Here is a 251,458-nt window from a genome sequence, read left to right on the forward strand (position 1 = left end):
TAGTGCCGCTTCCCCGGCGTTGCAGCGACTGGGCTGGGAGTGGGCGAGGCGAAGCCGGGGCGGCGGGACCGCGGGGGGCTGTAGGCGCCCGCTTGGGGCGCAGCGCCGCGTCTGGGTCCTGCCCCGACCGGAGCAGGAGCCTGGGGCCGCCTGCGCTCCGGCTCCGCCACCGCGCCCAGGAGGCGGCACGTGGTCGCCCGCCTTTGTTGGGAGCGCGGACCTAGGCACGCAAGGGACCCCCAGCTAGGGGGCTTGGGGACCCCCCACCCTCTCCGCATCCCACGGCTAAGGAGTGTGGGTGCGAAATAAGCGCTCTGAACGCAACAGGACCCCGCGCCGCAGTCCTCCCCTCCGCCAGGCTTCCCGAGCGGCCGCCGCGCCCGCAGACTCGGCGCGTGGGGACCTGGTGAAAGGCAGGGGCGGGAACGGAGCGCGCGGGGAGCACCCAGAAGGGAGGTGCGCTCCCAAACCCCGGTCTTTTCAGGGTCCAGGCACCTCGGGCAGCCTCTGAAAGGGTTAATGCCCGGAGCGCAATCCGCAGCGACCCAAAACGCAACCCACCGCCCACCCGCATCCCACACTAGGGCACTCCACGCGCAACAGTGGCACCAGGACCCCGGGCGCTGCGCCCCACGCGGGGGCCACGCGGGCGAAACGCACTGTCCCCGACGCAGACCGAGGCTCGCAGCAGCAGCATTCCGCTCAGCCCCCCAGTCCTGGCACCGCGTGCAGCAAGGCGCCCGGGGCACCCAGAGACACGTGCCCCCGGGCATAGCCGCTGAAAGACTGGGGGGGGGCGCGTGCCCGCCCATGAAGGTCTTCCAGAGGGGGAGGGGCAGGAGTCCACAGACCCAGTTCCACAGACAAGCCCCGCTCCAATAAAAAGACCAAGCCAGACCCCACAATAAAAAGACCAAACCAGACCCCCCAAAAGCCCGCAGACAAGACTTGGGGGTGCTGCTTGGGGAGGCAGGGAGATTGGAAGAGACTGGAGGGCCCAGGGCTGATGGGGCGAGGAGCTTCAGGGAAACAGCAGCTCTGGTAGCCAGAGCTCCAGCAAGCCCCTGGTGCCCCCCCCAGTTAACCAGCACCCCAACACCCCCCCTGTGCACTAACACTCGTCCCAGCTCCTAGAGCCCCGCGGGCCCTGCTGCCCTTCATACTTGGTGTAGGGCGGAGCCAGGCTCCAAGCTGTGCTCCCAGCCACGTGGAGCTGCTGGGATGACAGCCCAGAGGCTGGAAGAGCTGCAGGCGCCTTCCAAAGAAGCCAGGGACCGGGAATGCCCTGGGCTCCCAGGGGGCCCCTGTGCAGGGTGCGGAGATCCCAGTGCCCCTGTGGCGCGTGTCGTGGGTGTCCCTCATGCACACCAGGAGCCCTGCACCCCCATTCACTGAGCAGCGTTTACAGGGCACCCATTGGTGCCTGGCCTGTGCGGAGCACCCAGCCAACCACCTCGAAAAAGAACAGCAAATAGGACAGCAGAGCCCTTTGCATGGACTGACTCACTCAGTTTTCCCGGCTGCTCTGAAAGAGACACTATTAGCACCCTTGTTTTAGAAATGAGAAAACTTGCTCAAAGTCGCACAACTAAGGAGGGGCCAGTCTTGCTGTTGGGGTTCACAGTCTGGTCGGGGAGAATTTAAAACATAAATAACAAGTGAGCTGGCAAATGCCCCTGATGTTGTCAAAGTAACATTGACAAGTTCCAGCTGAACCTGAAGTAGCAGGTTGGGAGCACCCCCCCCCACCCCACCCCAGGGCCTAATGCTCTGGGTCCGAGGATCCAGAGGTAAAGAGATAAACGGGGCAGTGGTATCTGTGTCCAGCCCCACTGGGGCATGGACTGACCTTTGCCTGGTATTTGTCAAGACTCTCATGCTAAGGGACAGCAGCAGGCTGGAATCGGCTTGGGCAAAAGGTGAGGTTTCTTGATTCCTGGCTCTAAACTGTGCAGCGGGCAGGCATGCCACTGGCTTCAGGTACAGCTGGATCCAGCACAAATCATCTCTCTCTCTCTCTTCCTCTCCCCCCCTCCCCCGTGGCTTCCTCTGCACTTGAGCGGGAGTCCCGCCCTCCTCTTGCAGACCCACTGCTCCCTACGGATGCAGGAGGCAGCTCCTGGTCTCCCATCTCAGAGCTTTGCCACCCAAGAGAGACTGTCATCTTCTCTTATTTTCAACTCAGAAAATCTCAGGGAAAGACTGCCCTGTCCCAAACCTGTGGCCAGGGTTGGCGGGTGGCTGGTAGCCCCCACTGGAAGCTCATGGGCAAAGGAGGAATGTTCTTCTCAGAAAAATGTGGCTGTGGGACAGGCCGAAGATGTCCTCCAGAGAGAGAGGCTGTGAAAGGAGGCACTCTCACGTGGGACTCGGGACACAGCGCAGGCATGGCTGCTTCGGGGCCTGGGGGATTAAGCGCAGCCGGCACAGCTCTGGGGAAGGAATGTCCTCCTTGCTCCTTGCCAGGATTGCGAGGCTTCAGGACCATCTGGTGCCTCCCAGGTTTGCCCCTCGGGAATCTCCAGCGGAGGGGAGGCAGCAGCTCCCGGGCAGGGGGCAGGCTGTCCCAGCAGGCTCCATGGCAGGGACAGTGACAGGGACCACCCTCAGGGGACATCGGCATGGAGGCCAAAGTGGAGGAACTTGGCTGGAGCACATTCGTGGCTCCTCCAGGCCCCCCAGATAGAGGGAAAGACTCTGAGTGGAGGTGAAGTGCTGGCCTGCAGCATGGAGGGGGAGAGGCCGCGCCGAGGTTACCGTGACCACCTTTATACCCCCAGCTGCTGGGGTCTGGGGACATCCAGGGAACGGGGGACACTGCCTATTCACATGTGCAGGCGCAGGAGGCTGAATAGAAGTTTGAAAATGCTGAGGCGGCTGGGGGCTCACCGATGACCTTTGTTTATGATTTATGCATTTCTCTGTTTTCCAAATTTTCTACAATGAGCACGTATCGCTTTTATCTTTAGAAGAAAAATTAATGCATGTATTTTTCAAAGAAAAATTGTGACGTGGCAGGTGCTGTAACGGATGTTCGGCGTGCTCCAGAGTGGCGGGGGGCAGCTATAGTCAACCTGTCTGGGGCGGGCGCAACCCCTGAGAGACAGAAGGCGCAACCAAAAGCCTAGATTCACCAGGAGTCACCCTCCTGCACTGTCTGTGTCAAAAGACGTGTAAGACAAATGACAAACTCATCTCGGGAACGTTGTGGAATAGATACTCTGGAAGGACCCCCATCCCAGCTCCGTCCAGTCCCGCCCATCAGTCACCGCAGAACGATTTGCTCGGAGCTTCTCAATCCCCCGGCCAGGTGGGTAGCAAGAGGCAAATGTGCTCGGGAAACGTTTTCGGCAACGTCGGCCGAAACTGATGAGGAAGTGGCCAAGCTCGGCAGGAAGAGCACTGGATCGGGAGTCTGGAGACCCAGGGGCGGGTCCTGGCTCAGCCACAGGCTCGCCTTGGGACCTGAGTTCAGTCGTTTTCCTGGCAGGCCCCCATTCCCTCCTCTGAAGAGACAGAGAGAGAGCAAGGAGAGAAGGGAGGTCCTAGACCAGTGTTTTCTCCAAAAGTCAAAGAGCGATCATTGCTTCCAGCCTTCCGATGAGCGGAGCCTTGTGTCCCATCACAGTAAGAAAAATGCAGGTGGCAATATCACACTCCACACTGCCTGTGAGCCCGGTCAGCTGCCTATTTCACTTACTTATCCAATAAATGTATGCATTCACTCGTTCATTCAAATATACACTGAGCACCGACATGGGCCAGGCACTATACTAGGCATCAGGGGTGCAGCCGTGAACAAGACAGACAAGGGCCCTGCCCTCTTGGGGCAGACATTCTGTGGGGGAGGCGGTAAGCAAATGAACTAATAAATAATTAGATAAATCTTATGGGAAAATTAAAACAGGACTAGAGAGAAGGTGACAGTTGAGCTGAGACCTGAATGGGTCAGCTCTGTTAGTCAGTATAGTCTAGGCTATGCTGCAGTAACAAATGAACCCCAAATCTCAGAAATCAACACAACAAGGACTGATTGATTGATTGATTTTTGACCATGCAGAGTCTGATTAAATAGACAACTCTCCTAGGCTGCTGTCTCCCACGTGGTGACTCAGCAATTCCGGAGCTAGCGCGTCCTGCAAAGCAGGTGGCTCTCCTCACACCCACAGCCCTTCGGCCAAAAGTAGCCCTGTGACCCACCTCACTGCAAGGGGCCTGGGACGGAGAGGGGAAGCACAGATGGGTGAGCCCTAGAAATCTCTGCCACGCCAGCTGGACAGAGTGTTCCCGGCAGAAGGAACAGCAGATGCAAAGACTAACACAGAAACTAACTGGGTGTCTTCAAGAAACTGGAAGACGGGTGACCCGGCTGAGGGGGCGGGAGACAGAGCCAGAAAGGAAGGCGGGCATAAGAGGATTGGGTTCCAAGTCCCATGAAGGGACCTCATGCAGTGCCTGTTCAGTGGGGGAGGGTGCCTGGGGGGCAGAGGGAGGGGACAAACCAGTATAACCACAGTCTGGGACAGCTGCCCCAACCAGTTTCCCTGGTCGTGCTGGGCATGCTGTCTGCAGGCCAATCCATGGTCTGTCTCTATTCCCGGGGGACTGATCCCCATGGACACACCCTCGAAGGGACCCTCAGCAAAGAGGGGGGTAGGAGGCCTGTTCTGGGGCTGCCTGCGGGTTCCCTGTGTGACATCCCTCCCTGGAAGTCATCAATATCAGATGAGTGAGTGTGGACCGACAGGCACAAGGCCAGCACCAGGGGGCTTCCCGGGGTCACCCCCACCCGGGGCACCCATCCAAAGCCTAGGCTCCTGCTTCCAAGCTTGGCCTCCAGAGCCACACAGACCTGAGCACAAACTGGTTCTGTGGCTTTCCAGGTGCCGATGGGCTTGTCACTTCCCATCTTGGGGTCTTCGGGCCCCTGTCTGTGAAATGAAGACGCACGTGAGTGCCCACCTGGCTTACAGGTGGTGCCCAATAAACGAGAGCGGTGACATCGTCACCAGTCAGCCCTGCCAGGGAATTCCTTGTCACTGCACAATGCAGCACAGTTTTCCTTCTGCTGCTGAGCAAAATTGGTGACCTAAGAAGCAAGAAGATAGAAGAGTCACCTTTTCCCAGAGAGACCCAATCAAGACCTTTCACTCGAGTTGGGGGCGCTGGGGGCAGGGTGGAGAGAGAGTAGGACGTGCCCATAGACTTTGTCATTCATAATTTGGCACTTGTGTTTTCTAAGGGTTAATCTTCCGGAAGGTGTCTGGGTACCTTCAGGGCCCGGCTGTGCCTGACGGTCAGCATTGATCAGCACCCGTTTCACGATCGTATTTGGCACATATGCCAGGGGACCCAGTGAGTGAGTGAGTGAGTGAGTGGACAGACGGGGGAATGCACAGACTATGTGTCCACTCCAGGGATTGTTTTTATGGTGTGATTTTTTTTAATCCCCACCAGAGGATATTTTTTTCCATTTCTTTTCAGAGAGTGGAAGGGGGAGAGAGAGAGAGAGAGAGAAACATCGTTGTGAGAGAGACATCGATTGGTTGCCTCCTGAACGCGCCCCGACCAGGGCCAGGGATCGAGCCTGCAACCGAGGCACGTGCCCTTGGCTGGAATCGAACCTGGGACCCTTCAGTCCGTGGGCCGACGCTCTACCCACTGAGCCACACTGGCCAGGGCTCCAGGGATCGTTTTAAAGGAGTTGGCCGGATAGTTCAGTTGGTTAGTGTTGTGCTGATGCGCCAAGGTTGTGGGTTTGATCCCCAGTTGGGGCACATACAACAATCAACCAATGCTGCATAAATCAGGGGAGCAACAAATTGATGCTGTGTGTGTCCCCCCCCCATTCCTCTGTCTCTTTAAAATAAAAATAAAAAAGCCTAATCGGCCCATGGACTGAAGGGTCCCGGGTTTTTTGGTTTTTTGTTTTTTTTTTTTTAAAAATATGTCTTTATTGATTTCAGAGAGGGGAAGGGAGAGGGAGGGAGAGAGAGAAACATCCATGATGAGAGAGTCATTGACCGGCTGCCTCCCACACGCCCCCATCTGGGGATCGAGCCCGCAACCCGGGCATGTGCCCCGACCAGGAATCCAACCCCGATCGCCTGGATCCTAGGTCGACGCTCAACAGCTGAGCCACGCCCGGCCGGGCAGGGTCCCGGGTTTGACCCCAGCCAAGGGCACATACCTTGGTTGCAGGCTTGATCCCCGGCCCTGGGAGGCAGCCAGTCGATGTGTCTCTCACATCAATGTTTCTCTCTCTCTCTCCCCCTTCCACTCTCTCTCTGAAAAGCAATAGAAAAAATATACTCACGTGAGGATTAAAAAACACACCAAAAACCCCTGGTACTGCATAATATAAAAATAAATGGTAAAATTTGTGCTCATCGTGTAAAGTTTTAATTTTTTACTTAAAATGATATAAAGTAGCAAATGAAAAACACCGTAACAGGTGGAGAGAGAGCCTGTGGAAAGAAGGAAGCGCGTTCTCTGTACCTTGAAGGCACTTTTCCTGCCTTCTGAGTAAGGGACCCTGCATTTCCTTCCTGCACTAGGCCCCCCAGTGACTGCACAGGCCCTGCCACTAGCATCCCGGGGTGACACCTCTCAGCTTAGCAGCCCTGGGAGGAGGGGCATCGTCGCAACAGCTCCAGCAGTAAGTACCAGGGTGACACTGGCACAGCCTAGGTCACCCGCTTATCCCTGAACCAATCGCAGCCGATGAGGAGGCAGGAGCCCCCTGATTGGCCAGGTTTGGGCACGTGCCCACCCCTAAAACTAGGAGCCCACCTCAGCCCCTTCTGATGGGTCCTCCCTAGGGAAGAGAAATGGGGGCTGCACAGCCCCCGCGCCCCCCCCCCCCCGTCCTTCCTCTGCACACCCCTCATGCTTAGTTTAAAAAATAAAAGACAAAAATACCCTCTGGGTAGAGAGTAACTTAGCTCCACTCTTGTGGCTCCTGCCCCCCAGTGTCCCTTGCTGGGCAGGGTCCGGGCTGGAGCCTCGGTCCCCCTCTCCCTTCCTGCCACCGTCCTCTGCAGGAGCTCGTGCCGTCTCCCGCTGGGGTTTCTGTGCGGAATGCAGCTCAGGGGTCCGCGCCCTGCTTGGCCTCTCCTCACGGGGTACCAGGCATCCCAGAGCTCACCTGCCTGACCCCTGAGAGCCACCCCAGCCCCTGCTTCTGCCCCAGTCTTTCCCATCCAGTCAACGGCATCACCGTCCAGCAAGCTGCTCAGGCCAAAATTCTTCAGAACCCCCTCTTCACCCCCTCTTCTCATTAACCCAAATCCAGCCCATCAGCCAATCCTGGCAGCGCCTGCAGAAAAGTCACGCCGGCCCGGCCCTCTCACCGTCAGTGCTTTTGGTCTCCGGGCCCAGCCACGCCACCACCTCTCCCTGGCTGACTGCACTGGTCTTCCTGCTGGGGTTCTTGCCCTCCTGCTATCCACTCTCCTTCCTCTCCACTCTGACGTTTGGAAATGCTGAAATCAGATCATGGCGCTCCCCAAATCGGGGGGTGGGGGTGGGTAATGTCTTCCCAGCTTAGCAACCAGACTCACTTCCCGGCAGTGGCAGTGTAGATGTTTCAAAGGGTTGGAGGCAGAGTTTATTGGTAGCATCTGCCAATCCCTCTGGTGTAAATACTCCCACCTGGGCCACTTTCAAGCTACCAATGTGACATCACCGAGCGTGGAGTGGGAAAGAGACGTGCACAAACCACTACCCAAAAGCCAGCTCGAAGGACTCCAGCGCAGCCCTGCTCCCGACCCCCCCCCCCAACAGAGTGAGTAGCAAGTTCTCACGGGGCTCTCCACGGCTCCGCGCGCGACCCAGCCTGTCCGCCTGGCCGTGCGTTCCCCACTCCTGCCTACGCCCAGTGGCTTCCAGTCCTATTCCTCCTGTCGAGGCCCTTCCCGCCTCGGGGGCTCAGCACCCGCTCTTCTCTCTGCAACAGCGTCCTCTCGGCTCTTTCACGGCTCACTCGCTCGCTCGGGTCTCTGCTCAGATGCCGCCCTGACTTCCCCTCTAAACTGATGCCCCTCACTCACGCTCTTGCCCTCATTTCTTTTTTAATCCCTACCCCAGGAGTGAGGATATTTTTTCTATTGATTTTCAGAAAGAGTAGGAGGGAGCGGGGAGAGAGAGAAACATCAACGTGAGAGAGACACATCGATGGGTTGCCTCCCACACGTGCTCCACCTGGGGCCTGGGATGGAGCCTGCAGCCCAGGTTCCCGCCCCTGATTGGGAATCGAACCCGTGAGCCTCCTCCTCACTACAATGGAAGCTCCCCGAGGGCTCCCGTCCGCCCCAGCGCCTGGTGAGGACGTGGCTCCCCCCGCCGTCGGCGCGGTTAACTTGCTGGGTGAAGGAACCCACGTGCTGTGGCCAGGCCGGGGCTGGGAAGACCACGGTCACGGGGCCCCGGTTCCCATAAGAGACACAGGAGGCCCCGGGGGGAGGCCTGGAGAGGTGGAGAGGGTCCAGCTGTCCCCAGGACGCCTTGAGTGCCAGGTGACTGCGTGGACCTTGGGGTCAGGTGGCATCTCTGACGGAAGCAGTTTCTCATCCCTACAGTGGGAAAGCGACACCGCTTCCTGAGCTCGCTGTGGGGGCTCCCCGAGGGCATGCGGAAGGCACGTCCTGCAGGCTGGCACATGGCTGTCAGCCAAAACTGTCACCACTGTCCCTGCTGTCCTGCCCCTCGTCTCTGGGGGGACGGGACCGGCCTCCTGGAAGGAAACCAGGCTCCGGGAGGAGGTGCCTCTGAGACGGGTCAGGGTCTGGGCCAGTGCTGGAGAGGTGGACTCCGTGGCAGGAGGGAGCCTCCCAGGCCACCTGAGGGGACAGCACGTGCCGCTGAAGCCACCCTGAGGCTCTAGGTCGGGCCCCGGGGAGCGGCTGCGGGAGCGTGAGCTTCAGCGGGAAACGGACTCGGCACCTCCTCCGTCCGAGGAAGAGCAAGTGGGTTCATTTCGCCAACAAGTTTACTTGCTGGCAGTGACTCGGCCCACCTGTGCCTCAGTTTACTCCTCTGTGAAACGGGGACATAGCCCATGGTGAGGATGAGGTGAGACCTGCTTTTAGTACTTTACTCAGGGCCAGAGGCATAGGCTGGGCTCAGGGTCCACCAGCTCCAAGGCCTCTGGGGAAGTCCCAGGGGTCAGGCTGCAGGCGGCTTTGGGGGGCTGGAGCATTGGTGACAAATGAGAACACGGGGCCAGAATTGGCAAGGCCTGGGCAAGAGCAGCTCCTGAAGGCGCTCATTCAGTGCCACGGTCTGGACTGCCATCCGCACGTGCAGGTAAGAGATCGGAGGCTCAGAGGGGTGAGGACCCTTGTCCCAGGCCACACAGGCCTGACTGACTCCTGGGTCCTTTCTGCCATCGTGCTCCCTAGGGACCTCCTGCTGTCCCAGGCGTCCCTGGTGCTGGGCAGAGTGCCCTCAACACCCCCTGCCCAGAGGAGGGCGGTGGATGAAGCAGGACCTGCCCTGGGCTCTGCGCTTTGCTGGGACCTGCAGTGTTGGGAGCATTGGGGACGATGGAGCCATTTGTCCCTTGGTTTGTAACCACCTCCAGGCCGCCTCCGACCCAGGCCAGAGGCAGGAGGAAACGCACCTCAACTCTGGGATTTCATGCTGGACCCAGTCTGTGTCTGCTGGGGTCCAGGGAGCAAGGGCTGGGTCCCAGAGGTCGCTGCCAGGCCAGGCGGCTGCCCGTGGCCACTAGGGGACGGCCATCTCCCCTCGTCACTGGGCCCCCAGTAGCTCTTCCTCCTGAGCCGCCCGCCCGCCTCCCTCCCAGGGAGGCCCCGAGCCAAACCCCCGGCGAGAGCTCACCTCCCTGTCCCTGACCTGATGGACCTGAGCAAGTCTCCCCATCCCTCCTCTCCCTCCTGTCTCCCAGACTCCACAGGGGAATTTTAAAAATCAGTTTCTTTGTCTTATTACAAAATACGGACATAGAAAGATTTAAAAATCAAATACGAAAGACAGGCAGCAAAGCTACACCTGCCCACAGTCCCTCTCTCCCTTGGGTGGTCCAGTCGTGATGAACACGTTCACAGCCCTCTCTGGGAGCAAGGGAAGGCCGTTAGGACTCCCCCCAAAACCTTCACACCCCACCATCGCAAGACAGGCACGTCACCACCTGGCAGCACAGCCTCTGGTCTTCGTAGACGGACAAAGGGAGAGACAGATGGAATGAAAATGTAGTTTTGCTGTTTCACAACACCCTGTGCCATCCTCTCCACTTAGCAGCAGGTCACAAGCACCTTCGCAGAAGGACAGACAGGCAGGTGTGTCACCTGATGACCCATCTGGCCCCTAACCATCCCCAGCTGCTGGGCATGTAGGGTATTCCCAGTGTTTCGTCAGGACAAGCCCCGCTTGCACCCGGGGAGGGAGGGCCCGTCTTCTGCTCCCAGCAGCACCCAGCGCCTGTCACAGGGCTCGAGCAGAGGGGGCTCCGGCAGGTCTGCTGGAGGAGTGATCCAGGGCGCCGGCCTCCCAGCTCTGCCTCTCCAGCCCTCGCTGTCCCCACGGAGTCCTGGTCCTCTGCCTGCCACCACACTCAGGTTCCCCAGGGCCGTGCCAATAGCCCGCCCTGGGCTCTCCCCAGCTGGCCGCCCGGCAGTGGTGACAGGGAGCACCCTTCCGCCACGCAGCAGCGTCTGCCTCCGGGCCGGTGCCACCTGCCTGCTGTCCTGCAGGATTCGCAGGAGCAGGTGACCTGGCCCACGTCTGTGCCTCCATCATCCCTCCACAGGGAGGCCCTCACCCTCACAGCCACTCAGTCCGCCCTGCGCTCCTGCGTGTGGCACCCTCCTGGGACAGACCCGCAGGGAGTGGCGATGGTCGGTGCTGGCCATAGGGGGCAGGCCTCAGCGCCCCCACCAAGAAGCCCCAAGGAGGGAGAAGCTGTGTCTGTGAAGCAAACAGCCCCCACCACCCCCGTCTTCCCTCTAGGTGGCTGCCCCTCCGGCATCGCCCCAAAGCTCCTGGAGCTGCGATGTCACAGACACACAGCCCCACAGCCAGGGTGTGCTGAGCGCTGGGTAAGGACGGGGCAGCGAGCGAGCACACCCAGGACCCCCACCCGACCTCGGGAGCCAGATGAGGGCTCTCAGAGGAAGTGAAGCCCCAGCTGAGCCCTGAAGAATGACCGGGGCTTCCCAGGGGGAAAAGGATTCTGGGAAGAGGGCCAGGCCCTACCTGTTTGTTGGCCCAGGGAGTCTGAGGAACAGAGGGATCAGAGACCTAGGGGGAGGGAAGGGAGCCTGGAACTGGAGCGCTGGCAGGGCCCAGGGGGTCCTGGGAGTCCCTGCAGCACAGGCCCCCCACCCCCAGGGTTTGGGTCGTAGTAGCCCCGCAGGCCCCGCCATCAGCCAGGTCTGAATATCCACCCAGCAGAGCTCCGCTAAGGGCACCAGCTGAGCGCAGCATCTTCCCGAGGCCTGCTCCTTCCCCTGGGGTCCTCCCAGGCACAGAGGGGGGTCCCCAGGGCCACTGAGAACTCCTCCTCAGCACCAAATCCTACCTGGACCCCCCCTTCCCAGCCTAGGGGCCTCCTCTGCCCTGCCTAGGGCCCTCACCCTGTTACCTGGGCCAACACTCCAGCCCCATCACCTGCACCTAGGTTCTGATGCAGCACCCAAACAGCTGCCCTGAGTTTCCTAAATCCCAAGCCAGGTGCACCCCCCCACACACACACACTCACACTCACACCCAGAGGCTCCGGTTAAACACCTTCCCTGGTCCCGATCCGACATTTCGGCGCCTGCTGCGTGCATCTCTGCTGCCCCAGGGACCCGGCAGCAAGTGGTCCCCGCCCTCCTGTGGCTTCCAGCGAAGGCTGACGTTAACCGCTCACACCCTGCAGGTAGTGAGAGGCAGTTGTGTTGCGTTGCGTGTCCAGGGCCTGCACGGTGCTGGGACGCTTCCGCAGGCCAGCCCCCACCCCCCTTCCTCCCACCTCTGCTCACAGCAGAACACCCTTCCCCAGTGCCCACCATTCGAGGCCCTGCTCCAATGCCGCCGCCTCCACGGTGCCCTCCCAGCTCCCGAGTCCCCCTCCCCCCACAGCTGGCCCACACAGGCGGGGAGGCTTGCAGGCAGGATTCCCACCTTTCAGCCGTGCCCCCCAGATGCCTGTGTGCACCATGCGCTGTGTCTGTTGGATTCCCCGACTTGGGTGAAAGTGTTGGGCACACCAAGCCCTCACCTTTGCCATCTGCCAACCCCAACTCCTTCCTGCAGGGTTTTTCCTCTGGGAAGAGGCCTCTGCACTCACCTCCTATGAGCACGGTGACCTGGGCCCGAGAGCCAGGAAGGAACACAGCTGGGGTTCACCCTGTTCCCCAGGGGTGACCACAGCAGCACAGCCACCCCTGGCCAAGCAGAGCGTGGGCAGGAGGTGCAACCCCCCCGTGTCCCACTGCCCAGCTCCTCGGGAGTCTTCCCACCCTGAAGCCCTTGCCTACATCCCGAGAGTCCACTGCCCCTCAGACTACTCCACACCCCTCTCCGCCCCCTGCCTCCCGCCCCCGCCCCTGCCCCAGGGCCTGGGCACAGGCTTCTCTGAAGTAACCCCAGCACAGTGAGCCAGGGAGGCGCTGCGGGGCGGCCTTCCGTCCGTGCACTGCGCAGGCAGCCTGGCACCGTTTCAAGGCCTCGCTCCCACCAGCTCCCCTCCCTTGCCTGCAGCACAGCCCTCCCAGCTCCTGGATCACCCCCAGCATCCAGAACGCGGCCTGCAAACGCGCCTGAACATCACCCCCTTCAGAAGCCTTCCCCTCCTGAGCCCCCCTCCACTCCCCCGGCCTGGTCTCTGCTCCCTTTACAACGAAACTCCTCAATGGGACGTGAGGTGTTGGGAGAGCTGAGCTCGGCCACATGCCAGCCTCTGGACTAGGACTGACGGGGACCTGTGCTTCCTGAGCCACCTCCGGGTCTCATTCCCATCGACCCTCACCCCACCCCCAGGTCCCGCCCTGCAGCTCTCCCCAGGGCTCCTCCTCAGGTCTCAGCTCTTCAGTCCTCCCCCTAAGGTCTTTCCCGACCTTGGTAGCTCAGGTAACCCCCTCCCATCCTCTCTAACTAATGCTATTTCCTTCACAACACACCTCTACCTGCCACTGGTACCTGGGATTTGCCACCCTCACGTCACCCACTGGAACGGGGACTATAGTGGCTACTTGTGAAATGAATGAATCTCACTTCTGTGATCTAAGTGTCAGGTGGCCCATTTCTCGAGTCAGGGTCTCCTAGCTACTAAGCGGCGGGCCTGCGGTTGACCTCAGGTGGGCCAGACTCCGGAGGCAGGGTCCTCAGACAGCGGCCCTCCCGTGCCCTGTGTGACCTCCAAGGCCAGGACAAGACTGAGGGCTTTTTCCGAGAACACTCATCTGAAGGCAGCCCTGGAACAGGAGTGTCTTAGGGAATGTCCAAGAAGTGCCAGGCACGGCAGCCCCAGACTCCCAACTCCACAGCGACAGACACACGGTAGAGGAGGAAGGAGGGTGCCCTTAAAAACTGCCAGGGCATGTTTCACAGCCAAGTCCAGCCCAAGGCCCCCCAGCAGACCAGAGGGGTTGCTCCACCAAGAGCAGCCAGCGAGCACCAGGCACCTGTGACGCACCAGTCTCCCTCCTGCTGGGCCATCGCCCTGTGACTGCCCCATTTTATAGATGAGGAAGCTGAGACTCAAGAGATTCAGTAATTTACCTAAGACCTTACAACTGGGGGTGCAGACAACCAGGATTTGATCCAGGTCTCTGCCCCGTGCCTGCTGGGCAACCATTACATGTCCCCGGGGAACCTTCCCACTGCCCAGGAAAGGCTCAGTTGCTTGAGTGTCATCCTGTGCACCAAAAGGTCACTGGATCAACTGCCGGTCAGGGCACGTGCCCAGGTTGCGGGCTGGATCCCCGGTTGGGGGAGACAGCTGATCAATGTTTCTCTTCACATCAATGTTTTTCTCTCTCCCCCTCTCAAATCAATAAAAACATATTTAAAAAAAATAAGACACAAGTGACAGGTGCAAAACAGAGGCTTTAATCTGAACAGCAGTGAAGGCGCAAAGGGGCTGGGAGGGCCCTGGGGGCCCTGGGAGGAGAAGCCAGAAAGGTGGTGGTCTGGACCCTGGGAGGGAGGCAGGTGCTGACGGAGCCTCTCCTCGGAAAATTATTTCTGTGACTCTAGTGTCTCCTATCCCAGCCTCTGCCCTGGCCATCGGCCTAGATCCAAGGGTCAAACCCCTGAATTGTGCTTCTCATGTGCTCCCCTTTCCCAAAGGGCATGTGGACCCAGATACAAGGAGGGCATGCCTGGGCTTGGGCAGGAAGAGTATTCGAGTCAGGCCCAGGAGCAACCTTAGAAGAAAACTCTGGAGCTGACATGCTGCTACCAGTGGCCCTCCCCGCTGGGGGGGCCCGCCCATCCTCAGAGCCAAGGCCTGGGCTTGGGGGCCACCACCTCATCCTGGACGCCAACCGGGGAGTTCAGGCAGGTGAGAGGACAAAGGCGTGGGCTTTCTGAGCCCTCCTGCAGCCCATTCACCCACCTTCCACAGGGGCGGGAAGCAGGGCCACGGGACTCGGAAAAACAAGCGGCCATGAGGAGGAAACAAGTGGCCGTGAGAATGCACGGAGAGGAATCCACGCTCTTCCCAGCCACAACCGGCCCAAGGCCCCACCCCAGTCTCTGCCAACCCCTCCGGGCCCAAGGAAGCTTTGGAAAGGCAGGCCTTACCCAATGAGCCCTGAGCAGGCCCTGTGGGGCCCCTCCCAGGAGCCCAGCACCTACCCAAAGGGCAACTTTCAGAGGCTACTCTTGGGGGAGGACAGGTGTGGCTATAGCAGAAGACCCAGCAAAGCCAAGGGCCAGAGAACAGAAAAGCCAGGATGAGGCACTGAACACAGGTACTCGAAGGCCCAGGGGCAGCCGTGAGGGGAGCTGGGAGGGTCACAGGCCAGAACAGCCGATTCTCCCTGCCCCACACCACCCAAAGCTGGCCGCCAGCCTCCGCCTCCAGCCCTCAGAACATCCGGACACCCACCCAAACACGGCTTGGGAAACTGAAATTGACCCACCTGTGGGGAGCAACTGCTCCAACCCCGAGAAAGCAACAAAATCAGCAAAATACCTCCCCTCCCCAGTGGCACAGAACAGCCTGGGTCTCAAAACAGGCCTAGACGGAGGGAGGAGAGGAAGGTCAGGGGGCGGGGCCCAGGACCCTGTCTCACCCCTCACTGACGTACACCCGGTGGAAGTCAGGAAACTGGCCACACTCTGGTCACTTCTCCCAACTTGGGTCCTTAAGCCTTAGGCCCTGAGCCTTCCTAGACCCCTCGCTCACCACCCACCCCAGTCAACAGCCTCTCGTCAAACAGAAAGAACAGAGGAAGGGGGCGGGAGGGGGCCATAGCTAGGGTCAGGGAGGGCAGACACACGAACTTCGGCCTGGGCGGCTCTGGCTGCTCAGCCCCTCCTAGCACAATGAGACAGGATGGATGGGCAGCAGGCTCCCGAACTTGAAGTGCTGGATCACGGGGAACTTCTCCAGGCACTGTGAGGAAGGAGGGGAAGAGCAGAAAGGTGAGGGCGGCACGGCGCCCCTGCCAAGGCCTGCTCAGGCCTCCGAGGGACCCCTCGGACCAGCTCAGTTCAAAAGATGTTCATCCAAGGCTCAGGACGTGGTCCAGTCTCAGAGCAGCCCCCCCCTCCCCGCCTTTGAGGAAGGGCAAGGCTTCCTGCCATTTCCTGACCACCCCCTCCCACCCAAAGACCCCCTACTCCAAGACTATCAGACCCACCAAATAGTGGGGGGGGGGGGGGAGGCAGCTCAACTCTGCAAACCAGAAGCCAAGAAGAGAGGCAGCTGAGGGACTTCACTTGGCCCAGAGGGGAACCAGAGGCAAAAAGAACTCTCCAGATCTTTGAGGGACCCCTAGCCCAGGTCCCATCCTGGGACAAGAGGTGTGGGGACACTGGAACCCAAGCCTAAGAAGGGTCCAAGACCCACTTTCTCCACTTTTCAGTTCCTTGAACTGAAAAAGGCATCTTGACACTTCAAAGAAAGACAATAAGAACCAGCTGACAGTCCCTCACCCCCAGGGCAATTCCCAGCAGCTCCGTGTGGGGCAGGGAGCAAGAGCACTGGGCAAGGGGATGGCCCTACTCCCCAAACCCAGCCCAGGGGGCCTCAGCCCCAGAGCTCTGGCAAAAGAGAGGAGATGGAGAGACAGAGATAGAACAACCTATCGCTGAAGCTGGCCTGGTCCACAGGCAGCCAGACCCAGGCCTGCACGCCTCTGCCCTCTGGCTGGGGTAGGGCACTGCTTCAGAACCACAGGGCCAGGGAGCCGAGGGGCCCAGCTCCAGCCTCCCTGCACACAGGCCCTGGTCCTGAGCTAACTCTCACAGGCATCTGAGGATCTGCCTCCTCTCACAGAAACCACCAGAAGGTGTTGGGCACCTTTTGGCTGGAGTGGAACAAAACATATGGCCTCAGAGGGAGTGTGAGCCCCATTCTGTGACTGTGGTCTCAACATCCTAACTTGGAGGGAAAAAGGCAGGCCAGGACTGGCCCAGGTTCCCCCACCCAACAACCAGCTGCAGAAACACGGAGGTCTCAGCCAGCCTGCGAGTCAGGGTGGGGTGGTCCACAAGGACTGAGGGGAGGCCGGGAGGTGAGCAGGAAAAAGGACAGGTTTTTGTGCAGTGGAAGGAGGACCGGGAACCAAGCTCAGTGGGGGAGCAGAACTCCAGGCCACATCCAGGCTCCAAGGCCTGGGGCAGAGAAAGTGGGGAGCAGCTGGGGGTGGTCCCTGGGGGCGGAGCAGCAGATCTAGGCCAGAGGCAAAGGCAGCTGCCATTGGGCTTAAGTCGTGGAGGAAGTGGTGGGAGTTTGTAAAGGGGGGGGCAGGGCCCTGGAATTCCAGAAAGGGTCAAAAGTCAACCGGCTTCTAGCTGCAAAGGCCCGAGGCTTGGGGAGGGGGCGGGGCAGAGTTCTCTCCATTCTGCCCTCAGGGACCCTGAACAAGCTGCCCCAGGCCTCAGGAAAGGCGAGGGGCTGGGCTAAGGCAAGAGGCTGCTTGAAGCAAAGAAAGCTCCAGGGTGACAGAGAAAGGGAACCTCTGGTCCTTTTGGTCGGGCCTTTCTATCAGCTAACTGGCCCCGGGCCCCACCCATGTACCAGGCAAAGCAACACTTCAGGCTGTCCCTGGACAGATCTTCTGGCTGGAGGCTCAGGCCTGGGGGGCCTGCTGGGCCTGGTACCTCAAGAGGGCGCAGAGGCTCTGTGTGGAAGGGAGACGCACACAGGAGACAGGCCCCATCACCCACGGGGCCATGAGAGCACTGGGTTCTTCAGTTCAGAAAGGTGGGGAGACAGGCAGTGTAGAGATGGGGTAGCTGGTTCCAAATCGTGAAGCCACCTATGCGGGGCCTCTGAGACAGCTCACAGGCAAAACCTTCTTCAGTAGCCAACTCTGGCTGGCAGCACTGGCCCTGCCAACCCTTCCAGGCGTCAAGGCCGGTGGGCTTCCCCGCACAGAGAAATGGTCTGGAAAAGCAAGTCCTTGCCTTGGACCTCTGGGCAGGGGGCATGGGATCCCACAGACTCAGGGACCAGAGACTGAGGGCCACCTGCTGCAGTGCCGACCACTACAGAGACCTGGTGTTCCTAAGGTTGCCGAGTTCCCACAAAGCCTGGCCACCACCCGGCCTGGCAAAGCTGCAGCTCACACTGCGCCTGCGCATGCCCAGAGCTGGAATTTCCCGTTTCCAGGCGGGAGCTTTGTTTCTGCTCGCGCTCCCTCTATCTGGTCCTGAGCTGCAGGTAGTGTTAGTCCCGGTCCGGCTTCAACATCCACAGAAACACTGACAACTGTCACACGTGACTGTCCTCACTACACTATCACCACCTGAGTCTTAATTTGCTCCTTCCTCACCCTCTGTCAACAGAGGCCATTTGCCTCCGGAAGGAGCAGGTGCAGAGGGGGCAGGGTCTCCTGTTCTGCCCTTAAGGGCCCAGGGCAAGGTAAGTTTAGTCACTCAAGTAAGTGCCTGCAGGAAGGGCAGCAGTCAAGACCTCAAAAAGGAAAGACACTGGAGTCCTGCCAGTGATGGGGGGGGGGGGGGGGACACTTAGCTCCTCCCACAATGCACACAGCCCCCAGCAGCGGGGAGGGCTCAGCAGGGTGACAGAGTTCCCCATCAGCACCCACAGTGAGACTGGTGGGGGCGGGGGAAGGGTGTCAGGAACAACAGGACACCCAGAGGGCAGTGACCCGGGTGCTCTCCAGGCAGGAGAGCCAGAGTGGAGGGCTGGTGGCTGCCAGAAGGAGCCTATGCAGTCCCAGCAAACGCTCCTCTCAGATTAGAGAGGTATGTGGGTTGGAACCTAAACACAGGATGTGAAGTCCAGAGGAAAAGGACTGGAGGGGGAGGGGCGGAAGGGAAAGAGAGGGCCAGGCCCGGTCAGTTCTAGCACCATTAACCCCTTCAGGGCCATGCAGAGGGAGCCAGGCCAACTGGAAACATTTGTACTAGGAAACTACACCACCCGCTAAGCCCCTTCCTCCCTGCTGGCTCGTTGGTGGGATCTGAGTAAGCCATGGGTGTATACAGCAGACTCGGGGAACCTCCCTCCCGCCCCAGCAGACCATGGCCAAGGGTGAATATCTGAGACCCCAGTCTGAGGGGAAAGGAGGGGACTTTGGGGAACCACTGCTCCAAGGGAGGGATTTCACATCCAGGCCCTTCCCTGGCCAAGGTAAAGCAGTTCCAGACTGGTCTGCTAGAGATGTGAAGGAGCTGGTGGAAAGGACAGGATGCAAAGAAAATATCTCCTCCCTACTCGCAAGAGAAAACGCCACCTCCCTGGCTGGGAAAAGGAGGACAAGGAGAGAGGGCAGGGGATACCCTCAGGAGCCCAGCACCCGCCCGCCCCAGCACAGGAAGCTCCAGAAACTGACTGGGTTGGGGGGTGGGGGGCACCTGAAATGTCATTAAAAATGCCAACTTGAACCTTTCCAGTGACCGAACACCAAAGTTTGATAAGTACCACTTTGGAAGATGCCTCCAAAGGATAAAACCCCTTCCCAAGCATGTCTTCATTTTCAGGTCCCCACGGACAACAGCTATCAGGGGCCTCTGGCCATGACTGAGTGGGAATGGAGATTTCCCCTCCCCCACGCTCAGCAGCAGGGCCTCGCTTCGTTCCCAATAGGCAGCTGGGGCCTCAGCCCAGGGCTTTTTTGACAGCCCATCCCACAGATGGAGATTCTGAGGCCTCAAGTGTCAGAAGGGCTGGGCCAAGATTCAGAGCAAAACTGTGGAGTGGGGGTGGGGAACAGCAGCCCCAGGACCAAGGGCACCGGCTAGCCCCCACTCACCTCGGCCTTATACATGCGGATGAGACCCTGGTTCACTTTGGACCAGGTAGGGACAGCACTGATGTTCCACAGCTGGTTGGAGTGCTCTGCAAAGGGGCCTGTCTTCATCTGGAAAATAGAGTCCAAAGCAGGAAAGGTGGGCACCTGGGAGCCCATGCCCTGCTCCCCTGTGGCAAGGTGAAGCCTGCATACATATATACATGCACATGCACCCACAGACGCATGCACACACACATGCACGCATATACACACACACGCACAGATGCATGCACACATACACAGACATATACATGCACACAGATAGGGACAGACCACATCATCTGCCTATCTGTGCACACATACATACAGGCACATTTGAGTGCCAGAGACAGGGTCCCTCTTGGCCTGCAAGAGGAAAACCCATTGGGAAAACATAACCCCCAGTCAACCTCTTCCTTCCACAGCCAAAAAAAAGGGGGAAAGTCGGATTCCCACCACCCACCAAATCTAACAGCCTCAGAAAAATAAAATCTCCACCCAAGCTCCCAGTGAAGCTTCCACCAACTCCCAAGCCACAGGGTGCTGACAGCATGGGGACCCACTCAGATAAACAGCAGCAGCCTGCACCCCGGCTCTCCCCAGCCCAGTCCCACACACAGGGTGGGCTCTGTTACGGTGCACTTGGTCTGCGCCTGCCACTGGCAGAGCTGGGAGAGCGAGGGAGGGGTCAGTTTGGAGGATGGTCAAGCTGGATAAGACCAGACCCAGGCATCGACTGCAGCAGATTCGGGAGGAAGGTCTGCGTAGAAAGGCAGTACAACCTGGGCAGGAAGTGGGGAAGGGATGGCAGCCACACCAGCAAGGGACAGGCAGGAGCAGGGGCAGCTCCATTCCTGGTCCCTCCTCAGGCCAAAAGTGGCCTCAGGGAAGGAAGGAATCCTGCAGCAAGCCCAGTTGTGTTCTCATGACATCAGGAGCCACAGCACTGAGGCAGGGAGTTTGTATGCATGAGTGGGCCCCTCAAAGCACATAGGGCCGGGGCCAGGGCTAGCATGTTCCTTTGTGGTTATTAAGCAGGCAAGTTTGGTCCCCTCAGCACTACCCCCTCCCTGGCTGATAGGTGGCACTGATGCTGGCGGAACAGAGTTCAGCACCCTGAGCCCCAGGCTTCAGAAGAAAGTTTTAAAAGCAAAGAGGTTAAGCTGGCAAGGACGTGTAGACTTGGACCCTGAGAGTGTGGAAGGTTCCAGAAGAGGCTGTGCTCGAAAGCAGGGCTGAGGGAGCTATTCTGGGGAGAAAGGAGGGGTCCAAAGCTCTCTGCATCCTGGGCATCACAAGAATAAAGGTCCAGGAGCACATCACCACCCCACCGCCACCCCACCCTGCTCTTTGGCTGTGCTCTCTGCCAGGGACCCCTTCCCTTAGCCTTCCCCCTTCTCCAGTAAGGGAAACTCACAAAACTGCCATTCTGCCCCAAGTCCCCCAGAGCCTGTCTCAACCCCCATTCAGTACAATAGGCTTCTTACTCCAGGAGTGAGGCCACAGCCCAAGGCACTAGACAGACACAAAACCCACCCGGGAGCCCACAGTCCGTTCACCCAGAATCATTCCCCTCCTCTACCTAGGCTCTCCCCACCAGGAGGGCCACTGGGCACCCCAGCCTGCAGGACCTGGCCTTCATGGAGCTTTGTTCCGACAGTCCCACTAGAGCAGGCTCCACCCTCCCCCTCTCCCCACCACCTCCCAGGCTCTCTGCCCTGGGGACTAGAGCCAGGCTCCAGCCCTCTCTGGCACACTCCAGACCCTGAGCTCAGGGAACACGGGAGCAGTGGGACCAGTTTCATTCTTTTCAGGGTGCCCTGAGCACACCACTCAGGAGGACCCTGCTGGCTTCGTCCCGCAGCAGCAGCTCCAGGGCCCTGCTCAGTAGAGCAGCTCAGGCCAAGGCCAGCAGATGGACGCTGGGAAACCAGAGGCTCTGCCTCACCCACAAGGGGCATGGGAGGGGGCCCCACAAGGTCTCTCTGCTCTGTGGGCAGAGCCAGGGGGAGGCGCGAGCTCCTGAGCCCCAGTGGCCCTGCCCCACCCACGGAGAAACCAGAGGCGCTGTTTCTCTAGAGGAGCTGCCCCAGCCCCGGGCCTGCAGTGTCCCAGGGTCTCCCTAAGTCCTTCAGCAGGAGACTCTGCAACTCTGGGACAGGAAAACAGGAATGGGGGCGAGAAGACAAAAAAAATTAGCTCATTGTAGCCACAGAGGGAGGCGAGCGAGAGCGAGCAGCAGGAGCCGCCGGCCCGCGGCGACCCAGGGGAACGGTGAGTCAGAGCAGCCATGTTGGGCAGGAAATTACTCACAGGCGCGTTCCTGCCTCTGCGCTCCCGGGAGAATCGGCCTTTTGTAAATGGTTCCTCTGTCGGCGGGCGGGGGCGGGGAGCGCTGCGCCTTCCTGTCAGCGCCTTCCTCCCGCCGACACCCGATCCCTCCCTTCCCAAAACTCCAAATTTAGAAGCCAGATTGAAACTGGAATTCTTTTCCTGCCGCCGGCTCTTAAAGGCGCCAGGGCTGCATTTCCTGCAGCAGCAGCTGCGCGAGGTGGGTGCCTCTCCCGGGGGCCCGGGCTCCAGGCAGGTCCCGGGCTCTTCCCGGCTCCATCCCCGGCAGCTGCGCCAGCCCTCGCGGCCCAGGCCCCCAGGGGACCGCCGCCCCTGCCAGGCCAGAGCGCGAAGAAGTGCTCGTGGTCCCTCGTCCGCCTCTAGGGGCCGCAGGGTGCTGGTGCGGGTGGGTGGGGGGTGGGGGCCGGGGCTGGGGCAGCCCCCATGCTGCAGTCAGCAGCCAGCCCAGGGGGGCGAAGGCGGCCCTCGCTAGTCGCCTCGGCTCTGGGCACACCCCTGCTGGCACCCAACGCTTACCACACACCCGAGCCCTAGACCCGAGGTGGGAACCAGGCCTCGCGCACCGAGGGGGGGCAGCCAGCGAGAAGCCGGGCCTCCGCTCGGCTCAGGCCGCCTCCCCCAGCTGGACCTTTCAAAACCTCCTCCCAGTTCAACGTGCCTTTGGCGCCACCTAGTGGTCACTGTGGGTTTTCCTCCAGCAGAGGAACTGGGTCCCGAACTTCGGGAAAGCTTTTGGGTTTTATACCAGCAAAACCAACCAACCAACCAAAAATACAGTTTAACCTGGAATCTGCTCCCATATTCCCCAGGCCCCGCCCCACCTTCCTGTTAGTTACTGACAGGGACTCAGGGGATTGGCCCACCACCAGGGGGAGCCAAACAGGTTAGCCTTTTACCCCCAAATGAGCCAAGCCACAGCATAGAATGTGCACCCCTTTTCCCTCCCTGCTCCTCCAGCTCCCCCTGGGTCCCCCATGGCTCTGCAGACCCTTGCACTCCACTCTGCAGGGAGCAGCACATGACTGGCTCTCACAGCAGTGAGCCAGGCTGTCCTAGAGTCCTTCCGACCTTGAGCCAGCTACACTGCTGAAGGCAGCAGATCTCTGAGAGAAAAGTGGTGGCTGCCCAGCCGTCAGTCCCCGGGCCATTTGCTGACTTGGAAAAATGTGTCATTCCCCTCTGGCCTCTGGAGTTTGGCAGAAGCCTGAGTGGAATGCTGACCAGGAGGAGCCTGGAGCTCCGGCTGCTTAATCAGGCTTCTCCCCCTCTTCAGGGGGCTCAGAATGGGCAGCTAAGTCAGCAGCCCCCATAGGTAGGGGCCCACAGGTGTGCCAGGGACAACACTGGGGCCAGTAGACATGCATGCAGACATCAGGAGAGAATGGAGGCCAGACCTTCTCTAGACAGCAGAGCTAGGGCAGCCTTTGGTAGTTGGGGGGGGGGGGGGGGGGCGGTGCTAGGCAGGAAGAAGGAAAGGCCACCTTCTGGAAGAGGCCCTGAGAGCAGTGGGTTCCTGACTTTCAGGTGCAGTCACCTGAGAAGTTGAGGTGGGGCCCAGGAATGTGCATTTTAACAAGCTCCCAAGCTGATCTTGACAAAGCAGTCCAAGGCTAGACTGTGGGAGACCTATTTCAATGACCCCTGCTGGGTGGGCTGGGGTCCAGGCCTGCTCGTCACCTGTGGCACTTCACCAGCCCCATGTCCTCAGGCCCTGATAGAGATGTATCCCTTCCAGAGGAATCTGCCCTGCCATCCACTCCCCTCTCTCCAACTCCTGCAATGGCTTCATCCACACATGCACACGGAGCTCTACAGACCAATGGGCCCTGCCTGCAAGATGCTGACACCCACTCACCCTTCAGTCTTAGTCCCTCAGCTCAAGGAGAAACCAATTTAGGAGAGGAGATCCTGGACGGTCAGAAGCTGACAACCTTTCAAAGAGGCATAGTGGGGCCTCCTTTTCAATTACCAGCCTTCCGGGGCCAGCCCTGCCATCTCTGGGCAGCAGCTCTGGCTCCTCTGTCCAAAGACACCGGCCTTTCCCCTTCCCCTCACCTCAGTGATAAACAGGATGCACTCCAGGAACATGTAGTCCTTGTGGTTCTCATTTACGGCCTTCTCATCGACAAAGTGCCTGGGCTCCAGATACGGGTGATCTGGGAACGGCAAAGAGCCCTGGGGTTCAGAACCAGGCGTTCATACCACTGGGTGCCTCAGCCCATGCAATCCACCCCCCCCCCCCAGGGCCACAGTGCTGCCTGTGTGCCAAGCACTGGACCTCACAGGAGCAATAAACAGCCTGTGCCTGTGTATATCCCAGTGTAATAAGCTCCGTTCTGCTTCTCTCTAGCCATGGGCTCGGTTCCCTTGTCTGAGCAACGGGATAAACAGCACCTCCCTTGTGGGGCTGCTGAGTACTGCCTGACAGTCGTGAGCACAAGGCAGTCAGCACGGTCCCAGGCTCAGTGAGGACTCAGGGAGCTGGTCTACCTGAAGCATGTAGAGAGCATGGCAGAGTGCCTACTCAACAAGTGGTCACTTGTTATTCTGTGGGCAGTTAAACCTACGTTGAAACAGAAGTTATCACCGCACCCCCCCCAATTCTGCTTACCCATGGGGAAGAGGGGGTCCACCAGAGTGGGCCCAGAGCAAGCGGCCCCTCCCAGCACCTGGGGGCAGCTCCCCAATGGGCGCCTTGCACACAGCTCAATAATGACAATGGAAGACCTTGGTCACTGAGTCAAAGAGCCCCTGATTTTCAACATAAAGCCCGTAGCTGCTGCCAAGCGCTGGGGCACATTTCACCCCAGTCTATTATGTGCCAGGCGAGGGCCACTGCTCCAGCCCACGTCATTCTCCATTATCTGGGTGGAACCCACCTCCACCCCCCAGCCTGCCACACTGGTGTGCAGCAGAGGTCGACAGCAAGCAGTCACCATCAATAGCCGGTCTAATGCCTGCTTTACAAAATGTCACTGTCTGGACAGGAAGAGGAGGAGGAGGAGGGACGGATAGAGGAGAGCTGGGGGGGAGGGACACAGAACACACTCTGGGGAGTGGAGGTGTACATGCCCCCTTCAGTACCTATCAGCTGCGAACTGCCCCAGATGAAAGGCAGAAACTGGAAGTCATCCAGGCCCCACACTCCCTGGCTGCCTGCAGGCTCCATCCTGTATGTTTTCTGGAGTTTCCGCATCACCTCAAGGTACCTACACAGGAGGATGGGGAAAAGAGGGGACATAGCAGAAGCAAAAGGACAGTCTCCACCCTTCTGCCACTGGGAGCTCACAGAGGCCAGAAATAACCACCTGAGAGTGTAACTGGTCTCTGTTTCCGTGAAGACCTACATGCACAACTTATGATCAGCCGGTACTCTCAAAATAATGTACCTTTATTATTTTTCTCCCACACTCTGCCTCCTTTTAGCCCATGAAAGGGGCAAAACACCTCCTGGGAAAGGGAGTTAGCATCATCAACTCCTGACAATGTGAAGTTCCTGGGCAGGAGACTCAGCTCTCTAACTTCGCTTGCCAGTGTTGTCAGTGGCTGCATCCGAGTTACCCTGGCGCTTCTGCATCAGACACTGCTGAAGCAGGGCCCAGAACGGCACTGTCAGTGCTCGAGCGACTGAGACACACCTGTGCTCCTGGGCAGTGGTTTGCGTGGTGAGGGGCGCAGGTCAAAGCCTGTCTGGGTTCACCTGGCTGTGTGACCTCAGTGAACAGACCCCATTTCTCTGCCTCAGTGTCCTCATCTATAAAATGGAAATAACAGTTGCTACTCCCTAGGGTTACTGTGAGAATCAGTTATGTGCTGCTGAACGACGGATACATTCTGAGAAATGCACCATTGAGGATTTTGTAGCTGTGCAAACATCCCGGAGTACACTCAGACAAACCTACCGTGAGCTGTGTGCGCAGCGCCTGGCTGTGCCTCCACATGGTGAGCACCACGGAAGCATTGGCGATCATTATGTGACATTTTTCCCTCAGTTTTTACTTGAATCTGAACCTGCTGGAAGTAGTAGTCTTAGGCAGCCTGTCTGCATCAGAGCTCAAAGAAGACAGGACAAGAGAGCCGACAGGCACTCTGGACAGCCTGCTAGTATTGTCCTCAGTCTGACAGTGACAAGGTGAGAGACCCCCTCGCTCCATCTCCCACAGCAGTCACCCCTCCTGCCCTCTTCTCACTCACCGATTGAACACCTTAAAGACAATAGCTATCTGGTCATCCACCCGGAGCACCCCAATCTTGCAGAGGCAGCAGAGGAAAGCAGCAAAGGCTGCTTCATGTCCTGGGGGAGTAAAAACAGCCAAGGTTGACAGTCTTCCAAAAAGAGGAGTGGGGTCGTTCTTGGTCTCACTAGTGTCTAAATCACTATTGACTACCCTCCAAGGAAGGAGGTCGCATGGAGACAACAGGGTCTCTTCCCTATGCAGAAAAACCAAGGCCCTCTAAGAACCACCTGTACTGTAATTCTACTCTTAACGGGCCCAGGCTATTAACTTCTTAAACAGGCCTTTATGTTTTATCTTGTAAACTGAACTCACTAATTCCACCCGATTCACTGAGCACCTGCTATGGGGGCAGTCCCTGTCCATGTCTGACAGTTACGACAGGCATTAAATACACAACCACTTCTATGACTCTAGCTCTGAAGGGCACGGTGCAAACTGTCACAGGGAGGCCCTGACATAAGGGCTCAAGAAGGCTTCCCTAGGGAAACACTGTTTCCTCTGAAATCTGAAAGAGCAGTAAGAATTGGCAAGGCATGGGGGTGAGGAAAGCAATAGGAGCATTCTAGCCAGAAGAATAGCATGTGCAAAGGCCGTGAGGCAAGGAAAAATCTCACATGTTTGAAGAGCCCTAGGAAGGCCAGTATGGCTAAAGCAGAGAGCAAGGGAGAAAGGGTAATGTGACGAGGCTAAGATCAGAGAGGCCTTAAAAGCTGTAGTAAAAAGCTCAGATTTTACCCTCGAGTAATGGGGAGCCACTGAAGGCTTCTAAGGGTCACATTCTAAGCATGATCACATTATAGGGTCCAAAGGCACCCTTCTTCCTTTCCCAGGCATGTCAAACAGGAATGGTCAGCAGTTTAGAAAACACTGGTTGGCCTGTGGACCAATTCCACGGTTCACGGTCACAGGAAACACATCTGGAGGGAGGTGAAGGAGTATTTCTGTGACTTCCTGTCTTACTTTTGCAGCATGAAGGTCCCTCCGAGGACCTGGAGAGCTTGTGAATTGTTATGTTCACCTGCACAATTTCCAGTCATGACCAGTCAGAACCCAAGCCATCACCATTCAGGGGTAACCATCTTGCACACCTGAGAGCAACTGAGAGTGGAAGAAAAACCCACCCCCTGCTGACCTGCCACTCTCTCCTCCTGGGTCTTACCCTATTAGTCTTAGTCAAAGTATCAAAATGCTTGATAAACCTGCTCCCTAGCAACAGGGGGATCAGACACAAAGCTTTCCCAGGACCCAGGTACGAGGGGATCCTTTCATAGGCCTGCCTCTGTAGCCTGGGCTCCTCCTGAGGATCCTGAAACCCAGGCAAGGGAAAGGCCCAAGAGGACAGCAGCACTTGCATTTGCCTGCTTTGGGGTGGAAGAAAAAGGAAAGGTGGGCCTACCAAAGCAAGGACCCTCCTTAGCCACTCCTGACCTAGGGAACACTCCTGTTAAGGTGCCACATGCTCCATTTCCTTGACAGCTCAAGAACACGGAATATGTCTAAGAGCAAGGGGCATAGGGAGAGGGTGGCCACATGCTGCTAGAGGCTACTGAGCTCTTTCATTTCTCAAGGCCCTGTAAGCAACTGCCTTGAGGTATAGTAAGTGCTCAGTAAATCATTTTGGTGATGACAGTGAGCTCACAGAGAGACCGTTTTTTACAAAGAACAGGAATCAGCTCTGCTCAGATAGCAGCCGGAATATGGCACCAGCTCCCCCTGGCGGATGGAACCAGAGCGGCAGGAGCAGCACCAAGCCAGGCAGCCCTGACAGGCTGCTTGCTCAGGGGTCCCCCAGAGACAACCTGAAAGCAAAGAGGAAGCAGCCCAAGAAAAGGATGTAGAGAAGCCAAGTGCGTGCTGGGAATGGCAGGTACCTGTGCCATAGTCGATGCGCGTGGAGTTCCCCACAGACTCCTTTAGGTAAACCGCCACCTCAGGCACAGCAGCTGCCAGATGGGTGGGGACCACTGTGGCCACCAAGTTTTCTGCTTCCTGATAACACAAGAGACACAAATGGTGACAGCAGATTATGCAGCATCCTGGTAGGTAAACGCCCAGGGCAGCATCTGGCTGGGACCCAGGCTGCTATGCCAGGCGGCCTGGCTCCCTACTCTGGCCACAGAAGGAAGAGAAGGGAGGGCATTTATTCTTACACAACAGAGACTACCCTGGGGTGGCTTTTTATTTGCTGACCCTTCCTCCATGTGACAAGGTTCTGGGGGCAAGACAGAAGGGATCTGAAAAGAAGCCATTCAACTTTCCCATCTGGTAACTCATCCACATCCCCATAGATGTCATCTTTCTTCATACTCCCAGCAAGGGAGTTTGTGCCATATGTCCACCAAAAGACGTATGCAAGGACGTTAATAGCAACATTTTTACAGTAGCCAGAAAGTAGAAACAACCCACAACTGAAATGTCCATCAACAGTAGAATGGGTAAATTGTGTTAGGTTCCTACAGTGGAATACTATATGGCAATGAAAAGGCCTGCTGCTATTCACAACAAGGTGGATGAATCACATGGACATAATGTTGAGTAAAAGAAGCCATTTATATGAAGTTCAAAAAACAGTAAAATCTATCTATGGGACAGAAATCAAAAGAGTTGGGGAGATACCAACTAGGAGGGGGCACAAGGGTCCAGCTTAAGTGCTGGAATGTTCTAAAGCTTAATATGGGTGGTGGGTACAAAGGTAAAAATGCACTAAGCTGTACAGCTATAATTTGTCAGCTTTAAGTTATGACTCTATAAAACTCTTAAAAGGCAAAAAACAGCTCAAGTCCATGTGCCATCTTAGAATCCAGAGGCAGCTGGGCTACTCCTAGAGAAGTACAGCATTGTGTTCGCTTCTTGGAGCTCCCCTCGCTCCATGTAAAGAAAACACTGGACCAGAGAAATTAGAACCCAAGCTCCTTTAAGCTCAGTGTGTGGACACCTGGCATGAGAATCTCCTGGAGACCTGGTGAAAATCTGGACTCTCAGACCCCACTCTGGACCTATAGACTGCTTTTCTAAGGACGGGGTTGTGATCCTGCATTTTGTTTGTTTGCTTTGAACAGGTATTGCCTTTGTATGATTCAAAAATGAACACATTATAAAAGGGATGCATTGAGAAGTCCCACTCCACCCTTGTCCCCATCCACCCTCCTCTCCCCTGCCCCCAAAAAGAAACCACAGCTTTACTTGCCTTTTGTGTATCCTTCCAGTGATGTTTCTCTATGCAAATTGAGCAATACACACATATGCTTTTATTCCTCCCTCTTTCTAACCAAAAGGCAGCTTGCAATGTGCATCATAGGCCTGGCCGCTCTTTAACCTGCCAGTATCGCAGTCCCTTCCTGAGTTCCCTAATCGGACTCCTCATCTTTCGTACAGCAACACAGTGCTTCATCGGTGGATACACCAGTTTATTTAACGGATCCCCTGCAGATGGACACCTAGGATGTTTCAGTCAGTTGCTAATAGAAATAGTGACCTACTAAACAGCCCTATGCAGGGCACTATGCATCCGCATGTGATTCCCAGAAGGCTGAATGCATTAGTACTTTGAGTAAACGGAGCTGACATTTAACAAACTCCCGGCAATTGATATGCCTGAAAGCTCCCCTAGCCCAGCCCCCAAGCCTGTCTGTGGCAGCCTCACCTGGTCAAGTTTGGCATACCAGGTCCTGTAAGCCTTGTTCCCAAATCGAGAGGGCTGGTCCATAGGAGGAGTCTCATCAATCCACCTGTCCAGAGTGTTGAGAAGAGCAACCAGTTTCTCAATGGCCTGTGGAGGCAGAATAGAGGCAGCCAAGGCACAATGACAACCTGGAGGCACAGAGGGAAGTCTCAACTCTTGCTGAACAATTACCCCAAGGCATGGTGCTAACTGGCATCCTCCCTGTTGTCCCCCTTTCTTCCCAACCATCCTGAATATGGAAAAGAGGCCAGGCAAGCACAGTGAGCTTTACAGAATGGGGCCAGCACTGGGCTGAAAGGACAAGTGTGGCTTGGGCAGCTGGGGTCTCTAGCTAGCCTGGAGGAGCTGCTGGACAAGCAGGAACTGCAGGCCTAACCTGCCACAGTAGGAGCAGTGGGGCCTCCTATTTAGATCACAATACCTCCTCACCGTAGAAAACAGGTGTGTAAGGGGGAGAAAACAAAAATGACCAGTGGCCCTGCAGCCCAGAAATGAACATTATTGACATTTTAACATGCTCTTCAATTTCGTCTTTTTCTAGTGTTTTCTGTTGCTTATCATGGTGACAATTCTGAAGGCAGCTAAGACATCATTTAGTTGCCACAGACTTTGAGCCAGTGACTTTTAACTCTCTGTGCCTATTTCTTCATCTAAAAAATGGGCATGATGGGCCTGGCCAGCATGGCTCAGCAGTTGAGCATCGAACTAGGATCCAGGAGATCACGGTTCAATTCAGGTTGTGGGCTCGATCCCCAGTGGGAGGCGTGCAGGAGGCAGACGATCAATGACTCTCTCATCATTGATGTTTCTCTCTCTCTCTCTCTCTCCCTCTCCCTTCCTCTCTGAAATCAATAAAGTTATTTTTTTTTAAAAAAGGGCATTGCACAGCTGGGTGTGGCTCAGCGGTTGAGCATCAACCTAGGATCCAGGCGATCAGGGTTCGATTCCCAGTCAGGGCACATGCCCGGGTTGCGGGCTGCAGCCAATCAATGACTCTCTCATCAATGATGTTTCTGTCTGTCTGTCTCTCTCTCTCTCTCCCTTTCCTTTCCTCTCTCTGAAATCAATAAAGATATATTTAAAAAAATAAAATAATAAAATAAATTAAAATTTAAAAAAAAGGGCATGATGGTAAATGCTTCTCGAGGCTGTCATGAGGACTAAATAACAGCCCATGAGGGACGCCCAGTGCAGTGCCTGGCACAGGGTAATGTGTGTGGTTACACGCCAGACTCTAAACACAGATCACAGGGCGCACGCTGCTTCACAGCCTGTTATTTCCCCATGAGCCTCACTCCACATCAACACATAAACATATTTTACCATCGCCTCTAATAAGTGACTAAGACGCCCTTGTACAGTGAACTACAATTTATTTACCGAAGCCCTTCCTGTTAAGTGTTTGGGTTATTTTCAATTGTTCACGACCACAAACACCACTGTGATACACAACATGGCGACTCGTCCTGTGCAAAAATGCTTGGTCAGGGCATGAACATGGGAAATGCTTTGTGGGCTGCCGGTATTCGAGATCCCATCCCTCATCTCCACCTTTGCCACAGAAGGCGAGGTTTAAGGAGTGGAATTGGTGTCACAGGCCATGGCAACACGAGCACCAAATGTTACTCAGTGAGGAAATGAGGTGAGGCTGTCACTCCAAGACACAGGTCTGTGAGGATGGTGTGAAAGCACTCCTCCCAAGTACAGCAACAGAAATGGGCCAAATGGGAGCCAACCAAAGGCTCAGGGAGCACATGATGCAGAGGATATCTGAAGTCAGGTGGCCCTGGGAGAAAGGACCCTGCCAAGAAGCAGATCATGGCTGTTTACTGGGCACAAATGGACTAAGGAGACGCTTCCAGGGTCTCCTGGCCCTGGTAGGAACTTTTGTGGGTGGAGCCCACAAGAAAAGCTGTGACAAGGAGGGCAAGGCACGGTCGGGTATGCCATGCAGAGACACTTCCCAAGACCTGTGTAGGTACTGGGGGGACGGGCTTGAACTCAGGGTACACGTCAGCCAGTGCCCCCACTGCACAGCCCCACTAGGTCCACATAAGTAGTGCCTCCTGTCAAGTGTGCAACATGACAACGGCCCTCACCTCCCGTTCTTCGTGCTCGAGGCCTGGGAGTAGGAGAGATACCTGTAGAAGCCAGAGCTCCCTCAGTACATGGCTGAGGCAGAGGGCCAGGTGACAGAAACCTGCCTTGCTGAAATGCGGCAGAAAGTGCTGTCAGAGCCTGGCTCTGTGAAGAACCAGGTCACCAGGAGAACTGATAGCAGGGACAGAGTTCATGTAGCAACTGGGACTTAGGAGGATGGTGCAATAATCTGGCCCCAGGAAGCACCACCAAGGCCCCTCCGGGGCTGTCTGTCCTTGGTCATACGCTGAGGACGATCAAGAAGGTGCTCTGCCCGGCCGGTGTGGCTCAGAGGTTGGGCATCGACCGAGGATCCAGGAGATTGAGGTTCGATTCCGGGTCGGGGTACATGCCTGAGTTGAGGGCTTGATTCCCAGTCGGGGGCATACAGGAGGCAGCTGATCAATGGCTCTCTCATCACTGATATTTCTCTCTCTCCCTCTCCCTTCCTCTCTTTGAAATCAATAGAGATATATTTAAAAAAAAACAAAACAAAAGAAGGTGCTCCCAGCCCACAGCAGCCAGGCCCCAGCTGCTAGCTCTGCTGCACCATGAATAATTAAAAGGCTCCTCGCTCCCCTTTCTGCAGAGGATTTTTTAATTGGGGGGAGTGGGGGCTGCCTCTACTCTTTGGCTGATTGAGGTACAAGGTAAGAGGAGAGGGAGCTGTGGGCTGGAACCCGGAAACACCAATACTTTGAGCGGCACTCCTCCCTAGGCCAACGCTTCCTTTTTGGATTCCAGTTTTTAATTTTGCCCTCATTTTAAAAATCAAACAGAGCAACAACAACAAAAAATAAGCCTCCTATCTACTAACATCTTATTTGGCAAAAATCAAAAATTCTAACCCCCAAAGAGGACAGACATAATCTCAAAATGAAGGACAGCCTTCTAATGACGGGTTGAGACCCCTGCTTGTTCCTTTTGCTGTGCGCAGTCTGGCAGCAGCCCCCCAAGGCCACTGTGCCCTGTCCCCAGCTGCAGCTGCCATTCCTGAGGTAGGAGGCAGCAGTGAGAAGGATCAGGAAACCCAAGTCAAACCAAGCAGAAGACAGCTGTGTGGTATGAGAGAACAGGGGTCCCTTCCCAAGCTCCAACTCCACCCTGTCGGTATATAAAGAAGGCCATCGGTAAGTGTACTGTGGGAACTTGGAGCCTGGCCAGCTCCTCAGTCAAGGAATGGCCTAAAAGAAACTGCTCCCAGATGCGAGCCCGGACTGTAAACAGCTGGCATTCTGGTCTCACAAAGCTTGCTATCCACCCTGTCTGCTTTGTTTCCTGCACTCTATATAACCCCGTATTAACAAAGCCTGTGTTGCAGGGACTTCACTGGCAGGCCAACCCTGACGCGCATGGAAGTCCTAATAAACTCATCTTTCGCAGCCAATCCTCTGGGTTATTTCTTTGCAATCGGCAAGCAATCCGCTCAGGCCTTCTCAGACCTCGGCTCTTTGCACAATACAGCTCCCATCTGTGGGCCAAGGCCATCTGCTGTGAGCCGTGCCTCCTGCTGCCCCTGCCAGCTTTGGGCAGAATCTGGGACACCTCTGGAGACTAAACCAGTCACCTCTGTGCACTGAATGAGGAGCAGCCCACTGCCCCGGTGCTGGGATGAACCCCAAGCTCAGGAAGAGCCCCCGCTAAAGCAACAACACTACTGGAAATGAGAATTGCAAAAGAGCTGGTTAACAATAGCTAACAATGACAATGTTACGGGCCAGGCACTGTGCAAGCACCCTGCAAGTGGGAGGATCTCAGCAGATCCTCCCTAGGGGCCACAGGGGACAAGGCCATTCAGCTCAAAAGTAAGGGCTATCAAAACCCACTCAGCCTGATTCCAGGACTCAAGCACTTAACCCGCTGCTATTCTGCCAGAACAGCTCCTGCACTGAGGCAACACCTGGTTGGTGTGGACATAAAAGCCTCAGGGGCACGTAAGGGGCCCCGAGAGGAGTCTGGTAGCTCAGAATCTGCTGGGTAATTACAACATTCCCCTTTAATTAGCCTCCCCACCACATTCTCCAGCCCACTGAGCACAGCAGAGCATCTTTTCCACAGGCTCAAAGAAGAGTGAGCCCTCTCTCCCACCACCACACCAGGGGCTAAAGTCCCAGAGCGCTGGGTGGGCCTGAGAGGAACTCAGGAAGTCACTGGTGGGCCAGCTCCCAAGAGAAGACTGGCAATCCCCAGCACAGGCCTGGCTCCCACAAGTGACAGAAGAGGACCTTGGCCACCCAGCAACCAGTTAGGGTCCAGGAGTATGAGGCTAATGGGGCACTGAGAGCCTCAGGACAGGTGGAGAGGGGCCAGGGCAAGGCCAGCCTTACTCAAGAGGCCGAGGCTATGGTTAGAGGGCTGGGTGAGACAAGGTACTGAGGGAGGTTCCTCAGGCCCTGGTGTCTCAGATAAGAGGGTCAAAGTGGTTCTGGGCCAACTGGGACAGGAATCCAAGAGGCCACTGGAGGTCTGGGACCAAGCCCTGGACGATGGCATCCAGCACAGCAAACAGCTTGCAAGACCACACCTTCCCATGGGTATTAGCCTCTCCACAGCTCTCACCCTCCCTCCACAAACAAGCGTGTCTCTGAAACACAGCCAAAGAGCACCCACCTAGCAGGGTGCCCTTCAACTCAATTTCCACTCCTGGGGCTGAGTCCTTAGGAATCAGACTGCCTGTCCAGGTGCAAGGACATTCAGAGCAGCAATGTTTAGGAAAGCAACCTAAAAGTGTACAGTTAGGGGGTTGTTTAAACAAATGAGGCATGGCTCAACGAGGCAGTCATGTACATGGCAGGAGAGGAGGAGCTCACAGGGCAGGTCTGGATGGCACTCCTCAAACTGTTAGCAGTCAGGTACAAGTGGGAGAGAGCGAGAGGTCAGCTTTGTGCTAACGTTATACACTCTTCTGTCAGTCTCTCTTCAGTGAGCACATTTATTTCTTTCGCGATCTCTTTCAATTTAAAAACTTACATAAAGATGCCAGTTAGCAAACATGCAGGCTACAAAATGTTACATTTACCTTGATCCCAGTGTTCTATTCACAGATTTTTTTTAAAAAAAATTAGAAATACAGACACAAAAATGTCAACAGCACGTGTTTGGGTGATCTGACTTTCCGCACCTGCCCTACTGTGGGCAATGTGCTCACATGACTCCACGGAGCTGTTTCTGGAAGGCCCTGCACAGCAGGCTCCCTGCCCAGGCCTACCTCAGAGACTCTGTACTCGAAGGTCAGCTTCTTCCCCTTCACACCTTCGTTGAGGGTGAGGATGAATCCAATGTAGTCAGCGTACGCCTACCAAACAGAGAGGGCGGTGGGGGCAGAGAGGGCTGTCAGACCCCTACTCTCTCTATGTCCCAGCCAGCCCCAGCTCCCCCCAGGTACCAGATGCTCCAAACTGTCCCTGGCTCCCACCCCGGTAGCAGGAGCAGGAGAAAGATAATGTCAAATACCCCACCTCTACCCTCCAGCTAACACCACAGGCAAGCCAATGACACCTGGGCCTCCAGCCAGAATTGACTGTGTGCTCACTTCTGCTACCAGCAGTTTCTTCACACAGCTACCCACAAGCTAGACACTATCTATCACTGACCCCATTCTACAAATGAGGAAACCAAGGCTTCAGGAGAAGGGACTTGCCCAAAGTCGCCTAAGACCAAGATCTTATTAGATGTGGAGCAGGACCCAGCCAACCAAACTCCAAAGCAGAGTCACCGAGTATTCGACCATTGTACTGTGCCACCAGGGGTCCAAGGAAATCAACAAGGGCCCTCTCCTGCTAACCTTCCAGGTGTTTCCTCACCAGGCTGTCTGCCCGAGGTGCAGATGCCCTGCTCCCAGGAGAAGAAACTGTTGTCTGCCCATGGTCAGGTCTCCCAGCACACCCACCCCCAGCTTCCAACTGGGCAACCTCTTCCCTGCTGGGCTGCAGGTTGCACCCAGCACAGGGATACAGCAGCCCTGGGGTGCAGGCCCTGGAGAGGTAGCTCCTGGGAACAAGTGACTTCCGTTTAGGCTTGTTAATTTCTCATCCCTTTGCCCCTCACTCTCTTCCTTCCTTCTTATCCAAGCCTAAAGGATGCCAGACTTAGACGGCCCTGAGAACCAACCACTCAGTACCTAGAAGAGGTATTCCTATAGCAGATCCTCCTGCAGCCCATGGGATGGCTGCAAGTGGGAATGAGAGGTCACAGTGCAGGCCCCAGGGGTCACCTGCAGCAACTCTTCCAACCCAGGGCAAGTCTGACTATGGCCAGTGTCCACAATTACCCTGCAAAGCACACTGGGATAAAGGAGAAGAAACAGCAAAGGGCAGCGTCACCCTCCACAGTCCCTGCTCCCACATGGGTCTGGGTCTACTGGTGGCTGAAACTCAGGACATTCTTATAAACGTGACTGTGCAAAGTCTCTACCAATGCCACACCACCATCATCATCGTCATCACAGCAGTAACAATCACACCTGCTGTCAGCAAGGCTCACTGTGTGCCTAGCACAGGGCCAGGTGCTTATGGGCTTTACATCAGTTAAGACTCTAAACTGCCCCATTTCATACAGAGGAAACCAAGGCTTGACCAGGTAGACAACTTGCCTAAGTCACAAGAAGGGAAGACGGCAGCCCTGGGCTTTGAGCCCTGGCCCCTTGGCCCCCAAGCCTGTGCTCTTGGCTGCTGCACTCTGCTGCCTAGTGAAACACTGTGGGCCACAGTACAGAGCCACCCATCTGGCCACAAGAGGTCCACGCCCTTCACTGATAAGCTCTAGCAGGTATCGTTCAACATGCACATCAGGAGAAAAAGTGACTGACACTGCCCCAAAAGCGTTGGTGCCTAGAGCAGGACTGGCAAACTATCTGCAATGGGCCAGACAGTAAATAGTTTAGGCTACACGGGCCACACAGTCTGGTTCATATTCTCAACTCTGCCCTTGTAGGGTGAAAGCAGCACATACAGCAGGTAAACAAATGAGCGTGGCTGTGCGCCAATAAAACTGCATTTACAAAAACAGGTGGAGGGAGATTAGTCAAGTAGGCACTAATCTGCCGACCTGTGACCTAGACCAATGTAAGCACACAGACTCCTCATGGGAAACCTGCAAGCTTGCCAGAACTCCCGAGCCTGTCCTTCTCTACAGGTGACCAGACCAGGTGTAATGTAGGCACCTGGCTGGAGCTGGACCCAAGGCCTTCCCTGGGAATTTGAAATTGGCTTTCTTTTTCTTGGCCCATCTTTCTACAGCCTGACCATAGCCTGGGAGGCTGTGTTCTGCCCACCACGTGGCCTGAGCAGCAGAGAGCTGGTCCACACCAACAGTACTCTAGGGCCTGGTTCCAGCTATGTGTAGACTCAGCCACTTCCCTGGCGTAGGTTTTCACGCGATAACCTCCACTCCCTCTGACGCACTGACTCCTCAACTTGCTGTTACTTGTAACCAAGAATCAAAGTAACACACTCCATCATTCAGGACACTCATGCTCAGCCAATACAGCATCCAGGGGTGATGGTGCATGAGAACCAGAAGCACAACTCTGAGGGCCCAGCCCCCAGAGATCTTCCCACTGAAGCATCTCGGAAAGTTGCCCGGAAAGTTGCCCGACAGGCAGGGGCAGTCATCTCCTCTGTCACCTCCCTCCCTAGCTTCTGAAAGCTGTGGCTCCAAGGGCAAGAAGAGCCAGGAGCTCACAGCCTATCATGCCTAGAAAACCAGTGTCTTTGAAAAAGCCCAAGTTTCTTCTCCCAGCTCTTACCCTACAGTGTAGACACCACTGGTACCTGAGAACGCTTCCATTTGCCCATGTCCGGAACCGTGTGGATCTCCTTTTTTGGAATGATAAAGTTCTGAGTGGCTGGAGGGGTGTCCTCCGAAGAATCTTGACAACGAAAATGAAAAAGGAAACATAAATAGAACAGACCCCTTCCCAATACACACACACTTTTAAACCAAGACTCCAGCACCCAAGCCCTAGTGTAAAGCACATACACACTCCCAGGACAGAGTACTGGCTTGTTAAACCAAACCCACTGGCCTCTGGCGGCTCCGTTCTCTGCAAGAAAGATAAGTATCAGTTGTCGAGGAAGAAGTGCCAGGAGACCTGGAGACATAAGGAGTAGGATAGAGAATCCTAGATAACAGCAAAATAAACCTCTGCCTAATTCAGAACTCAAACCAGGGCCCAAGAAAGAGACCAGACACTCTCCTCCTCCTCCCACCTGTTCTGCAAGCCCAGTTCCCAGAACCCAAATTTGAGACCCCTACTATTAGTAAATGCTGTCTTAAGTAAGATGCTAAATAAAAAGCTCTGTAGGTCAGGCTGGTAACCCAACCACACTGTGTTTATGGGAAAATGTGTTTGTTCCACATCCCAAATAATCAAATCGCAAGTGATCCCTGGGAACAGAGCCCTTTCATACGTTGGAGAGAGCTGTTCCCTGCAAGGGGACCGCCCTCCCGATGTTATTCCACAGAGAGGAGAACCCCCAGGCAGGCCCTGCTACCCGGGGAAAGGCTGCCCTATAGGAAGCACCACAACACAGCACTGACCACCAGAACACAAAATCCCAGATCAGAAAATGAGCCTTTCAAACTCAGGACGGTGATCACTGAGTCAGACCCACAGCCTCTCCAGCCTCAAGATTCTGCCTCTGACAGAGGGACCACCCGACAGCTGGATCCCCTAAAACCTCAGTGTAAGATGGAAACGTCCAGAGTTTTAGAGGTGTTCCTAAAAGCCCCAGAGAGTATAATGTAGTGTCATCTACCATCTGGGGGACCAGCCCGCGTTTTCCTCTTGTACCACCTTTGAAAAGGGTAACAGCAGCTCACATCACTTAACTGCCACCTCCCGCACGCTGCCTGCGCCGCCTGTGGAACCCACACCACAGCTCTGTGAAGGTGGAGCAGCCCCATTTTAAGAAACAGCAGAATTAGCCGGGTGGGGAGAGGCTGGCGGGCTGAGCATTGACCATGAACCAGGTCACAGCTGGATTCCCAGTCAGGGCGCAGGCCCGGGTTGCGGGCTCCATCCCCAGTGGGGGGCGTGCAGGAGGCAGCCCATCAATAACCCTCGTCATCAATGTTTCCACCTCTCTCCCCTTCTCCCTCCCTCTCTCTGAAGTCAATAAAAACATATTTAAAAGGGAGAGAGAGAAACAGGGCAACAGGCCCACAGAGCTGACATGCTGGGCAGAGCCAGGTCTCGACTCCCAGGCCCCAGGTTCTCACCACTGCAGGCGCGGGTTTGGGTCCCTGCACTGGCCTAGTTGGAGCCTAGTTGGAGCCTAGTTGGAGCCTCCAAGGGCCGCGGGGGGCTCCTGGGCGGTCCCAGCGGGCTGACTGCGCAGGGCTGACCCCCGCCTCTGCCCCAGGCCAGGCCCCCCCCCCCCCAGGGGCGCCTTCCTGAGCTCGGTGCCTGCTGCCTCCACGTCACCACCAGGGCCTCCCCGGGAGCCCGCTCGCAAGTTTTGTGCGAAACGAAGTAACTGTCTGGTCTCCAGCGCCCCACGGGACCGCCCCAGGTCTTTGTTCACCTATATTTGGGGTCGGGGGCTCTTTTGGGGTCGGGGGGCTCTTTTGAGCTCCAAAATTTCTGACACCTTCCGGGGACCCTAAAATGTAGGGGGAGGGTAGAAGGAACATCAAATGCTTCCCAGCGCGAGCTGGGTTTGGCCAACCCCTCGGCCCACGGACGTTTCCAAGGCGGGGTGAGGCGCGGGCGCCCCCGCCCTCCGGGTGCCGGGCCTCCGGGTGCCGGGCCTCCGGGTGCCCGGTCTCCGCGAGAAGGCCCTTCGGGCACCTGCCCCGCCGGCGGCCGCCGCGCAGGAAGGCTGCGGGGGCTGAGGCCCGGGAGGCCGCCGCCTGCGAGCCCGCCTTCCTACACTAGGGGTTCGGACGGCCAAGCGCAGCGCCTCCCGACAAACTCCCAGCCCCCAAACTCCCGAGGGCGCCTCCCGGGGGGGGCGGGGGCCGGCGGGCCCAGGCCCCGGGGCGCCCCGCCCAGAGCGGGGTCTCCCAGAGGAGCAGCCCGTCCTCGGCACCTTCCCCCGACCCGGGCTGACTGCGGGGCGCGGCGGGGCGCGGAGGCCTCCCCTTCCGGCCAAGGCGCTGCCCGCCGGCCCTCGGGCGGCCCGGGCCCCCACCTCCCCGCCGCCGCCCCGGGCCGTGCCCTCCCCCAGGGCCCCTCGGCGCCAGCTCCTCCTCCGCGCCCCGCAGCTGCGGCCCCCCGAGTCCCCGCATCTCCCGACCCCCGGCCGAGCCCGCACCACACCCCCTCCCCGCCCCCACGCAGGCGCCGCCCCGCGCCCCCGCCCGGCCCGGCGCCCTACCTGCCGGCGGCTGCCGCTCGCCCTCAGCCATCTTCCCCCCGCCAGGAGCCGGCCCGACGCCTGCGGTCCCCTTACCTTCCACTCCCGCACCCACCCTTCCTTTCCCTGCGCTCAGAGCTCTCTGAGGGGAAATGAGCGCCGGCCGGCTACGACCGAAAACCGAGAATTAAAGTCACCCCAGTGTAGACAACCGCCATGTCGGTGCGGGGCGCTCGGGGAGCATGCCCAGCAACGGCCGGCTCGCGGCGCCTGCGCTCCCGGGGCGGCGGCGGCCATGATGGTGCGGGGCACCCGGAGCATGCGCAGCAACGGCCGGCGCACCACCCGACCGGAAGGCGGCCCCCGGACGCCGGGAGCGCGGCAGCCATGCTTTTGCGGGGCAGGCGAGGGACGGTGCGGCAGCCATGCCTTTGCGGGGCGGCTCCCACCTGTCATCTTTGTGCGTGGCCCTGGCCCGTCCCGAGGGCTATCAGCAGACACCCCCCTGTCACCGCGGCTGTGTGTCCCCGCCACCCTGAGAGCGCCGCTCAAGGGCGCCATCCGGACGGAGGGGAGGGCGCGCCGCTGCCCCCGAACGAGGGGGCGCCTTCGGAGGCGGGAGGGCGAGCGGGCCCCGGGCGGGCGCCTCTCCCCCTCCTCCCGGCGCGGTCGCCCCCCGCCGCCCGCCGCGCCCGCCCCGCCCGGCGCTTGGCCCCGCCCCGCGCCCGGGACTAGCCTCCGGGACTCGGCGGAGCCGGTACCCGCGCCCGGAGCCCTCCTCCCGCCTGCCCGCCGCCCGCCCGGCCGGTGGTGGGCGCGGGCCCCGTGCGGCCGGCGGCCCCCCCGCCGCGACCTCGGACACCCGCCCCCGGCGGCGGCGCGGACTTTGCCCCGCGCGGGGTGCGCAGCGGGCCGGGCGTCCGCGGGCGGCCGCGGAGATGTTGGCGCTCGCGGCCAGGACCGTGGTGAGTGCGGCCCGCGGGCCCGGGGGCCCCGGGGGGCGGGCGGCCCGCTGTCCAGCCGGCCTGCGGCTGCGGGCGGGGGCCGGGGGGCTCCCCGGGCTGGCGGAGGCGAGGCCCAGGGTCAAGGTCAAGGGCTGGGTCCACCCCGGCCTTTATCGCTACATTTCCAAGGCCCGGGAGAGGCCGCGGCGCCCCGGCTTCAGGCCGCCCCGCACCCCGAGGCGGGGCCCGGGAGCCGGGGCGCGGGGGTCCGTCGCTGTGGCCCGCGCCCCGCCGGGCAGAGCCGCGTCTCCGCCCCGTGCACCCGGCCAGCCGCCGTGCACCGATCGGATGGCCCCTGGGGAGCCGCGTCCGCAGCCAGAGCAGCTCACGTGGGGGCCTCGGGCCGGGGCCCAGAAAGCCCGGGACGGGCGGGGGGCGGGGGCAGGTGGCAGCCCAGCGCCCCTGTCCCCAGCCCCCCCAGCCCTCCCCGGAGCACCGCGGGCAGCAGGAATCCATAGCTCCCTGATCTGGGTCCCTTTACTCCCCGCCCCAAGCTTATCCCTGTTGGCATGTCCCTCTGTCTGGGCCGAGAAGAACCTTCAAACAGACACGCCAGGCCCAGGGCTCCGAGGGTACTTCTGGCCGAGACTTCCAGTGTCCTCAGGCTCCACCTTGCTCTTGCCACTGCCCCCTGAGCTGTGTCCCCATCCCACCCTCCAAGACCTCCTGGGTGACCCGATCCCTTTACTGCTGGGGAAACCGAGGCAAGGAGAGACTCAGCCAGAACCCCCTAGCTCTGGTGGCTCAAATCTAGTCCAATCCCAAACCCAGCGTCCTTTGGTTTGTTTTATTTTACTTTTTTTAAAAATATGTTTTTATTGGCTTCAGAGAGAGGAAGGGAAAGGGAGAGGGAGAGATGGAAACATCAATGATGAGAGTCATTGTTCACCTGCCTCCTGCACACCTCCACTGGGATCCAGTCCAAAACCTGGGCATGTGCCCTGACGGGGATTTGAACTGTGATCTCCTGGCTCATGGGCTGATGCTCAACTCCTGAGCCACACCGGCCGGACCTTTGGTTTATTTATTTATTTAAACATATCTTTGTTGATTTCAGAGAGAGGAAAGGAAGGGGAGAGAGAGAGAGAAACGTCAATGACGAGCGAGTCATTGATCGGCTGCCTAGCCCACAACCCGGGCCTGTGCCCTGACCGGGAATCGAACCCCAATCTCCTGGATCCTAGGTCGATGCTCAGCCCCTGAGCCACGCCCGGCCGGGCTTTGGTTTCTTTTTAATGCCTAAAATCCTTCGCTCTTGGCCCCCAACTGGATGAGTGACAACTCAGGAGAACCAAGCTTTGGTGGAAGGGCGGCCTAGAAGGGCTCCCACCAGTTCTGGAGGGAAACGGAGGCTAGGCAGGGCTCTTCGTCGCCACTGTCCACTTAGGGTCTTTCCCAGAGCCTGCTCCCTTGCACCACCCCCAATTTTCAGGACTAATTTCAGGGCTGTGCAGCACTTGGCAGCTAGTCAGTTTCTGCCCTCCGGCCAAGTTTTCCTTCATCAAACAGCTACACAGATTCTAGCAGGTGTATTTTTTTAATACACTTGGCCGGCCTCCCTGGCTCTGGGCCCGTCCAGAGAAGAAAGGAGAAAGTTTTCCAGCTTTACTTCTCCGGTGCCCACCGCCAGCCCTCCCGCCCGCTCCCCACCCCCCTTCTGGAAGCGAGGGCAGGTGGAGCCCTCCTCCTGCCACAGCCACACCCCAGATGCTGCCACGGCCACCGTGGGCCACCTCTGCCTCCCCGGCCTGAACCTTGGCTCTTGTCTTCTCTTTCCAGCCCAGGCAAGTGGCTGCCTCTTGCTAGGTTCTGCTCGCCCACTTGGTAGCACAGTTAGGCTTAGTGATCCAGCCCAAGGCAGACAGACAGGGCTCAGACCCTCAGTCCTGCCATGGAGGACGGGCAGCAGAAGGAGCAGGTACGGACCGGAGCCTCCGCCGCTTGCCCGCCTACTGCTGCCAGCGCCCTCCTCTGCCCGCCTGCGAGTCTCCCGGGCTCTCTCTGCCACCTCTCACCCTCCGCACCGGGCCACTTAGCTCTCCCGCCGCAGCGCTGCCCCGCGCCGCCTCCCTCCCCGCCCCCAGACGGGAAGCGGCCTGTGGCTTCGCCGCCTCCGGAGGCGCTGTAATCGCCTGGCTCCCTCTCGTTTTCTCTTCTTCCCGCCTGTTTCTCAACCTGCGAGGGTGGGAGAAAGGAGGTGGGTCCCCCTGGGAGGGGGCAGTCCCCTCACTGCTGACTGGCCCACAGCCCTGGGCTGAGAAAGGCGGGGCCCTGCGCATCCAGGCAGTTGAGAGGCCCCTCCCACCCCCGCCGCCCCCAACAGGTGCCATTCATCCTGACGGCTCCCCAGCCCTGCCAGGAGCAGTGGCCACACCCCACCCTCCCCCATCCCTACCTGTATCTCCAGGCCCCAGAGAGGTGGAGACACCTATAGGCCTATAGCTTGAGGGCTAGGAAGCAAGGGCTGGCACCACCCAAGAGGCCCTCTCTCACCCCAGAGATGGGCACATAAGTGCCCAGGGCTGCAGTTGGGGATCAGCAGGCCTCCCGGAGCTGGTGAGAGAATGAACAGGATGTTCTGCTGCCTGCAGGTGAGGCCCCTGGGCTTCCTCAAGCCCTCCTCCTTGACGAAGGTCGCCGGCCGCTTCAAGGCGCACCAGGACTCCCTGCCCCGGCTGCCCGTGCCCCCGCTCCAGCAGACCCTGGACCACTACCTGAAGACGCTGCAGCCCATCGTGAGCGAGGAGGAGTGGGCCCACACCAAGCAGCTGGTGGAGGAGTTCCAGGCTGCAGGGGGCGTGGGAGAGCGCCTGCAGAAGGGGCTGGAGCGCAGGGCCAAGAAGACGGAGAACTGGGTGAGCAAGGACCAAGGTGCCCCTACCCCCAGTTCCCACGGAGGGTAAGGGGAACGGGCCCACCCCAGAGGCTGCGGGCCGTCGTGAGCGCCTTACGGGGTGGTCTGTCCCTGCTGCACGCAGACTCTCCCAACACTGGCCACTCTGGTGCCTTTGTTTGCGCCACAGTCTCATGAGTACTTGATCTGTGCCTGGCACCAGGCAGAGTGCTGGGTGAGCAAGAGAGACACAGCGATGGCCTCTGGGAGCTGACACTCAAGCAGGACGGGGGGAGAATGGATTAAACAAGACACAATAAGTGGTCCAGGTCATTTCAGGTAGTGAAGTTCTATAGAAATAAGACAGGGCGCTGAGACGGGGGGAGAAAGGTCAGAGAGGCCGGGAGGAGGTGGCGTTGATCTGAGACACATGGCAATGGCCCAGGCAAAGGCAGCGACAGGTGAATTCAGGGCCAGGCAGAGGCTGGAGGGAGTACAAGGGTGGGAGGAAGGGTGCAGGTAGAAGGGGGGGGGGCTCTCGCGTGGGCGGCGGCTACAGGATGGCTTCAGTCAGGGATTAGTGTTCAGTGGGGAATCGCTGCTCCTGTTTTCTCCCAGCCTGACACGTAGATGTGCTCACCTCTTGGGAACATGTCTATGCTGGTGCTCTGTGCACTTTTCTGTACACATCTTAGACCTCGACACATAGTTTAAAGTGACTGCCCTGGCCGCTGGGAGGGGAGCAAGAGTGGGGGCCGGAGGCAGGTGGGGAGGCTGGTGCCGTCACCCCGAGGGAGATGCTGGCAGGGGGAGGGCGGAAAGTCATTCAGTCTAGAGTGTTTGGGTGCCAGTAGTACTTGCTGATGGGGGTATTGGGAGGGGGGACAGTGCTGACCTAAAGCAACTATGTGAGGGAACAGAGAGGGGGACTCATGGAGAAGGGATAACCGAGGGAGATGCAGGTTTGTAGGACAGAAGCAAAGCCAGGTCTGGCCCCACAAAGTAGGAGGTGCTTTGAGGGGGGCAGGTGGAAGGGTGAGGACTGCACCCAGGAGGCAGGAGGTGCCAACTCGTGGATGGCTGTGCTGAGCCCGGGCAGGCCAGGGCCTGGGACTCTGGAATCAGGGGCTGAGAGTCTGGGGTCCAGCATTTTTGTACCTTTCTCTAGCCTGCACCTCCTTCAAACAGGCTACAGGTGAGCAGACAGCAGGTACCCAGTGGCAGCCTAGGCACGTCACCACCCCTCACCCCTTGCCAAGGGCCCAAGGCTAATGGCCTGGCGCCACAGACCAGCAGCTTCCCGGGGGATCTGGGGTAAAGAACACATCCTGTTCCACCGCTCCTTGAGATGGGCAGAGGAAACACAGGGTGGGACCAATCTCCAGGCATTAAAGGACCTGTGGGAGAGAGCACATGGGAAGGGGTGCAGGGCAGGCAGTGTTGAGTCAGGCACATAGAGCTCAAGGGTGACAATCACCTGGGAGCTGCGCAGCTCCAAGGCCTGAGCCTTTAACAGGTGCACAGTAGGTCCCAGAAGGACCATGCTCACCCACTGGATGCAGCCCACGCCTGTCACTAGTACAGTGCTTTATCCTCAGTGGGCTTCCCCCAGACTGCCCCGACCTCGAGATCCAAGTGAGTGTCCACTCCCCAGTCTGACACCAACACCCCTGAGGTCACGGGGGACCAGGGCCTCCCATCCGACACTGAACCCTGGGTTCCTGCTTTCCTGGAAGTGCCCACGTGGGATGAGCAAACCTCATCCACTGGACTCTCCTTTTCTATATCTTCCCCTACTTTCCTATCTATCAGACATACATTTTTGTCTCTAAAAGTAGTAAAAATCATTGACCAAAATTTGTAAGCTAGAGAAACGTGGCTCAGGTCCCCGCCCGCTCTCTTCCCACCCAGGCTTCCCGCCAGGCTTCTGCCCTCACACCTTTTCCTTGGCGTGGTGGCTGATTTCTCCCACTGATTGGCTCAGGCCAAGGGGAGATGATGGGACACTGCTGGGGGGCTTGAGGGGCGGGGGTGCTGGGTCTGAGCTTCCCTTTAAGAGTCTGTGCTGCACAGAGTGGCAGAGGGGCCCTGGCCTGGGGGAAGGGTCACTAAGTCCCCCCCCGCCCCTCCTGACAGGCTCTGCTCCTTCCCCCAGCTGTCCGAGTGGTGGCTTAAGACGGCCTACCTCCAGTACCGCCAGCCCCTGGTCATCTACTCCAGCCCCGGCCTGGTGCTGCCCAGGCAGGACTTCGTGGATCTGCAGGGACAGCTCCGGTGAGTGGCTGCGGCTGGGCAGGGGCAGGAGGCGGCAGGGGCGAGGTCTGGGCATTTCCGGGACCCTGAAGCCCACTTCCTCCGAGGTTGGAGGGGCCCGGCCCTGCTTGTCACCTTCTGGCCCTTCATGTAGCCTTATGAAGGAGGGAGCATCGTTCCTGTTTCACAGATGGGGAAACTGAGGCTCGGAGCAGTGAGGGTGCCCGCCTGAGATCACCTTTCAGTGTTGGCTGAATGGGGTCAGGGATCAGGTCTTCCCGGCTCCAGAGCTTCATAGCTGTCCACCGCCACACTGGACTGGGGCCCCTCCCTCTCCCTGAACTTGAGGCTGCCCCCCAGTTCTGGCACCTCACCCTCCTGCCCTCTCCCCGCTGGCCACAGGGGTGACCTTTGTACACAGTCCCCTCTTCCCCATTCGGCCATGTCACTTGCCTTGGCCTCTGATCCAGTCCTACCAGAGATAAAAATACCAGTGACAGGATCTCCTGCCCAAGTACCAGCCACTCGCGGCCAACACCTACTGCCCTTAAAGGCACCAGGGCATCCTGGGAAGGTCTGGGGGTTCAGGCCCAGGAACTTCCGCTAGTGGTCCCCGTGACATGGTCGGTGTAGCCCAGACAGTCCAGGGAGGCAGGACAGTATGAGAGGTAGCCTGGGAGACACAGGGACCTAGGGGAGGGGACGCCTCAAGCCACTGCCCCCCAATCACGCTCCCCATCCCCTGGGGTCCCGGGTCCCTCTGTAACTGATTCCTGAGAGGGGTGTCCCAATCCAGACTCCAGACTGTGGGTCAGAGGCTGGGCCCTCTGTGGGTGGAGCCGGGTGCACTGACCCGTGATCCAGCCTCCATCGTGCTGCCCGCCGGGCCTTAGCTCCTACGTCTTGTGGGGCACCTGGCCACAGCTTCTCCCCGAGCCCCCCCATCTCCCTCAGAGGCTGCGAGAAGCGGCTCAGGAGGGCGAGCTTGAACTCCTCCCGGCTCCACAGGCAGTGCGGGGAGTGAAGCAGTTGGTCACTGCCTTCGCCCTGCAGGTGTCCCTGACCCCGGACTGCCCTCAGGGTGTCTACACAGCTTCTCATCTCTGGTTGTTCTCCCTAGGTTTGCTGCCAAATTCATCGAGGGCGTGCTGGATTTCAAGGCCATGATTGACAAGTGAGCAGCCTGCCCACCCCAGCCTGCCTGCCTGCCTAACATGCTCATTCCAGCCTGGCCCAGCCAGACCCAAGCCCTGGGTGCTGGGCAGGCCCAGAACTCGGGTGCTTTCACTTCCTGTTGGCCCAACCTCTGTTGGGGTTGGGGAGACAGAGCCCGGGGGTCAGGACGCTTAGGTCCTGTGCTTTAGCTGCTGGGATTTCCTCCTGGTGACCCTAACCCCTGGAATTGCTGTCCCAGCCAAAAGAGCCCCAGAGGTTGACTGGCTGCTTCATCTCCCCCATGGCAAATTAGAGCCCAGAGAGGGGAAGGGAGTTTCCAGGGTGACTCACAGCAGGCCGCCTGACCCCAGCCCAGCTCTCTCAGGCCCCTGCTCAGGCAAAGGGGAAGTGGGGACATGAGGGACAGACACTGCTTGTGTAAAACCTGGCTCAGCCTGGCCCAGGCCCCACGAACCCAGCAGCTCCCTCTTCCCTTCTCCCCTAACTGTCCCTCTGCCCCACAGTGAGACCCTGCCCGTGGAGTACCTGGGCGGAAAGCCGCTGTGCATGAACCAGTACTATCAGATCCTGTCCTCCTGCCGCGTGCCAGGCCCCAAGCAGGACTCGGTCATCAACTTCAGCAAGACCAAGAAGCCGCCCACTCACATCACAGTGGTGCACAACTACCAGGTGGGTGGGCCCACGGGCCTGGGCTCCCATGCTCGGCAGGGGAGGAGGGCACAGCCAGAAGGCTACTTCCCCCCACACATGCCTATGTGCCCCAGGAGCAGGCATGCCCTGGGCGTGTCTACTGGGTGCCTGGCTGGGCTCCAGCCTCAGGGACGCCAAGAGGGCCCTTCGGCCTGCGCACCCTGTGGGGAACAGTGCAGGACATCCTCCCTGTCTCTCACCCTTGGCCTCACCTTGTCCCCTCAGCTGGGCCCAGGACAGCACTCACTGCCACCTCTGGGCTGCCAGGGCCAGGAGGGGGCTGGGTGGGACATGACTGCTGCCAGTCTGAGATCCTCACCAGCCCCCTTCCTTCCACCTGCCTGCACCTGGACAGTTTTTCGAGTTGGACGTGTACCACAGCGATGGGACGCCCCTCACCGCGGACCAGCTCTTCGTGCAGCTGGAGAAGATCTGGAACTCATCGCTGCAGACCAACAAAGAGCCCGTGGGCATCCTCACCTCCAACCACCGCAACTCCTGGGCCAAGGCGTACAACACCCTCATCAAAGGTGCCCAATGGCGGCAGTGGGAGGCCGGCCCGTCCAGCTTCGGCCCACCCAGGCGCTGGGTGGCCATACTGCACCCAGCTCAGGAAGCTCAGCTGCTCTCATTTGTTTCTCTCTATTGTAGCAAGCGGGGTGCGAGTCTAAGTCCTCAGGCTGAGGAGCCCTCCTCTGCCATCACGGCCCCCAAGCCATGTTAGTCAGGGCGTTGTTCCCGAGTCAGAGCCCTGTGTGGGGTCCCTGGCTGCCACTTGGCTCTCCGGGAGACCCTGGGCGCCTGCTTCCTCGTTCCTGGAGAGGGCCTGGCAGTGGGCGCTGCCTCGGGGTGCTGTGGGGCTGCAGGGCCCTGTTGAGTGTAAGGCTCTGAAGGCCATCCCAGCACTTGGTGACATTCTGGAGGCCGCCCAAGCCTGACACCCCGTTTTGTGCCCCTCCCACCGTCCCCCCGCAGACAAGGTGAACCGGGAGTCCGTGCGCTCCATCCAGAAGAGCATCTTCACCGTGTGCCTGGACGGAGTGATTCCTCGTGTCTCGGAGGACATGTACCGCAGCCAGGTGGCCGGCCAGATGCTGCACGGGGGTGGCAGCAAGCTCAACAGCGGCAACCGCTGGTTCGACAAGACGCTGCAGGTGAGGACCCGGCAGGGCCTGGCTCCCACCCCACACACCACACTTGGTCCCCTGCAGCCTCGGGACTTCCTGCCCCTTGAGCACCTGCCTGGCGTCCTGTACAGCGGGAGGAAGCCAGCAGGCAACGCGCTGTAATCGGGAGGCAGCCAGCCTGTCATTACCAGGCCTGGCCCAGAGTCCACCGTCACCCCCGCACACCCCTGCGGCACATCAGAGGCCGGCAGAGCGGCTCAGTCTTGGTCCTGACTCCCCCCTGCACCCGTAAAACGGGCTGTGGGAGGAAGAGCTGCAGGACTCGATGAGCTACATGAGCCTGGGGTGTGCTTGGTGTGGCCTGGGACAGGTCCCAGGCCCTGCTGAGTGTTAGCTCTTGTCAACAACCGTAATGGGTCAGCAGAGCCCTGAGGTGACTTCCTCTGGGACCCGACCAAAGAGCGGCTCCAGGGACCTGGGCTAACAGGTCCCCAACCCCCTCCACAGTTCATCGTGGCGGAAGATGGCTCCTGTGGGCTCGTCTATGAGCATGCAGCAGCAGAGGGGCCCCCCATCATCTCCCTCGTGGACCACGTCATTGAGTACACGTGAGTGAGGTTCCCCCACCCACCCGTCTCCCCAGGTCCTGCCGACAGGTGACAGACTGCCCTGTGAGGAATGGCATTTTCCCCATGTCTGGGAATCTGTCTCTTCAAAGGAAGCCAGGAGAGGGTGTGGGTTTTAGAGCCAAACAAACCAGGGTCCGAATCCTGGCTCTTCCCCCTCCCAGTTGCATGACTTTGGACGATTCCCACCCCTCCCGGGCCTCCTTCATTTGGCCACTTGAAAGCTGGAGGCAACTTCAGAAGAATAAGCCCAAGGGTCTCCCTGGACAGGACCCTTCAGCTTCGGGGTCCACCCTCCCCAGCCCAGCCCCAGGGATGGACCCAGGCTCCCGGCAGCAGCACGAGCCTGAGGCCCCATGTCGTGCAGGAAGAAGGCCGAGGCTGTGCGCTCTCCAATGGTGCCCCTGCCCATGCCCAAGAAGCTGCGGTTCAACATCACCCCTGAGATCAAGAACGACATTGAGAAGGCCAAGCAGAATCTCGGCATGTGAGTGCAGGCGCTGGGGGCCCAGGAGGCTTTAGTCCCAGGTCTCTCATGTCCCCAGCTGGCTCCGAGGCCTCCCTCCCTGGGTTGGCAGGGCCGCCGGTGCCCACTCCTCACTGCCTCCCCCCCACCCAGCATGATCCAGGACCTGGACATGATCGTGACCGTGTTCCACCACTTTGGGAAGGACTTCCCCAAGTCAGAGAAGCTGAGCCCTGACGCCTTCATACAGATGGCGCTGCAGCTGGCCTACTACAGGTATGCCCGGCCCCACCCTGCCCACCCACGAGCGGGGAGGAGACCTGGGGCAGAGGAGGGGTGCTCAGCCCCGTCTCCCACCAGGATCTACGGGCAGGCATGTGCCACCTACGAGAGCGCCTCTCTGCGCATGTTCCACCTGGGCCGCACGGACACCATCCGCTCAGCCTCCATGGACTCGCTGAGCTTTGTCAAAGCCATGGACGACCCCAGTGTGATGGTGAGAGGTTTGGGGGGAGGTGGGTGAGCTGGACTAGAGCCTCCTCCCTTCCCTTTCACTCTGCCAACATGCATTGATTGAGCACCTGCGGTATCCCCGCTCTGGTGGGCACTGGGAATGTAACAGAAGGTGGAGTTGTGGATTTAGCTTTGAGCTTCCTGGCAGCCCAAGAGAAAAGGGAACCATTCATTCACTCATCAGCAGTGAGCACCTGCCCTAAAGTGATGGTAGCTCCACTTCCTCCTCAGAATGCAGTGCTGGGTGGGGAGTGGGCTGTGGAGAGGGTGGCAGGGACAGGGAAAGGATGGCGCTTCAGCTCCCTCGCACCCTCACCCCCACAGGAGCAACAGAAGGTGGAGCTGCTGCGGAAGGCTGTGCAGGCCCACCGCACCTGCACGGACCGGGTGAGGGAGCCCTTTCTGTCCCCATGTGCTTGAACATTGGCATCTCCCACCTGTCTGCATAGCTGCCTACCCTTAGCCTGAACCCCTCCCCTGAGCCTTGGGGTACCTGGAACAGGGCTGAACACCCCCATTTTAAAGTTGGAGAAACTAAGGCTGTGCCCTGTGACTGCCCTAGTTCCAGATTCCAGGTGAGCCTCTGAATCTGTGTCATGCTCTCTTAGTACCCTGGAGCCCAGGATGCTGCGGGTGTGCGCGGTGGGCAGACAGGAGGATCCCTGCCATCTGACAGCTCAGGCTACAGTTGCTAGGGGGAGGTCTGGATTCCCATCCTTGCCCTGTCTCTAGCACCTGTGTGCCAGGCTCTGCCCGTGTTACACACAGACGTCCATTTAGATCACTGCCACCCTACAAGGGGAGTTCAGTGACTGTCCCCATTTTACAGATGAAGACACTGAGCTTCCAAGATGTAAGTGACCTGCGAAGGTCCCACAGCCAGGATGGTGCTAGGCCACCCAGCTCCAGGCCTATGCTCTTAAATCGTACACTGTCCTGCCTCCCTGGGCAGTATCCCCAGCTGTGAAGTGAGGGCTCTCCTTCCTGGCTGCTCTGGTCTCATGGGTCTAAGGGACCAGTGAATGGAGGTGTTGCTGCCACAGGCTTTTGAGGGGGGCAGTGGCACCCTGTGGTCCCGCAGCCCCTGCTCCTGACAGCGCCCCTTCTGCAGGCCATCCGCGGGGAGGCCTTCGACCGGCACCTGCTGGGCCTGAAGCTGCAGGCCATCGAGGACCTGGTGAGCATGCCTGATATCTTCATGGACACCTCCTATGCCATCGCCATGCACTTCAACCTCTCCACCAGCCAGGTGAGCCCCTGCCCCAGAGCTGTCCGGGGATCCCCGCCCTCAGGGCCCCTGCCACTGCCCTAGGTGCCCTGGGGTGGGATGGAGCAGAACCCACCAGAGCTGGAGCGGAGCAAAGGCTGCACTGACTAGAGCCAAGGTCTAGAACATGGTCAGACCTTGGGGGCAGCATGGCCCACACGGGCCACACATGCCACCAAGGCTGCGGCAGTCTGAAGAGTTGGGGACCCCGAGGGGAGAAGACACGAAGGAACATCTGATCCCTGCCAGCCTGTGCTGGGCGCTGGGACACAGCAGGGACAGCACCATACTGCCCCAGCGGCTCTCAGTGCAGGCACAGTGTAGGCCGGAGCACAGGGACTGAGGTAGTGATGGCCCCCAGGATGAGCTGGGGGGTCTGGGGAGTCCCAAGGAGGGAGCACTTACAGCCCCTCAGGAATGTAAAAGAGGCTCCATGGAGGGGACACCAAAGGACGAGAGGGAGTTGCCTATGTGACAGAGAAGAGAAAGAGGTGTCTTGGGCAGAGCACACGCGGGAAAGATGTGAGAGGCAGGCTGGTGCCACTGAGGGGCTAGGAGGACAGGCGGGCAGGGCAGAGCCTTAGTCCTGTGCCACCCCCAGGTCCCCTCCAAGACAGACTGCGTCATGTTCTTTGGACCTGTGGTCCCGGACGGCTATGGCGTTTGCTATAACCCCATGGAGTCGCACATCAACTTCTCGGTGTCAGCCTACAACAGCTGTGCGGAGACCAACGCCAACCGCATGGCGCACTACCTGGAGAAGGCACTCCTGGACATGCGCGCCCTGCTGCAGAGCCACCCCCGGGCCAAGCTCTGAGCCCCATTCAGCCCGCCAGTGCCAAAGCCAAGCCACCTTCAGAGGGGCCACTTTCCAGGGCTTCCCTCTGCTCCCTCTCCCCCTGGGCCCGCAGATCCGACCGAGCCAGGGCTGGCACCCCCGTGGGGCCTGCAGGCCCAAGCCAAGTGCCTTCCCTGGGTCATCCCCAGTGTCCTGGGCTCTGGTCTGAGGCTGAGCAGCACGGAGGCCCAGGCACCGAGTGTGTCGTCCATGGAGGCCTTCCTCTGGGAAAGGAGCCAGCAGAGTCCATCCCCCGCTGGGGTGGGAGACGCAGTCCTTTCCTCGAGAACTCAGCTCTGGCCAGGCCCTGCCATCAGCACAGCTGGCCGGATCGGTACCTGGGTCCTCAAACGCCCAAGGGCCTAAAGACAGGACTTTCTGGAGGGGGGACCCCAGGCCTCCCTGAGGCTGGGTCAGGGTGTGAGGCGTCCCTGACTGCTGCGGCTCGCTCCTTCCACTCTGTGCCTCCTGAACTCCGCCCTGGCTGTGTGCTACTCCTGCGTGAGGGAATAAAGGGAAACTTGATGAAGAGGCCGTCCAGCCTCAGAGGCAGGCAGGTGGGCGAGCACCTGGCCTCCTTCCAGCCTTCCGTGGGGGGGGAGGGGGGACTGGCATCCCAACAGCCAGTGGCTCCAGGGGCTCCCAGAGAAGGTGCCCTCAGGCTTAGCCAGGGAGCCTCGTGCCAGCTTCCACCCCAGAGCTCCCGGCCGGAATGGCACGGATCCGGGGCTCCATTCTTAGACTGCTCCCACCTGCCTGTGACGGGCCTCTCCAGTACCATGCACTACAGGTGGGGACAATTCTCCCAGGGGCTGAGGGGCCCTGCAGATGCTGGCCTGGTGGGCTGTGTGTACCTGACCACCAGGGCCTAAGGCCTTACCCTGCAGCCCCCCACTGAGCCCAACAGGACCACTCAGAGGACCCAGGGCAGGGTGGAGAAGGGAGGCCGTGGGGCGAACCAACCATGGACTCAGGCCTACAAACTGTGGGGAAGGGGGCAGGGCTGCAGCCTGGAAGGCACTGGAAGGTGCCGGCTGGGCCAGGGCATTCATCAGGTGGAACCAACCTGCTGGGCCCTCCCGGACCTCTCCACAGCCACCATGGGTGGGGACTCGGCGTCCTCATGATGCAGTGGGGGTGGGGAGCGTGTGCTACTTGCCCAAAGTCCCAGGGAGCAAGAGGCAGAACCCAGACAATGGGGGGAGTGGGTGTTGCCTTGAGCCTGGCCATTTCTTGGGCCTCCAGCAAGGCCGGCAGGTGGGGTAATGCCGGGGGAAGGGGGGTCTGTGAATGCCTTTCCCTGGGCCATGAGCGGGGAGACCAGGAAAAGAACGTGATACACAACCTGGTGTCCTCGCCTGCATGATGCAGAGGAAGCTGCTCCCTCGGGGGGCTCCTGGGAGTCCCAGGAAGCGCGCCCCAGCAGACGCTGAGCGCTGTGTGAGCCAGGCCATGGACGCTGCAGGGACAGACACCGGGGACTCCCGAAACTCAAGTTCTAACCACCACACATGCCTGAATATAGGGCAGGATTTCCCCAAAAAAATTCTCCCTCAGAAATGAGGGCTCTCCCCACAGTACGCGGGGGAGGCACCTTACCCCTGGAACCACCCGTCAGTGTTGGAGGGAGCGCTTAGCGTCCCGGTGCCCTGGTGGGGAAGGAAAAGGCAAACTTAGTGACTGCTCAGGAGGGTGTGGCTGTGACCTCACATTTGAAGTGTTGGCTGTGGGACACGGTGTCCCACACAGGGCTGAGCATCGGGGAGGTGACGCACCCACAGGGTTTTTAAACCCACTGTCTCAATGCTCTGCCAGTGGGCACTTGGGGCTTCGGACAAAGCCTCCAGCGAGGGGGCTGCTGGGTCTCAAACCGCTTGGCCAGTGGGCCCCGGAGAATTGGCTCCACTAGCCCGGAGGTGGCGCCAGGGGCAACCAGACCCGGATGCCCGTGATGCAGAACTTGGCTTTTTTAAATGAGTGAAAAAGAGCTGTTCTAAACTAGTACATTCTGTGCGACACATCACCTGAAATGTGAACACGTGGAAATTAATGAAAGACTGGCTTTCATCTAGGTCCTCTCTCCAGGCTACATGAACTTTAGTTTGGCTTTTGAGAAAAGGGCAGTGGCCGGAACCAAGGGCAGGCCTGGAGCGGAGCCCGCCAAGGGGGAGCGGGCCAGGCCGAGGGCCACGCCCGGGCCAGGTCAAAGGCTAGGGGGCCTGGCGGTGGGGGCTCTGCAGCTTCCAGGCAGGGACGGGGTTGCGGGGGGTGGAGAAAAGTGGACATTTCACTCATGAGTTGGAGTGAGCAAGACTTTGCGGCCGGCAACAGGAAAAGAAATTGGGGGCGGGGGGCAGGTGTGTCAGCTGAGGTGAAGGTGGTGTTTAGCTGGGACCCAGGGAACACCCCAGGCTCACCTGGCCTTTCCCTGCACGCGGCACCCAGTTCTGCTCTTCAGCTGCCTCACCTGCTGTGAAACCTGCCTGCTGAGCTTGTTTTCCAGCTACTGAGCTTTTCCACTTTTTCACTGAAAAATCTTCCAGAGTCCACCTTACAGTTTTCCATTCCCTGCAGACATCTTCAGGTTTGTCTCTCATCCCTTTAAAACATGAAATCTGCCCGCCCAGTGTGGCTCGGCAGCTGAGCATCGACCTAGGATCCAGGAGATCGGGGTTCGATTCCCGGTTGGAGCACAGGCAGGGTTGCGGGCGCGATGGGCCTGCAGGAGGCAGCCGACCAATGACTCATCACTGATGTTTCTCAATGTCCCCCTCTCTTCCTCTCTCTGAAACCAATGAAAATATATTAAAAAAACAAAACATGACATTTAGCCTGTGCCCGATCACCCCAGCACGAGGTACTGGCAGGTTTGTTTCCCTGACCTGCTTTCTGCCGGTTGAGTCACGCATTGTTTCCCTCTGGCCATCTCTGCCCACGGTCTTTCGCTAACTCAGAAACTATTCGTTCAGATAACTGAAGTCTAGGGTGCAGGTTCCCTCCTCCAGGGACCTGTTTGCTTCTGCCTCGCATCTTGGGTAAGGCCATGGTTACTGAACGTCGAGGTTCTGTGGACCACGGGTCCCAACCCATAGCCTTGGAGCTCATGTGAGGACAGAGTCACCTGACCCCTCACCCCGGGGGCTGCGTCTCAGCTCAGTGAATCGAGGGAGAGACCCCCACCTTCGCCAGCCCCTGGGTTCGGCTTATGTTCATCTCACTCCCACAAGGCCTCCAAGCCCAGCCCCATCAGCAGTCATTTCTCCCAAAGCAAGGTCCTCCACCGAGCACACTCGAGACAGCGCAACCAAACAGGAGGGGGCGTGGGCCCCGTGGAGGCGTTGGAAGAGCGCCGCTGTCCCACCCTCCAGGGCTGCCGCACGGCACGAGGCTGAGGCCACACGGGTGGGCTGGGGCACCCCCAATTCCTCCCTGCAGCGAGGTCTCCTCAGACTCCGGCGGGGAGCGTCGCAGGGCATTGGAACTGCAGCTCTGGGGCTGGAAGGGGCCGATGCCCGAGATGCCTGTGACTTCACGGTTTTAACCGTATCCTTGCTCCTCGGGGTCATGGAATCCAGCCTCCTCTCATGAGCCCACATCAACATGTGCTCGAGCCACCAGAGTTCAAGGTTTTATTTTAAAACAATAGTAAACAATTTCATTGATTTTTTTTTAAATGAAACCACCTCACACTTGGCTTGTCTCAGGCAAAATGTAAAAAATAAGAAGGGCAGGGGTGGGGAGGGGAGGCGAACGTGGGGACTGACCAACCTTCCCCAGAACAGGCCCCTGGCCCCCGCATCTGGAACGGCTTTGGACACCATCTCTAACACGAGAAAAGAAAGCACCCAAACGTTGTGCTTCAGCAGCAGACCACGAACCTCCACAAAGAGAGGGAGGGGCGGGCTTCGAACACAGGTCCCCAGCAGCCTGGTTCAGTTCTAGAAACTTCCAGGAGTCTGGAAGCAGGTCCACTCCCCAACTCCATTCACAGACTCAGAGATCAAATCCCCTCAGAGGAGAGAGGAAGAGCCGTCCTCTGAGCCAGACAGTGGGCATCTGTGAACCACACCCCAAAACGGGCTGAAGGTGACCCCAGGCAGGTCCCAGCCTCCCAGAGGGGGTCGGGAAGGATAAGGAATGTTCAGAGCAAAGAGGGAAGGGAAGGGTGGGGATGTCAGGCTCCCAGACCCCTCCTCTTGCCCGGCTCCTGGCTCCTCTGCATTTGTTCTGTGGAGATGAAGACTGACTGCTCCCGATGGCAGGACCAAAAAGAGCTGTAAACAGCTTGGGTTTGCTCACCCACATGTGCAGGCTCTTTTGTCAGAAAGGGACCACTGTCTAGGGGACAGGGGACCAGAGAAAGCCCTTGTGGTGTAGGGTCAATACGGGGTGGGACACAATGATAGCAGCCGCCAAACGCGTGCTCTCTCCGGGCCCTGGCCCCCAGACTAGGAAACACTGAGGTTCTGGAATGGCAATGGTGGCAGGGAGGGCACAGGGCGCTCCCCTCCCCTCTCCTGGGCCCCCAGGCCACCTCTCAGGCCCAGGAAGTAGCAGTCTGCCTCCTGGGCTCGGGGCAAAGGGCCTGGGCCCCTCTGCTTGGGGCAGCCACCACACAGCAGGCTCTTCCACCCCAGCTCCAAAATCGTGTCTGCCATTAACAAAACCCAAAAATAAATAGTGTGCATTTGTCACGCCACCTGGGTCTCCTGGCCCTGCGAGCGCAGGTGCAAGTCCTCCGCCTCTACCCCACACCCCGGTACCCACACCAGGAGCACTTCCGCTCGGCCCGGAGCTGGCAGTGCACGTCTCTGGCCGTGTGGCCCCCGGCAGCAGCCCCTCCAGGGTCCTGGCTGAGGCACCACCTTGTTCATTAAAATTAAAATAAGAAAAAAAAAAGGCTCCACTCGGTGACGTGGGTCTGTAGAGGTCTCTGCTTCATCCCTCGGTCATTCTGTCCATCCTGCAAGGCATCGAGCAGGCCACACCGGGAGGCTGGGCCCAGCCACACTCACCAGTCACTGCAGCTTCGTGCCCAGCTTGCGTTGTCTGTTCCTGCAAAACGGGGTGGGAGTCTCAAGTGAGGATGCCTGGGGTCAGAGGAGAGGGCTTCTGCATTCAGTGACCCCTTCGCTGTCCCCTCCCTACCCAGAGTCCTATCAAAATGGGTGAATCCCCGGCTGGAGTGGCTCAGTGGCTGGGCATCGTCCCTGTGCACCAAGAGATCGCTGGTTCAATTCCCGATGAGGGCACATGCCCAGGTTGCGGGCTTGATCCCCAGTTGGGGGTGTGCATGAGGCAGCTGATCAATGACTCTCATCAATGTTTCTTTCTCTCTCTCCCTTCCTCTATCTCTAAAAATCAATAAAAACATTAAAAAAAAAGAATGCCCACCCCCAGCAGCCCCAGTAACTGACCAACCAAACTTCCTCCCGCCTCAAAAGCTTTGTTCGAAATAGTCCCCTTCCTGAGCACACTGTCCCGCCACACCCCGCCTCGGCAGGTCTGTCTCCCTGGGCAGCAGGCCCAACCACCCACCCCTACGTCAGGCTCCTGTCCCGAGCTCTCAAGCCCGGGGCACTCATCACACAGGTGGGCGCCTGGTTCTTGGTGTCTTCGCTGACTCTGTGGCTGTCTCACTCTCTGCCTACCCCCAACACACAGCCTGGCACAGAGCACGTGTACACAGATTTTGATCAATGATGGCAGGCGGTGGCCAGCAGGGCCAGGTGACGAGGGGGAGGGCCGGGCCGGGCGGAGCAGGGCCTCTGGGACAGGACCATTGTAGGCGCTGGGTGGCGGGTGAGGAGAGCCAGGGCCAGCTGAGGCCCCTCCTCCAATAACGGGATTCCTGCCCTAACCACCTCAAATCCCCTTTCCTCCTGGATCCAGGCCTTTACCCTTAAGCTCATTAGGATAATTTGGACCACGATGCACTAGACACATTTTTAGGCTGCTGAGATTCAATGCCCTGCCCGGCCCCATGATTCCTCTCACCAGCTCTCTGGGGAAACCTCACAGGCTTGCTCTGGAGCCTGACCTCGCCTCAGCTCCCCTCTGAGCCCCGGGGAAGAGCCAGGCCTTCTCCACCCCGTCTGGCACCCCACCCAGGATTTGGGATGAGTGCAGAGGGAGAGCTCAATCAGTTAGCTCCAAAGCCCAGATTTGCACCACCTTGCTGTGCTCCCGTTTTCCCAACCTCGGTCAGGAAAGTGTCTGGACTAACCAGACTGAAGGGTGCCCACACACACGGGCCCTGAGAATCTTGGCTGCCCAGACCTCTGGCTCTGAGCCATAGGAGTTAAAAACATGGCTCTGGGCCAGACAGCCTGGGTTCCCAGCCCAGCTCTAAGTTATTCGTCAAGTGACTCCTCCTCTCATCTCTGAGCCTCAGTTTTCTCATCTGTAAAATGGGGTTTAGGAAAGGATTCAACAAGACAGTGCAAAAAAAGTGCTTAGGCCAATACCTGGCCCCAAATGGGAGCAGTGGCTGCCCTGGGGTTGTGCCCCACTGAGCCAGGACCCAGTCACTGCTGAACCCTTAACTCACCTGGCTTCTGCCCGGGTCACTGTGTACTCAAACCAGAGTACGTTGGGAATGAGGCTTGTATCTCGAATTAGGAAGAACTCAGAGATAGGCCTGAAGAGATAGACACCCAAACCCCAGGACCACATCAGGGCATGAGCTTGTCATCAAGCCAGAGACCCCATCAGTGCCTGGGGCCAGCCATGCACCTTCCCCCACTGCTCAGTCTTTGCTTGCCCTGTGACCCCAGAGCTACTGCGAGACCCAGATGTGTCACCTGGGTGAAACTGAGGCAGGGGCACCCCCCATGGTACATAGCTCAGCAGGACTCAGGCTGCTTCCTAAATCCCTGAGAGCCTGGTCAAGGACAGAGGATGCCACATGGGCTCCTGGGCTGAGGAAACCCCTGGGAAACACAGAAACCAAGCAAGCAGGGCCTCAGCCTTATGTCTACCAGAAACCTGGACACCTGGGCCCTCCCAGGGAGATGAAGCTGGGGTAGAAACTCCTAGGTAAGGGGGCAGGGACAATGGTGCAGGGGAAGTTGGGAGGGCAGCAGCAGGGGCAGAAAGCAGTTACCAGGACGCTATCCTGGGGAACAGAGGGGTGAGGACCTCCTGGGTGAAGGCGAACCAAGCGATGGCCATAAGGCTTCCAGCGACGCCCCCATAGAGCACCTGGCTCCAGGTGTGATAGAGCAGGTAGACCCTGGATCAAGGACAAAGGGAGTCCATGAGAGCCAGCAGTAGCAGACCTCACAATCCCCATGCTCAAGCCCTGGCTCCCCAGGATCTGTGCGTGCACAGAGACAGACACAGACAGGCAGGAGCTTCTGTGAACACAGAGCTCAGAACTGCTGCCAGGAGGAGGCAGGGGGCTGGAACCCGGCAGCTGCTCTCCCAACTCAGAGTGAGGAGATGGCTCAGCCGAGACTTGTCTCCCTTCTCTCTGGCCCCTGAACTCTGAGTCTGTCTGCAAGAAGCTCCTCCAGGAGGCTGGGAACAGAACCCCGGGCTCAGCCAGCAGGAGGGAGCAAGAGGGCTGGGTGGGGCAGTGGAGCCCTGATCCTGTAAAGCAAGAGGCTGGGACCCCATGCCCTGCCCCACCGGCTCTGGGACTCAAGTCCACAGTGAGGTCCAGTGGGGACCAAGAATCCAGCAAGACCCAGTGGGCAGGCTGTGGGGTGAAGGTTCTCTCCCTCCGTACCTGCTGTAGGAGACTAGAAAGGCGGCGGTGAGGAGACCTAGGGAGAGCACGTGCCTCCACAGCAAGTCCAGGAACCTCGCATTGTTCGTCTGGTGCATTCTGGGAAGACAGGCCTGTCAGATGGCCTCAGCCCAGAGCCTGGAGCCCAGGCCTCCCAAACAGCTCCTGGCCCCATCCACAGGCTCCCAGCACCTTCTGCCTTGGCTGCAGCTCATCCCGCACGCCCAGAAGAGGCCAAGCCCCAAGTGGCATCCAAAGGACTCCCAGTGAGTCCCTGGCAGAGCCTGGCTGGGGCCAGTTCAGGGCCACTCTCACTGGGGAAAAGCTCACCTTAAATACAGGAAAAGGAAGGAATAGACGGAGAAAAACCACATAAACTGGGAGTGACTGGAGGGCATCCCGTACTTGGTGCCCACTGCCGTGTGGGGACCTGGGGGAGAGAAAACAGGGCATGATGGGGGGGTGCAGGCCTCCCAGTAATGCCCGACCTGGTGGACCCGAATCCCGCAGCCTGGGCCCTACCTCCACAGGGCCGCGGCTCCTGGATGACGTGTTTGATCAGCCAGTTGACCCCCTCGTTCACTGCCAGGCCCCCGAGGAATGAGATCTGCCGGGAAGACATATGGTCAGCTGGGCCTTGCGCCTCAGGGCCACCGCCCAGCCCCAGAGACTGTGGCCTCCGACTGGTATCTCCCAGCCCAACTGGTGAGCAACCTGGAACCAGCCTGGAGGCCCCACACACCTCAAGGAAGGTGGAGGCATCGAAGGGAAGGTGAAGCACCCGGGATGAAACAGTGCAACCCCCATCCCTGGGGGGGGGCCACCGGGGAGCAGTGGGAGGGCCAGGGGTCGGGGGACAGACTCACTCACCGTGTGCAGCTCCCGCTTGAATATGATGAGGGTCACGAAACCGACAATGACAAATATGGGGCTGAGGCTCAGGTAGGCAAGGAGGTGGCCAGAGAGATCACCTGGGTGGGGCGGGAGAAGGGGAGGACCGCATGAGCATCAGCGAGGGCCTGGCCCGGCGAGTTAGGTAGCACCCGACAGACAGGGCATCCCAGCAGGACCCGAGTGCAGGCCGGGCAGCCGTGGGCACCTCAGTCAGAATGAGGGAGATGAACAAAATCAAGCCTCTGGCCTCACCCAAGCACTGTACCCACCACCCTGCCAGTGAAGGATTTGGGCCCGGCTGGGCCTGGCCGCAGAGACCGGGCCCTGTGCCAGGGGCAGCCCAGCAGCCATCTACCTGGGTGCCTGTGGACAGTGTTGTGCTGAGGCTGCCCCAGCTGAACCCTAGACCTCCCGGGGAACCTGGTCTCCGGCCACACACAGACGTGGGTCTGTGTTGCAGACAGCCGCAGGACCAAGGCCAAGGGCAGGGAGGAGGCTGTGCTGCCCAGTATGGACACCCGCTTGGCAACAGCTTCTCACTGCCTCTCTATTGGCAGGAAGTTGGCCACCTACTCACTACCTGCTCTCCACCATCCTAACAGGCCGGGAGGGAGGCAGCGTGAGGACTGCCAGCCCCTTCTGAGAGGTGAGGACACCTAACCGAGGGATGACAGCCACCTCCCCCCTTGCTCAAGGGCAGGGCTGATGTCAAGTCCAAAGACCACCCTTGCCATTCAAGACGGGACAGCTGTGTGGCCATACTGAGGTCAGAGGGCACAGTTCAGTTTCCGTGCCAGTACTTGCTGACTGTATGACCTCAGGCAAAGACTCTGCGGCCCTCAGCCCCGTCATCTGTGAAAAGCGGGGAGAAGGCCTATGTGAAACCCAGCTCAGTCCCTGGCACCCAGGACATGTCTATGCTGGGGGCTCTGCTGACCCAGAGGCCGGGAGAACTCAGCACGGGAAATGGCCCACACCACCAGCCTGGCCTCACACACGCAGCGAGGAAGCTGCCCACACAGGGCCGAGCCCAGGTTCAGGCTGAAGAAATGGGCACACACCTGGCCTCACCCACACCTACCCAGGGTAGGGTTAGCTCAAATGCTAGTGCTGCCACAGGCCGGCTGGGTGACACTGGGTGATGCCCTCCCCTTTTCTGGGCCCCTGTCTCCTCACCCACACAGTGGCCTGGCCAATTCCAGCCCTGAGGTTCTGGGTCTCTCAGAACTCACAGCTGATGCCCAGGCACCTGGCCATGAGGACAGGGAGAAGCTGGTGCCCCCAAACCTTTGGCTATCCCCCTGGCCCACCCCACACCTGGCACTAACCTGGGGCCTTCCTGCAGATGCTCTGACTCTGGCCTTGCCACTCTGCCTCAAGTCCCTCCATGGCTCCCACTGTCCTTGGAATAAGTCCCACCTCAGCCCAGCTCGCTGGGCAGTCCTAGCCCTGCTCCCCTCCCACCCTCCGCTCCAGTTCCCAGGACCGCACTCTAGTTCCCCGAACACACCGTGCACTGTCCTATTTCTGGACCTTTGCACACACAGTTTCCCCCACCTGGGATGCTGCCTGAGTTAACTCAACATAAATCAAGTACCCACCACAGTGGCAAAACAAGATGTGTTCCTGCCACTGCAGAGCTTGCAGTCTGGTGCGGGAACGTGAATATGTAACCGGGCATCATTCATGATGTGCCTGTCAGTGTAGACACTGGTCTGTGTCTGCCTCTCCTGCTACATGTCCCGTAAGAGCAGGGACAGGGTCTCTTTACACAGCACTCAATCCCCTGAGCCCAGTACAGCGCCTGGTACTTAACTAGGCTCAAAACTAATGGTGAACGAATGGAGAATGGATAAAGGAAGCAAGGATCCGTGTGATGAGAGGTGCGAAGTTCAGGGGGCCACAGAGGAGTCAGCAGGGGGCTAGCCATTGTGGGATGCCCCCAGGCTAAGCCACGTCCCTCCCCCGGGGCACCCACAGTCCCTGCAAAGGGTCCCTCATCAGAGCCTGCATCAAGCTGCTCACAAACGGAAGGTTCCTTCTTCTCGCTTGTTAGAAGGTGAGCACTCAGAGAAGCTACTCCGAGGCCAGGGCGGAGAAAGCACGAAGGTGCTGAGGCCTTAGCCAAGTCCCCTCCTTCCCCTGTCCAGGCTTCAGTTTCCCTCCTGGAAAATGGGTTTTCCCAAGTCCAGGACTGCAGGGACCTATCAGCCTGTTCACCATTCTACACCCAGAGCCAGACCCGGACCTAGCAGGCGGGATGTGCTCAGTGGACACCGGCTGGCTGGCTGGCTGAATGGACGGATGGGCGGGGAGGCTGGTAGGGCCCAGTAACCTGGCAGGGCCGCCCCACCCCCAGCATAACCCAGAACACCCCGGGTCAAAGTTCTCTGGCAGCCAGCCCTGGGGCCCTCTGCAGGGCCAGGTTCTCACATCTCCACCCCAAAGGGCAACACTGCAGGCCCTTCCTCAGACAACCAGGGCTCAATGAGGGGCTCACCTGAGACCCAACCATCCTACCCAGGGAGGGTGGGGTGGGCTGGAGAGGGTCCTGGGAAGGTGGGAGGATATTAACTGCAGTTACTGATTGAATGCTTCCTGCGCCTGCAGGCGCTGAGCTCAGCACTTCTCAGGCCCCCCGCCATCTGATTCTCACGCCACCCCTGGAAGGGAGGCACCGCGATTAGTCCCACTTCAGAGACGTAGGAACGGGGGCTCAGGCAGGTGAAGTCACCTGCACAAGGCCGAGGCCTGAACCTGAGCCCAGGCACCTCTGACTCCCGGGCCCGAGCTCGGCGCCACTCCAGCGGGCCGCCTCCACGACGGGGACCAAAGGGCGCCCCCCGGGCTTCTAGGGGTGTGTCTGATGGGAAGCTCCCGGGTGCCGCCTGCCCGTCGCGGGTGCCCTCTGTGGCGGGGCAGCGCCCTGCTCGGGGCGTGGCGCACCCTCAGTCCTCCAACGAGGAGCAGCCGCCCGGCCGGGGCTTGCACACTTCCAGCCACGGGGAGCTCTCTCCCTCCCCCGCGCCCAGGTGCGCGCTCCGCAGGAAACGGCGCCCCCTGCGCGCCCCCTGAGGGCGTCCGGCCGCTCCGGCTCCGGGGCCGGCGGGGAGGAAGGGCCGGGCCGGGCGGGGACCCCTCCCCGGGGCAGCCCACCCGCCCCGGGCGCCCCGCCGCGCAGCCGCAGAGGGCGAGGGCCAGCCGCCCGCGTCGCCCGCTCGTCGCCGCCCCACGGCGCCTGCGCGCCGGCCGAGCCCCTCGCGGGCGCCGTCTGACAGCTCCCACCCCGCGTCCCGGCGCCGCCGCGGGCCCGCGCGAGCCGGCGCGCCCGGGGCTGCGGGCCCGGCCCCGGGGAGGCGGCCTTACAGCCGGAGCCGCCTTTTACCTGCAGGATACTCGACGTGGGTGAGGGTGACCGGCCGCCATGAAGCGGGGAGCGAGCACTGTCCGTCCGCTGCCATCTTACCCGGAGACCGGGCTTCGCCCAGCAGCCAATGGGGTGCCAGGGGGGCGGTGGCCCCGACCTATCACGCCGGGGAGGCGCCTCGCATCCAATCGGAAGCCGAGCCAGGTAGCGGCGCAGCCATTCAGCGTGCAGGCCGAAGGGCCGGCCCCAGCGGCGAATCAGAGAGCGGGGCCCTGGGAGCCTGGGGGCCGGCCGAGCCGGCGTCCAATCCGGGGCGAGCGCAGGTAGGCTTCTGGCCAATCAGGGGGGAGGAGGGCTCCGGCACGGAACGGAGAGCAGGACGGCCAATCAGAAGGCGAACCCGGCTCGCCGTGCGGGCCGGGCGGGCCAATCAGGCCTTAGCGTGGGGGGCGTGTGGAACTTTGGTGGGAGCTTCGGTTCGGCGGGGACCTGCGGCACCGGGAGCCCGCCCCGAGGCAGGGGACTTGGGCGCCGGTCAGAGCGCATGCTCCGGGCGGGGAGGCGCCCTCGTGACCCGGGGCCTGGGTCCACCCCGGGCGGTGCTGGGTGAGCTGCAGCGGGGGGCGGAGGGCACCCACCCTTTTCTCCCGCGACGCTGGGGCGGGGGCTTAATGGGAGCTGAGAAGGGCGCCTTCCTGCCTCCAGCGGCGACTCACGGGCCCTCGCGCTTCTGCTGTGTCATGAGGCATCTTGAGGGCGTTTCAGCCGGAGGCCGGTCTCCCCTCTGCACCTGTTTGCCCAAAACGCGCCCCGCGCCCCCGCGCCCGCCCCGCGCCCGCCCCGGCTGGGCTGCGGTCCAGATCAGGTGCCCGACCGCCCCCGCCTCCCGGCCTTTGCACGTGCTGTCCCGCTGCCTGGCCCGCAGCACCCCTCGCGCCCCCCCGCCTGGCCCAGGGTCGGTTCCCGCGGGGAGGTTTCCGTGGCCAGGGGAGGGGGCCTCCGCCGGGCCCCTCTCCTACCTCGGCGCCGACCACGCTGGCCTGGAATCGGCCCCTGGTCCGTCTCCCCCAGGCAGCAGTGGTTTTCTGACTTCGTGAGCGCCGAGGTCAGCGTGTAGAAAATGCAGATTCCTGCCCTGGCCGGGGTGGCTCAGTTGGTTAGAGCATCGGCCGGAGACCCCCAGGTTGCGGTTCCATCGCCAGTCGGGGCACATGCAAGAATCCGCCAATGAACGCATCAGTAAGTGGAACATCAAGTCGATGTTCCTCTCTCCCTTCCTCTCTCTCTCTAAAATCAATCAAAATTTAATTTAAAAAAAAGAAAATGAAGATTCCTGGGTCCCACTAGGGTCTGGGTTGCAGCCGTGGAGTCTGCATTCTCATGTGCTCTGGGGTTCGGATACAAGTGGTTGCAGCCAAGCCTGCAGAAGCCCAGGGCACCCTGAAGACGGCCTGTTATGTGTTTGGGCCTGGCCCAGGCCAGGCCTAGAACAGCCTGGTAAATGACATAAATGCTTGTGAGGAGAAGTGAAAATAAACCAGGGAGTCCCACTGAGCAGAATGGCTCTGCAAGACTGCAGGGCAGCTGGAGCCAGGGCGGGGGCTCAGCCGAGAGGGCTGGGGGGTGATGGTGACTCAGAGTGGGCCAGGAGGGCCCCCTGGCTCCCCTCAGCTGTGCTCAGCTCCCCACCTGGCCCAGCCTGGGCTTCTGTGGGTCAGCTGGCCCCGTTTCCCTGTTACCTACTACCCTCAGCTACCTCAGGCACTGCCGGTATTAGCTTCTGAGTAGCAGGAGGTGTGAGAAGAACGGGCTGGGGGTTTCCCAGAATACTCCCCTGGGTCAGGGCAGCCACCCCGGGTCTGGCTGCATTGCCCCTCCCTGGACCTAGAGAGGCAAAGCCCCTGAAACCCAGGCCTGTCTGATTCCAGAGCCCTCTTGCCTCGTGGGGAGCACTCCGAGGAAGTGATGAAAATGAACTATAGAGAGGGAGTTATCCAGTGTGGGATTTTCCTGCAGAGGGAACAGCATAAACAAGGGTCCTGGGGCAGGAGTGTGGCTGGATGAAATGGGCAAAAGAGATTGAGGGATGAGGTGCTGGGGGAGTGGGGAAGGAGGCAGGGGCTGGGCCCCCAAAAGTTTGAAGGCCACTGTTGAGGACAGATGGGAGCTGTGAAGGATGGGAGCGTTGTTTGGTTTGGTTGTGCTTTTTAAAAAAATTAAAATACAACATTCATACAGGCAATTCCAGAAATTGAGTATGTTGAAGTTTCGCAAACAGAACACACTTGTTTAAGCAGCCCCTAGATAAAGAACCAGGGCCCCAGGAACCCCTGGCACCCAGTCTATTCACCCCAGGGTGACTACCACCCCAACACCTGATACCATACATTAGGTTGGTCTGATTTTGTACTTTCTATAAACAGCATCCTACAGTACAGGGTGGGCAAAGGTAGGTTTACACTTATTTTCCATACGAACTGTAAACCTACTTTTGCCCCGCCCTGTCTGTACTTTCTGCCTGTGGCTTCTTTCACTAGCATTATCTGTGAGATTTACCCCGTGGCCTCTAGTTGTCACTTGTCCACTCTCATTGCCATATGGTAGATTCTACAGTGTGAACACAACAGTTTATTTTCCATTTGACTCTTACTGGGCATTTGGGGTGTCTCCAGGTCTGGGGTGTTAGAAACAGTGCTGCTAAGAACATCCTTGTGCGTGTCTTTGGTGTACTTATGGGTGCATTTCTGATGGAGATGTGCCAAGGAGCCACTGCAGGGTCCCATGAGATGGCAGAGAGGACAGGTGAGACCTGGCGTGTGGACAAGGGGCTAGGCAGTCCAGGTGTGATTGCTGCAAGGAGACCCATGGGAGGCTGCAGAAGTCACCTGCCTCCTCCCCGAGCTGAGTTAGGTTAGTGATGCTCCTGGTATTGCTGAGCATCCTGGGAGGGAAGGTGTTTAGCCTCAGGCCCTTGTGTTATCTTCCCAGCAGCCCGCAAGGCAGCTCTGAATGATCTCACTTTATCGCTGAGGACAGTAAGGCTGTGTCCCACCATTTGCCAGGTCACCTGGCTAGTACATGGCAGAGGCAGGATTTGAACTCAGGTCTGCCAGATCCCATGAGCCAAACTGCTGGCTGCCTCCTCCCACAGCCCTAGGTGTCCTTGGATAAGCCCGGACACCCAGGCTTTGCAGGAGTCCCCAGCTGTCCCAAGTATGGCTGGCCTTTCCTCTGACAGGGAGTCCAGGCAGGGCAGCCCTGAAGTAAGAGGCACAAAGTCTAACACTGGTTTATACTCAAACTCCCTGGGCCTATTTCCATGAAATGTGTCAGCTGCTGCCCTGAGGCCTATTCACTCGCTGCACGAACTTCCACATTTGAATTCTGGTCCCTCACAGAAGTGGGCCAGGGTTCCCTCGGGGCCTTCCCCACTCAGGTCTCTGGGATTCTGGCTTCTGGGGGCATCATGTGATGCTAAAGGAAGCACTTGAAGACTGATGGGGGTGGGGGTGGGGGTGTCTCAAAAGGACCCAAGAACCAGCTCAAAGGGGCTGTCACTGGCCAAATGCGAGGCCGTCTGAGCATCAGAAGAGTGCCTGTAACTGGGCATCGTGAATAAAAACCCATGAGTCCAAAAACAGGGAAACCCACCGTAGGATGCTAGTCGGCAACAGAGAAATAAATTTACTGGTACAGCCGTACAATGGACTAATCTCAGAAACACCATTAGAAGCCAAGCACAAAAGACCACGTACTTCCTATAGGGTTGCATTTACAGAAATGTCCAGAAAAGGCAAATCGGGGTGGGGGAGGAGATTGGCGGTGGCCTGGGGCTGGGGGGTTTACTGCAAATGGACACAGGGAGTCTTTTCGTGGCGATGGAAATGCTCTGAAAGTATACACTGTGGTACCAGCTGCACAGTCTGTGGAAGTGCTCTCTGTGGCACAGAAATTACACTGTAATAAAGGTAAACCTACCTGCCAGCACCGCAGATCAGCTCATGCCTCTAAAATCCGAAAGGGAGAGGCCTTTCCCCTATAGGCGGAACTACGTTCATCTCGTTGATCGGAAAAAACCCTTCCCTTTAGAATCCCAGCAGATATGAGAATCACTGACGTGGTTTAAGTGTGATAACGGTGTATTTTGGTCATGCCAGAGAACTACCTTATTTTCAGGACCTGCTGTCTGAAACGTACTCTAAAACACTCTTTTTAAAATGGGAAGATGTTAATTACTGACGAGGTGGTGGTTTTATGGGTAGTCTTTATATGGTTTTCTTTTGAGCTTCTCGGTACATCTGAACATTTTCAAAGTGGTTTTTGCTTTGTTGTGTTTTTTAAAGTACCCTTCAAATCAACCTTTCAATGTTCACTGCCAGCGAACACATCTGAAGACCTAGCAGAATCCGACCTGCCCTGCCCCCACCTGTCCCAGCTCCTCGCCATGGCTCTCACCAGCCTGGGTGTTTGGTCACTGAGCCTGAGCCTACACTCCTGGCCTCATCCAACACCTGCATTTCGCAGATGTGGACAGAGGCTCAGAGGGAAGCCACCTCACCTACATGCTGCCCAAGCTGATCCACACCCAATGCCCACCCACATCTGTGCCCTGAAGCATTTCACTGGATATTCCCCTCCCCACCAGGGCCCACGTGGCCCCAAAGGGACTCACAGCCCCGACCAGGCTACCCTTGACCCTTCCCCTCCTAAAACCTCCACCAACTGTACCCCAAAGAGCAGGTCCCCAACTCTGGCCCGGGAAGTAGCTGGCTACACATGTACCCAGTAGCACGCATCCAACAGCACGTGCACCCAGCAGTGCGGCAACTCGGAAGGAAATCCTTTACATCATTTATTTGACCCAAGTCAATGCACAGACACTCTACCTTACAAAAGTCAGAAGCTGCAACAGGTCAGGTGCCAGAGGCAGTGCATGGAAGTGTAAACACAGACAGACTGAAAATGCCACTTCTGTGCGATGTGAGAGCAAATCCGTGTGGGCAGGGCCCGGGTCCAAGGTTACATTCACAGCGCTGGGCAAGTGCAAATGAACGGAATGTTGGGAGGGAGGGGGGCCACGGTCCTTACCTCCCAGGAGGCTTGGGCACTGCACTGACCTCGGCCTGAGAGGTGGGTCTGGAGCCAGAACCTGGGTTAGTGCACAGCCCTCCTCCAGTCTGGGGAAGCATGGGAAGGGGGTTCCAGGAGGAAAGTGGGTTCACAGACCATAGGCCACGCCCAACATCTCCCTCCCAACCCCCATGGGCAAGATCACTCAACCCCTGGGACCCCTTTGCCATTCAGGGGAGAGGGACCCCGCCTGAGGAGCTAGTCCCCAAATCCAGAGGATGGAGAACCAGAAGCGGATTTCTCTTGCAGGCCTCTCAACCTGGACAGGGCACAGCCTCAAGATAAAGTGTTAAGGCAATAAATAAAACATCCCACCGAAGTGAGAACACAGAACTGAGTCTGCAGGGCTGACAGAAACCGAGATGGATGGGGGACAATGATGGGACAAGCGCTGACAGCCCCCATCTGCAGAGCAGCTGCCTGACTCTGAGCATCTGTGCGTCCAGCTGAAGGCCAATGCTGGGCAGTTTTCTGTCCCAGTGAGGCTGGGGAGCTGGTCCAGCTGTGCACCTTCCTCCCTTCCCCGACATGGTCCCTGGGCCCCTCACTCCTGGGGCCACTGCCAGTGGCAGCACAAGTGATGGGCCTGAGATGACTCCCGGTCAGAGCCTCCGGCTCGGCACCTGGCACCACCCAGGGCGTTCCAGGCTCAGAAGGGAGGTGGGTGGGGCTGGAGGACAGCCCCACCTCCTGTCTTTGGTGGTGGCAGAAGTGGGAGGAGAAATGACAGGCTCTGGAGGGACAAGGAATGTCAGAGGACAATGTCCTGGTTTGGTGCGTGCGTCTGTCAAGTGCCCAGTCCCTGCCCAGATGTGAGCACAAGAAAAGGTCCCTCCTCTGTCCACCAGAGTCACAGCCCCACTCTGAGGCCCTTGCCCTCACTCTCTCGAGTTGCAAACTCTCTAGGGTGGTGGTGGAGGCATCAGGACTGGCCAGCCATGTGCCTGGATGCTGAGGCCTTTCAGCCCATGTTCTTTCTAACTCAGGACATTGGTGACCTTCACCACAGAGTCCTGACATTGCCACCTTCCACCTCTGCCCTCCTAGTCCCACTCGTCAGCAGCCAAGTCCCACACTCAGGGCACCCCAGCTCTGCCTAACCCAATTCCCTCACACCCTCCTCTCTCTCACTACTTTGTCCCACTGGCCACTGGTCCAGCCTCTGCTTCCCCAGGGACAGCCGAGGACAGTCAGGCGGACCCCTAGGGGCTCCATCCCTCTCCAAGGAAGTTTGCGCTCCAGGCCTTGGGGATTCCCAGATGATGGGGGTGGGGCAAGGTTAAGGGCAACTACCCTCAGCCACCACGGCCTGGGCTCTGCTGCTGCTGATGGCCACAGACGCCCAGGACCTTGGATGCCAACCCAGAGGAGGGAGGAGGCACCTTGTCTCTGCCGTTTCCCACGTGGATGCGGCCCCAGCAGCCACCCCTCCCCAGCCTTCGCACCCTCTACTGCAGCTCCTCTGGGGGACCATTCTCTTGGGGCAGCACACCGTTCAGGCCCACACTGCTGGCTGCCGGCGCCCCCAGGTAGCCGAGCAGGATCTCGCTGCGGCGCCGGGATAGACGCAGGATGTCCTCTGCCAGCGCCGGCACCGAGGTATAGCGCACGTTGTCCAGGTCAAACATGTCCCTCAGGTACTGCATGATCTGGTGCTGGGGCACAGGGCGGGAATGAGACCTGGGCAGAGGCCCTGCCCAGCGCTGATGGCCTCCAGACCCCCAGAGCCCTCCCCTGACCAAGTCTCTTGTCCTTGGACTCTGGCCCTCCCAGGGCTTCCTCACACCCACTGGGCTGGCTCCCAGTGGAAGGGAGCACAGCTCTCTCCAGGTACCCACTGGCCCTTTCTTGAGGAGCAGGCCGAGGCCCTCACTCCACTCTGGACCCAACCCCAGGGGCCATGACAGGCCAGGCCCAGGAAGGAGCAGTGGCCACAGCACTCCCTGCTCACCTTGAAGAAAGTGCAGACTTCAGCGAGCTGGGGCTTGGGTCCAAGGAAGCCAAAGGCCAAGACGGGGCTAACGTGCTCCGATACGGAGTAGAAATGGGAGATGAAGCCATCAGGCACCTGTTGGGGCAGCAAGGTTGAGGCTGGGACCCTGGGGCCACCGTGTGAGCTGAGCTTTAGAGGGAGGTCTGGCTCATTCACACCCTTGCTGGGTGGCCCTGGACAAGTGACAAAGGAAGGCCACGTTTCCACCTCTGCAGAACGGGGGTAACCTCGGGGCTGCTGTAAGGACCGCACAAGGAGGGCCTGGGTGGGCTGAGCACAGGAAGTGCTGAGTGTGTGGTGGCAGCAGCTGGTATCAGCTGGGCACCAGAGCCTGGCTGGCAAAGAGGAACAGTTGGTCGCAGCCCAGACAGAGCAGCCAGCGCCACCTGCCCGTGCAGATAACGGCAGCCTGACAGCGGACAGGCCACTCTGCCTGCTCCAGAGGCATCCTGCCCCCACCTAGATACCTCTACCAAGCCAGCTGCCACACCTTGCCTGTGCCCGCCCTCCAAGGATGCCCTTTCCCCTCGCTGATTCCCTCGACATTTCCCCGTGTCCTACTCTGCTGGGCCCTGCGGGTGAGATGAAGGTGTGCCTGGTCAAGGGAGAGGTACTAGCCAGATAAGTGGCCTGAAGGTGCAGCCAGGCCTGAGGGCTCAGCAAGGCATCTCTGCACCAGCCCATTCTCCTCCCACCCTGCCCTGTCCTGCCCTGACTAGGGGTCAGCACACCCCAATCGGAGGGTCAGCTGAGCTGGGTGCCACACCCAAAGCCCCCACGCAGTGCTCGCTGGGGCCGTCAGGTCACTCACCATCAGCAGCCTCCTCTTGGCTTTGAGGACCGACCAGCAAGCAGTGGCCAGGGCCTAAACCAAAGATGGGACCCAATGGGAGCCGGAATAACAGGCTGGGCGGGTGGCCCCTGCCCATCCCCCAGCCGTACCCCCAGCAGGAAGACGGGGCTGGTGCCTGAGCTCTGCTGCCCCTCCCAATTGGGAATCAGATACCTGTAAATCTGAACCTTGACTGTAACCCTTACCCCTGTGCGCCCCGGGGCTTGCCACTGACCATCTCTGCGCCCGTTTCCTGACCTACAGAATGGCCGTGAGCCAGCACCCATCTCGTTCATTGGAGTGGGATCCACAGTGACCACCTGGAAATGGCCCATAAAGACCAGCCCAGCCCTCCATCCCCTGCCATAGCCCGGCTGCCTGCAGGGGCCCTAAGCCCAGTGCTCTCCTGCTGCTCTGCCTCTTTTCCATATGAAACTTGATTTAGTAGGAAGATGCATCACCACGGAAAAGCACTTGCACCAGCACAGACTGAGCAGAGTTAAGTGACAGCCCCGTGCGGAAGGACGACACACAGGACACTGGCTTCCAGTGTTGCCGGGGACAGCTACGGGTCTCTGGGGAGCTTCTCCAGGGCGGGGGGGGGGGGGAGCCTACCCAGGGGGGTGACTGCTATTTGATGGGTGGGAAGCCCAGTCTCGGCACCCACAGCCAGGGATGAGGGAATCGGGGTCCAGACCAATGCGTAGGGTCATGGTGAGTGTGCGGGCAGCCACCCACCGTCTCCTTGAAGCTGTCTGACAGCCAGCGGTTCCTGAGCACGGCAAGCACCGAGGACGGGGGGCTCTCCAGGTCCTCGAAGGCGTCCATGAGGATAAAGTCCAGCACGATGTCATAGAAGCTCATGCACACCACCTGCGAGAGGCAGGCTGCCCTGAAGCCAGGCCCAAGCTGCAGGACCACTGTCCAAGTAGGAAGACTGAGGTCGGAGGGAGCCACATGGGTGAGCAGACACATCCCTGCTCTGCGACGGTGCAGCTGGGGCCATCCCTCTACCAGCCTGGACCTGGGCAGAAACTGGGGGCTCGCAGCAGCCCCCCCGAATCAAGGCAGAGTTGGCACAGGCACCACTCCCTGCTCAGAGTCTCAAGTGCTTAGCACAAACCAACTTACCCCTCGGCCCTCCAGCTCCAGCCGTGTGGTAGCCCAGGTCTCTGGCCTCAGAGCATAGCTCAGCATCTCCTCGTAGCTCTCCTGGAAGCCCTTGGGGCTCTGTGGAATGAAACAGTCTGTTCTGGTCATAGCAGAAACTCAAAGACCCAGCTGGACTAGACCTACAGGGACAGGCTGGCCCATAGGTGGGGACATTGCAAGGCAGGGTCAGGACTGATCCCTGAGCAGCAGCCACGGAGAAAGAGAGGCAGGAAGGGTCTCCTGCCCGCCTCAACGTGCCCCTCGATGTTTCCATGGCAGATCCGAGCAATGCCTCAGCCCAGCTCATTCCCGAGCACCCACTGCCTCCCAGGAGGTGCACACACACTGCAGTAGGAGCTCACTTTGGAAGGATGGGTGAGGGCGTGAGGTTGAATCAGGCAGCCAAAGACCCAAATCTCTATGACCTTAAGCCTCCCTGTGAAATGGAAGGAGCTATGGCCCCGCGTGCATAGGGCTTTTCTGAAGAAGTCAGGAACTCATGCACATAACACGAGCCCAGCGCCTGGACCTCAGCAATGAATAGCGTTTAAGACAAGACTGCAGCTGCTGGTGCCAAGACTCAGGACGGATTCTTCACTCCCGGGGACTCAGGTTCAGCTGGGCAGTTTGCAGGTGTGGATGTGCTTTTACAGACATGGCGAGCTAGTACGGCCAGGGACTGATCTAATACGGATCAACTCATTTAATTAGTACGGTCCTATGAGGGACATTGGTATTATGACCACTTTACAGATAAGAATACTGAGGTTTCAGGAGATCAATGATGTGCCCAAGAGCCAAGCAGGGTGGAGCTGACAAGGCAACCCACAAGCAGGATGTGGAGTGACAGGGCCATGCTGGGCAGGGTGAGCCCAAGGGCTCGCAGGTCCTATGGGATGAGTCAGGTGAAGCCAACTTAGGGAAAGGGCTGGCTGGCGAGACTTAGAAGACAACTGGCTGAGGAAGAGGGGGAGGGCAGGGAATGGGGAGCTTCCAGATACTGGTATATGTCCCACTTCCTACCTGGGTGCCAGATACACAGTGGTTCATCTTTTCATTCATTCAATCCTAGAGAAACGCCTTCACACTCCCATGTGCATCTTACACTAACATTAACAAAGACTCCCGGAGCAGTGTGTGAGGCAGGCCCAATCAGGGAGAAGGGCAGGGCAGACCAGAGGCCTGGGCAGGGCAGGGCAAAGAGCGCAATGCTGGAGGCCCCGAGTGCAGCCCGGTCTCCACACCAAGGGCAGGGGAAGCGTGGAGGGTACCAGGCAGCTGGGTGACGAGGTCAGAGGTGGTTTCGGAGCCATTACTCTGGCACGTGAGGAGAAAGGGCTGAGGGGAAAAGGGGTGCTCAGGAGCTTTCCTCAGCCCTGGCCGGGGAGCTCAGTGGGTTAGAGCATCGGCCTGATGTGCCAAGGTGGCAGGTTTGATCCCTAGTCAGGGCACATGCAGGAATCTGCCCATGATTCGTGTTTAAATGGAACAACTTGAGGTTTCCCTTTCTCCCTTCCTCTCTCTCTCTCTCTCTAAGAATCAATAGATTTTTAAAAAATTTTTCAGAAAGAGCTTTACTCAAACCCATCAAAGAGAAGAAGCACAAATGGCCAAAAGACATAGAAACTTATGCAGCCTCACTAACAATCAAAGAAACATAAAAACTGAATAGAATAAAAATTAAAGACTGCCCTGGCTGGTCCAGCTCAGTGGGCAAGCATGCTGGTTCATGGACTGAAGGGCCTGGGTTCGATTCCTGGTCAAGGGCACATTCCTTGGCTGCAGGCTCAATCCCCAGCCTGGGTCAGGAAACATGCGGGAGGCAACTAACCAATGTGTCCCTCTCACATCGATGTTTCTTCTCTTTCTCTCTTCCTCCCACTCTACCAAAAATCAATGAAAAAAATATCCTGAGGTGAGGATTTAAATAAATAAAAAAAAAGATGATGAATATCTAGTACCAGCCAGGATGTACAGAGACACTCTTGCACTGCGGGGGGCCCGAAGGTGTTCAGCATTTCTGAAGCATGCGGCCAGATCTGCCTGTTCAAGGTCTGAACCGAGGACCCGGCATTGCCACGTCCAGGGCTTTGCCCCACCAGAAAACCTCATGCACCTACAGAGATCTGTAAGAGGTTGACTGTAACAGTGGTGTCTGTGACCATGAAAACCAGGCACAAGCCAAATGCCCATCCATCAAAGAACGAGATGAGCCACGGCCAGCCAGCCACGCACCGGGATGCGGCGCAACTGGTGGGCATAACTGCAGGGGCAAGGAAACAGGAAGGAGGCTGCACAAGAGGGCGCGGGCACAGCCCGAGCCTTGGAGATTAATGCCCGGTTCAAGGGTTACAGTCTATGCAACTGGGCAGGACACACGCCAGACTGTGGGCAGGGGTTCCCTCCGGCAGGTGCGGCTCAGGGAGACCTTCTACGGTTTCCTTTCATAACTGGTGAGTTTTCTAGAGCTGTATTATATTGTAATCAGGAATAAAAAGCAATATAGGTCCACAGTTTTCAGAATTAGCACAGGAAAACCCCAAAGCCTTCCCAGCTCCCTGCAGGACAGTCAGATTCCGCAGCTTCATTTCAGGTAGGACTTTAAAAATAAAATAAACAGAGTGAGGGGGAGAAAACCTGAGAGAAGAGCCTCGCCCCAGCTACCTTCTCAGCCTTGGTCATCAGACCTGTCACCATCTGCCGGCCGACTTCCCCGAAGAAGAGCTGGTTACTCTGGTCTTCCAGGAGGCCCTGGGGGGGACAGGGAGTGAGCTGCCCAGCAGCCGTCCCCCACAGCCATGGAGGGCCAGGCATGGGAGCAGGCCCACAGGAGACCTGCTCCTGCCCCCGCCCCCCACTCCACCCTCCCAGGTGCCTGCACCACAACCCACCTCGAACGCCTGCCGCACACAATGCAGCTTGGCCAGAAAGTCATGGTCACTGTAGCAGCCCAGCAGCTCTGTCCTGAAGGGAAGCAAACGGTCATGTTACAGGGCCCATCCAGTGATGCCCCTGGGGGTTGGCTTGGCAGTGTGACCTTGGCCGGGTGTTTGCCCTCCTCTAGGTGTCAGTCTCCCCCAAACCAAAGGAAGGGGCTTACTAGATGCTCCTGGAGGACATGTGAGCCTCCATAACCCTGGGGATGCTGCCAGGTCTATCACTGGGGGTCGGGCTGACCTTGGCCTCTTTTAGGGCCCAATTAGCAAGGGACAGAAATGGGGAACTACTTCTAGGTGGCAGGATGGCAGGGCAGGGCTGCCACCCACTGGGTCTGGCTGCCCTTTAGCCCAATCATAGGGCTTTGATTACAGCTTTCAACCATCTCAGTCGGAGCTTTACACACACAACTTAAATGTGGAGTCAGGACCAAAAGCCAGGTTCTGAGTTTCATACCACACAGGAAAATTAATTCAAAATGGTAAGAGCCCAGCCAGGGTGGTTCAGTGGTTGAGTGTCACCCTATGAACCAAGAGGTCAATGGCTCGATTCCAGGTCAGGCACGTGCCTGGGCTGCAGGCTCCATCCCCAGTCGGGGGCGTGTAGGAGGCAGCCGATCGATGTTTCTCTCTTATCACTGATGTTTCTCTCTCCCTCTCCCTTCCTCTATTAAAAAAATAAATAAAAAATAAAAAATCAATAAAAGCTTACTTTTAAAAAATGTTAGATCTTTTTAAAATGAGTAAGAAACCTAAAAATACCACAAAAGGGCCTGTATTCAGACACGGGGCTGAGGTTCAAGGTCCACTGTGTTTCTGTGGCTGGACCCCTCTGAGAATTTAAAACAAGCACAAAGTATTGCTATTTTGTTAATTAACTGTATTAATTTTTCCTTGTTAATTCCAGACCTGCCTGTCTGGGTACCTGGGGCGATCCTAGGCCCTCTGAGGTGGGGCAGCAGCTGCCAGCCCATCGTGGTCCTCAGTGAGCCTGGCCCAGCTGAGTCCTCACCAAGACCGCTGGCTGCTCTGGCTCCCTCCAAGGGGGACAGGGCCTGCCCCACCTGCCCTCTGCCCACGTGCTCACCTGAGGGTCCGGCAGAGCACCTTCCCCTCCTTCACCAGCTGCAGGGCCTCCTCATAGGCGGCAGCGGGCCTGGAGAGTGGGATCGGGTAATCTCCCACCTGCAGGGACTCGAAGAGCTGGGGGGGGGGCAGAGAAAAGTTCAGACAGTCAAAGCCTGAATCAGCAGCATCCCAGGGGTGAGGGCCCCCATGCCCAGGGACACCTAGAGGCCAACCTCTCAGAGGGGATGTCAGAAGGAACACTGGCCCGAGGCAGAAGGCCTGGGTTCAAGTCCAGCTCTGGCCCTCAGTGTCCTGTCTCCAGGGGCTCTTCCTGAAGGGGCCATCTACTGGACCTGAGCCCGTGTCTCCCACCCCAGGCCAGGACAGCTGGGCCAGACATGCATGGCCATGGCAGGAGACTAATGCCAAGCAACGGGCACGCAGCACAGAGAAGGAAGGTCTGAGTGGGCTGGAGCCGGCAGAGGCGAAGAGCCCTGCCCCACCCCTAGGAGCCAGGACCCCCGGCTTCTCAGGCCTCTCCACCCACAGCACTGCATGCAGTCCCTGGGGAGCAGTACGTGCCGGCTGCCAAATTCTGCTCCAGGCGGATGGAACGGCCGCCCTTTCCCACGCCCGTGCTCACCCCAGCGCCACACAGGCCCGGCCTTAGTCCACCCCGCCCTCTGTGTCCCCACCTCCCGGTCACCTCGGTGGCAGAGAAGAAGGAGTCTTCCGAGGTGAGGCTGTCCTCGTCGTCCGCCCGCAGACGCAGCGAGCCCTCGGTCAGGGGCAGCATGAGGGTCCGCTCTGGGGAGAGAGGGGGCTGAGCGGAGGCGCACTCGGCCTGAGCACCCGAGTCGGGCGGTGGCGCTGACCAGCACGACGCCCCCATCACTGAGCACGTGCGCGTGGAGACCCTGGGCCCACCGCCTCGGATGAACGGCCTCCCTCAACCCTGAGATGTCCGAGGAGATGGGCACAGTGAGGTGTGGAAACAAGGCTGCTGGAGGGTCCTGCCCACGGCCACACAGCGGGACCTGGAGTCCTGGTGGCCCCTGGGCCCCTCAGGGGAGGTCACTTGCCCTCTCTGATAAGCCGACACTTAGCCATTGACACCAAAGGGCTTGAGGGAGTCCACGAGCCACCCACGAGATATCCCCTCCTCACCCTCAGGGCTTCAGAAGCACCTGGGAAAGGCTGTGAAACCAATGGGCGGCGTCCACGACCCTGAAAGCCCCACCAGCCTCAGCCACACCAGGAGCCGAGGAAACAGACCCTCCAACAGGCAAAGCTGCTCAGGGAGAGGTATGGAACACGTGTCCCCCTGGGCAGCCCTTGCCGGGTCTGTGTCACCACCACTGGTAGAGCCGGGGAGCTGGACACTCAGGAGCCTACCGTCCCCCGGGGGCTGACAGCACACAGGGGGAAGCCTGGGAGTCGTCAAATTCACTGCAAGGGTCTGGTGCCCAGCGGCCACTAGGACAACACTGGCTGCTGGGGGCATAACTTCATTCCCTCGGTGATGTCATGTCCCTTTACCCCGGTGGTGCAGGGTGACAGCAAGACTTGTGTTCTTGTCCCTTAGGCCTGCTCTGGGCTGATCTTGTGAGCCATCCCCTCCATCAACCCAAGGCCACAGGAAAAGACTCAAACCAAAGGCATGGAACAGGGGAGACATTGCCACAAGCCCACGGCTTGCTCCCAAGGGTACAGGGCCAGGGACTCATCCCAGCTCTGCTCCTGCCTGCCACATATCAGGGGATGCCTCTGTTCCTCCAGGGGCCTCAATTTCCCCATCTGTGCAATAGATCAGAGGGGGGCTGAGGTTCTGGTTTGCCTGACACACTGAGGAGTCACATCCGGTTCTCTCACTGCCTCCCCACCCCCACCCCACTGCAGCCTGTGTGGGGCCCAGCTCACCCAGGTCCAGCAGCAGGCTGTCGGACGGGAAGGTGGACCCGAACTCCTCCTGCAGGTGGTAAGCCCGGTGCAGCAGGGACTCCAGCTTCTCTGCAAACTCCTTTCGCTGTGACTCAGGCTGTGGTTAAAACAGCGACCATCAACCCAGGCCCCCCAAGCTTCCACGCCAACGGCCCCTTCCCTCACCAACAATGGGTTCCCAGCCCCTGGGGACAGAGGAGCAGGCTCTGGGACCCCGCAGTGAAAGCACAGATCTAGACCTGAGCTGCCAGTCCAAGAGCCAACTTGGCCAGAGAGCCCCTGAAGTATGGCCAGTCCCACCTGAGATGTGCCAAAGGTATAAACACACTGGAACACTTAGTTTCAGGTAGAGATAAACAAACAACCCCAGTGACTGTTCATGCTGATTACGTGTTGAAATGAGAAAGTTCAGGATACACCAGCTTACACAAAATAAATTATTCAAGTTAATTCACCCGTTTCCTTTTGCTTTTTAATGTGGTCTCTAGAAACTTTTAAACTTCCTACTGGCAGCACTGCTCCAGACCCAAGCTGACCCGGGCTTAGACCTGGCCCCACCAGTTCCAAACTGTGACCTGGAGCAAGAAACATGCTGAGCCTGTCCCCTCGGTGTCCCCACCTGTAAACTAAGATAGGAATGCCCACTTCCTAGGGCCCTAGGGAACCATGGAGGAGGGAAGGTGTGCGGGCCACTGGCCCACGGTGACAACCAGGACATGTTAGCTTCTGTGAACATTTAGTGTACTTTATCCTTACCGCTGTGCTAAGAGTGTCAGGAGCCCAGACAGCTGGGTGTCGGGGAAGGCACTGTACTGGACACGCAGCAGCCGGGGGCCCAGCGACCTCCTCGACACCCTCAGCCCCCAGGCCAGAGCAGGGGGAAGGAGGGGGCACTGCTCCTTTAACCCCAGGCTCTTCTGGTCCAACGGGCCAGGCACGGGCAGGCCCGACTGTTTCCACAGAGGCTGCCAGATCCTGCACTTGCACGTAACCAAACCCGGGGGAGGAGACAAGGGCGACTCAGGCCTGAGGCTGCTGGGGAGGCAGAGCCAGAGGAACTCAGAGGGGACAGTAACGATGGAGATGGCTGCCTCTCACCGAGTGCCTGCCCTGACCCGGCACCTCGCAGGTCAGCCTCCTGGTACCCCTCAAAGGCAGGGACTGTTATGACCGCATTTCACAGAGAACGCAAGGAGGTGAAGTGGACCAGCTCACCACTTAGAGCCTGGGAGCATAGGGACCTGACCCCTGTCATGGCACCCCAGGCCCACTGGACATTTTGCTCAGTTCCCCACAGGGCTGGACCCCGCTCCACGAGGCCCGCAGAGACCTGTGGCTTAGCTGCGGCCTGCCAGCCGTCTCTGTGAAGTGACCTTGGTTAGGGAATAGTTTCTTAGCTATGGCACCACATGCACCCATGACAAAAGAAAAATAGATACTGAATTTCATCAAAATTAAACTGTTGTGCCTCAAAGGACACCATCAAGAGAGTGAAAAGAGTCTGGCTGGCGTGGCTCAGTGGTTGAGTGTCAACCTATGAACCAGGTCACGGTTCGGTTTCCGGTCAGGGCGCATGCGGGCTTGCGGGCTCAATCTCCAGCAAGGGATGGTGCAGGAGGCAGCCGATCAATGAGTCTCTCTCATCATTAATGTTTCTATCTCTCTCTTCCCCTCTCCCTTCCTCTCTCTGAAATAAAAACATTTAAAAAAATTTTTTTAAATGTTTAGCATATAAAAATGTCTAGAAGGATAGTAAGTGGTTCTGTCTGGATGAAGGGTTCTGGGCATCAATAATTCTGACAACAAAGATCATTTATCGAGTACCTACTACAGGTGGATCACACGGCAGGCACCAGCATCCCACCCAGGGCACCGGCACTCTGTCCACATCACACAGATCTGAGCCTGTGCTCTTATTTCCCCACTCTCCCTGCCAACACTCCACTGACTGCTCACATGCCCAGGTGACCTGGAGCAGCTGCACCCAGGGCACTGAGGCCTGTTTGCACCTCAGGCATTTCCCAACCTTTGTGTCCCACAACCAGGTGGCCATGTCTATGTGGGAGGCTTCTGAGCTAATGCCTCCAGCTAGGGTGGAGGCCAGCTTGTTACCGGCTGTGCCAGGCATGTCCCCATCCTGGTGCTAAAAACTCTGGTTCCCAGCCTCCCAGACAACAGAGGCACAGGTGGGGGAACAAAGAGGGTGGGAGGAAGGCAAAGTAACCCTCCCTCCTCCCCCTGCCTCACACCACATCCCTGTCCCACCCTGTCCAAAGTGGGGACAACCCCTGCTGGTCAGCCCCTGCATGACTCTAGGTTCCAGCTTCCAGGAAAAGGACCTGGCACCTGAGCTCTGGGCACAGCCCCCCTATGCTGTGCACCAATCCCCTGGATTAACCGCCCTCCTTTCTCAACAACTGAGGTTGTTCCATCTCCTGGCTAACACCAACCGACTCACCAGAGATTGTCAGATAATCTCTGCTCCCCAAAGAGACGCCCCCTCCCGTGTGACCTCGCTCCAGCAGAGCACGGGAGCTCATGAGGATTTTGTTTTACTTTTAATACGGAAAAGTATGAAGAATAAAACAGCCGCCCACAACCCCACCACCCATGCACCGCCTGCCCCTAGCAAATGCTCACAATGAGAAAAGCCAAACGGTACAGGGAAGTGCAAGAAAAGCCTTGTTCTACCTTCCCCACTGCTAACAATTCCTGTGAACCTGTCGGAGGAAGGCAAATGCACGCACGCACCAGCAGTTACCAGGAGGCGCTGCAGCTCTGGGCAGAGCGTGGATGGATCTCTCTAAAACGCACACACGGGTTACACTACACACATTCTACAAGTTGTATTTTCACTTGATATATCACGAAGAGAGCAGCCTATCAACCCACATACTGTTTGTCAGCCTTTTAATGGCTGCACAGTATTCCAGACCCATGCTGATGGGCAATTACAATAATTTCTAGTTTTTCAGCTATTACAAGATAGTGCTTCAGTGGATATCTGTCCTAGGACATGTATTTAGCATGCTTTTCACAAAAATGTTCTGTTTGTTTTTTTAATATGTCTTTATTGATTTCAGAGAGAGGAAGGGAGAGAGAGCAACATCAATGATGAGTCACTGATCAGCTGCCTCCCGCACGCCCCTGACCGGGGACGGAGCCCGCAACCGGGGCCTGTGCCCTGACCGGGAATCAAACTGAGATCTCCAGGATCATAGGTTGATGCTTACCTGCTGAGTCACGCCGGCCAGGCCAAAAATGTTTTTATTTTAGCTTTCTTACTTTATTTATCTTTCCTGATATTGAAATAAAGGTTCGCTGTAGAAAACTTGGACGACACTCCCCAAAAAGTACAAAGACAAAGGTCATGTGATCCACCCAACTGCTAACAGAGGCTACAACTGCTAAGTGTCAGGCACATGCTCAGCACGTTATCAAAGTACTTTCCTTGGTTGGCCGACATCCTGGTCCAGGAGAAACTCCTGTCCAAGGAGGTAAGTGACTGCTGGCAGGGGGCAGGGCTGCCAGGCTGTCTTCCAAAGTCTGGCTGCCCACCAACCTCTCCATGGCTGGGGTGGGGACCACCTACCTCAGCAAGTGCTTCTGAAGCAATCTCAGGGTTCCTGAGGCTGTCCCCCGGCGTGGGGGTGCTGCCGCTGTCCCCCCTCTGCCCCACGCTCAGCGCCTGCTCCCACTTTTGCAGAGCCTCCTCGAACAGCTCCATGCCTGAGCGCAGCGGAGAAGGGGAGTCAGCCCCCAGTAGAGGTAGGGCGGCAGCTCAGGGGGTGCTCGGAAGGGCGGAGCAGGCGGCCTCGAGGACAAGAATGGGCTGAACTGTAAGGTGGGTCCTGGTCACCTTTCTGAGGATGGTCAGTTTACAGGCCTCGCTCAGATCAGACTTGTTCCCAGAGACTGTACCCTGCCCAGAAATGGCTGAAAACCACTGAATGAGGGTTTGAGGGTAGGGAAAGGGAGGGGCCTGCAAAGCAGCACCTGGAGAAGCATCCTGGGCCTGGCCTAGGCTCTCGGGTTCCCGCTGCCCCACCCCGGGAAAGCTGAGGCCACCTCCTGGCCTGTACCTTGCATGTAGAGGCTCTCGGCGTTGCCGTCGCTGGTGGTCATAGACTCCTCCATCTCTCTGCCATCCCATGGTCCCGCAGCCGTGGGGCTGGACAAGTTCACTGCCACCATCTGGGCGCCAAGCAGCGAAAGGACACAAGGACACAAGGACACAAGGACAAGGGTGAGGCCTTCCAAAACCCTCTGGGGGGCCTGAGGCTCCCCCACTGCCTGACCACGTGCCACACACTCTCTCCAGACACCATCCCTGCAGTCAGCCCCTGAGTTCAGAGGCCAAGCCCTCAGCACAACCTGGGCCACAAACTCCAAGCACCCGATGACACCTCACAGAAACTGTGGAGGCGGGAGGAAATACTGAGGCCCACACCCAACCCAGAACCCAGCGGCCTCCTACAAAACCCACTCTGGGCCGACTCCCTGCTCTGGGGTTCCGTTGCCAGTCAGACAAGGCAGACGAAGGGAACACCCAGCACACATGGGCCAGCCAGGGCCCACTGTCACCCATGCTTCTCTCCCAAAAGTGGCCACGTCCCGTGACAGGCTGCAGGTTCCAGGACAAGAGCCACCTCTTGCTCGCCCCTGGGCCCCTAGGGCAGGCCCAGCTCAGAACTGGGGCTCAGTCCTGACTGAATGAATTAATAACTAAATGAGTGAATGAGCCAAAATCATTCCCAAACTGAAAATAACTTCTCTTTGTCTCATTTACCGCTGTATCCTCAGCACCTAGAAGACTCCCTGGCACAAAGCAGGTGCTCACTCAGTGTCGAATGAATGAATGAACTTTTATAGATAAATATCTTCCCCAAGGGGCCAAAAGCATCTCTTCGCACCTGTCTACCCTTTTCTCACCGATGCCTGGCCCTCAGTAAGTGACCAATGACCACCTCTAACAGCCTGCACAATGGATGACCACTGAACAAATGCATGAGTGAATGAATGAAAGACTGAATGAAATCTCTACTCCTATCTATCTACCAGTCCATAAGCCCCGAGGGCAGACACTGAATCTGACTCAGTAGCCAGGACTGAGCCCCAAGGCCATGGCAGGACCCCTGGCCCCCTCCCCTCCTCCCCTGTCCTCACCGAGGCCAAGCTGTGGGAGGAGCCTGAGCGCTTGCTGGGCTCAATGGAGGAGATGCCACTCAGGGTGTCATTGCTCTTGCTACTGGGGCTCTGCACCCTCCAGCTGGAGTAGCCTGTGAGGACAGGAGAACAGGGGTCATGCAGGCTTCCCACCTGGCCTCTGCACAGGCCGTTCCCCCTCCAGACTGCCCTCCCCCCCTCATCTGCAGCCTAGCCTGACCTTCTGAGTCAAGGTTACAGAAAGCACCCCAAGCCATGCACTTGGCAGGCGAGGCTGGGCCCATGCCCCTCACGACCGCATCCCTGTCACCCGCACAGGGCCTGAGTCTGGCTACCTCCCCGCCCCTCTGACTCTGCCTGCCCTGTGCTGCCATGTGAGAGGCTGATCTGGAATTCTCCTTCCAAAAAGGACTCCAGGCAACAGCTTTTAAAGATACATCGAAGATTTCTTTTTAATCCTCCCCTGAGGACAATTTTTCCACTGACTTTTTTAGAGAGTGGTGGGGGGGTAGAGGGAGAGAGAAACATCGATTGGCTGCTTCCTGTATGCACCCCAACCAGGGCCAGGGATTGAACCTGCAGCCCAGGTATGTGCCCTCAACCGGGCATCAAACCCACCACCCTGCAGTCCACAGGCCGATGCTCTAACCACTGAGCAGAACTGGCCAGGGCCAAGGATTTTTTTTTTCAAGTGAGAAAAGCTGAGAAGGGAAAATCAGGTGAAACCTGGGTGGGGCGGGGGGTGTGTACAGGGAAGGCAATGGAGAGGTTGGTGCTGAAGTAGCTCCCAGTTTCCCAGGGGCCAACGCAAGACGGAAACCCAGTGAATCAGCATTTCTCACACCCTGCTCTAAATGAACCTAAAAGCTCCCTTTTCCCAGTGTAAAGATAAAACTTCCCTTTTGCGATAACTCACAATGAAAATTCATTTCCACACAAGGACCCGGGTGCTCCCAATGGTCCCCAGATAATGGAAACAACCGCCACCTACTGGACACGGGTCAGGCCACCAAACCCTTACAATGACTCAAGACAGCAGGTTCCACTGTCAACCCCGCTTCCCAGAAGAGAGGAACGTGTAGACAGGATGTCACTAGCCCAAGATCCCACAGTTAATAGAGGCCCAGCTGGGACCTGACTCTAGGTCAGGCCCTTCCCTCCCCACCACCTCACACCTACCTTTCTTCACCGATGGGACCTTCCTGGCCATGAGGACGGGGAGGGGCACCGTGACCAGATGCTCACCTCCCATCTCCGGGCCCACCTGCTTCTTCTTCCGCCTTCGCCTCTTCAGCTGGTGGGCGGCCAGGGCCAAGGCCACGGTCCCCAGGGCTGTGGCAAGGAGGACCTTCCGCAGGCCTGGTGTCAACCGCAGCTGTGAGAATGCAGACTGCAGGGAAAGAGGGAAACAGCCGGTTACATCTCCCCAGGAGAACTCCAGGGCAGGCAGAGCTGCCTCTGGGAGCGCAAAAGAACAGGGACCTTCTCAGGCACTTGGGGGATTATCTGTTAACCAGGAACAGTGAGGAGACAGCCACCTCAAGAGAGGGGCCTGGCCAGCCCCTCTGAAATGTGACCACAGAGATGTAAAGAGAAGGCTGGGGATGGCAAGAAGATGATGCCAACGAGGCAACACCCAGGGTCCAGCAGGCGCCCCTAACAGCATTGGTCATGACCAGCAGCTGCAGTGGTTGGGCGCCCACTACGCCAGGCACCGCACTAGGACTTTACCTGCGTTTCCTCCTCCAGGTAAGGAGTCCGAGGCTCACACAGGTTGACATGTGCTCAAGGTAAAACAGGGACAGAAACTGGACCCAGGTCTGCCAGCTCCATTTCTCCATTACTTCTTGAAGATGGTGATATTCACTCCGCCCACTGTCCCATCTGTACACGTCCCTACTCCACCCTCACTCTGCCTGCTGGGCCGGAAGCCCCTCCAGTCTGCAATGTACTTGGTAGAGCTTTAGAAAGTATCGAGAGACCTGGTCAGCACAGACATTTGAGGCTGGCAGGTAAAGACCAGGCTGGGGGACCTAGACTCCCAACCCAGTCCTGCTTCCTCTGCTCAGAGAGGAGACACGGGACGCCTGAACAGCAATAATGAGGGCCCAGCCTTCCCGATGCTCAGTGTTTCGGGGACGAGAGTGGTTAAAGGGCAGGACCACGACCCACACGATCTTTACCTGCCCAAACGTTGTGTACAGGAACACAGGGATCTCGGCTACCGTCATGGCCAGGGCCTGGATCATGGACATGCCCTCGGTCCTCCGGAACGCCATGGCAGGGCCTACACCCCAGGCAAGAGCCCTTGGGGACAAGTGTTTCCAAGGAGAATGTCTTCAACTGGTTGCTGGCTGGGTCCCAGGCACCATCCACGGTGCAGAAAGACAGGAATGTGCATACCACAGGGTCCCTCCACAGAGCTGAGAGACAGATGACCAAGTCAGACACAAAAACATGTGCACATGAGCACAGAGAAGGGCACACAAGAGTGCCCTGGGGGATGAGGCAGGAGCAAAGTGTCTATCTGGAATGCCAACTGGAACCGGGCCCCAGCGTTCTGCACCCACTAGCGGGAAAGCAGCCAAGTGCCCCACAGGCCCTCTGCGCACTGTGAGCCCTGGGAGCAGAAGGCAGTGTCTCTGGCATGTTGGCCAAAAAGCAGATCCAGAGACTGGGAGATAGACAGGTTGCTCTCAAACGTCATGGCCTCTTTTACTAAACACAAACCTCAGGCCTCTAAAGAGTCAGGACCCTGACTGAGAATCATTACAATTTTTCCACCTCCCACAAAGCTAAGAATGTTTTACCTCCTGTGGACTGTGTTATGAAAACAGCAGGGCATCTCCTCAAACAGTTATGGCCACTACACACCTGTGTACCTTTTGTGCTGAGTTCCTGACATATGTTATTTCACTGAATGATTACAACTCTGTAAACAGGGGCTCTCTACCTGTGCCCCACTCATGCCGACTTCCCACCAGGAAACTGAGGCTCTCAGGCTGTCAGGAGTCCCAAGTTACACGGTGGGTGTGAGGCAGAGTCAGAACTTGGACCAGGGTCTCTCGGACTTTAGACTCTGTGCTCAATGCAACCCTTTCGCTTTACTTTATGTGGAGCGGGAAGAGGCAAGCCCCAGAACCACAGACTACAAGGGCAACTTTCCCCTGGCGTCTTCTGAGACCCTCCCAGGGTACCCCACTGCCCACTGCAAAGCAACGAATACGTAGCTTAACCACAGATAGCCCAGTCCCCAAAATCCTGCAGGGTGCTCGTCAGCTGCCACCACCCAGGCCAAGGATGCCTTCAAAGTCTCTGGGAGCTCAAGCAGAAGGAATATACAAGCCAAGGCAGACCCTGTCCACTTGGGATGGGGGCCAAAGCCACTGGACCAGCACAAGAAACAGCTTATTCCCAGTGAGTGGGAAGGAAGGACAATGCTATCAGTTTAGCTCTAGGGCCGGGCCCTGGGAGGTGGGGAGGGACCTGGCAGGGAAACGTTCCCCAGGCCCAGGAAACTGTCATGCCAAGGGTAGGTGGCATCCGATCAGGAGGCTGCAAATCGAGCTATGTGACTGCCAGTGGTCAGGGCCAGGGTTAACATCACAGGCCACCCCTCTCACCCCCTATTTCCCAAGCACTTACTACAGGCCGGCCTGGGGACAGGCTCTGCACAGAAGACTTTGAGTCTAGTCACCCGTAGGACTCTCACAACCACTGTATATAATGAGGAAACTGAGACTCGGAGGGGTGGGTGACCTGAGCGAGGTCACTGAGGAAAGGGCCAACCTGGGATGTGACCTCAGCTCTGGGGGATCCCAAGGCTACGGGTGTTCTCCCCAGAGCTTTCTGCTACGACGAAGGCCTCTCCCTCCATGGCGCACCTGAAGGACTTCTGGGTCCCCAGATAAGAGGCTCACGGGCATAAACCAATAAAGATGAGCCTGACCCTGAACCACAGGCTCCGGGAGTGAGACAGGGCTGAGGGGCCCCGCACCTGTCCACAGGAAAGTCAAGAGCAGCCTCTGCTGCCCCAGCCGAGGGGAAGAGCGACAACTCCCACCCCGGAGCTGGCTTCGCTCCAGGGGGGCCTCCAGACCCAGCCCAACCTGCTCTCTCCCAGCCCCTGCACCGGCCAGGGAGAGGCCTCGGTGATGATACGCCCAAGGCCACGGCCCCACCCCCCAGGGACACTTCTAATGCCATCCCCACCTGGGCAGTCACCTGTCCCGTCCTATAACCTTGGGCGGCCACCTACCCGTTCCGCCCCCCGTCCGCCCCGATGCCCACACTTTCCACCGGGGCACCTCCGCCCTTGCCCCAGACGATCCCGCGAATGACTCTTGGCCTCAGCAGTCCCCAGGACGGCCTTGACCTCAGCAACGACCGTGACCCAGGCAGGCACTCCCTCGAACCGCCCTCTGCCCAAGGCTCAGTCCGTGCCACCCTGGACACCTCAGCAGCCCGCCCGGGCCGGACCGGGCCAGGCCCCGGAGCCCCCGCCCTGGACCCCGGCAATGTCCGCGTCCTCAGAACCGGCTACTTCCACGCCGGGCCCCCTAGCGCAGCCCCAGCCAGGCCCCCGCGCTGCCCCAGCCCCGGGGTTCCCTCCAGGCGCCCCTGCTCCTCGCGCCCCGGCTCCGACCCCCGCCCGGCCCAGGCCCGCGCGCCCCCGCGCCCACCGGGCACCTCGCGTTCCGCTCCTCGCGCCGCCCGCGGCCAGGCAGCGGCGCGTCCCAGCCCCGGCCCCTCTGGTCCGGCCGAGCCCGGGCGCCTGCCCCCCGCCAGCCTCGGCCCCGGGCCCCGGCGGGCTCAGCCCGGCCGCCACTCACCCGGGAGCCCATCGCGGCGGAAGGGCAGCGTCTCCTTCCCCGGCGGCCGCGCAACCAACCTCCCGGCCGCTGGGGGCGGGGCTGACGCCGGCCGACGTCGCTCTTTAGCCAATGAGCGTCTCCGAACCGCGCCGCGCCGCCCGGGCCTCCGGGGCCAAGGGGTGCGTCACGTGACCGACGGCGCCTCCACGCTCCCTCTGCCCCGCCCCCCAAGTGCGGTTGAGGCACGACAGGGGTCGTTCCTCTCCTATGATTGGCCGGAGGGATCAGATTGACACTGGAGGCTTAGCAGAGGGAGGCGGGGCAGCTCTTAAAGGGACCGAGGAAAAACTGTCAGGTTTCCAAGGCGCTCGGTGTGGGGAAGATGCGGCCACCGCGAGCCCACGTGTTTGGCTCCCCTACCCCTTTGGGTCGCCGCAGACGAGTCCTTACCGCCCTTCGAGCGCCCGTTTTCAAACGCCCCCGCCTCTGCGTTCCCCACAGTATCCTCTTAAACGCTTGCCACTTTGCACCTCCTTCGGGAGCTGTTTGCAAAAGCGCTGCGTCTCCCCCATCAGACTGTGTGTCCCCGTGAGAGCTGGAGTCAGGTGTGACCGTCCCGCTCTGCCTTGTTTTAAACGCTGGGTTTGGAGTCAGGCCGACCTGAGTTGGAATCAAGTTCCACCACGTCAAGCTGTCCCGGGTTTACTGTTTACCCCTCTGTACAAATGGGGCTGGAATCCCTGCCTTCCCAGAGTCACCGGGCTTTGGCGTGGTGGCCCTTTTATCACTGCGAAGAGCTGGGCACATCTAAGTTTTTAAAATATAATTTTCAGTAAGGTCACATTCATTCATTCATTTAACGGCTATCTCTGATTGCCAGCCCTTTGGCTGGACATGGGAGCACAGTGGAGAAGATGCGTGTGATTAAGATGCTTAGACAGAATGCTATGTGATGTTGCTCTAATGGGGTAAACTCAGGGATGTGGGGAATGCCGAGGGATACCTGGGCTCTGACGCGGAGGTGGGAGACTTCCGAAAGAAGGAGACATCCAAAGGAAGACCTGAAGACTAAACTGGACAGAGAGGAAGGGAGGGAGGAATTAGCTGGACAGAGAGGAGGGGAGGGAGCTCCAGAGATGTCACTGGCTGTGACCCAGAGGCAAGAGAGAACCTGGCATCTTTTCATTTATTTTTTAGCATGTTTTTATTGATTTCAGAGAGAGGAAGGAAGAAGAGAGAGAGGAAAAAAAAAACCAACATCGATTGGTTACCTCTTGTACACACCCTGACTGGGGGACCCACCTGCAACCTCGGCACGTGCCCTGACTGGGCTCAGGACATTTTAGCCATTGCTAGTAGAAACAGCAGTCATCAAGTGGAAAGCTAGATAAATAAGTGAAACATTTAGGTGGGGACAGCTATAAGACCAGCAATAACAGGCACCTACTGTCTCCCTCTCTCTCCCTTTACTCTACTGTGTTTTTCTTCCCAGGACTTGTTACCTGACATGTTATATAGCGGTTTGCCCAAGAGGAGAAGGGCATTGTTTTGCTCATTGCTGCATCCTGTCCCTGGTGCCTAGAACAGTGCCGGGCACGTAATAGGTGCTAACAGACTTCCTCCTGGACCAAACCTGAGTCAGCTCCTCTGAGCCCATTGCTCCACTAGGCTCGACCTTGGGATTCCATCTCCATCCTTGTTAGGGTCCAGTTTTAGCAACAATCCTGCTGAGCCGGTTCAGCAAAAAAAAAAGATCCTCCACCCTTGGTATCTGATCATCCGCTGTATTTGATCAAATTCCTCATGGCCTACCTCCGTATCTTATCAACCTGGCCTGCCTTCCACAAGAATCCTGCTCAGCTTGATGTTTTCCTTAGTCATTTTCCATCCACGGCCCCACCCTGCTTCTTGGCTATATGAATCTCCACTTGACCTTATTGTAGTTGGAGTTGAACCTGATCTGTCTCCCTTACTGCAGACCCCACTGCACTAGTCTCTTGAATAAAGTCTTTACCATCTTTGACAAATATCATGAATAACTTTTTCTTTAACAGTGCTCTGAGTTACTGAGTGGATGAACACACGTAACTATACTGATATACGTCCGCTGAAAGACGATATGGCTGGGTGCTGGCTAAATGAGTGATATGGTCAGCTTTAAATAAGTCAACGGTCCGTACAGACAGAAACGCATAGCGGACACAGGCTTACACAGAGACCTGCACAGAGATGAACTGCAAGTGTGTGAGTCACACGAAGTCGATATGGCTCCGTATTGGTTTTGAGCCTGGGGTGCACATTTAAGTCACCTGGAAGTTTTTCAAAACTCCACCTGCCTTGGGCGCCATCCACACGGAAAGACAGACTCCGGGGGCTGGGAGTGGGACCAGGGTCAGGGCTGTGAATAAGCACGTCGTAGGTAACTCAAGGCTCAGCCTGCGCAGACAGGCTGGGGTAGGTGATGGGGGCCGGGGTCGGTGTAGGAAGGTAAACAAAGCCAGGCATCCAGGGGACAGGATCAGGCAGGAGAGGTACCGCTCAGGAGCAGAGCTCCCCACTCGGCTAAAAGAGGAAGCCTAGGGGTTGCGAGCAAGGAGAGGTGGAGACAGGTAATCGGCCCCATCCCAAGCCTCCCGGGAGGCTCTCCCCTTGCCCGCCTGGGGGCGCTGCGAGGAGCTAAGTCCAAGGTCAGCGCACGTCCATTCTCCGCTGCTTCCTCCGAGACCTGGCAGAAGGGATGCTCCCCTCGAATCTTCCCTTCCTTCCTTCCTGTCACCCCTCCGCACACCCTCCCCCAACTGTGGGACCTAGAGGGCTGGGGAGGGAGGGGAGGGGCGGGACGGACAAACATCCGTTTTCCAAAGGTGGAAGGAAGAACGAGAGCCCAGCCGGCCTGTCTGTCCCCTGGCTCAACTGTCCTTAGTGTCCCCAAGATCAAGGGCAGAGAGGAAGGATGCTGGAGAGGTCTGGGTGCCCGCGGTGGCAGTGAGCGCGCAGAGACCCAGGGCAGCAGAGGCCGCGGGCAGGGAGACGGACCGAGGGCCGGGGGACGGGCGGCCGTGAGCGGACAGAGCGAGACCGAGAGACGCCCAAGGGCGAGGGGCCGAGAGACCAGCGAGCGAGACACGCCCGCCCGGCGGTCTCAGCGGGCCGCCCCCGCCCCTCCCGAGAAGCTCCGCCCCTAGCCACGCCCCGTCCGTTGGCCCCGCCCACCAGGAGGCCCCGCCCCGAGGCTCCACCCGAGCCCCCAGTCCTATTGGCCCCGCCCCTGAGGCCCCGCCCCCGGAGGCTCCACCCCGCACCCTCCCGTCCTATTGGCCCCGCCCCGGAGGCTCCACCCCTCGCCCCTGTTGGCCCCGCCCCCCGCGCCCCGCCCTGCGCGCTCGGACTGCTCGGCGGCGGTGGCTGCGCGGCTGCGGGCGGGAGGGCTCGCGGGGGGCGGGCGCACCCGCAGCAGGTGGGCGGGGTGCGGGCGGGCGGCGGCGCGCGGGGGGCGCGGGCTGCGCTGGGCCGGGCGCGGCGGGCCCGGAGGTGCGCCATGGACTTCAACATGAAGAAGCTGGCGTCGGACGCGGGCATCTTCTTCACTCGGGCGGTGCAGGTGAGGCCGTGCGCCCTGGGCCCGCGCGGCCGCTTCGCTTCCCGGGGCCCGGATGTGGGGCGGGCCGGGGCACCCCTGCAGCAGGGCCCGGGGCGCGCGGGGGGAGCCCCCGGAGGCCGCTGCCCCGTCCCCGCCGCGCAGGCACCCTGGGTCCCCACGTCCCCTGCTCCCGCGCCCCCGGGACGGCGAGGGCTCCGGGCGGCCGGCCACACTGGCCGCACCCTCGGCGTGGCCCCGAGCCGGGCCGGGGACTGAGCCGGGCCTCGGCCCTGTGGGCTGCGGGGCAGGCGCCAGTGTCCACCCTTTCGACCGGCCGGGGTACCCCGCTGCCCTGGCCCCTGCCCAGAGCCCGGTGGGGGCCCCGCTGAGGAGGGGAGAGGGCACCGAGCGGTGCCTGCCTCCCTGCCCTTGTCCGGCAGTGACTGGCTCCCGGCAGGCCTCTGGAGGCCTGAGTCCCAGGCCCAAGGACTCATGCATCCCCCGCGATCCCTGCTCTGAGCCTCAGTCTCCGCCCCTGTGCAATGGGCTAGTGGTGCTATGATTCCCACAGGTCCCTTTTGCACGGTTGGGCTGTTAGCCGGGAAGGCAGAGGGCCGGGGCAGTTTCCTTTCTGCTCCCTGGGAGGCCTGCTTCCTCTTATTTCCCGGGGCCTGGGGGATGGGGAGAGGGTCGGGGTCTGGCTGGGTACCTTAGGCGGCTGTCCAGGCTAGTAATGCTGGGATTGGAACTAGCCCTGTCCGCTGGGAGGCGGAGAGAGAAACTGAGGCGGATGATTGTGATGGTTGGAAGACCTGGAATCAGCTGTGGGCGTGGATGCTCCCTCTTGTCACCCTGGGGAAGGGGCTTCACCTCTCTGAGCGTCCATTTCTCTGTCTGAAAACCGGGATTAGCAGCCCCTCCCTCCCAGGATGGATGCTAGGGCTCCCTGGCACTTTCCACCAGGTGCTCGCCAAAGGTAAGCTCCCCATTGGTGTTACTGTGGCTGAGGTCGCGCTTGTGCAGCATGTGACCTTGGGTGATTCGCTTCTCCTAAAGCCTCCGTGTGCCCGTCTGTCCAGGTGGCCCCACTGTGCCCTCCCGACTTCCCGTCCTCCCAGGGCTTCAGCAGCAGGTTTCAAGTTTGTTGTTTGTTCTCTGGAGGACCCCAGCCCTGGTCTCTGGGAAGCCCATGTGGCCATGTTTACTAGAAAGTAGTGTCCAGTTGAGGATCTGCTGCCCTGGTGGGGATGCCAGGACCCTAGGGCCCCCCAGTCCGCCTGGAAGGTGGGGAATCCTCCCCAGCGCTGGCGATCGTGTTACCTCACATCTGGGAAGACCCTGATCTGGTGTCCCGCTTCTGTGGGGCCCCTGTACCTGACCTGGCCAGGGCCCGCCGAGTCCCGGTGTGGGGAGGCTTGGGCCTTGCTCCGCCTAGTGGGGGCAGAGTGGGAACCTGCACCCAGGCCTCAGCCTCCTGAGTGGAGGAGGGAGCTGGGAGCTTTATAAATAGAGGCTTTCTCTGGCTCTGCACGCCCACCCCCTGCTGCTGCCATCTTGCAGGGAGCAGCCTGGGACTGCAGGCATGAGCTTCTGAAGCACTGGTCCCTTGCCCGAGGCAGGGATGGGGCAGGGGGGGCAGGCCCGAGGAGGGAGGGGCCTGAACTGTGAACTGAGCAGGAGGGGGCACTCGGGACCTGCCCGAGCCCAGTCTGCCCTGGGATAGGAGTCAGCCAGGAGAGATGGGAAGGGGGTGTTTTAGTATCAGCGTACCGGCAGCCCCTCTGTGTGGGTCCTGGGACGTGCTGGGAACACGCTCAGCCGTTCCGTGTAGCAGGGACACCTTTAAGATCCGCACCCCACTCCATCTGGTAGGGAACCGGGCCTGGGCTGGGGGAAGGAATCTGGAGGGCAGGACCCCTTTGGCATGGGTGATGCTGGGGTGGCTGCCTAACCCCTGAACTGTGCCTTGAAGTCAGGAGGGGTTTGTGAAGTTGGTCCAGATGGTGGGAACGACCCAGCCAAGGGCACTGAGGAAGGAAAGCCTAAGGCATGTCAGGGTAAGCTGCCAGTGGGCGTGGGAGTGGCCTGTAGAAGTGACAGTACTAATACTACCAGTAGTAGTTAAAGTCATAGTAACGGCAGTGGAAGGAGTGATAACAGTAAAAGCCGGGGGGTGGAGACATCGTCAGCACCTGCACAGGCAGCAGGGGACGTGGGGTGGGTGCCCAAGAAGTTGGGGAAGCCGGTAGGACTTTGAACCTGGGTGGACATGGGGTGTGAGGACAGGTGGCCATGGAGCTCGGGCGGAAGGGTTGCTGTTAATCTTGGTAGGGCAGGTGCATGTCGCCTAGACCTGGGTGCGTGGCTCTTACCACTGGGATAGGGACGTCCCTAGGTAGTTCCTGAGAGCCAAGGAGGGACCCGAGGCAGGAGGCCTGTTATAAATGACGACCCCAGCTAATGCTCATGAGACCTGTGCCATGTGCCGGCCACAGAGCTGAGCACCGTCCAGATATTCTGAGATACATCCCCCTATGCCCAGGCGGGAAGCTGAGGCCCGGAGAAGCAACTGCCTCTCCGAGCCTCAGTTTCCTCATCTGGAAAATGGGACTAATGCCCCGTCCTCAAAGGGCTGGGTGAGGTAGGCCTGTTCAGGGCCTGGCTCCAGGAGGCCTTAGTTTGTCGAAGGTGAGGAGGTTGAGGAGCTGGGGGAGGTCAGGGGAGACCAGGGGCAGCGGGTCCAGGTGGGGAGCTGCAGGCTATAGCCCTGGCCTGCTCAGCCCTGCAGGGAGGAAGAAACCCAAGCCCTGTTGCATAATTGATGGCTGCCGGGCAGCCTGACTATCAGTGGCTGCCTCCCGCTCCCTGCAGCTCGAGCTGTCTTTGATCTCTGGATAATTTATTGTGCCAAATAGTCCGGGAAGGGCCTCCAGACCCCCTGCGCCATGATGGCCAGGATTCCTGCTCAGTCTGCTCTTTGCTCAGCCTCAATGGCATCATCTGTGAAATGGGAAGCCTGACCTGACTTGCCTTGAAGGGCTGTTAGAGCTGTGGGTGGGCCATCAGTATGAAGCCCTTACTGAGCCCAGGGTCTGGACCCAGAGACGGTTGACAGCACCTGTCGTCATTACCATCCATATTCCTGCAATGTTCATCCTTTTGCTGTTTGGCCGCAACCTTGAGCAGGCTCCTTCCCCTGGCTGGAGACGGCCTTCCTGTACGTTTGGAAAACAGAGACACTTGTCCTAGGGCCTTTCTAGAGCAGAGGGGCCAGGACTTGGGCTGGTTTCTGGTTGTTCCTAGGAGGCCCCCATGGCTTCTGACAGCTCTAATGGGGGAACAGTGGAACCGTCCCTGCCCTGCCCTGGTGTGGGGCTGCCCTAGGTGTGCTTAGAGTTGGCTCTGACGGGCTGGCGGTGTTCCCCATCCAACACACCGGGCGACCGGAGGCCAGCCGTGTGGTCCTCTCCCACGCAGCCCTTCCTTCCCAGCCTCTCCTCCCAGCAGCTCTTAGCAGCAGCGGCACCTTGCACTGAACACCGGCTCCCTGCCAGACTCTGGCCTGTGTCTTACCCACATCTTCCTTCTTCCATGCTCCCCACCCATGAAGGGGATGCTCTTACTTAGTATCCCCACTTGCAGCTCAGGAGACTGATGCCTAGAGAGGCAAAACCACTTGCCCAGAGTCACAGGGCTCATCAGTGGCGGAATGGAGACTTGCCTTGGGTCCCTCTGATCCTGAAACCGCTCACTCCCCTCGCATCCCTTCCCCAGGAGCTCCCAGCCCCCCGACCGAGCCTCCTGGTAACCCCAGAACTTGCTTTGTGCCCTGTTTATCCTGTGAGCGCTTCCCACCAAATTCCTTCCTATAGGTTCAGGCCCAAGGGACCCTTTGCAGTGGGTTCCCAAGGGTTTCTTTCCCCTTTGAGTTATATGCTAGATTTTGTGCCAATGTGCTTTGGGGGTGGGGAAGGGGGTCTATAGCTTTCATTGGATTTCCAAAAGAAGCCACGATCCCCAAACTCTGGTCCAACCACCTTGTTTCACAGAGGGGCAAACGGAGGCCCAGAGCAGAGTCCTGACTTGGTCAGGGTTGCAGAGCAGGTTGGGACCGAGCTAGTTTCTTGACCTTGGCGCCTGGATTCCAGCTAGTGGGGCGGGGTGGGTGTGGGGGAGTGCAGAGAGCCCTCCCTTCCTCCCTCTGAGTCCTCCCCATCCCCGGACCCTCCTCCCCTGACAGTTCACAGAGGAGAAATTCGGCCAGGCTGAGAAGACTGAGCTCGATGCCCACTTTGAGAACCTTCTGGCCCGGGCGGACAGCACCAAGAACTGGACGGAGAAGATCCTGAGGCAGACGGAGGTGCTCCTGCAGCCCAACCCCAGTGAGTTGCCTGGGGCTGGTCCTGGGGTGAGGGCAGGAAGCTGGTGGCTGAGGCTCACAGGTGGGACTGGCCGGTGGGGGTGGGTGAGATCCTGATTTAGACTTTAGGGGCTTAAGGCTGCTGTGGGGGGTCCCCAGTTAAAGAAAACAACAGGGTCGGTACTGGGCTCTAAGATGCACTCTCGGGGGCAGTGGAAATGTTAAGCTTGGCCCAGATGACTTGAAATGCCTGGAAACTGAAAAGCACTTGGGAGAAGAGGCAGGAAAAACAGCAGCCGGGTCACCTGAGAGAGCGCAGCACGGCCCAGAGGTGGCGGAGGGCCTGCCCAGTCCCACAGCAGCCTGGAGCAAGGACCAAACTGCGGGAGAGCCTGGGGAACGGGTGGGAATGCCGCCACCCCCAGCCCTGGGACCTGCAGCAGGCATCTCGCGTCTCTGAGCTGCTGCGGCTTCCTCCTCTCTAGGGGGAAGGAGTCCTCAGGGCGGCGGGTCAGTAGCACGGGTGTGCATCTGCAAGAGAATATTCTGGAAGTCACCAAGCTGCTGTGGGCAGGGCCTGCTCTGGGCCTGTTTCTGTCACCATGGCCTTCATCCTTGGATGGGACCAGAGGGCGCCGTGAGTGACTTGGCCTCTGTCTCCCCCAGGTGCCCGAGTGGAGGAGTTCCTGTACGAGAAGCTGGACAGGAAGGTGCCCTCTCGGGTCACCAATGGGGAGCTGCTGGCTCAGTACATGTCAGAGGCGGCCAATGAGCTGGGGCCCACCACTCCCTACGGTGAGTCAGGCTGGGGTGAGTCAGGCCCCCAGCCGGTGGACGAGGTGGCCTCTCCCTCTCTAAGTTTCCTCCCTCCCCCCTCAAATGCTGGAGATGAAAACAGAGTGCGAAATGAGGCCTCTCCTGGGCAGCTTGGCTCGTGTGCGGTGTGTAATGGGATCAGAGTGCAGGTCTGTTCTGCAACCTGATTTTTAAACTTGGCATTGCATCCTCGATATCTGTGGATTTTCTACGTTTCCTTCTGTTGTTGATTTCTAATCTAATTGCACTCTGGTCAGAGAATGTACTTTGTATGATTTGAATCCTGTTAAACGCATTAAGACTAGTTTATGGCCTAGAGTATGGTCTCGCCTGGAGAATGTTCCGCGTTCACTGGAGAAGATTGCATGTTACGTTGTTGCTGGGTAGAGTGGTGTAGAGATGTCAGTGAGGACAAACGGGTTGATAGTGTTGGTTAAGGCTCCTGAATCCTTGCTGATTTTGTCTTGTTGTCCGATCCATTATTGAGAGTATTGGGTCTCCGACTGTTTCTGTTCAGCTCTCTGCTTCTGTCTTAAATCTGTATATGGCCCTGGCTGGTTTGGCTCAGTAGTTAGAGCGTCAGCCCTCAGACTGAAGGGTCCCGGGGTTCGATTCCGGCCAGGGGTACTTACCTCGGTTGTAGGCTCGATCCCCGGCCCGTGTGTCTCTCTCACATCAGTGTTTCTCTCGCTGTCTCTCTTTCTCCCTTCCACTCCCTGAAAAGCAATGGAAAAAATATCCATGAGTGAGGAGCCAAAAAAAAAATCTGTAAATCTGTTGCTAAGTCTGTATGTTTGTATTGTGTATTTTCCTGATGAACTGACTCATTTTTGTAACACATTGCTCTCTGTCTCTAGTAACTTTTTTTTGGGTCTTAATTTTATAGCCACTCTTGTTCTCTTATGGTTACTATTTGCACAGTATACCGTTAGGCCATTTATTAAGTTCAAAGTGTGTCTCTTATATACAGCATATATTTAGATCTTTATTAAAAATACAGTCTAGCCCGGGCGGCATGGCTCAGCAGTTGAGCGTCAACCTAGGATCCAGGAGATCGAGGTTCGATTGCTGGTCAGGACACATGCCTGGGTTGCGGGCTTGATCCCCAGTGGGGGGCGTTGCAGGAAGCAGCTGATCTATGACTCTCATCATTGATGTTTCTCTCTCCCTCTCCCTTCCTCTTTCTGAAATCAATAAAAATATATTATTTTTTTTTAAAAATCCAGTCTAGACTTGGGGTGGTGAACACAGTACAGTGTACAGATGATATGTTATAGAATTATGCACCTGAATTGTGTAGAATTGTGAATCAGTGTCACCCCAATAAATGCAATAAAAAGGGGGGGGGGAGGGGAAAAAAATCCAGTGTGACAATTTTTGCCTTTTGACTGGAGTGTTTAATCCTTTTACATTTAATGTAATTGTTGACGTGGTTGGACTGACACATGCTGTTTTGCTATTGTTTTCTCTAAGTCTCAGATAGTTTTTATTCCTTCTTTACTACCTTCTTTTCTGTTTAGATATTTCCTAACGTAACATTTTAATTTTTGTTGCCTTTGTTTTACTTAAATTTTTTTCTTAGTGGTTCTACGTGAATTACGATATGCATTTTAACTAATCACAGTCTGCTTCAAAGCTGTACTAACTTAACTTGAGTAAAATATAGGAACTTCGCTCCAGTGTAACTCCTTCCCCTCCCTCTTCTTTTGTGCTGTTATTTTCATACATGTTACACCTTCATATCTTATAAGCCCAACAATGCAATTTTAAGATTGTTGTTTTCTGCAGTTGTCTTTTAAATCTGTTAAGAAAAGGAAAAAAACAATCATCTTTTATAGTTGCCTATATAATTACCGTTACAGGTGCTCTTTATTTCTCTGTGTGGATTCAAGTTACCATCTGATGTCACTTCCTTTGGACCTCAAGTATTTCTTCCATGGCAGGTCTGCTGGCCGTGGGTTCTTCCCTTTGTTCATTTGAGGGTGCATTTTGGGTTCACTTTTAGGATAGTTTTGCTGTACGTAGAATTCTGAGATGAGTTTTTTCGTCTTACCACTTTGAATGGATCATCCCACTGCTGCGTGGCCTCCACTGTTTCTGAGGAGAAGTCCTTTGTTAATCTTACTGTGGCTCCCTTGTATGTGATGAGTCATTTTTTTTCTCTTGCTACTTTTGAGACGCCGTGTCTTTGTCTTTCAACAGTTTGACTAAGATGTCTTAGCTGGGGATCTCTTTGTTATCCTGTTTTGGGTTTGTTGAATCTTTTTGGATAAATAGATTCGTGTTTTTCATCAAATTCAGGACATTTTGGGCTATTATTTCTTCAAATGTTTTTTTCCTACCCCCTTTGCTGCTCTTCTTCGGGGACTCCTGTTACTCACTCGGACGCTGGTTGGTCGGGTGGTGTTCTGCAGGTCTCTGAGGCTGTTATTTTCTTTCTGTTCTTCAGGTGAGATCATCTCTATTGATCTATCTTCAGAGTTGCTGATTGTTTTCCTTCTGCCGCTTAAACCTGCTGTTGAGCCCTCCCAGTGAATTTGCTGGATCAGTCATTGTACTTTTCAGTCTAGAATCATTTCTTTTTTATAATTTTACTTTATTTTTTATCTTCATCTGAGGATATTTTTTCCATTGCTTTTCAGAGAGAGTGGGAAGGGAGACAGAGAGAGACACACACATTGACGTGATGTTTACCATGAGCTCCTATTTTTACTGACAGAGCAGAGAGACATTTTGGGCCTCTAGGAGTTCATGTCAGTTTAGAAACAGTGTCCAGTATCCATGAAAAGTCTGACTATTTCCCTTTATTCAAAGTACAGTCACCCTGGTAAATGGGCTCCTGGAAGATTCCTGGCAGGTCTGTAGCTTGTTTCTACCTGCTTCCAACCTCCAGTGAGCCGTGACGGGGGCCTTTCCTCACTATTTCCCCAGAGATCACTGCTGTTGTTTGTTTGTTTTCCCTTCTTTAATGGAACCCATAGCCTTTTCGTGAAAGGGCCGAAAAGGCTGATGCCCTAACCACTGATCAACCGGGCCAGGGCAAGATCACTGTTTTTGACGGCATTCGTCAGTTTCTGGAGTCCAGACGTGGTTGTTTTTGACCACTCCTCCAGTGTTGTTGCTGCTCTTGGGGAGAGGATTTGTTGAGCTCCTTTCTCTGTCATCCCAGAAATCTGCCCCCCCCCAATCTTTTTAACGGCAGCATAATGTTCCACTTTCTGAATGTCCCACTATTTATTTGTCAGTCCTCGGTTGATGGATGTGCAGGTTGCGCCATGTTTTCCCAGGCCAGCCATTCTGCACAGAGCATCCCTGTGGTTGCCCCTTCAGCGTGTCTCTGTGCTCCCCGCTCCTTCCGAGGTCAGAGCAGCCTCCACCTGACCCTCTGTCCTCCTTACCTGTGACTGTTCTCAGGGAAGACACTGATCAAGGTGGCAGAAGCCGAAAAGCACCTGGGAGCCGCAGAGCGGGATTTCATTCACGCAGCCTCCATCAACTTCCTCACGCCCCTGCGCAACTTCCTGGAGGGGGACTGGAAGACGATCTCGGTGAGGCGCCTGCAACCACTCTGCCTCCTCCTAGCCATGGCAGCCCTTCCCCAGAGCCACTGAGCAAGGCTCTCCTCCCGCGCTGGGAACCCAGTACTCCCGGGTCTCCCCAGATGTGGCTCTTGGGGACTGAGTTACTCAGATTGGATGACCTTCCTTCTTTGGGCCTCAGTGTCCCTGTCTTGAGCAGAGAGCCCCATAGGCCAGTCCTGCCATGGCCCAGGGTGGCCCAGCGTCTCACTGTTCCCTGTTCCCCACCCCTGCAGAAGGAGCGGCGGCTCCTCCAAAACCGGCGTCTAGACCTGGATGCCTGCAAAGCACGACTGAAGAAGGCCAAGGCTGCAGAAGCCAAGGCCGCGGTAGGTGTCCCTGCCTGCCGCCCGCCCCGGCTCTGGGTGGAGCCAAGGGGGTGCTGAAGGGGCCTGGTTTCGGCAAGACCTCTCTCCCCTGTCCGTGCCTGGAGAGGCCAGGCTGGGGGTGCTGGTCTGGGCTGGCCACTTCAGGTCACACCCCTATGCCCCTGACCCCAAGGGAACCCTGAGAGCCCAGAGCTCTGGGTTCCAGGGCTGACATTTATGGGGTGGGCCGACCAGCAGTGCCCCGACCTGGGCTCAGGGCACCCTACAGTCTCCCCAGACAGACACAGTTGGAGTTTCTCGCATGCCCTCGCCCGCCCTTCCTGGATGCTCAGCTCTGTTCCCAGCTCTGCCAGGGCATGGCTCCCCCTTACTAATTCCCACACCTGCCGCTCCAGCGCTGGTCCCAAGGCACCCTTGCTCAGGTTCCCCCATGATGGTGTGGAGAGCCCCGGAGCTAAACTGCCTGCTTGCTCAGGAGCATGTCTGAGGGGCCCTTGCAGGTAGCCCAAAGCAACTGGATAGGGGCTCCCCCTTCACTCCTGCTCACTGAGGCTTGCTCAGCCTGGGTGGGCCAATGGGATGCAGCGCCGGACAGTTTGATCAGGGCCAGGCCAGGGTTCGGAGAACTGGGCTCGAGGGTGAGCACACTCCAGGAATGCCAGGCCGCTCATGGGTGGAGGGGCCTAAAGGCCACCTCACACCCTGAGGAGGGAACCCCAGGTCCAGGGCATGCCAGGCTCTTGGCTGAGAAGGCCAAGCCCAGCCCAAACACCCTGCAGCTGCCCATGAGAGTTCTCCCCCGTGCGTTCCCCTCACGGTGGCCACCTGGGGCCATGGAGCTGGGCCTGCACTGCCTCTGGGTGTGTGGGGGCCAGATGGGAGGCAGGGGCTCAGCCACTGGAGTCTTGTTTGGGTTGGATAGGATGACCTAGGGCTATTGGGATGACCTTACTAAGTCACCTGGACAGGACAGTCTCCCTGTCACTCAGGGCTGGACAACCTCTCTGGGATAACTTGGCCAAAACAAGCTCTTCCTCCATCAGCCAGGCCAGGGGAGCCCGCCCTTAGTCACTGGAGGGGCACAACCTCCTTTCCAGTTGGTTGGCCGAACACCCTCAAGCCTCGGGGATAGTCCAGGTTACCCTGTCTGGAGCTGGGACCTGGGCAGCCCAGAGGGCTCAAGCCTGCAGTTTGCTCCCCCGTCTCCACCCTTCTAGACACACACTCAGATCAGGACACCTTCCAGAGGGCAGGTGGTGCCTGCCCGCCTGCCCGCCTGCCCAGCGCCCCTCCCACTGGGGCCGGGGGCCTGCTCCTGCCTGCGCTGCGGACGCACTAACTCTTTGTTTTTGTTCCTTTCCATTCTGCTTTGGGTAACTTGGCTCAGTGTGAGGGAGAAGTGAGTATACCTGTGCCCCTTGCCGTGCTGCTTCTGGTTTGCCCACCTGGCCCGGGGCCCTCAGCGCCGTGGCTGGCCCGGGGTACATCCTCGGGGCCTTTTGCAAGCAGCTGATCTCCCCAGCAGAGCCTCTGCCATGAGTAGCCTCTGTTTTGGGGGGACACCAGGCATTGGAGCCTGTGAGTCAGCTTTTTGCAAATGTTGAAAGCCCGTCACTCTGTCCGTCCACACATCCATCCATCTGTCCACCTTGGTTGTGGGGGAGGGTCCTGGTCCTCTCTGCAGGAGCCAGAGATGTGTGCAGAGATCCCGGGATGGAGAAAGCTGTGGGGGGAGAGGCGGGGTTTGTTCAGAAGATTGGGTCTAACGGGGGCATCTCAGTGAGACTGGGGTCCGGGGAGCAGTGGGCCTGACCCTTGGGCCCAGGGTGGATCCAGTCTGTGGCTTTCCCAGAGACGAGGGCTGTGACAGCAGCCACAGGCTCTCTCTGTCGCATCTGCTTTCCTGGCCTCCCACTTGGTCTTTGTCCTGCTCTCCGGGTCTCTACGCCCGCCTGCTCTCCAGGTGCTGGGTGTGGGAAGAGGGTCCGTGTTGTATTTGTCTGTAGCCTCCTGTCCCTGGGGCCAGGGGCTCCTAGTGCTGCTCTGTGGGGAGCTCTGGGGCGGCCTCCAGGCCCCAGCCCAGTCCCGGCCCACCGTGACCCCCTTCCCCCGTGAACTCTGTTCCCACTAGACGGTGCCTGACTTTCAGGAGACTAGACCTCGTAATTATATTCTCTCAGCCAGCGCCTCTGCGGTAAGCGCCCCCACCCCACCCCACCCTGGCCTCCCCTGAGCCCTCACACCCTGGGGTCTGCCGCACACCAGATGGGAGCCAGAGGCTAAGGCAGGGGCACCTGCCCATCCCTGGTCCCTGTGCCCTGTCACCGTGTGGCTGGCCTCGCTTCTCCCTGCAAAATGCTGGAGGTGGAGACTGGACCAGCTGCACTGAACTGTGTGGTAAACTTCAGATGGCAGCTGTCCCATCTCCAGTGGACCTGAGAGTCTGCTCGCCCCCAAACGCGACTCTGTCCCTGCCCCCCACCCCCATTCACCGTCCCTGACTGTACGGCCTGCCAGGAATTCACAGACCCCTAAAGACAGGTGACAGGGACTTTTTAGCACATCTGCTGGGTGTCATGGGGGTGAGGAGGCCTTGAGAGCAGCAGGGTGAGTGGAAGGAGCAGCCTGGGTCTGGGAATGGGGTGTGTCCGAGAAGGCCTGACGCTGGGGGGGGCGGGGTCAGAAGACTGAACGTCTCTGTATCTTTTTCCTCCAGCCCTATTGAGACACTTGGCATTTACTGTTCAGTTTGGGAGACAGGCCAATCACACATTTCCCATCATGCCTGTCACCACCGCTGTGCCTTCTGCCTCCCCTCTCCTTCCGTTGCCCCGGGGGCGGCCTCCTCCCACAGACCCTCTGGCTCCTCCTCACCTGTCAGGAGCGTGCTGCCCTGGGTATTTGTGCAGTCATTCAGTGGCCGGGCCATCGTCCCTCCGGGGAGTCAACCACAGTTTAGTCCCCGGGGCCTTGCTGCTGGGCGCCCTGCGTCGGTACACGTGGAGGTGGCTTCCCGTGCTGTGGACCCCTAACCGGCCTGTGGGACATCTCTGCCCACGGGGCTGGCCTTGCCTTACTTTCCGAGTTCCAGGTCATATTGTCTCAGGGTGGCATTCCCACAGTGGGGGAGAGGACTGGGTCTCCATGCCTTGGGGGGGGTCTTCCTTCTCTAGACTCTGGATCACACTTCCTGCCCCCTTCCTGGGCCGAGTGCGAGGAGAAATGTCCTGGAGGGTGGGGGCTGCCCAGTTTTCTTCTTTGCTGTTGAGCCCGTGTAACTCGTGCCTGAGGCTGCCTTCCTCTGCTGAGGGACAGAAAGGTCCAGTGACTGACCCAGGGTCGCACAGTCCTGCCTCCCAGCCCAGCTGCCTTAGCCCATGTGGGAGGGTGGGGGGTGGGGGGTGCTCGGTCTCCCTTGAGGCCCCAGTCAGTCCCTGGGGGCTTACACGATAGGAGAAACCAAGCAGGGTTTTCCAGCTGGCTGTGCCCCCTCCCCGCATGTGGCATGTTGGACTGGGCTGTGACGGTGCCCCCCCCCCCTTCCAGGCCCCAGCCCAGCCTCAGCTCTGGGTGAGGTTGGGGGAGGGAGCTGGGGAGGGTATGGGTGGGCAGAGGTTGGGGTCTCGAGCTGGGGCAGGGCATGGGCTCTGGGGTTCAGCTGTCCTCCCCTGCCTGCCTCCCCTGCTGACCGGTGCCCCCTCCCTCCCCTGCTGACCGGCCCGTTGTGGTCTCCGCAGCTCTGGAATGATGAGGTTGACAAGGTGAGCGGGGGCTGCGGGGCTCGGGGGCGCGGCTTGAAGGGTCGGGGGTGGGATCCAGGCACATGGCTGCTGCAGGGTTCAGGCCTGTGTCTTTGCTTCTAGTTCTGGGTCTGCCCCGCCTCCCCCCTGGGGCTGCTGTGTGTGGGGGGTTGTCATTTTCCCTTTGTGGGGACACCACCTCCACAGTGGGCCCCAGAGGTGGGGTTTTCCCGATGGGTGGTGGTAGCCAGGTGGGTCTGGGCAGGGCTATACCTCCTGGGGGGAGGGGGGCAGGGGACAGGGCTCCAGGCCTGAAGCCCTGGGTGGGAAGTGTCCCCTGCCACTCAGCTGTCCGAATCCCCAGGGGGAACGGGCCTGTGCAGGGGAGTGGAGGAACAGGCCACTCCTTGGGGGCCTCTGTGCTGGAGGTGATGGAGGGAAGCTGGGGATGACTGTTCCTCTCTCAGTCTCATCCCACTCCTCCCAGTCCGAGCAGGAGCTCCGAGTGGCCCAGACCGAGTTTGACCGGCAGGCAGAGGTGACCCGTCTCCTGCTGGAGGGGATCAGCAGCACTCACGTGAGTCCTGTTCCCACTTCCTCCATTGTCCACGGTCTTCTCACATGTCCCCACTAAACAGCGAGGCGTGAATGAACCTGGGTCTCGGAGGCAGGGGGAAGCCTAGTGCTCGGGCTGGTGGTCCCGGAGAGGGGAATCAGCCTTGAGAGAGCAAGTCCCGAAGGGTGGGAACTCTCCTCGTCGAGGAGCAGGAGGTTGGGGCAGAAGCCACCAGAATGCTGGGCTGGGGTCTGGCGGGAGACGGGGTAGGAGTGGGTACTTCATCCTGAGAGGCCTCCGGTCCGTCATTACTGGGCCCCTTCCCCACAGGTGAACCACCTTCGCTGCCTGCACGAGTTTGTCGAGTCTCAGACAACCTACTATGCGCAGTGCTACCGCCACATGCTGGACTTGCAGAAGCAGCTGGGCAGGTGCCCACTGGGGTCCCTTCCGCTGTGCCCAATGAGCCCAGGAAATCTCAGGCCCACGGGGCAGGGTGGGGGCTGTCTGCTGAGGCCCTGCCTGAGCCCTCGCTGGTGACACTGAGGGCTGTGCAAGGGGGGTGGGAGGTGGCAGGGATGGGCCCCGGGGCGTCTCACTTTCTCTCGCTTCACTTTCCCTTTCATGCTGCCAGCTCCCAGGGAGCCATGTGAGTATCGGGGTCTCCTCCCCTGCGGTGGGCCCAGCTAGTGTTCTGGGGGAACGTGGGACAGGATATGGTTCCCGGCTACTGAGATGTGCCCCCTCCTCTCCTCTCCAGATTTCCAGGCACCTTCGTGGGCACCACAGAGCCCGCCTCCCCGCCCCTCAGCAGCACCTCACCCACCACCACCGCGGCCACCATGCCCGTGGAGCCCTCCGTGGCTGGCCTGGCCCCCCCAGGGGAGGCTGCGCTCTGCCTGGAGGAGGTGGCTCCACCCGCCAGCGGAACCCGCAAGGCCCGGGTTCTCTACGACTACGAGGCCGCTGACAGCAGCGAGCTGGCCCTGCTGGCTGATGAGGTGGGTCTGGGCGCCATGAGGGTGGTGGGAGAGGGCTGGCCCAGGGGCACCAGGGCTGGGACTGGGAGCACGGGGCTGCAGACCCCACCACTGTCTTCGTCTCTGAGGGCCCTGGGAGCAGAGCTAAGACCAGGGGGTTACTCCGGGCAACTCCAGCTCTGGGGAGGCTGGTGAGGAGGTGAACGCCCACCTCTGGAGGTGTAGGTGCCGGGCATCACGGGAATCACGACTCTGTCCCCATTTAGTCCTGGGCCAGTTCCGCCCTAGCCAGCCGGGTGTGACTTCCCTCTCTGCCGTCCCCTCAGCTCATCACTGTCTACAGCCTGCCTGGCATGGACCCCGACTGGCTCATTGGCGAGAGAGGCAACAAGAAGGGCAAGGTCCCGGTCACCTACCTAGAACTGCTCAGCTAAGGACCCCCAGGCCCCTGCCTGTTCCGGCCTGGGCAGGAGAGGACGGTGCAGCCCTGCCATTTGTCTTGTCTGTTGGTGACCTAGCTGCTCAGGGTGGGGAGACTAACCCCTTCCTGGCCCTGCCCCTGGTCGTCAGCTGTGAGGGGCCCCAGAGGCTGAATGTTCCCAGCCCCTCCCCCAGTCCTGCTTCTGACCTGGTTCTGGAGTCCCCATCCTGCCTGCGTCCCCTGAGCACCCCAGTCCTCCTGGCTCCTCTAAGGAGGGGGAGCTGGCTGCGGCCGCACTCAGCACCTCAGCCTGGGGGAGGTGAGGGCCTGAGAAGCCCTGGGGCTCACCCTTGGCAAAAGAACACCTGCCTTTTAGTTGCCAAAAGCAGCGAAGCGGGAAGGCAGGCCCCGGGGACTGGGCGCCGTCCCCTCTGTATGGACTGGAACAGAGGGGAGCCTGGCCGGAGGCAGGGCTGGGCCATGGAGCGGCATCTCCCCGGTGCTACCCTCCCCTCGTACCCCGGAGCTCAAGCCAAGTATGGTGGCTGCAGCCCGCACCTCTCCACACTCACTTTTTAACTGATCTTTTTACTCTGCCTGTCTGCTTTGCTCTCTAGCCATGATGAATAAACGCTCTCCGTGTGCATGTCGCCTGGGGTCCTGGACCTCGCGGGCTGGCCCTGGGATGGGAGGGAAGACTTCACAGTTGCACCATTCCTCCTCCTGGGTGGGGCGTGACGTACAGAATGCTGTTGGCGCCCCTCCCGGAAGTACCGGGGCAGAGGGAAGGGAAAGCTCTAGGGCACCGCTCCCAGCACTGCCTCCCCCAGGGCCTGCTGCTCAGATGGGAGTGAGCATAGCTCCTGTCCCCAAAGCTGCAGGTCAGACATTTTATTCCCAAGAACTTTCCTAAAGTTGGGCAGAGGGCTGTGGACTGTAAAAGCTGATGGTTTAAGCTCCAGCAATGGGTAGGTGTCAGCGCCCCCTGTGGGCCCAGCACTGAGCCGGCCGTTCCCACATGTTCTGTCCTCACAGGTGAGGGAAGGTCAGAAAGTTCCCTCCTCTAGGTTCTGTAATGGACAAGTAGCCACAAAGGGTCTCTAGCTCAGGAAAGTGATTCTAGAAATTTCAAATGGTGGGTCTGGGCTACAAGTCTGGTTTTGGATTAAGGCTCTTGGCCATGCCCACCCATGATCAGCCCCCCCAGGAGGCCCAAGGAGAGTCAGGCAGGGGCCCAACTACAAATAGAGGAGGGAGCAGAGCTTCAAGGCCACACCCAAGGACGAGCTTGCCAGCTGGTAGAAGGATGTGTGTGTGGCAGGCGTGGGGGGACAAGACCTGGGTGGGCCAAGGAAGGGAAAATCTGAGTCCACACAGCACCCCCCCACGAACATTCATGGCGGGGTGTTAGTCAACCGTCAAACTTTCCACCTTCCCCGAACCTCCACTCCTCTCCTGGGCCCCTGCCTAGGAAGACTTCTGGGCACTGAGAGCTGGCTAGCCATTCCTGGGCTTTAAAGGTGCACATCACACGGTTGTATATAAACAGTACTTTAATATTTGTATAAATAGACCACAGTATTACCAAAAAAACTGCAAGAACAGCATGGAAAACATTTAAAACCCGTGCACACAGCCCCTCCTGGCTACACGCAACACTGGCTCCCCATCTCTCCCCTGGGCCGAGGTTAAGTGCTCTGGGGAATGCTTGAAGGAAAGGATACACCTCTGGGGCTCTGGGGCACTGGGAAGGTGACGGGTGTGCACAGCAGACTTGTGGCTCCCTGCCCCTGCTGCTGACCTCTTGATCTATTACAAAATAATGCCAGTGTGCGGGTGGTTGGGGTTGTGGCTACTCAGGAGAGGGTGACAGGACCTGCTCAGGCCCCAACAGGCCCCGTCAGGCTGCTGGGCGGGCTGGTGGAGAACGGCAGGAGGGCCGCATGCCACTGCCCTATCTTTGCACGTGCTGGACGAAGGCCTGCACTAGCTGGATCAGTGGCTCCTGACTCTCAGGGCTGGCCTTGGAGAGAGAGGTGGACTTGCCCTGAGGCGAGAGGAGGATGCCAGCAGCAGGGGAGCTAGGGGCTCCCCTGCGGAAGTAGCGCGAGAGGCTGGAGAGCAGCGTGCTCTGTGAGAGAAAAAGCAGCCTGATGAGGCCCAGCACCCCCCACCCTTGGGCTGGGGCTTCCCCACCGTGCCCCCCTCCAGTCAGGACCCCCTATTCCTTCGTACCAACTCTGAGCTGAGCTCCTGTTTCATCCGCTGTTTGTCCCGGGGGTGCACAGCTGGGTCCCTAAGGTAACGCATCGCCTGGGAGATGAGCAGGTAGAAGCAGTTCTCCATGGTAAACATCAGGAGGGACCTGGGGCGGGCAGGGTTGGCACAGTTGCAGAGGGCCACGCTGGCAGGAGTCAGGTGGGCCACTGGGCTAGGAGAATAGCTAACCGATGACTGCCCAACCCCAGACCCAATTATAGGAGGGCTCTTACTTCAGTGTTCGGGTCCCTTCTGCCTGTGTGCTGAGCCCCACAGCCTGAGTGAGGGGCTCCTTTTTCTTATCCAGCTGGAGGAAAAGGAAGACAGGGTAATAAACACACGAAAAAACAAACCCAGGTAGCAGTGGCCACTCTGACTCACTGAGAGCTTCCTACTTGGCAGGTCCTGCACTAAGCAATCGTATAAGTTACTCAGTTCTCACCATAATTCTCAGCAGAGGGAGGCTCTACCACACTCCTCTTACGATAGGAATGAGCTCAGAAGGCCAGGTAAACATGCCAAGGTCACAGTCAGGAAGTGGTAAACCGGGACGAAGGTAGCACCCAACTCACCTCTCCGAGCATGTTTAGGGCCACATTCACTGTGGCCAGAAGGGTCCCGAAGGAGGGGGCCACTTCAGAGTCAAAGGTGGGAGTGGTGAAGCTCAGGGCAAACAGGAAGTTGTATTCAGCAAGGTCCAGGGACTGCAAAGCAAGACCAGAGCATTCTAGGGCCTAGCTAGGACCCCAGACAGCTCTCGAGAGAGAGAGCAGGGCACAGCCAGGCCTTCGGACCACTGTGGAGGTTGGTGGCGCAGCACAGGGGGTGCTGGTACCTGGTCCAGCAGGATCTGGCAGACGTCTGGGGTGAAGTGGCGCAGGGCTGCCAAGGTCCTGCTGAGGATCTTGAGGAGGCTGTACTGGACCACGTGTAAGGCTCGCTGCTCTGAAGCCTCAGTGTCAGCAGTGGCCTGCTTGGAGGAGGAGGAGGAGGGGGCAGCAGGGGCAGCTGTGGGTGGCCGCTGAACTCGGGGGGCAACAGCTGAGGGAACACCGTCTCCATTTTTGTTCTGGAGGAAACATAAGTGGAGATGGAGCACAGAAGCCAGGGTGAGGCGTTCCAGGCAGCCACAGGGGGGAGGGGGGAGGGGGGAGGGTACCTGCAGGTAGTGCTGCAGCATCTTCCGGCTGTGCAGGAGGGAGGTGCAGGCCTGGCACAGGTAACCCAGGTTGACCTGCAGCAAACATGGGAGGCTGAGGGGCTTCTCATGATAGCAGCCTCAGCCAACTGACTAGACCAACCACACAGGTCTCTAGGGAATACCACTGTGCTCCTGACTCACTGAGCACCTGCACACTCTGGGTCAACAGACACCTGGACGGCTTCCCAGGGACCCAACTAAAGGCCAGGCACAACATCAGTCTTCAGTCCATAAATAAGTTGGGGATCATGTCCCCATTTTACAGACGAAAAAGGCTTAGAGAGGGAAAGTGACTTGGCCAAGGTCATACACCAGCAAAGCCAGCTGCCAGCCTGACTCCAGAACCTGTGTTCCTTCCCTGCCCTGCTCTCTGCGGGGTCCCAGCTTCAGACCTCTTCCTAAAGGTGCAAACCGAGGTCTGAAGAATAAGGCCCAGGCTTTTCATCTATGAGGCTGCCCTATGCTGGGGAGGGGAACATTTAGCTCCAGAGAAAGCAACATGAAACCATGCCTTGTAAAATTCCCTAAGCAAAATTCACTGAGGTGTCCCCGAGAGTGCCCATTGCACCCCGTCCCTAAACATCTCCCCAGGCCCCTCCAGGAACCCATGTGAGCCCCACCTGGACGTCCCGCAGGAGCTGAGGTAAGTGGAAGTGCCACTCCTTCATGAAGCTGGAGAGCTGCAGAATGAAGCCCACAGTGTGGTCCGCCTCCTCCAGGCATGCCAGGCTCTGCACTGTCCTCACTGCGCTGAGGCACTGGGAGGGGAGAGGAGGGAAAGATGGGGTGATGCAGGGACCCGACACACCTGTCCCGCCCTCCTGTGGGGAGGACAGATGTGGACCCACAAACACTGAAATGGTAGCTCAGCAGGTGGTTTGGCGTTAGGTCTGAGTGAGACCGTTTGCCTCACTTGGCAGAACTGCACAGGTTCGCCTGTCAGCCAGCAGTCTGTAGAGCACAGATATGGGGGCACTGACACCCCTCAACTACCAAAGCCTCAAGACCAGAATGGGCCCACCCCTGGTATCTCCTCACCTGTAAGGTCCGCTCCTGGTGAACACCCATGAAGTCCAGGGCCTGGGTCAGGAAGTTGTAGCGCAGAGTTCTAAGGAGCCGTGCCATCAAAGACATGGACAGGCGATAGACCCCTGGCCAAGAGGGGGCATCCAGGGACTTCCTAGAGGTGCTAGGTGTCTAAGACAAAAATGGGAGACAACATCAGGACATGGTACCAAGCAACCCAGCTGACAGGCACAGCAGGGCCTCCATGAGGCACAGCAGCTAACCTCCTGGTGGGTATGGTCGCTGCCTGGAGACCAGCAGGACCAGAGAGGGTCCAAGGCCAGCAGTGACAAAGAAAGTACTAGGCAGAAATAGAAGAATCCTAAGTTTTAGACTAAGGTCTGCCACTAACTAGCTGTGAGTTTCTCCTGCTGGAGGTGGGTGGGGAAGGGAGGAGTCCAGTCATCAGTGCAGTCCATGAGCCACTAAAGAGAGCAACTTCTGGGGCAAGTGAAGGGGCTGCAGGGGCACTTCTCCGCTGGAAGTGGTCTGGCAGTCCAAGCCGCCTGGCAGGCCATGGCACTCACCTGCACTGTCCCATTGGTGCTGAGCTGGTACACACTCAGGAGGGGCAAACAAATGCTCTGGGTGATGCCGGCTCCAGCCACTGCTGTGGCTCCCTGGGAGGAAAGGACATGGAATGAGATGGGACCTGTCCTTGCAGCCGCCCGCCCAGGGCAGGGGGAGCTCTCAGGGCAGACCAGAGCTTTTGGGAGAAACACAAATAGTGCCAGAGCTTGCCCAGCACAGTTCGGGGAGGCTCCCTCCTGCCCTGGGCTTGCCGCCTACCTGCTGGGTGCGAGCCAGGGTGAGCAGCAGGTGCAACGCCGCCTCGGTGAAGTGCAGGTTCTGCTTCATGCGCAGGCTCACCTCCAGGGTGGTGAAGAGGGTTGGAAGGACGGGGAGCCTGCGGGTCACCTGCAGCCACAGGTCACCATCCTCGTCCACCTCGCACAGCTCCTTGGCCAGGTGCAGACCCAGGACACACACCTGCTGGGGCCCAGAGGTAAAGGTGGGCAGAGCAGCAGGGCAGAGGGAGAGGAGAGGCCAGCCAGCCCTGCACCCAGCTCCTGAGACATGGTCATACGCCTCCTGAGTGAGGTAGGCCGGAGCACAACTCAGATCTCCCCATCCCTGCTCTGCCCCCACACCCGCCTCTCAGGAACTGGCAGCTCCACCCACACGACAGCCACCCTAGGCTGACAGGACTGCCATGACAGGACTCCCTCCCCTACCACCCAAACTGCCATCAAGCGGTGTCCGTGCTACTCCCTGTCCCACATCTGCTCACTCCACCCAAATCTGCCACCAATGGAATCGGTGCCCCACCCCTGCACTACTGCAATCACCTCCTGAGTGGTCCTCCTCCTGCCTCTCTGGACCCTCCCTAAACAATTCTACCAGTGGCTTTTCAAACATTCCTACCCTGACCACAGCAATAAACACCTTTACACTGTGCCCTGGTATCTACATACTTACATATTTTCATTGAACAATATCTATCCATACACCCTGTAAAGCAGGCTAATATTTTATTCTATGTCATTTTTTAAAAAATGCTGGTCTTCACCAAATGAGCTCATTTCAAGGCCCAGTAAGAGGTCATGATCCACAGTTTGAAAAAGTTTGCTATGGCATCCAGGGGGATCTTTCTAGAGTACAAATCCGACCACTTCCCACCCTTACTTAAAAACCTTAAATCGTTCCTTATTTCAGTGAGGACTCAGATAAAAAAAAGCTGACAAAGCTTCCTGTCATCTAACCCCCAGCTCTCCAGGCCCCACTTCATCTGTGCTCACAACAGCCTGCGTTAGTTAGGTCACCGCTGAAGGGTGCTTCCCTGCAGAGTCTCTAGACTGGGTGAGAACCCCATGCTGTACTTTCTCCCTGCACTTATCCCCTGCAGGACTTGCCACAGTGGACTCCAACACTTCTCTGCAGTCTGAAATGGATTAGTTTTCCCCACCAGGCTGTGAGCTCTGTAAGTGCAGTGACTGTCCATCTTGTTCACTAATCAACCGTAGGGGCTGGCACAGAGCATGCAGGCCATTCATACTTGCTGGGTGCATGTGGAAAGGACAGATAGTTTCCCAGATGCGCCCTCACCCCATCACGCTGGTCCTTGTGCCGGGGCCGTGAGCAGTCATCTGTCTCCATGCTGTCCTTGTCCTCTGTGGCACTGCCTGAGACCAGACTGTGACGGGTCTGGTCAAAGAGCGCAATCACCTCCTCTTGGAGGGTTTCACAGACGTTAAGCACCAGCTGAGAGTACTGGGGGATGTCACTCACTGCAGAGCAGACAGGGAGGGAACATGGTCACACTCACCATGCCACCTCTCACTACACACCAAGGTTTCCTTCCCAGGCAGCCAGCTGGGAATATAGTATGGTGCTCAGAGGGAGAATATCTGCCCCATGAGAGGGGAAGAAAAAGAATTTTCCTAAAGACAAGAGTTCTGCCCAGCTGGCGTGGCTCAGCGGTTGAGCATCAACCTATGATACAGGAGATCTTGGTTCAATTCCGGGTCAGGGCATATGCCCCAGTTGCAGGTTCGATCCCCAGCAGGGGGCATGCAGGAGGCAGCTGATCAATGATTCTCTCTCTCATCATTGATGTTTCCATCTCTCTCTCTCTCTCCCTTCCTCTCTCTGAAATCAATAAAGACATAAAAAAATTTTTTTTTAAAAGACCAGAGTTCCAAGGCTGAAAATTTACCCCCACAGGAGGAGAGTCTGGCTCTGCACCAGAGTGGCCCTGCCAGCAGGGACGGGAGCTGCTCCTGCCACACCCCCTCTGGTTCTCACCTCTCATCTCCTTCATCTGCAGCACAGTGATGAACGCTGAGAACACCTTGGTCTTGGTCTTCTCCATGAGCTGCCGGTCTGCCTGCAGCACTCCCTCCAGGATCTCTGTCAAGGGTGCAAGAATCTCGTCCACAGGACCTAACTCTCTAGAAATAACATGGGGTTGAGAAGGAGAGGAAAACACAGCTTACAGAAAGGCCACAACGGCCTCTGATCCAACTAAGGATGCCCACCGGGCATTCGGCTCTGTCAGTCCCACTGCATGATGGAAAGCTGGCCCATTTCATGCCCATTTCACCCCCGTCAGGAAGGCAGAGGGACAGTCAAGACGGAACAGGCCCTGATGGCAGCGCCGGCCCGCAGGTCACCTCTCTGGACGGCGCTCACCTCTTCCACTGCCGCAGGAGGATGAGCAGCAGAGTGCACATCATGGAGCCGAGTCGCAGGCAGTTCACTGAGGCCGGGACCAGGAGCTGAGGTAGGACAGCAGACTGGTTAGAAGTCAGGCTTCCTGTGGGCGGGCCCAGCCAGAAGATTCCAGTTCCAACCACAAGGGACCTTTCGGCCTTTCCTAGCAGTGAGCTTAAACGGATGGGATATGAGGAGTGGCCAGGGGCTGGCCAAGCAGCAGCAGGCCTCTGCCCCTCCCCACCGAAGCCCCAGGCTGCCCAGGCCTACTAAGCCCTTTGACCTGACCACATGCACGGCTGCAGACTCATGAGCTGCTATTTGGCCTCGGAGACCTTCTCCCGGGAGGAATGTGAAATCTCCCAGACACACTTACTAACGCTCTGGTCCCATCAAGCACATCAAGAAAGAGCTGGCGACGCACTGCAGAGTCGGTCAGGTGCATTATCTCTGCCTGCAAGGGAACAGAAAAAATGTCCGTTGGGAAAATTTCCCAGATTTTAGAAGCCAAGAAATGTGGGGTCCTCTGTCAGGCAATTAGTCATTGTTAAGTCACTGTCTCCCTGATTCAAGTGGGCTTGAGGGCCCTGCTGTTTCTCAGTCTACCCTTAGATGCGGTCAGAATCAAACCCAGGTTCCCCTCCTCCTGATTAAGTCCTTTCTTTGCTCAGACCCTCTGAAGGCTGCCCCGTGCACGGGAAATACAAACACCTCCACAAGGCTTGGGAGGCCCCATGGGACCTGCACCAACTGATTTTGGTATCATACCCACTTGTGTTCCCTCTATTCCATCCCTAATGGCCTCTTGCCTCTTTCTCACTTCTGGACTCCTGCACTTGTGAGTCATCTGCCTAGACTACTCTCTTCCACAAGCTCTCCACCTGGAAGACTCCTTCCCATGTTCAGGTCTCAATCTGGACATCACCTCCTCAGAGAGGGCCTCCCTGCCCAGGCCTATCCTATTTTGGCGTTCACTGCCATAGCTTCCTGATTATTTCCTTTGTAGTGAGTTATCACACTCTGAAACTGTCTTTCCTCGTGAGTTTCTTGACAATTTGCCTCCCTCTCAGGACACTCTGCGTGAGATCAAAGACCCTGTCTGCCTTGCTCACTGCTGTAGCCTGGTGCCTGGCACATGGCAAGCACTCCATTAACATCCATTCAGTGAGTGGGTGGATGATCAATACCCTGGACTTAGCCAGACAGGCTTCCACAGAGGGGAAGATGAGGGTGGGATTTCTCAAGAACAACTGAAGTACTGCCTAGCGAGGGCCTCAAAGGCAGGCAACACACAGGTTATTCCCAGGGGGTGTGTGTGTGTGTCAATTATTCCCCAAAGACAGCTGAGCCTTCGGTGTATCTGCAGTCCCAGGCTCCACGCCCACTGTGCCACAGCAAGGCCCTATGCCATGCAGTTTGGCACCAGGGAAACAGGTCGCAGATGTAGGAGTATGCCTGAACCAAGGGGCACCGACCAAGCTGAGGCAATTAATGAAGCCGAGGAACTGCTCTGGGTTCCCCGGGAATAACAGTCAACACCACGTCCTTCCTACATAGCATGATGGCATCAAGCCACTAAAAAAATACCAAGAAACAACGTAAACTCTTCTCAAATGTTAACTCTCGCTCTAAAAACCAATTCTCAGTAGACACACAGTACAGAGACAATGGCCTCTGTTCTTTTTCTAAGACCAGGAAATGCAGTTTCTAGGACCAGTGAAAATAAACAGCTCTCCAGAGGGTGCTGCTGCAGCTGTTACAGCTACCTGACTAGTCAACAAATATTTACCCTAGTGTGCACAGGGCACACGGCACAAGACAGTAATACATGTGCATGTGAGGCAGATGAAGGGGGCCCCGAAGACCTAGCCAAGGCACTCTAGGGGCTGCAAAGGCAGCTATAGGAATCTTTTATGAATGTCTGAAGGGATTTCAAATTACTTTCCTTAAGGGTCTCTTATTGGACCCAATACCATCAAATACCCACAAGCCCTCACCTTTTGACACAGAACCTGTTACATTTAGCTCTCAGGAAAACACCCTGACTCATTCATCCCAAGGGGCTGTAACTGCTGGGCACCCCAGCTCATCACTACTAGGAAACCAAAGGGAAAACTCGCCCAGGAGGTTCTTACGTGACTGGTGGCAACGATGAGAAGCATCCTCCAGGCGGAGACCAGCATCTGATATTCTACCAAGGAGGTGCAGCTGTTGCCCTCTGTGTCGGCCATGTGAACTGCCAGGGACTTGACATACCCTGACCAGTAGGCAAAGCGTTTCTCACTGGAAAACTTCTTGAGTGTATCTTTTAGTGACTGGTCTAGTGAGCCCCTTGAGTGTCAAGAAAACACAAAACCCACCATTAGGTTCTGAAAGCAGAGGAGAATATGATGGGCACAGACCCTGTTGAGGCAGAGAAAGCAACCTCACATGGGCTAAAGGCAGGTGGCTCCAGATCCCTCCAATGTGTGGGACTCATATTCTTGCTCAACATAATGGGTTAGACTGAGGCCTTTTCCAGGATTCCTCCTCCATAAAATTCCGAGCACATGGAGTTTGCTTCACAATAACTCTGACAATCATAAACGCCATCAATGGACTGGCCAGGGACAGAGCACAGTGGCCCCCCATAAATGGTTCCAAACCAGCTCTCTCCTCTGACCCGGCTTAAACAGCCATGCACCCAGTGGTAGGCCACCATGGTCCCCTCCCAAACCTTCAATTAAACTCTCAAAAGGGGAAAGGACTCACTTAACTACATAATATATCTCCAGGCATATTATCTTCATGATTAGGGCACAGGTTTCCAGGATGCTGGGCTGTGGCAGGGAGAGCAGAGCAGACACTAATTACAAGGCGAGCCTCTTTCCCGTGTCCCCCCACAAAGGAGCGCATTCCCTGTTGAGTGTGATGAGCATCTGACTTGCAAGAGTAGAAGCATCAGGTCTACAGAGTCTCCAATTAAGTGGAGGAGACCACGGAGCCATTGACACAGAGCAGGGCATGCCACCTTCCTTCCCAAGCAAGACATCGGGACGGGAAGCCAGCCCTCCCCTGAGAAGGCATTCCTAGGAGGAAATGTCCTGGCTGTTTCCTGAGGGGAAGTGTTGTTTTCTACAGCTCAGCCCCACAGCCCGGCCTTCCTCCCAGGAGCTGTGAGCCCCTGTGCACCCTCCACCACAGCTTACCTCAGACGTTTCTGAGGGAGGAGAGAGGGTTCCAAACAGGGGACTGGTTAAGTTCTCCCAAAACTTGGGTCTAAAAAGAAAATACATGTTGTACACCACACTTGCTCTCCTTAGCCCTTTCCCTCTCCACCTCCCTCTGGTGGTTGCTTCCCATTCTCACAGTCCCAGTCCTAACTCTCAAAGGTCACTTGCTCCTACAGAAATGTAAAGGTTCCAGAGATACAGTATGATTTTACGTGGGTTTTCCTCTTACACACAATTGTATATTATAGAGTTGACCAATAAAAACTCTCAGGGTTCACTCCACTGTCCATTTCCCACAGCCCCTCAGAGAAAGTGAGGAGGGAAACCAGGACGCAGACTCCCATGTTTAGCCATTTTAAAGTTCCTCCCCTTTGTGCAAACAGGGTCCAATGAAACACAGGGTGTTCCATTCAGTTCAATGGCTCAGCAAGCCACACTCACCTGACCCTAGTTTCTCAAGAACAATGGGTATGGGTTGGTAGAAGGCAGAAACACAAAAGGCGGGAACTCTAAGGTTAACACACTTTTACCTCAGAGTGAAGATGACGCCTGCTGGTGGCAGCATTAAAAAGAGAGTAGCTAAGAGTGGCACTCCCACTCAGAGACTCAGGCACTGACGTGCTCAGTGATTCTTCACAATAAACCACCAAGACAGGAGATACTGTTACCCCACCTTACAGACAAGGACAGAGCTCTGGAGGAGTGAGACCTACTTGGTCCTGAGAACCAGCATGGCACTGTCCCGCCGGTCCTGCCACAGGGCATGCAGAAAGGCGATGGCCGCACGGTGCAGCAGGGGTGGGCACCAGTATCGATCCTGCTGTGGGGAGTCAGTCAGCTCCAGCACTGCGTGGAGACAGCTCCATACCCCGAGGCTAAATTCCTGCAAGAGGGGCAGGTGAGAGTTCAGGGCCACAGCCACTATCAGTAACTGAGCACGCAGAGCCCAGCACCCACCTCCCAGGGGCCGTCTCCCAGCTTCATCCCAGGCACAGGCTCACCTTGGAGCCGTCACCGCCATCTTTCACCTCCAGATTTAGAAACAGTTCAATGAGGCCTGGCTGAGTCTCTACTGCAACCGTGAGGAATTCCAGGATCATGACTTTGATGCGCATGTCCTCAATCTTGCTCTGCAAGCGGTTCAGGAAGGCGTCTCGAATGGCCGCCGCATCATTGCCCAAGCAGGCATACACTGACATCGGGGCCACCTGGTGGAGACCAGGACACACAGGCTCAGAGCTCTACTTCCAGAAAAACCAACAGGCCCCTACGGAAGGGTGCTGGAGAACTCTCAGAAAATGGCCAGAAAGGGAAACATCCAGATATAATATAGCTCTGGGTCAAAAGGCACATCACCCCAAACTACAGCACAAGATGCCCAACAAGTCACAGGAGAACAGTAATCAACGTAAAAAGATGCACAACCTCTCTCATGGTTAAATAAACACAAAGTAAAAAATGAGATAACGTGGATATGCCTAATAGATTAGCAAAGATTAAAAAAACTGATGAAAGCATATGGCAAAGATATAAGACTTGGTGTTAGGAGTATAAACCATAACCATCCTTTCCGGAGCACTATTTGGAAATGTCTAATAAAAATTTAAATGTTCACTGACATCTAATTTTTAGGAACAGTAAACAAAAGTTTACAGAATTCTATGGACAATAATGTTTACTGTAGCACTGTTTATAACAGTGAAAGACAGAAACTAGCCACATAAATTAGGACACACCCGCTCGACGGCACGCCAGGCAGGCATGAGGGAGAGCGAAGCAGCTCCAAGCGTGCCTCGTGGGGGATAGCAGACACGGTGTTAGGTGAGGAGAGGATCACAGAACAGCACGTGTAGTGGAACTCCACTTCTGAAAAGAGCAAACGCACCCCCACACCCTTTACTACACAAGCACAGACAGACAAACCTGGGGCAGTGCGTACCAACCTGCTCATAGGGGATCTGGAACGAGGGGTCAGAGGTACCTTAACTTTCTGTTACATTTATCTGTATCATTTAAATAAACATTTTTAAATGAGTATGTAAGACTGTTGTAATTAGAAAAAAAATATCCTCATAAAACACAACTGTGTGTGTATGGCAAGTCACTTAAAAGTCAGAAAAGTCCAAATAAGCTGCTTTTCTTGGGAGAAGGTGAGAACGGTCACAAGCACAGAGTCGGTTTTCTGGGGCTTTGGTTGGTGAGGTGGGATCCTACCGTGGCCAGACGTTTCAGCAGCTGGATGGCCAGACGTGGCAAAGCAGGGTCATGTTTGTGGTAGATGTACTTGGCAAGAACAGCAATGAGGTTGTTCCCATGGGCCCCTGAAGAAGTACAGGGAATAGTTTAGACACCAAGCCTGCCTGAGCCAAGCTCTTATGAGAGGGTGCTATTCATAAAGGTTCACATGTGGGGGAATTTACTCTCAAGTATTTGGGGGACCAGAGCGAATCCAGGTGGCCCTATCATTCTCTCTTCAGCAGCCCAGGGGACAAGCAGGGTTAGGGGAAAAACAGCTCAATGCAATTCGTTAGGAGCAGAAAGAGCCCTGGCCAGTCTGGCTCGGTGGTTAGAGCATTGGCCTGCAGACCAACGGGTAGAGGGTTCAATTCCTGGTCAAAGGCGCACACCTGGGTTGTGGGTTTGCATCCCAGCCCACCAGAGCCTGTGCAGGAGGCAACCAGTTGGTGTGTCACTCTCACGTCAAATTCTCTCTCTCTTCCCAGCCCTCCCCCTCCCTCCCTTCCACTCTACTCTCTCTGAAAAAAATCAATGGAAAAAAATATTCTTGGGTGAGGATTAAAAATAAATAAGCAGAAAGAAAGATATTTTCAAGTAAACAGAGTCTTAGAGTCTTTTATCCTATGGGCTGCACAAGGACACGGCACTGAAGTGCTGCTTGAAATGCAAAGACCTTCCTCCCACAGTGACACAGGTAGGACAGGTCAGACATCACCCAACACCTGCTTGAAAATGAGGGAACTGGGTCCCAGAGAGAATGAATGAGTAGTTTAAGGTCAGGAAGTAATAACAGTCAATACTTAAACAGAATTTCCATGTCTTACAGGTTATAATTTAACCTTCATTATAATCTTATAAAGTAGACGCTACTATTATCCATTTTATAGATAAGAAACCCGAGGCAGGGATGTTTGATAATGTGCCCAAGGTCACACAGCTGTTTGCAGCCACACTTTGACCACGCAGTCTGACTTTGAACATGCAGTCCAATCATTCTGTCATCAGTAGGAGGCAGAAAGGAAATACAATCCAGTTCTCTTGTTTCTAAGTCCAGAATGGGAGCTGGTGATCGTTCCCAAATTTCAAGGAGTTAATCAGAAAATACCGCTGCCCCTAAAAACACAGCCTAAAGTGTGTACTTAGGGGCAGAAACGTTGCTGACTGGAAGAGAACACATACATACCGTGCTGTGTGAGGGCCTGCTCCAGGGGGGACACCACATTAGAAGGAGGCTTCAGCCGAATCACATTGTTGGTGACGGAGAATGCCAGTTTCACTGTCTTGATCAGCAGCTGGCCCTGCCCCTGGCCCTCTGCCCCATCACTAGGGTGCCAAATGGAAACCAAGGTTGATTCAGACAACATGACCTCATTCACAACATATGTGCTCTCATGAATTAGATTCCAACCATGCCAACCATAATCCCAGAGTTCAATAGCTTCTGGTAGAGGCCCCAGTCCAAACTAGGAGACAGGTGGAGGGAGCCATCAGCTCCCTCTGCTGCGTGCCAGGCTACACAGCACCACTACGTAAAGCTAGGCTATGTAAAGGCTGTGTCCTAGGAAGAACAAGGTCATCTTTAAAAAACTACTGCATGCAAACTTAAACTGGAGTTCTTAGAACATGCAGGCACAATAAAAATAAAGGGGGAAGGTGGGGAGGGAGCCCTACCTGCGGGGCTGAGCAGCCATGACCATGTCGATGGTGTCCACGCCGATGCCCATGATATTGATAACGGTCTGTCCTGCTTCTGTATAGGCCAGGCTACAGATACAGAGAGACTGCAGGCTGGGGGTGTGGCTGGAAGACAGACGCATTCTGAGTTACTAGGGAGCCGCCAAGCTTATTACTGGAAAGAAAAGCAATAGTCCAAACTAAACAACTGGACACCAATGATACAGATCAGCTCTTGGCCAGACAAAGGCACTCTGATCACTTTCTCTAAAGAGACTTATCTTAAACATCACCCTAAGAGTCAATCTAAATGTCCATTAATGAATGGGTCTGTTTACTGAAAGTATAATTAATTCACACAATGGAATGCATGGAACCATTAAAACGAGATTTGTATGGAGTGGCATGGAAATAAAGTTACAGAGCAGTTAGTATAAGCAGAGGAAAAACCTAGAATACACACTAACTAGGTAATAGTCATCTCTGGAAAACAGGTTTACGAAGGGCATTTTGCACTGACTATTTTCCAATGAATATGTGTAACTTTAGGAAATATCATTAAAAGTGATGTGTGTAGATACAACAGTCCCATTAGGAACAATGTCGTTCCCATTTCATTCCACAGGGAGAAAGGGTAAACAGTCCAGTGAAAAAGAAATCAGAACCTCAGAAGGTGGCTCTGGGCTTGACCTATGGAAGGCTGACGGCTCTGCACAGCACAAGCCCATGCTTCCCTTGGTGAGTGGCCATATCCACGAGCACCGAGCTCTAGCAATCACCCCTCATACCTGCTGTGCAGGTCTGTCTCATGGCACAGGTTCAGTATTGCATGAATCAGCTCCAGGATCAGGCAACCTAGACTCCGGCAAAGACACAGGAATGATGTGGCCTTGTGTGATGATGACCCTTATCCCCCAAAAGGGAGAGTAAGATCTCCAGGGAGCCAGAAATTCTTCAGACCTCCCCTGCCCAAGCTGTCCTCACCAATCTGTTCTCTCACGCCATGGGAGTTGTAGCGCCACTTGTGGTAACTGGGAAGCATCTCCTTCAGCACAAACATGATGCAGGGCACCAGTCCTTGGCTCTGGGTACTACCAAGCTGTCCCTACAAGAAACCATAATGTGAGGGCTTATGCCATGTAAGGAAAAGTCACTTAGTTATTAGAGATTTAACATCAAAACCATAGGTCCAAAGGAAATCTGGGGAAACCTGAGTCATCGGTGGGAAAAAAAGAAACATCAGAACACTAGCGCAGTAAGTGCACGCTGTAGGATTCTCCAGAATAGAGGAGAGGGAAGGACTAAAAAGACAGTGTGACAGTCACAAAAGTCACCTGCACAAAGGAGAGTGTTGTAAAGGCTAAATCTGGTCAGAAAGGAGGTACCTTAAACATAAAGGCTCTAGGACTGCCTATGATGGAGAATGCCCTTTCAGTGTCGTCGTCACCGGCCATCCCCCTGACCTCTACCTCACCGCACCCATCCCTGAAATACCAGACAAGAGATGTGATACTCAACATTCTTTGTCCTAATATTACTTGTTAACATCAGCTTCCTTATTAAAAATGGGGATTCTTGGGATATCTGTAATACTCTCAACAAGAAAGATTAAAAAAATAAGGAATAAATTGAAATAGGGATTCTTTATTAACATATAAACGTCTGTATTTACACCCCTATCTCTATAAAGGACTGTTGCTGTCATTCATGACTGACTCCTGCAGGTAGGAAGTGTGCCAAGTGCTTTTCACATATGGCCCGCCCTCTCAACAACTCCAGGCGGAGACCACTGATCATGCCTGTTTTACAAAGGGTGAAAAATTCTATACTTGCCCAAGGTCATGCAGCCTAAAACGTAAACCTAATTTTCTGACTCCAAAATCCATGCTATACCAGTATTTTTCAAACTGAGTTGTCATCCATTAGTGCAGTGATTTCCAACCTGTTCCATCTCGTGGCACACGTAAATTACTAAAATTCTGGGGCACATCAAAAAATACATTTTTGCCAATCTGACCCAAAAAAAAGGTATAATTTTGATTGATCCACACTGGATGTCTACTGTTATGTTGGCTGTTGTCATTTACTTGACAATCTAAGGGAACAGAGGTCAGTGCCCTGCCTAAATTGTCAGATGTTGCATGTTTTAAGTTCTTGAAGCACACCAGCGTGTCGTAGCACACCAGGTGAAGATCACTGCATTAGTGGATTGTGAGGTAGCCTTCTTAGAAAATACCAAAGAGCAAGCAGTGTCATATTGTGAAACTTTGTTTTAGGAGTATATATACTCACATATATAAAATGTACGTATTATCTTGAGCTACAGTCAAAATAGCTTGACAGTCAGTGTGTCACACCAAATGGCTGAGTATTCAACAACTTAGATAAAGCACCTGCTGTAGAATCTGGCACACAGCAAATACTCAGTACACACAAACCACTATCACCATAACTTCAGGACAACTGTTCTGCCTGCAGACAGGATGACAACAGTAGCAGAGGCAGGGAAACTTTTCCAGATGATTCTATCTGACCAGATTTTACCTTGACAAGAGTGGTGATCAATCGGAGAAAGGCAATAGTGACCCCATATTCGCCCTGGGGCTGTTCACTATTCATCAAGAGGTTTCCGTACCCTCCAGCATTCATCCCCTCCGCGCTGGCGAAAGACATAGGCAGAGGGAAAAAATGATGCGGTGATTTCAAGGTTGCAAGAAACTGTAATCACAGAGCATTCTTATTATTGTGATATGGCTTGAGCATAAAATAAGCAAGCTCTGCAAAGGAATTAATCAAGTTTAGGCAATTTTATACCCAGGATAAACATTAAGAACATGTTTTATTGATACGCAACCTCAAGAAGTTTAGTGAAAAATCAAATGAACATCAGGAAGACATCGTCTCATTAGCAGAAGAGAGCAAAGAGCGAGCGCTCAGGTCGTTAGACGGATCTGCACATTAGTAACTGGTCCGCCAGGAGAGCTGGGGTAGCCACAAAACGAGGAAAAGTACGGAATGACTCTGGCTTAAGAAAGGGAAGCCAGGTCTCTGGATCCTGATATCCCTGGATTCTCTAGGCTATAAAGTTAATTCCCATGTACCTAAGGTGGTTGCTGTTGAATGAGAAATCTCTCTCTCCCCTCTCTGGCATTAGAGACTATGGAACCATCAGTGCTGGCCTCAGAGGAGAAGCCTCTGTGCCCCAAACCCCACTGTCTCTGTTGCCTTGTCCTTACTCATCCCTCCTATTTCCAGAGGGTTGAATAGCCAAGGAGCAGACAAAGTAAATGAGCAGAGAGAAGCTTCTTTAAAACTAACAAGGCCAGCCTGGACCCGCAATGTCCAGGTGCTCCCAGGGAACACACTCTGCCCACCCTAAGCCCTGACTCACCTAATCATCTGACTCATGCTGGAGACCTGGTGGGCCATGAATGGTAAAAATCCTGTGTGACGAAGATCAGTCCAGACCTGAAAAGGAAAAAAAAACAGTCTAATGTCCTTGTGTCCTAAGGTACATACCCAGTACAACATTTTGGGGCTACTCTGAAGACTTGGTGTCATACCTTTGCTGGGTTCCGGGCAGCCAGAACAGTCAAGCAATTGACACAAGAAGCAATGACATCCACAGGGGGGGAGATCACTGTTGTTAACCTGGTTGGAGCACAGTGTACTATATTCAGTAAAATGAATAACACAACCTGTTCCATCACAAATATTTTCCATTCCTCTCTTCCCAAGTCCCTCCTTTCAGCAGGGATGCTGAAACAGAACAGCCCTCAGCTGGGACAGTAATCACATCAGGGCTTCCCACAGACATGTGTGGACTTGAACCCCACGATGTGTGACCAGTCACTCACCGCTGCAGCAGCATGTAGATGCGGGAGGTGATGGGCAGGAGACAGTCTGCTATTGACAGATCTGTACTGATGACCTTATGGACCAGATCAATGATGGGTTTGACCCGCTGGCAGTGCTGAATCACATCTGAGGGGAAAGAAAGCCTGAGACCTCATGGAAAACAATTCCTTTAAGATCACTGAATAGTCTCTGAGATCCAGATAAACAAATTACATTCATCATAACCTGTATGGTTCTGAATTTTATTTTTAAATTCTGTTTACCCTCCAAATCCTCCAGGCATGTCTACTTTTCTTCCCCACAGTGATGTCTCCCAAAGCTGCCCTCACCTGCAGTGGAAACAACATGAAGCAGCATTTCAATCTCACAGGTAAAGAGGGTCCAGCTGCTATACGAGTATTCCCAGCGTACCAGGTAAGCCCTATCGTCCAGCATTACTTGGCCCACAGTGCCTTGAGGTATGCGAAGGTTGGTCTGACCCCCTAAGGAAGGAAGAGAAATTAGTCTACTATCTGAGAACACAACAGGAAGAGGTGACTCCTATACCAGACAGCAATATTTAATCATACAAAGATACACAAGCTCTCTTCCTAGTATCTAACATTGCTACAACTTTTTCCATTAAAAACAAAAACCAAAGAAAACACACCAAAAACCCCCCAAATAACCCTCTTTTCATTTGGGGAAATGAGTGTCTTTCCACCTGCCTAAAAGCAGCTGAGGGCAGTGGTATTACACTCCCATGATGACTGTGAAAAGACCACCACCTTATGGGACTGTAGGTCACTGTGTGGGTTGGTGGTGGTGCCAGGATCAGAAGAGCAAGGCTGTTCCTTTGACATTTGGCTCCTTGAGCACCTGGAGTAACATACGCTTACAAGTTTTTTTTGTTTTGTTTTGTTTTAAAAAATGTATCTTTATTGATTTCAGAGAGAGAAGGGAGAGGGAGAGAGTTGAAATCAATGATGAGAGAGTCATCATTGATCGGCTGCTTCCTACACCCCCCCAACTGGGGATAGAGTCTGCAACCGGGCATGTGCCCTGACTGGGAATTGAACCTCAATCTCCTGTCTCCTAGGCTGATGCTCAACTGCTGCGCCATGCCGGCCGGGCAAGCTTACAAATTTTAACTGGTCTCTCTTATGCACTGCCAGTAGGAAAACAAATTGCTACAACTTTCTCTACAACTTGACACTATGTATTCAAAACTTCTAAATTATTTTTTAAATTGTGGTAACATACACATAACATAACAATTACCATATTAACCATTTTAGGTCTATAGTCCAGTGGCATTAAGCACATTCACACTGTTGTGCAACCAATCGCCATCATCCATCTTCCGAACTTTTTTCAGCATGCAAAACTGAAACCGTCCCCATTAACTAATAATTCCCTATCCCCCATCCCTCAGCCCATCACCCACCATTCTACTTTCTGTCTCACGAATCTGACGTATCCCATATGAGTTGAATCATACAATATTTGTGCTTTTGTAACTGTTTCATTCACTTAGCATGTCTTCTAGGTTCCTCCAGGTTATGGCAGGTGTCAGAATTCCCTTCCTTTTTAAGGCTGAATAATATTCTACTACATATAGGGTTAGAGTTAGGGTCAGGGTCAGGGTCAGGGCTAGGGTTAGGATTAGGGGTTAGGAATATAGGAACATTCCAATATATGTGTGTGTACATATATATACACGTACACACACACATATATATAAGCACACAGATACACCTTTTGTTTATGCATTTCATATGTCAGTGGACTTAAAATTTTTATTGTGTATACTCTTTTAGCCAACAATCCCACTTTGGGGATTCTATGTACTAAAAATAAAAGCACTAGTTTATATAGGTTTATGTACCAAATGCAGCATTGTTTTTAGTGGCAAAAACCTGACACAGCCTAAATTTTCTTTAGGAGAAAGATAAAAATTATGGAACATCAAGAATAATTATGTAGTTACTAAAAAAAAAAAAAAAAAAAAAAATTGAGTCAGATCCATCTGTAGTAAGACTGGCTTGCAGAATAAATTTTTGAAAGTATACAGAAACGTGTAAAAGGACACAAAGCAGCCCAGCCGGCGTGGCTCAGCGGTTGAGTATCGATCTAGGATCCAGGAGTCGCGGTTCGATTCCCGGTCAGGCACAGGCCCGGGTTGCGGGCTCAATCCCCAGTAAGGGGCGTGCAGGAGGCAGTCGATAGATGTTTCTCTCTTATCATTGATGTTTCTAGCTCTCTCTCCCTCTTCCTTCCTCTCTCTAAAACCAATAAAAACATTAAAAAAAAAAAAAAAAAGATACACAGCAAACTCTTAACATTGATTCTTTAATGGAGGCAGTTCAGGAGAGAGAATAACTTCTTTAAATGTATCTCTGCATTGTTTCCCTTGTTACTGTGAACATGCATTACTTTTTAAATAAAGCAATCTAATGATGTAAGAGAGTGGGAAACTGACTAATAATTTATCAACAAATCAGCAAGCAGAGCAGAGACGGAACTGCTTTAAAGGCACCTTGCATGAAATAATGGAAACAGCAATGAGGTCTAAATAGAAATTGGTGTGAAAGAGGGTACTAAACCAGGGTCTCTTTATCTATCTTACCAAGCGGGTAAAGGAGTTTGGGTGTTTGCCTCCGCCAGAGAGTTCCATCTTCATGGGAGATCACATCGTGGGGCTTGTGCTTATAAAGCTCATTGTAGAAAGACATTTTGTCCAAGAAACTATATACCTGCCAACATGCAGAAAAAACCCAGCCACACATTTACCCAGGGGTCGTGTAAGGGGCTCCACATCTGCCTTTTTGCTCCTTCAGCCAGACTGGTATGTGTAGACCCTCAAACTTCTTACAAACCCACCACTATAACTCTTCTTGGAGATGCCTCTGCACTCCCTGCCAAATCTTCACCATTCTTTAAGTCAAAGAGCCCCACGCTCCAGAGAGTTGCATCTCCAGAATAGTATGGTCTTTATGACTTAAATGACATTTACTATACACCTGGTTTTATTAGCTATTAATTTCTTATCTCTATTCTCTTCCAACTGATATTAAGGAACTTATATTTTGTATTATTCCCGCAGTATCTATAGTAGGTACTTAATGAAAACATTTTTATTTAATTTTATAGAATAGAAGCACTATCTTTGGCATTTTCATTCAACTTCAGAATAATTCTTGCCATAGCAGTGGGATTTCAATGTGGAAAGTAAAATGGATTTCTAAAAACTATCTCCCACTCTCTTTAGGCATCTAACTGAAAACTTACCTTTTTGGCAGTAGACTTCCCTGATACCAGGGCTCGTAGCAATTGTAGGAGTGGGGAGAGGAGATGGGGAAACATTCCACATACACTGTCCAGAATGATTCCAAGACCAGAGGTTGGCTCCTATGGTGGAAGGGGAGAAATCAATGAACTCCACATTATCTACAAATTAACATACCTCCCTAGTAATTTAAAACTTCCATATTTCCACTGAAAAGGGCTATCAACAACAGACTTGGCTAGGACCTGAAAAGGGACTCCTACTGCCTCCAGTGGCCTCTGCCGGCCATCCTCCCCATAGGAAGACAACACTGTTCACCTCTGCATGACATGTGTCCACGGAAGTGAAAAGAACCCAACCACATGTCAGCATTTAGCCACCATACACTACTTGACAGATCCTCAATCTAAGTATTATGTCATATCAGCTTCTCCCAGAAACACTGTAAGCTGCTGTTAATGCTAAGACTAAGTACTGGTGAGAAACTGTTCTCTGCCAAATTCTTACTCTAACCAGTTAAAATATATTCTGACAACTCGTTGGGGTCACAACCTCCAATAGTACCTTCAAGAGTTACAGCAATGAGCCCTGGCCAGTGCGGCTCAGTTGGCTAGGCGTCATCCCGTGCACCAAAAGGTTGCCAGTTCAATTCCCAGTCAGGGCACATGCCTGGGTTGCAGGCTCCATTTCCAGTAGGGGCGCGGAGGCAGCCGATGGATGTTTTGCTCACATCAATGTTTCTCTCTCTCTTTCTCTCTCTAAAAATCAGTAAAATATATATTTTTAAAAAAGAGTTACAGCAATGGGAGCACTTGAGATCTTGCTCCATGGTATGTCTTCAGTTTGACTCAAATGCATAAAAATTCTCCAAAAAAAAAGTTACAGCAATACTGGTGCCTAAGACACACAGTGTGAAATACTTAGTAGGTAGGACAGATAACACGCTGGTTAATGCTGTGGACTAAGACTCAAGGCAGACAGGACTGGACCCCAATCCTGCATGTCTAACTGGGGACCCTGGACAAGTCACCTGACATCCCTGAACATCACCTTTCCTCATATGCAAAATGGTGATGATACTATCTACTTCATAGATTTGTGTAAAGATTAAATAAGAAAATGGACATAAATGCTTAGTATAAGACCTTTCACAATGCAAGTGCTTGATAAATTCTTTTGCTACAGAGAATACCACAGCATGACTCCCTCTGGCATACTTACAGTTCCCCAGAATAGTTCTGGAAGTGAAGGGTCTGCCAAGACTTCACATGCTGTGTCGATTATATCCTGTTGAGGGAGGGGAAAGACAATGGCTTATTTTCCTAGGTGAACCAGTCTATCTTTTTTTACTATAGTTTATAGAAATAAAAACATCAATAATATCTCATTTATTATGTCAGGAAGAACTCTGGGTTTAAAAAGTAAGAGTGCAGAATACCTAGAGTGTATATTTTATCTGTTTTATGAAGTTAGGCAAATTACATTCTCTAAACTTCAAGTTCTTTGTAAAACGGTGACACAATTCTTTGCTTCACAGTATTGTCACAAGAATTAAATGATAACGTACAGGGAAGTGAACTGTAAATTTTCAAACAGCAGATTCCAGATGTGGGGCAGGAATCGTATAAGATAATCCTGCAACAGTTTGTCACACCAAAAAGCAACAGAGCTATCAAAATATGTGAGGGCAGTGTTAAATGGATTCAGAAGCGAATCTAAAAAAGCTCTTACTGCCTGGCTGGATGGCTCAGAGGTTGAACATCGGCCTAGGATCCAGGAGACTACCATTGGATTCCCAGTCAGGGCACATGCCCGGCTTGCGGGCTCGATCCCCAGTAGGGGGCTTGAAAGAGGCAGCCCATCTATGATGTTTCTCTCTCATCAATGTTTCTATCTCTCTCTAGCCCTCCCCTTCCCCTCTCTAAAAACATCAATAAAAACATATTTAAAATAATAAAAATAGCCCGGCCAGGCATGGCTCAGCGGTTGAGCATCGACACAGGATCCAGGCGATCGGGGTTCGATTCCCGGTCAGGGCATGTGCCCGGGTTGTGGGCTCGATCCCCAGTTAGGGGCGTGCAGGAGACAGCTGATCAATGACTCTCTCATCATTGATGTTTCTATCTCTCTCTCTCCCTCTCCTTTCCTCTCTCTGAAATCAATAAAGATATATTTAAAATAATAATAATAATAAAAATTAAAAAATAAATAAGCTCTTACTAACCAAAAGTGGGGCAGTCTGAGCATAAGAATAATAACTGCAATGGATTAACTAAAACAAGGCAAATATGTTTAAATCATGAGTTCACACTGTTATGTAAAAACTTTAAAACCCTCACTAGCCACCTTTGGAGAATGCTAGGGAAAACAGAAATACAGGAAAAGCAGAATATCAAATAGTTAAAGAGACGAAAATTTTTTTTAAACGGAGGTATAACTGACATACATATTAGCTTCAGATGTACATAATAATTTGCTATTTGTATACATCGTGAAACAAATTTCTTTTTTATAGCAATGTTCCAACCACTAAACATAAGAGGAAAGACAGAATTAGGACAGCGCCATTTTGTAAACCCTCAGGAATTAATGAAACCAGACAATAATGTGCCTACCACAGTGGACAAAACAGTTATGGACCAAAAGACAATTGACAGGCTTATCAACCAATAATGGGGAGACCTTATTTATTTAGATCCTGCTCCAAACAAACTTATGACAAATTTATGACATTTATAAGGTAGTTAGAAATTTGAATCCTGATTTGATATATACGGATATTGTGTTTTTAGATATAATAATGACTATGAAGCTTTACTAAAATATTCATAGATGAGATGAAATGGTGCCTGGAATTTGCTTCAAAATAATCAAGGAGGGTGGGGGCGAAATGAATAAGCTCAGCTGTGAAGCTGGTGATGGATCATAAGGGCTTATTATACAATTTTGTCTACTTTGGTGTAAGTTTAAAATGTTTCATTTTTTTAAATGCTGCAGAAGAATATTTATTAGCACCCACAGATGTTTAGGACATATGCTCTAGAGAGTAAAAAAATGAGGTTACAGAATAGGCACATACATTGTGACTCCTTCTCTAGAGAAGAATTATTATGTTTTTATGTTTAGGTGCAGAAAATATCTGGAAGGAAATCCATCGGAATGTTGAGAGGTTATCCTGTGTAGTGGGATTACACTTTTTTCTATCAGCACTTTCTGACTTTTGTATCATTAATATGTGTCATTTATATAATACAATGAAAGAAAACAAACAGCAATAAACAAACTACATCTGAGGTATATGGGTGTGTGTTTATCAGCTCCAAAGTGGTATCTTGGGGATATGACTGCAAAGCTGGGCAGTGTAGATAGCCTCACAGAAGCCAGACACTAACCTGCTGATTGCCCAGTGTGTGCAGCTCCAGTGAGGTCAGAACGAAGGAAAGGAGTCCATAGACACACATGCACGCGGTGCTGGTGGTGCACTGTAATGGCAAAGGAGTCCATGAGAAACTGTGAACAACACAGCTCTCCCCAGACTCAGCATAACCCTATCACCTTAATATAGTGCTTGTGAACAAACGGGAAGGGAAACCCAGGCTCATAATTTTCCTAATTTAGTCCCAAGATAAGGAAGACAAAGGAAGAAAAAAGAAAGCAGGAACCAAAAATATTAAAAGAATAAAATCGAAAGGGAATCACTTTCAAAATGATCAAAGTTTTCATGGGGAAGAAAACCACATCCAGCCTACAGAAAGGACAGTCTCCATGGGCTGACACAAAGTGTGCAGCTGCCTGGACTGTCACTAAGATAAATCAACCAGTGCCAACAAGTGGGGCCTGTTGGCTGAGGTTGCGTTTGAGCATGTCAAAACAAGCTGACTAGGCTGTCATCCAAACTAAGCCCCAACACAAGACGCAAGGGAACTTCTAGTTCATCCTGTTACAGCTGAATGAAGAAGCTCCCCAAAAAGATTTCTCCAGTCTATATGGCCAAAGCTATCTTCTAGCAGACATACTGCACTGGCACAGAGCACTAAACTGGCAGAGAGTCAGACAGAGTGAGTTCAAGCTGTATCCACCACTAAGGGGCAATTATTGTTCCTGTGGGCAAATTTCACCTCCCTGAATCTCAGCTTCCTAAAGCAAAAACAGGGATGCTGATCCACAGTGCAAAAAGTGATACAAAGATAGAATAAGTACAGGCAGCGCTGAGCAGTGTCTGTAAAGGTCAGTTGTAACACAATCATCATTCTCCACATCGCTACCGTAACTGATTACTACTAATGAGCTTCTCCTTGCTTTTTGCCATTCTCATGCTCAAACACCAACAGCCTGAGCCTCACGTCATTTCCTCCACTGGCCAGAGAACGAAGCAGTCGGGTCAAGTACTGAAATACGTTCAGCTGGATGGCCGTGCCACCTATCTTCCGGACAACACTGCTTGTCTCTTCTGGATTCAGGGTGTGGCGAAGGAGAGCCCAGGCCAAGAGCACTGGGGCATGATGTGGAATGTCCCCAAAGGTCAACATCAAACGGTCCATATCCTAGTGAAAAAGGAAAATATATGTCAATAAAAAGAAAGGATCAGGGCCCCTCCACAGGGTCCTTCATCATGCTGAAGTTTTCCCTTCATCCACAGTGGCCCCTCTCCCTCATTGTGGTATTTTACTCGACCCAACCCCCAGCTACTTCACTAATAAACACCTCAAGTACTCTTCCCTTTACCCACACTTTTTCTTAATCTAAGATTATGAAATACACATTCAACTGGAGACTCTACAAATTTTCCCTGATCCTTCTTGAACTTTCTCTGCTTTCTCCTCATTTTCTATCTTTCTAACCATCCCATCTCAGAGTTCTTCCCCTTTCCTCTTCTTGCACAGGCTCCATAAATACAGACCACCCCAGGGTCTGTCCTTGGGACTCTTTCGTCCTTATATCCACTCTCTGACGGACTCCGCTCATTCTCAGAGATTCCACTATCACCTCTGTGCAGATAACTGACACATCTGAGATTTCTTCTGGATCCAATTAACTTCTTAACAATGCAGAACCTCAAATTCCACGAGAAAAATTTTATGTAGCAGTATAGTTGAGTGGTTAAAAACATACTACTAATTGTGAAAGGTCTGAAATAAGAAAAGTGGCTGCTCCAAGTTCACCTGACAAATAAGCCCATCCTGGGCAAACTGGTGCAGCTCCCTTCTGTCATCCAAAGCGCACTTGAGCAAGGACTCAATATCCATGCCTTCCACCAGGATAAGGGCACTGAAGTAGCTGGAAAGGAAAACGTGTCATGAATGCTGCTCTCATCCCACTGGAAAATAGGTGAAATGTTAAGACACTTCAATATCAAACAAACTATTATTGGGTTATTTTACATTCTTTCTAAGTTTTCTAAATCCGGTATGCGCTTTACACTTCCAGCACATCTCAGTCTGACCGGCCGCATTTTAAGTGTTTAGCAGTCATGCGTGGCTTGTGCCTACCAAAGCAAGATTGAGTCCCGTGGGCTTCTACAGCCTCCAGTTCATCTGACCCAATAAATTGTCTCGCTGCTTAAGTGTGTATCTTGGTCCACAGAGGGGACACGTCTCAAAATGTAAATATATCCATTGCCATAAAATTTAAAGTCCATAAACTGATCTCGAAGTGGACAGGGAACAAATCTGCCTTCGTTATCATGGTCTCAGCATTTGCAGTGCCTGGCCTGCAGCAGGTGCTCAACAAATATCTTGTTGAGTGAATGGATGAACCTCTTAGATCGAGATGGTAGTGAACCACTTGAATGCAGTATTTCCCTTGAGAGAACATGTCCTCTCAAGCCGTCTTTACTCCCATATGACCTGGACCGTGGCAGCACACCCATCTACTTCCCCACCATCAAGTGAAGAATCCTCTTCCCTCGCCCCTCGCAGGATCACTCTAGTGTCAACATAGCACAATACAAGGTTGCACAAGTTCTATTACCACAATTCACTCAGACTTACCCAATCCGATCCACAAAAGGATCCATGGTCTCATCCACCAGGTGCCTATTGGTCTGCCTACTACCAAACCCCTGCTCTTTAAACATCTTGGTTAATACCAATAGGTCATTCGGTGCCATCTCAAAGTATGCATAATAAAGGAAAATAATTTCTAGCAGCATGGACTGTTCCCGAAGGCACTGGACAAACCAGCGAGACACCTGGCGCTCAGTCTGCATAACCAATAAAAAAAAGGGAGAGAAATAAAGTCAGATTTTAAAATGTCTTTAAATTTGTAAAGTTATTTTTACTAGGTAATACACGTGTAGTAGTCCCTGTTACCTGCAGGGGGTATATTCCAAGACCCTCAGTGGATGCCTGAAACCATGGATGGCACTGAACCCTATATATACCATGTTTTTTCCTATATATACATACATACCTATGATAAAATTTATCAATTAGGCACAGAAAGACATTAACAATAACACTAAAGTAGAAGAATTATAACAATACACTACAATAAAAGTTATGTAAATGTGGTATTAAGTAAAGTAAGGGTTTCTTGAACACAAGCACTGTGACACCAAGATGACTGTCTGATAACTGAGGCTACTATGTGGGCAATGTATACAGCGTGAATGTGCTGGACAAAGAGGCGGTTCCCTCTTGGGAGGGTCAGAGTGGAACAGCTCAAGACTTCACATCACATTATTCTGAATGGTGTACAATTTAAAACGTATGAATTGTTTATTTCTGGAATTTTCCATTTAATATTTTTGAACCACAGCTGACCATGGGTAACTGAAACTGCAGAAAGCAGAACCACAGATAAGGGGAGACTACTGTATAAGAACAGGGTGGCCCGGCCGGCGTAGCTCTGTGGTTGAGCATCGACCTAGGTTCCAGGAGATTATGGCTCGATTCCAGGTCAGGGCACATGCCCAGGTTACGGGCTCAATCCCCCGTCGGGAGCATGCAGGAGGCAGCCGATCGATGACTCTCTCATTTTGGATGTTTCTCTCTCTCCCTCTCCCTTCCTCTCTCTGAAATCAATGAAAACATATTTTAAAAAAAGAGAGATAATAGGGTAAAAAAAGTCTCCCTTCCTACAGTTCCTATTGCCCATCCAAATCTCTCCCCAGAGGCCACCACAGCTAGAGGTCTGTCTCCCATTCCATGAATGCGCCATACACTTTCATTCACTCACTCCCGCCTTTCTGTCCACATACCCACCCACCATCCACCCCTAACCCAAATACCACAGCACACAAACTCCTCTGCACGTTATTCACTTAGCAACGTATCTTCAAGCTTATGTCTTCCAACAGCACAGTAACCATTTCCTTATTCTTCACCCTTCTGACACCTCGTGTAGTCTACCAACAGGCCCCTTGCTATTTTCAATGAACACTACGTATTACTCCGCTGCACCGGAATGCCATAGTTTATTTTAACCTGCCCACTTGGGTGGGCATTAAGGCTACCACCTATCTTTTGCTGCTGAAATCAATACTGTATGGTGAACAGAAAGACAACACAAAAATCAGCAGACACAGAAGATCTAAACAATCTCAACCTGCTGATATTTATAGACACCACACCCAACTACTGCCAAATGCACACTCTTTCCACGTGTTCATGGTAAATTCACCAAAACAGATCATGTGATGAATACATACCATGGGGCAGCAAATTTAAAAAACTGAAATAATACAGAATGTGTTCTTTAATCATAACAGTCAAATTAAAAATCAGTAACCATAAGATATCTAAGAAAACAGCCAATGTTTGGAAATTAAACAACATATTTCTAAATAATACAAGGGTCAAAAAAAAATCACAAGGGAAATTAGAACATATTTTGAACTGAATAATGAAAATACAATGTATCAAAACCTGTGGAATTAAGCTAAAAGCCATGCTTAAAGCAGCATTTATAGTGACTTATTAGAAAAGATCTAAAATCTCTTATCAAAGCTTCTTCCATAAAAATTTAGAAAAAGAGTAAACTAAATTCAAAGTAAAGAGCAGAAGTCAATGAAACATGAAATGGACAACCAATACAGAGAAGTGGTAACAAAAACTACCATTATCAGCCCAGCTGGGCGTGGCTCAGCGGTTGAGCATCGACCTAGGATCCAGGAGATTGTGGTTCAATTCCCAGTCAGGGCACATGCCCGGGTTGCGGGCTTGATCCTCAGTCAGGGGCCTGCAGGAGGCAGCCGATCAATGACTCTCTCATCATTGATGTTTCTCTCTCTCCCTCTCCCTTCCTCTCTCTAAAATTAATAAAGACATACTTAAAAAATAAAAGCACCCAATTCTATTTAAAAAACAACAAAACTACCATAATCAGAAATGAGTCAGGAGCCCCAGCTGGTGTGGCTCAATGGATAGAGCACTGACCCATGGACCAAAGGGTCTCGGGTTTGATTCCCTAGGCTGAAGGTTCTCCCTGCCCCGTCAGGTGAGTGCAGGAGGCAGCAAGCGCGCGTGCGTGCGCGCGTCTCTCAACCCCCCCCCCCCCCCCCCGGAAAAGCAGTGGAAAAACCTACCTTTGGGTGAGGACTGACAAACAAACAAGAACAAAAAACGAGTCAGGAGGCACAGCCACAGATCCCACAGAGAGCAAAAGAATAAGAAAGTATGATTATTCTTTACACAAGTAAATTCGACTACTTATGTGAAATGGATAGATTCCCTTAGATACACAAATTACCAAAACTGACCCAAGAAGAAACAGGAAACTAGCTCTATGTCAACTACAGAAAACAGAATTCAGAGTTTAAAACGCTCCTACAAAGAAAACCGTAGGATAAGGTGACTTTACTGGTAGATTCTATCACACACTTAAGAAAGAGATAATACCAATGCTATACAAATTCTTTCAGAAAACAGAGAAAAATAAATATTTCCCAACTTATTTTATGAGGCCATATTACTCTAATACCAAAAACAGACAAAGACATGATAAGAAAACTATAGACAAATATCCCTCGTGAATATAGGCACAAAATTCCTTTAAAAAATTGTTAAAATAAGTCAAATCCAACAATGTATAAAAAGCAAAATATATCATGACTAAGTGGAATTTATGCCAGGAATTCAAGATTGGTCTGACATCCCAAAACTCAATATAATTCACTATAATAGAGTAAAAAAGAAAAACCGTAAGATCACTTCAACAGATGCAAAAGAAAATAGACAGAATTTTAACACTCATTCCTAATAAAAACTAAAAACCCTCAGCAAACTAAGACTAGAAGGGTATTTCCTCATTTGATAAAGGGCAACTATAAAAATAACTCACAACAACATACTCAATGGTAAAAGCCTGGATGCTTTCTACCTAAGGTGAGGACCAAGGTAAGAACGTCAGCTCTCTCTCCACTTGCATTCAACACACTAAAAGAAGTCCCAATCGGATAATAAGGCAAGAAAAAAAAATAAAAGACATACAGATCTGAAAAGTCATACTGGGCTTATTCACACATATTCACATACTGGACGTGATCACGTATATGAGAAAATCCTATTAGAAAAAACCTACTAGAATAAGTGAATTCATCCAAGTCACAAGATATAAGATCAACATATGAAAATCATTTGCATTTCTAAATACTAATAATGAACTGGAAAATAAATTTTTTTTAAATTTACAAAAGCATCAAAAAAATAAAATAAATATTTAAGAATTGCCCTGGCCAGTGTGGATCAGTGGTTAAAGCTTTGGCCCACACACCAAGGGATCTTGGGTTCAAATTCCAGTCAAGGGCACGTACCTGGGTTGCACGTTCAATCCCTCACCCCGGTCAGGGCACATGTGGGAGGCAACCAATCGATGTGTCTCATTTCAGTGTTTCTCTCTCTCCCCCCACCCCCTTCCACTGGCTCTCAAAAAAAAAAGCAATGGAAAAATGTCCTCGGGTGAGGATTGACAACAACAAAAGAATAAATTTAACGAAAGACATATAATACTTGAATACTGAAAACAATAAAACCTTATTTAGGTAAATTAAAGAAAACATACATAAATGGAGGGATATACTAGAGGTTCATGGATTGGAAGACTTAATAACATTATTAAGACGGCAATTCTCTCCAAATTGATCTATAGATTCAATACAATTCTAACCAAAATTGTAGCAAGTTTTTTTTTTTTTTGAAGAGACAAGATGATTCTAAAGTTGATATGGAAAAGCAAAGGACCTAGAACAGCTGAAACATTTGAAAAAGAACAATGCTGAAAGACTTATGCTACCTGATTTCAAGACTTACTACAGAGCTATAAAAATCAAGAAAAGAATAAATAATAATAGTATTAGTAATCTAGAAACGCAGGTTGGTTTTAGATTTAGGATAAAATAACCAGACTAGCATCACACACTAAATAATGATAATAAAGAAGATGAAATCTTGAGTTCAGAGTTCCACTAAGCACTAAAGGAATATTTTAGGTAAGAAGAGAAAGTAAATTTTTGACCCATCTGACATATTTAAATTTTTCTCAAGACCAATAATCTATAAATGTTTTAAACGAATAAAGGAATAAATAATTTAACTTGGAGCTCTATGAGAAAGGGCATATATATATATATCATGCTCCTAAGGATTGTAAGAGGGCACAATAACCACATACCATGAGGTTTCCATGTGTCTCCCATGTCGGTGCTTCAGTTCTATAAAGCTCTTCAAACTGCTGTCTATATTTTGTAACGAGCTCCTTCTCTAATTTATCAACACAGTCTGCATATTCAACCTTTAAAAAAAATCCAAAACAGGGAACTTATCCCTACAGTGAAAGGCAAATATGCAAATGAATGTGAATACGAATAACATAAAGTTATTTAAAAGAGCTGAATTTTACAGGGTGAAGAGAACCAAGAGCACTGAACCGCTTACCCTATAGGGATGCCTTTCATCTTGGAAATAAGTGAGAAGGTGTAACACACAACGAAGAATACACGTTCTTTCTTCGTAGTAATAATCTGCAATCTGGGAAGAACCCAAAGATTCAAAGTCAGCTACTCACCATTGCACAGGACGGACATTCAATTGTAAATTTACTGATAAAGAGATCACTTAAAGGTGTGAATGAAAAACTTCCGTTTATAATCAATTACAGCCCTGGGTGGTGTGGCTCAGCTGGTTGAGCATCAACCCAGGCACAAAGAGGTCATGGGTTCAATTCTTAGGCAGGGCACATGCCCGAGTTTCAGGCTCCATCCCCAGTAGGGGGCGTGCAGGTGGCAGCCAATGTTCCTCTCTCATCAATGTTTCTCCCTTTCCCTTATTCTCTCTCTCTAAAATCAATAAAAATGTATTTTTAAAAAATAAAATATCATTAATCACAGAATTGGAAACATAGTGTTAGGCCAAAAAAAAGCAAAAGACCTTCATGAACTGGGATACAGGTAAAGTCATGCAAGATAAAAGCAATTATTTAATAATATACACAAGTTTTTCAAGCAGTGAGAGTATTCAAGTAACACACAATACTATAAACTGACAGCCAAATACATGAAAGCAAATATAAAAACACCACTGGTATATGTCCTAATTCCTTATAACTAATGTACTTAGCTTTCACTAAATACCAAGTAGGAAACTACTTCAGAAGTCACAGTCAAATTCCATTTTAAAATGAGATCCTAGGTGAGAAGATTGCTTTGAGAGGTGGGGGGAGATAAAGAAATACAAATTAATCCTGTTGCATTTAGATGTAGAGAAAAAATATCCATTAACCAGCTCTCACCCCCAATGACTGAAGAATCTCCTTTGGAAAAGAACTCAGCTGGTTCTGGTGGATAAACACCTCTTGTTTCACAAGTGAGTTAATAAGCATCCTCATTAAGACCTCAGTGCTTACCCAACAAGAGTCAAAAAGCCAGCAATGCTCAGGAGAACAAAGTCAAGAAACTGGTGGCACCTAATTTTACATCAAAGAATGGAAATGGTGACTACTACTGACCTTCAGGATTAAGGCCTGGCTCTGCCTCTCATCTTGCAATACCATCTGAAGGAAAAAAAGAAAAGTTAGGAAGCCATCTTATTAGCAAAACTCAATCCACAAAGGAAAAAGGTAAACATCTTCACCTCACCCTTCAAGATTGCCCCTGGATTTCTGCAAACATTTTTTACCTAAGTATATACAAGTCTGTGCTCAAATCCCTGCCCCCTCCTCTGGCCTCAATTTCCTCGTATGTAAAATGAGGAACTGGACAGGTTAAATGTTGTCCCCGATCCACTTCAGCTCTGATATCCTGAGACTCTGTGATGAGCATGTCAATCTCTGACCTCTCCCCACCTCCAAGTCTGAGGACAGACCTCAGCTTAAGCACATTTTTTTTTTTTGGCCTTCAGAAAGTATTTGCTGAAAGTGGCTTTATCTGATCACCTACCTCTGTGGAAAGGAACTGGCACCAAAACCCTAAATTATCTAAACAGGGAAATGGATAAAGGCACGAGGACGGAACTGCATAGACCCACAGACCTTCAGGGAGTCCCGAGTGCCCCTGTAATCCTCCTGAAGGTAACACTGGAGCAACTGCACGCTCTGCTCTTCATCAAGACCCTGAAATGCAGCGGTCACAAGTGAGCAACAGCCACCCCAGCTCAGGAACCACACACAGGATGCAAAGCATTCTAAAGACCTGTCCTCTGAAATGAACACAGAACTTGAACAAAAGTCCTTTTAAAGATTTCATACAATGTAACAATTTTAACCAAAACAAGAGGAAAAAGGAGAAAGTCACTGGCACGTAATCTATGTGACAAATCTGCATGCCAGAGACACCTGGGCCTATTCACCACGCACACTACTACAATAGCAGGCATGCTCTGGGTCTCCAAAATTAAAAGGATGCAACTACATACTTAGATACAGTCTAGTCAATTTAAAGAGCACCACATGGATGCTGAAGAAAACACTAGGGTACATAGTAAACGGGTCATGCAAAGTGATTCGCCAGAAGAGTTGCAATCTGGGTACTTCTGAAACACAGCATGCTCAATTTAATCTCTAAATCGGAAGTAAACTGAATTTTCACTAACAATCACTAACAATAAAACCACACACATCCACACTCCAGGTAATAAACTGAGCCAATGCTAATTTTTACTCACCAAAAACTTGCTGATTCGTAAACCCAGTTCCTTCAGTGGTGAAGCTACATCTTTATTAGCTTTCACTTTTTCAGCTGAATTTGGACTATGAAAAGAACAATGAATCATTTCCTCATTCTCAGTGACCCTTGAGGTTTAAAAAAAATACTTAGAGATATTTTTACTACAGACCTTTTTTGGCCATATAGGTGACTACAAAATACATACACAGACACACATACACATTCAAGTTCATTTCTACAGACTTTATAACACAGAACTATTTATGCCTAGGTTATAATTATAGTATAGACTGGTTATAAATGATAGTTACAACAATATTATTTGTAAATTAGAGTTACATTATTTATTTTTGACCCTTACAACTACCCTGAAAGGTAAATATTACTATCCCCATTTTACAAATGGAATTACCAATGCTTAGAAAATAACTTACCAAAAATCCCACAGCTAATAAAAAGTTGAGGTGAAATTTAAAACCAGGTCTGTTAGTATACATACATGCTATCTAGCTCTGTCCACTGAGAAAGCCTAGAAGCTATGACACCCCACCCTCATCACAGCAGTGAGCACACCCAGCATTCAGATCTTGGGTTCTAACACCATTCTCTAATAAAAGGCACCAGGAATCCTTGGAGAAATGGTTCATCTAGAGTTGGAGTGGAGAAAAAGACTAGATGAGCCTGGAGCATCTTGTAATGCCAGAAAGCAAAGGAAATACTCGGAAAACAAAAGGAGGGGACATGTCAAAAGGTCACAGAAGCCAACCTAAAAAAACTCCCAATAGTCAAAGCTGGAAAAGGTAAAAACAAGTATAAAGTAAATATACATGAGTCCCAGTGATGGAAACGAGTAAACAAAACAAACAAACAAGTGAACAGGATAGAAGGGGAAAGCTTCCTTATGGAAAAAGTCCAAATAATACACATAGGTACCACCCCCTTCAGAAGGTGACATTTAATTCCACTGTACCCCTACCTTCAGAATGGGCTGTATTTGTGACTCACTTCCAAAAAACAGGGGACAGAAAGAGAAAAAAGTGACTTTACAGAGGAGAAACTTGGCAAATGCTACCTTACCCAAGGCAGCGAGGTTAACATCACCCGTGATTTCATATGGATAACAATTTCAATGTGTATCCTCTGTTATGATGTGGTAAGAATGGTACTTTACCCTTCTGAATTCTTCTCCAAAACCCACAACCCCAATCTAAATAATAAGAAAAACATCAAACAAATCCAAATTGAGAGCATTTTATAAAATATTTGACCAGTCCTCCTCAAAACTATTCAAGGTCATGAAAATCAAGGAAAGACTGAGATACTGTCACAGCTAAGAGCTAAGGAGACATGGCAGCTAAATGAAATGTGGTAGCCTGCACTGGATCCTAGAACAGAAAGAAGACATTAAAGAAAAATGGGGGGCAGGGTTAAATTCAAATAAAGCCTGCAGTTTAAAAAAAAAAAAGTCTGCCAGACTTCAAACCCCATGCTACCACAAAGGGAACTTTTGTCTTGAAACAAACTAATGCCCTAAATGTCTAGTCTGTGAACTAAAAGCATGTTGCTGTTGCTGGATTTTTATAGACTCTCACATTTCACAGAAAATCCACAACACAAAGGCTAGGATAAGGTTAAACAGTAAGCTCTGAAAGAGGCAACACAGAATGATGGTTAAGAACACAGACACTGGAGTAAGACTGCCAGGTTTGAATCCTGGTTCTACCACTTACTAGCTGTGTGACCTTGGGCAAGTTACTTAACCTCTTTGTGCCTCAGTTTCCCCATCTGTAAAATGGAAACAATAATAAAAGTACCTAAATGTGATAATATAGTGATTACCTTTTTTTTAAGTTCATATATTTTAGATACATAGTAAAGTATTTACAGATAAAATAACTGTAATGATGTCTGCGAGTTACTTCAAAATAATTACAGAAGGGTCAATAGATGAACAGAAAAAGAAAGTTCTTCACTAACCTAAGGCAGTGAAGATGGAAGGTGAAGATGTAATAAAATCAACAGACATTCGGAAGCAGAAGGGAAATGGGGTGGCCTGGGAACTACAATGCATAACAGAGTGAGATCTAGGCTAGGAATTAAGAGAAAAAGTCGAGTCCTTCCTACAAGGTGCATTCTCTTCTTTTTTCAACTACTTTGTATTTTATTTCTCCACTGTCCAGTAAAAAAAAACCATACATTCACCCCAAAAATAAAAACTGTACACTGCTATGTCCCAGCATTTGATGCTGACGGTGCTTCACACAATTTGGACAGAAATAAATATTAAATTAACTGAATGCTTAATAAGCCCTCATCCCCAGACACTAGTGCTATAATTGGATTCAACACTGTATCTCTAGAAGGAATTCCTCTTCCTTCAAGAAGACAGGTTTCCACTGGTTTCCTTTAAAGAGAGAATTTGGTCTTACTGGTAACCAAACTGCATTCTCTCTGATCTACCTAACCTAGCAATACAGTAAAAGCAACATGAAAACGGTTTCACCTACGCCAGCTTCCTCCCGGCACTACTCTAACCAGATGCACACGAGAGCCATACCTGGGAGGTTTATAGTAAGAAAGTCCTTCCAACAGTCGCTGCCAATGTTTATTCAGTTCTGCCTCAATCTGATTCTGGAAAAGAACAAGGAATTATACAAATGCAATTTTAATCAAACTAATCAGACTTCAGGATCACAATGATGACTACATATTCCTCTGAGTCTTTTCAAATGTGTTCTTCCCCACAGTTGAAATAATTTTGAATAGAGAATTCTGTGGCCTCCTTTTCTTTGCTTAACGTTCTAACATAATGATTCAACCTCATTATGAAAATCTTGATAAATATCCTTTAGTGGTTGCATATTTTATCAAGTGGCTAGATCATAATTTATTTATCATTCTTCTAATGTTAGATACACTTAAGCTGACTAATTCCTTATTAATATAAATAACACTCTGGTTAAGAGCTCTGTGCACAAAACTTTTCCAGGATTTATTTATTTTAAAAAATACAGCCCTAGAAGTGGAATTAACATATGAAGGCATATCAAAAAATGTTAAGGCTCTAAAAAAAAGTGTAACATCCCTTATATTAATTACAATAACAATAATAGTAATAGTTGAACGTCATCTTAACACTTTACCCTCACAGGGTCAGAACACCCGAGGATCAACATGAAGAACTGTCCTGTATTGATTATACACTTGAAAATGTCCTAGAAACCACAGCCTCTGTGACCTAAGGAGCTGGCTAAATGGAAAAGGAAGAAAAAGCAGGTAAAGTATGAGACAGAGAAAAGGCTGAGAATCTTTTTAGCCTGAGGTATCAGAACAGTATTTGTACCCTGACCCTCAGTAGCCAATCAAGCAGCACTGGTATCTCTTCAGAAAAGGAATCACTAAGGAACAAAGAAAGGTGGAGATTTAGAAAATCCAGACTATAAGACACACATTTCAGCAGAGACAATAAATGCATAATGTTTACATGACATTTTAGAATAAAAAATATGTTGTAATTCCTACTTCAAAGAGAAGTCAGTTTTTAAAAATAATATAAACTACACAAAGAACCACAGAATCCACTTAAGACCACCACACTTACCAGTTCTCTCAGAGCTGACCTTCCAAGCAGAATTGTCCACAGTTCCCTACTGCTCCTGAAAAATAACGGAAAGAAGACCGGGCTAAACTATCTCACAGCTATTTTGTCTATTTTCTAAAGCAAAAGGCTCAAAAGACACAACAATTTGTTAAAATTTTGGACAGTAATCCTATTATACTCTTAGAAGTTTGATGTTCAAAATAAAAATTAAGAAACTAAAATACAGCTTTTCTGTGCCCATAGCACTCTTATAAACATGGTAAACATTCCTAAAACCCACCAGAGTTTCTGTAAGAAGTGTGGCAAACATCAAGCCCACAAAGTAACACAGTACAGGGGCAAGGATTCTCTATGCGTGCAGGGAATAGGGAGTCATTACAGGAAGCAAAGTGGCTATGGTGGACTTACTAAGCCAATTTTCCACAAAAAGGCTAAAACTACGAAGAAGACTGAGCTGAGGGTTGAATGGGTTGAGCCCAACTAGATCTCAGAAAATGCTATTTTAATATGTTTTTACTGATTTCAGAGAGAAAGGGAGAGGGAGAGAGAGATGGAAACATCAATGATGAGAGAGTCATTGATCAGCTGCCTCCTACACACCCCCTAATGGCAATTGAGCCCACAACCCGGGCATGTGCCCTGACCTGGAATCAAACCTCGATCTCCTGGATCCTAAGTTGATGCTCAATCGCTGAGCCAGGCCAGCCGGGCGAGAATGTTAGCTATTGAGACATGAGCATCCTGAACTGGGAGATAAGAAGAGAAAGGGCCAAGTGACCCAGTTCTAAGCTTCACATTTTGTTTTATTATGTGACAATAAAAACTTGAGGATATGTTTGCTTCATAAAAAGAAACTAAAATATAGGACTTCAACCTACACCAATAGGTAGTGTGTTGAAAACGGGGATGGCCACCCATATTTCAACACACCTGGATGCCATTAATTGCAAGAGGGCACATGATTATTTATGCTCTACAATTCATCAATAAAAAAACACATTCTGACTTCAGAGATATCAAAGAGTAAAAAGAAAAGGATTTTAGAATTAATGAAATATATTAATAAATTATAGTATGTCCCTTATGCTAAGATGTCTCCATTTAGTATCTCTACCCCCTATTCTCATAAAAGTGCAGTGGCTGATGAAAAAGAATCTAGAAAAGGACTATGTGCATTTCAGGATCCCCATCACCTCCAGAAAATGTTCTAAATACATAATTCACTTTCTCAATCATAAGTCATTATAAATGTACTATGTTTGCCGGGCCAGCCGTGGCTCAGCAACGTTGAGCATCAACCTAGGATCCAGATCTCAGTTCGATTCCTGGTCAGGGCACATGCCTGGGTTGCGGGCTCGATCCCCAGTCAGGGACATGCAGGGGGCAGCCGATCAATGACTCTCTCATCATTGATGTTTCTATCTTTCTCTCTCCTTCTCCCTTCCTCTCTCTGAAATCAATAAAGATTTAAAAAAAAAAAATTAAAAACAGAGGCAAGCTCACTATTCAAAGAAACTCATAGTAAATTTTGAAAGAATGTCTTTTGTAAAGAGAATAATTATCGCCTAACTTGTCTGATAAATCTGAATTAGGAAAAAGTAAAGGAAGGGCTTTATTTAAAATGGCATATACTTTTACTTTACCAAAAATAGCTTCTGGTTTATACAAAATGGGTTAGATACCTATTATATAACACATAGCTAATAATGGGGATAACAGTACATGAAAATTAATGGAAAGAAATTTATCATTAATTGAAGGCTTTAGCATGCCTGAGCTAAATCATTCTTTCTTAATCATCCATTTTCTAATTTCAAAAACCTTGGGCACTTCCCTGGCCAGTGTGGCTCAGTTGGTTAGAGCATCATCCTATGCACAGAAGGGTAGCAGGTTCTATTCCGTCAAGGCACATACCCAGTCAAGGCACATATGCAGGTTGCGAGTTCAGTCTCCGGTCAGTGCATGTACAGGAGGCAACTGATCAATGTTTCTCCCCCCTCCCCCATCTACCTTCCTCTATCTCTAGAAACAATGAAAAACATAAAAATCTTGGGAATCAAAAAGCTTTAATTTATCTACATTTGCTTTGGCCCCTAACTAGCTAGGTAGCAGTGATTCCCAGGCTGGGCATGGGAAACGTACATTTTGAAGTGAATACACGAGTGAATCCCTAAACTGCTGATGCTCTCAGAGGAGCAGGTCAAACATCTGGTCACTGTAGACCCTCTGCCTTTTGTTTGATTGATTACCTTTTTTTGGGGGGGGGGGAAGATTCTGCTACTAAACAAGATTAGTGATTACGGTCCTTGAGTAAAGCAGTAACTTTTCTACTTCTCAAAAGAAAAAAACCCTATTTCTTTAGAAATTAAAATTTTCATTGGCAAAACTATGTCATGTTACGGTCTTTTTATTATGACAAAAACAGTAATGTTTATTGAAAATAAGTCTCTGATCCTAACAACAGCCAACATTTACTGAGCAGATGTAATATGTCAGGCACTGTGCTAAGTACTTAACACCTGGTCCTAATGAACACGGACAACTCTGAGGCAGATGCTGTTATTACCCCCGTTATCTGACCTGGAAACTAAGGTTTAAGGGTGGTTAGGTAACTTGCCCAACACCGCAAAGCCAATAGGTAATGGAGCCAGAACTTGAACCCAGGTGTGCACAACTCCAGAGTTTAATCATTACACACTGCCTCAAGCTGCACCAAAGAATTCATCCTGCAAGCAAGCACAGACTGAGGTAAAGCTTTCTGTTCTAAATGGCATACCATCCTCATAATACAGTGGCTGGCACATAGGAGGGGCTCAAAAGTATATGATGATGAATGAATACCAAAGGAAGAAAGGTGCCTTTTAGACCCACAGTCTAATTGGAAAAGGAAAATTAGAAAAGAACTTGTATGCGTGTGTGCATGACCCAAGGACACAGACAATAGTGTGGTGAGGATGGGGGTATAGAAGGGGGTCAATGGGGGGAAAAGAGGACATCTGTAAGTAACAGTTGCAACAATAAAGATAAATTTTAAAAAGAAAAATTAGGAAAAACAATTATCTGCAGAAGTGCCAAGGGGAGGCAGAATAAAAGAGAAAATGGTAGTTTGACGGGAAGGGAATTCTTGTGGAAATGAGTGTCATTGGTTCCTCAGTTCCTACACATTCACTGGTCTAGGAATGGGAACAGAAATAAATCTAGAACTTCACGATGCTCATACACTTAGTACTGGGAATGGCAAAGGTGTTAGGCACACATTACACAATCAGCAAAAAGGTAGAGAGTAATAAAGAGCTTGATCCTAACAAACACTCCAAAGGAATATAATCATCTAAGACAAAAAACAGAGTCAGAGAAGAGGGATCACTGGGAGCTGATCCAAGTACTAATGAAAGACTTCACCTCAAACAGGGACCTGAAGGCTTAAGGAGGGTGATTCTCAAGGCACAAGGCATGTCTGGAGCTGTGATGGCCAAGCCAAAGCCTCAGGGAAGCATCTTCTATATATATTTTCATAGACAAAATGTGTGCTATCATCTCTCATTTATTTGCACAATAAATAAATAAATTTGAGCTAAGTATTTGGAAGAGAAACTAAAGCACAGAAATAAAATAGCTTGCCTCAACAGTAAAGTTTAAAATTTTTATTGATTTCCAGTCCAGTGTTCTAGCAGACAACATGGAACCCCATTCCTAAAAGAGCTGGAGTTCATGGGAACTGGAAATTATCCTCCTTAGAGAGATCCCTGTGGCTGGAAACCTTTGGGCGAAAGCTACCGGGAGGTTAGGAATAACGGCGTCCACAGCGAGCGCCTTGGTAGGAAGCCGAGACAGCCAGCGCACTGCCAGCAGTCCTTTGAGAAACCCGGTTACAGCGGCTGGAGAGGACAGTGCGCTGGAGAGGACAGTGCGCTGGAGAGGACAGTGGGGCTGCCCAGAGATGCGCAGACTCCCCTCTTGCATGCTTTAAGCATAGCAGCAAGCTTTTCAAGCCACATTTTTGTCTTTCGCACAGGTGAACCAGTCAGGTGTCTATAAACACGTTAACTGAAGAGAACAAGGTACGACAAAAAATGCCAATATTCAGATTCAGTGCCTGCCAAACCCCGGCTGACCTTCCCAAAACCCTGCGTGACTCATTAGCATTGCTCCGTTTTTGACGAGCGTCAGCTCCTATTAATAACATGTGCAATGAGCCACCTCGACGCTCTTCTCAAAAGGATTCACATCTGGAGAAACAGCCCGGCTGGTCCGGAGGCACCTGCCATCAGCAGGCGCCAGGAACGGAACGTGGATGTTCTCCTCGTCCCGACCTTGAGGCGCAAGGAGGCTGCCCAGCGGGGCCCCAATCGGTACCTCGAGCCTGGGACGGTTCTCCTAACGGGGCTCGGGGCGAAGCGGCGCCTGGGGACCCTCGCGGCGTTTCTCGAGCCTTCGCGTGGGAGCCGGGGACGGCCCCAGGGTGCACGAGGCACTTTTCACGCAAAACAAAGCGTCTCCTCCCCGCTCGCGTTCCCAGAGCCCCTCACCCTGCCGGGGCTGAGCCTGACCCACGCGCCGCAGGAGTCCGACCAGGGCGGCGGGCTGACCACCAGGCTGACCACGGCGCCGCTGCCGGGCCTACAGGCTCACCGGGCCGCGGGCGGGGTGGCTCAATGGTCAGAGCGTCGGCCGTGCGCCCAAGGGCCCCGGGCTCGATTCCCGGTCGAGGGCACGTCCCTGGGTGGCAGGTTCCATCCCAGGCCCAGGTCGGGGCCTGTGCGGGAGGCAACCATCGGTGTGTCTCTCTCATCGGCGTTTCTCTCCCTCTCCCCCCCCCCCGCCCTCCCTTCCACTCTCTCCAAAAATCAAGGGGAAGATATCCACAGGGGAGGATGAAGGGAAAAAGGGAAAGAAAAGACTGGCACGCGTGAAACAGCCGAGGGGAGGGCCAGCCCCGAGGGGCCCGAGGGAGGCCGCGGGGAGAAGCCCCCCGGAGCGGACGGGGGAGGACGTGGTGCTGGGGCCGCGGCACGGACGCGACGGGAGACACGGAGGGGCGGCGGGACCACGAGCACGCGGGACGGGGGACGGGGCACGGGGCGGGCGGGCAGAGCGGGGGGCACTGCAGGCTGTGGGGCGGGGGGCGCGGGTTAAAGCGTCCGAGGCCCCGCTTCTGGCCGCTCGCTGGTGCCGGGCCGGGTCTGAGTCACCCGCGAACTGGAGGAGCCCCGAGAGGGCGGAGGGTTCAGGCGTGACGCGCGCGGCGCTGCCCGGGGTCCGGCGCCGGCGAGCGCCCCGCAGGGCGACCTCTTTCCAGCCTCCCGCCCCCGCGCCCCGCAGCCCGGCAGCGCCCGGGAGCCCTCGGGGGCCCGTCGGCGGACGGGACCGGCGCCCGGGAGCAGCGGCGGAGGGATGAATGAGGCCGCGCGGAGCGCGCGCGGGCAGGGGCGCGGCACCGCCCCTAACGCCCCTAACGCGGGCACCTGGGCAGCCAGGCAGCGTCGCCCCGGCGCCCGCGTCGCGGTGGGGGCTCCCCGGGCGACAGCCAAGCGCCCCGCCGCGCCCCGAGGGAGCGTCGCGCCGGACGAGGAAGGGGTAAGGCTGTGCAGGGATGGGGGGACCGAGGGACGCGGCCGCGGGGACAGGGAGGGGAGGGAGAGAGCCCGGGGAAGAGAGGGGGGCCGGCGCCCGGCGAAGAGCCGGGGTACCGGCCCCCTTCTCAGAGAAGTCGCCTCAGAGCCCCGCGCGCGCGGCGACCGTTTGGACGGAACCGCCTCTCGTCCCGGCGCCCGTCCGCCCAGCCCGGCTTCGCCGCGCCACCGCGGCCGCCGCGTCTCGCCCCAGCTGCCGCCCGGTCTCCCCTCGGCTCCCAGCCCCCGCCTCGCAGCCACCCCGGCCGACGCGGCCCGCTCCGCACCTCACACACGGCCCGCCGGCGGCAGCCGCCATCTTCGAGCGCGCGCGCGCCCCAGCCCCGCCCCCAAGGGCCAGGCCCACGTGACGCCGCTCCTCCAACGCCGGTGTGGGGGCGGGGCTTCCCGTCACGTGGCGGCGGGGCGGGGCCAAGATGGCGGCCTCCGGGCGAGGTTAGGAGCCGGCAGCTAGGGCCACCGAGGCTGGCATGACGGCGGCGGGCTGGCAGCCTGGGCGCCTCGGGGTGGGAGGCGGTGGAAGGTGACGGGGCCCCAGGCCCCAGGCGGCAGAGAGGCCCCCACAGCGGATCGCGCTCCCTCGCAGCCGGAGAACGACGAGGGACGGTGCCGGCCGGTGAAGGTGCGGCGCTCAGCCTGGCGGAGCTAGACGGGCTCAAAGTCCAAGGCGCCCCTAGTCACCCCGGTGTGCCCGGGCGCCCAGGTGCAGAGACATGGCCCGCGAGCGCGCGCCCCGGGCGCCGGGCACCGCAGCCGCGGCGAGCGGGGCGGTGCTGGCGGAGGCGGCGGTGGTGTTCGCGGTGGTGCTGAGCATCCACGCGGCCGTGTTGGACCGGTACTCGTGGTGCGCGGTGGCCCTGGCCGTGCAGGCCTTCTACGTGCAGTACAAGTGGGACCGGCTGCTCCAGCAGGGCAGCGCCGTCTTCCAGTTCCGAACGTCGGCCAACAGCGGCCTCCTGCCCTCCTCGATGGTCATGCCGTTGCTCGGGGTGGTCATGAAGGAGCGCTGCCTGGCCGCGGGGAACCCGCACTTCGAGCGCTTTGGCATTGTGGTGGCAGCCACGGGCATGGCGGTGGCCCTCTTCTCGTCGGTGCTGGCGCTGGGCATCACGCGCCCAGTGCCCACCAACACCTGTGTCATCTCGGGCTTGGCCGGGTGTGTCATCACGTACATCATGAGGCACTCCCTGAGCGTGGGCGAGGTCATCGAGGTCCTGGAGGTCCTGCTGATCTTCGTCTACCTCAACATGATCCTGCTGTACCTGCTTCCCCGCTGCTTCACCCCCGGGGAGGCGCTGCTGGTGTTGGGGGGCATCAGCTTCGTGCTCAACCAGCTCATCAAGCGTTCGCTCACTGTGGTAGAAGGCCAGGGCGACCCGGTGGACTTCCTGCTGCTGGTGGTGGTGATCGGGATGGTACTCATGGGTGTCTTCTTCAGCACCCTCTTTGTCTTCATGGACTCAGCTACCTGGGCCTCCTCCATCTTTTTCCACCTCATGACCTGTGTGCTGGGCCTCGGGGTGGTCCTGCCCTGGCTGCACCGGCTCATCCGCAGGAACCCCCTGCTCTGGCTTCTTCAGTTCCTCTTCCAGACGGAAACCCGCATCTACCTCCTAGCCTACTGGTCTCTGCTGGCCACCTTTGCCTGCCTGGTGGTGCTGTACCAGAATGCCAAGCGGTCATCTTCTGAATCCAAGAAGCACCAGGCCCCCACCATCACCCGGAAGTATTTCCACTTCATCGTGGTAGCCACCTACGTCCCAGGTATCATCTTTGACCGACCACTGCTTTACGTGGCCGCCACTGTATGTCTTGCAGTCTTCATCTTCCTAGAGTATGTGCGCTATTTCCGCATTAAGCCCTTGGGCCACACTCTGCGGAGCCTCCTGTCCCTCTTCCTAGACGAACGAGACAGCGGACCGCTCATCCTGACGCACATCTACCTGCTTCTGGGCATGTCTCTTCCCATTTGGCTAGTCCCCAGGCCCTGCACACAGAAGGGTAGCCTGGGAGGAGCAAGGGCCCTAGTCCCCTATGCTGGCGTCCTGGCCGTGGGGGTGGGTGACACTATGGCCTCCATCTTTGGCAGCACCATGGGGGAAATCCGCTGGCCTGGAACCAAAAAGACTTTTGAGGGGACCATGACATCTATATTTGCCCAGATCATTTCTGTGGCTTTGATCTTAATCTTCGACAGTGAAGTGGACCTAAACCACAGTTATGCTTGGATTTTGGGGTCCATCAGCATAGTGTCCCTCTTAGAAGCTTACACTACACAGATAGACAATCTCCTTTTGCCTCTCTACCTCCTGATCTTGCTGATGGCCTAGCTGCTGTGCAGCAGCGATGGAGGAAACAGGGACATGGGGAAGACGAGTGACCCCCCAGCAGGCAGCCACTTGGGCACAAAGAGGCAGAGGATGGGAAGCAGGTTTGATTTTTCAGTTGAGGGCAGATTCCAAATAAAAATTAAAGCTCTCCTGGCTTTAGTTTTGTTGATGTTGAAAAGCAAAAGGCTTCAAGGATGTTGCAACAACTCAAAGGACTTGAGTGTGCTGTGGGCCCTCTCACCCTGCAGTCCTCAGTGGGCTGGAGCGGAGCTGGAGGCCGTGTTGCACAATGGTTAGCATGTCAGGTTCTGTGCACACAGAATGGGTCCGTCCTTGGCTGTACCACTTCTTAACTGCACGAGTGGCCTAACCACTCCGTGCCTTGATTCTCCTGTCCGCAAGATGGAAGAAATAAGAGCGTGCGCCTCACTGGGTGTTGTGAGGATCTGGTGGGGTGAGGTGTGTACAATATCCAGCCCAGGGCCCACACATCATGAGCAATCAGCAAGGGAAAGTGTTATTACCCAAGGCCGGGCCTCTCAGCAAGTCAGTGGTTATACTTTCGTGGGTTATACTGGGAGACCAGAGTGACCTTGGCTTTACTTGGAGAAGAACCCGAGAGAAAATAGCCAAATGCATGTGGTGTCTCCCGTCTGGGCTAGGAAGAGCAGAAGGGGAGGCATGGAGTTGACTTGTCGAATGTGAGGAAGGGCTGCGGGGGAGGGGCAGGTTTCTCCCCACTCCTCACCCACCCAGCAGGGAGGAGCCTAGCAGGAAGAGGCGAGAACTTGGGCCCACTAAGGCCAAAAGCCAGGAGTGGAGCTCTGGGAAGTTCATGGAATTACTGCCTTGTCCTTTCCCTCAGAAAAGTGTTGAGACATTCCTTTGGGGCTCATAGGAAACTTGACAAACCCTTCCCTTCTCCCTGACTCGTGGCAAATGTCAGGGAAGAGCAGCAGCTTTGCTTCAGCGCCCTGTGGCCTTGGGAAAAGGCCCTGTCCTCTGTTGTCCACACATACAGGGGGGCTGGAAATCAAAGTAACTGCCTCTGAGGCCAGGCAGGTTGTGCAGTGAAGAAAGACAAGGGAAGCGAGATGCAGAGAGCACAGGCTCCTCTAAGGAGGCAGCTCCAGCCAGTCACCAGCATGCTCAACCACAGGCCCAGCGCTTTGGCCTGTTCTTTCAAGGAAGCTCAGAAATCTTACTGTGATATGAAATTGCCCAATTTTAAAAAGTTTTTGTAAAAACATCAAGGCCCAGACAAAACACATCTGTGGTCTGGAATCAGTTAGTAGCCCCTGATGTGCAACCTCTGGGTCAGACCTCGGCTAAACAGGTTCTGGATTTGGAATTTGTTCCTGGAAAAGGCCTGGGTGCCTGCCAAGCCATCCCACGCAGGAGGGATGCACAGAGGCCTTCGTCAGGCTCAGAGAGGAAGGGCCTGGCCCAGAATCTGGAACTGCATTCTCAGCCCTGGTCGCATTTTCCCCTCCAAGAGGTTAGAAGCACAGGCTCTGGATAAGGCTGAGCTCTCCAAGCAGCTGTGTGACTTGCACAGGTCACCTAACCTGTAAACGTGGATGGATGGTAAGAGCACCTACCTCAGAGGTCCATCGGTGTAAGGACTCAGTGAGAAACAACATGTGCAGCTCTTGGCACAGTGAGTGAGTGCCCACCAGATGTGACCTGCTGCTAGGAAAGTCACAAACCTCACCAGGCAGGGCTGGGGTACCTGGGATGATTTTCAGCAGGGCCCTCATTTTGACAAGTCTGCTTGGGAAAGAAGGATTGAAAGGCTGCGTTCGGAAGTCATTTTTATTCAATATCTTGCACCGTAACAGAGTTCTCTCTGAGAGAGGAAAGTAAGAAGCTGGCCGAGAAGTGGCCAGACCCTGTTTGTAGCTGAGAGGCTGCCTCTAGGGGAAGGTTGTGTTGGGGAGTGGGGGAGGGCTCCTGCCTGGCTGCCACCTCTTGCCGGCCCTTCTGCAGGACCAAAGGGCACAGACACTGGAAGAAGGAAAGCTCAGGAGGAGAGGTGTGACTTCCCCATTGCAGGTGCTGGTGTCTGCAGCCCACAGCTTCCTGGGAGCAGACTGTGCTCAGCCCTGCAGGAGCCTCTAGGTGTACAGTGGGGGAAAGGGCAGCTCAGCTGTTGGCTGGAGCCTGCAGAGGACAGAGGAGATGACCTCGAGATGTCAGTATCACTGCTCCCCCCAGCCTCCAGGACCCCTTTAGGAGACTAGGACACACCCTCCCTGCCACCTACCAGTTCTCCGGGCTCCAGACGGTGCCAGAGGCCTCCATGAGGTGGAAAGCGTAGGCCTGGCGCGAGCGGCCGGAGAGGTTTTGCTCGCTCTTGTGCACCACCTCTCCGTGGATTAGGACAAGGCCCCCTGGCAGGGACACAGCAGGTCAGGAAGGGACCCGGGGCCCCCTAAGACCCAAGTAGTTTTGTGGCCTCTTCACCCCCCTCCCATCCCACTCTCATCCCTGAAAGCTCAGGGGCCTGCAGCCTGCCCTGGGATCTGAGGCCAGGCTGTGAGATGTGGGTTCCCCAGGATCCTATCCCTTCTGCTGGGGCACCCCCTCCTGTGGTGTGTGCAGAACCAGGGAGAAGCTGGGCTGGGCAGCTGAGGTCTTGCCAGTGAATGCTGAGCTGGCATCTGGGAGCACTTGCTGTGCCACACAGGTTCTGTGTAAACATCTTAGATACACCTCACCAACTTCCCCACTTTCCGTCTGGAGAAACTGAGAGAGAAATTCAGTCATTTGCCCAAAGAGCCCAGAAGCAGCAGAGTCTGGAGTGGAGCCTGGTCGGGAGGCCTTGCTGTTAACCCCAATGCTGCCCGGTTTCCCAGTGTCCAGTGACCTCTCGTTCTGTGACTTCACAGCGCTCAGGTGAGCTGGGTGCTCAGAGCAGCAGACACCCAGGGCATGGCCACAGGGCCCCCCGCCTGCGCTCTGCACCCCGCCTACCTTGCTGCACTGGCGTGGGCACAAAGAGGCTGTTATCCCAGGTGGGGTCTGACCCCAGAAAGCTGGTTGCAGGCACCGAGCCTGCAGGGGCCCGGACCATCCTTCTGGACACTCCCCCTGCAGACCAAGATGGGGCCTTTAGGGCTCCTTTTCGCAGGTCCCTCTCCCGTGGCAGGTGGGGGAAGGTGGGCAGGGAGACGGGTCCTCACTGGTGTGGGAGCCAGGGATGAACCAGAGGCAGCTGTTCTCCACTGTGGCATCCTCCAGCGCGATCCACACGCCCAGCACCCGGCCCAGGGGCTCCGTGTGCAGGAAGGAGGCGTCCTGGTGAGGGGAGACTGCAGCAGGCCCCTGGGCATGAGGAGCCGCTTCACCCCAGCCTTGCTTCCCACCCCCAGTCCTCCCAGAGCCCTCCAGGCCCAGCCTTCCCGTGACCAGCTAGAATTTCACTGCTTCCTGGCCTGGAGACCCGGAGCAAGAGATGTCACCTCTCGAAGCTTCAATTTCCTAAGCTGTAAAGTGGCCCCAACACTAACCTGCCTCACGGGATTGCTGGAATGTCCCATGATGTGTGAGAAGTGTCGGCGCGGGACCGACATTGCAATTGCTCACTAAAAAGTAGATGCTGATTGGAGGTGAGAGAGGGCAGAGGGGATAAATGGTGATGGAAAAAATAAAACAAAAAATAGCCGCTATTGCCCACCTGCGTGGCTCAGCAGTTGAGCATCGACCTAGGATCCAGGACATCACGGTTCGATTCCCGGTCAGGGCACAGGCCCCGGTTACGGGCTTGATCCCCAGGAGGGGGCGTGTAGGAGGCAGCGGGTCAACGACTCTCCCGTCATTGATGTTTCTCTCTCTCCCTCTCCCTTCCTCTCTCTGACATCAATAAAAACATATTAAAATAAATAATTTTTTTTAAAAAACAACATATTTTTTAAAAAATATAGGATTCCCAGGCCCTGGCAGTGCTACCGACCCATGATCTCAGGGAGGGGTCCAGGAATCTGTATTTTTAACCAGCTAGGAGCTGCATCCAGGTTCAGGAAGCACTGTGCCAAGGGCTCCAGGACGCCCTCCCAATCCACTGTTCAGGGAAGGAAGGAAGGTGCTTCTCTTCCCTGGCCTAGGACATCGTGCAAGGCAAGTGCCTTCCCTCCCTCTGAAGACCCAACCACCACCAACGTCCCAGATCTCCCACTAAGGCCTTTGCTGGGCCTACAGTCCGCTGGGCTCACCTTCGCCACCAAGGTGAGGTTGCTGCAAGAGAGGGGAAGGGCCAGGTGAGACCAGAGGAGGGCAGGAGCGGGAAGGGGCTGCTGAGTCCTGTGGGAAGCTCTTCCCTCGCCACAGGTGTTTACCTCCAAGGATTTCCCATCAGCACCCATCTGTTGAGCACCTACTATGTGCCAGGCCCAGGAGGGCTGCAAAGAGAGGAACCACCCTCTCTGACACTCCCAGTCTGACTATGCACATGCCCAACAACACACAAGGCAGAAGTGAGGGGAGCAGGAGAAGCTGAGGCCCTGGCCAGTCCCTTCCTTCCCAAGGGAGCTGGAAGGCTTCCTGGAGGAGGTGGTACTGAGGGGGGTCTTGAAAGCTAGGAGAAGAGCATTTCAATAGCCAAGCAAGGGAGGAGGTAACCCTGGGGATCCCCTTCCCTCCTACCACTACATTTTAACAGCACTTATTAAGTGCCAGGTGCCTTAGCCAGAGAAGCCTGATTTTATGTGTTCTTCCCCCAACTTAACAACTTTTGGGAAGCAGTTTTTGGCCCATGGTAAGGAGGGGCTTGGTCTGAGCACTCTGCCCATTTTATAGAGGGTAAACTGAGGCCTGGGGAGGCGAGGGAGCTCACCTTAAAGATGTACATGCTCTGCACCACCACAGGCATCTGGAGGCCCAGACTTCTGGCCAAGGCCTGGAAGGGGGCAGGGGTCACAATGACAGCCTAGCCACACTCACTTCTGGCCCAGCCACCCACCCCGCCCAACACTCCTGCTCACCTGCATCTTGGGGGAGTGTGTGACACACTTGAAGACAGGGTCATGGGCGTGCAGAGCTGCAGGACAGAGGTGGGCTGTGGGCCAGTCCCCAGCCCGCACATGTCCCTGCCACATCTAGCCCTGGGCATTGAGACTCAGGCCTCGCTCTCACTGATTCTGTGTGCCTTCTGCTTGTTTGTAACCAAGGAATGGGCCCCACCGGCAGCGTCAACCCACCCTAGGCCCCATCCCACCCACGAACTTATTCTTGACCTTCTAGCCAACTGAGAATCACTCCAGCTCTGACTCCCCGCTCCTCAGAGGACAGAGGGCTCCAAGGGCCAGCGGACAAGTGGCCCACACAAAGGGCTCCAAGAGGCCCATCACGTGGCGGTAATCTCAGCACACCACTTAACTCTGTGTGGCTCCTCTCCTGCAAGCCTCAGTGTCCCCCTCTGCACAATGGGACTAGAAGACCTGCTGGCCTCCCAGGCAGCCTGGGACTCACAGGGCTAACTCCTGCAGCCACAGCCCAGGGCCCGCACTGAATAGTGGCTCCTCTCCCTATTTGCTATGTTGTTACTACAAAAAAGGGGGGGGTTGAAATGTTATGTGTTGCCCGGCCGGGCATGGCTCAGCAGTTGAGGCATCGACCTAGGATCCAGGAGATCGGGGTTCGATTCCCGGTCAGGGCACATGCCCGGGCTGCAGGCTCAATCCCTAGTAGGGGGCGTGCAGGAGGCAGCCGATCAGTGACTCTCATCATCGATGTTTCTCTCTCTCCCTCTCCCTTCCTCTCTCTGAAATCAATAAAGACATATTTAAAAAATAATAAGAAGAAAAAGTAAGTCTACAAAATAGATTACAATGAAGCATCCTGAAAAAAGAGTTTCCCAGCTTGGTTTGGGGTCTCAGAACAGGCGCCATGTCACACATTAGGTGCTCCTTAAGGGGGTTCCAGGAAGCAGAGGGACCCAGGAGCCCCCCATGCCCAGGGCCTGGATCATCCCCAGGCCAGGGGAGCTGAGGGGTCTGTGGGGGGGGCTCTGTGGACCCCTCTTCCCAGTGTCATGTGATTAGCATCACAAGCTGCAGAGGAGCAGGGCCGGAGGGGGCACTGCTGTCAGAAATGCCATTTGCTGGGCCACTAACTCCGCGCGCTTTGGGTAATGCCCCTGAACTTTCGGGCATCAGTTTACCCAGGTCCTTTCCCAGAGGTGCCTGCTTACCGTGGCCAATTTTGTTGATGGATTTCTCTGGGGGGACCAGGAAATTTCCTGTGGCACAAGACACAAGTAAAGGCTGAAGAGCTGGAGTCCAGCCTCCCCTAGGTAGCTACCCCCCACCCCGCCCGGGAGGCAGATACCCACCCGAGTCCTGTGTGCCCCTGCCTCTAGGGCCCCAGCTCCAAACCTTTCTTGTCAAAAACACCTTTCTCAAAGAAGAACCGAATCTTGTCCCCGCTGCTCAAGAAATAGTCTGTGCTGCCCTGCGGAGGGGGGACATCAGAGGGACCGAGAGAGCATGGCAGGGTTAGAGCCAGGCCTGGGGAGGAGGGAAGGGGACTCAGATGCTTCCTGCCCCCCCCCCGCCGACATGGGGCTACAGACCCCACCAGTGCTTCTCAAACCTGCCCAGTGAGGCAGAAATGAACAGGAACCCCACGTTCCTGGAAGCACAGCCAGAAGCTACAAGCGTGGGATTTCTCGGAAGCCTCTTAAGTCACATGATAAATATAAGCTATTACTAACCTTTTTGTGTTTTCTTAATAACCTCTCCTTGTTCATTTTATTTTTATTTTTTAAAATATATCTTTATTGATTTCAGAGAGAGGAAGAGAGAGAGAGAGAGAGAGAGAAACATCAATGATGAGAGAGTCCTTGATCGGCTGCCTCCTGCACGCCCCCGACTGGGGATCGAGCCCACAACCCAGGCATGTGCCCCGACTGGGAATCGAACCTCAGTCTCCTGGATCCTAGGTGGATGCTCAACCTCTGAGCCACGCTGGCCAGGCTCATGTTTTTTTAATTTCAAAGTCGTTCCCAAGATCAGCAGTGAGTACCGCGGGTTTGCTGAGCGCCAGGCCCCGTGCTGGGCACGGCGCATTGTAAACCAGGACACACACCTGCGTCTCCCGTCGCCCCCCACCCGCTCGCTGGGCCCGGGAGCCTTCTCGGAAGGCAGCTTGGAGGGCACAGAATAGAGCCCCTCACTCCTGGGAGCCTCTGAGTGACGCTGGACACAGGACCCCGTCCCTGCTTTCCCCACCCGGAAGGCTGGAGGCTGACGAATGAGACTATTGGGAGGAAATTATCATTCTGTGCCCCTTTCCCTCCTCACGTCCCTGTCCTGCGGGTTACCCGGCTTCGGTCACTGTGATTCCCTTGATGCCCATCAGATGGCAGGAGCTCCTTGGTGTGAGTGGTGCCCGTTGCGGGCCTGGACCACGGGCAGCCTTAGCTTGGGGGCTGGGTAGAGAGGGGTGTGGGAGGATCCCCAAGCCTCAGCGTCCCCATTTCCAACTGCACTGAGTCGTGTTGGGTCACTGGAGGGGAAGGAGCAGAGGTCCTAGTCTCCCTGGGGGACAAGCCCCACACAGGTGGGTCCATCAGCACCGCTTGGCTCACCGGCCACCAGGGGGCCCTCTGTGACCTGAGACGGGAGAACTGCAGAGGAAGTGCAGCTGGGCGCGGCATCGGATGGATCTGGGTTCAAATCCTCACTCTGTCACTTACTAACCCTGTGTTTTGGGGCAAGTGAGCCGAGCTTCATTTTCCCCGCCTGAGAAACGGGGACAATGCGTCCGCATATAAGGCACTGGGCCTGGAGCCTGGCACAGGGAAGGCCGGGGCCCGGCTTGTCACCCGAATGAGCCCTGGGCCTCCAGGCTGCTGCTCTGGCCCGGGACTGAGCCCCCCTCCCCCCATCAAAGACCAGGTTGCATCCTCACCTGCCCCAGGCACCCACCTGGGCTCGCAGCTGCTCCTCTCCCTGGGTGGAAAATTCTGTGCGGCAGTGCAGAGGGACATCCATCTGGGCCACTATGTCACCAATCCTCTGCTGCATGGCCACACACTCGTCCGCAGACAGGAAGCCTTCCAGCACCAGGAACCCATCCTGCTGGAACTGCAGGCAGGAAGGACCTCAGGCTCCCCGGCCCCCCGCCCTCGGGTGTTCTTTATGACCTCCCCCCCAAACTCTGTGAAGGCAGGACCAAGCGTCTTGCTCAGTGCTCTGCCCCCACCCTGGCACCCAGTGAGGAGCAATCAGCATTGGCTGGAAGGACGGAAGGAGGAAGGGGAAGGCAAGGTGCCCCCTTCACCCCCCCTCTGTCCGGTGGGCTTGGGTCACAGGGGATACAACCTTCCTCATTCATCCAAGTGAAACTGATTGAGCAGCCCGGCCGGCGTGGCTCAGTGGGTGAGTGTCGACCTGTGAACCAGGCTGTCACCCTTCAATTTCCAGTCCGGGCAGGTCCCCGGGGTGTGGGCTGTGGGCTCGATCCCCAGTAGGGGGTGTGCAGGAGGCAGCCGATCAATGTTGATGTTTCTCTCTCGCTCTCCCTTCCTCTGTCTCTAAAATCAAGAAAAACTTTTTTTTTTTTTTTTTTAAATAAGAAGTTGGAGGGCCCTGGCCAGGGGGAATCGGTTGGAGCGTCATACACAGAAAGGTTGTGGGTTTGATTCCCAGTCAGGGCACATACCTAGGTTGTGGGTTCGATCTCCGGTTGGGGAGCTTACGGGAGGTAACCGATCAATGTTTCTCTCTCTCTCTCTCTCTCTCTCTCCCTTCCTCTCTCTAAACATACCGTCAGGTGAGAATTAAAAAAATAAAATAAAAAGAAGTTGAAGGATTAGCAATAGGAGGGGCAAAGGTGAACATATGGGGGAGCTCAATGAGGCTTGTGAATGGCAGCAGTGAGTTGGAAATAACCTGAATGCTCAGCACAAGGGGATTCGTTCCACCAAGTGGGCACGGCCTGCCTGGGACACAACACAGCTGAGAAACACCATGTGGCAGAGAAATATTTACTGACATCGGAATATGTTCCTGATGAAAAAACAAACAAAACCCAAATGCAAACGAGTGTCCAGCCGTGGCGAGGGCTCGGGCGGGCGGCGAGCGCCCCGCAGCAGAGCCGCAGCTATTACCGGGCCCGCAGGAAGATGCCTGGCTGGAGCCAGGATACCGTGCCCGCCGCAGGAGCACGGGGCGGCTTCACGTGTCCTTTATGAGCTCTTCTGTGTTTTTCTCTGTTTTTCCTTTGTCATCAGGAACCATCAACAAGGGCCATGTCACTCTAACTCCCATGAGTTAGGCTTTTGTGTTTGAAAGCACCTTGGACCCTGGCACCCGAGCTTGGCTTTGGGAGACAATTTCTCAGGGCGCCCCCCCTCACCCCCCAATCACATGCCTGCGCTGGCTGATCCCGGCGCTTTATTGTGGGTTTTGGTCACACAGGCACACATCCCCACCCCCCTGACCCCCAGTCCTGTGGTCTGGACCCCCCAGGCTGTGCGCCCAGAAGTTAGAGGTCACGGTTGGGAACCAACCACTCTGGCTTTGCTTTCCTCTATTGAAAAATGGCGGGGGGGGGGGCGTTGAGTTCTCGGGAGTGGGGAGTCCTTTCCGTCCTGTCCCGAGGGTCTCCCTATTCTTACCTGCCCGGCCCGGCCCCACCCCACAGCCCCTACCTTCTGGAGCTGCGTGGGGTTCAAGCAGGCCATGTGGAACGAGGCTGGGCGTCCGGTGGCCTCGGTGCGGGGCCCAATGCTGGAGAGGGAAGGGTCAGGAGGGCAGAGTGGACAGAGCCTGGGAGGCTCAGGGTACTTAACCATTCCCTCCCCAGAGAAAACTCAATCCTTGCCCCACCCCCAGCCCAGACCAGCCTGACCCCTTTAGGCTAAACTCCAGGCTTTTCAGGCCCCCTCTGACTTCTGCACCTGGAGGGGCCCTGGCCTCTGCCCCCGCCCCAAACCCTGGGTCCATCTTCCTCGCTAATCCAGGATTAACCCTTTCTGACCTCCTTTAAGGCTTCTTCTGCTCCCCCTTCGCCCCCAGTGGGATGGCTGCTTACTAGGTGCTTGGAAGTTGAATTCAAGGAGTGTCCAGGTAAAGAAGCTGGGCAGACAAGAGGACACCTGAGTGCCAGCCCAGGTGCCACCGCTAACTGTGAGCAAAGTCCCCAGGGCCACCAGCCTCATGTCGGTGGAGGGGAATAAATACAGGTGGAGGCCTGGGGGACGTGCACACCAGACTGACCCTGACTGGCTTTACATTCCAAAGGTCTTGGGGAATTGTCTGGGCCTCTCCCAGCTCTGAAACTCCAGGTCTTGCGAGGATTACGGAGGGAGTGTGGAGGCCAGTCTGCAGCTCACAGGAAGGTAGAAGACAAGGGGGATCTTAGGAGGAGAAAGAGGCTGGACGTGGGGCCCCGGGTGTTCAGAATGAGGGGGAGTCACAGTTCCTGTTCCCTACCTCCAGGCCCAGGGTGTTTGGTGTCTCCCGTGAGGCTGGCACGGTGTGACGCCGGGGGTGGGAACAGCACAACCAACCGCCCTTCTGGCCAGCCCTGCTCAGCCCCGCACAGGGCCATTCATTCGGCTGCTGCTTCTGAAAAACCGTCCACTGGCCTTCCCTGAAATGACGGTTTCTGGATGGCAAAGGGACAGAGTGTCCTGGGAGTGAGCACGGGGACACAGCTCAGCCCTCAAGAGCATTGGCCTGGAGTCAGATTGTGTTTTCTGGGCCATTGCACTGGGAGTAGCTGCCCGGTCCCAGCTGCCCCAGGAGGGCCAGGGGAGGGGTGAGCCCTGCCAAGCTCCTGAGGCTGGAGGGAAGGGGGGGGGTAGGCTGGTAGAGGGGCTGGGCGGCAGAACCATGTGGGAAATACAGCCAATACTGGGCTCCCTGGCTGTCCTGGCCCCTTCCGGTGCAGCCACCCAGCAGATACAGTGACAGGTGCCAGGAGGGAGCACAGCGAGGGGCCATCGTGCGGGACTCACAGCTCCCCTGGGAACCTCCCCAGAGGCCTGCCGTGGAGGCTCAGTGAGGCAGACTGGGCTCTGTCTGCGCCTGGCCTTACTTTCCTCACCTGTAATTTGGGGGTAACAGAAGGAACTCTCTTGTAAGGAAGAAATGAATACTTTACTGCTAATAAAGAGCTTGGCACAGAGCCTGACGCTTAGTAAATGCCGACCCACTACTCAGGTTAGGAGGGGCTGTTCTGGGTAGAATGCAGGGGTATTTTATTATCTTTTATTTTTTAAAGAAAGAGGAAGGGAGAGGGAGAAATAGAAACATCATTAATCAGCTGCCTCCCGCACGTCCCCTACTGGGGATCGAGCACGAAACCGGGGCATGTGCCCTGACCAGGAACAGAACTGAGATCTCCTGGATCAGAGGTCAATGCTCAATCACTGAGCCACACCGCTGGGCAGAATGTAGGCGTATTTTATTTTTTGAACTTTCCTAAATTTTCCAATCTGCTGTTGCAATCAGAGAAAGGACCACCACTGTGGTTTTAAGTGGAGCATCCTGGGCTGGGTCGGGGGAGGGTGGGATGGGGAGGAGCTGGGTCTCCTGCGATTTGTCCATTTATTCTGCTCAGGTTTTGAGAAGTGGGTGGGTGGTGTTTGTTTTCTCCAAAAGCTAACCAGCTCCAGACCAAACACTACTGCTCTGGATCCTGGCAGGCCAAGGCTGGGGTGGGGGCGGGCGTGGGAAGTGGGAGAGGCCAGACCAGAGGAAGGGCCTTAGGAGGGGATCCAGGCCCAGCTGCTCGGCCTCCCAGTCAGAAAGCCCATGTCAGGTCCAGCCAGTGTGGTTCAGCAGTTGAACATCAACTTATGATCCAGGAGATCAAGGGTTGGATTCCTGGTCAGGGCACTTGCCTGGGTTGCAGGCTCAATCCCCAGTGGGGGGCGTGCAGGAGGCAACCGATCAATGACTCTCTCATCATTGATGTTTCTCTCTCTCTCCCTCTCCCTTCCTCTCTCTGAAATCGATAAAGACATGCTTTTTTTAAAAAAAGAAAGCCCACATCAGGGACAGAGAAGAAGAAAGTGCTGATGTCACCTGGGGGGAGGAGCCCATGGAGCAAGGACAGACTCTGGCCTGTCCCAGGGGAGGTGCCTGAGCAGCAGTTAAGGCCTCATCACTAAGGCCCAAGGTCAAACACAAGGCCATTTCTTCACCACCAAGACCCCTGCCCCAGGGCCCCCATGCCAGCCCAGCACAAGCCTTGCGGTCCAGAAGGAAAATGTCCTTTACTGGGTACTAGGAGCAAGGCCCTCTATGAAAACCCCACCTACCTGCATAGTCATCATGAGTGAGCCTCCAAACAATGCCCAAGGCTGCCAATACCATCCTTTTACAAACGCAGAAACAGAGGCCCCCACATCAGGACAGCAGGTCTAGAGTCTGAGGGCAACTCTGCCTACCTCCCTGAGCCTCTGCCCTTGACCCCAGCACCTTCAGCAGACCCCCAGAGGGGCTGGGAGCAGGTCAAACCCTCCCAGGGTCACTTCACTCCCACCTCTGCAGAGCCCTGGGGACTGGCTGTTGGAATCTCGAGAACCTTTGAGAGCAGAGGAAGTTCCCATTGTACAGATAGGGATATGGAGGCCCTGGAGGGAAAGGGTCTGCCAGCTTCATGCAGGGATGACCAAGCTGGGACACAGACCTGAGACCACTGGCTCCCATTCCAGGGCCCTCCCCTCGCTCTCCCTCCCCAGCAAAGCTCCCAAGGGGAGGGGAGGGCACCACAGGCGACTGAGACGACTTAGAATGGGCAGGCTGTGGAATCCCCGGCCAGGCTCACACCTGACAGATGACAGGTGCTCTGTCCAGCTCTGTCCATGTGGGGGGAGAGGAGCAGCCCAGTACACGGCCACTCAGAGCTGAGGGAAGGGTCCCCCACGACACGGACAACCCCAGAGGCCGCTTTCTGTTACAGGTTTATTTGATACTTGAACGAGCCTCACGCTCAGACCCGCATGGAAAGGATCGCTTCGTGTTGGAGGCTAGTGTGCGTTACTTCTGAGGGTGACACCCAAAGACACGACGCAGAGAACACACATGGACAGACAGACATGACTGCTGAGACGAGAGACGCTGAAATGTGCCTTAGTGTCCAAGTGGCTGATCTGGGGTGGGGACCCTTCTAGGAGGGGACCCTGGTGACTGACCTAAAGGGAGGCAGCTCCTCACTGCCAGGCGCCCGGGACGGAAACTGGAACCCAAACCTGGGGAGCCTGCTCTTCCAGGGGCGGCCTCCCCCCGCGGCCCCGCCTGGCGGTCTGTCTGAAGGACCAGGTGGGGCCCCGGCTGACGCAGCAGCTGGGTAGTAGTGGCACTGGGCACGTGACACGTGAGGTGGGAGAGCGGAGTCCGGGCGAGGTAGCTCCTCGCGGCTCCTTAACACTGTGACAGGGATGGGGAGGAGGGAGCACCGTTCTTTCCTGCTGGGGGATTAGCCAACCCGAGTCTCCTCCCATCTCGGCAGCTCTGGAACATTCCTTTTGGCCAACAGCCACAGCAATGGGCGCCTGCCAAGGCTCACGGAGGAGCAGGAAAAGACACTGAAAACAAAACAAAAAAGTCCCCACCCGAGGGGAGGAGAGGAACAGACAGAACTCTGGACCAAGGTCACAGTGGATTCGGAAGACCCCGGGGGAGGGAACACAACTCAGAGTCCAGGCTCTGTGCCTGCCCTGAGACTCCAGCTCACTGGCCTTTAGTGTCTTTTTTTTTTTTTTTTTTTAAGTTTTTTCTTTTTAATACCCAAACCCTCAATTTTCAAAGCTTAAAAAATTTTTTTACTAAAAAAAAAAAAAAAAAAAAATCTAAAACAGATGAGGCAAGCCCCAGACCCGGCCTTCCCTCCGGTGGCCTGCTCTCCCACGGGCTGCACCGCCAGAGCTTGGCCCGGTACCGTGGGGGCGCCCGGCCCACAGCTGGCTCACCCCGGGCCACTCTGCTGAGTCTGGGTGGGCACTAAATGCTGGTGGCATTGCCACAAAAGGAAAAGCAAAACAGCCCACCCTTCCTTAGACACCCCCACCTGAGCGGAACTTTCTTGGGAATGTGCCAGTTATCTGGGGGGGGGGGGGGAGAAATAAATACCAGGAGCTCAGGAGACGCCCCTGGACCTCTGGCATTGGCTCAGCCTCCGGGGCAGAGATGGCCTCTAGGGAGGCCTTGATTGTCCAAACACTGCACTCTGATTCAGATTATAGGTCTCTGATCTCCCCAGCAGGCACCTGCCCTGGGGGAGTGAGTCTCAGAGGGAGAAAAGGGGCCAGCCCCTCAGGTACTGTCCTGTCACCCGGGCCCAGCTCGCGTCCAACCCCAGGCTGCTGCCCTGGCCGAGGGGCTGGGCCGGCTGTCCTGGGGTTTCGGGGTTTCTGGGTCCCTGGGCCGGAGGACCTCCGGTGGTCCCACTGCCAGCCACAGCGGGCGGCCCTGCGCTCCCGGCCGCGGCTCAAGCCTGCTCCTTGTCGGCCCTCCACAGCCGCTCCTTCACCTCGGGGGGCAGCGTGTTGAACAGGTCCTCCTCCACCACCAGGCCGCTGCGCTTGAGCAGCGGGCACTCGCCCAGCTCCACGGGCAGGCACTCCAGCCGGTTGCCCCGTAGCTCGATCTGGGCGAGGTTGGTGAGCTCGCCCACCCGCGAGGGCAGCGACTGCAGCACGTTGTTGCCCAGGTGCAGGGCCCGCAGCTTCCGGCACTGGAAGAGCTCTGGGGGCAGCGCCTCAATCTAGGGCGGAAAGGGCGGGAGGTGAGGTGAGGTGGGCAAAGCTCAGGCCTGAGGGCTTCTGGGCCAAACGCTTCCCTTCCCTTCCCCCCTCCTGGGCACTGGCACCTTCTCTGAGGTCAATTTCAGCTCCCCGGGGTGGTGCCAGCACCAGTACCATCTGGGCCAAAGTCTGGCTCGCTCCCACCTCCTCCAGGAAGACTCCCATGACCTCCTAGGTAACCTACAGCACCCATGTGCCCCCAACAGCCCTGCTCTCTCGATGGTGAAACTGCTTGGTCACCCGTCACCCCAGGACTGTGAGCTCTGAGAAGGCAGGACCGGGTCCACCTAGTTCCCCAGTCTCCCAGCACCTGGCACCCTAAGAAGCTATGGCGCTAGCCAGCTACTGTCAACTCTACCCCTCCTCCACCGCCCAGGGCTCACCACGGGTCAGGCGGTGGTCCTGTCTGGCTTAAGGACAGTTTATGAGAGGAGAGCGGCACACGGAGAAAACCTGCACCCTTACGTGTTGCTGAGAACGGAGAGAGCCCACAGTAGGAGTGAGAATCCCTTTGGGGCCTCGGCTTCCTCATCTCAAGTCGTACGCTGCTTGTGAGTGTATGCAGCCCAGGAGTGGCCGTTCAGAGTCCCCTTTCTGACTTGGCAAAATTAGAGTAATGGGCAATTCCCACTTGCTTACCACACAGGCCGCCTCTGAGCACTCAGACCACTAACCCTTTTAGTCCTCGGAACTACCTGTAAATATTCTGTAAACACTCTTCCCATTTCACAGACGGGGTGACCAAGGCCCTAGAGAAGCTAACTTGCCCAGCCGTTCACAGCTGGAAAGTGGAGCCAAGATCTGAACCTGGTTCAATAGCCCAGGCCCTGCTGCGTCTGCAATGCTGGTAGAAAGGGGAGCACTCGACACACACACACACGCCGCCTGGGAAGAGCCACAGTCCCTGCTCCCTCCTTGCCCCTCTGCAAGTGTCAGCTATAAACCTGAGTTCTCACCAATCCAACCTGTCCCAAAACGACCTACGTCAGATGTGACCTACGTCAGATGTGATGGGCAGGAGGGACCCTGCCAGCGCTGACACTGCTCTGTCACTGTGCCCAGTATCCTGCCAAGGAGGCCAAGGCTTGGACAGTGAAACACATGCAAAGCTGCGGGGCCAGAAGGGCCAGCCGGCGCCCTCACTCAGCCCCTCTGCCGTTCCTCTCCGCGAATACTGCGGGGAAACCGCGGGGAATACCGTGCTCGCTCGGCAGTGCAGCCCTGGGCAGGCCTTTCCCTGCCCGGGCGGGATAAAGGGTTGGGCTGGGAGTGCCGCTGGGCTGGGATCGTCTGTGGCAGAGGACCTGTGGGCAGACGGGGACCTCCACCTAGGAGGCTCTTGCTCGCTCCGGCCATTTCTGGAGGACACTCATCCCAGGCGGGGGCCTTGTCCTGCCCAGTGGGAGAATCAGCGTGGCTGTGGCTGGGCAGAGGCCACGCTGAGGGACACTGTGACTGTTTTTTTTTATAAATATATTTTTATTGATTTCAGAGAGAGGAAAGGAGAGAGAGAGAAACATCAATGAGAGAGTTACTGATGGGCTGCCTCCTGCACACCCCCTACTGGGGATCGAGCCCGCAACCTGGGCCTGTGCCCTGACCCGGGATTGAACCGTGATTTCCCCAACCACTGAGCCGTGCAGGCTGGGCGACTGTGGCTATTTTAAAGGAATCTCCTCATGTGGGGCTTCTGAAACAGCCACTGCTATGTCCAGTGGTCAGGAATGGGGCAGAGGAGGCTCCAGGTATGAAGGTGAGGGGGCAGATGGGACATGTGCTCCAGCCGAACTGAGGGGCCAGAGTTTTCCAGAAACCTGACTCCCCCCACATGGCCCTTGTGATGACAGAGACAGTGGTCAGAGGAGCAGCAAAGGCCCTGGCGGACAGTGGCAGGGCTGGGGTTCACATGCAGAGCTCCCCCTGAAACCTCCCCAGGACACTCCCTGCCCCAGCTAAGGTGGTCTCTGCAGAGAAACAGAAGGTGACTTCAGGGGCTTAGTGCCCACCATGGCCACACCTGTCCTTTGCACCTGTCCTTCCCCAGATGTTGCTTGTCCCCAGTCCCGCTGTCCCACCTCCTTGGGGGCCTCAGTGGGTCCCCATCAGCACTGAAGTGGCCCCCAGTCTATCTGATCTTTGAAACAGACAACCTCCCAGGAGCCTCTGGGCTGCTCCATCATTCCAACCTCCCTGCAAATACCTGGGAAGATGCCACCTCCCCTCAGCCCACCGTGGTCCAGCTTCTGCCCTGTCCGCCCTGGAAACCCTCTGGCCAAAGTGACCAACTGTGACCCCCGATCCACTGGACCTGAACCCATTCTCCTTCCACCTGACTCCCCATGCGCCACGAGCCCACACTCCTGCCTGGCCTTGCTCTTCTGCTATCTATGCCGAAGGCTCCAGCAGACTCCCTTCCTTCCCCGAGCCCTGGGGTGAGGACACCTTGAGCTTCAGGCTGACTCAACATGGCCTCTTGGACGTCCCAGGGCCCCAGACACCCAACACGGGACATACGATCTCCTCTCTGAAAACCTGTGCCTCCTCCTGTGTCCTGTCTCAGTGACCATCCACCAACCCAGCAGCCAGGTGAGAAACCTCCAGCAGCCCCAGACCGCTCCTCCCCCTCCAACCCAGCCCACACCCTGTGGGTTCTACCCCCAAAGTCTCCGGGAACCCTGTCTCCCCCCAGCCGGCAGGTGTGGCCCTCCCCTGCTGCTGCACATGGTTTCTATGGGCTCCTTACTGCTCACCTTGCCCCGCCCCCCCCCCCGGCCCACCCCCAACGCTGCAGCAACAGCAAGACCACGCTCTACGCTGCGAGCCAGTGGGCTCCTCTGTTCACTCAACCAGCCAGGGTTCTGTGAACTTGTGAACTGAAGGGACAGAGCCAAGGTCCTTGCCCTGAGGGTTTATGGCCCCGTTAGAGGAATGGGCCTGAAATGAACGAAGACTGAAGATTCGTCACTGAGAGGGAAGGGGAAGAAGGGATGCTCCTCCGCCGGGTGCACAGCCTGGCCGCTGCCCTCAGGGCAAGTCCAAATTCCAGGGGCGGCTCCCTGCTCCTCCCACTTCCATTACCCCGGGACAGAACCCTAGGCTCCTTCCTTCTCCGCTGGCTACCTCCTCAGGCTGCCGGGCCAGGTGGAAGGGGCTTCCTCCGGGAGCCTCCCAACCCTGCGTTAGTCTCAGTGGAGGCCACTCTGCTCCCAGGAGCCTCGAGCCCAAAGGTAGCTTTTGTCACTGTGCCAACTGTCTTTCCCCACCAGACAGTGAGCTCGATGGCCGCCCGTGGGCCCTGTTCGTCCCCACACCCCACGCCGCACTCCATGCCAAGAGTGCTCAAAAACCATTTGCCAAGTCGACGAACGAATGGACAAATGAATGGCTGCCTTGTGGAGGTGCCGCTTGGTTAGCAGTCAGGGGCCTGAGCTGGGCCACACCCACCCCTGACGCCCTGCCTTCCTGCCTGCAGGCCACAGAGGCCAGGAGGAACCTCCAGGCTCCCGAGGAAGAAGAGGGGCTCCAGCCTAAGAGGAGGAGCCCGACTAGGACTGCCCCGCCAGGAGCTCTTTTCCCTATAAGGCCTCGGGCGTTCAGGGCGTTCAGGGCGGGGACAGGACATGATGAAGCGGCCGTAAGCAGCACATCAGAGGGGCTCCTCCCTGGGGACAGCCTGCCTGCCACCAACTCCCTTCCTGAGGGGTGGCCTCAGCCAAAGGACATGACCTAACAGGCACACTGGGGGTGAGCAGCTGGGGTGGGGGACAGGATGGGGAGCCAGGCTAGATGCCGGCAGCTCCCTCTGCCTGGTAGGAGGGCCCATCGAGCCCTGGGGCCGGCACAGCTCCCTGGAAAAAGCAGGTATTCCAAAGGGCCGTGGGCTGACCATGTCCAACCAAACCCCAGGGGCAACCTGGCCCAAGGCTGCGTTCTGGGGGAACCACCTGGTCCCCCCACATATTAAAGGGGCTGGGTGTTTGGTGGTCTCCAGACTCGGTTTCTCCGCAGGAGTCCCGTCTTCCTGCTCAGCGATTCTGTCCCGGGCTCTGAGGCAGACCCTCCCAGGTGTCCCTAGCTCATTCTCACAGGTACACCCACAGCCCTACTTCGGGGGAGGGGAACAGGGTGTGTCACCACCTCTGAAACATGGAGATGTCGGTTTGCAGTCACAGGGGCTCAGGGAAGGGGAAGGGTCTTCTGAGCAGCGCGTCCCTTCCTGGGCAGGGGCACCTCCAGCTGCTAGGACACCGGGGATGCAGGGAACACCACTGGGCACAGGGCTGACACACAGCCAGTGCTTTCTGACCAACTGGGCTGCTCTGCGCCACTGCCTTTGATGGAGACGCAGGGGTGGTGGCCGAATTGGCCCCTCTGGGTGTCCCAGCCCTTGGCCATGGAACTCTATTACCACCCACCTCACTACAAGTCTCCACCCTGAAAGTAGGGACCCAGACGACCTGTACTTTCCATGGTCACCCTCCCTGCAGGTCAGGTCCCCAGGAAGGTTGGGTAGGGGGAGGTCCCCTTGGGGGCTGTGGCTCTGCTTCTTTGGCAGAGGCCTGACCACAAAGCCACAGGAGCACCTGCCCTCAACCCCACCCACCTGCCTCTGCGGAGGGGCCTCGGGTGCGGTGCTTCCCAGGCCAGGCAAGGGACTGGTGCACAGGGGCCACCGCATAGAGACAGCCAACCGTCTCCAGGGTGTGGCCCCCCACACTTCCAGCCCCAAACGGTTTATAGTTTCCTCTTTGGAGAGGCAGGTGGTGACAAGTCAGCCCCAACCAAGCCCAACTCCACCCCCCCCACCCACATGCAGAGGGGAGAAGGGGTGAGAGCAGTGTGCAAAGAGTGTGGAGACGGTTTGGCTTCCCTTCTCGGGCAGCAGCCACCACATAGTTCCTGTTCCTGGTGGACCCAGACTGGCGCTTCAGCTCCAAATCTGGTCTGGGAAAAGGGGTAGAAAATGCCACTAGATCCAGGCTATGTCCTGCCTCCCACAACCCAATCCTGAGAGAGAGAGAGAGAGACAGAGAGAGAGAGACAGAGAGAGAGAACAAGAACCACAGGCCTCAGGTCTCCTGTCCCTGCACATCCTGCCTACGAGGAACCCGCACGAGGGCACCCAGGGGACAGACCTTGCCCGACCCCACCATCCCTCTCGCCCGCCAGCCCGCGAGCGGAGCCAGGGCCGGGCCACTCACCCGGTTGGCCGTGATGGCCAGATTCTGGAGGTTCTGCAGGAGGCCGATGTCGGCGGGGAGGAAGGTCAGGTTGTTGTGGCTGAGGTCCAGGTAGCGCAGCTTGCGGCAGTAGAAGAGCTGGGGCGGGATCTTCTCGATCTTGTTGCGGTTCAGGTAGAGGCGCTCGAGGTTGGTGAGGTTGCCGATCTGTATGGGGATGTAGGCGATGTGGTTGTACCAGAGCTTCAGGCAGGTGAGGCGGTGCAGGTGCTGGAAGCTGATGATCTCCTCGATGGTCTTGAGGTTGTTGTCCTTGAGGTCGATCTCCTGCAGGTTGTGGAGGCTGAAGATGGAGTGGGGGATGCGCTCCAGGTCACAGCGGATCAGCTCCAGCTCGGTCAGGTTCACCATCTTCTTGAGGCTGTTGAGGACGATGAGCTTGGTGCCCTCGTTGTTGATGGACAGCTTCTGCAGGTGCACGCCCACGTCCGTCACCACCTGCGGCAGCTTGCTCAGGTTGCTCTTGAGCCGCAGCACCTTGAGGCGCTTGAGCTCGCGCAGCCCGTCGATGACGATGTAGCGGTTGTTCTCGGCGCTCAGGTTGCCCGTCAGGTGCAGCTCCTCCAGCGTCTTCAGGCTGTAGATCCACAGCGGGATCTCCTTGATGTCCGTGAACTTGATGTGCAGCGCCCGCAGGTTCTCGCGCAGAAAGGCCAGGGCGGGCGCCTCGATCTTGGCCGCCGTGTGGTACAGCCACAGCTCCTTGAGGCCCGTGAGCTGGGCGATGCTGGGAGGGATGGTCACGTCCGGGATCAGCTCCAGCTTCAGCACCTCCAGCTCCACCAGGTCGAACACGGTGTCGGGGATGCCGCTGAGCATGAACAGGTGCAGCTCCAGCTTGTCCTGTGCGTTCTTGGTGAGCCGCTGCCGCAGCTTGTCCAGCGTCCACTCGTTGTTGAGGTTCAGCTGGCGCAGCTTGTTCTCACTGACCTCCGACAGGAAGACGGCGAAGCGCTTGGAGTAGAGCGGGTCGTACTGGTCGATGAGGTGCAGCATGAAGGCGAAGTCGTTCTTGACGTCGGGGATGTCGCTGTAGCTGCTCTCCTCGCGGATGGACTCGAACGAGTACTTCTTGAGGGAGCGGCGCAGCATCCACCACAGCGTGTACATGCAGATGAGGCCGTAGAAGATGACCAGGCTGATGTAGAAGGACGCCAGGATCTTGAAGAGCGTGGCCAGCGGGTGGGCGCAGCGGTAGGTGCGGTAGCCCGTCAGGCTCTCGATGTCCACGGTGCAGTCCACGTCGAACTGGATGCAGTGCACGTAGTAGACGGTGTAGCAGATGATGAGGACGAACTTGATGACCTTGATGATGGTCTGCCGCATGTAGAGTCGGTACACGATGTCGCCCTCCTCCACGTGGGTCCGGAACTTCTTCACCTTCTCGAACAGCGCCTTGGCCTGCTCCCCCTCCTTCTTGTCCAGCACGCCCGTCTCCGAGCGGTCCACGATGCCCTGCTCGATGCGGGACTTGGTCCGCTGCAGCATGGGCACGGTGGCCTCCACGTCCTCGCTGACCGTCGACGACTTCTTGTCCATGGAGCCGTTCATCTTGCTGAAGGTCGGCTTGGGGTCGCTCTCCTCGACCACCGTCTCTGACAGGGCCCGCGTGGTCCAGGGCGAGTCGAAGCACTTGAGCAGGATGGACACGAAGTGCTCCAGCTTGGAGCTGGTGCGCGGGAACTTGAACCAGAAGTTGCTGCAGGCCAGGAAGATCAGCGTGTGCAGCAGCACCAGGTAGGGGAAGTACTTGGCGAACCAGTGCAGGCGGTTCTCGTAGCACACGGCGTCCACGTAGTTGTACTGGTGCCGGTCCAGGTCGTACTTGATGCCCGTGGGGCCCGTGTCCGGGGTCGGCGGCACCGTGGAGTTGGGGTAGGCGGGCTCGGGGGCGGGGGCGGCCCATCCCCGGAAGGAGTCGTTGCAGGAGTCCCTGGTGACCCACTTACAGGGCAGGCAGATCATCTTGTCCTGGGTGACCTGCAGCGTGCCCCCGAAGACGGCGATCATCAGCATGACGATGGAGATGTAGTCGGTGAACACGTCCCACCACGGCTTCAGGATCCGGTACGCCGGCTGCGTGTCCGCAAAGTAGCGGAGCTCCGTCACTGGAATCATGGTTCAGCCTGAAAGGGACCCACAGGAGGGCGTTACTGCAGGGTGGCCTGGCTTTCTGGGACCCAGGTCTCGGGAAGGGGACAATGGATCCATTGTCCAAAGCCACCTCGAGTCTGGACAGGAGTCAGAGACCTGCCACTTGCAGGGCAGCCCACGGAGCAGCCTTTTTCCAGACACCACGTGGTCACTGAGAAGCTGCGGGGGGGGGCGGCAGGCGCCCTCCCCATTTCACAGACAGGAAGACTGAGCACTGAGATCAGGGCCCGCGCTGACAGGCAGCTAATTCGGCCTCACAGGAGCCCCCTGCATTCCAGCAAGAGCATCTGGGTACATCCAGCTGGACCCCACCCTCCTACTGACTGGGCTGACTGGAGGGGCTCGTGAAAACCGCCAGTTCCCTCCAGGACCAGCTGCCACGACGCTGCACCAGTGATCTGAAGAGATTTCTGCAAAGTGTGAGGAAAAGCAGATGTAGAAGAGGGGCCTTTATATGAACTCACTTTTGTGAACCCAACAGGGAGGTGTGGACGCCCCTGCGTGTGCAGGTAGTTACGTCCACACAGGATTCGGGGAGCACCAGAGAACACACACAGCAGCGTAACGACGGGCTCCTGAGGGAGGGGACAAGAGAGCAAGACCGTCTCCGCCGAGCAGGGTGACATGATCGTGAATAAGCACTTATGGGGAGTTATTTCTGGCTGTGCCCGTCATGTGTGTATAAAGAAAGTAAAAGTGGCAGCAGCAGCAGGTTCTCTCCCCGAGGAGTCCAGTTCCGTGGGTCTTGGGTGAAGCCGGGAACCTGATTTTTTTACCGCGTGGCGTTGGTGACACTAACGACGGCCCAAGTTTGGGAAATGCTACGTTAGAAGCCACACCGAGGAAATCCAGCCAGTGACAAACAGGAGCTGTGCAGCAAGACAAACGTGTGTGGGAATCTCACCCGGGGCCCTCCGCCAGGACGCATGCTTCCCGTGACGGGCACCGTAGGACGGCCGGGGTGAGGGAGGTACCCGGCGCTCAAGGAGAATGGCTGGGGAAGACACACAGCCCGGGGACAGGGATGAAACCCCCCGGAAAAACACCACCCAGGGCTACCCACAGGTAGCCTTTCAATGAGGAATGACCTTCTGGTCCTTTCTGCGTATACTTTAAAAAATAAAATTGTGATTTCACTTTACACCCTATTTTCTAATCTAGACTTTAAAGGAAGGTTTTCAAACCCGCGTTTTGACAAATGGATCTGTTTCTCTTGGGAGAGGAACAAGGGAGCCCAGGTAATGGGACTGAGCTGCCTTATTTTGATAACTGTTAATACAAATAATGACGGCGGCGATGGATGCTTCATAAAACAGGGCCTCCCTGCGACCTTGCCGTCCTGCCCTTCCAGGGCATGTTGGGATGGGTGGGGAGGACAGGAGGAAAGAACGGGGGCACTGAGACGGATGTGTGCCAGGCACTGAGCCAGCCCTGACCACGGGGCCCTCTTACGGAACCTCTGCGATGCCCGAACGCAGGGCCTACCTTCGGCCCCATTCCACAGGTGAGGAACTAGGCCCGAAAGGCAGAGTCACCGCCCAACATCATTCCTATAAACTGAGGGCAGAGCCGAGACTAAGCCCCAGCACATCCGTCCACCTCCCTGCTTGGGTCCTTACCACTGCTCGGCCTTCTCTCCACCTGCCCAGAGGCCCCACAAAGCAGCGGTGCCAAGACTGAGCGCAGGAGGGCAGCCACCCCACTCGCCGGGGCTCCCAGAGACCAGGTCACTACAGGGCCAGTAGACACCAGCACTGCCCTGGGTGGGTGGCTCCATCCAGGGGTCAGCCCCCCCCGATGAGGCCAAGAGGCACAGGCCCGGGGGAGTGCTCGCCACAGGAAGGCCCAGGCCCTCTAATGACCAGCTGGCTCATCGAGCCACCCACTCCTGGGGAAGTGGCACTCCAGGGAGGGCTTGCTGAATCAAGCAGCGGCCCCACCCGAGACACCCAGACACTCGTCCCTCCCTTCCTGCTCCCCAAGTCCACATCCAGGGGGACACCCAATGACTGGGGACAGGAGAGAGGAGGAACCAAGAGGAGAAGGCCTGAGGGCCACGGCAGCCTGCCCTGGAGAATCCAAAGTGACGGACCACGGCAGGATGTCCGGGGTGGGGGTGGAGGCAGCTATGACCAGGCAGGATGTGGTCGCAACCTTTTCAAGGGGCAAGGGCGTGTTGGGAGCCTCGCAGTGAGGAGGTGCCTCTGGGCTGCGATCTGAGCTCTGCAAGCTGCCCTCCTGCCCTGGCTTGCAGGTGGGAACGTTCACAGCGCCCTTTCCAGGTGAGGGAGCTCGCGGCTGAGGCAGGGAACAGTCCAGTACGTGCTGTCCCTGTAGGTCTGGCCCTTACCCCCGGCCCCACCCTCCAACCTGGTCTTGAAGCACTTCCTGAGCTCAGCTTAGCTGTTGGCTGAGTGACCCACGTGTGTCCCCTGCTGCAGGGGCCCCTGGGCCCAGTGTGATGTGTGGGGAGGGGCGGGAGGGACAAGGCAGGCCCGACACCAGCCCAGATGCTGGGCCGTGCGGGAGGGTGCTGGGCCGGTGCTGGGCCGCAGCGGAGATGGGTGCCCGCGTCGTGCTGGGCCTGGGTGAGCTTCAGTCAGGGGGGCCACAGGCAGCTCCTCACTGGCCTGCAGCCCCGGATCAGCACCAACACCCAGGCAGGGCACCCCACGGGGCTGCTGGGAGAGGCCCCCAATCTCATCTTTTTCTTTTAATCCTCACTCAAGGATATTTGTTCCAGAGAGGGAGGGAGAGGGAGAGGGAGGGAGGGAGGGAAGGAGGGAGGGAGAGGGAGACAGAAACATCGATGTGAGAGACTCATCAATTGGTTGCCTCCCCCACTCACCCTGACCAGGGCCGGGGATCGAGCCTGCAAGTGAGGTATGTGCCCTTGGCTGGAATCGAACCCGGTACCCTTCAGTCCTCAGGCCGATGTCTCACCACTGAGCCAAACTGGCCAGGGCCACAATCCCATCTTTACAGGGCTTAGTGCAGGGCGGGGTGGCACTCAGCGCTGGCTGGAGCCAGTCTCCTCAACCTTCCCGCCACCTGGGAGAGGATCGGAGGCTCCTTGGGGACAGGAGCCTTCAGCACGCAGTAGGTGCTCAATACATTCAGAGGGTCTCAGAGCAGCCCTGAGAGCGGGGTAGGGCGAGAGTGGGTGTGACAGGGAGAGGGCAGCCTCAGTTTCGGCTCCACCAGGGCTGCAGGGCTGCAGGGCAGAGGGAGGAAGCAGCCCAACCAGAGGGCCCTGGGGAAGGCGATGGATCCCCCCCAGAAGCTCCAGTGCAGCCACCACCCCAGGAGCCGATGACTCAAGGTGACTAAACACCTGAACACCGCAGGCACAGCTGCTCCCCATTCCCAGGCCGACAGCGGGGGGAGGGCCAAGCCTGGAGCTTCACAAGCTGGGGATGTATTCGTTGCTTTGGGGCCCTTTTTCCCCCTCAAACTTTTTTATTGTAGTAAAGTACATAAAACATAAAATTTACCATTTTAACCATTTTTAGGTGTATAGTTCAGTGGCATTAAGCGCATTCACATAAACTGTCCCCACAACACACTAACTCCCATCCTCTCCCAGCCCCAGCGCCTGGCACCCACCATTCCACTCTCCGTTTCTATCCATCTGACAGCTCCAGGGACCTCGTATCAGTGGAGTAGCACAATATTTGTCCTTCTGTGCCTGGCTTACTTCACGCAACATAATATCCCCAGGTCCATCTACACTGTAGCAGGTACCAGACTTTCCTTCCTTTTTAGACTAATATTCCTCAGGCCCATTTTACAGACAGGGAAACTGAGGCTCAGGGAGAGAAGCGACTTGCCAGCTTCACGTGCCTGTAAGTGACAAAGGGCACCTTCACACTCAGGGGGCCATTCGGATGGAGCAGACTCCACCTGACAGCTGCCCCTGGGGCACAATGGGTGTCAGGAGAGCATGGAAGGGAAGGGGGCAGATTTGGGGGAGTAGGGACCCTTTCTTCTAGTTATGGAAAGGCCTTTTCAGAAAGGTTCCTGCAGACAGTGCCTTCACCCCCTCCCAGTGCTTAGCCCTCCAGAGCCAGCACTGCCTCCGGGCAGGTGTGGAAAGGGCTTCTCTGCCAGGCCTATTTCCCTGTCTGGAAGGGAGCAGAGAATCCGTCACAGACGTGCCCATATTTTGTAAAAGGTGGTCAAGGTACCAAGGGGCGTGTGATCACAGAATAAATACAGAATTCCTAGAAATACAAGAAGACCATCAGGCCCTGCCCGGTGGCTCAGCTGGGGGGTGTTGTTCCACACACCGAAAGGTGTCGAGTTCAATCCCCAGCCAGGGCACATGCCCGGCTGTGCGTTCAATCCCCGGTCAGGAGGCAATGGATCGACGTTTCTCTCTTCTATCTATGTTTCTCTCTCACTTCCTCTTTCTAAAATCAATTTTAAAAAATCCTCGAGTGAAGATTAAATAAAGAAAAAAGAAAAAGACAATCAATTGGAGACAAAATGGCCAAATATGTGAAGAGACAATACAAAGGGGAAAAAAATGCAAGTGGAAATTAATGTATGAAGTAACTCTTAATCTCATTACTAATCAGGAAATGCAACCGAGTGGGCTCACTCCCCTGCGGCTGGCAACAATGTTGCATTCCTAGGCCTGGCAACAATGTTGCATTCCTAGGCCCTGAGTTATGGCTGAGTTAGGGCAAAGTTAAGGCGCAGGGCTGCAACCCCCAGGCCCCCCCCCCCCCCCCCCCCCGAGGGCATGAGAGTCGCTTCACACGCACATGTGAAGCCCCGGACCCGGCGCCTACCCTGCCCACCCTGTTCCTAATGGCAAAACTCCAGCGGCAAGCTAGACACCACCAAGGGGAGGAAGGACAAACTGCTCTAATCCTACAACTGAACAGGAAAGCAAAGGAAGTGAACGAACTCTAGCCACGTGGACAGACAGACCTAAAAAACAAGCTACAGACCGATACACACATCACATACGGTTTTCCATAATACATGCATCCACGCATATGAAGGTATAAAACATGCACGGCGGGCCCCAAAATCAAGGCGATCATTTCACTCAGCGGGAGGAAACAGGCCTGGGAGAGACTTCAGCTGTGCCTGAGATGATTCGAGAGAATCTGAAGCAATTATGGCAGAAACTAAGTCCTGGATATAAAACGATTTTCTTTAGTTTTATACTTTTCTGTGCACTTAAACTAGTTCATACAAAATTTACCGGAACAATCATCCTGCCTGGCCCCCCTCTGGTCCTCACACCTGCACCTGTGGTCTCTGAGGAACTGCCCCCTGCCCTGCCCCCAGGGAGAGGTGGAAGTGGGTGTGGTGCAGCCAGGCCCCTCCCACGTGCCCCCCCCACAGGTGGGGAGAAGGGGGCTCAGGTTCCTGCAGCAGGGCCGGAGCACCCCTGCTCCCGGAGTCAGATAAGCACCCCAGAGGCCCCCATCCCCTGCTTGGTGGCGGGCAGATCCCAGAGAGTGCAAGGAACAGGGCTTTGGAGTTGGGGAGACACAAGTTCAAACCCGGCTCTACCAGGAAACAATTCCATGACCACAGGCAAATTATTTAAAAACAGAGTTGCTGAGCCTCTGTTTTTGCAACTTCAAAATAATAATAATGCTGCCTACCTCAGAGATCTGTATACAGCGACCCAAAAGATGTCCAAGTGGTATTAAGCAATTTTTTAAAAAGTGCTGACAAGTATAAAAATTGATGAGCAGTGAAAGAGGCCAGTCACAGAAGGACAAAGACTGCACAACTCCACCGATATGAGTCCCTAGAGCTGTCAGGTCCATAGAGACAGAAGGGATGGTGGTGCCGGGGGCGGAAGGCAGACGAGTTCCAGCGACGGGCGGTGGCGAGGGCCACAGGATGGGAATGTAACTTAATGGTACCGGACTGTGCACCTAAAAATGGTTAAGACAGTAAATTTTATGTTATGTGTGTTTCACCACACACATAGAAAACCTAGGGAAAACAGTAGGATCCCATTCTTGTTTTTAAAGAACGGTATCAATAACAAAGGTACTACCGTCTGGAAAGATCGGGAGGGGGCAGCTGAGATCTCGCTTCCCGGCACTGTCGTCTGTTTTGTTTCAAATAAACTCTTACAAAAATTCCAAAAAGGAAACGGAAACTCTAGAAAGCTGTACAGAGAACTAACTGTACGTGGTTCAATCGGCGGCCGGGCGAGAACGTGGAGGGCTGCTACATCACGCATTCCTCTATTACTTAAACTCGGGACTTTTATAAGTAGGAGAAAATACTTGGGAAAAAGCCCACAGGCCTTCCTCACTCGCTGTGTAGTTGCTGAGGCTCGCCAAAGAGTTTACGAAAATTACCTGCCACCGACTAGGTTAGAAAAAGGATCGGCCCTACCCAGGTAGCCAGCACCCAACAGGGCGCAGTCCTCACCCCAGGGAAGTGGTGTCCCAGGGTGGGTGAGCTCAGGGCCATGGCTTTTCCTCTCTGAGCCTCGGTTTCCTCAACTGTAAAAGGGGACTATTACAGTTCCTGCCTCAGAGACCTATTGTGAGAACTACAAACAAGAGGATGCATATTGTGTCAGCCCAAAGTCTGGCACAGAGGCCGGCACGCTAGGGTGACGACACCCAGTGACCACACCCAGCTGCCACGCCAGGAAACCTCCCCAGAACTCAGTGGGGAGACACTCAGGTGAGGGCTAAGCTGAAAGCACAAATACCCACAGGCCAGGCCAGGCCCTTAGAGGCTCCTGGGACCACCCCCTGGGGGTCAAGCCTGGTCCCAGCTGTTGATTTCCTCCTGGAACTTCTTACAGAAGGAAAACCAGTCAGAGGAATGGTGTGCTGCCCTTCAGTCCCAGCTGCCCCTCAGTCCCTGAGCAAGACCACCCAGCAAGCTCCAGCCCTCCCCCCCCACGGCCCAGAAGATTTGGCTTTCACACCTAAGAGGTGGCAGCAAGCCGGGTAAACAGGGCACAGAGAGCCTTTTGTTCAAGCCCAAGCAGAGAGGCTGGGAAAACTTCCCAGGAAGGAGGGAAAGGGGGAGGCTGTCCCTCTGACACTCTCCCAGGGAAGGGGGCAGGGCCATTTCCAAGAGGCCCCAGGGAGACACTGGGTCACTGGCCTTATCCCAGGAGGGCTCTGAGCCTGTGAATCTGCTCTTTGGTCAGGGCCCCCAGGCCTCCTCTGGTCCCAGAGCCAGGAGGGAGGAGGTGACCCTGTCATGTGGTGCACACAGCCCCCACCCACCCAGGCACAGGGCACTGCCCTCCAGGCCCCCACACCCAGCTGGAGTGAGTCAGCGGCTGTGGGCTGGGGGTGCTGCCTGGCTTGGCACTCTCCAGGCAGAGAAAGGCACACCCTCATTTCCCCAGGAAAGGAAAAGGGGAGACAGTCTGGGCCAGAAGGGGGAAGGGAACAAGTTTCCGTTCCAAACTGCTCTGGCATCTGGGCTGGGCCTCCCAAACAGGCCGGTCCTCCTGCAGATTTGCAGGGCAAGGCCTGCCTTAGGGGTAAAAGGTGACAGGTAAGGGACACCCACCTCGGATTCTCCCACTGTGAGCAGGAGGCCACCTGGAGGTGAGGGCTTTCTCTACCCTCCCACCCCCTGGGCTGGCATTAGAGCAGCTGGTTACGGACAATTGTACCCAGCACTTCCTGTGCCTCAGCTCCCAACCTCCACGCAAACCAATAGGGTGGCTCCAGTGTTTGGCCTCAGGAAAGTGACTTTGCCCACCAGGACTCTGGTTTCCTCATCTGTAAACTGGGTGGATGTGTCCACTCCCTGCAGGGTGGTGACGACTACAGGAGGCACGGAAACTTCCAGCCCAGTGCCTGCCATGGCAAGACTCTGTAATGTCAGCTGCTGTTATTACTATGGTGAGTTTCATCAGTCCCTTTATGGGTCTGAAGTATGAGGCGCAGAGAGGGTAAGTGATCGGCCCAAGGACGCAAAGCTAGATGATGGGACAGATCACCCCAGATCTGACTTTCCATTGTGCCAATCCTCCTCAAAGGCAAGCTGGTATCCCCAGGCCCTTGGAGATCTTCCCTGGACAAGAACCCCTTTCCTGAGGGGGCATGGAAACAAGGTCTCTGCAGGGACCCAGCAGGCCATGCTCACGCGCTTCCTCTCTCAGGTACAGCTTTAAGGAAACCCTGGAAGGGAGCCCGGCTCTGGGTCTGGGCCCAGAAGCTAGGTGTTGGGTGTGGGCCCGTGGGGGCAGAGAGGCCTTAGAGGCAGGTCTTGATCTGCTATGAATACCAGCACCCAGCTGGGTGGCTCAGTTGGTTGGAGTGTTGTCATATACACCAAAAAGGTTGTGGGTTTAAAAAATGCCCTCAGGTGAGGATAGAAAACACACAACAAAAACCAGCAGCGCCTTCTGGACAGGTTACAAAATGTAGGCGGGGCACCCAAGGGGGGCTGCCAATGCACCCTCTGCTGAGATCCCAGGGGACTGGAACTGAGGGGGCCTGTCGGGCGAGATGCCCATTGCCGGGCTCCCTGAGCTGCAGGGGGCGGCACCAGCTGGGAGATGCCGCCCGCCCAGGGCACCTGTCCACAACCCGGCTGTCTGAGGGTGTCAGCCTGGCAGCGGAGCCTGAGAGTGTGCAGGTGGCCCGTGAGGGCTGTGGAATTTTACAACCACTTTTACCTGGTGGAGCTACCCCAGGCATGGGGCTACACTAGCTGTCTGTTTAATTTCGAGGCTTTAAGCCCTTAAGAGATGTTTAAATGTAGAACTCGCTCTGAGATGCAGTAGAGACACAGGGAGAGACAGCAGGGATGTCTGTGGTTGGGAGTGAAGGCTATTCTAAAGACACCAGCCCCACACATCCTTGAGGTGAGAAGGTTATATGTCTCCCGCCCCCAAACACACACACTGGGAGGTCACTAGGCCCCCGGTCCTGAGGGGCTCAGCGCCTCCCACACCAAGGGCATCAGTTCCAGCACCAGAGTGGGACCAGGGCTGAGAGAGTGGCCCTGGTCAGTGTTTCCCGGCATGGCCTGCAGACCACCGGCCTCCTGACCGCCTGGGAAGCTCCTTCCCAGTGCAGATTCCTGGGCCCAGTCCCCAGGCCCTGACTGCTGTCTGTGATGGTGACTCAGGGAAGCGGCATTTTCAACAAGCTCCCAGGACACTCTGAAGTCACCGCCCCCCCCCCAACCCAGCCTGAGAACCTAGAGAAAAAGAAGAGTGGTGAGTAAAAGCACAGGCTGCTGGCAAACAGCACCAGGTTCGAGTCCTGGCTTTGCCACTAAGGCAACTTTGGGGAAGAGCCCTTGTCTCTCCATGTCTTGGTCTCCTTGCCTGTAAAACGGTGACACTACCTCACACGGTGGCTGTGGCAGATAAGATACAAATGTATGTAATGACCTAGCAGGGTGCCTAGTGGCCACTGAGGATGAACACAGGACCAGGGGCCCTGCTGCTGGAAGGAGGGAGGGGGGAGAGAAGCCAACTCTAGGCCAGCGGCCCGAGACCTGCCAGGTGAGGAAGACTTCCCGGGCACAGATCCCCTCCTGGGCACTTCCCAGGAGGATATCCTCCCAACCCATTCTCCTGGTTCCACGAAACCAGGCTGCCAGGCCCAAAGTAACCCCTGCTGACACCCGGCCTGAGGTTTTTGTGCCCCAACAGAGCATCTTCAGACCCAGGCCACAGGGCGGCCCCTCCACCTTTGTGCCTACTCACCCTCAAGGCTCACACCTGACAGAAGCACTGCATGGGGATAGAGACCGAGGTTTCTGCTAGGAGCTGCCAGGGTAAACTGAGTCAGGGCCAGACTCAGGCAAGCACAACAATTCATGTGTGTCCCCTCAACCTCCCAACCGGCCCCCGTCTCAGGCAGACAAGAAGGCCAAACCTCTGGCTGGCCCATGGCAATCCCTCCCCACTGAGCGGCCCCTGGCACGGAGGAGGGATTCTGATTTCAGATAAGTAGGACCTGCTGCTTCCTGCTCATGGTGGCCAGAGACTCCAGCTGAGGACTCCCTCTCTGCAGGACAGGGTTCCTCAAAACCAACAGGAAACTCCCACAGGACAGGGCCCAGATTTGCTCACCCCGTCTCAATAAACAGGAGAGTCAACAAAATCATGCACCAGGCATTCCCCACCCACCTCTGCTGCTGCTGCGAAGGCCCCGACACACTGCTCAAAACCCCCACGTGGGGAGGGAAAGGAGCACTTGGGGTGGGGGAGCCGGAGCGTCCGGATGTTCCGACAGGACACATGCTCAGATCTCCCCTTGCCTGGGAGAGGGGCCCAGGAGCAACCATGTGGAACAAGAGCAAGCTGTAAACAGCAGCTGTAATAAGACATGATTTTGGATAAATAAGCAAATAGTAGTAATGCACGTGGGAGAATATCCCCTCCCCGTGCTCCTCTGGGGAGAGGGGTCACGGGAGACTTCCACTTTCTGTACAACATCAAAACCAAGACGTTATAAAAACGTAGTGAACGTGCAGCTATGTTGGTAACAACAAAGTAACAATGATAACAACAAAAATATTATTTCTTTTAAAATCCAGGCTAAGGAGGGCCAGTCCTTCCTTAACAATGAGCCGAGGTGGGAAGAGAATGCAGGGAGGCCTCGGGCACGGAGCAAAGGACCCTGGCCCAGGACCCCAGGATCAGGTTCCAGTCCCATGTCCCTACCTTCCTTCCGGATGAGTTTGGGTAAATTGCTTCCTCCCTCCCAGCCTCAGTTTCCTCATCTGTAAATAGGATGAAGGGCCTCTGCTCCTGGGCTTCCCCAAGTGACCAAAAAAGATCATTGGTTAAGGGTGTGTTTTCCAGATTATAATGCAGTCTGTACACACCCCGCTATGATCAGGGGACATGTTCTGGGACACGCTCAGCTAAGTGCCTGTCCCAGTATCAACGCACTTAATATTCAAAATACCCTAAAGGGAGGTAAGGCACTGATATTACCCCCTTTCTACTGACGAGGAAACGGAGGCTCACAGAGCAATAGTGACTGGTCCACAGTCACTTGAGGGAACATGAGACAGCTGAACTCACACCCAGGTCTGACTACAAGGTGCTGGTCCTAACCAGTGCTTTCTCCTGCCTTTGGGAACTGTTTTCCAAAGCACAGGTCACGGAACCCCAGTCCCCAAAGAGGTCCATCCCCATGGTCAAGTGAGTGTGGGGAAACACGACTTGCTAGCTCCCTCTCCGAGACTCATCATGCTCTATTCAGTGCATTCAAGGCTCTGAGAAGTCCTGTAGCAAGGTCAGGAAGTTGTTGTTCCCAACTGTGACCAACACCAAGAAACTGGTGTTCCCAGGAACACACCTTGGGAAATGTGGTCCTGAGACCGTATCTGCAAGCCAGACTGACAAGCTCTGGGCTGAGGGGGGAAAAACAGAGGTTGGCAGTGAAATTCAACATTGGTATTTGAAGGGTCCAGCAACCATGAACCACTCAGCTGGCCACTGAGTCGGGAGGAGCAGGGAGAATTCTGCCTCTGCCACCTCTGCCCCAGATGCCCGGACCTACAGTGAGAGGAGCAAAGGACTGCAGAGACGGAGGAGATACTACCCTTTGCTCCCCAGGCTGGGGAAGGCACCCGAGCCGAGGCTGTGGCTGGCCCAGAGGGAGAGGGGCCCGTCCTTACCTGGGGGCCGGCTCTGCTATCTGCGTGCTGGCCGTCGGTGCTGAGGCTGGCCCACTTCTGTCTGGGCAGGGTCCTGGCATTTCTTTCGCTCCATGGAAGCTGCCTCCCTACGAGGAAGCAAGAGCTACTGTCAGCAGGGATGTGTGTGACTATTAGGGTTACCTGCTGTGCTGCCAACATTTTCCAAGGCCTGCTTGGTGCCAGGCTCTCAGCTGGGCTCTGGGGTGACAAAAGGGAATCAGACAGTCTACTGGGGAGATGCCAAGTAAACAGTTACAAGTGGTTCTTGAGAGCCCAGGGCTCAGCTGCGGGGCACCCAGACACTATGGGGACATAGAGGAAACACTAGACCCACACTGATGGGGTCCAGGAAGGCTCCCTGGAAAAGGTGCTGAGTTGACTGCTGAGGAAGAGGAGGAGCTGGAGAAAGGGCTTCCAGGCAGAAGGAACAGCACGTGTTTGCCTGGAGGGGAGAGAATGTGGCATCTAGAGAATGCTAAGTGGGTCAACCTGGCTAGATCCAGGGCTGGGGGTGGGATGTGGAGAGAGGCGAGCTGTTGCGAGGTGAGCCAAATCCAGGAAAAGACAAGTCCTCAGCCCAGACACGTGATTTTGACTCAAACACAAAACCCAACCATTACCTGTTAGTCAAGGAAGCATTTAGTGAGCATCTACTACACGCCAGCACCCTGCTCAGAAACATTCATAAAAGTGAACAAGTCAGCAGGGTGGGGACAGAAGTGTCCTCGGACTACAACAGGAGCAGGAGAAGCATCTACATCAGCGGGAGCTGCGCGGGGCCCAGCCATCAGGGAGGCCAAAGAACAAGCAGGACTTAGCAGGAAGGAGGGGGCGGAGTGGGGTGGGGGGAGGAGTGCAGGCAGGCAAAGGAACTTGGACCGTTCGAGGAGGGACTGGGAGCCTGTTAAGCGTTTATGCCAAGGAGCAGTTACCACACCTACACGGTGCGAGGCACTGTGCTGGGAGGAGAAGCAGAGGATGGCCTCCAGGCTCACGGGGAGACAACCACCCGCAATCCCACACAGGGTGATGGCAACTGGGCAGAAAAGCACTCAATAGAGAAGCACTAGGCAGAAGCCACAGGGGCCACCTAAGCTGGCCTCTACTCCCACCTCAGCAAGGATGGGGATACCCACCAGGCAGTCTAGTCACCTGCCTGTGAAGGGTCCAGGACCAGAACTCCGGCCTCTGGATTTCCTGTAACTGATTCTTCTCTGCCTTCCTCTTCTAGGAAACACAGTGACCCACCCCTACATATCCACCCAGAGCCAATGCCTTTCCTCTGGGCTGCCTCTGTGACATTTCTATTAATAAGCTGCAGAAATGTTTTCCTGTCCTGTCTGCCTCTCTTCTGAGACTGCAGCTCAGAGGAGACCAGAACTCTGCTCTCCCAGCACCGCTCCTGGGCCAGGCCAGGCTCTTACTAAAGGACAGCTGAGTGAATGAATGAAGGAGTCAGTGATGGAGAGAAAGTGTGCTGGGCTCTAGGGTGCCACATCCATCCCACCTGACTCCTCACGAGGTCTTAGACCATTTGCCTGTGCCTTGGTGTCCCCACCCAGTGTCACCTCCACTATCAGGAGGAGGAATCAGGAATTGGGCTGATTCTTTTCCTTCCAGCTCCTACCGGCGAGGTGCAGGCCAGGCCAGGCAGCAACCCAATGCCCAGCCACGGCCCCAAGTTCTGACCTACTGGGGTAAACCTCAGGAGTCCCACTGTCCAGCAAGGCCACTCCAAGGCTGCAGAGGAAACCGCTTCCTCGTGGGTGTGTCCAAGGGATGGAACACAAAAGCATCTGGTTGAGTTCCAGGGCAGAGTCACAGACATTTCTTGAGCCTCTGCTCTGTCCCACAGCCCCTAGAAGGCAGAGGGGCACCAGGCCCAACGCCAAACTATCTCTAATACTGGAGAGACAAGGGAAGTGGAGGGTCATGTCATTTACGCCCCAGCATCTCTCCAGAAGCCAGTCCTCCAGCACACGTCGCCTGCCCCTGCCTCCCCTGGTGAGCCTGGGGAAGACTTGACCTTCACAAAGGCAACGCCAGTGTGAATGAGCCACGGGCACTGCCCAGTCTCTCTGAGCAAACTCCCACTCCTCCAACCTCCTACACAGGAAGCGGTGCCAACAGCAGACCTCCCCGTTCTGCCTCCAGTCTGTCTGTCTGCCAGTCTGTCTGCTCCGAGGGCAGTATACAGTTTGGCAGGATAGTTACAGGGAGAGGCCCTTGGGAGGCCTTCAGGTCCTCCAAACCCTTCCTCCACAATGCAGGCCCAAATCCCCTTTTCCTCTTCCTCACACCTCATCCTCAAAAAGGCTTCCTGGGGCAGGGCGGGGAAGAGGTAGGTCAGCGCAATGTGGTCACCAAGGGAAAGCCCCACCCTCTCGGCCAAGTCCCTACCAGGAGGAGGCCGCCAGACACCCCCGACCATCTCTCCCCCTTTCCAAAAAAGGCAGCAGTTGCATCAGCTGGGACCAGCCCAGTCCTGGTTCATTCCAGCCCGGACCATGGGGAAGGAAAGCAGTCAAGCAAAGGAGCAGAATCATCCTGAGCCACAAGCACCCGGGGCCGCGCGCCTGCCGCCCGGGCCGACTCCCCAGCTCGCCCACAGCGGCCCGGCCCGGCCCGGGCCCATCTGCCCTTCAGGCCCGTCTGTCTGCACGCGCAGGACGTGGGCAGGCTCCCGGGAACCCCCGCCCAGCAGGCCCCGAGCGCCTGGCCAGCGACCCTGCCCCCCGGTCGGGACACGGTTCCCGCCGGATGGAGAGAAGGGAGGGGCCCACGGGGGAAAAGGAGGGGTCGGGAGCCCGGGAGCAGGGAGCAGGGGGGGAACCTCTGAACACGAACGGGAGCTGGCAAGGCGGGAGCGCAGCCGCGGAACCTCTAGGAAGGGGGCAGCGTGCGTGTGGAGGGGCGAGGATCTGGGGGGACCCGGGGGACGGCCAGGGGACGCGGGGAAGCCGAGGCGGAAACTCCGAGTCTGCGGCGCGCAGGGCGGCGCGGGGTGCCCGGGAGGGGGGCTCGCGCGCCGCGGCGCCGGAGAGAGGGCACGGCCCCTGAGCCCGAACGATGGGGGAGCCGGGCGCGGGCGGAGCTGACCCGCCGCGGGGGCCCCGGGCAGCCCGCCCGGCGCGCGGAGCCCGAGCTGCGGGCGCCCGGAGCCGGGCATCTGGCCGGGGGCGTGGAGCGGGGGGTTCTGAGAGGTGACAGCTCGCGCCCCCTTGCCCGCCCCCCCCACTCACCTGGGCCCGCCGCGCCCGGCCGCCCAGCAGGCAGCCCCGGGGCCCCCGCCGCTCAGTCCCGCCGCTGGCCGCCGGGCCCCTCCGGCGCCTCCTTTTGTTTGTCCCTCACTGCACCACTCAGCCTCCTCCGCCCCGGAAGTGACGTCACCCCGGAGCGTGAACGCGGCGGCCAGGGCGTCGCCATCTTTTTTGAGGGGAGCGGCCCCCGCGCCCTCAGCCCCTCCTCCTCCTCCTCCTCCTTCTGCTCCTCCTCCCGCCTCCATGTTGTTTGGGGGCGGAAGTAGCGGCGCCCTTTTGGGGGCGGAAGTAGCGGCGCCCTGGCCCGGCGCCTTTAAAAGGACAGGCGCGGCTGTCACCTCCGCGGCGTCCTTGGCGACTCTCCGCAGGCGGCCGGCGGAGGTGAGTAGCTGGTGGTTGCTGGGCGGTGCTGCCCCGGCGCCAGTCCCGAGCTGCAAGGTCGGCGCCGCTGCGACGGCGCAGCGGCCGCGGGAAGGTGCCCGGAGCCCGGAGCCCGGAGCGCCGCCCGCGGGAATGAATTGCGCGCGCTTCTCGCGGGCCCGCTTTCTGACACCCGCACCGCCGTCCCGCACCCCCCGTCCCGCGGTCGTGCCGGCGGGAAGGTGGGGCCCGAGGGGACGCGGTAAACTGCGGGCAGAGCCGGGCCAGGCCCCAGCGCCGCAGCCCCGCGGACGGCGCGTCCCCGCGGTTCCCAGGCGGTTCCCAGGCTGGTCGCACCTACGTGACACCGACCCCGCAGGGCGACTCCGGGGAAACCTTAGGCGGGAAAGAGAAGGGGCAGGAAAAAAAACACAAAACCTGCAGCAGCTGAGCAGCGTGCGCGGCCGGGCCCGCAAGAGGCCCAATGCTCGGGGGGACCCGGGACCCACGACCCCCGGAGTTTGTGTTTGAACTTGGGAGCCTTTATTAGCCGGCCAGCGGCTGCGGTTGCGGGGTCTCGCCCATGTAAGAGCCGAACTGCAGCCCCAACCCGCAGTTTCTTCTCCCTTTATGCTCAGGAACCACAAAGGCATTGCAGTAAAGGGGTTTCCAATAATTTGTCAGGCTGTCAGCTTTTGGTACAGGAAACAAGGGGGGACCTTTAGCAACACAAAAGGAACGATTTAAACACAACATCTTACAATGAGTGATGGGGCTATGCTTGGCCGGAGTGTGACTGGTTTGTTCTTTCTATGGGAACTGGGGGGGGGGGTGATTATTGGGCTGGCTTGTGGGGCCTTGTCCTATACAGTAGGGATCTTGCTCTGCCTGTACTGTTAGTTCCTTAGGTGTGTTCTTCTGGCCATGGCGGCCAGGACAACAGGTGGCTCACTGCGGGGGAGCCTGGGAACCCGCCACTCCGTGCATATCCCCCAAACAAGGCGGTGTAGGTGGTAACAGTTCTCTGGGTGCCGCGCTGGGGCCCAGTTTCAGCTCCCCTGGGGGGGGTCTTCCTTTTCCAGGGGGTCAGACCCAGAGCCCCAATAGGAGAGGTGGGCGTCTCAGAGGGACCTCGCAGAAGCTGCGGCTTGAGCCCTGGAGGGTTTTCCACGAATGCCCACAGGCCTGGCTTACCCACCCCCTACTGAGAAGGGTTTGTTTGTTTGTGTCTTTATCAAGCACCCGACGCCCATCGCCCACCCAGCCCGGAGCAGGTGTCCCGGTAGCTGTTTCTTGGTCGGTTACTAACTGAACCCGTGGGACAAACAGGATGGAGAGAGGCCAGCCTCGGAGGCCGGGCTCGAGGCTGGAGTCCATGGACTTGCCCGCTCCGGGCCTGGCACTGTGGACATGGCAGGGCCCTTCCTGAGCCCCCATGTCCCCAGCTATGAAAACGACAGCCGGGGCCACAGTGGGCGACACAGTGCTGCCACCTGCCCTGCTTTGTGCTTTATATGCAGATGAGCCCTGTTTTACAGATGAGTTAAGTGCAGAGAAGTTAAGGAAGTTGTCCCAAAAGGGTCCCCACAAGGCCTTACTGGTCTGGTGAGGGTGACAGGCCCTGCAGTTAGCACGGGGATGTCAGCACCTGCGTGCCCGCGGGTCAGGCCCCGCTCAACCCGGGTGGGGCCAGAGCAGGTCTGGTTGAGTCTGAAGGATGCATAGATGTCTGGCAGGAGAGATGATGAGGCCAGAGCAGCAACTTTCTTTCTTTCCTTCACTTTCTGATCCTCATGTGGGGAGTGAGGATATTTTTCCCATTGATTTTTAGAGCATGGAGCCGGGGGAGAGACATGGACGTGAGAGATACACGGGGCCGGCGCTCTCATCACTCGAGAATGTGCTTTTCAACTGCTGTGGTGCAAGAATGTTTACAACATGCAACACCTCACTGTTCAGTCAGGGGCACTGGCCTCTTTTCCCTTAGATTGTCAGGTTAAAAAAAAAAAAGACAGCGGCCAGCACAATAGCCATCCAGTGTGAATGAGTTGAAATTATACTTTTTTTTTTTTTTTGGTCAGATGGGCAAAAAATATATTTTTCGGTGTGCCGCAGAATTTTAGCAATTAGTTTACGTGTGCCGTGAGATGAAGCAGGTTGAGAACCGCTGGGCTGGAGGCCCAGGCAGAGACTCCCTCATAGCTGCAGGTGACTGACAAGGCAGGAGGGGACCAATGCAGGTTAGAAACGTTCCGCCCGGCTTCTGTGGGAGCCGCTCTTTCCTCCCAGAGTATTACTTCCCAGGGCAATCTGTGGCTTCCCACCCTCCACTCCACGCTTACCTTCTGTAACTCCAAGGAGTAGGACTCTGATTTTATAATCCAGGTGGGGGTGACAAACAACAGGAGAGTCAAGAGCAATGAGGGAGTCCTTCCTACTGATGCCCCCCCACCACCATTTGGGCCCACAATAACAGCCAACTTGCTGCCACTCTGCCCGTGTAAATAGACATGTGCGCACAGGAGGCTCCTGGCTGTCTTCCTGGCTGCCTTGGCTCACCTGGCTTCTCAGGCTGCCAGTGTGCCTGGACATCTGGCTGGGCATGGCTCCTCCCTTCTGCAGCCAGCAGGCCAAAGTCACTCCAGCTATAGCCAGAGGGGAGTCATTCTGCCCTAACAAGACCCCGAGCACTGCCAACTCCCTGAAAAATCTCCCAAACACACATCTTACTCTCTCACCCTGGGACAGTGGTTCAAGCTCTGAATTTACCCTTAGGGTCTGTCTGTGCTTTTCGAGGACTCTGATTTCACTTAAGTCATTTCCCTGCTTCGAGCCTCAGTTTCTCCATCTGTAAAACTGATGTGACTCTCTCTGACGTTTCAGGCACTGAATATATATACATATATTTTGCCCCTCGTGAAAAACTGCCCTAATGAGTGAGATTTCAGTTTTGCATCTGGGTTCTGTGCCAGGAGGAATAAGGAGTGGAGTACCTACCTACTGTGTCTCAGGTCCCCACCCGCCAACCCTTCTGCTGGCCCCAGAACCTGCAGTCTAGACTCCAGAAGTCATTTCTCCTTGGCCAGTCCCCAACCCAGGGGGCCTGTGTATGAGTCAGTGTGCTTGTCAGAGCTCCCCAGACTGGCTGCCATCTCCCTCGGTACAGAACCATCGACTCAACAAGTTTTCACCAAACACTTGTCTTATGGGGACCCTAAAAAAACAGGACTCATTATCTGACAAGACATTTTGCTATTCTGCTTGGTTAACTAAATTTTACGGAAAGACTTCTAGGTTTAAATATTAACAGCTTGTCATCATTACAGGTCACTGTGGGCCAGGACCTGTGCTAAGCACTTTTTGCCAACGATTGCATTACTGTCCCCATTCTACAGACAAGGAAGCTGAGCCTAGGGAGCACCCAGGTTCTGTAATGAGTTCAGAGTGCAGCTGGGAACATTTTGTCCAAGCCTAGGTCAGAGTCTAAGCTTTCATCTTCTATGACTATTCGAGTAACAGACTGGCCCTGCCTGGGCATTGTACCCCTCTCCGGGCCCTTTCTCCGGAGGTCCCGAGGTTGGTGTTTTCTCAGCAACCGGGAAGCCCCTGGCATTTTAACCCCAGGAACACTATCCATCCTGGACAGATCAGCCCAATGCAGAACTGAACCACCTCAGATACCTAGTGTGAAACACGAAAACCAAATGTCCTTGTTGCATAGAGATGCTTTGGTAATGTGGGGCCACCCTGCAGGGCAGAAGTCACCTTGCCTATCCTTGCAAGCCGCTGTGCAGGAAGGAGGCTGGACGAGGCATGACCCCTGTCCCCAAGGGCGGATGGTCTCCTGCAGCTCCCATCTCCTGAAAGAGGGATGTTTGGGGAAAGAGTTTGGACTTTGGAAACAGGGGAACCAGGGCTTGAATCCCAGCCCAGGCTCTCGTGGCTGAGGGAACTGTGTTCGCTCTCCTCTCGGGAGGTAACGGGGATCATGATGCCTTCCATGCAGGCTGCTCTGAAGATTGGAGAAGTTAGTACAGAGGTCAGGTGCACAGTGGGTGCCCTCGGAGTTCAGAGAAGGGCCCAGGTGGACACAAGGCGCCAAAGAGGAGGCAGAGCTGGGGCTGGGCCCTGCCGGGGGACTGGATTGGAGGGCCTGCCAAGCAGGGGTACAGCCTGAGCAGAGGTGGGCAATGTCTGTCCAGAAGCAAAGGATTTATGTGTTCGGAAGAGGAGAGAGCATGGGAACTGCAGAGTCCAGAGCCAGGCTAAGAGGCTTTACCTGGTATCATCGCAGGCTGCTTGCAAGGCCAGTCCAACAGGAAGTTAGCGCACGTCACAGTACTGGTCACTGCGGCATCTCCGGCATCTCCCTCGGGGTCATTCACCTGTTGGTCACCAGGCTTGGTGCCTTCTGGCCAAGAAGGTGGCCAATAGCTACTCAGGCTGATGGAGGCGTGTGTTGGGGGAGGATACTAGCCACTGGCCACCAGCCCCTGGCTTGGCAGCAAGGAAGCCGGGCTCCTAGGTGCCTGGGAAGCTGCACTAGAAGGACTCCTGAGGGTCACCTGGGGCCGTCCCGGCGGGTTTGGCCTCCTGAGTGCTGCCGCTGCCCCTGAGCTGCCGGCTCGGCCTCGCTTCTCTCCAGACTGATGTTTAATAATAATAATAACAGTGATTACATTGCTGAACATGGGTCTGCCCAGCGCTCCCTAGGGACCCCTGTGTTGTCTCGACGAGGTCTCGCTGCAGCCCCAAGAGGCAGCTACTGTTGCCGTTCTCGTTTCAGACGGTGTTCTCGGAAAGGCTTAGTAGTTTGCCAGAAATCGTAAAGCTAATCAGTGGCTTCAGCCCACATTCTGTCTGATTCCAGAGCTTCACAACCTTATTTAAAAAACAAAAAACAAGACGCAGCCGGTGTTGCTCAGTGATTGAGCATCGATCCATGAACCAGGAGGTGGATTCCCGGTCAGGGCGCAGGCCTGGGCTTCAGGCTCGATCCCCAGCGGGGGGCGTGCAGGAGGCAGCAGATCAGCGACTCGTCATTGATGTTTCTATCTCCCTCTCCCTCTCCTTTCCTCTCTGAAATCAGTTTTTTTAAAAAAATCAGACTGTATAGAAGTTTATATGACCCCAATCCCCCAAAGAATGCCACGACTAATTTAGTGGTCTCCCCCAAAACGTCCTTCTATGCAGCCAGCCATATATGTAATTAAGCAGTCCTTGCTTTGCACGGTTCTGATACAAGTGAGTTTCAGGTACCACCGTTTAAAATAAATTTTAACTTTAATTTTTAGCTAAAAAATTAACTTACGTTCATCGAAGGACACCAGTCCCTGAACACAATTCGAATTTCAGCTGCCGTGCTGTATTCGCTACGAGTAATTGCGTAAGGTATGAGTTTTGCCGCTAGGTCTTCGGTCCACGAATCGACATGGAGTAGCAGGTGTGCGTAAGGCCCGAGACCAATCCCATCACTTCGTTCAGAGCCCGTCGCCGGGTGGCCCCCGTGCACGTTACTCCATTCAGTGTCCAGACAGCAAAGTATGTGGCTGTGTTGCCGCCTGTCTCCCAGAGGTAAACCCAGATCACATTTTACAAAAGTGGATCATCCAGAGAGGGGGCCGGCCAGCGAAGATGGAAGTGCAGCAAAAAGATGCAGAGCGATAACACGGAGAGTGAAACTTCTTTTTTTTAAACCTCACCCAAGGATATTTTTTCCGTTGCTTTTCAGAGAGTGGAACAAGGGGGGAGAGAAACATCAATGTGAGAGAGAGACATGGACTGGTTGCCCCCTGCACATGCCCCAACCAAGGCCGGGGATGGAGCCTGCAACAGAGGTGCATGCCCTTGGCTGGAATAGAACCTGTGACCCTTCAGTCCTCTGGCCGATGCCCTAACCGCTGAGCCAACCAGCGGGGCTGACAGTGAAATTCGAATCCAGCCCTGGCCTGGTTGCTCAGCTGGTTAGAGTGTCGTCCCTGTACGCTAAGATTGTGGGTTTGATCCCCAGTCGGGGCACATACAGGAATCAACCAATGGTGCATAAATAAGGGGAACAACAAATCGATGTTTCTCTCCCTCCCTCCCTCTCTCCTTTCCTCTCTCAAATCAGTTTTTAAAAATCTGAATCAAACATAAAAGCAGTGATAAAAGAAATAGCTGACTGTAGGAATGTGAACACCGCAGCTATTTACTGTTCCAGAAACTCAAGATACGCTCCAGAGAAACCTGGCCAAGGCAAGTTTATTGACATAAATGACGAAAGTTGTTCTAGCAGAAAGGATACGTTGTGTCCACTGGTGGCATTTAGTGTATTCACAGTGTTGCACAACCACCGCCTCTCTCTGGTTTCAAAACTCTTCCATTACCCCAGAAGAACAGCCCATACCCCCTAAAGAAGCATTCCGCCCTCCTTCCCCGGTCCTGGCCCCCGCCAGGCTGCTTCCCGACCCCGTGGGCTTGCCTGTTCTGGGGAGACATCCTGAGGCGGTGTCAGAGGGAGCGCGGCGTGGGCCTGGCTGCTCTCACGTGGTGCAGTGTGTCTGAGGTCCGTGCACCGTGTGGCGTGGCTAGCAGCATGCTCTCTTCCACGGCTGGATAACTCCCACTGTACGGCTGGCCCACCGCCCGTGGAAGGGCTCTGGGCGGGGGTCCTCACCTTCTCGCTGTTACAAATAGCGCTGCTGCTGACGCTCGCCTACGGGTTTCTGTGTGAGCATGCATCTGCGTTGCTTCTCACTGTATACCCAGGGGTGGGGTGGGCAGGCCGTAAGGTGAATTGTGTGTTTGGACTTCATGAAAAGTAACTTTCGTGCATCCAAGGACATCATCAAGAACGTGATCAAGACCATTGATTCATTTTTTAGTTAGTTTTTGTAAATGGACCAAGGTAGAGATCTAACCTTCCTTTGCATGTGGCCATCCGGTTGTCCTGGCACCATTTGTTGAAGACATTATCTTTCCCCCATTGAATGGTCTTGGCACCCTTGTCAAAAATGAATTGGCCAGAGATGTCTGGGTTTATTTCTAGGCTCTCAGTTTTATTCCATTGGTCTATCCCTATGCCGGTGCCACACCGTTTTGATTACTGTCGCTTTGTAGTAAGTTTTGAAGTCAACATGCATTTTTCATGTAACCTGAGTATCTCTTCGGCCCCTCGTTGACAACGTCGGATTGTCTCTGGTTTTTCCCTCACATACAATTGAGTTGTGCTCCAGAAGGTAGACCAGTGAACACCCTACCTGGTGCTTTCCAGATTGTGGACTCTGACTTTTAGTGCATTGTGGTATCAATACGGCGGCTCAGTATTCTTATTCTCTGCCTATCTGAGCGGCAAAAACAGTGTTTCGTTTTAGTTTACATTTTATTAATTATAATAAGGTTCAGCATCTCTTCGAGTTGATTAACTATTCTGTGTGTGTGAATTTATATCTTTCTCCCACTTATTCTCTAATTGAGATGTTGGTCTTTCAATCCGTGAGAATCTTTTGCATGTTAAGGCTCACACTTTATTAAAATGGCCTGGATACTTGTTTGCCTCCTTGGATTGTAGGCTCCTCAAAGGAAAGGTAGGTGTGTCCTGTTTATCCTTGTGTGCCTGGTGGCCAGCACAGGGCACAGCATATAATGGAACTTTCATACATATTCTCTGAAGCAGTGAAAAGGTAGCACCCACTATGTGGCAGGCCCTGTGCTGGGTGTTGATGCAGAAAGATGAACAGAAAGAGGGTCCTTGTTCTAGTGGAGCTCACAGTCTGGGGAGAGACAGACATTCATTCCCGCATTGAACCAAAGTTGACTGAGCAACTCACTCTATGCGGGTGCGTGATGTCCATTGGGAGAGCCAGCCTGCTGGGATGAGAAAATGCCAGGACTGTGACAGGTGACCGGTCCCTGGGGAGTCTGTTCCCTTCCCTGGCCTTCAGTATCCCATCCACAAAACATGAGCGACTGGCCCAGATCCCCTCATTCCCATTGGGCACCCATGAGCCCATGCTTCTCTGATGCTTTCTGGAAGTGGGAGTCAGTGGCCAGGGATCCATCATGTCCCTGCTCAGAGCCTCCCCTTGTCCCACAGTGGCAGTGAGGACTGAGTCCTGAGCTCCAATTCCACTCTGCCACCTGCCAGCTGTGGCCTCGGGTGTGTGACTTAGCCTCTTGGATTAAAAGTGATGGAACTTACCTATAAGGTGCAGGCAGGCTGCTTGGCACAGAAGAGTGTACAGTAAATAAAAGCTATTGTTATTACCCTTAGGACAGACCTCAGGGTAATAAGAGGAATGGGCCAAAGGGGCCCTGCATCCTGGAAGAAGAGGGGTGAGGCTTGGGGAGCTAGAGGTAGGAGTGGCCTGGGAAAGGCTGCCTGCCAGGCCCCCAGGTGCCTTTGAATGAGTGCCAGTGAATGAAGCCCTACTGGATGTCCCTGGGTCAGCCCCAGGCAGAGGGAGAACTCTGGACAGGGAGGCCAGTGGTCCCACTTGAAGGTGGGTCCACGCTCCCCGTAGTGGACCTACTCTACCAAGCGAAGCCACTGTCCCCTCCTGCAGCAAAAGCCCGGCCCTGGTGTCCAGCCTCAACCCCGGGGCAGCGAGACTGGGTAAGCATGTCCTTGTCCAGCACAGGCTCTCCTCACCCTCTGTGGAGCCAGGTGGCCCAGGACACCTCCGGCCCCAAGAGCTGGCAGTGCCCAAAGAGGTGGGGGGCTGAGGTTGTGGCAGGGGAGTGGGTAAGGCCAGGAGCTGGGATCTTATCCAGTGTGAGCGTTTTTCTGCCTGTGCTGGACACTGGGTGGTGCAGGCCCCCCTCCGACCTCGAGGAGCTCAATGTGGGTATTATTATTTTATCATTGTTACCAGTGTCTTTGCGTATTAATGCAGGTGAGGATAACACCTGCTTCCAGGGCTGTTGGAAGGGCCCGATGACATGTGTACAGTCCTTCCCGTAGTGCCTGGTGCAGAGAGCTCAGCACATTAGAGCCAAGTGTGTTCCTATGATTCCTACCACGTGACCCAGTGAGATGGTAAAGGCCTGACTTAGGGCTGAGTAGGTTAGCCGCTTGGAGAAAGGGCAGAATTGATGGATGTGGAGTGTATGGGCGAGGACGTCAGAGAGCAGCCAGTGGCACCCACAGATTTTGAACCAGGCGGTGAGAAGGTGCAGTGGAAGTTCCCTGTAGGACTGGGTACTTGTGCTGGGGAGAGTCCCTGTAGGACTGGGTACTTCTCCTGAGGAGGGTCCGTGTAGGACTGGGTACTTCTGGATCATCCAGCAGGATGTCAGCCCAGGACAGGAGCAGCCAGCCCTGCATTCTCCCAACCGAAGGGGCCCAGCCATCCCCATCGGCCCAGGCTGGTCCCCGATTAAGCCCTGAAAATCCCATGTCCCGAGAAACCCCTCAGTTCTGGGCAAGTGGGCCAGTTGGTCGCCTTAGAACACAGGGCACCCACTGTGGCCAGCACTGGGCTCAGACCTGGCCTTGCCCTCAGTCCCCTGGGTGAGTGAGGCTGACACACACCTACGCCATCTCCTGGCGAGATGCACTGTGGACTGTCCCTCCTCCCATGATAAGCACACTGCCCTTTGTTGCTCCGGGCTCTGGTGCTCAGCCACGGGGACCAGGCAGTGCTTCCTGCAGGATTTCCCCGGGAACTGACTCCATTCTGAGAAATGAGGGTGAACTCTGGCCAGACGGACCACTCAGCTCCTGGAATCTCCCGGCTCCCTTCCGCTCTGGCTCCCTTCCCCTTTGCACCGCTCTCTCCTAACTCCTGGGTTCTGGGCAGGTGCCCACAGTGCCCTCCAGAGCAGCCCCCTGACCCTAAACACTGGCTTCTTTTTCAGGGCTGGGCCTGACCCCCTTGGAGGAGAGAGGAAGGCAGGAAGGCAGGAGGGAAAGTCTTGGACTGCAGTGCAGTTCTTAGAAAGTCCCAGCAAAGGCCATGGGAGTCCTGGAGAGTGGGCATCTCCCAGCCACAGCCTGTCTCGCTGTCCCTCAGGCCCTGCTGGGAGCAGTGTGGAGGTCTGGCCTCGGTGCTGAGGACACAGCTGTCCCCTCAGTCACACCGGAGAGACGCATTCCCATGGCCACCGCAAGGGCACTGCCTCTTTTTTTTTTAACCGTGGCAATTTTTAAAAACAACTTTATTGAGATATAGTAACACATGCACCATGTAATCCAGCCATTTAAAGTGCACTCTTCGATGGTTTTTAGTACATTCACACGTGTGCAGTCATGACCACAGACTAATTTTAGAACATTTTCTTCAGGCCAAAAAGATACCCCAGACCCATTAGCCAGCATTCTTCATTCCCATCCCCCCTCCTCTCCCAGCCTAGAGCCATCAATCGCTGATCGACTCTTTGTCCCTATAGGTTTGCCTGTTTCATATCAATGGAATCATACAATTTGCAGCCTTTTGTGACTGGCTTCTCTCACTTAGTGCAGTTGAGAGATCCATCCCCATTGTGGCAAGTATTCCATTTCCTCTCACTGACGGATACTCTGTCATACGGATTTACCACATTTTGTTCATCAGTTGGTGGGCATTTAGGCTGTGTCCACATTTTGACTGTTACAAATAATGCTGCTGTGAACACTCATGTACAGGTTTCTGTGTGGACATGTTTTCATTTCTTTTGGGTCCCCACCTAGGAGCGGAATTGCTGGGTCGTGTGGGAACTCTAGGTTTAACATTTTGAGGAACTTCTAGTGTGTTTTCCATTTTCCACTTCTAGATGCAGTTACAAGTGTTCCGACATCTCAGTGTCTTCAAACCCTTGTATCGGTCCATCATCATCTTTTTGTTAACCCTCACTCAAAGATGTTTTTCCCCCATTGCTTTTCAGAGAGAGTGGAAGGGAGAAAGAGAGAGAACCATTGATTGGTTGTCTCCCACACACACCCGCATCGGGGCCGGGGATGGAGCCTGCAACCAAGGTATGTGCCCTTGGCCGGAATCGAACCCAGGACCCTTCAGTCCTTGGGCCGATGCTGTAACCATTGAGCCAAACCGGCCAGGGCTGCTCCGTCCTCTTTGTTACAGCAGCTGTCTTACTGGGCGTGCTGTGGTAGCTCACGGTGACATTTCCCTGGTGACTAATGATGTTGAGCGTGTGTTCATGCGCTTATTGGCCATTTATATATATCATGATCTTCTGGATAATTTTTCCCTCCATTAGAGGTGATTTACAATTTTAAAGGATCCCCCTGGTTGCTGGGGTTGGGGAGGCGTCACAGGGTGGTTTTGAGGACTGGAATAATCCTGCAACAAGCACTTACTGCCACGCCTGGTGCACTGTGGCCACTCAGTAAATATTAGCCCTTATTGTTGTTGTTATTAGAGCTGTGTGTGAGACCCAAGTCCTGGGCTCGGAGCCGTTTTCTGGCCAGGGTGCTCCCCTCTCCTCTGCCCCTGGAGGAGAAGTCGTCAGTGCCCTGTGGCTCTAGGAGGCATGCTCAGGAACTCGGCAGCCCTGTGTGTGCGTCTGGTGGGGCCCCTCCAGAGAAAGAAGGCTGGAGCTCCACTCAGCCGGTGCTTGCACCAGACTGTAAGTGCACTCTGCCACCTGCAGGACCCAGGGCCCCTGGGATCTGGCTTGGTCCCGGCTTCAAACCTGTGCATGAGCTGCCTCTTTCAGGAAGCCTTCCCTGCCTACACCCTGAGTGTGGGTCCCTCCCTTGCCCTTGCTTCTAATCTAGAACTTGTAGCTCTGCATCTGAATGGCTGCTTGGTGCTGCTGGCTGCCCATCGCCCCCTGTGCCCGGCCCATGTTGGGCCCACAGTCAGTACTCAGTTCGCTGAACAAATCCATTATGTAGAAGCCTGAGAACAGGCACTGCTGCCTCACCGCCCAGAGCTGTGACGCTGAAGTTCACTCCTTCGAGCACCCCAAGTTTTTGCAGTCTCCCCACTATTTTACCTCCTTCCTAAACTCATTCCCCTCCTTTTTTCTCTCTCTGTGCCCCTGAACCCCTCTACTCTTTCCTACCCCAGCCCTCCTCTAACTTCCCCCACTCCAACTTCTACTCCCCCCACTGCTCCTGACTCACTTTGGGTTACTTATTCAATACGATGCACCCCTAATTCAGAAGTAATTTCTTGTATCATTGAATCCATATCAATCATGAGATGAACTGCTATTTTTGGACTAGTCAAGGGGGAAAATGCCAGACTCATGCTATGATTGTAAGGCATCCAGATTCAGAGAAGGGTGGTGCAAAAAAATGCACACATCAGAAGCCATTGACAACGGCATGACCTCCATATAAAAACCCTGAAAACAGGAAAGCACACATGAGCCCTGGCCGGTGTGGCTCAGTGGGTCAGAGCATCGTCCCACGCACCAAAACGGTGGCCGGTTTGATCCCGGTCGGGGCGCATGCAGACTGACTGATACTTCTCTCTCTCTCCCCTCCCCCTTCCTCTCTCTCTCTCAAATCAATCAGTCAATTAAAAATTAAAATGATTTTGACGTGTACTGAGTGCCAGGTGATGGGTGTCAGGAATTTAGTGAAGGGACAGCAAAGCACCCACTAGGTGCCAGTCACTACGCTGGGCTCTCTTTGAATTGCTCCCATTGGCAGGACCCCCAGGCTATGGAAGAACCTGGCCCATATAGAGATGGTCCCTGGGCTGGGGACAGGGGCCTGGTGCTGGCAACCCTGCTGTTGCTGCTACCTGACCAGGGTCCTGTCCAGCTCCTCCTCTGACCTTGGGCAGGTCCCCGACACTCTCTGAGCCTCATGTCTTCATCTTCAGAGGAGAACATCAGAGACCTGACTCTGCTCTCTGCCAGCTGGGAGACTCATAGACCTGCTGAGAGACCACAAAGCCCATGCTCCCATTATACTGGTGGGGAGACTGAGGCCAAGAGGACCTAGTCACCCAGCCATTGTCACCCAGCCAAGGCGGCCCTCGGGCCTGGCCGATGTCTGTACACCAGTGGATGAGGGGAACACGGGGGAGGAAGGGGTGGCTGGAGAAGGGCCCTTGAGCTCCCCAAAGCTGAGCAAGTTCACCTGGGTCAGTATATGGCCTCATCTCAAACAGGTCTGAGTGTCTTTGTTGTGTGACCTTGAACACATCACCCCACTCTATTCTCTCATCTCTAAAATGGGCCCAGCCGATTGCCCTGAGACGTGAATGAGGACCTTAGCGAGTCCTCTGCCCTCGGAAGCTGCTGCTGTCACTGTTGCCATGATCCTTCCCTGCTCCCACCTCCCCTGCCTCCTGCTCCTCCCCATTCCCAGCCACTCCTGAGCAGCCTTTAGCCTGATTGTGTCGGTGGCTTTGTCTCAGGACCTGCCGGCCAGCCGGGCAGGTGGCAAGTCAGGCCAGTGGACCGGGAGGAGCCAGGATGGAGTGGGGAGGAGTCAGTGAATGGGAGGGGCCAGGATGGAGGGGGAGGGGCCAGGCAGAATGGGGAGGAGTCAGGCCAGTGGAATGGGAGGAGCCAGGTGGAATGGGAGGTACCAGGCTGAAACGGGGAGGCACTGGGCACTGGGAGTCCGCAGAGCATAGGTAGGGGAGGCAGGCTGGAGCCCAGCTATCTGAGAGTGCTGATCTCCGCCTCCTCCCTGGGAGTGGACGGGTGGCTGGGGCTGTGTTGGGGGGTGGAGGGATAGCTGCCTGTCTTCCTGGGACCGCAGGCTGCGGCACATCCTCCACTCTGACCTTCCGTTTGCTCTGTTCCAGCTCACCATGGCCAAAAGGCTGCAGGCTCGAAGGCTGGATGGGATTGACCACAACCCATGGTGAGCTGGGCAGGGCCGAGGAGGTGTGTGGGTGTCCCTCTGACATGGGGGGCAGGACAGGGCTAGGGTACTGGTCCCTGAGTCTGCTGAAACTCAGTGTTACCCAGGACAGATTTGCAGCCACAGTCCACGAGAGGCGAGAACTGAAGCAGGAGGTCTGGGTTCCAATCTCAGCTCTGTACTCTTGGCTCTAGAACTGGGACACGTGCCTAGGTTGTGGGTTCAATCCCCAGTCGAGGCACATATGGGAGGCAACTGATCAATGTTTCTTATATCAATGTTTCTCTCTCAAAAAAAAAAATCAATTTTAAAAGAATAGATGGTCCTAGCTGGTTTTGTTCAGTGCTTAGAGCGTCAGCCCATGGGCTGAAGGGTCTTAAGTCTGATTCCTGTCAAGGGCGCTCACCTCCGCTGCAGGCTTGATCCCCGGCCCCGGTCGCGGCTGTGTCTCTCTCAACATCCATATAAATCTCTCTCTCCCTTCCACTGTCTCTGAAAAGGAAAAAATATTCTCGGGTGAGGATTTTAAAAAAATGATTTCTCACTATGGATCATGGTTGAGGTTTGAAGGTTTGAAAGCCCCTGGGCTGAGACATGCAGTTGGCACAGTGCCCAGCCACCTGATCAGGAGCCTGACAGATCTTCAGGCCAGGGCAGTGCCAGTGCCATGTTTTTCTTGAACGAACCCAGTGCATTGCTCACCCTGTCCCAGAAACAGGCAGAAGTCCAGGTCGGCGTGGAGGGCCGAGCTGAGCTGGTGCTGACCCTCCATTTGTTGCCCAGGGTGGAGTTCATCAAATTGGCCAGTGAATGTGACGCTGTGAACCTGGGACAAGGCTTCCCTGACTTCCCGCCTCCAGACTTCGCCTTGGAAGCCTTTCGGCAGGCTGTCAGTGGGGACTTCATGCTCAACCAATACACCAAGGCATTTGTGAGTCTCCCAGCCTCTCCCGGGCCCTGGACACAGGCCTCTGATGGGACCCTGGGGGAGGAAGGGGAGAGCCCAGATAATTCAATCCTGCCATAGTTCAGTGTTCACTGAGTATGTCCACTGTTTCAGGCTGTGGGACAGCTCATGGTCTGGGGAAAGGCAGAACAAAAACAAGGAAGAAACCCAGAAAACAAAGGCACTTGATATGCTGTGATGGAGGAAAATGGGGCAGGAAGAAGGGGAGATCAGGAAAGGCTTCCTGGAGGAGGTGACACCTAAGCCAAGCCCTGAAAGACAAGCTACTAATTGATTTGACTCTAAATTCAAACTCTTTCTGTAAATGGTCACAGTAAATATTTCCCAACCCTTGGAGTAGACCAGTGGTTTTTAAATGTTTATATGCATCTCCTTTCAGGGGATGTTTTAGGTGTAGAGTTGCCCCTGCTTTGAGCACTGTATTGGGCTGTGCTCCATGAAGGCACGTGTTCTCGTTCCCCACCATATCCCAGCCCTGCGCACTGGACTGGCACAGAACAGGTCTCATGGCAGGTGTCGCAGGGGGGATTGAGGAACTTACCCCACAGGAGCAGACTTGGCCCTGGGCCCACCCCTAGAAGAGGCTCAAATTGCCTGGATGCAGCTGAGCTGCTGGGTGGGCCCAGGCTGAGCCTGGCAGCTGACCCCTCTGACCTGGCAGGGTTACCCACCACTGACAAAGATCCTGGCAAGTTTCTTTGGAAAGCTGCTGGGACATGAGATAGATCCTCTCAGGAACGTGCTGGTGACCGTGGGTGCCTATGGGGCCCTGTTCACAGCCTTCCAGGCCCTGGTGGATGAAGGAGATGAAGTGAGTGGGGCAGGGCCTGGGTCGGGTGGGGTTGAGGGGTCAAGGTGACACTGACCCCAGCTAACTTGACCCTTGTACTAGGTCATCATCATCGAGCCTTTTTTTGATTGTTATGAGCCCATGACATTGATGGCGGGAGGTCGCCCTGTGTTTGTGTCCCTGAAGCCGGTGAGAATGCTGGTTGGGGTGTGGGTGGGCAGAGGGGTCCTAGAAATATGTTGTCTTGGACCCTAGGAAATGGGAAAGAAGGAAGGAAGTGAAGGAAGCCAGTTTCTCCAGGATGGGGGAGGGTGAGGCAGATGCCTGGGGGGAAGGGGGGTCAGATCCCTGGCTTTGACTGTCAGGTAAGTAAGGGTTGCCCTCCCTCTTGCAGACCCCCACCCAGAAAGGGGAACTGGATTCCAGCAGCAACTGGCGGCTGGACCCCGCGGAGCTGGCCAGCAAGTTCACACCTCGCACCAAAGCCCTAATCCTCAACACACCCAGCAACCCCCTGGGAAAGGTACTAAGACCAATTTCTGGGGACCCCTCTGGACTGGGTGCAAGTCCCCACTCTGTTACTGATTACCTGCCTTGGGGCCTCGGTTTCTCCCTCTGGAGTGGGAGAGCTGTGCGGACTGGGCTCCTGGAGGTCCCTGGGACAGGGGCAGCAGTCCCCAGGGAAGGTATGAGGGCTGCTGGTGGAACGGGATGGGTGCCCCCATTCTTACTTCCCCATGACCCCAAGACAGTGACTTCACTGCTTAGAGTGTTTTCTCAGCTGTAAAATGGGAACGTCACAGAACCAATGAGAAGGGAAACCCGGTCTCACTCACGCACACACACACACACACACACGCACACGCACACACGACTACCACACTCACACTTCTGACACCAGATATGTGGATTTTCCCCCCACCGCACAATTCCACAACACCAGCTAGGTGTCCTTCACTTTAACTCATTGTAATTCAGTTCCTGGGGAGAGCATCCAATCCCACAGGCTGAGGGCTCAGCCTCACAAGACTGCCCCCCCCCCCACTTCAGATGCCAGTCCCAAGTCCAGGTGGTCACCTGCACTTCTTACCAATGGGCTGTGAATCTGAGCTTCCCACAACCCCCTCCTTGGGTTCAATTAATTTGCTAGAGCAGCTCACAGGACTCAGGGAAACACTCATGTTTACCAATTTATTAAAGAACATGATAAAGGACTCAGATGAAGAGGTACACAGGGCAGGGTCTGGGAGGGTCTCAAGCACAGGCGCTTTGGTCTTTGTGGAGTTGGGGTGCATCACCCTCCCGGGTGGATGTGTCCACCAACCTGGAAGCTCTCTGAACTCCATACTATTGGGGTGTTATGGAGGCTTAATCACATAGGCATAACTGATCATTAACTCCATTCCCAGCCCCTCTCCTCTCTCTAGAAAAGTGGGGTGGATAGTTCTAGGCTTCTAATCATGGCTTGGTCTCTCTGGTGACCAGTCCCGTCCAGGAGCCCACCCAGAGTCACCTCATTAGAGCAAAAGGTGTTCCAAGTGCACTTAGCCACTTAGGAATTAACAAGGGTTCCACGAGCTCTGTGCCAGGAACCAGGGGCAGAGACCAAAACATATATTTTTCTGTTATCTCACAACCAACCTCACAGAGTTGGTGTTGTGGGGAATAAATAGGATGGGGCAGAGAAGCACCGGGGTTGGCCGGATCCTCTTATCTCTCTGAGCAGCCTCACTGTTTGGGGACGGTCCCCGCAGGTGTTCTCCAGGGCAGAGCTGGAGCTGGTGGCCGGCCTGTGCCAGCAGCATGATGTGGTGTGCATCACGGACGAGGTCTACCAGTGGCTGGTCTTCGATGGGCACCAACATATCAGCATTGGTGAGCCCCAGTGGCCAGGGTGTCCCCTTTCCCCTGGGCATTTGTGCCAGGGCCTCGAGCCTGACCTAGGAGTCAGTGCAGGCCTGAGGCTCAGGACCAAAGGGTCTGGAGGTGCATAGGTCACGTGACCTAGGGCAGGGAGCACCGTGGCACCCAGGGTTGTCCCGAGGACAGTCCCAAATAGGTCCTGTAAATGGCACTGATTGGAGCTCCAAATGTGAAGGGCTCAGGTGCCCACTAGGGTCCAGCCACCACCCCTTCCCTGCCCCTACACCCCTGTCTGAGCAGCTGCTTTCTTTGGTCTTGAGCAGCCAGCCTCCCTGGCATGTGGGAACGCACTCTGACCATTGGCAGCGCTGGCAAGGCCTTCAGCGTCACTGGCTGGAAGGTAAGCTGATGAGGTTAGGGGGTCACCCCTGCCCCCTGACCTCTGGCAGGAAGAGTGGCCCGGGAATGAAGGAAGCCTCCAGACGGGCCCTGAAAGGCCTCAGCCCCTGCCTGTGTTTCTGTCTAGGTGGGCTGGGTCCTGGGCCCCGACAGCCTCATGAAGCACCTGCGTGTCGTTCAGCAGAACTCGGTCTTTCACTGCCCCACGCAGGCCCAGGTGAGGGGGAACCCAGGCTGCACCTCGAGGAGGGGAGGGCCTGGCTGGCTGCAGGCTCAGGTCAGCATGATTTCATCCCCTCCCTGCAGGCTGCAGTGGCCCAGAGCTTGGAGCGGGAGCAGCTGCATTTTGGCCAGCCCAGCAGCTACTTCGTGCAGTTCCCGCAGGCCATGCAGCGCAGCCGTGACCACATGATACGAAGTGTGCAGTCCGTGGGCCTGAGGCCCGTGATCCCCCAGGGCAGCTACTTCTTTGTCACAGACATCTCAGACTTCAGTGCGTGGGACTGGCCAAGCTGCGCAGGGTATGGGGGGGCTGGAGGCCTCCTGGGGCTCAACATGGCCTCTGTCCCCCAGAGAGCAAGATGCCTGACCTTCCTGGCGCTGTGGATGAGCCCTATGACAGACGCTTTGTCAAGTGGATGATCAGGAACAAGGTGGGCGGGGCCTCTTCCAGGGCCCCTGCTTGTGGTTTTACAGGCTGGGTGCTGCTCAGGGGCCCCACCAAGGAGCTCAGGGGCCCAACTCCAGCCCAGTCTCTGCCATGAGTGTTCTGCCCGTTCAAGCAATGGGGAGCCTGTTCAGTTTGCACGAAGGTGCCATGTGGACTGGCAGGAGTGAATTCCTGGCCTCCCAGGGCCTCAGTCTTACCATCTGTACAAAGAGTTGGCCCATTAGCTCTGAGGGCATCCAGCTCAGAGCTGTGAGTCTCAGGCTGATTTCTCTGGCTCTGCTTTGACCCCTCTCTTGGCCCCCATGTCCCCTCTGCACACAGGAGGGACTTGGGATGATGTTCTGGGATTCTCTTCCTCTGCCCCTGACGTAGCACTGGGCGGCACCGCACTGCAGCTAACTCTCCTTCCCCCGCGCCGCCATGGACCCTCTCTGCCCTGGGAGCCTAGGCCTGCTGGGCTGGGAGGCCCTGTTGAGACACGGCTCCTTCCTCCCCAGGGCTTGGTGGCCATCCCGATGTCCATCTTCTACAGCGTGCAACATCAGAAGCTCTTTGACCACTATATCCGCTTCTGTTTTGTGAAGGTAAAAGGGCTGTGGGAGAGGAGGCCTCCCCAAGCTTCCCGAGGCCTGCTGGGGTGTGGGGACAAGAGCAGGACCAATCTATGTTGGCACAGGATGAAGCTACACTCCGGGCCATGGACAAGAAGCTGCAGGAGTGGAGAGATGAGCTCAGGGCTTGACATCGCCCCTCGGCCCTGCCTCACTGGGTTGGGCTCTTTGTCCAGGATTTAGTCATCTCCAGGTTGGGGTAGATGGTACTGGTGAACCCCTTCTCTGTGGCACAGACCGTCTCCAGGAAAGAGCTCCCCTTAGTCTTGGGGAAGTTGGGAGCACCTCCCCGTCACGCCTGCACTCCTGTGGTAGAGGTTGGGGAGGCCTGACATGGGCCTCTTTCATGCCCCTCCCTCGGTCAGGTCACAGGGTCTCGGGTCCCTTCTGGCCTCACCAGACTTGGCTGGGACTCAACGGGCAGAATCCAATAGTGGACTGGCCTTGAGTCCCAGCTCTGACCCCAGCAAGGCTTAGGCAGCCCTCCCTTTCCTTATCTAAACTTGACCTTGGGAAGGTGCCTTAGGCTTAAGTCCTCAAGCCTGTGTGCTTTTGCTCATAATAAAAGTTTAAGTTATTCAAACCTTTATAGGCTCCACTCTGCTTCACACTGGCACCGACCACTGATGGGGACCGTCAGGGTGGAAGGTGCCTTGGTGAGCCTCGCGTCCTAGCCCCTCTTTGTACAGATGTGTTTTGTGGAGTAAAACAGTCCCAGAGCCCTGGCCAGTTTGGCTCGGTGGTTAGAGCAGCACCCCCACCCCAAAACTGAAGGGTTTCGGGTTTGATCCCAGCAAAGGGCATGTACCTCAGTTGCAGGCTTGATCCCCGGCTCCAGTCAGGGTGTGTGCGGGAGGCAAGCAGTTGATGTGCCTCTCACATCAATGTTTCTCTCTCTCTCCCTTCCACTCTGAGAAGCAACGGAAAAAATATCTGGTGAGAATGAAAAAAAACAAATTAGCTATCAAGCCTCAAGAGAAGACATGGAGGAAACAAATACATATTGTTTAATGAAAGAAGGGAGTCTGAAAAGGCTACATACTGTCTGATTCCAACTAAGTGACACGGAAAAAGCGAAACTGTGGAAACTGAAAGAGCAGTGTTGCTCGGTTGGGTGTCCTCTTGTGCACCAAAGGGTTGCCAGTTTGATTCTGGGTCAGGCCACATGCCTGAGTTGTGGGCTTCATCCCTGGTGGGGGGCGTGTAGGAGGCAGCTGATCCATGTTATGCTCTCACGTCAGTATTTCTCTCTCTCCCTCTTCTTTCCTCTCTCTCTAAACATCAATAAACTATTCTTAAAACAAGAAAAAGATCAGTGTTTGCCTGGGGCCTGGAAGGGCGTAGGTGGAGCACACGATTTTTAGGGCAATGGAACTATTCTCTGTGGTACTGTGTTAGTACCACATTATGCATTTGTCAAAACCCATAGAATGTACAACACACAGAGTGAACCCCAATGTAAACAATGAACTTTAGTTAATAATAATGCATCGATATTGGTTCATCAACTAACAAATATACAGACTAAGGCAAGATGTTAGCAACAGGGGGACAGAGGTTAATGGGAACTCAGTACTATCTGCTCAGTTCTTGGGAATCCTAAATCTAGTCTAAAAAATAAAGTCTAGCCTGACCAGGTGTGGCTCAGCGGTTGAGCATCGATCTAGGATCCAGGAGGTCCCGGTTCGATTTGGGGCCAGGGCACAGGCCCGGGTTGCAGGCTGGGTCCCCGGGTCAGGGGCGTGTAGGAGGCAGCTGATCAACGACTCTCATCATTGATGTTTCTCTCTCTCTCGCTCTCCCTTCCTCTCTCTGAAATCAATAAAGATATCTTTAAAAATAAAGAAATAATGAAATCTATTGATGAAAAGAGAGTAAATGAAGGAGTTTGTAAAAGAACCGGGTTAAATGATCTCCAAGGCCATGTTCAGCTCTGAATCGCGGTCCAGTTCTGGGCCTCAGGTTCCGCACCTATAAAACCGAGTGGAGGTCTGAGCGCGCGCTCGACCGGGGCCGGAGGGCGGCTCGAGTCGCCGGAGGGTCCCGGACAGGACGCGACGCTGCCCACCCGGCCACTCGGGCCGGCGGAGCGCAGCCCGACCCCGCGCTCGGAAGCTTCCGGGCGCTAGGCCACGCCCCCGGCCCGCCGCCTCTCCCATTGGACGCCTCGGAGGCCCAACTTCTCCTGCGGCTTCCGGGCGCTAGGCCACGCCCCCGGCCCACCGCCTCTCCCATTGGACGCCTCGGAGAGGGTGTGGCCGGAAGGGGTAGTCTGATTGGCAGGACGTGGTCGACAGCGTGCGGCGATGGCGGAGCGCGGGAGGAAGCGGCCCTGCGGCCCGGTAGGCGGCGGGACGGGAGTCGGGCTCCCGGGGTAGGACGGGTGGGGGCGTGAGGACGAGCCGCGTGGGGCCACGGCGGGGCCGGGCTGTGCCCGCCGCTCCCTCGTGTCGCTGACCGAGGCCGGAAGCCGAGGCGACGCGCAGGGTGCCGCGGCACCCCCCGGTGAGCAGCGGGGGTGGGGCCGCGCCCGGGCCTCCCGCGGCTCCGCTGCCGGGTGGCAGCCCGAGCCCTTGGCGCGCCTCTCCTGACTCCCGACCCGTGCCCTCGCCAGTGGGAACGCATGAGCACTGTTTAACATTTCTATTTATCGGCTGATTGATTTTATAAAGAGAGAGAGACATCGGTTTGCCACTTATTTGTGCGTTATTGGTTGATTCCTGTGTGTGTCCCGACCTGGGATCGAGCCCGCAGCCTCGGTGTGTTGGGAAGATGCTCCAACCGGCTGAGCCGCCCGAGGCCGGGCCCCTCGCTCAGCTTCCTGTGTGCCAGGCCTGGTGCCAGGCGCCGGGGACAGCAGCGGGTCCCTGCCCCCCTGGCGCCGCCTGGGGCAGCAGTGTGGGTGGGTGTCCATTCCCAGCTGCCAGTGGCACCCCCTCCCAAGAGTGACCGTTCAGCCTCACTCCTGTACCTCCTCCCATTCCTCCAGGGTGAACACGGCCAGAGGGTGGAGTGGCGAAAATGGAAGCAGCAGAGTAAGTAAGGGCTGGGGGCGCGGGTGAGCCTCGCCGACCGTTCCCCAGGCCTCTCCGCCATGCAAAGCTAAACTCTGGGGAAAGCCACCAGGCTTGTCCCCTGTGGGAGGACGGGGTCAGGGGCCCCGGGAGGCTCCTCTGGCTGCTCACCCAGCACCACTGAGCACCCAGGCTGGCCTGTGCTGAGTGGGAACCCTGACCCCGCTGGAAGGTCGTCACCCCCCAGACAGCTCCGAGGCCCTCTCCCTCCACGGCCCTCTCACCTCCGCCTATGGGGATGTCTCCTTGACCAGAGAAAGAGGAGAAGAAGAAGTGGAAGGATCTTAAGCTGATGAAGAAATTGGAACGGCAGCGGGTGCAGGAGGAACAGACCAAGTGCCAGCAGGAGGAGGAGGAGGCAGCCGCACAGAGGGAGGACCGGGGTGAGAGACGGGGCCCTGGGCAGGGCAGAGAATGTCGTATCTGGAAGGGACCTTAGAGACCAGCGGGTCCAGACATCTTTTCCCGATGGAGAAACTGAGGCCCAGAGAATGGCAGAGGCCGGGAAAACTGAGTCCTAACCTCTTACTTAGGTAGATTTCAAGCCTATGGATGGTAAGCGTCACATATCATAGCTTTATGCCTCCAGGATCTCATCATCGTGATAGTTATTTTTAATTTTTAAAGATTTTTTAAAAATTGAGTTTAGAGAGAGGAAGGGAGAGGAAGAGAGAGAAACATCAATTCGTTGCCTCCCATATGTACCCCGACTGGGGATGGAACCTGTAACCTGGGTATGTGCCCCGAACCCCCCACATTTTGGTGCATGGGACAATGCTCCAACCGAGTCAGCTGGCAAGGGCTATTTTTAAATTTTTTATTGAGCACTTTCTGTGTGCCTTGACTGTATTTTTTATGTAATTGCTTTCATTTCATAATAAGAGTGCCCTTTTTTCCTCTTTAAATAATCTGTGCTCAAAACAACACGCCTCCCCCACCAACAATACAAAAAACTATAAAGCAGGAAGGAGGAAGGCAGCGGACCCTGCCGTCTTTCAGGTGTGATGTTACACATCTGAAGATGTTCTACATGGAGACGCAGTTTTAGAAAAAAGTGAGACCACTTTATCCACGTGCTTCTGGGCCTGGTTTTTCTCACTTCACGTTGCGTCCTTGATGTCCTTCCACGTCAGTACGTGTGGATCTACCCCAGCAAACTGCCTTTTCTTTAGCTAGGCCTGAAGCTCTGGAGGGTCAGGGGCCCTTTCATGCCCTATAAGCCCAGTGGCTACCAGTGATGGTGGTGGCAGCGGGGACAGCAGCTGAGCACGCCAGCTGTTGTAGACACCAGAGAAGCCCTTGATGGGTGTTATCTCCAGTGGCTCCTTTTGGATGACTCAGAGGGAGTGTTGTGGTCCCTCTGGAGCCAGACGGCCTGAACCCATATCTCAGCTGTCCTGCCTTTTGTGTGACCTTGGGCCACATATTTGACCTTTGAAGGGCATTGTAGTTTCCTGGGGTTATGGGAGACGTGGGTGCACATAAAAGGCACTAATAATAGGTAATAGCTCGTTATTACCCCATCCTACAGCTGGAGCGCTGGGACAGTAAGGGGTGGAGCGAGGAGGTGAACAGCCAGTGCCTCTGACTGCTCCCTGGCCTCGCCCGGTGATCTGCCCTGCTCGTGGTTGCCTTAGGGAACAGAGTCCATTTTCCTCTTGGGGAGATTGGGGCCTGGAGAGGGGAGTTGGATCTATTTTGCTAATCTCAAAATTCCTCCCAGTGGGCTCTGGGACAGGAAGGAGGGGAGAGCATAGTCCTGGCCACTTGGACTGACCATGAACACCCCTCCTCTGCCCAGGACGGCCCTACACCCTGAGCGTGGCCTTGCCTGGCTCCATTCTTGACAACGCCCAGTCGCCCGAGCTTCGCACCTACCTGGCCGGCCAGATTGCCAGAGCCTGTACCATCTTCTGTGTGGATGAGATTGTGGTGTTCGACGAAGAGGGCCAAGATGCCAAGTGAGGGGCCATCCTACGGAGTACCGGGGCTCAGGGAGAAGGGAGGGCCTGCCAGGATTGGCTTGGGCTGGACCCCTGCCTGAAATGCCTCCACTGTCACCGATGGGTAGAGTTGCAAAGCAGGGCGCAGCAGAGGTCAGGTTGGGTGGACGAGCTCTTGAGCGCTGTGTTTCTCCAGGACCGTGGAGGGGGAATTCAGGGGAGTCGGCAAGAAGGGGCAGGCGTGTGTGCAGCTGGCCCGGATCCTGCAGTACCTGGAATGCCCACAGTAAGGGGGAGAAGGGCAGGCTTCCTGAGCATGGGGGAGGGGAGGGGAGGTGGAGGTACAGGTCAGGCAGAGGTAGCCTCCCTGGGAGCTTCCTGAGATCGGTGTCCTTTACTAGGTACCTAAGAAAGGCATTCTTTCCCAAGCACCAGGATCTACAGTTTGCAGGTAAGGCTTGGGGGTGGGGGGCCTGTGTCTGGTGGCAAGTAGCAGGTCTGTGGCAGAGCAGGACCTTGGACCAGGGTTCCCTGCCCCACCCCATGTGTTTTTCACCTCCTCTGACCCCGCCTCGTCCACAGGGCTCCTGAACCCCCTGGACAGCCCTCACCACATGCGGCAGGACGAGGAGACGGAGTTCCGAGAGGGCGTCGTGGTGGACCGGCCCACCCGGCCCGGCCAGGGCTCCTTTGTGAACTGTGGCATGAAGAAGGTAGGAACTGGAGTGTGGATGAGGCCACACAGGCCGGGTGTACCCCGGCGATGGGCAGGTGGGGGGGTGAGTGGGCAGCCCGGGACCCAGGCATCTCTGCCCACCAGTCCCCCATTGATGCTGGTTTGGACCAGAGAAGTGTTTAAGTCGGGGCTCAGTAGGTAAAGCCTGGAGCAAATTTACTGGTTTTGTTTTGTTTTGTTTTTTAATTTTTAAAATATATATCTTTATTGATTTCAAAAAGAGGAAGGGAAAGGAAGAGAGAGATGGCAACATCAATGGTGAGAGTCACTGATGGGCTGCCTCCTGCATGCCCCCCATGGGGATCGAGCCCCGCAACCCGGGCATGTGCCCTGACCAGGAATCGGACCGAGATCTGCATCCTAGGTGGATGCTCAGCCGCTGAGTCACGTCGGCTGGGCTGGTTGTTTTTTTAAAGCAAATCAACAGATAATGGTCCTTGTGCTTTTAAAAACAAAACAAAACCCTGCAAAGACAAGTTCAAAGTCATTCTGGGACTGCTCCAGTGTGATGCAGGCCATGCTGGGGATTGGAGCCGTCCTTTGCCACCTATTTACTCTCAAGGGTCCTAGAGTCAGAGGCAGAGACATGTAAATGTGTGGGGTGCCCTCCCCTCAACAGAGCAGATCAGAACTAACTGGTTAAAAGCAGACCAGGAAGACCCAGGAAGGGATGAGTGAGGAAAGCATAAGAGCCCCCAGAAGCGAAAGACAGCACCCTGTCCCGACTCAGCATCGGGTCGGAACATTCGTGCTCATTCATCCCGGCTCCCGCACACCCGGCCCTGTGCAGCGTAACAGTAGCTGTTGTTCCGGGATGTTTTCTGTTTGACAGAGGAAACTGAAGCTCAGAGAGGTTAAGTGACCCACACAAACTCCTATGACTAATAAGTGGCGCAGCCACCAAAATGTAGAAAACATCTCCACGAATATTTACCTCCTACTCTGCCAGGCCCAGAGCGTGCGTTTTTTTTTATGTTAATCTTCACCTGAGGATATTTTTTCCCATTTTGAGAGAGAGTGGGAGGGAGGGGGGAGGAGGGAGAGTGACAGAACCATCGATGTGAGAGAGACACATCGGTTGGTTGCCTCCCACCCACGCCCCAACCAGGCTGGGGATGAACCTGCAACCCAGATACCTGCCCTTGACCAGGAATCAAACCCATGACCTGTTGGTGCTCGGGACACTAACCACTGAGCACACTGGCCAGGCCCAGAGCATTCATTTCCCACCAGTGTCTCGTGGTAGTCATTTTGCAGGAATGGTGCCTTGTAAGCTGATCTGGCCCAGGTGTGGGGGCAAAGGTCGCCCTGGACCCCTTAAGGCCCTTGCGGGCCACACAGATTCGCCGGCGACTGGGAGAGCGGTGACCCCTGCTGGTCCCGTGGGGAACCACACCCATTTCTGGCTTCTCCCCAGGAGGTGAAGATTGACAAGAACTTGGAACCTGGACTTCGGGTGACCGTGCAACTGAGCCAGAAGCAGCTCCCAGGTACCTGAGAGCTTCCAGCCCGAGGGTCAGAGCCTCCTCCTTCCACCTCTTTGTCCCCTCACCCGTCTTCACAGCCTCTCTGCTTCCCCTCCAGAAAGCAAGACCTACCGTGGGAAAGTCGTGTCATCTCAGGACCCTCGCACCAAAGCCGGTCTCTACTGGGGCTACACGGTCCGGCTGGCCTCTTGCCTGAGTAAGGACAGAGCTTCCTTTTATGAATCTCCTTCCTCTCTCTGTGGCGGGCCCCAGGGAGCTGTGGTTGCTGTGTGTCCTTGGGCAACTGCCTTTCCTGCTCTGGGCCTTGGTCTTCGAGTGCTCTGCCTGGGCGCAGTTAAAGGCTCCAGAGGAAAAGTGCCATGACCGTTTACTGATGTCACTGTGGGTTGGAAATGGGGGCAAAGGACCATAGTCGTCAGAGGTGCAGAGCTGCTCTCAAAGCTCCTTCTTGCCCACTTCTGCTTGGCTTCCAATCTGGCCCAGGTGTGGCCTCTCCCTGATGGTCCCTGACTTCCCAGGAACAGCGGAGGGCCTGGGTGGCTCCCTTACCTGAGTCCCCTTCTCCACACCCAGCCCACCCAGTATTCACAGTCACAGCCAAGCAGCTGTGGCTTGAGGACAGCAGGGCCCCTGCTGAGCTGATCTTGCCCCCAGGTGCTGTGTTTGCTGAGGCTCCCTTCCCAGACGGGTATGACCTGACTATCGGGACATCAGAGCGAGGCTCAGATGTGGCCTCTGCCCAGCTGCCCGGCTTCAGGTGGGTACAACCTGGGGCAGGGCGGCGGCGGAGGAATGGAGCAGAGGACGGACCAGTCTGCTGGGGGCAAAACTACAGACTGGGCCCCTGCTGTGTATGGGGCTGGAGCTGTGGGGGCTGCTTGCAGTGCAGCCTTGATGAGCCGTCAGTGATCCCCTACTGTGGTGCCAGGCACGCGCTCGTGGTGTTCGGGGGCCTCCAAGGACTGGAAGCCGGAGTGAGTGCTGACCCCAACCTGGAGGTCACGGAACCCAGTGTCCTCTTCGACCTCTACGTGAACACCTGCCCCAGCCAGGGCAGCCGCACCATCCGCACAGAGGTGAGCCTGCCCACCTCCCGCGTCCAGCCCCGGGCTGTCCAGAGGGGTTGCAACTCCCCCTGTGGCCTCCCCTGCCTGAGGCTGCCCTCAGCCAGCCTTCCCTGGAGATGATCTCCTCCCCACTGCAGACCTGCAGGGACAGGGTACGAGTGAGCTGGGGGCAAGACTCCTGGGTGCTGGTGCCCGTCAGCTGCTCCCAAGCTGGGGGGCCCAGGAGACCCCACCCACCCCTGCTCTGGGCCTCCACTTCCTTCACTGATGCTCAGCCTCCCACGTCCTCCAGAGTGACCAGGGCAGCCCTCTGCAGGGGCAGGATGCCACCAGCTGAGAGCCTTGGTCCTGGGCGTCCTGGAACCTGTGGACTAGTTGCTGGGGGATGCTCCGTTTCTCCTTCAGTCTCAAAGGTGGTGCCTAACAAGTGGCCTGCCTCAGTCTACCTGTCCCCAAGAGCCCTGCTGGGGACAGGTGCAGGGAGCCTGCCAGCCGCACCCTCCCAACAGAAACCCCGGCTCTCACTCTTCCAGTACCTGTACCAAAGACTGAGAGCTGCTTATCACTGACCCTGACGCTAGGAGGCAGGTAGCTGCACAATCATCCCCATTTTACAGAGGGACAGACTGAGGAACAAGGAGGGAAACCCTTCCATGGCAGGGCTTGCAGCCAGCCAGTGGCAGGTCAGCAGAATGACACTGGGCTGTCCTTACCCTCAGGGCCCTGCTGAAGCCAGTGGAGCCCAAGGGACTGGGTCCTGGGCAGTCAGGCACTAAAGACAGGATGGGAGCCGGGGCCCCTGCCAGCCTCGCGGGCCCCAGCCCATCGCTGCCTCTCTTCCAGGAGGCCATCCTCATCTCCCTGGCTGCCCTGCAGCGTGGCCTTGCCCAGGCAGGCGCCCGGCCCAGCTGAGGCTTCCGTCAGGCACAAGAGAAAGAAGCAGCAGTGGTGAGGCCAGAGGTTCCTGAGGGTCACCGAGGACGGACACAGCCAAGACTTTCTCCAAAACTAACCACCTTTAATGCAACCCAGCCCCACACTCTCAGTCTGGCCGGGCTGCCACCCTCACTTGCTGCCCGCAGTGATGGCCTTGAGGCTGCCCGCCCTCGCCAGGATGTTCGGCACGAAGAGCAGCCCCGAGGCCCGCTCGATGCTCTCGATGGGCACCAGGAAGCGCTCCAGCGGAATTGCCTCGTCCACGGGTGCGTTGGGCATCACATAGGAGCGGAGTTCGATCTGCCCGCCTGCTGCCTCCAGGATCAGAACCTTGAAGAAGTGGGTGGGCACTGCCACGTGGTTCTTGCCGATCACCTGGTACTTCACGTAGGACTTCCCATCGGCCTCCGTCCTGTGGGCAAACCCAGGCACACGTGGCCTTTCAGGGCTCCCAGGGAGCCTGGTTAGACTCAAGGCTGCCGCCTCCAGGAAGCATTCCTTGACCTGACACCTACGTTGTATCGAGCAGCAGGAACACCCCCTCGTGAAGCTCCTGTGCCCTCCGTGGCTCCCCCAGCAGGCTCACCCTTATCCTGCTGTCCTGCTGGCCTCATGCCCCAACACTGGGTCAGGCAGAGTGAGTGGTAACAATAAACGCTGCTGGGAGAGGCCAGCCTTCTTCACGTCTCTGTTCATCTGTGTAGACACCTGACTGCCTGTCCTCCCTGGGGATGGCGAACACCAGTAGGCCAGGGTGTGACAGCTGGGTTCCCAGCACAGGGCTGGGTGCACGGCACGTGCCCAGAACACTGCCCTGTGGGCCACCTGGGCTAACCCTGAGTCCACCCCACTAAGCAGGCCTTTGGAGGCACTGGCTCTTTAAAGCTGATCGGTGCCTCGGCAGCCCATGTTGAGTCCTCATGGTGACCTCACTGTCCCACTCTGTCGCCTAGACAACCACAAGGGAGGTGATGGGTATTCTCCCCATTTCCTGGGAGAGGATGTTGAGGTCCTTTGCCTGTGGCACCAGAGACTAGGTGACAGGGCCTGGGTCCCATCCCAGCCTGTGGGCCCAGAGCCAGCTGCTTCACCACAGCTTGTGGCATCGCTCAACCAGTCTTCCGTGGGCCAGAAAAATCACTGCACATGCCCAGAGGACACTCAGTCCCTTCTCCCTGGGAGGCAGGGCTGCAGAGGGACAACACGTCAAGTCTCGGTGCGGAAGGGTTGCTCCCAACAGGAGACACTGAAGATGAGAGCCTCACACAAGGGTTTCTGCCTGGGCAGAACTCAGGGGTGGGTGGGTGGGTGGGTGTGGCAAGAGGTGATGTAGGAGAGCAACAAGGGGGTGCAGGGACTGGTGCCCATGGGCAGAGGAGATGTGGTCTAGGCGGGTACCCTGAAGGTCTCTGGCTGTAGAAGTGAATTCAGGAGCCTGAGGCTGGGAATGGACAGGCCTGCTAAGAAGCCAGATGACCAGTGACCTGACAGTGTTGACCCAGAGCCTGAGACAAGCCTGGATGAGGTAAGTGGGAGACCCTGGTGACCCCAGCCCCCCCCCCCCCCCCCATTCTAGCCTTACTTGGGCAGGAACAGCGGCCCTGTGCAGACATAGACGTTTTGGTAGGTGCGGGTCAGACTCCGGCTGTACTTCTCCAGGTTGTTCCAGGCATTCTGGTTGAGGTGGGGCACCTGGTGGGAGAGGGGGCTCAGAGACTGGGCAACCCTAAGGGGCGGGCACTGGCACCAAGCCCAGCGATTCCAGCAGGGTGGAGGGGACAGACCTGCAGAGGGAACTGATTCGAGGAATGAAAGTCACTCCTTTAGGCCACTTGGCCATGAGGGTGGGGCCCGGGCAGAGCTCAGTGGGTGCTAGCGGCCCCTACCTGGAATGGAAGGACTGGCATCCCAGAGCTCAAAGCCCTTTCTCAGCTCCAAGAGCCGCCCTTAAGGAAAGGGGACATCTCCCCCTTCCAGAGCAACAGGCCCGCTCCCAGTCTCTCCCTGGCCCCCGTGCAGGGCCAGCGGGGACGTCGTGGACCTGCTCCAACTCCACCTGCTCCAGTCCTCAGGACTGTCTAGTCCCATGGGGAGGGCGCTGTGCCGCTGGGAGAGCCCGGCCAGGTCGGGCTCAGGCCCCAGGGGTTCACCAAGGCCCCCCACCCGCCTTCACCCAGCGGGCGCCAGGCCCTCGTGGGAACAGGACGGGCAGGAGGGCAGCGTGCCCGGGGCGCACAGTGACCGCGGCTAATGGCTGGCTGCCAGCAGGTGCCCTTCCCGTTCCTCCCGTCGCTGCCTCCGCGAGCCCCGGTTCCCCACCACAGCCAACACTCGCCCCGGGCCCGGGGCGCGCTCAGCTTCCATAGGCGCCGAGCCCGCGGACCCCGCGCCGCCCAAGGAGGAAGCGGCGAGCCCGACGCCCCCGTTTACAGGCGAGGCGAGGAGGCCGGGGCCCCGGGGGCGCGCGGCGGGCGGTTCCTGCAGCGCGGGGCGAGCACGCCCCCCAGCGCCCGCGGCCTCCCCTCCGCGGGGGGCGACCCCCACCCGGGGCCCCCGGGGCGCGAGGGGGCGGTTCCTGCAGCGCGGGGCGAGCACGCCCCCCAGCGCCCGCGGCCTCCCGCCCGCGGGGGGCGCTACCTGCGGCGCCACGTTGCTCAGGTAGAAGGTGTCGTCCATGGCCCTCTGGCTCCAGCGGTGGTTGGCGGCGGCCGCCAGGTGGCCGCGGTCGAAGCCGCTGCCGCGGTAGTCGGCGTTGGTGGCGCGGTGGTAGGCGTGCACCGACTCGTCCTCGCGGAAGTCGCACGCGCGCCGGTCGCCGTCGCCGCGCAGCCGCTCGGGCCGCAGCTGCTCCACCACCCAGAGCGCGCCGCGCGTGCGCGGGTCGTAGCAGAGCACGTAGGACTCGCGGCTCTTGAGCTGCGCCAGCCCGGGCAGCCCGTACTTGGCCAGCTCGCTGGGCGCCGCGGGCACGACGGGCAGCTCGGCCGCCGCCGCCACGGGCAGCACCGGCAGCCGGCCCAGCAGCCCCGGCGCCGGCCGCTCACCCGCCCGCTGCCGCCGCCAGCCTTCGGCGGCCGCGCCCAGGCCGGCGCCCAGCGCCAGGGTCAGGCCGGCCCGCAGCGCCCGCATGGCCGGAGCGCGCCCGCAGCGCCGCGACCTCGGGCGTCCGAGCGGCGAGGCTCTCGGAGGGGCGGCGCCCCCTGCAGGGCCCTCCGCGGGGCGGGGCGGGGCGGGGCGGGGGCGCGAGCGGGCGCAAGGCCGGTCCCTTCCAACCGCAGAGGTCCGGGGGCTTACGGCTCCCGCGGACGGGGTCGGGTCCGGCCGCGAGCGCACGTCCCGGTGCCCTTGCCTTGCCCTTTAAGGGGCGGGCCTGAGGGGCGCGGCACCGGCGCTTTGGCTCGTGATTGGCCGCCGCCCGGGCCGGTCCCGCCTCCTTAGGGACTCCGCCCAGCGCCTGCTCTGCGCCTGCGCTGGGAGGGTCGGCGCGTGGCCGCGGCGCTCGGGTCGCTGCCCCTTCAGTCGGGACGGGCCCGTGGGGCAGAGCGCGCGCGGCCGCGAGTCCGTCCTCCCGCAGCCGCCCCGGACGCCGGCGGCTCTCAGGCCGGGGGCGAGCGGGACGCCGGCGCCGCCGGGGTGGAGGCCGGGCGGCCCCGGGCGGGGGCTCTCCGCGCAGCGGGCGCCGAGCCCACGGCCACGGGCCCTGCCGAGGGCATCGCCCTGAATGGAGACCGACGCCCGGCGCTGTCGGCGGCGGACAGACTCGCGTGGAGCCCGTGAAGATCGCGGCCCGAGGGCCCTGGCTCACCGCGCAGCGCGCGGGCCCGACGATGCTCATCTGCGCGTGTCCAGGCGACGGCTGCGCATCCCCGGGATTCCGGGCACGAAGCGAGGTGTTCGCAAAGGCCCGCGCGGGGCGGAGCAGGGGAGCAGGGGCCGCCTGCCCTGGACCCTGAAGTGCACAGCGACTGGGTGTGTGTAAGGTTTCCTGATGTCCAGCTGCAAGTTCACTTGAGCAGCAGACCTGACAAGTATCCGAGGTCAGAACCCTACTTGCATTTTTAAAAAGTTACCATGTTAATAAAAGTACTCATTTGAACAACAAAAAAAATTATGTAACAAAAATTACATCTGCAAAGAAAGGGCTAACATATGGGCAGTGATTTCCTCCGGATTCCGGGGTATGAATGACTTATTTACATGTTTTTGAATTTTCATAGTTTTTCAATCTAAAAAATAACTTGCTGTGAAACACGAGGTCGCATCTGTGTCCCCTGCCCACCCCTCCTCCCCACAGCTGCTAACTGCAGGCTGAATGAGTTAAAGCAGGTTGTTCCAACTAGAGCTCCCGGCCTTTCCCCCGACAGTAGCCTCCTGACTCCATCCCTGCTCAAACTTTTCCCTGCTCTGAGGTCTCAAAGGCCTCAGCCCATTACAGCACCAGCGCCCAATGCAAAGAACACATGATTTATTAAAGACAACTTGTCATCAACAGCATTGATTCAAGAAACAAAACTGATTAAAAAAAAAAAAAAAAAGCAGACCGACACTCTGAACCCCTGGAGTGAGACCTGCTGAACTCATACAGTGAGTGTCCAAATCCCTGTGGGCAGCTTCCCACGCAGGAAGCTTGGGCACTCCGGGTGTCTGGGGTGGAGGGGGAATCGCCACGGGCAGGTCCTTTTCTCAAACCCAGGCATGGTCCCTGTGCTCCTGACCTTCATCCCAAAGTCGAGGAGAAAACACTGGACTCAGGCCTGCCTCCGAGGCAAATTAGATGCAGTGATTCAAGTAGTAGGGCCCCAGGCTCCCCGGGAAGGCAAGGGGACAGGCGGGAGGGATGAATGTTCCGGAGCTGGGCAGTGTCTGCTGGGCCCCAGGCTGTGGCCAAGCCTCTGGCTGTGCAGTTGAGCTGGAGCTGAACAGGCGCCGACAAGCTCTGGGAAGGTGGGCGGGCTGGCGGGACGCCTCGCTGTCCTGTCCGGGCAGGGGTCCCGAAGTCTCCCTTAGGCTCAGTTCTAGTACAGAGCTCAGCGTGCTCCCAGCCAGGATGAGCTGGAGAACCGGGAGGGCTCCAGAGTCGGGGGACAGGATGCTGAGTCCCAATTCTTTTCTACCTTCCAGCCCCTCCCTCACCCCCAAACCAAGCACTTTCCAATCTGCAATAAATAACCAGCAGTCTGAATAAATAGTAAAAATCTCCCAAAAACTGTTATGAGAGGAGGTGGTAAAAAGGCAAGTGCAGGAAGTCCCAGCAGCATCCAAGGGACAGGAGGAGTTGTCTGGGGGAAGCAGTTCCTGGCCCGAAGCCTCACCTATGTGGGCAGCGGGGCACCTGCCAGCCGTTTGAGGATTTGAGGACCCTGGCTCCACTACCCAGCCCCCCAGACCCAAACCATAGGCCTCCTTACAAAACGAGGGGACCTGACCAGAGTAAGCGAGCTCCTCCCACTGCCCAGCAGTGGGCACAGCCAGCAGCTCCTGCTCTAAGTGCACCTGCCCCCAAGCAGGTGACCAGAGAAGGGCCAGCACCTCCTTCAGCCTGCTGGGGGGGCCACGCAGCTCCCCTGGCCAACAGGACCCAGGGCCTCTGGGCTCAGCTCCGCCTGGCCCAGGGAGGCTCCCTTTGGTCCCGTTTGCCCTTCATGGGACTCGCCTCCCTGGAATGGGCCCTGGAAGCCACAGGAGTGACGCCTCTTCTGAAGCACTAGGATCCCAAACCCTGGGACAGCACCACCGTAGCCCTTTTCCTTCGGGGAAAGCTCCGGAAGACTTGGCTCTCCCTCTCCCTCCAACATCCCTGGGCAGGAAGGAGGGTAAGAGGCTCAAAGCCTAATGGGTTTCTCAGCAGCTTTTGGTTTCCAAGGTTTCGGGGGATGGGGGCAGGTTCAGGGCCCTCTAGTGAGGCACTGTGGGCTCCCCCCCAGTTGGAGGGACCCGGGAGCCCAGGGCTGGGGGAGGAACAGGGCGCACAGGCCAAGGAGGGGGGAGTGATGGGAAGAGGCTGGGGGTAAGGCACCCCAAGAAAGGGGCAGAGGCAGAGCAACGCTAAGGAGCAAAGGAAGTCACACAGCCTCTGCAAAAGACCTGGGGGGGGCAGAGAAAGAGAAGCTGAGACCCAGAGGAATTCAGACACCCTCCCCACCCCACGTCCGCATGGACAGACATACAGAGGGGCGGAGACCTGGAGGACAGAGACAGACACACAGACACACTCTCGGTGAGCAGGGCAGGGCCTGGCCGGGGCCTGCAGCTTCTGAGCTGCCTCAGCGTCACTTTCCCCCTGGACAAGCCCAAGCACCAACCGCCAGAAGAGGTGGTTTCTGGCTCATCTGCCAAACACCTTCCCCAACAGAGCAGGGGAGGGAGCAGCAGAGCAGAGGCAGGGAGGGGCCTCTGCAGCCCCCAGCGCCCCCAACCTGCCCCAGCCCCAGGAAACCACTTCAGGAGCTCAATCTTGCTCAGCAGCCTGAGGAGAGGGTCCCAGGGTGCAGAGTGGAGAGCGAGCCAGGGCTCAGGGCTCGGGGTCAGGAAGGAGCGTGGCACAGTGGGCCCCCAGTGGGAGCGGCCTACGGGGAGGGAGCCAGGTGGAGGCCTGGAGCGGGCCAGTCCTGCAGCTTCCCCTCGGCTGGGATCCCAAAGGCTTCTTCATGTCCCAGAAGCCAGGGTACGGGGACCGGTGGTGGCTTCTCTCCCAAACCTGGGCCTCCTGCTGCCGGGCTACTTTGAGTCTTGGAGTTCCTTGGCCTTCTGTAGGATCTGGCAGACATCTGTGATGGGGTAATCCTGGGCACGGGAAGGCCAAGAGAGACCTCGAGTCAGCTCAACCTTTTCCACCCGTCACACCTGTGCTGTTCCCACTGGGACCTGTCACCACGCTGGACCTTGGGCCTCCAAGGCAGGGGCCACAGGTTATAACCCCCACGTGAAGCTAACATGGCACTCACCGCAGCGCTAACGTGACCGACCCACCCAGCAGCGCCCAGAGGTCTCCCAGCCCCTCCGGAGGACCAGGGCCACTCTTGCCCCACCTCTCCCCACCTGGCGCCGGGCTGGACACTGTCCGTATATTAGCTCACAGGGGCACCTCAAAAGCCCAGTGAAGGGGTTGTGATTAGCCCATTTTACAAATCTACTCAATGAAGTTGTTGAAAACCAACCCTGGGGCAGGTGTTGGTGAGAAACTGAGGACTAGAGAGCTTGTCACTTGGCTCAGGTCACCTGACTAGCAAAGCCAAGCAAGGATGTGACCCTGATGCTGCCTGACCGCTCAGCCCATGTTTTGTTTTGTTTTTTAAATGTTTTTATTTATTTCAGAGAGAGAAAGGGAGAGGGAAGGAGAAACATCGATGAGAGAGTCATTGATCGGCTGCCTCCTGCATGCCCCTCACTGGGGGGTTGAGCCCACAACCCAGGCATGTGCCTTGACCAGGAATCGAATGATTTCCAGGTTCGTAGGTCAACGCTCAACCACTGAGCCACGCCGGCTGGGCAGGGGTCTAGACTCTAAGCCCTGCTACACTCTGCTGTTCCGACCCCAGCCTGTCATGGCGGCTGGCATGGGCTGAGTGCTCGGTGAGTGTCTGCCTCGTGCTAACACTGAGCTCGTGCCTCTGAACTGAACTTGTTTACCTGAAGGAGCCGCATGTTCACAGTGAAGTCCCCTTCCAGCAGCTGCTCCCGGATCAATCTAAGGAAACAAGCAGCAGGCGCTGGGACCTGGGCTGCGCGAGAGCAGGTGGAGCTGGCCCTCCATGCTCATCCTCGCCACCCTGGTGACTTTGGATCCCAGTGGCCCCCTCCAGCCTGGTGAGAGCAGCACCCCCCCGCCCCCCGCGGCCACTCACATGAGCATGGCGCAGCAGACGAGCAGGAGGAAGTCAAAGCGGCTGTCGTCAGCAAAGAGGGAGTCCCAGATGCGGATGACGTCGGGCAGCAGGAACTCCTGGGACAGCAGCAGCGTCAGCCAGCGGAAGGCAAAGAACTGGGGCCTGATGTTCTGCTCTTGCTGGGGAGACAGAGGCGTGGGGCAGGCGCAAGATCCGCGTTGGCTGGTTGCCATGTGACACCACAGTCTTTAGATGTGAATTCAGATAAACAGCGGGCCCTGAACCTACCCGAGGAGGCAGCAGGCCAGGGGTGAGTGCCAGGCACACCCAAGGGATGGCACGGGTCCCTAGAGAGCCTCACTCAGTTAAACAGGCAGCTGCTTGCTGCCAGCCAATGCTGTCATCTGGTTTTTTCAAAGCGAAGCCATAAACCCAAACTTATATAAGCTCTCTAGACTTATGACAGCTCAGATTTCTTTAAAACACTGCACAACCCTGGCCTGTGTGCTCAGTGGGCTGGTGTCATCTGTGCACCAAAAGGTTGCTGGTTCGATTCCCGGTCAGGGCCCGTGCCCAGGTTGCAGGCTCCATCCCCAGTAGGGGGTGTGGAGGAGGCAGCCCATCGATGTTCTGCTCTCACGCTGATGTTTCCCTTTCTCTCTCCCTCTCCCTTCCTCTCTCTCTCAAATCAATAAAAATAAGAAAAAAATTATAAAAACAAAACTGCAAAAACATAGTTCCATATTTGTTTAAAAAGACCTTTATATAATTTTCTTATTCCCAAAACTGTTTCTGTTTATATGTAACTTTTTACTGAAATGTTTTCTGAAATATGAAATACCCCTAAAATTTTTAAAAATTACTCTCAACTTTTAAAAATGAAATTCACCCATCTTCTCTCAGGGGATGAACAGGCTGAGCTGGGCCTGTGGTAAATGGCTCGCCCTGTGCCCGGCACACGCTGGGCACCACATTGACTCCCCGCATTGCCAGCCTGCCTGGTCCCAGCACCTGCGCTGGGTCTCAGCAGTGGGCCAGGGCTCCTCAGCAGCAGCCACCGCCACTTCCAGTCCCCAGACTCAAGCAGAGCTCGCCCTGCACAGCGACGCTCAGGGTGTGCTCTCCTGTGCCCCGGCCCCCCGCCTGGCCCGCGCGGGGTCCTCACCAGTTTCAGGTAGAGCTCCATGTCTTTCTCCTTCAGGGTGGAGTAGACCTTCTCCATCTTGTAGGTGATGCCACACTGCGAGTCGTCCAGGCTCTTGATGAAGTTGTCCCGGATCTCGGCCATGAGGTTGGTGAAGCAGAAGAAGGTGTCGGCCTCGGCGTGCTCTGGGAGGGCGAGACGGCAGGGTGGGGGTGGCCAAGGGGGAGCCGGTGCCTCCTGAGCCCCAGCCCACCCCTCGCCTGCAGGAGCCTCCCCTCCGTCACTGCTCAGTCTCACCAAGTCTCCGCACCCCATGGCTTCTGTCCCCAGACTAAGGACAGCGCCTCTCTCTTCTCCCATCTTCTGGCAGCACTGTACCCACTTAGCAGGTGATTACATGCTCTTCCGATGACGCTTTTCAAGTTGTTATTTACTTAAATTCTATCATTGAGCTCCCTGTATATACAGCTCACCTGCCCTATGAGAAACTCAGTTACAAATATCAAGAGAGCCGCACACTCCCAATACTCTAGAAAGTCTGAGCCAGAGTGGATCTGAGAGAGGACCCAGCCAAACCCCCTTATCTGACGGGGAGAATGGAGGCCCGGAGAGGGGATGTGCGTTGCACAGCCTGACAGAGCCCATCAGCCTGGCTTTCCTTGGCCTGGTTTTTTAGGGAGCCGGCCACAAGGGGTGTGGGCAGCCCAGAGCTGTTACCTTTCCACTCGCTGTTGGGGTCGGTGGCAAAGGTGTAGTAGAGGGGCCCCACAATCTCATTCATGCCCTGCACGTAGGCGATGCCAGGGTTGAGCTTGGCATAGATGAACAGGATCCGCTCCACCACCTCCCAGTGGGCCTCGCAGCCATTGGGCAGCAGCTCATACTCATTCAGGGAGGACGGCGCCGCGTTCTTGTGTGGGGAGCTCATCTGGGGAGAAGGGGGGCCCATTAAGACGACGGGTGGCATTCGGACAATGTGTTCTCCCAGCACCATCTACCATTAAACCTAAGCTTAGCCTCCTGCTTATGGGAAACGCAGGGCACAGAGGAACCCGTCCGCCACCACCAGGAGGAAGCGAGCAGACAGATCCAGAGTGTGAAACATTCTACAAGACAGTGGACTGAAATCTGACCTACGGACATAAACAGTGCTTCCCTCCCGGGGAGGGGACTGCCTGGCCGGGGCACCTCTTGGTGACACAAACACTCTGTGTCTTGTTCTGGTTGGCAGTCACACAGGTACATACGTAAGAAAAATCTTGTATTCCCGAGATTTGTGCATTTTACTGTATGTAACTTATACTTCGATTTAGAAAATAAAACCTTAAATATGTCAGAAACAGACAACTGGCTAAGAGTCTTCAGGAAGCGCAATGCTGTGGGGCTGGGGGAGAGAGGAGGCCTGCTCCAGACCAAGAGTCTAAGGAAACAGCCCCCATGTGACACAAAAACCTGGACTGGGTCCCGGCGTGGAAGTAAAAACACGTATATATTCTTCATGCGGCCAAGGGCACGATGCGCTCGTGGGGCAGATGGCTGCTCATCTCCCGGATGCGCCAGTGTCGGGAGGAGCTGCCTGAAGTCCTCCGGGAGGAGGGCAGACACCGCACCCTACTCTCTAATTGAAAACAAGGCAAAGAGCTAGCAGTGCTACACTGAGGTGGAGTGTGCAAGTGTGCATAGTACTCTTTCCTCCACTTTTCTGAATGTTTCGAAATTTCCGTAAGAAAAAGCCCGGAGATGAAGAGGCTAATCCCTGCTTAGAGCTCCTGCAACAGAGCAGAGGCCCCAACGCCAGTGCCCATCGGGACCCTCGGGGGCTCTGCAGACTCAGTGCCTGGGGTCACCTGTACGAGAGCCACAGGCCAGCCCGGGCGGGACGGTGTGGGACCGTCCTGGAGTGCAGGCCCCTGGACGTGCACGTGTTCGTACACATGCATGTACATGTGCGCACACACGTTGCTAATATCTGCGGAGGAGAGCTGTGTGTGCAAGGCAGCGCTCCGCAAGCACACCTCCAGGGGAAGCTCTGAACCACCAGGAATACTCTCTCAGCATCACTCTCACGGCGAGGAAGCACAGGCTAGAAAAGTTAGGTCGTGTCACCTCTTGCATTAGGTGGTGGCGCTGGGATCTGGTCCCAGCCTAGCTGACTGCGGCGCCTGAGGTCCAGGCCTCCTTCCCAGCTCTCCAGGAATCTGCACGCCATGGCCTCATTCATCTTGGCAACTCAAAGCCAGGCAGGGCAGACATGATCACACCCAGTTTACAGAAGAGGAGGCGGGGGCCCAGGAAGGTAAGCCCAGGATCACTTGCCCAGAGTTAAATAGACGGTCAGCATGAGCTCACACTGCCCTGCCATGGGTCCAGAGTCTAGGAATGAAGCTTTGGTCAGGTGCTCTGCCCCCGGGACAAGGTCCAAACCTAAAATGGGCAGAAGCATGGCTCTCAGCCCCCAGTGGCTTTAGTGAGGTGAATGACAGAGGCCAGGTCCTGCAGCCAGGTTGTTGGCAGCCAAGGAGGGCTGCCCACACCCACACAGCAGGCCCTGCGGTCAGCTAGCCAAGCATCCTGCACCTCTAGCACACCCAGCTGCTACAGGCACACGGAGCCCCGGGACCAGCTGTCACTGCCCGTCACCCCTGCAGCGGGAAGTGGCTACTCTCCTGCAGAGCGCACCTTGGTCAGCCATCCGCTTAGGGGAAAAGCCTCCGCAGCAGCAACTGTCTAGCTTTTTGCAGGTTGCAGAGGATTTTTCCATTGTTGGAGGGGAGTGAAAAGTTGTGAAGAAGTCAGAGCTCCAGGGACCAAAGCAGTGAGTATGTGTTAAAAATAAGATTATACACCTACTTGGCTAGTTACAGGAACCTGTAGGAGATGGTTCACACTCAGGGTGACCTGTGCAGCACAAGTCCTATCAGTTCTACCTCCTCAGTCCCTCAGATCTGTCCTCGTTCCACCCCAGCCCCAACTCCCACCCGTTCCTGCCTGAACAACGCAGCCACCTCCCCGACACCCTCTCCGTGATTCCTGCCCCTTCCATCAACACCCACAGCGCCAACAGTGATCTTTCACAAAAGCAGACCATGGCCCTACTCAGAATGCTACAGGGCTCCCCAGCCCTCAGATTAAGGCCCCGTGTGGCCTCCCACCACCAACCTCTCCAGCGTCCTCCAGTGACCCTCTCTCCCTTCCCCTCTGCCTCTAGCCACACTGGACTCCTCCATCCCTTGAACACACCATGCTCCCTCCTGCCCAAGGACTTCCACGTCTGCCCTCCTCCCCACCTGGGGAGTCCCTGGGGCCCCCAGGCTGCCTCTCACATTTGTGACCCCGCTCCGGCTCCGGGCCACTGTCTGGGACTTCAGTGTTGTCTGCTCCACCCGCTTACGAAGGGTCTCAAACTCATTCTGAGGGTCCAGAATGAGGAGGCAGGGGTACTCGGTGGCCCTCTGGAAAAATGATATGTCTGGGCACAGCCTCCTGCCAGAAGGAAACGGGAGAGAGTGCTGTTACTCAGCACCCCAAAAGACATTTATTAAAAAGTTAATAACATTTTATTTAAAAAAGCATTACAGTTTTTAAGAGGCATTATAGCCATTATTACATATAGCCACATCCTCACGCGTATTTGCGGACAGACACAGGCGCACCACCAGTGTAAGACAGACCTGCTTCCCCAGAACTGGGTTCAGAACATGCTCTCAACTCAAACAATACCATGAAAACCTGACTCCCCAGATCTCAGCGGGAATCCTGCTTCCTCAGGCAGGGCATCCCGGACAGCCTGAAGCACCCCGAGCTCTTTCCTCCCCGAGCTCATTTACCATAAATGCTAGTTACACGAGCACATTGAGCGCCTATACCCCTCTTCCCCCCAAGGCTAGGCTCCTCTGGGAGAGGGACTGTATCTGTCTATTCAGTGCTCGACCCTGAGCATGGCACTGGGATTGCCACACAGCGGGGGCTCACTACCCATCTGCTGAAGGAACGGTCGGATGAATCTACAAATGCCGGGACCACCGAAACGGAGGCAGGGAGGAGAAGGCCGGGCATGGGCAAGCACAGGATCCCCCCCATTCTGATTGCACTCGCCAGCCCGTTCTCAGGCCCCGCACCACTGGGACCTGGGCCCAATGTCCCAGAGCACCCAGCAGCAGCTCCTCACACCCCCACCGACCCCGTGGCCTGGGCTGGAGGAAAACGACAGACTGGGACACCCTCCGGAAGCCCCAAGGGCCCCCCGCCCGCACCCTGCTTACCGGACGTCCTTGTCGATCTGCAGCAGCACCTCGTTGTCCCTGAAATACGTGTTCCACCGGCTGTCAGGGTTGGGGTTGAGGGGCTGCAAGGAGAGAACAAGCTGCCATCCTTGGCCTAGCAGGGTCCCCAGAGGCAGACGCCAGTTTGGAGGCCGGCGCAGCAGCCTCACACCCACAATCCCGTCCGCGGCCCAGCTGTGGCTGAGACGGCCTGTGAGCTGCTGCAGGAGCAGCACGGGCCTCACGTGGCCCCCCCCGATCCCGTTCCAACTCCATACTGACAGCCAGGCCCTGCTGTCCACTTGGAGCACAGCCTGCCCGCAGGACTCTGTTCTCTCCACTGCTCTGGCTTGGGAATGCTGCATACAACAGGTGCACACTGAAGGCTTGTTGACGGAATGAGTAGATAAATCACTGTCATATCTCGATGTCTCTCTGAACCTAACTCTAACGCATCAGTGCTTTGAGTCGCCCACTGCAAACCCTGGAGGATGGGCCTGGGTTGGCTCCATCTCCACTGGCCACACTGCGAAGCTCCCAGGGCGGAGCTCAGTGCTGGAGGAGGAAGGGGGCTGCCTCCCACCAGAGAGAGGCGGTCTGTCCTCACTCCCACCCTGCTCTGGCCTCTTCAACCATCAAATCACAGGCCCTTCGTCAGGGAACAGGGGCGAGAAGAAAGCCCCAGCTTCCTTAGCAAGAGTCCCAGCTAAGCCTTATACTCCTGGCTGGGCCTGGGGAGAGGAGGGGAGAGACAGTGGCTTTCAGGGGCTGAGCAGCCAACTGAAGAAAGGAGGCACCGGAGGGGCAGAGGGGAGTGAGACCAGCCGCATCCCCATCAGTGGGAGGACTCTGGCCACTCCCAAGCCCACACTCCTCCCTACTCTGCAGCCTCAGCACCTGCGACTGGCCCCTACTCACGTGGTCCTCAAAGGTCACGTCCTCCCTGGACACACCCATGTTGGCCTTGGCGATGCCAGGCTGGATGATCATCTCCCTCAGGAACTGGGAGTACAGCTCCCTGCAGCAGAGATGAGGAGGGAAGCGTGACTCCCAACAGTCGGGCCCGGGGAGCCCAGAGCAGAGAAGCACCCACCAGAGGTAGGACAGGCTCGGCCCCACCTGTTCTGTCTGATACAAGACCCTCCCTTCCTCCCGTCACCCCTTCTCTGGGTCTCACCTCTGCTTGGCCAGGATGGAGGTCCATGAGGCTCTCTCCAACGGGAGGTAGTTCAAGAGGATCTGCACAGAGTGAGAGGAGCAGCACTCTGGTGACACCCCAGCCCCACCCTGGACAGTAGGCAGAGGCTGACAGGTCTCAAGGAAAATGTCTGCTGATGCCCAGAGGAGACAAGATGGGCTGCAGCCCTGGAACATGGGCACGAGCTGGGGGAGCCTCCCCTTTCCTCCCCGCTGCTCCCTCTTTTATCCCAACCCAGGCCCTTCCTCTTCTTTCCCTCACACAGACTCTTCCAAGTGATAAGAAGACCTAGTGCTCAAAGTGGCTGGAATCTAGGATACTGGGCTCCCACCGCCACATCACCTAACAGTTTCGGACAAAGCCCAGCCCTTTTGTCCCAGTACACATCCATTCTGCTGCGCTGCTCGGAACCAGGACCCAGAGGGCTTCACTGGCATCACAAGGTGTTCCATCCCCAGAGGAACCAAAAACCCAGGGCTTCCCAGAAAAGCTTCCCCAGACAAAGCAAGTAAAGGCGCAGAGTAGAAAGAAGGGGCTGGGGCCGGGGGCAGCCCATGCGGGAACCCAGGGACTCTCGGCAGAGCAGAAGCCCCACCCCAGGCACACCCACCTTCCAGCAGAGGCACCGCAGTCCGCCCTCACAGGGGATGCCTGTGGACACAGCAGGCAGAGGTCACGCCCTAGGCCTGAGTCCCAGAACCCCCAGCCCTCCACCTTGGAGCCAGTCCGCAGGGAGCAGAGGGAGCAAGAAGTAACTCTTCAAGGACCATTTTCTGCCACAAAGGTTATGAGACTGGATGCTAATCCTGTGTGTATTTGTCTTCCTGCCCCAGCCCAGAGCTCTCTTTCTGAAATGTTCTCATTCTGGATATCCCTCCTCTGTACCAACCACCACCTCTTCCCAATCAGCCAGGTCACCCGCTATGAACAGTGGCTCCATGGCTTCCTCAAAGCATCCATCACAACTCTGACTGCATAACATAATGTGTGTACTCATTTAACATCTGTGACCCTTACTGCCGGGTAAGCCCCAGAGAGACAAGAACATCTGCCTCACATTCCCAGTGCCTGGTGCAGGGGGCTGCACACCGAAGAAATTCCATAGGTACAAGCAGAATTAAATTAAGCTACAAATGCTGACTGCTTTGTGCTCTATGGACCTAACTACACTTAATCCTCATTATAACCCTAGTAAGTACGGAAGATCAGCATCACTGTCGTCATCTTACAGATCAAGAAACTCATGTGACCCGGCTGGCGTGGCTCAGCAGTTGAGCATCGACCTAGGATCCAAGAGATCGAGGTTCAATTCCCCGTCAGGGCACATGCCCGGGTTGCAGGCTCGATCCCCAGAAGAGGGCGTGCAGGAGATGGCCAATCAATGACTCATCACTGATGTTCCTATTTTTCCCTCTCCCTTCCTCTCTCTGAAATCAATAAAAACATATTTTAAAAAAGAAAAAGAAACTCATCTGTAAAGAAAAGGACATCAAGGGCTCAAACATAGATCTGTGTGACTCTAGAAGCCAAACTCTCCAGCACTCAGATACCTCCCAAGGCTGGCAGACCCCAGCTCAGCACAGTTCCTGGACCCCCCAAGATCTGAACAAAAAGACAGATTTCTCCTGCAACACTGTCAGAAACCTGCTAAAGCAGCTGCTGCTACCGTGTCCCTGTGTTCCATGCACAGGAGCTAATGCTCCCACCTCAAACCTGCAGGGGGGTGCAGGGAGCGGATCACTGGCAAATTCCTCACTGGCAAAGTTACAAAGGCAGAGCAGTGACAAGAAGCTACACAGAACACCCTGGGATGTTTTAGAGATAAGCAAAAAAATCTCTTGCCGGATGGTTAACGCCAGTGAGGGCAAAGTCGAACACTGCTGAGGTGCAGCTCCCTCAAGCCTGTGTCTCAAGGCTGGAAACTTTCTCACCATTAACCAAAGTTCACTGTCGCCTAAGTGGGATTTGATCCCAAGCCAGGGAGAGGACCAGGAGCTACTTACTGTACCGCTAACCCAATTCTATACTGAGGAATCCTGCTGCCATGAGGGGAGACGGGCCTCAGTTCAAGAAGTCTCCCCTCCACTGTCTCCCTGCCATCTCGTCCTCTCCAGTGACTCCGACGAAGTAACACAGCCATACGCATCCCTCAGATGCCCATGAAGCACCCTAAGGCCCACAGGCAGGCGAACTGTGGCTGTCCCTCCTCTGGGAACCCCCTCCACGCTCAGGAGAGTCCCTGGTGGTTCAGCTCCACAGGATGTTGGAGAAGCCCCAAGAGGCAGGCAGGCCGGCTGCCAGGACGGAGCAGGTGTGGCCTTGGGCACCTTCCCTCCATCCCAGCCACGGCCGCGGCACTAGGAAAACTCTGAAAATGCGGAGTTGCCTCTTACCACTGAAACTGAGTTCCCGGAGCTTTTCCAGGGCGATGGTGGGCTCCTTCAGGACGTCCTGGAAATCCGCAATCCTAGCAGGCGGGAGGGGAAAGTGAATGAAGTACACCCAAAGCATAGGGACGGCTCCCGAAGCCCACAGCTCCCTCTCCCGCCCGCTTCCTCCCTCCTTCCCCTTCAGGACATCAAGCTGGCAAAGCTGAGGGCAGGTCCTGCTCAGAGGGGCCCTGGGGGGCTGGGAAACAGCACGCTCGGGGCCCCTCCTCCTCGGAGCCCAGGGGCGCAGAGACACCCTCGCCTGGAGGAGCTCAAACCCCTCACGAGCTCAGACGCGTTAATAATATTCGGTGAGCGGGCCTTTCCCGGGCGCCTCCTGCCGGCCCGGCCCGGCCCACAGCTCCCGGGTCGGGACGCGCGGAGCCCGGGCGCCGGGGGTACCCCGGTCCGCACACCGCGGAGCCCGGGCCCCCCGCGCGCAGCGCTCGGGGCTCAGAAACCCCGCCGCGCGAGGACCTCGGGCCTGCCCTCGGCGGGGACACGGCGCGCGGGAGACCGAGCCCGGGGCGGCTCTGAAGCGCGAGGAAGCCCAGCCGGCGCCGCGGGGCTCGGCCCGGGAGAGGGGGCGGCGCGGGGACGCCTCGGTTCCCACTAAGAGCCGAGCCCGGGGGGGCGCCGAGGCCGAGGGCTAGCAGGAGGCAAGGAAAGGGGGGCGTGAGGAAGGCGCCGGGGAAGCGGAGACGCCGGGCGGGGGAGCGGGAAGGGAAGGGGGTGCCGGGGGGAGGGGCGAGCAGGGGAAGCGCCGCCGCTCCGGGCGCTCGGGCCCCCTGGCAACGCGGCGGGGCGAGCGCGCGCGGGCCCCTCTGGGGGGACGGCGGGTGGCGCCGCGTCCGCGCCCCGCGCGGGGCAGAAGGGCGGCCGGGAGGCCGGGCGGCCGGGGCCCTCACCGGCTCTTGTGCAGGCTCGACATGGTGTTGACTTCCGGGTCCCCCGCCGCCCCGCCGCCGCCGCCCCCCGGGACGCGGGGCGCTCCGCACAGGCCTCCGGCCGGAAACGCAGCGGTCCGCGTGCGCTGGGTTCCGCCCCGCCCCGCCCCTTTCCCAGCGGCCTCGCGGTGGGCGGGACTCCGAGGTGCCGAAGCCCCGCCCCGTGTCCCGCCCCCTAATCTAGGTCCCGCCCCTGTCCGGCCACGCTCCGCCCCTATCCAAGGCCACGCCCCTACCCGGCCACGCCCCGTGCCCCAGGCCTCCTCTTGCGCTTTCCTGGTCCTCCGTTTTTTGTAGTTGTTTTTTTTTAATGTTCTTATTGATTTCGGAGAGAGAGAGATGGAATCATGGATGATGAGAGTCATTGATCGGCTGCCCCGCGCACGCCCCCTGCTGGGGGGAGCCCGCTGCCCCCGCCTGTGCCCCGACCTCCTGGATCCTAGGCGATGCTCAGCCGCTGAGCCCCACAGCGCTTGTGGGCAGGAACCCAGGAGGTGACCTGCTGCACCCTATGGTCATTCTGTCTTTAATTTTTTTGGAGGAGCTGCCTTACAGGTTTCAATAGTGGCTACGGCCACGTACGTTTTCACCACCGGCGCACAAAGGTTGCAATTTTTCCGCATCCCGGCCAACGCTTGTTACTTTGTTTTTGCTGCTGTTGTTACTTTCTTCTGCTTTTATGGTCATAGCTATATGGGTATGAGGTGGTGCAAGTCTTTTTAAGATATGTGATTTGTAGACGTTCTCTCCCGGTCTGTGGCTTGACTTTTTGTTCACGGAACAGTGTTTGAGTGGAAGTTACTGATTTTCATAAAGTCCTTTATGTCACATCCAACAAACTTTGGCGTAACCGATACCACAAAGATTTTTTTCTCCTGTTTTCCCCTCCACGTTTTCTAATTTTAGGTTCTATGTTTAGGTCTATGATCCACGTTTTAAAGTTTGCAATTCATTTTGACTTAATTTTTGTAAATGGCGTGAGCTGTGGATCAAAGTTCATTTAGTTCCATGTGAGTATCCAAATGCCCCAGCACCATGCGTTGGGGGAAAAAAGTATCCTTTCTTCAACTGAACTGCCTTTGCAAACCTTTGGCAAAAAAATCAATTAATCATGTGTGCGTGGGATCTAATTCCGGACTCCCTGCTGCTTTTCCTTAATCTCCTTGTCTATCTTTTTGGCCTCACAACACTGTATTTATTGGTAGCTCTACCATTGGCCCTGAAGCTCCATAATTATGTAGCTCTATAATTATGTAGCTCTCTAATAAGTCAAAGTTAGGTCCTGTAAGTCCATCAACTCTGCTCCTCTTTTTCAAAGTTGTTTTGGACTTTGCATTCTCTATGAACTTTAGAATCAGCTTGTTGATTTCTAGGGGGAAAGAGTTGCTGGGATTTGGGTTGGGACTGCACTGAATCTATAGATCAGTTTGAAAATAATTGATAGCTTTCCATTATTGAATCATCTGATCCATGAACATAATATAGCTCCATTTCTTTAGGTCTTTTTTGTTGTTGTTAATCCTCACTTGAGGATATTTTTTCTATTGCTTTTTAGAGAGAGTGGAAGGAAGGGAGGGAGGGGGAGAGAGAGGGAGAGAGAAACATCAATGTGAGATAGACACATCCACTGGTTGCCCCCCTCAACCCGACCAGGAGGCAGGAATCAAACCCTCAACCCTTCGGTGCACAGCCTGATACTTTCACCTCACTGGGCCACATCGGTCAGGGATATTTAGGTCTTTAATTTCTCTTAGAAACTTTTTTGTAGTTTTTTAAAAAATATATCTTTATTCATTTCAGAGAGAGGAAGGGAGAGGAAGAGAGAGAGAGTTGAAACATCAATGATGAGAGTGTCATTGATCCGCTGCCTCCTGCACACCCCCGACTGGGGATCAGGCCCGCAAACAGGGCATGGGCCCTGACTGGGAATCAAAGGCGATCTCCTGGATTGTAGGTCGATGCTCAAATGCTGAGCCACACCCGGCCGGGCTCTATGTTTAACTTTTAAATGAGGAATAGCCAAACTGCTTTCCAAGGCCATTGCACCATTTCCTATTCCCACGGCAAAGTAGAAGTGTTCTCATCTCTCCACGGCCTTGACGAAGCTTGTTACTGTCTGTCTCTTTGATCGTATCCATCCTAGAGATTGAAGTTGGACCTCATTCTGGTTGCGATTTGCATTTCCCTGAGGACTAATGATGCCGAGGGCACATTTTTTGTTGTTAGTGCTCACCCAAGGATATTTTTTCCATTGATTTCTCAGAGAGAGTGAAAGGGAGGGGCCAGGGGAGAGAGAAACACCAGTGAGAGAGACACATCTACTGGTTGCCTCACCTCCCGCATGCACCCCAACCTGGGCCGGGGGTTTGAGCTTGCAACCAAGGTAACAGAACCCAGGACCCTTCAGTCCGCGGGCCGATGCTCTAACCACTGAGCTAAACTGGCTAGGGCAACGTTGAGTGTCTTTTCGTGTGCATCTTGGCCATGTGTGTATCATTTTTGGAGAAATGTCTAGTCAACTCTTTTTCCTGTTTTACATTGGGTTATTTTCCTTTTAATTATTTAGTTATTTATGTATCCTGGATGACTGTTCTTTATCAGATATATGATTTACAAATATCTTCTCCCATTTTTTTAAATGTTTTTATTGATTTCAGAGAGAGGAAGAGACAGAAACATAGAAACATCGATGATGACAATCATTGCTCACCTGCCTTCTGCACACACCCCCACCCCCCACTGGTGACTGAGCCCACAGCATGTGCCCTGACCCGGAATCACACAGTCTACCTCTTGGTGCATGGGATGAGCTCAACCACTGAGCCACACCAGCTGGGCTCTTCTTCCATTCAGTGGGTTGTCTTTTACAATTTCTTTCTTTTTTAAAATCCTCACCTAAGGATATTTTGAGAGAGAGAGAAACATGGATGTGAGAGAGACACATCCATTGGTTGCCTCCTGCGCACTACTCCCCAACCAGGGCCAGAGATGGAGCCTGCAGCTGAGGTAGTGCCCTTGGCTGGAACTGAACCCAGGAACCTTCAGTCCAAGGGTGGACGCTTTAACCACTGAGCCAAACCATCAGGGCTCTATGCAACTTCTTGATGGTGCCCTTTGAAACGTAAGTTTTTAACTTTGATGAAATCCAGTTTGTCTATATTTTTCTCTTGTGCTTGGTGTCATATTAAAGAAACCACTGCCTCACCCAAAGTCACAAAAACTTCCTCCTATGTGTTGTTCTAAGAGTTATATAGTTTTAGATTACATATGCACGCATATTTTTAAAGGACTAAGGGGATATGCACCAAATTGTTTAGAGTGGTCATCTCTGGGAGAGGGCATGAAATTGGGTTAGGTTAGGGTTTGATGGGGATTTTCATTTTTTTCTGCTATATATTTCTGTATTGTTTGGATTTTATTTTTTATATATATTTTTTATGTCTTTATTGATTTCATGGAGAGGGAGAATCAGAGTCATTGATCGGCTGCCTCTTGCACGCCCCCTGCTGGGGATCCAGCAGCAACCTGGGCCTGGGCCCTGACCGGGAATCCAGCAGCTGTCTCCTGGATCCTAGGTGGATGCTCAGCTGCTGAGCCACACTGACCGCGCTTGTTTGGATTTTTTTTTTTTTAATTTTTTTACCAGCATGGCTAACTCTGGTAATTTAAAATCAACAGTCTTTAAAAAAAAAATCAGTAAACTTAAAAAAAAAATCAATAGACTTTTTAAACGATTCAAGATTGTACATAGTTAGTTACATATGGTCAAAAACTAAAATATACTATGCAAAACGAAAAAAAAAAATCCACAAAGCTAGTTATCAGCATTGGGGTGAGGGCTGTGTCAAGATAAGATTCCCTGAAAAAGTAGCATCTGAACTGAGACCAGGAGGTGGGGGAGTGTGCTGGGCATCGATGGGAGCAAGAAAAGTGTTTCGTTGGGAAGTTAGTGTTTGAGCCTATGGGAGAGAAGGGGTTCACTAAAATAATAATAATAACAATAATGCTTTAAACTCTCAGAATTGGAGAATGGAAGGGGGACAAGTAAGGAGAGGGGGCCAAGAGGCTGGACGGAGACGGGGCCAGCTGCCCTTGCGGTCCACGGCAAGGGTGGCAAGCAGGGGACAGCCCTGATCAGGCTGAAGTTTTGGAAAGAACCATCCTGGGGCCGTGGAGAGGGCGAGGGGAAGGCTCAGGGGGTCCCGTGGGAGGCGGCTGCGTGAATGCCGGGGGGAAATGAAGGCGCCCAAAGTCCTGCAGCGCCGGGCTAGGGGCGGGGGTCGGGGTTGGAGACGCCTCGGACCCGCGGCCCGGCCCGGCCGGGTCCCCGCCTCCCACGGGACAGCCGAGGCGCGCGGCCGGGCGGGCGGGTGCGGGACACCTGTGGGGGCGGAGGCGCGCGGCCGGCCCGGGGGCGGGTGGGGCGGGCGCTCCCGGGAGGTGGGCGCTGCCCCGGAGGAGGAGCCCCGCCCCGCCCCGCCCCGACCCGACCCGCCCCGACCCGCCCCGCCCCGCCCCGCCCCGCCCCGCCGTCGGGACCCGCGGAGCCGCAGGACAGAGCGCGGCCCGAGCCCGGGTCACACGATCGGGCTCCCCCGGGGCCAGGAACAGCTCCGGAGGCACGAGCTCAGCACCGGGCCGGAGCCCCCTCGGCTCGCTCCCGCCCCCGGGAACCGGCGTCCGAGGCTCCGGCATCCCCGAGAGGAGCTGCCGCGGGGCCGGAACCTTGTGGCGCCGGCGCTCGCGTTCGCCGCCGGACCCGGCGGGGAGACGCGCCGCCGTTGCTAGGGGGCGGCCCCGGAAGTGACGCGCCCGGGGTTTGTTGACAGCGGAGGCGGCGGCGGCGGCAGGCTCCCAGCCGGAGCGGCCGGAGCGGGGGAGGGGCCGGCCCCGCAGCCAGCGCCCGGCCGCCCGCAGCCCCGAGCGCAGGTAACGGCCGCGCGTCCCCGGCGCCCCCCTCCCGCCCGGGCGCCCCCCGGGAGCGCGGGTCCCGCCTGGCCGACGCCCGGCCCCGGCCCCACGGCGGCCCCGCCGGCCGGGCCGCAGCCTCCGCTCCTCCGCGGCCGAGGACGCGCCCGGGCCCCGGGGATGCGTCTGCCCCGGGCCTCCCCTCCTGCCGCGGGCATCGCAGCCGCCGCCCCTCGCCCGGGGCCCGGCGGCCCGTGGTGGGCGGGCTGCTTCCTCCCGCGGCCCCGCCGCCAGGGCCTCCCTGCGAAACGGGGGATCCCCGGGACCCGAAGGGCCAGCCTCTGCCCCTCCTACCTGTTGGAGGAGCTTGAGTCCCCCCCCAGAAAAAAAACAAAAGCCGAGCTTGACAAGCTCAGGGACGGCTTGGACCCTGGATGACCAGCCGCGGGGCAGCCCCAAGTCCGGCGGGGGGGGGCCCGGGGGGGTCGCGGAGCCCGAGGAGCCGGGGGCTGGGTAGGTGAGTTGAAACTGAAACTGGCCGTGCCCTGTGGGTGGAATTGGACTTGGCTGCTGTCCGGCCCAAGGTGTCCAGGATTTCCCTTCCCCGCCCCGGCCTTGCCGGCGCGTTTGGTTTTTCAGGGGGAGCGGGATGCCTGACGCCTCCGTGGGGAGAATCGCCCCGTGCGATCGGTCCCGCAGGATGTTGCCTCTCTTCAGGGTTCAAGCTGGGGGAGAATGAGCGATGAAGCCAGCTCAGAAAAGGGTCACAGGAGGCCACCTCCAGAGCAGGATGTGGTGGCCAGGAGGGAGCGGCCTCTCTGTTTTGGTTCACTGGTTCATTCAGCAGATAGTGAACGTAACAGGTCGGGTGGCCCTGGGGAAAAACAACGCAGGAAGGGCCATGGAAAGAGCCAGAGAGTACAGGCGCCTTTTTTTTTTTTTTTCCCCCGAGGGTGGTCAGAGAAAAGCGTCTGATTAGATGATGTCTGATCAGAGACCGGAAGGGAGTCAGGGATCAGGCCCTACGGCTCTCTGAAGATAGAGCGTTTAACAGCAGGTGCAAAGGTCCTGAGGTCGTGTACCTGGTGATTTTCAGAAACAGCGTGAGGACAGTAGGGCTGGAGCAGAATGAAGGAGGGGAGGGGCGGTTGATGAAGCCAGAGAAAGAGTGGGGAGCAGATAATGGTGGGGAGGCTATCAGGGACTGTCTTGTGTGATGCAAGGTCACGGGGTATCTCAGAACTGTACTAACTTGAAGTGTGTGGTGCTTGGAGAAGATACAGATTTGTTTTCAGATGACAAATGGCCATTGTGCTCTGGCCTTGGGTTGTAAGAACACTTTTTCATTCTTTGTAATGACCATGAGTGGAATAAATCCGGAAAGGACTGTGGTTAAATCGGGTCATGCCGCCACTTCCTGGTGGTGAGAACTTGGGCAAGGGACCTTTTTCCCGCCTCGGTTTCCCCATCTGCAAAGCAGTTCTTGGGTTAAATGAGAGAGCATACTAATCGCAGCATGTTAAGTGCTCACTGTGTAGCAGTTGTGACGGTCATGAGACGGGGAACTGTTTCAGTGTGTCCACCTGAAAGCTTTTCTCCTTGGCACCAGCTAGTGGTGGCATCCCTGAGCCAGGAGCATTTGAGGGAACAGAGTGGGAGATAAGGCGGAAACTTCCTGTCACTCCTCAGTGGGAGCAGTGGTTGTGTATCTACAGGGAGGATGGTAGCTTGGCCCTGGCTTTTTTTTTTTTAATTTTTTTCATGTTTTAGTTTATTTGTATCATTGAAAGTATTACAGATGTCCTTTTCCCCCCATTGATCCCCTCCACCCTGCCACCCCCCCCCCAGGCCTTCCCCGCACTATCGTCTATGTCCGTGGGCTATGCATATGTGCCTGTAAGGTCTTAGGTTATTCTCCACCTGACGCCCCCCCCCCTTCCCACTGAGATCCCTCAGTCTGTTCCATGCTTCTATGTCTCTAGATCTATTTTGTTCATCAGTTTATTTTGTTCGTTAGATTCCACATATGCATAAGATCACGTGATACTTGTTTCTCTGACTGGCTTATTTCGCTCAGCGTAATACTCTCCAGGTCCCTCCATGCTGCCCCAAAGGACCCTGGCTTTTTGATGACAGTGGTTGGTAGGTGATGGGGACTTTTTTATAAAGAGCTCAGCAAAACCCGATTCTGCTACATGAAATAGGCAAAATTACGGTGTTAGAATAAACATGACAGGAAGACAGGTTGGGGAGGACAGTGCATGTTGGCCGTAGATGTGTGTCCGGGTGTGTGCACTGATCTGATGATGGAGAGTGTCCATCCAAGGTGGACTCATTGGTTCTCAGCGGGGACTGTCTCAGTGTACACTCAGCCTCCAGTTTCCCAGGCAAAGAGGCCGCTGGGCTCTTGAAGATCTGAGAGTGAATGAAGGCAAAGGAAGGCCATGCCCAGGGCCCAGGTGGCCTGTTCGTTGTTCCATCCCTCAAGGGCGTCACGTAGCTGGTGGAACAGCTGACGTAATGGGCCCTGTGGCAGGAGACGCGGGCCTGGGCAGCACAGACCCTGCTCTGCTTAGGACCAGGGCAGGTGAGATAGGTGATGATGATGATGATGATGGTGGCTGCTTTTTATTGAGCAATTACTATGTACCAGGCACCATGAGAAGCCCTCTTTGTATCATTTCACGTTGTCTTCACACAGCACTCCCTGCGTTAGAGCAGGAGCGGGCACAGGAAGGTGGAGACACTTGCCCAGGCTCACCTCTTCTTTAAGCAGCAGGGCTGAGGCGTGAAGCGGCTCTTGCAGCAGGGTCGCCAGTGAGTGGTGGCACCAGAACTTCGAGCTGGCGATTGCAAAAGGGTACGGCGCTCTGTGTCCACCCACTGGATTTCCTGAGCAGCCTGTGAGTCAGATACGGACTCGGAGGCTCCCAGAAGCCAGGGGCCCTACACTCAATTCCTCCAGGAGGTGACGAGATGGAGTCTAAGAGACAAGGCTCAAGTCCCAGTGCAGTCCGAGTGGCCTCCCTCTCAGCCTGAGTTCCCTCCTCTGTGAGAGGGGATCATAACCACCTTTCGTCATCCACGCAGCCCTGTGAAACCAGGTGTTTTCTAGGCTTCTCGTTTACTCCAGCAGCCCCGTGAAACTCCCCTTTTCCAGACCATGGTGGGGACTGCACAGCTCTGTGAATATACTAAAAACGAAAACCACAAACCTATTCACGGTCACCTCTCAGCTCCCCCAACTTCCCAGCCCTAGGCAGCCACTAGTTTACTCCTGTCTCCGTAGGTTTCCCTGTTGCGGCTGGACATTTTATGGACACTTTACAAATGGACTCGTAGAATCCTAGGTGTGCCCAGTGCCTTTTTGCAGCTGGTTTCTCTCTCTTAGGATGATGTTCTCAAGGTCCAGTTGTGTGTGTCTGTACTTCACTCCTTTAACGGCTGAGTAATATTCCATTGTGTGGAAAGACCGGTTTTGTCCATTCACTCATCTGATGGACATTGTGCTGTTTCCATTTGGGGCTTTTGGAGAAAACCACTGTGAACCTTAACAACAGCTCTTTACGTGGGTGTATATTTTCATTTCGATTGGCACCGTGTGATTCTTCACCGTGTGTAATAGAGATTCAGTGATGACGTGTCCATAGGGCCCTGCACATGCTAAGGGTTCAAACAGTGACAGCTGTGTACCAATCTGACTGCACAGCAAGGGCCTGGCCGGGTGGCTCAGGTGGTGGAAGCATTGTGCCGATAGGCCAAGGTTGTGGGTTCAGTCCCCGGTCAGGGCACATACGAGAAGGAACCAATGATGCCTGGATGGGTGGAGCAGCAGATCGATGTTTCTCTTTCTCTCTCTGCCTCTCTCCCCTTTTTTCTCTCTAAAATCAATAAGTTAAAAATTAAAAAAAAAATGCACAGCAAGGGACACCCAGGGTAGCTGTAACTGAAAGCCACTGTCATCCCCACCCAAGCATTGGGTCGCCAGCACACACGTCTGTCCGGATGTTGCGAAGGCATAGAAACACTTGGACAAGGCCCTGTGCTCTTTGCAGGTCAAATCACGCACAGATGGCTCACCGGAGAGGGCCAGGGAGGGGGTCAGGAGTCCTGGGGCCTGGCCTGTCAATCTGCCAGTCTGAGTGTGGCATTGGGGCCTCAGTTTCCCAACTCAGAGAGTAGACACAGGACAGCTGGTGGTTCTAGCCCTTGGGGGGTTCACTTCTCTTCCTTCCTGTTCTCCAGGCTGTGGCTCTGCCGATGACCCTGTGAGTGCTGAGGAGTCACTGCTGCCCCCGAGGCCCCGGGCCTGGAGTGGCCCACCTTCCTGCCCCCAGCATGGCGTCAGACACGCCCGAGTCCCTGATGGCCCTCTGCACCGACTTCTGCCTGCGCAACCTGGATGGCACCTTGGGCTACCTGCTGGACAAAGAGAATCTGAGGCTGCACCCGGACATCTTCCTGCCCAGCGAGATCTGTGACCGGCTCGTCAACGAGTGAGCAGGCCCGGAGCTGGGGCAGGGACACAGGCCTTAGGATGCGCCTGTGCGGAGAGATAAGGGCGATGTGTGTGCGCCATGCGGTGTGTGACCACAGATGTGTATGTGTGAGGCGTGATCAGAGAGGGCCTCAGGGAAGAGAGGGCTTATGTGGGATCTTGAAGGGAGGAGGGGTCACCGTGCCCCTCCCCTGAGCCAGGCTCTCTGCTCTCCCAGGTACGTGGACCTGGTCAATGCCGCCTGCAACTTTGAGCCACACGAGAGCTTCTTCAGCCTCTTCTCGGACCCTCGCAGCACCCGCCTCACCCGCATCCACCTCCGGGAGGACCTGGTGCAAGACCAGGACCTGGAAGCCATTCGCAAACAGGTGAGACCTGCCTCACAGGGAGACAGGCATGGGAGACCGGCCAAGGTAGTCAGACAGCAAGTCAGGGGCACGGTGATCAGCCCCAGGACAGAATCCTGAGGCCATCCAGTGCTCTCCCCCCCTCGGGGTGGTGCAGACTCTCCCCGAGCCCCCCTGCAGCCCAGGGCCAGGCCTGGGACGGGGGCTGGGCCTGTGATCTGTGATGACGGGGCTGTGCCTCCCACCAGGACCTGGTGGAGCTGTACCTGACCAACTGCGAGAAGCTGTCAGCCAAGAGCCTGCAGACGCTGCGCAGCTTCAGCCACACCCTGGTGTCCCTGAGCCTCTTCGGCTGCGCGAACATTTTCTATGAGGAGGAGAACCCCGGCGGCTGTGAGGACGAGTGCCTCGTCAACCCCACCTGCCAGGTGCTGGTCAAGGACTTCACCTTTGAGGGCTTTAGCCGCCTGCGCTTCCTCAACTTGGGCCGCATGATTGATGGGGTCCCCGTGGAGTCCCTGCTGCGGCCGCTCCACTCGCTGGCCGCCTTGGACCTCTCAGGCATTCAGACCAGCGATGCGGCCTTCCTGACCCAGTGGAAAGACAGCCTGGTGTCCCTTGTGCTCTACAACATGGACCTGTCGGACGACCACATCCGTGTCATTGTCCAGCTGCACAAGCTGCGGTGAGCAGCCCCCCAGAGCTCACTGGGTGGGGTGCGGTGAGGGCGGGAGGTGCGTGTTGTCAGTCCCAGGAGGGCCATGAGCCCCTGGCCTGGAGGAGGCAGCCCCATGCCTTAACCCCGTGTGTCAGCTGGTCGGGCTGTTCAGTGCGCCCAGTTCCCAGCAGGAGCTTTCCCAGGATGCCCTGCAGCCATGTGGCAGGGATGGGCCTCCCCACCATGTCTCTGAGGCAGCCCCACCCCATGCCCAGCCCCTGACCTGTGCCCCTCACCCGATCTCCAGGCACCTGGACATCTCCCGGGACCGCCTCTCCAGCTACTACAAGTTCAAGCTGACGCGCAAGGTGCTGAGCCTGTTTGTGCAGAAGCTGGGGAACCTCATGTCCCTGGACATCTCCGGCCACATGATCCTGGAGAACTGCAGCATCTCCAAGGTGGAGGAGGAAGCGGGGCAGACCAGGTGGGCCTCTGCCGTGGCCGCCACAGGGGCCGCTCCACAAGGGTCCACCCGGCGCCCTCCGCCAAGTGCTGCCCCGGGAGCTAGAGAGAAAGAAGCAGCCAGGCCCTGCCCTCCCCGGTCTGAGGGACGAGTCGTGATCAGGACGGCTGAAGGGGAAGCCAGGGCAGCCCCGAGGGTCGGCGGGGAAGGAGTGGCACCCAGGCTGTCTTGAGGGTTCCTTCTGAGTTTGCCAGAGAAAGGGTGTTCTGGCAGAGGGAACAGCGAGGGCGGAGGCTGTAAGGTGCAGGCACCATGGGTGACCAGGAGGCTGGCAGGTCTGCCGTTCGATACGATGGCAGGTGGGCGGGTTCCTGGGTGGATGGGCCGAAATCTGATTCAGACCCATCCAGCTGTAACTGGCCACACGCCCTGTCTGTCCCCAGCCACACTTCAGCAGGGTTGGGTTGATGGGCATGTCCCTTCATGATTGTTGGTGGAACCTACAGGTGACACATCCTTACTGGGATGACAGACAGTATTTTCAAAGATGGGTACAACCCTATCTGCCACCCCACATGCTCTTTACATTGTGACCTTGCCACCCTCCATCGAGAGGCGGGGTCTCTGTCCCCTGCCCTTAAACAGGAAAAAAAAAAAATGAGCCGGAGGGCCCAGAGGAGGGTCCCTAGGAAGCCCCCAGCCCATTGACCGCAGCACCTCTCCCCCCAGCACCGAGCCCTCCAAGAGCAGCATCATGCCGTTCCGGGCCCTGAAGAGGCCGCTGCAGTTCCTTGGGCTCTTCGAGACCTCCCTGTGCCGCCTCACGCACATTCCGGCCTACAAAGTAAGGGGGAGGAGCGGGGAGCCCTGGAGGGAGGGACGGGGCTGGGCTGGGGCCCCAAGGTGCCTGCCCTGGGCTAGGATCCCACCGCTGGCCTCCTGCGGGCTGCCTGAGCCTGAGCGCGCCCCATCCCCAGGTGAGTGGTGACAAGAATGAAGAGCAGGTGCTGAATGCCATCGAGGCCTACACGGAGCACAGGCCTGAGATCACCTCGCGCGCCATCAACCTGCTTTTCGACATTGCGCGCATCGAGCGTTGCAACCAGCTCCTGCGCGCTCTGCAGGTCAGCCCCAGCCTGGAGCAGTGGGGGCCCCACCTGGAGGGCGCTGGACTTGGCTGAGCCACGTGCCCAGAGCCCCTGTCCCTCTCCCCCATCACCTCACCCCCAGCCCGCCGTCCCTCACCTGACCCACGCTGGCCCTGCCCCGGAACCCGGGCCCACCCTAGCTTCTGCTCCCCATCCCCCCCATCTCCCCTCAGAGAGCAGGACCAGAGGACCTGTCCTGACCCCTCATAGGGCCTAGGCCAGTCCCCGCACAGTTTCAACAGGACTTGCCAACCTGAGCCCGTACCCTGTCTCCTGTAGCTGGTCATCGCAGCCCTCAAGTGCCACAAGTACGACAAGAACATTCAGGTGACGGGCAGTGCGGCCCTCTTCTACCTGACCAACTCCGAGTACCGCTCTGAGCAGAGCGTCAAGCTGCGCCGGCAGGTCATCCAGGTGGTGCTCAATGGCATGGAGTCCTACCAGGAGGTGACGGTGAGCCCCCGACCTGCCACGGCCTGCATGCTCCTCCCGCTCCCCGTGGCCCGGCCTCGCCAGCCTGCTCCTAGGTCCCTGCTTGTAGGTGCTGTGCGTGCTCCCACCCTTTCTCGTCTGGTTCTGCACTGCCCTTCTCCCCACACTCCTTCCCTACAGCATCACCCCCAGTCTCTGGGACCCGGCATTCAGGAGCCCCTAACCCGGCCCCACACCCACTGCCACCCTCCACTCAGGGACCCTGTACTCCTGCCTCTGGGCCTCTGCCCAGTAACGTTCTGCTGGGGGCTGTCTTTTCAATAGCTGCTTTTCTTATAAAAGTAGTAAAGGTTTTTATTGTAGAAAAGTTATAATTATAGATATAAAGAAAAAAATCCCACCCATAACCCCACCCGCCAGCAATAGCCACTGTGGCACTGGCCGTCTGCCATTGGGATTTTCGCTCGTGGATGTCTGTTTAGTAAGTGGGCTCGCTCTGCACAGTGCTGTGTGGCAGGTTTTCATTTCAGCTGTG

General features: G+C 56.0%; 14 protein-coding genes across 27 annotated transcripts in view; 6 read left to right on the forward strand and 8 right to left on the reverse strand.

Annotated features, from left to right (window-relative positions):
* Window positions 1-13,999: 13,999 nt before the first annotated feature.
* On the reverse strand, window positions 14,000-40,400 carry PTPA (protein phosphatase 2 phosphatase activator). 2 transcript variants are annotated; one of them, XM_087823034.1, is made up of 10 exons: window positions 40,154-40,400; window positions 37,604-37,701; window positions 35,041-35,127; window positions 29,655-29,780; window positions 27,883-28,000; window positions 25,968-26,067; window positions 24,858-24,982; window positions 23,829-23,929; window positions 19,404-19,511; window positions 14,000-15,571 (listed from the first exon to the last, which is right to left on the reverse strand). In XM_087823034.1, the coding sequence occupies exons 1-10, from the start codon at window positions 40,182-40,184 to the stop codon at window positions 15,494-15,496; spliced, it is 972 nt and encodes a 323-aa protein (XP_087679160.1). In that variant the 5' UTR covers window positions 40,185-40,400; the 3' UTR covers window positions 14,000-15,493. The 2 variants fall into 2 exon arrangements, with proteins under 2 accessions (XP_087679160.1, XP_016052120.1); XM_016196634.2 differs by lacking the exon at window positions 40,154-40,400 and adding an exon at window positions 37,812-37,890 and having other exon boundaries at window positions 14,018-15,571.
* A 592-nt stretch (window positions 40,401-40,992) lies between these two features.
* CRAT (carnitine O-acetyltransferase) lies at window positions 40,993-53,454 on the forward strand. 2 transcript variants are annotated; one of them, XM_087823035.1, is made up of 14 exons: window positions 40,993-41,097; window positions 43,728-43,991; window positions 46,125-46,243; window positions 47,343-47,396; window positions 47,902-48,067; window positions 48,444-48,618; window positions 49,064-49,242; window positions 49,723-49,823; window positions 50,209-50,328; window positions 50,461-50,583; window positions 50,668-50,803; window positions 51,145-51,207; window positions 51,932-52,069; window positions 52,689-53,454. In XM_087823035.1, the coding sequence occupies exons 1-14, from the start codon at window positions 41,071-41,073 to the stop codon at window positions 52,902-52,904; spliced, it is 1,881 nt and encodes a 626-aa protein (XP_087679161.1). In that variant the 5' UTR covers window positions 40,993-41,070; the 3' UTR covers window positions 52,905-53,454. The 2 variants fall into 2 exon arrangements, with proteins under 2 accessions (XP_087679161.1, XP_087679162.1); XM_087823036.1 differs by lacking the exon at window positions 51,145-51,207.
* Window positions 53,455-56,540: 3,086 nt separating this feature from the next.
* On the reverse strand, window positions 56,541-65,016 carry DOLPP1 (dolichyldiphosphatase 1). The gene is made up of 8 exons (XM_016196636.2): window positions 64,937-65,016; window positions 61,528-61,628; window positions 61,180-61,264; window positions 60,988-61,087; window positions 60,658-60,756; window positions 60,031-60,159; window positions 59,476-59,565; window positions 56,541-57,980 (listed from the first exon to the last, which is right to left on the reverse strand). Exons 1-8 carry the CDS (start codon window positions 65,010-65,012, stop codon window positions 57,944-57,946), a joined length of 717 nt encoding a protein of 238 aa, XP_016052122.1. The 5' UTR covers window positions 65,013-65,016; the 3' UTR covers window positions 56,541-57,943.
* Window positions 65,017-69,755: 4,739 nt separating this feature from the next.
* Window positions 69,756-87,545, reverse strand: MIGA2 (mitoguardin 2). Of its 3 annotated transcripts, XM_016196638.2 has the most exons (15): window positions 87,320-87,545; window positions 86,316-86,526; window positions 85,137-85,249; window positions 84,053-84,164; window positions 83,563-83,699; window positions 79,950-80,067; window positions 78,736-78,836; window positions 78,049-78,164; window positions 76,917-76,989; window positions 76,690-76,776; window positions 74,005-74,103; window positions 73,612-73,746; window positions 72,853-72,906; window positions 72,000-72,116; window positions 69,756-71,703 (listed from the first exon to the last, which is right to left on the reverse strand). In XM_016196638.2, the coding sequence occupies exons 1-15, from the start codon at window positions 87,413-87,415 to the stop codon at window positions 71,497-71,499; spliced, it is 1,776 nt and encodes a 591-aa protein (XP_016052124.2). In that variant the 5' UTR covers window positions 87,416-87,545; the 3' UTR covers window positions 69,756-71,496. The 3 variants fall into 3 exon arrangements, with proteins under 3 accessions (XP_016052124.2, XP_016052125.2, XP_087679163.1); XM_016196639.2 differs by lacking the exon at window positions 72,853-72,906; XM_087823037.1 differs by lacking the exon at window positions 76,690-76,776 and having other exon boundaries at window positions 87,320-87,544.
* Window positions 87,546-93,450: 5,905 nt separating this feature from the next.
* Window positions 93,451-108,960, forward strand: SH3GLB2 (SH3 domain containing GRB2 like, endophilin B2). Of its 4 annotated transcripts, XM_087823039.1 has the most exons (12): window positions 93,451-93,551; window positions 97,771-97,912; window positions 98,557-98,685; window positions 102,121-102,254; window positions 102,521-102,613; window positions 104,745-104,807; window positions 106,351-106,374; window positions 106,841-106,930; window positions 107,240-107,340; window positions 107,544-107,558; window positions 107,670-107,910; window positions 108,216-108,960. In XM_087823039.1, the coding sequence occupies exons 1-12, from the start codon at window positions 93,489-93,491 to the stop codon at window positions 108,321-108,323; spliced, it is 1,203 nt and encodes a 400-aa protein (XP_087679165.1). In that variant the 5' UTR covers window positions 93,451-93,488; the 3' UTR covers window positions 108,324-108,960. The 4 variants fall into 4 exon arrangements, with proteins under 4 accessions (XP_087679165.1, XP_087679166.1, XP_087679167.1 ...); XM_087823040.1 differs by lacking the exon at window positions 107,544-107,558; XM_087823041.1 differs by lacking the exon at window positions 104,745-104,807.
* Window positions 108,961-109,845: 885 nt separating this feature from the next.
* On the reverse strand, window positions 109,846-152,940 carry NUP188 (nucleoporin 188). Its single transcript, XM_087823038.1, has 44 exons — window positions 152,898-152,940; window positions 146,999-147,053; window positions 145,955-146,028; window positions 143,396-143,480; window positions 142,764-142,844; window positions 142,242-142,286; window positions 141,173-141,265; window positions 140,910-141,029; window positions 136,289-136,500; window positions 135,461-135,575; window positions 134,642-134,842; window positions 133,691-133,780; window positions 131,520-131,585; window positions 130,301-130,420; window positions 129,639-129,765; window positions 127,360-127,512; window positions 127,030-127,156; window positions 126,736-126,823; window positions 126,564-126,640; window positions 125,717-125,831; window positions 124,157-124,277; window positions 123,961-124,027; window positions 123,170-123,298; window positions 122,682-122,821; window positions 121,475-121,581; window positions 120,262-120,468; window positions 119,974-120,143; window positions 119,237-119,306; window positions 118,800-118,867; window positions 118,184-118,379; window positions 116,425-116,502; window positions 116,028-116,113; window positions 115,641-115,786; window positions 114,942-115,123; window positions 113,625-113,825; window positions 113,363-113,455; window positions 112,809-112,967; window positions 112,391-112,528; window positions 111,729-111,803; window positions 111,405-111,638; window positions 111,142-111,273; window positions 110,803-110,876; window positions 110,546-110,675; window positions 109,846-110,441 (listed from the first exon to the last, which is right to left on the reverse strand). Exons 1-44 carry the CDS (start codon window positions 152,927-152,929, stop codon window positions 110,265-110,267), a joined length of 5,256 nt encoding a protein of 1,751 aa, XP_087679164.1. The 5' UTR covers window positions 152,930-152,940; the 3' UTR covers window positions 109,846-110,264.
* Window positions 152,941-153,183: 243 nt separating this feature from the next.
* On the forward strand, window positions 153,184-155,470 carry DOLK (dolichol kinase). The gene has a single exon (XM_016196681.2). The coding sequence runs from the start codon at window positions 153,345-153,347 to the stop codon at window positions 154,959-154,961; it is 1,617 nt and encodes a 538-aa protein (XP_016052167.2). The 5' UTR covers window positions 153,184-153,344; the 3' UTR covers window positions 154,962-155,470.
* A 1,530-nt stretch (window positions 155,471-157,000) lies between these two features.
* PHYHD1 (phytanoyl-CoA dioxygenase domain containing 1) lies at window positions 157,001-164,658 on the reverse strand. Of its 2 annotated transcripts, XM_016196684.2 has the most exons (11): window positions 164,617-164,658; window positions 162,890-163,048; window positions 161,336-161,411; window positions 161,152-161,199; window positions 159,944-159,999; window positions 159,796-159,858; window positions 159,176-159,197; window positions 158,147-158,275; window positions 157,938-158,054; window positions 157,228-157,354; window positions 157,001-157,124 (listed from the first exon to the last, which is right to left on the reverse strand). In XM_016196684.2, exons 1-11 carry the CDS (start codon window positions 164,647-164,649, stop codon window positions 157,079-157,081), a joined length of 876 nt encoding a protein of 291 aa, XP_016052170.2. In that variant the 5' UTR covers window positions 164,650-164,658; the 3' UTR covers window positions 157,001-157,078. The 2 variants fall into 2 exon arrangements, with proteins under 2 accessions (XP_016052170.2, XP_016052169.1); XM_016196683.2 differs by lacking the exon at window positions 159,796-159,858 and having other exon boundaries at window positions 164,617-164,649.
* A 3,207-nt stretch (window positions 164,659-167,865) lies between these two features.
* On the reverse strand, window positions 167,866-192,033 carry LRRC8A (leucine rich repeat containing 8 VRAC subunit A). Of its 3 annotated transcripts, XM_087823043.1 has the most exons (4): window positions 191,990-192,033; window positions 188,727-188,833; window positions 174,924-177,088; window positions 167,866-169,682 (listed from the first exon to the last, which is right to left on the reverse strand). In XM_087823043.1, exons 3-4 carry the CDS (start codon window positions 177,078-177,080, stop codon window positions 169,407-169,409), a joined length of 2,433 nt encoding a protein of 810 aa, XP_087679169.1. In that variant the 5' UTR covers window positions 177,081-177,088; window positions 188,727-188,833; window positions 191,990-192,033; the 3' UTR covers window positions 167,866-169,406. The 3 variants fall into 3 exon arrangements, with proteins under 3 accessions (XP_087679169.1, XP_016052130.1, XP_016052132.1); XM_016196644.2 differs by lacking the exon at window positions 191,990-192,033 and having other exon boundaries at window positions 188,727-188,956; XM_016196646.2 differs by lacking the exons at window positions 188,727-188,833; window positions 191,990-192,033 and adding an exon at window positions 182,744-183,884.
* A 189-nt stretch (window positions 192,034-192,222) lies between these two features.
* Window positions 192,223-212,007, forward strand: KYAT1 (kynurenine aminotransferase 1). Of its 3 annotated transcripts, none has more exons than XM_087823044.1 (13): window positions 192,223-192,388; window positions 206,062-206,120; window positions 206,904-207,051; window positions 207,749-207,898; window positions 207,980-208,066; window positions 208,272-208,400; window positions 209,632-209,752; window positions 210,064-210,140; window positions 210,267-210,356; window positions 210,446-210,632; window positions 210,713-210,792; window positions 211,307-211,393; window positions 211,486-212,007. In XM_087823044.1, exons 1-13 carry the CDS (start codon window positions 192,251-192,253, stop codon window positions 211,549-211,551), a joined length of 1,419 nt encoding a protein of 472 aa, XP_087679170.1. In that variant the 5' UTR covers window positions 192,223-192,250; the 3' UTR covers window positions 211,552-212,007. The 3 variants fall into 3 exon arrangements, with proteins under 3 accessions (XP_087679170.1, XP_087679171.1, XP_016052134.2); XM_016196648.2 differs by lacking the exon at window positions 192,223-192,388 and adding an exon at window positions 203,734-203,914; XM_087823045.1 differs by lacking the exon at window positions 207,749-207,898.
* Window positions 212,008-213,726: 1,719 nt separating this feature from the next.
* Window positions 213,727-221,479, forward strand: SPOUT1 (SPOUT domain containing methyltransferase 1). Its single transcript, XM_087822570.1, has 12 exons — window positions 213,727-213,762; window positions 214,341-214,455; window positions 214,749-214,877; window positions 216,296-216,455; window positions 216,634-216,723; window positions 216,839-216,888; window positions 217,020-217,150; window positions 218,591-218,663; window positions 218,758-218,856; window positions 219,315-219,417; window positions 219,589-219,736; window positions 220,571-221,479. Exons 1-12 carry the CDS (start codon window positions 213,727-213,729, stop codon window positions 220,637-220,639), a joined length of 1,203 nt encoding a protein of 400 aa, XP_087678696.1. The 3' UTR covers window positions 220,640-221,479.
* Window positions 220,725-223,792, reverse strand: ENDOG (endonuclease G). The gene is made up of 3 exons (XM_087823046.1): window positions 223,301-223,792; window positions 222,246-222,355; window positions 220,725-221,075 (listed from the first exon to the last, which is right to left on the reverse strand). Exons 1-3 carry the CDS (start codon window positions 223,790-223,792, stop codon window positions 220,793-220,795), a joined length of 885 nt encoding a protein of 294 aa, XP_087679172.1. The 3' UTR covers window positions 220,725-220,792.
* A 1,319-nt stretch (window positions 223,793-225,111) lies between these two features.
* TBC1D13 (TBC1 domain family member 13) lies at window positions 225,112-238,470 on the reverse strand. 2 transcript variants are annotated; one of them, XM_087823048.1, is made up of 12 exons: window positions 238,431-238,470; window positions 237,487-237,560; window positions 235,704-235,744; window positions 235,073-235,134; window positions 234,814-234,913; window positions 233,896-233,978; window positions 232,957-233,116; window positions 230,351-230,561; window positions 229,655-229,818; window positions 228,508-228,668; window positions 228,293-228,350; window positions 225,112-227,446 (listed from the first exon to the last, which is right to left on the reverse strand). In XM_087823048.1, the coding sequence occupies exons 1-12, from the start codon at window positions 238,451-238,453 to the stop codon at window positions 227,381-227,383; spliced, it is 1,203 nt and encodes a 400-aa protein (XP_087679174.1). In that variant the 5' UTR covers window positions 238,454-238,470; the 3' UTR covers window positions 225,112-227,380. The 2 variants fall into 2 exon arrangements, with proteins under 2 accessions (XP_087679174.1, XP_087679173.1); XM_087823047.1 differs by lacking the exon at window positions 238,431-238,470 and having other exon boundaries at window positions 237,487-237,825.
* A 4,908-nt stretch (window positions 238,471-243,378) lies between these two features.
* The window catches only part of ZER1 (zyg-11 related cell cycle regulator), a 17,520-nt gene continuing 9,440 nt past the window's right edge, over window positions 243,379-251,458 (forward strand). Inside the window, exons 1-8 of the mRNA XM_087823049.1 lie at window positions 243,379-243,398; window positions 247,623-247,873; window positions 248,093-248,243; window positions 248,471-248,907; window positions 249,188-249,364; window positions 250,073-250,187; window positions 250,321-250,467; window positions 250,771-250,944. Coding sequence (XP_087679175.1) covers window positions 247,716-247,873; window positions 248,093-248,243; window positions 248,471-248,907; window positions 249,188-249,364; window positions 250,073-250,187; window positions 250,321-250,467; window positions 250,771-250,944 — 1,359 coding nt within the window. The 5' untranslated portion in view covers window positions 243,379-243,398; window positions 247,623-247,715. The remainder of the gene's footprint in view (window positions 243,399-247,622; window positions 247,874-248,092; window positions 248,244-248,470; window positions 248,908-249,187; window positions 249,365-250,072; window positions 250,188-250,320; window positions 250,468-250,770; window positions 250,945-251,458) is intronic.

Source organism: Miniopterus natalensis, chromosome 12 (genome assembly GCF_054644295.1).
Source record: "Miniopterus natalensis isolate mMinNat1 chromosome 12, mMinNat1.hap1, whole genome shotgun sequence".
In the NCBI taxonomy this organism is placed as follows: domain Eukaryota; kingdom Metazoa; phylum Chordata; class Mammalia; order Chiroptera; family Miniopteridae; genus Miniopterus; species Miniopterus natalensis.

Coding starts and splice junctions, on each gene's coding strand:
- PTPA (XM_087823034.1), bottom strand. CDS start 40,184: ATGGCTGAGGGCGAGCGGCAGCCGCCGGCAG. Junction 29,781..35,040: donor TCGAGTACAGAGTCTCTGAG/GTAGGCCTGGGC, acceptor CTGCCTCCACAG/GCCATTGAGAAACTGGTTGC. Junction 26,068..27,882: donor GCGCATCGACTATGGCACAG/GTACCTGCCATT, acceptor TTACTCCCCCAG/GACATGAAGCAGCCTTTGCT.
- CRAT (XM_087823035.1), top strand. CDS start 41,071: ATGTTGGCGCTCGCGGCCAGGACCGTG. Junction 48,068..48,443: donor CAGTGGTGCACAACTACCAG/GTGGGTGGGCCC, acceptor GCACCTGGACAG/TTTTTCGAGTTGGACGTGTA. Junction 50,584..50,667: donor CTGCAGCTGGCCTACTACAG/GTATGCCCGGCC, acceptor GTCTCCCACCAG/GATCTACGGGCAGGCATGTG.
- DOLPP1 (XM_016196636.2), bottom strand. CDS start 65,012: ATGGCAGCGGACGGACAGTGCTCGCTCCCCGCTTCATGGCGGCCGGTC. Junction 59,566..60,030: donor TTCCCCAGGATAGCGTCCTG/GTAACTGCTTTC, acceptor CTATCTCTTCAG/GCCTATCTCTGAGTTCTTCC. Junction 57,981..59,475: donor GTGACCCGGGCAGAAGCCAG/GTGAGTTAAGGG, acceptor CCCGTTTTGCAG/GAACAGACAACGCAAGCTGG.
- MIGA2 (XM_016196638.2), bottom strand. CDS start 87,415: ATGGCGTTCCGGAGGACCGAGGGCATGTCCATGATCCAGGCCCTGGCC. Junction 86,527..87,319: donor TGTACACAACGTTTGGGCAG/GTAAAGATCGTG, acceptor CTTTCCCTGCAG/TCTGCATTCTCACAGCTGCG. Junction 78,165..78,735: donor CCTTCTTCTCTGCCACCGAG/GTGACCGGGAGG, acceptor CCCCCCCCCCAG/CTCTTCGAGTCCCTGCAGGT.
- SH3GLB2 (XM_087823039.1), top strand. CDS start 93,489: ATGGACTTCAACATGAAGAAGCTGGCGTCGGACGCGGGCATCTTCTTC. Junction 106,375..106,840: donor GGAATGATGAGGTTGACAAG/GTGAGCGGGGGC, acceptor CACTCCTCCCAG/TCCGAGCAGGAGCTCCGAGT. Junction 106,931..107,239: donor AGGGGATCAGCAGCACTCAC/GTGAGTCCTGTT, acceptor CCTTCCCCACAG/GTGAACCACCTTCGCTGCCT.
- NUP188 (XM_087823038.1), bottom strand. CDS start 152,929: ATGGCGGCTGCCGCCGGCGGGCCGTGTGTGAG. Junction 146,029..146,998: donor GGTCAGCTCTGAGAGAACTG/GTAAGTGTGGTG, acceptor GTTCTTTTCCAG/AATCAGATTGAGGCAGAACT. Junction 120,469..121,474: donor TGCTGAAACGTCTGGCCACG/GTAGGATCCCAC, acceptor GGTCTCCACCAG/GTGGCCCCGATGTCAGTGTA.
- DOLK (XM_016196681.2), top strand. CDS start 153,345: ATGGCCCGCGAGCGCGCGCCCCGGGCGCCGGGCACCGCAGCCGCGGCG.
- PHYHD1 (XM_016196684.2), bottom strand. CDS start 164,649: ATGGCCTGCTTGAACCCCACGCAGCTCCAGAAG. Junction 158,055..158,146: donor CATCCCTGGCTCCCACACCA/GTGAGGACCCGT, acceptor CTTGGTCTGCAG/GGGGAGTGTCCAGAAGGATG. Junction 157,355..157,937: donor GCCCACGCCAGTGCAGCAAG/GTAGGCGGGGTG, acceptor TGTCCCTGCCAG/GGGGCCTTGTCCTAATCCAC.
- LRRC8A (XM_087823043.1), bottom strand. CDS start 177,080: ATGATTCCAGTGACGGAGCTCCGCTACTTTGCGGACACGCAGCCGGCG. Junction 169,683..174,923: donor TGGCCATCACGGCCAACCGG/GTGAGTGGCCCG, acceptor TTTCCGCCCTAG/ATTGAGGCGCTGCCCCCAGA.
- KYAT1 (XM_087823044.1), top strand. CDS start 192,251: ATGTTGTTTGGGGGCGGAAGTAGCGGCGCCCTTTTGGGGGCGGAAGTA. Junction 208,401..209,631: donor CCAGCAACCCCCTGGGAAAG/GTACTAAGACCA, acceptor CGGTCCCCGCAG/GTGTTCTCCAGGGCAGAGCT. Junction 210,357..210,445: donor ACTGCCCCACGCAGGCCCAG/GTGAGGGGGAAC, acceptor CCCTCCCTGCAG/GCTGCAGTGGCCCAGAGCTT.
- SPOUT1 (XM_087822570.1), top strand. CDS start 213,727: ATGGCGGAGCGCGGGAGGAAGCGGCCCTGCGGCCCG. Junction 213,763..214,340: donor GGAAGCGGCCCTGCGGCCCG/GTAGGCGGCGGG, acceptor GTCCATTCCCAG/CTGCCAGTGGCACCCCCTCC. Junction 217,151..218,590: donor TGAACTGTGGCATGAAGAAG/GTAGGAACTGGA, acceptor GCTTCTCCCCAG/GAGGTGAAGATTGACAAGAA.
- ENDOG (XM_087823046.1), bottom strand. CDS start 223,792: ATGCGGGCGCTGCGGGCCGGCCTGACCCTGGCGCTGGGCGCCGGCCTG. Junction 222,356..223,300: donor TGAGCAACGTGGCGCCGCAG/GTAGCGCCCCCC, acceptor CTCTCCCACCAG/GTGCCCCACCTCAACCAGAA. Junction 221,076..222,245: donor GGGCCGCTGTTCCTGCCCAA/GTAAGGCTAGAA, acceptor GTTTGCCCACAG/GACGGAGGCCGATGGGAAGT.
- TBC1D13 (XM_087823047.1), bottom strand. CDS start 237,604: ATGCTTTGGGTGTACTTCATTCACTTTCCCCTCCCGCCTGCTAGGATT. Junction 234,914..235,072: donor TCCATCCTGGCCAAGCAGAG/GTGAGACCCAGA, acceptor TCTCTGCTGCAG/GGAGCTGTACTCCCAGTTCC. Junction 233,979..234,813: donor ACGTGACCTTTGAGGACCAC/GTGAGTAGGGGC, acceptor CTCTCCTTGCAG/CCCCTCAACCCCAACCCTGA.